The following is a 288,358-nucleotide window of genomic DNA, read 5'->3' on the forward strand; positions in this document are numbered from 1 at the left end:
ACTGTGCAGGGTTCATGTGCAGCCCTGGCTTGAGTGATGAGGGGTAGTCTGGGGTGTTCACTTGGCTCCCACACAGCTCTGGGCTGCTGGGTGCAGGGAGGGCATGGCAGCCATCTCAGAGCTGCCTGGGGTCCTCAACTTGGCCCAGGATCCTCGACCTTCTCCTCAGCCACCCCACCTCCCCCTCTTCTGCTCCAAGCCCAGTGTTAAAGTGTATTTCTTAAAAATTAAAGACATGACCTTTGTACAGATATAAAATGAGCAAAGAATTTATTTAACTTATTAATTAGTGAAGGGACCAGTAAGATATTAAAACCAGAACACACACACACACACACACACACACACACACACACACACATACATCCCAGTCAGGGATGTGGAAATGAATATGCTAGTAGACACAAAATTATTAATATACTACAGGGCAGCAGTTGTCTAACTTTTTGGTCTCAGGACCCCTTTACACTCTTAAAAATTTTTTTCTTATTTATTTATTTATTTATTTATTTATTTATTTATTTATAATTTAAATTCAATTAGCCAACATATAGTACATCATTAGTTTTTTTTTTTTTTTTTTTAAGATTTTATTTATTTATTTGACAGAGAGAGAGACAGCCAGCGAGAGAGGGAACACAGGCAGGGGGAGTGGGAGAGGAAGAAGCAGGCTCCCAGCGGAGGAGCCTGATGTGGGGCTCGATCCCAGGACTCTGGGATCACGCCCTGAGCCGAAGGCAGACGCTTAACCACTGAGCCACCCAGGCGCCCCACAGTTTTTGATATAATGTTCAATGATTCATTAGTTGCGTATAACAGCCAGTGCTCATTTTAAGTAAACTCCGTGCTACACGTGACTCTTGCTTGACCTCACAACCCCGAAATGGAGAGTCACACACCCCACCGGTAAACTGGCCAGGTGTCCCTTAGGACCCCTTTACACTCTTCAGAATTATTGAAGACCTCCAAAACATTTGTTTCTGTGGGTTCTTTGCCATATCAGAAATTAAAACCGGGGGCGCCTGGGTGGCACAGCAGTTAAGCATCTGCCTTCGGCTCAGGGCGTGATCCTGGTGTTATGGGATCGAGCCCCACATCGGGCTCTTCCGCTAGGAGCCTGCTTCTTCCTCTCCCACTCCCCCTGCTTGTGTTCCCTCTCTCGCTGGCTGTCTCTATCTCTGTCGAATAAATAAATAAAATCTTAAAAAAAAAATTAAAACTGAGAACAGTTTAAAACACAAGAGTATACAGGCACGCATTCCATTAACCATCAGAGCAATACTAGTAACATCATAGCAAGAAACTCTGCTATATGCTTGTGAGAAAATAAGAGGAAAAGGAGGCAAATTAGGCCTTGCTATTATAAAAATAGTTTTGACCTCACAGACTCCCTGAAAGCATCCTGGGTAATCCCCCTGATGCACCCAAATGACACTGAGCACCGCTGCTATTGGGCAATAATGCATAATGGCTGGGGTGAGTATTTCCCTACCAGGTAAAAATCAATTATATCTCTACCCGATAAAATTCCTTTTCATTGCCATGGACAAGAGTCATTTGCATTACTATGCGTTTTCTACAACTTTTACCTCGACAGAGCTGTAAAATAACCTAGTTGATTGAAATCTGTCAAAGGTGTTCATCCCAGTAGGAGCAGACTGTCCCTCGAGGTCTACTATGTAATAACCAGACCTCCTCTAAAAGGACACCAGGTCCTTGATTTTGCTCATTTCCATGTCTTTGTAAATTTTTCCTGACACCAGGGAACCCTCCTCTGGTCTCCCTGGTGACAGGGTGGTCTGGTCCTCTCTGTTCTTTCTCTTTGCTTCTCTCTGTCCTGTCTACTGTTACGGCATAAGCTCCATGTCCAGCTTCCCTTGGGTCCATTCCTTTGGTGCTAAAGAGCTCATTGAGGAAGTAAAAGAGATGACAGTAAAAAGGCCATCATAATCCTCATTATTCTCAAGGCAATGCAGAAAAGAAAAAGCATAAGGATAAACATATTGAGATTGGCTCTTGCCACAGCATGATTCCTGGAAGGGCCCCTTCAAAGCCTGATATTCCAGGACTTGTGGTGTTTTCAACATGGCAGACGGAGCAGCTGGGAAGCTGGGGACCTGAAACAGCATTAGATAAAAACCACAAAATTGAGGCCACATCATTGTAAATCACTTCTACCTTGGTTTCACCCTAATAAAGAAATTGTTCCTTGTGCCCTGGTCAGAAGGCAAAAGGAAATACCTTGGTTCTGAGGCCAGGATCATGGTTTGGAAGGGAAGTCTGAATCTTGTGGAGAGGGGGGCAGATAGGGGAGTATCTTGATGACTCCAGTTGGAAACGTCTAGAAGGTTGGCCTAAGGGAGGTAAGAAATCAGCAAAGATCTGTCTAGAGCAGGGCTACCTAGATAGGATGGCTAACAAATTCTTGCATATACCAGGATTGCTTTTGACTGCAAGTGATAGAAAACCCCCTATAGTGACTGAAACAAATAAAGGATTATTTGTCAAATAGAATAAGTACCCCTCCTCCCTTACCAGGTAGACACACACCTTCATGCTTGTCACCCCACAGCTGCCCAGTGGCTACTACAACATCTGGAGTCTTCTAGTGGCTTAGAAGGTGGTAGGGGCAGGGGTGTCCGGGTGGCTCAGTCAGCTGGACATCTGACTCTTGATTTTGGCTCAGGTCACGATCTCAAGGTCATGGGATTAAGGCTCGCGTGTGGCTCCACACTGAGCATAGAGCCTGCTTGAGATTCTCTCTCCCTCTCCCTCTGCTTCTCCCCCACAAGCTTGTACTCTCTCTCTCTGGAAAATAAGTAAGGAAAGAAAGAAGGAAGGAAGGAAGGAAGGAAGGAAGGAAGGAAGGAAGGAAGGAAGGAAGGAAGGAAGGAAAGAAAGAAGGGGATGGGGCAAAGAGCAAAAAGGGGAAAGGGCAACACACACACACATGCATGCACACACATGCATATGCACACATACGCATACACGCACATGCACGCACACGCACATGTGCACACATGAGATCCCCATGGGGCTTCTGCTCCCTCTCACTGGCCACAACTGTGTATATAGCTCCGCAGGCAGGTGGCACACAGGTTATTTTAGCTTTTCAACCCCCGTTATAGAGGAAGACAAGGATAAATTGGTTTCAAATAGCCTTTGGGTTGACAATTTGAAGTGTCCATCCCAGCTCCCTTGTAAGAAATGCAGGGGTGAACTGACTTGACACACAACTCCAGGTAAGGAACCAGGTGAGAAGGGTCCAGTCCTTAGTATGGCCCACAGGCTCCTGCCTTCCCCTCCTCTGTAAAGGCCCCCATATGCCTTCAGAGCTGCAGCCATACCTATGCGTTATCTTATTTTCAATTTTCTGGATGCTCCTCATTGTTTCATACCTCCAGGATTTTTCTTGTGCTTTTCCCTTTGCCTGGGATGCCTGCCCTGACCCAACTCTCTGTCTATGTGGTGCCTGGGCTATGTGGCAGCCACAGGAAGCACTTCGAGAAATGAGATCCGTGGTGTCACCACCCTCACAGAAAGTGTGGTTTAGCTATCTTCTGACTTCTTTTTTTTTTTAAGATTTTATTTATTTATTCGACAGAGATAGAGACAGCCATCGAGAGAGGGAACACAAGTAGGGGGAGTGGGAGAGGAAGAAGCAGGCTCATAGCGGAGGAGCCTGATGTGGGGCTCGATCCCATAACGTTAGGATCACGCCCTGAGCCGAAGGCAGACACTTAACCGCTGTGCCACCCAGGCGCCCCTATCTTACCTGACTTCTATCCTCTGGGAAGGCGTGGGACTCTAGGGATGGAGCCCACTTCTGGTTGGTGGTAAGCAACCTATGGAGGTAAGTGTTGTTATGTCCATTTTAGAGAGGAGGATACTGGGACTTGGAGATATTAAATCACTCTCCCACAAAGCTTGAGAGTGGCAGAGGTGGACTTGAACCCAGGTTTGCCTAACTCCAGTGTCCGTGCATTGCACTGCTCTGTTATGCTTCCTTCCCTTTCTAAAGGACAGGGCTTCATCCTTTTTTTTTTTTTTTTTTCCTAAGAGAGGAAGAGAGAATGGAGGGAGGGGCAGAGGGAGAGGGAGAAAGAGAATCTTAAGCAGACTCCACATCCAGTGCGGAGCCCGACACAGAGCTCAGTCTCATGACCCTGAGATCATGACCCGAGCTGAAATCAAGAGTTGGACGCTTAACCCACCGAGCCACCCGGGTGCCCCAAGCCTTCATCTGTTTGTGAAGACAGAACCGATTCCCCAGGAGTCTTTCTTCTCAGGAGACACATCTCCATTCTAATCGCCCACACCTCCATAGGCTGAGCATCCTCAAGGATGGGGCCTGGGCCATATTTAATTTCACGTCTGGAATCGAGCACCTTGTCTGACGTACAGGGAGAACCCCAAGCTCAGGCAAGCTGGGTCTGAATCCCCACTCCACCATGACCGTTGACAGTGGGCAACTCTCTTAACCTTTATGACCTTGGTGACCCCAACTAGGAAGTTAGCATCAAATGGGAAAATTTCCACTGGAGATTCTAATAAGCCTTCCACATGCCTTGCTTGGAATCAAAAGACATCCATCATTGCCATGGATGACAAAGGATCTCAAGCTCAGATCTAGCTCCTCAAGGTATTTGGCCATGTGACTTTCCACCACTTCCAGGTCTGGAGCATGGGGACAAAATCTCTACTTCAAGGCATTGATAGCAGAATCAGAAATAACATATTTAAAAATAATGAGACTAGCTACTACTTACTGAGCACTTATCATGTGCTAGGATCTCTGCTCAGCCTCCTTTGCACGTGACTACACAATGCAGGATGAAATGTATTTTTTTTTTTTTTAAGTAGGCTCCATGCCCAGTGTGGGCCTTGAACTCATGATCCTGAGATCTAAGAGTCACACGCTCCACTGGCTGAGCCAGCCAGGCACCCCAGGATGAAATGTATTATTATTCCCACTTTTATGATGGAGACAGAAGGGTTAAGTCCCTTGCCCAAGATGGTACAGATGGTCAGGCCTGATTTGAACTCTGAGTTGGCTCCACCGTCTTTGTAAATACATGTGGATATAAAGTATTCTGAAATGTTAATCCAGGAGCCCAACATAGGTGAGTGAGTGAATCAGCAAACACACACATCTTTTCCATCTTTCATCCCCTCCCACCTTATGTCTAGCAGCGTGCTAGACACGCATATGGCATGCAGTGTTTATTGATAAACAACAACTCGATGAATGAGTGAGTGACTGAATGAGCTTATATATGTTTGCATCCTTCTTTTACTGTGTATTATACGCTCGCTCATTCCACTGATACTTATTCACGGTTGACTGGGTACAGGTACTGTTCTCGAGGTTAGAGATGAACCCAGAGCAAGGGATAAAATAATTGTTTGGGGGAATATTTTGCTGAGCTACAGTGAAGAGAACACAGAGGGCTTTTTCCCAAAAGACATCACGAGCTGGAATCCTAGCCCAGCTCCTGAGATTAGCTGATGCTTTTGGAAAAACAAGCCAGCCACCTGCCTTGTGGATCATGTCATTCACTGTTATTTCCTCCTCGGCTCCTCTCCCTGCTGGAGAGGGTCGTTTGCGGCAGAAAGAAACTCCCTTCCTTTCTTGTGGCCCACCTCAGCCCAGAATGCCATCTCCAGCTGTGATCCTGAAGGCCGGTGCCCGGGGGTGGATGCCGATGTTGCACTGGGAGGATTAGGACCTGATAGGGCACAGAGCAGGGGGAGGAGGTAAATATGGAGGTGCAGAGAGGCTGCTCTCTGACAAAGGCCTCGGGTCACTGTTTACAACATCATAATCCTTTTGTCTGTGTAATTCATGCCCCACAAAAATTCTTGTGAGATCTTAGGCAAGCTGCTCTTACTCTCCAGGCCTCATTTTTGTTCATCTTGCAAATGGGCTAACAACTCTTGCCTTAGCTTCGGGCCAGCCTTCTACTCCTTGAACAAGGATTTTCCTGCTTCGGAGCATTTGACTTGACATTCCATATACGTGGGCTACTCTTCTCTCTTCTTTTTACATGGATGACTCCTCTTCATCCTTCAGGCCTTGACTTAAAAGTCCCCTCATCAGGGAGGCCTATCTAAAGTAGGCCAGCCTACTTATTTCCCCAGTTTCTGTCCATCAGGTGACCCTGGTTATCCTAGTTGTTACTTCTGAAATTATTTTCATTTATTTATAAACATGTTCATTCCTTATCTTCCCCCCTGCAATACCAACTCCATGAACTGGCTTGTTATTGCTGTGTCCCCAGGACCTGGCCCAGTGCCCAGTACATGGTAAACACTCAATAAATATTTGTTGGGGGAATCAATAATAGGCAGTTGCTAAATTAGGTTATTTGTAGTGGCACCAACATCATCGTTAGAGAGGGACAGGGATCTGGCCTGGGAGACGGTGGACATCTGGTCTCCTGAGTGCAACTCTCAGCTGCCACAGACTGACATTCTCGGCTAGAGCACGGGCAAATACATCTTCATTCTCTGGGCAGCAGGAGAGCCAGGGACGGAACAGCATGGGCCAAGGGAACAAGCCATGCTATCAGGAGGCAGGTCTAGTTGGGCTGATTCACTCTCTCAATCCACATGGAAGACTGGGGCATCCGAGATCTAGAGAAAGAAAGAAATTTGCTTCCAAATAAATTGCAGTTGGTAGGAATGGAAAATGAACTCAGGTGGTACAGAAGGCTTGGTCTGAGTCTTAGCTCCAGCACTTCAGAGCTGTGCGATCTTACGCAGTCATTTTACCTCCTTGAGTCTCATTTTTTCACACTTTATGAAACTGGGGATATATGAGAGTTAAATATGACAACAGTAGATACAGAGGTGTTTGTAAAACGCCAAACATCAAAAAATGGAATGCAGACATGAGAGATTCTCCCCTCTCCCACTCCTCCTTCCTTCATGTCATCCTCCTCTTCCTCTTCTTCCTGCCTCTCATGTACAATGATCTCCTAAGCCCAGACCTCCGTTACATAAAGCAAATAGCAGGTTTATGAATAAGGAAGGCGGGAAGGTGGGAATTGCCTTCTCTTGATCACGTGGCCTAGAGGCATAGGCACTCGACTGGTGCCTGGATTTTATTGGATCCCCATACTATATGGCCGGGCTAGAGACTTTAAAGGGGTAACTCTGGAGCAAACATCTTGGTCTAATTGCTTCTACTCCCTGGGTCTTGTTTTTCATTGTTACATAAAGGGATGGGCTCCACCAGGGGCTGTGCTAACAAAGAGTCTGGAGCTATAATGGGGCTCAGTGGGTGATGGTGCTGTGATGGACTGGCGATGCCTGTCTTAAACCTGTTGGGGGAGTGACAACCCAGGTGCCCTGTACTGGCCCTTCCCGGTCCCAAGTGCTATTTCAGGCAGCTCCTTGCAGGATTCTCTAATTGAATTGTCACAGTAAGTCAACCCAGGGATATATGCAGCCTAATATTTTGTCTATGACAGAGATGCAGAGAGAAGTATCATAGGAAGATACACCTGTTTTCTAAGACTTCAAACTTAAAGTTAAGAATGTGCTTCCTAACGGGCTTTGATAATCCATTAGGAGTCAATCACACATGAATTTAACTAAGCTTTTTGGGAAATGACTTAAGATTTGCACCTTAGCAGCCCCCTGGGGAAATGAATTTCATAAGTTTATTACCTGCTACATCACCTGGTCCTTCTTTTAAAATACCTGTTTAAATCATCCAAGCTATAGAAAAGATGGAGGGAGCAGGGTCTCCCCCTCTAATCAGGAGCTGATGGATATGCCCACTGTCACTGCTCAGTCTGCCCTGAATTCTGTGGATTTCATCCCCCACTCAGTATGTACCTCTGGGATGCAGAAGATGGTTGTTCTGGTTGCCAGGCAACAGCCTACAATGTAAAGATCGCTCTGATCCTTCAAAGCTTGCATCAAATGCCACCTCCTCCAGGAAGTCCATTCTAATCTCCAAGGGTCAGAATCAATCCTTTCTTATTCTTTTTTCTTTTCTTTTCTATGCTTTTTTCCTTTTTTCTCTTTTTCTTTTCTTTTTATTATGTTATGTTAGTCACCATACAGTACATCATTAGTTTTTTTTTTTGCCACTTTTTAAAAATTTTTTTAAATTTCATTTTAATGTTTTTTTATTATATTATGTTAGTCACCATACAGTACATCCCTGGTTTCTGATGTAAAGTTCGATGATTCATTAGTTGTGTATAACACCCAGTGTTCATCACATCACGTGCCCACCTTCATGCCCATCACCCAGTTACCCCCCATTCACCTCTCGTCCACAACCCTCAGTTTGTTTCCCAGAGTCCAGAGTCTCACATGGTTTGTCTCCCTCTCTGATTTCTTCCCATTCAGTTTTCCCTCCCTTCCCTATGATCCTCTGTGCTATTTATTATATTCCAGATATGAGTGAAACTATACGATAGTTGTCTTTCTCTGATTGACTTATTTCACTTAGTATAATACCCTCCAGTTCCATCCATGTGGATGTAAGTGATAGGTATCCATCCTTTCTGATGGCTGAGTAATATTCCATTCTATATAGGAAACACGTCTTTATCCAGTCATCTGTTGAAGGGCATCTTGGCTCCTTCCACAGTTTGGCTATTGTGGACATTGCTGCTATGAACATTGGGGTGCATGTGCCCCTTCTTTTCACTACGTCCATATCTTTGGGGTAAATACTCAGTAGTGCAATTGCTGGGTTGTAGGGTGGCTCTATTTTTAATTTCCTGAGGATCCAAACTGTTTTCCAGAATCTTTTCTTATGCTGAGCTTCCAAAGCATGTGGGCAATAAAATAACTATCTGCTGTGTATAGAAAAACTTATTATACTTTATGAAACACTTCCAAATCCTTTTGGACCCCGGCAATATATAATAATGATAATGAGGATGATAATTTGCCATAATTTCATTCTAGAATCTTTACTGTGTGTCAGATACTAAGCTAAGCATCCACAACATGGATTATCTCTCTTCATAGCAAACTTTTGAGGGAGGCAACATTATTTCCGTCTTATAGGTGAGGGGACAGAAGCGCAGAGATGGTAAGTAAATAGATCTGTCTCTGTCTCTCTGTCTTTCCCAAGAGTATTTCCTATTGGACCATGTGTTATAATTAGTTGCTACTTGCCTGTTTTCATCAGTATTATGAATCACTTGAGGTCAAGGCTGTGCTTAATTATCCTTGTATCTTCACTATTCCCCTCTGGAGCAGAAACTAGTGTGGGTTCACCAAAGCCTTCTCTTTTCCTTGTGCGCATGAGCTGGACGACACTTGCCAGCATCCCTTTCAGTCAGGTGAAAACACGTGACTGAGTTGTGGCCAAGGAATGAGGACAGAAGTGACTTGTCCACTTTCTGACCTTGCCCCTAACTAAAAGACACCTTTGCTTCTCCATGCGCTCTCTCTTCTCTTGTCTGCCAACTGGAGGAACCCTGGGGAAGACCCTGAGGCCTAGGGGATTGGGAAGGCACAAGGTGCAGGAGCCTGGGTCCCCGAATGACTGCATGGAGCAGACGGAGGTCAGTTCCCTTCCTACTCCTCTACAACCCACATTGGATTCTGATGTGAGGAAGAGATAAGGCTTTATTGTGTTATAAACCTCATTAATGTTTTGGGGTTGTTGTTATAGAGGTTGGCCTTCCCTGACTAATGAACCAGCTCCACCAGCGCTCAGCATAATTAGCTAGTACCCTGCATAAATAGAGCTTAAAATAAATATTTGTGTGTTGAATCAAATGGTCTTGGTCTGCCCCTTTTCTGATGAGAAATTTTCTCTCAGTTTTCATTCTCTGAGCCATTAATTCATTCATTTAGCACTTACCACATATATCAGTTTTCTACTGCTGTGTAATAGTATTACTATAAACTTGTAGTTTCAAACAACTCACATTTATCATCTCACAGTTTCTGTGGGTTAGAAGTCTGGACATGGCTCGGGTGGGTCTTTTGGGAGATTGTAATTAAGGTAATGGCAGGCCTGGGTTCTCACCTGGATCCTTGATGGAGGAAAGACCCACATCCAAACTAATACAGTTCTTGGTAGATTTCAGTGTTTTGAGCTATGACACTTGGGGCTCTGTTTCTTGATGGCTCTTGGTAAAGGCTGCCCTCAGCTCCTAGAGCCTGTCTTTAGTTCTTTGACACATGGCATGCCCTAATATGGCTGTTTGCTTGCTCAAAACCAACAGGAGAGTGAGAGGTTCCACCAAGATGGGTGCTAATCTAATGCAACATAATCACATAAACAGTTGTATGTAAACATGTATCACTTTTGCTATATTCTGTTGGTTGGAAGGAAGTCATGGGTTATACTCACACCCAAGGGTTTTGAGTTATTTTTATCTTATTTCCCTTGCACTTTGTAATCACCAGCTATGGTGGGGATGACTAGTGCTGAGTAAGTACTGTGTATGAGTATAGAAGGGTAGTGGGGAGCTGCTTGTGTCTGGGGGAATGACAGTAATTTTTTAATGCCTAGTTGTCTAACCAATACCCCAGACAACTAGAGAGGTATGTTAAATTTCTATTTTCCAAGTGCTATTTCCTCCTTACTAGCCCAAACATATGAGTTCTTGGTCCAGTAGGACCTATTCAATACCCTGAGGCTACCCAATAGCTACAGTGTCCTGCCAGGAGACTTGGGACACTTAATAATTGTCATTGAAGTGGAACACAATGAATTAGGTGACTCTCAAGTATTTGCACTTAATTTATCAAAATTATATCACAAAACTGGGGCATAATGAAGGATTGCCATCAAAAATGGAAATAGGTATAGATAGGTCCTTAGGCACCTAAGGATGAAGGATGGGGTGGAAAATGGAACCCATCTCAGTTGAGCTCACTTTGTGTGCCAGATGCTGTTCCTGGCCTTCAGAAGCACAAAATCACTTTAAATCTCATAACTGCTGTGGGAGCTAATGTCATATATTCATTTTCCAAATGAGGAAGCTGAGGCTCAGAGAAGTTAAGTAACTTGTTCAAGGGCACACAGCTAATAAGTGGCAAAGGCAGGAATAAAACCTGGCTCTATTTGACTCTAGGGCAACGTGCTTGCCCTAGGTGGTGCCAGCAATAGCTCTCTTCACTTACTTTTATTATCCACACAATTTTATACAGCTCATTTGCATATGAATTCACAGCAGGGGCTCACTGCTGGTAAAGCTTGGCTGGATCTGTCCTGGAGTGAGGTTGGTGGAGGAGAGAGGAAGGGAAGGAGATAGGAATATTGCCTTTCTACCAGGACTTCGTATTACCCATGGAGGAAGAGTAGAGAAGTGGCAGACATCTGAGAGATGTTCCAGGCTTTGAAAGCTATTTATAAATCATAATCTGTTTAGAGAATGCTTGAATTGTATCTCCAGATTGTCTCTCAAATATTGTTACTTTCTCCATCCCCATTGTCACCCTCATAGATCTCCATCATCTCCCTCCTATGGACAGTGGTCACATCTGATGGGTGGCCAGCTCCAGTCTTATTCCTGTCTGATCCATTCCAAGTAGGGTACTTAATGGGATGTCTTTAAAACAGGTTAACATTAAATCTCCTGATTGGAATGTTTCAAGGATTTCCCTTTGCTTTTAGTGTTACATCAAAACTTCTAGACTTGGTTTATAAGGCTCTGCAAGGTTAAGCCTCTGTTTACCTCCTCATTTTCCAATCACTCCTTCCTGGCTCTTTCCAACTTCTTTCTTTTCCTGAAATGCTTCACAGTCTCCCTGGCCTCAAGCATTCTTTTGGTGCACTCTTGCTTGCCCTGTCCTGCCCTCAAGATGATGCTTACATAAATAGACAAGTGTTTTTCTCTGCTCTGCATTTCTTCTTTCTTCAAGAGATTGCACATTGATTTTCCTTCGAGGAGTCCCTGCTTTCAGGCCGTGTGGTTTGATAGGAGTGAGCCCATGCCCCAATTCCAAGGGTGGTCACATGACTCAGCCCTGAGCAATCAGTGCTCTATGTCTCCCTGGCCATAGTGAGTCCATTCAGAGATGACTATGACTCGAGACTGGCCAATGAGCACAGCACTGGGGTTTTCCCTGGAACTATTGGGGAAGAGGTTTTCTTCTCCTCGAGTGGTTAAGTTAAAAGCATATAGAGCTGGAGCTTCTGGGGTCCTTCTTTATCACCTGCTGGAGAAAGCCTGCTTGAAAATGAAACTCACGCATGGGAAAACAAAACCCAGAGACAAAGTGATACCATTTCTTGCAATATCATTTCAGCAACTAGATGTAGTCATGCCTAAAGCATGAAACTACACACCTTTCAGTTACATGAACCAGTACATTATAGGTTTTGCTAAGGCCATTTTGAGTTAGATCTCTGTCACTTGCATTTAAAAGAGACCTGTCTAATATGCTTATCTTTCCGGTTACAGCCTAAAGCTCTTTCTTCATGCCTTCTTTCACTTTTGAAGAGGCTTAAATCTCACTATTATTTGATCAGTAATGTTTATTGAGTACCTACTATGTTCTAGGTACTGGGAATTCAACAGTGAACAAAATAGATAAAAATGCCTGTCCTCAGGAAACATATGTTCCAGCAGATGAGAGAAGTAACTAAAAAGATAAATAAAACACATAGTTCGTTAATGGTCACAGGAGCTAAAGAAAATAAAGCAAACAGGGGGAGAAGGAATTCCCGCTATGAATGGGAGAGCAGGTGAATGTAAATTTTTTATAGGGTGGTCAGGGGACACCTCACTGAGATGGAAACATTTGAGCAAAACCCTGAAGGATGTGATGGAATGATGTATGTGGATTTCTGAGTTCTAGACACAGGGAACAGCACATTCAAAGACCTGAGATGGGAACATGCATGTGGGTTACATATTCTTATAGTAATTCTACTTCCTTTTTCAATTATACATATGTTAGATCATTAGATGTCACTTTACAAGTTTCTCTCTCTTTCTCCCTCCATATTTTCCTCTCTCTATTTCAATTTGTGTATTTATATGGACTGCTCTTTGAGTTCATGGATTCTTTCTTCTGCTGAGTCCAGTATGCTGTTAAGCCCATTCACTGAATTCTTCATTTCAGACATTGTGTTTTCAGGTTCTAGAATTTCCAATTTGTTCTTTTTGTAAATCTCTCCTTTAGCTTCTAAAATTCCCTACCTGTCCACTCATTCTGCATGTATTTTTTCTAAATGTATCTAATGTGTTCATAATAATTATTTTAGAGTCCTTTGTTTGCTCATTCCTGGGTCTGGGTCTTCTGTGTGTCTACCTACATTGGCTAACTTTCCTCCTGATGATGGGTCACATTTTTCTGCTTCTTCACACTGTTTGGTAATTTTCAATTCTATGTTGGATGTTTTGATAAAAAGAACAGTAGAGGTGAAGTAGACAATATATTTTGTTTTGTTTTTCCAGGGAAGGCACATCACTTTTCCCTGTTGGGAAGCTGGGGTGACAGGTGATCATTCAGATCCCACCATGATGAAGCTGAGCTGGGCTGACATGAAACCTAATTAATTTAATTTAGTTTATCTGTGGTCTCAAAGGAGATAGCAGAGGTCTCTCTTTGTCTTTCATCCTGACATTGAACTTTCCATACTGCCACCTGCTGAGAGACTGGTTCTTTATCTTATCATGATTAGGGCTAGAAGAGTCTTGGTTTACAGCTTTGGTTAGTTTCAAGTCATCTCTAGATTCATCCCGAGCACTTGCACAAAATGGCAAGATCCACGTCTACTTTCCAGCTCCACTCCCACAGCTGCTTACTCAGCACAATTCCTGTGGGAGAGAACTGTTTGCCCAAGAGAATTATTATTGCATTTGGGCTCTTCCAATCTGTCATGCCAGCCCACATTGTCACTAAAAGTTTGCTGGTTTCTCCTTGTTTCAGAAAAGTTCCTCTGCCTATGACAAGCCTCTTGCTCTGCCCGTACATACCCAGATTGGGTCACAGATGCCAGGTATGAGGACAGTGGGTGCTATTTTCTCAGTGATGATGGGCTTGTCCCTCTCTGGAACTTGGTTCATTTAAACTTTGTTGCATCCACCACTCTTTGGTGACAGTAAGGAAAAGTGTAATATCTATTTTATCTGATGTTTTCTTCTGTTAATCACAGGAAGATTGGTCCTTTGCAACCTTATGCATCCTAATTAGCAAGGATCTCCAATATTACCTTCCATAACGGTTGTATCATTTGTTAAAATTTGTACTTGTAGAATTCCTGACTCTTCTGCCAGTCTGCAAGCATCATGAGGGCATGATGTGTCTGCTTTGTTCAGTAAAGTACAGCCAGGTCCTGGAGCATCGTGCGTACTCAGGTGTATCATTTAGGCCCTGTGCCAGGTCCCGGGGAAGCAAGTTGGGTAAGAACACCCCAGTCCGCTCGCTGCTCACAGCTGAGATGTGAGCCTGGACCAGAGCACACCCATTCCTTCAACTGGAAAAGGGTTGTCAAAGCCCAGGTTTTCTGGGCTTTGTCTCCAGCTTCATCACGATTTAGGGAAATGATCACTTTTATTGTAGGACATGGAGGGGACAATCGTCTTTTCATCTAGCTGGGCCTTCTTCCACAGTCCATCAGCTGAGTGCGGCTCTCCTCTCTAGGTCGAGGAACAGCTGGATTGTGGAGGGTGGGAACCAAGTCTGTGGGAAGGCCTGTGTTTCCTGGGGCTGTGAGTCTGAACTTGTAAAGAATCAGGTGCATGGAAGAGGCTTTGCTGAGTGGAGAGCACAGAAATTCAGGTTCAGCAGTCTCTCCTAAGGGAAACAAAGTCAGGATGAGGGAAGTACATGCCTCTAGCCATACCTGGGAGGTACTTCTTACTCAATTTTTATCGACTAGAAAAGCAATGTCAACAATTAATTGGCACTTTCTGTGTTAGGCACTGTGCTAAACACTGCATACATCACCTTTGAAGCAGGTGATGTGCTTCGGTTCCCATAGGTTAAGTTGCTTTCCTAAAGTCACACAACTAAGGACTGATGGAGCCAGGATAGGAAACCCAAGTGTCTGAACCCAGAGCCTGTGATTTTCCAACCACCACCATATCATTGAGTCTCTGACTCTTCTGTGCCAATCACTATAAAAGTGCTCTATAAACATGGTTTTTAATTTTCTAAACTGGATTATATGCATTTATAGACAAGGATACTGAGGGTCAAGAAAAAGTAAGGAATTTGTTTGGTGTTACTTAGCTAATATGTGCCAAGTGTTGAGATATGATACCAAGAACATTTTCTTCTGCTCTGGATACCCTTCATCTCTCTGTATCTATCTTCATTCCTTCCCTGCCGTGCTCTGTGCTCCAGGACCCTGCTTCTCTGGGCTGCACCCTCTGGGATCTTGACTTTGACTTCTGGTTAGGTTCCGCCAGTGAGGAGTTGGACACTGGGAGGAGAGGAGTTTGGAGCAGGCTGAGTGTACCCTGCTCTGCCCTGCTTGCTGCGATTTTACAGTGGGTGTAGCTGGCCCCTTTCCAGGCTCCAGCTCTTAAATGGACTCTGATGGTAACATTTTCTTCCCTGTCCTTTTGGGATAAGGGGTGGTCCCATCTTCCTGCTGTTCTTGGTCCCTGGGTGACTCAACATGCCCTATTGGCTCTCTGAATCCTGCCAAGCCCTGTGTGCCACCCTAGTCCTTTCATTAAATATCTCTTCAAAAATACCAGCTGAGTGAGCTTCTGTTTCCTGCCAAGACCCTGACTGATATAATTTCTCATCAGAGATCCAAAATTCAGGAATAAAATTTCAAAAGTTAGCTTGGCTCAGAGCCCATTTTGAGAAAATGTTTACTTCCTTCCAGAAAAACAGTTCTCATCCCAGTTTCATCTCACGGTGCTCTCGACAGATCTCTGCAGTTTGACTCCAGGCTCTCGACACTGACCAAGGTGCCCAGGGCTCTGGGGTGGGGAATGTATGGCATTTCTGGGCATCTGTGCACGGAGCCACCCTGTCTCTATACTTCCGTGGCACCGATCACAGTGGCAGCTGAAAGAAGATACTGTCTAATTAGGCTCATTCTGGGTGTTGGTGGGAAGGAGAGGGACAGATGTCTCTCTCTTGTAGCTGTGGGAGCTGTTCCTGCTTGAAGGATGATATATGAGTGGGATCTTTGGGTGGAACCTTCAGAAGAGCAGCTTTCCAGCCTGTCGGGGCCAAGAAGGGGGAAGTTTTGGCCAAGGATCTGATCCTGGGGAGAGGGGCCTCACTCCCAGTCATTGTGACCTGAGTTTCTCCTCTTATCTCTGTCTCCTGCCTCACCAGGCAGGTTTGGTATGTTTGAGGCATCCAGCAGGGCTTGGAAGCATGGATTAAGGATGGAGATGGGCTGGGCAGGAATCTGCAGTGAATCTAGACTGATGACAGAAGCCTCTTGGCAGACAGTGGGTGCTCGCTCTCTCAGTTGGCTGAGAAAGGGAAGGGGAAAGAAGTGACATTCATGGTACAAATATCACTGATATGCACAGCTTCGTTGTCTCATGTGGTCCTCACCCCAATCTCTGAGGTGGGTGGTGGTCTCCCTACTTTATAATTGACTTAACTAAGGTTCAGAGAGGTTATATGACCTGCTCTAGGTCACACAGCTTCAATTGGCAGGCCCAGATGGTTAGTCCACGTCCTTGTCTGTCCCCTCTACACACACCTCCACAGGTCAGGTGACTACAGATGGTGAGGACCAATTGAAAAAGCTTTTTGCAGTCCTGCCTCCCTGGATCTTCTTGGTGCACAGTGCTGGGCACACGGCAAGCAGCAAGCACTACATTACTTTCTCAAGTCTTAGGCATCTGAGTCCCTAGAGACACCTGGTATACCCCACCTGTGTTGTCCGGAGAAGGTGACCAAAGCCAGAAAGGTAGAGAGATGTGCTGGAGGTCACACAGCACATGAAGTTGAACAGAGCCCCACAAAGGGCCCCTATAATACCAAGTGTGATGTGCCCACACACTCTCCCTTCTGTTGAACCAGGCTCCATCTGCTCTTTGCTCAGGCCTGGAGCTCATCTCTCTGCTTTGTGTATTCGGTAAATATCTGCAGGCCACGAAGGTATAGACAGCTTACCTGTCTAAAAGGGTCTTGCCATTTGCGACAGCATGGAGGAAGCTGGAAGGTATTATGCTAAGTGAAATAAGTCAGGCGGAGAGAGACAAACGCCATACGATTCCACTTATATGTGGAATCTGAAAAAACAAAACACATGAACAAAGAAACAAAAAAACAAGCCAAAAACCGGACTCTTGAATACAGAGAACAAACTGGTGGTCACCAGAGGGAAGGTGGTTGGGGGGCTGGGTGAAACGGATGAAGAGGATTAAGGGGCGCAAACTTCCAGTTATAAAATAAGTAAGTCACAGAGATGGAGAGGATGGCATAGAGAATGTAGTCAATAATGTTGCAATAATGATGCGTGGTGACAGATGGTGACCACGCTTACGGTGAGCACTGAGAAGTGGATGGTGTTGCTGAGTCAATATGCTGGACACCTAAAACAAATATAGCATTTGCTGTTAATTGTACTTCAATTAAAAAATTAAAAAAATTAAAGGGTCACAGATTCAAGTCTCCATCATTTCTAAATGTGGGCGTATAGGCTGATTGCCTCGAGCCTCATTATATGGAATGGCAGTTTTCTGTGGCTCGTAGATGTCATTTAACTCCGTGAGCTTCAGTGTCTTGATCTAGGAAATGCGAATCATGAGACTTGCTTCAGACAGCTGCTGTGCTAATGGCTTTGCTGACACGGAAACTTAAAAATACATGACCCAATGTGAGAGGCTGTGGTGGCAACAAAATGCCTACGGAAGGCTCAGGGGCACAGTGTCGTCATGCAGGACAGCCAGGCAAAGGGTTGTGAAGCTTGTCTGCACAGGGAGCATTGCTTTTTGGTATGTTTCAAGAATATTTACCATCACCCAGCCCCCCGGCATTGCTGGATGGCTGATGTACGTGTCGAGGGGTTATCAACCCCTTAGGCCACCGTAGGGTGTCCCATTGGTTATCATAGTGATATTACAGATTATACAGAATAGTCTTCCATATTTCATGAGACCCGGAGGTTATCTTAATATCAATTCAAGAATGGCAGTATCCAATATGATACCCACTAGCCCCCTGTGGCTATTTAAGTTGAAATCTATTGGGGCGCCTGGCTCGCCCTGTTTGTAGAGCATGTGACCCTTAATCTCAGGGTTGTGAGTTCAAGCCCCACATTGGGTGTGGAGCCTACTTAAAATAAAAAAAAATAAATTGAAACCTATCAAACTTATATCAGACTAACAATTTAATTTCTTAGTCACATTAGACTACATTTCAAGTGTGAAGAGTCGCATGTGACTACTGGCTGCCATATTGGATGGAAGAACACTTAGAATATTTCCATCCTTGCAGGAAGTTGTGTTGAACAGTGCTGTTCCAGAAGATCTGGCACTGCCAATACTGACCAAGTCATCTGATTCCCAATTTCACCAAGAAAGCAATGGAAGTTCGGAGAAGTAGAATTGTGCTGGGATGCGGTGTACTGAAAGTGCTTGGATGGTGATGTTAGGATCTTAAAGAATCAACAGAAGCTCTGGGGCTGGGACTAGCAGCTCCAGGCATTTCCAGAAGGGAAGGGAGTTCCTTCGTGCTGAATCTGGAGAGAGTCAGAGTGGGTGTGCATAGGGAGGGGAGAGGTAGCCACACCTGCCTGGCTGACTGGGGAGTGGAGGGTGTTTGCTCAGACTACTGGCTGTGGGTGGCTCCCCTTGCGAGGGGCCTGCCATCTGCGTTCTTAGAACGTGCTGAGAAGCCCTGGTGTAATTCAGTGACTCCGAGATTCCTTGGCCTTTAAACTTCACAGGTGAAGTGGCTGGGCCAACCTAATTTGGGCTTGACTCACACTCTGGCTGAATAACACGGAGTCTCGGGAGTCATACGGACCTGGGATCGGATTCCTGGTCCACCCCCAATGCTTGGGAAACCACGCGTGAGTCCTTTGAACTTCGGTGTCCTCAACTCTAAAATGAGAGTAGTACTAACAACGGTCTCCTCTTTGCATTGTGAAGAGCTGTCAGATCATGCTTGTGGATTGTTCAGCACAGGGCCGAACTGCAACGAGAGCCCAATAAAATATTAGCTATTCTTAGGGGTGATTTAATTGGCAAGACTTCACAATATGCCGAACCCTGATTGTTATTCAGGTTACACGATCTTGATCTGAAATGAATGCAGAAGTTGGCCACAGGGCTTCACATCTCAGGCTTCCACCTTCTCGATTTTTCATGTGGTTCCAGCTGGCATTTGTGAGGAGGCATCACCTCTGCCCTCCTGGGACAGTCAACACGCAGCTTTGGGGTCTGGGCCCACGCAAAGGTCTGGAGCTCCCCCACCTTACATCTCTGGCCTCGAACAGTGGCTCTGAGACTGAGGCCCATGAGCTCTTGTCCTCACGCCCCAGGCACCAATCTGCTGTCATTATAAGAACCTGCCGTCTCCCAGCTCAAGCTTCAGGGAGAAGTTGCAAAAGAGGAAATTCATTTCAGTCTGTGTGGACTCAGCCAGTATTCCGTCGAAGGCTTTTGCTGGCCAAGGACAGAGAGCAAGCGTGTGTGCATCGACACCACAGAAATACCTATCACTCAGGCCAGGAGACATAACAAATCACAGACAGATCTGTCCGTAGGGGTGTTGGCGAACCGGGCAGGTGGCCTGGGGGCATGCAGTGCAGAAGGAAAGAAATTCCAGAATGGGTGGCCCCACAAGAGATAATGATCTGCCCACAGGTCACGATTTCTAGGGCCTGTCTTTCATTCCAGGGGGGCTGGGAAATTATGTCTCGTAACCAGAGATTTTTATTCCATACCTTTTATTCAACCTCCCTCCCATAATGGGCACCTGGGGGTCCTCAGGACAGGATGTTGGACACTTCAGTTTAATAGGACATCCCAGTGATCGTCTGCTCTCCAGAGACAAAGAGAGCCAGAACATAAAAATGACCTTCCTGCTTAATCATTCCACTCAATCACTTCTTCATGTGCCCATTTATCTAACACATGCTCATTGGGCATGTAGTGAATTCCATTTCCACGATTCAGTTTTCTCAACTGGGCTGTTGGAAGGAATAAGTGAAACAACGTCCTTAGCACGAAGCCTGAACACAAGCGTGTGCCTAATCCACGGTAATTATTATTAGGAGCAGTATGTGGGAGGTGCTGTGCTGGGCATTGGAGCTACAGAGAGAGAAGGCCAACTCTCTGCTCTTGGAAAGCTCTTGGATGAATGGGGACAATATGAAAGCATTTGGAGAAGCGTGTTCAGCCATGATAGCACAGAAGAGGGAGCGACTAACTTCACATGGGGAAGGCAGAGCAGATTTCAGAAAAGGGGGGGCATTTCAAAGGGGTTTTGAAGGATGGATAAGAGTTCACCACGCGTTGGGCTAGAAAGTCTTTTCCTGCAGAGGGATTAGCAGGTATGAAAGCACAGAGGCCTATTAGAAATCTCTCTTGCCCCTCTCTCTCTTAGGCTGAGGCTCCAGACAGACCCGCCGACCAACTAACTCCTGTGTATTACAGGCCAGGTATCAGTTCTCGATGCTCCATCGGCTCCGATGGAACTCTGCTAGCTCCCCTGGGAACCCAGATGCTATGACCCTGAATTGGAACCAAGCCCAGCTGGGCTTTGGACTAATCCCTTGTCACAGTGTTGATCATAAAGCATTGGCCGGGCTCCTGCCAGGGCCGGGCTCCTGCCAGGCCCGACCTCCCAGGTAGCCTCACAAGGCGGCCTCTACCATCCCAAGTTCTGTCAGAAATAGAACCTTCATACCTGTTCTGAAATTTGATTTAGTAAAGGATACCCAACAGTGGGCGGGATGAGAAATCTGGGGGCTGAGGGGGGAGTTGCTTTCCCACAGTCCTTGAGTGAATAAGGGACAGAGGTGATATTGGAACAGAAACAGTCATGTTCTGAGGTCACTGTCCTCCGAGTACTTCCTCCCCCACTTCGCATTGCTCGTTCCTCCTGCCAGGGACCTCGACTTCCTTTAGTCTTGAACCCCTGCCAGATGCCAGGGACTCCTTTAGGTGGTTGGGGTGCGACATGAACCAAACCAAGTCCTTGTCCTTGCACAACGTACATTCTAGTAGGATGTCAGGGAGGATCAGAGTGCCTGATTTTGCGGAGTTAGTCTGAGTGAAGCTGACAGATAATAAACAAGGAGGCCAAGTCAGTGCTAAGCACCGTGAGGGAGATAAACACAGAGAGAGAGAGCAAAGGAGGGCCCACGCCGGTCGCAGGGGAAGACGTGTGCAAGCACACGACCTTGCCCGGGTTCCTGAAGGATGCGGAGGGGAGGCGCCTTCCGGCCGAGTGAGACTGCTGGTACCTTTGGCTAGAGCAGACTTGGGCTGCGGGTCTTAGGAAACCAGCCCTGCACACAGGGTGCGGGAGACTCTCTGTCCCCCCGGACAGTGACTCGTATTGTCTCTAGTGCCCTCTTGTCTCAGCCTGCGAGACCCTTTCCTGGTTTTGTCTATTGATCAACTTCCTGTGTGTCCACGGACAGTTTGTGGGTCACTGTTCTCGGGAAGCTTTTCCTTGATCCCTGTCTCTGCACCAGGCAGGGTTCAGCCCTTCTCTGCTTGAGAGGACCTTTTCCAAATGCAGCCACCCCCTGGGGGCCACATGGTATAGGACTGCTTGCTGAGTGGTTTCCCGGCCAGCCTGTGACATCCTGAGGGCAGAAATGGTGCTGCGTTTGCCTCTGTAGCCCAGCACTTAGCGGGACACCCAGTACATGCCTAAGCAACGTCTGCTGTTGGAAGCCTAAGCGATTTAGCTCCCTGAGGGCAAGAGCCCCAACTCCTAACTCTGTACTGCTCCCTGGTCTCTCCATCCCCACTCCCACCCCCACCCCCACCCCCACCCCCACCCCCACCCCCACCCCCGCTGAGCCGGGTGCATAGCAAGAACCTGATAAACGCTTATGGAATAAATGATTATTTTAATTACTCAGTGAGTCACCATAGAGTTTCTTTAAATAGCACTCTTTCTGGTGCATTTAAATGTTCATTTATAAATAATTAACTATGTCACCAGGAAGCTTGGAGAAAAGAGACATGCAGGATAAGGAGAGGCGGGCAGAAAAACTTGATGCTGCAAGGTTAGCAGGACAGGGGACAGGAAAGAATGACGGGCCTGGAGCCAGATGTCCTGGGCAGCAGCCCCTAACTAGCTGCGTGACACCAGGCCCTCACGGCCACCTGCAGATGGGGACATCTTTTGACTTTTCACTGCATCTGAGGCTGGTTGCAGGATCAGATGTACCCAACCATCTCCTAGGACTGCGAGTCCACAGTGCACACGGCTGTCCTCAAGCGACTTATAATCCAGCTGGTTAATCGTGGTTGACTTCACATCAGTGGCTCCCTGTGAACCACATGCCCTGGTGTTCACACCCCGGGCAGTCTGTGCCCATGTGGCTCACGTGGACTGATGCAACCTTGGGAAGCAGAATGCAGGTAAAGGAATGATACACACTTGCACGCTGGAACTTCTCCGCCCAGGACCCTCACTCTGGAAGCCAGCCTTGCGCTATTGGAGAAGGTCAGTTAAAGTGCTGGATGCTGAGAATCCAGGTGGACGGCGCCCAGGGGGACGAGAGGCCACCTGGATGGCGCAGCCCCAGGTGGCGCCCAGCTAAGCTCCAGGTGAAAGCAGAGGGACTGCAGCTCCTTCACAGGCAGCAGAATAACCACCCAGTTCAACTCAGATGGCCACGGGATTAGAGACGTAATAAATCACGGTTGTTTTAAGCCCTGAGTAGCATTGATACCATAAGCGCAAACATACATGAAAATGCATTATATAAATGTAAACTGCCATGCTATGGCTAGCTCTAAAATTCATTTCTAGAGGCAGCTGTAGGACTCGGGAAAGTGGAGTAAACGTGAGCTAGTGGGAACATATGACACGAGCAGTTTGCATTTGTTTTTTGAGGTCTTGCAATGCACCACGAAAACTCTCTACTGCTATTACCAGCTCCAATAATAATCATCCTTTATGGTGATTTTTCCAAGTTCCTGGCATTGTGCTAAGCGACTTCCATGGATCACCTTTAATCCGAAGAGCAACTCTGCGAGGTCGTGCTCTACTGATGCACATTTTACGTATCAAGACACCGAGGCACAGAGAACCTTAGTAACTTGCCCGGTGTTCTGCACCTAGGATTCAGGCATGGGCAGACTCACTAGACTTGCCACTCAAAAGTCAGGTCCACAGAGCGCAGCCCCGGCATCACCTGGGAGCTCGGTCTCCGCCAGACCCCAGAGCCGCTGCATCAGAATCTGCATTTTAACAAGATCCCCAGATGATACGTGGGCACAAGAAAGTTTGAGAAGAGCTGATCTCAACCACACTGGAACTTATAGTTGGCATGGTTAACGAGCTCCCAGGTGATTCCTATGCTTAAATTTTGACAGCCACAGGCCTAAGGGAGCGACTTTGCTTCCAAAGGGCCCAGATCCAGTCTCCCCACGCTTTGGAGTAAGCAAAGTTAGGCTTTCTGGTAAGGATGCCTGTGACATAATGAAAATAATACACCTTTCGGTGCTTGGCTGATTTGGACTGGAAGCTGGCTCTGCCACCTGTTGGCTGTAATGAGCAAGTCACTTCTTACCACCTCAACTTGCTCACCTGTAAAATGGGTGTGGTGAGGCGTAGGGAATCCTCACCTTCACCCTCCCCGATTTGATCCATCCAAGGAAGCATCTGTTCTTGTGTTTTGGCTGGAAGGTTTGTCAGGAACTTCTTTGAAGTTCAAAGTACATTTAGAGTGTTTATAGTGGCAGGTGGTACAGAGCCTGGACAGTTGGCCACTGTCGCTCATGTGTGAGTGCAATGAGAGTGTTGGATGTGGTCATCTTGAATGGATGGACCACCTGGGCATTTGATAGCTCCCAGATGGATTCTGGTGGTGTGTATGTGTGTGTGTGTGTGTGTGTGTGTGTGTGTGTGCGCGCGCGTGCGTGCGTTGAGGAAGGGAAGGAGGAAGGGGGCTTCTGGACACTTTATGCATTTCTTCTCTTTTCAGGGATGATGTCTATCCCCTTCCCAGCTTCTCAGGGTAGCTGAGTTCACCCAGAGGGGATTTCCAAGCCAACCGAAAATTCTCAGTTGCATGTTGGCTTTGATTTCCTGAAGGCTGAGGGTGCACAGTTGTAGGAGACAAGAGCAAAGTTGCTTTAAAAACTGAGAAGTCCTGAGGCGCCTGGGTGGCTCAGTCGTTAAGCATCTGCCTTCGGCTCAGGGCGTGATCCTGGCGTTCTGGGATCGAGCCCCACATCGGGCTCTTCCGCTGGGAGCCTGCTTCTTCCTCTCCCACTCCCCCTTCTTGTGTTCCCTCTCTCGCTGGCTGTCTCTCTCTGTTGAATGAATAAATAAAAAATCTAAAAAAAAAAACCAAAAAAACCCCTGAGAAGTCCTAAGTCCAAGCATGGGTGGTAAATTAATGTTTGGGGGACCAAGGTGGGGGGATGCTCTGGGGCCCCTCAAATCCCCCCCCCAGAAGGTAGGGGTGTGTGGTGTCACTCTGGCTCTGGCTGCTTTGCCTGGCTAGATTGATGGTCCTCTCCCATCTTTAGCAAGAGCCTGGGGGAGGCGTGGGCCGGGGATTAGAGGGTTTGGCTTCTATACTGCAGGTAGAAGGAAGTTGCCTTCCCGCGGAGCCGTGCAGACAGCACTCAGGGGTGTGCACCTTCAGCTCAAACACCGTGCCTACATTCTTCATGATTCTTTACATCTAGTTTTTTGGGTTGGTTTTTTTCCTTCCCTCTCAACAGTGCCTTCAGGCATGGCGATGAAGACCTCCCTCCCTGTGACACAGCCTGGGCTCTGCAAGGCATGAGCTTAATGGGAAGAGATCCCATGACAGTATTTAATCCTGGGCATCCAAGGAGGAGAGCGACGATTGGTTTTGTGCACTAATCTACCTAATGAGTGTATCTCCTGGAAAACCTGGGGACAGCTGGGAGGCTGCTGATGGAGATTAGGAGGGCGGCTGGGGTGCTTTGCTGTTTCAGACTCGACTGTGTACAACGCTGTTCAGGTACTTTGTGTCCAATACATGGTTGAATTCCCACCTCGCTTATTCAAAATGCATACGATTATTCTTATATTTCCAGTGAGGGAACAGCCCCAGAGAGGTGAAATAACTTGCTCAAGTTCATGCAACTGACAAGAGAAGTTAGGACTTGGCCGTCCACCTAATCCTTCTAGTGCAAATCTCATCCTTGGGATTACAGAATCATCAAACCAGAATCTAAGCATGGAAGGGCCCTTGGAGTTCATTCAGCCCACGTGTCCACTGAAGACAGGAATCCCATTGATACCAGCCTCACCAGTGGCTGTGTAGCCTTCACTAACATAATTCTAGTGTGACGGGGAGCTCACTACCTTACCAGGCAGCTGGTTCCTGTGTTATACAGCTTACGTTGACAAAGTTCTTCTTATTGGTGGGTGGACTTTCTCTCTCTCTGGGCTTTCCTCCCAGGGTCCTAGCTCTGCTCCTGGGGCTTTCTCCCTGCACAGGCTTTCAGGGGCTGAGGCTTCACCGTCCCTGCTCCCTGCTCTTCTCCTGGAGACCCAGCCTTATTCTTTCAACTCGCCAGCTGTGCAGCTATAGATGAAGGAGCCCACTTGACATTGTTCTTGCCCACAAAGGGCTGATTCATCCAAAGCAGTGGGCTGAACACCAGGGCTGAAGGAAGCATTTCTAAGAAGCAGGAGCCAGAGCCAGCCTGGCAGGAAACACTGTGTTTAAATAGCAAAATTCTCATTTATGCTGCCTGCCTAATGGTGCACAGCCAGTCAGTGGCAGAGGGGGGCTCAGAACCAGATGGGTTTGACTTTGAGCCTTGCTCACCTTCCCATCTTCATGCTTCCTCCCACAGACTTTTCTCAGTGGTGGTCTGCAGTAACCATGTCTGTGTCTCTCGTCCCCTGTCCCCTGTCAGGACACTCTGCAGGAAGGCCCCAGTTTCTCTCGATCGCCCAGGAACGGGGATACCTCTGCTGGGTCTGTGCTCAGCGAGAAGCTTCTGGGCAGAAAGCCCTCCTGGCCAACACCAGCTATGAACTCCCTGGCTTCCGAGGCAGACTACCCAATACACAGAATCCTTCCTGCTTGCCCCTGAGAACCTGCCTACTGGAATTTATGCTGGTGGGGGACAGACATGGGTAGTGAGAGTAAATGACACTCCAAAGAGTAAGCTTTGAGCCCCCTGCTGTGTAACTTGAGCAAGCCCCCTCCCTTTTCTGGGCCTTGCCTTCCTCCTTTGCAGACAGGGAGCCCTGGGCCAGATCAGCAGCTCCGTAGAGGCTGCCGGCTACATCGACATCCCAGGCTGGGAGCCTGCCAACGTTTGGCCCAGGAAGAGGTGTGGGCACTGGTGTTTTTTAGAATCTCCCCAGGGGATTCCAGCGTTCAGCCAGGCTTATGAATCTGGCTAGATAATAGTAATTTCTTCTTTGGATTAGTGAAAAGATTGGGAGTTTACCCAATTTTGTGTGCGTTGTCTTATTTGATTGTGACGAGAGATGGGGAGATAGGGATTCCGGGCTCTGCTTAGGAGACGAAGACACCAGTGCTTAGGGGGTTTGAGTGACTCACTCACGTCCACACAGGGGGAATGTAGCAGAGCTGGGTTCCAGAGTGAGACGTTCTGATTCCAAATTCTGGCTCTTCTTATGACACGAGGCAACCCCCTCCATCGCCTCTTGCAGCCCTAACAGGTAGGGGCCAGCCCTGCCCAATGGACTAGCATCCTCCAGTGCAAGCCTTCTCCTGTTAGTACCACTAATAGAGTAGTAAGAATACCAACAACACGGTTATAATTTGCTGGGCACCCACAACGTGCCGGGCCCCCACACTCATGGCTTCTTGAAGTTCTCCCAGGAACCCTGGCAAGTGGGTGTGCTACCTTGGGGTTCACAGATGAGGAATTTGAGGAACAGAGAGGCTTAGAGATTTGCTCCAGATCACACAGCTGGCTCATGGCAGAGCTAGGATTTAAACCTTGGTTTGATTGGTAAAGTCCAGGCGCCACACTGTCTGACCTGAGAAGCATGGCAAGACTCAAGCCTTTCCACCGCCCGCCCTGGAGAACCTCTTGCCTTGGAAGTGACTGTCAGTTACTCCTGGGTATTGATGGCTTTCCGCCTTCCCTGGCAAGCCTCGGTTGAGCCCTGTGGCTGGGATTCAATTACACAATCAAAAAGACAAACAAATTAAAAGAAGAGCAGGGCTCTGTAAACAGCTTCTTTAATGACTGAAGAGCAAGCCTGCCTCTCTTCTTTGGCACGAACATCCCCCTATCTCTTGAATGCCTGGGTTTTCTAACAAACACCTGCAGTGAGTTAGGTCAGCACGGATGGGCAGGTAGGGCTCATGGCCAAGGCAGGGTGGACCGTCCTTAGAGTAACATACATGTTACTTTCAAAGGGCCCTCAGGCTGTGTGTTTGGACCCAGAGAGTCTAAAAACTGGGTGGCGTGTCAGGATCCTTTTCCTGGGGAGTTTGTTAGAAATTCAGATTCCACAGCCTTACCCACAGATACTGCTTATGTAAGCCCCTGTGGGGCAGGCCTAGGAATCTGTATTCTAAACACACTACCCCAAGGTGATTGTGATTCAGCTTGTCCCTGACCATGTGTTTGGGAAGCCCAAGTTCTCCCTGACTTAGATAAGGCTCAAGGTGGGGAGTGACTTGCTCGAAGTCACAAGGCAGGTTAGCGGGAAAGCTGGACTCTTTGTCCAGTGCTCTCCCCATGACTTCATCCTATTTTATTTTGGGAATTTAGTCCATAGAGCCAGAGATACGGGATTATAGAAGCCAGGTATATTAGTTTTGCAGAACTCTTGTAACAAAGGACCACAAACCAGGCAGCTTAAAAGTTTATTGTCTCAGTTCTGGAGGCTAGAAGTTCAAAATCAAGGTGTCGGCAGGACCGTGCTCCCCTTGAAGTCTCTAGGGGAGGATCCTTCCTTGCCTCTTCCAGCTTCTGGTGGTTGCTGGCCATCCTTGGGGCTCCTTGACTTGTGACTGCATCCTTTCACTCTCTGCCTCATTGTCACACAGCATCGTTCCTGTGTGTCTATGTCTCTGTGCCCAGTTTCCCTCTGCTTATAAGGACACCGGTCATTGGATTTGGGCCCACCCTAATCCACTGTGATCTCAACTAATTGTATCTACAAAGACCTTTATTTCCAGTAAGGTCCCGTTTTGAGATTCTGGGTGGACGTGAATTTTGGGGGGAACCTAGTCAACCCACAACATTAGGTAATACACTCTTTTACCCCAACTCTGCAAATAGCAGAGCTCTTTCCAACCTTCAGATGTCAGGGGAAAGCCGCCTCCCCAGAGAAGCCCTCCCTGACCACTCCATCCACACCGAGCGCCTCTCGCCCAATTATTCTTCATTGCAGCCTCCTGTGTGCTGTGAACAGCGATGGTGCCGTTATCTGTGTATACCCTCAGACCTTAAACTCCTTGGGAACTAGAACTGTGTCAGTTCTGTTCTTCCAACCAGAGTAGCCTGGAGCAGCCAGTAAATGCTTGTAGAAGTAACAAAGGCGGAAATGCTTAGTGGGCTGTGGTCCCAGCCCTGCCTCATCTCCTGTGTGACCTTGGGGTCCCTGAGCAGCCTGGGGGAACCTGTCCAGTGGGGTCTTGCATTTCGAGAGGGGTTTGTTACTGTTCCCATCATCGTGACAGGTCCCGGGTGTTGGAAAGCCCCCCAGCTCCCCAGTAGATCCTCTCTTCCACCAGCCTTCTTTGGGGGCCTTGGAGGCTTCCTTGTCCATTCAACTAATTTGGATGATTTTGCTTTTCTCAGCATTTATAAACGCATTCCCTTTCTCCCCCACCTCCCCTGTCACCCCCCACCCCCAACCAATTTTTTCCCCTTCCTCCCGTCTCTGCTGTTATGAAGTGAGGTCAGGTGCTCACAGTACCCAGCGAGTCTAATTACCCGGGAAAGTAATTAACATTTCTAATAGAAACTGCCACTGCTCATTTTCATCGGGGCCACACAAAAGCAATAAGGTAAAAGAGTTTCGTAATTAAAGGCTCGTTACTGTGGGCTCCCCATTCCATTCTGCGGCTAATAAGTCTTCTGTGGGAAATGAATGTGCTGAGCATCCCAGAGACGGACGGGGGCCTGGCTGGAAGCCTCGGATTGCTTCTCCTCCTTGCCTTCCGCTCAGCCCCCTCATCTGGGACCCCATCTTCCAGCTCCCACTCTGCGGTCTTAGAGAAAGGCTCATTTCAAGAAGGGAAGACTGAACAACCCATTAAAAACTCTTAATGACTGAGCCACCCAGGCACCCCCCCCCCACATAATTTTCATTCATTCTGAGAATATCTTTTTGCCTGCCTACTCCGTGGTGAGCTCTCTTTTAAGCTTGGAGAAAAGAGTAGTGAAAAAGTCAAGGTCTTTGCCTTGTTGGAGTTTACAGACATTGGGGACATTAGTTAATGAATAGGAAAATGGCTCTTATGTCATGTAACATCAGGTAACAAGAATTTCCCCCACGTGAATGGCAGAGATGGAGTGTTTGGCTAGTTTATGTCTCAAGTGCCATTTCATAAAGTTGTCTTTCTAGTTGATGCTTTTGGACACCAGCAGCCAAGAGCCTTCATGGACACCGTCTTCCCTATAAACACGGTGCTTTAGGTTATGGGGGCGTAGGAAGAGGAAGAGTGGGGGAAGAAATGATGAGCGGAGGAAAGGTTGAGACAAGGACTCCAATGGAGATAGCAAACAAACACAGAAGAAGGGGCAGAAGACGAACAAGACGAGACAAGGCGATGAGTTCAAGAGGAACAGGAAACGAGGGTGAGAGGCACGGGGGCTGGAGAGGGAACGGGAAGAAAATTTGTGTCTCTGGAAGGCAGCAGTGTAATGTAGGCAAGTTGGTTTAACCTTTACGCTTTGTCCTTCTCGTCTGTAGAGACGGCATCTTACGGTGTCCTTGTTATCTGAGCTGTGTCACAAATTACCCCCCAACTTGGCAGCTTGGGACGGTAGGTGCCTACTACTTCACTGTTGCTTTGGGTCAGGGGGCTGACCCCGGGTTTCTCACGAGGTTGTAATGAAGGTGTCAGTTGAGGTTGCCGCCATCTTGAGACTGGACTGAGCGGAGAATCGCTCATTATCAAGTGGTTGTGGGTAGGATCCAGGTTCTCATGGGTGGCTGGATTGAGAACCTGTTTCCCACTGGCTGTTGGTGGGAGACCTCCCTCGGTTCCTTCCCACATGGGCTTCTCTACAGGGCGGCCCACAGCGTGGCAGCTGCTTCCATCAGCGTGAGTTAGAGAGAGCTAGAGCGGGCGAGTATGATGGATGTCATCGTCTTCTTGTAACCCGATCTCACAAGTGACGTCCTATCATCTTCATGCGAGTCACTAGGCCTGGCCAACACCCCAGAGGAGATTTCATGAGGGCGTGAATCCCGGGAAGCAGACGCCGTTAGGCACCGTCTTAGAAGCTGTGGGTGCATAGTAATATCCGAGGCAGTCCTTATTGCTGTTATTATTATGGTTTGATTAATGTTCATTGCTACTGTTCCTCTACAGATGATGGTGGAGAAGGGAAATGCATATGAGTAGCTAGAAAAGGGATGGTGTATCAGTTACCTAGTGACACATCATGCTGCATAACGCACAACCCCAAGGGCACAGTGGCATCCTGCAATAAACACGCATTTTTGCGCACAAGTCTATGGATTGACTTGGAGGTTCTGCTGATCTGGGCTGGGCTTGGTGGGGGCTCACTTCCACGTCTGTGGGCAAGCACAGGCCAGTGAGGTGGCTTTGCTGCTGTGGGTGGGCTCTCCCTGGGGCCTCAGCAGGGACGGCTAAGCTGTCTTGTCTCTGCTGCACGTGGGCTCTCATTCTACAGTGAGCTAGCCCTGCCTTGTTCTCACGGAGCCCTTTCAGACAGGCTTCCCAGACAGCAAGTGGAAGCCCGTAGGCTTCTTGAAACCTGGGCTCCAGACTGGTACCCCCTCACTTCGGTCACTTCTTTGGCTAAAGGAAGTCCCAAGTGCAGTCCGGAATCTGAGGGTAAGGAACTCAATTGCACCCCTTTGTGGGAGGAGCTGCGAGAGGCACACATAAGAAGAGGGGAAGAACTGGGGCCATTTTTGCAACCAAAAAACCATAGATGGGAAATGAAAGAGATCTGGAATTTAAATGGTCTGCTTTCTAAAACATTTGGGTTATTCCAAGGGATTGGGTACTATTTCTGAGTTTTGGACTTCTTATTAAGTTGCACTGACATTGTATAAATATAATACTCACAATGATTTCCTAAAACAATTTGTTCATGCGTTCATGCTCTCATCAAACATCTGGAACAGGAGTTGACAAATTCTTTCTGTAACGGGGAAGATAGCAAATACTTTAGGCTATTGGGCCATATGGTCTCTTTCGTAACTACCCAACAGTAGTCGAGAGCAGGCATAGGTGACTTGTAAATGAACACACATGGCTGTGTTCCAGTAGAAGTTTCCATATGGACACTGAGATTTGAATTTCATACAATGTTCATGTGTCATGAAATATTAAAGTCTTGCTCTCCAATTATTTAACATTCTTAGCTTGTGGGTTGTAAAACTCAGGTGGTGAGCCAGATTTAACCCATGGGCCATGACCGTGTCCTAGAGTCCCTCCTGAGTGCCTGCCACACTGTAAAGGGTCAGACAGCTGGTGTCACTCCGTCATTTCCTTTTGTTCTTACTGCAAGCCTGAATCTCTGAGATGAGAGAAAGAGTATCCCCCACAGGGGTCGATCCTAGTGCCTTGGGACATGCATAAGGTGGGAGTGGACCTGTGGAAATGTCACTGTGTCTCCTGGCAGGACCCAGTGCAAAATAAAAATATAGGGCTCTCATTCAAAAATTGAGAATTTGAAAACAGTTGACAACAGATCATGACAACAAGCCCAGACCCTGTATGACTGTGCGGGTCACACACCCAGGGGGCCAGTCTTGGCTGTGGGCTTTGAGCTTGTTTTCTTGTACGTTAAAAAAACTGGCTAATAAGTTCTACCCCACAGACTTATTTTAAGGATTAAGCGGACTCATTATTGCCAACTTTTTTAGCATGTTTCCTGATAACGTAGTAGGTGAGCAAGAAAAGTTTCACGACACATTCTGGCATTCTGCTTCAACTTCCGTCTGTTGCTGATGGTTTTAATGCCGGCAGGAGGTTTGGGCCAAGCAGCAGCTCAGCGAGGATTTGTACTTCCATTTTTAGTAATTTTTTCTGAAGGCTAAGACATCTGTTTGGATAGCCAGTACAAAACGAGACGTTAGGGATTTGGGCTCAGTTCAGCATAATTTGGAAATAGCGCACCTGGTCTTCCATTTATAATATTTCTGTCTTTTTTGTTGGCTTTATGATTTAAATCTTAAATATTTCTCTGTGCGTTTTTTTTCTTCTTCCCATCCTTCTGTTGCAATTTGACCAGATTATAGAGGACGGTGTAGACACTTGTCTCTTTAATTAAAGCCGTCCTCCTCCCCCAGGCCAGAACAGGTGTTATACAAATTCCTGGGTGACTTCTTTTTAAACAAAACTGAACACTGCACATAGACAGCATGCGAGAAATTCCTTCTGCTGGGACAATCTCCATCAAAGGTGTTGTCAGAGCAGTGACTTTAAACGTTGGAGTAGGAGCTGTTTCCTGGTATCCAAGTAAGAGGGGACAGAATTCCCTTTATTTAGTAACATGCTTAATTGTAATTGACAGGTTTATTTCAAATATTTGCTAAGTCACTTATTGTGTATTCTAAAGCAGTGAAGGAGCATGGATTTCTCAGATGACTCTCAGAAGGTTGATCTTGGAGAATGCCCCCTACTTAATTTTTACAGGACCGACCTGGGCTTGACAGTCCTCCAGGGAGGGCGGCATACATCTGTCCTCTCCGTGAAAAGGCAGAGACGGTCATTTCTAAGGCGCTACTGCTTTAGCCTTTGAACTCAAAGAATAATCAGTGTCATTTCTTTACCATTCACTACGTGACCCGTGCACGGTCTACTTTATATAATTACCTATTTTACCTTTCACATGTGACCTATGGTCAAGGTCTTATTATCATTCCTTTTGACAGACGAGTAAATAGAGATTTGGTTAGAACGTGGTAAATTGGGATGAGAAGACAGGTTGGCTAGCTTTTCTTTTTTTTTTTTCCCAAACCCTTTTTTGTTGTTGTTGAGGTAAATCTCACGTAACATAAAATTAGCCATTTTATAGTGAACATTTCAGCGGCATTTAATGCATTCATAATGTGCAACCACCATCTCTGTCTGGTTCCAAAACACTTTATCACCTCGAAAGGAAACACTGTACCCATTAAGGAGTCACTCTGCGTTCTCCCCCTCCCCGCCCCAAGCCCCCGGCAACCAGGGATCTGTGCTCCATCTCTGTGCATTTAGGCTGGCCAGTTTTTTTGTGTTTTCTGTTTTTGTTTTCTTTTTGCCAATTTTCAACAAATTTATCTCGTATCCAGAGAAAAAAGGGTGCAAAGAAGTAATAAACTCCCGCAACAATAACAATTAGGCTGGTCAGTTTTTAACCATAACACGACACTAACAGCTAACATTGATTTAGTGCTTAGGTATGGGGGGCACTGTTCTAGAAACTTTGCACGTATTAATCCTTTCTCCCCTGTGCAGAAGATACTGTTACTGCCTTTGATTTACAGATAAGAGGATGGAGGCACAGAGGGGTCCAGAAAATCCTCCAAGGTCACACAGCAACCAAAGACCACAACCCTGGATTCGAACCCTGGGAGTCTGCCTCCGGATTCCCCTTCTTAACCACTGGGATGCTCTGCCTTTCTGCCTCCTCGTCCCTCTCATGAGGGTGGGTAACATTTCCAGCAAATTCCCAGCCCGTGCGTCGTAGCCCGTACACACAGCATGATTTAGTGCCTTGGTCCTTGGATGTGTACAGCGCAGGCTGCCTCAGTCCCCGCCTAAGTGTCAGCTGAATTCTAACCCTGGCTGTCAAGTGACGGGTGCAGAGCTGCCGTGGAGGGATGTACAAAGGCTTGTGGAAGCCCAGAGAGGCGGAAAGACCAGTTCTTCCAGAAGAGTCCAGAAAAGCGTTTGGTTCTCTTATTTCTGTGTTTCTTTACACAGACTAAAATTCAAAACGACCTTTACTTATCAGGGAAGAGCAAAGATCTTATAAAGTCAAGCGCGGGCAAGAACCATGCACATAGCCTGGGTTCTGCCACTAACGAGCTGTGTGACCCTGGGCTGGTTGCTTCACCATTCTGAGCCTGTGTTCCCTCATCTTTAAACCAGACTCTTTTGACCTGCAGACGTACAAAGTTCTTAGCATATTCTAGGACTCTACTGATGTTCTTAATAACTGTTTTAATGTCCTAATTAAGGTCTATTTTCAGGAACGGAGCGGATAACTTCTTCATGCTAACATATAAATAACAACAACAACAACAACAACAACATAATAGTAATATCTATTCACTGAGGTCTTATGATATGCCAGGGACTGTTTTAAGTGCTTCATCTAGATTTTATTTAAAGACTGGGAATATGCAGCTTTTTAAAAACCAGTTTCTTTTTTAAAACGAAAACAAAACAACTGAGTCGCATTTCACGAATCTATATTCTGTTGGGAAACCTAGTCCCGTGATTGGAGAAGTCTGTGAAAAATACAACGAACATAAGAAGGTCTCCATAGTCAATGGGGTTAGGGACACCGTACGTATTCTGTGCCCGTGGTTCCTCAACCTCCCTGCACGCTGGGATCCCCAAAGGGTCTTCAGCGTCTATCCGTGCTTGACTCTGACTCCAGAGGTTGCGATTTAAGTTCCCCTGAGCATCCAGGGGATTTTCAAGCTCCCCGGGTGACTCCGGTGCGCGGCAGAGTGGGGACAGTGGCTCTATCCCCCTCTTGAGACGTCACTGTGCTTAGCGGAGCATTCAACGCTTTGAGGACTTCATCCAGTTTTTAAATTTGTATTTTCTGATTGTAGTTTTGTTTGCACTCAACCAGACGTAATTTGGAAAGCCTTCTCTCTTTCTATCCCTTTCTTCCTTTCCCTGTCAAAAATTATGAACTATTCAAACAATATGTGATGCCCCATCCCACCCCGTTGCCTTTTGGATGCATCTCCTGGCTCTCCCTCTGCTCCGTCCCACCTCTGAGGCACTGGCTCAGCCTTGGACCTTCACACCTGCTGTTCCTCTTTCTGCGAAGTTCTCCCCCAGCCATTTCAAGCTCACTCTCTTATCCCTGCAGGTTTTGAGTCTTACCTCTTTTCCAACCACGTTTTTCCTGGTTTTCGACTTTCAACCCTCTTCCCCTTTGCTTGGCGCCTTTATTCTGTATCGACTTTCCTTGCTTTATTTTTCTTCTCACCACCTAACAATTTAAATAAATCTCACTCCTTCATTTAATGGCAGCCCACCTTCACGTATGTCAGCTCCAGAAGGTCAGCCCTCATTCACAGCTGTGTCCCCAGTGCCTAGGACAGTGCCTGATACCCAGCAGGTACTCAATAAATACTTGTGGAATGAATGAATGAGTAAATGAATGAATGAAAAGTACTGAGAATAAAATTACAAACAGCTGTGCATCCATCACCTGGTTTAATGAGGGTTGGCATTTTGCCCATTTCTTCCCATTCTTTCTTTTCTAAAGAAAGAAAATGCTCTAAATACTGCTGGAAGCCCCCTTGTTCTCCTGCCCCTGTCCCCTTCCTACCTTCCAAGAGGTGACCCTCTTCTGGATTTGGTAGATAGTCCATGATTTTATACTTTTATAATATATTGCATACTGTTCTGGAGGGGTTAACATTTTACATAAACTAAATAACCGTCTACAATTTGCTTTTTATATCAACATTATACTTTATTCATGACACATGCAAATTTAGTCCCCTCATTTTAAGACTGGTATAGAATCCCATTGTATGACTATACCATGATTTATTTATTATTTCCCCTCTAAGTGGATATTTAGGTGGTTTCCAATTTTTTGCTACTATCAACAGTACCACTGTGGACCCCCTTGGGCAGGGTCGTCTGTGCACATGTGTGAGAAATTTATTTATTTATTTATTTATTTATTTATTTATTTATTTAGATCGATCGATCTGGGAGGTGGAATGGCCGGGTCTTAGGGTATGTGCATCTCCAAATTCACTAAGTGTTACTGAATTTCCCACCAAAGTGGCTGTGCCGATTTGTGCTCCTCTCTGTAATGATTTTTGCCGATCTGGCAGGGAGTGAGTGGATATCTCATAATCGCTTGTTGTTTGCCTCCCCCGGCACCTGATGCGGCTGAGCTCCTTGTCATGTGTTTGTTGGCCATTCAAATGAACACGTCTGGGAGTTGTTGTTTATGGCCTTCATCCATCATTATTCTGAACTGTCCGTCCTTTTGTTAGTGACTTGTAGGAGCTCTTTACATATTCTAGACGCTAATTTTTTGTAGGTCATGTGCTTTGCAGACATGTCCCAATCTAGTGCCTTTTAACTTTGTTTATACTGGCTTTGTTGTACAGACTGTATACTTTTTATTTTTTTAATTTATTTTTTAAAAAAGATTTTATTTTTATTTATTTATTGGACAGAGAGAGACACAGCGAGAAAGGGAACACCAGCAGGGGGAGTGGGAAAGGGAGAAGCAGGCTTCCCACTGAGCAGGAAGCCCGATGCAGGGCTTGATCCCAGGACCCTGGGATCATGACCTGAGCCGAAGGCAGATGCTTAAACTGAGCCACCCAGGCGCCCCTGGACTGTATACTTTTTAAAGTCAGAGAGTTTTTCATTACATACAATGAAAGGACCAAACAGTAGAATTTCAGGTGTCAGCCCAGCAGTTTGTGGAGGGAGGAAGATGCAGTCTTTGGAGCCGGGACCTTCACTACAGCCCCCATCATGCCACTGGGGGGAATCCCATAAAATCTCCTTGACTCTCAAGCCCTAATGTTTGTCAGTGTGGACGGGGCTGCCTCCTGCCCTGGGTCCCCAGGCTGCCTCTCTTATCGGAAAACCATCCTGCAGACCGTAGTCCGTGGAAGCCAGCAATCTCAGCAGCTGCCTTTCTTGCAGAATTACCTTACCCATCGCCAACCCTAGCACTTTGCTGACTTGCAGAAGTGAACCATTTCTCCTTTTTTTTTTTTTTTTTTTTTTTTAATATTTTATTTATTTATTTGACAGAGACAGAGACAGCCAGCGAGAGAGGGAACACAAGCAGGGGGAGTGGGAGAGGAAGAAGCAGGCTCATAGTGGAGGAGCCTGATGTGGGGCTCGATCCCAGAACGCCGGGATCACGCCCTGAGCCGAAGGCAGACGCTTAACCGCTGTGCCACCCAGGCGCCCCCATTTCTCCTTTTTGATATGTTTGCGTGATAACGGGCAATGCAAGAGGGAGGGATGGAAACTAAACCGACCCAGGGTTGTACTGGCTTGTCCAGGGTTGCAGAAGCAACAAATAGATCATTCCTGCCACTTCCAGAGGCTCAGACAGGCCGGCCCGAGGAGGGGACCCCTGGGAGAGCTGTGAGTAGCCCATACCCACAGATGGAGGGGAGCCTTTTCCGTGGCAGGCAGGCCCTGGTTCACATGCCTCCTGTAGAATCTCGAACCCTGACGGTTTGAGATACTGTATATTGTCATTCAGTTTTTGCTATGTACCAGGTTACCCCAAAACTGAGTGACTTGAAAACAGCAGCCATGTGTTGGCTCATGGTTCTGTGGACTGGCATGGGAGGCAGGGCTCCAGTGACTGTTTAATTTCTTCTGGTCTCACTCACGTGCCGTGGCCAGCTGTGGGGCAGCTGGGTGGCTCTGTTCCTGGAGTTGGACGGCTGTCGGCTGGGCAGGGGGGGTGACTGGACCACTGTCTCTTCTCCCCCAGCAGGCTTCCCTGGACTTGCTCACATGCGTCTCAAGATTGCCAAAGCCACAAAAGCAACAGCTGCATCACCAACTGGGACTGAGGCCCAGGACTCACACAACGCTTCCGCCGTATTTTGTTGGCCAAACTCAACCACAGGGGCCGTTCCAGATCAAGAGGTGGGAAGCCAACTCCCCTTCTTCATGGGAGAAGCTGGAAAGCACTGTGGCCATTTTCTCCATCTACCATGGAGAATTCCGACATGGAAACCCCAGCTCGAGGTGGTTGCCAGACCCTTGTCATTGACAAACTTCCCTCTCAGGTTTACTTCTCATCATGAAAATGTATATGACGGAACAAAACTGTTAATGGATGCATAGCCATGTCCTCATTCTCTGCATGAAGGAAACATCTATCATTGTCTGGTGGGTTAGTGTGCAACTCTGCACCAGCCCTCCCCCCCCCCACACTGTGCGGACTGATCTAGTTTCTCACCTGGAGAAAACAGAGGAGCTGGGCTGAGAGATCTGGTTTGGAAAGCTTTGAGAGAGACATGGGAGAAGAACAGGAAAATAAGTAGGAGAAGGAGAACCCCCACCGGTGATTTGGGGAGACCTGATGGCAGAGCATGGAATGGAAGGGGAGGCTTTGGGCTATTGCTGAGCATGGAGGCTTGGAGACCGGGAGGGATGGGGAGGAACTTTAAAGAGCGTGGCTCTGTATTTGGATTTGAGTCTTCTGTAACGCTCTTTGAGAGATTCAGATGCAGACTGGAAATGCATTTGACAGTAGGACTCCATACGAGGCACCCCAAGACTGGAGTGTGTGAGCTCTGGCACTTAATTAAGGTTATGATAGTAATTTGTCACTTTGCTGAGGCATGATTTGGAATTCTCTCTGCTTCCAGGTGGTGTAGGGCGTGTGTCAGCCAACCAAAGAGCCTCCCACCTGCTCAGTCTCCACCAAGTGGGGCTACCTTGCCCATCCCTGCAGGTCTGCCGTGACATCCTTCAGTTGGAAGTCTAAAGGTGGCTGCAGAATTGCCTCTGTCTTTGTGAGGAGAATATCTGGACTGTTCGTGAGGGGACAGCAGCCCGTGGCAGGGATCTCCAGCATTTTGGCCGTTTAGGGTGGTACGTTGTCAAAAAGCTTTCTTGTCTAGTTGCTTTACTGAATTTGTTGGGTTTATGAAGGAAAGAGCTATTATATGCTAGATTTAAGATGCGTTATTTTCAATATTTAAGAAAAATACTCTGGGGGCACCTGGGTGGCTCAGTCTGTTAAGCGTCTGAGTCTTGATTTTGGCTCAGGTCATGATCTCAGGGTCGTGAGATCGAGCCCCGCACTGCGATCTGTGCTGGCGTGTGACATTGTGGTGTCTTTGCCAGCACAGATCTGTACCGTGGTGTGGCCGTTGTTCTGGGCTATGCAGCCTCTGAGAGTGACTTTGTGGTCCACCTGGAAATGGGTGTCCTGACCTTCTTTAATAAATTCCTCTCCTGCTAAACTCGCCAGAGTGGGCTCTGTTGTTTATAACCAGGAATCCCAACTGGTATGGAAATGTTTGTTGTTGTTGTTTAATTTTTAATCTTTTTATTATGGCAAAGTAGACACAGCGTCAAATTTACCATTTTAACCATTTTTAAAAAAGATTTTATGTATTTATTTGACAGAGAGAGACAGCCAGTGAGAGAGGGAACACAGGCAGGGGGAGTGGGAGAGGAAGAAGCAGGCTCCCAGCGGAGGAGCCTGATGTGGGGCTCGATTCCAGAATGCTGGGATCACCCCCTGAGCCGAAGGCACACGCTAAACGACTGACCACCCAGGCGCCCCCATTTTAACCATTTTCAAGTGTATAATGAGGTGGCATTAAGTTCATTCACAACGTGGTGCGACCACCCACCCTCTGATATCTGTGGCTTTTAACATACATATTTCATTTAGATTCCTCCAAACCTCTCTTTAAAAACTAAGAATTATTATCCTTGTTTTATAGATGAGAAACCAGAGCTCCAGGAGATTAAGTGACTTACTCGAGATTACATCACTAGTAATAAGAGGAGTAATAACAGCGCCGTTTACTGAGTACTTATACGTGTGTGTTACACGTAATCCTTTAGAAGCCCTGAAAAGCAGGCATTATGACGGCTCCCATTTTACAATGAAGAAACAGGCTCACGGAGGTCGAGGGACTTATAAAAACAATATGGTCAGTGAGCAGATTTGGATTTTAACCCATGTCTGTCTGACCCAAAAGCCCTTGGTTTCCTACGATCCTGTCCTTTCTCCCGGCGATTTGAGTCCACGTGTTCTGGCTCCCAGACCAGAGCTTGTCCCTCTAGCCCTGAAGTGAGTTGTTCCCAGGGAGAGTGTGCTATGGCCAGTGTTTTCAGGATTGGGTTCTCCCTCCTCCCATGCTGACCTGGGTTGGAAAGATAAGCCCGGAAGATCAGAAGGGGTCGAAGCTCTGTGCTCTGGGTCCTGGTTGCCGTGGTGCCGGAAGTGTGGCTGGTGCCCAGAGGGAGTTCGTTGAATGGGACTGAGCGCTGTGGAGCCCAGCATAGAATAAGCCCTCCCCGGCAGCCTGGGCCAAATTGGGCACCTGAGAAGTTACCTGCTGAGTTCTATGGCTGGCGAGTAGGATGTAATAAAGGGCAGATCATTGCAGAACTGCTGAAGGAGGTAGGAAACCATGGGATTTGGGTGTTAGAGGAAGGGCTGCCACAAAACCAACAAAGCTTCTACTTGTCAAGCACTAATTATATGCTAGGGACCACTCTCAGTGCCGGACATGTATGGTTTCCAGTCCTCCCCAGCACCCACCGAGAGAAAAATCTTGGGGGGCATCCTTGGTAGAGCAAAGCATGATGTTCAAGTGTAGGTACTTTGGCCAAACAACAAGCGAAATCCCAGCCCACATGTGAATGCTCGGCAAGTCACTTCTCTCTCTGTTTCCCCTGCTGTGAAATGGGCATAATAACCATCCCTCCAGCATAGAGTTTTGTGAGGTTTGAATGAGTTAGTGCCTTTAAAGTGAGGAGAACAACACCTGGCCTAGTGAAGAGCTCATCAGATATGGGCTATTCTTGGCCCATTGGACAGACGAGGAAACTGAGCACCAAGGTTTCCCAACACGAGTAAGGTCACCAAACCGACAAAGGCAGAGCTGAATGATGAACGCAGGTCTGATCTCAAAGCTCTGCTCTTTCCAATCAGTTGGCAGAGATTACTGAGCTTTGATGACGTGCTCCCATCTGAGGAGACGGCAATGAATGGGGCAGATGGAATTCCACTTCCTCAAGAAGGAAACGTTCCCATGGGGAGAGGGACACTGAGCATGTGAACAAGCAATAAGCAAGGTCATTCCAGGTGCTGACAAGTGTGATGCAAGAAGTAAGGTCATTCCAGGTGCTGACAGGTGTGATGCAAGAAGTAAGGTCATTCCAGGTGCCGACAGGTGTGACGCAATAAGTAAGATCATTCCAGGTGCTGACAGGTGTGACGCAATAAGGAAGGTCATTCCAGGTGCCGACAGGTGTGACGCAATAAGTAAGGTCATTCCAGGTGCCGACAGGTGTGACGCAATAAGTAAGGTCATTCCAGGTGCCGACAGGTGTGACGCAATAAGGAAGGTCATTCCAGGTGCCGACAGGTGTGACGCAATAAGTAAGGTCATTCCAGGTGCCGACAGGTGTGACGCAATAAGGAAGGTCATTCCAGGTGCCGACAGGTGTGACACAATAAGTAAGGTCATTCCAGGCTCCGACAGGTGTGATGCAGAAGGAAGAAGAGCGAATGCAGAGTGGGACTTGGGCTGTGTGGTGCCCAAAGGCGTCCCAGGAGGGTGTGGATGGAGACCTGAGGGAGGGGAGGAGGCAGCAGTGTAAAGTTCTGGGAAGCAGTGTCCCCAGAAAGCAGAGCTAGTGCCGAGGCCCGGGTGTGTCTGAGGAGAGGGGGCCAGGGTGCCTGGAGAGCGTGGTGGGGAGAGATGAGGGAGGAGAGGTGGCCACAGCTTCACCACTCATGCCTCTGAGCTCCGGCTCTGCCTGCAGAGCGGGGGCGGGGGGGCTTACCTCCCACGTCTGCTTTGGGCACGGTATTCATTTGCCAGTGCTGCTGTAACAAAGCCCTGTGAACTGGGTGCCTTCCAACAACAGAAGATTATTCCCTTGCTGTTCTGGAAGCTGAAAGTCAGCGATCAAGGGGGCAGCAGGGTCATGCTCTCTCTAAAGGTTCTAGGAGACAGTTTGTCCCGTGCCTTTCTCTTAGCTTCTGGTGTTGCTGGCAGTCCTTGTCATCCGCTGGTTTGTAGACGCATCCTTCCAGTGTCTGCCTCTGTGGTCCTGTGCCTGTTTTCTCCTTGCGTGTCTGTGTGTCTTCTCCTCTTCTTGCAAGGAAACTGGGTATATTGAATTAGGACCTACCCTAGTCCAGTAGGACCACATGTTAACTTGATGACATCTGCAAAGACCCTATTTTCAAATAGGATCACATTCACAGGTATTGGGGGTGAAGACCGCCAATATGTATGTGAGGGGGCATGTGTCAACCCTCAACAGGGACCAAAGAGCAGTAACTTCTATGAAAGCACCGTTTCAGCTCAGAGTGCAGTGCATGGGCCACTATTCTGCTGGGAGGGAAGTCAGGAAGGCAGGCGGTGAGGGAGCATCGGGGCTTCGAGAGACCTGGCTTCTCACCCTGATTCTGCTGAAGGGTGCTGGTGTGACCTCCAGTGACTCTGCAGCCTCTTTACCCGTATCTTCCTCATTTTCCAAATGAGGCCTTCAGGCTGCACGATGTGCCTTTCAGTTTCGTGGTTTCAAGAACATTTCACTCTATTGACCATCATTTACAATTACTCAACTGACTGAGCAGGAGGCAGTAAAGTCAATGCCATTCTTATTCCACCTCAAGTTCAGCTCAAAAGGATCAGTGAGAATCCAGAGAAACACCCTAATAGATAAATAATAATAATTGTGATTATTGGTGAAATGACAGACGTTTTGCTATGTGTTCTGCAGCTAGTAATTCACAACCTCCCTACAACTCTGGGAGGGATGGACTCATCCCAAGGTTCACCTCCAGGGGGTGCTGTTCACACATTCTTTGTGCATGGTTCTCTCGAGTCCTGTAGGTGGTGGCCCTGTAGGCAGTACAAGCTGCCCCTCTAAAGATGGGAAGGGAAGCTCAGCAAGGTGCTGTAATCCCTGAACGCCTACTTGTGGAAGGCAGAGGAGGGACCCAGATCCAGACTCCTCACTCCAAAGCCTGAGCTTTTGCCAGAACACCAGGCTGCCATATGCAAACGGGAGTGATTTCTTCATGGGAGGGGTTTGGGAGCGAGGCTGGGCGGTCTGGGGTTTGTGTCCCAGCTCTGTGACTCTGAGCAGGTTAAGGAATGCCTCTGTGTCTCTCTTTCCCCACCAGTAAAATGGGGTCCTACTCATGCCAACTCCATAGGCTTAAAGGAGGTAATGTGCGTGTGTGCTGAGAATGGTGTGTGTGCAGCAGATGCTGGGAACAAATGGGAAGCATCTTCTTCCACGGAGGAAAGCCACCGGGCACCATCCCGAGGAGCCTTCTCCCTGATGGGGGACTGAGGTGTCTGGGGATCAGTACAGCCTTTCGAAAGGGGTCGTCTTTTCCAACAGAACATGACACAGCTGCAGGGAAAGTTGTTTTAATTCCACTTAGTTTGATTTATTATTGATAATGCTGGAGATAAATTAGAATCGTTAAAATAAGAGGCTGCAGTCTGCAGGCTGTTTTGAATTCCAGAGCTGTTTGCTTTGCTTTTGCTGGGACTAGAGCGAACACACGTGTTCAGAGGAGGGGGCCCTGGGAGAACAGGAGGCAGGAAGCCCTGTCAGGAAAGTCTGGGCAGTGAGAGAGAAAGCACTGCACGCAACTGTGTCCTAGTCTGCTCTGGCTGTCGTAACGGAAGACTGTAGACTGGGCGGCACAGACAACAGAAATCCATTTTCTCATAGTTCTTGGAGGCTGGGAAGTCCAAGACCAGGGTGCTGGCTGATTTTCTGAGGACTATCTTCCTGGCTTGCAAACAGCTGCTTTGGACTCACATGGCTTTTCCTCTGAGCATGTGGCAGGGTGCAGGTGGAGAGAGAGCGGGGGTGGGGGCTCTCTGCTGTTTCTTCTTATGAGGGCACTAATCCTATTGGATGAGAGCCCCACCTTTGTGACCTTATTTAACTTTAACTACCTTCTAAAAGCCCATTGCCAAATATAGTCACAATGGGGGTTAAAGCTTCAACATATAAATTTGGAGGAGGGACACAATTCCATCCCTGGCACTCTGCCTTCCCACTCCTCTGAGGGCCCTGCCATGATGGTTGGTGCTGTAACAAGAGCAGCTGCCAACACTTCAGTTTTTATAACCTCAGAAAACATGATGAGGTTGGGTACTATTACCAATATCCTCATTTTAAAGATGGGGAAACTGAGGCACATAGAAGGAAAGTCACTGGCCTGAGGGTGGAGCCAGGTAGAGGGTGCTGTTTTAGTGACCCCTTGTGGTACTTTGTACCTTGACAGTCTGTTTCATAGGGTGGCACAGTGGAAACACACCTACTTTTGAAAAGACCTTTGGTTAAATTCTACCTCTGTCACTTACAAGTGGTGAGATCTCCAGCAAATAATTTGCTGTCTATAAGCATAGTTGTGTCACTTGTAAGGAGGTAATAGTGGTCCCCTCACACAATCTTGTTGGCATCAAATGAGATGATTTATGATGAGTACTTTGGTATGGGGCCCCAAACAGGGTAGCCACTCAATCAATGGCAATCATTTTACTTTCAGTGCTGTGCACATCCCTTGTGGTCTACAAGAGGTCAGGAGGCTTTTGAGCTTGTCTGGAGAACTTCCAGAGGTCATGGTCCCATCTCTTATTCAAGTATCCAGGCCCTTCACCAACACTCCTTCTTCCCTAGCTCTTAAAAAGTAGTTCCAGGAGAGGGTGTTATAAAAATCATTCATGCTAAGTTACAAATGACAAAGATTTTTGAAGTAGTCTGATAATTTTAGAGAGAAATTGTGTCTTTTAATCTTTGCATAGAATACACTCCAGCAAGGTCAACCCAGATCTTGGTAGACCAGTTGTCCAAGCAGTGTTGATTGGTGCTTCTCATGTGTTAGGCATTGTGCTGGGAACGGGTGAGTCAATGCAGAAATGATTAAGATTTCAACACAGTCCTGGACGTACTGATTCTAGAATCTGCCCCTTCTCATTAAATGGCATTGCTGCTTATCCAGTTGTTCATGTTAAAACACATAGAGCGTTGTCTTTGATTCTTCTTTTACTTCTGTCCATCAGCAGGTCCTGTCAGCTTCAAGCTGTGTCCCCAGCTTGCACACTCCTTGTTTCCTGTACAACTACTGCCACCACCATCCCTTCCCTGGACTAAAGCAGTCTCCTGGCAGGCATTCGGGGTCCCCTCCTTGCCTCCCTCCAGAGTACTCTCCACAGAGTAGCCCATGAAATCGTGTCTACATGTCAGTCAGGACGTGTCACATTCACATTCAGGCTTTCAGTGGCTTTCCAACAAACCTAGAATAAGATTCAAAATGCTTATCATGCCATTGAAGAATAGTGGTTAGATCATGGGTTCTGGCAACAGACCCCCTGGATTCAAATCTGGGCTCTGCCACTCATCAACCCTGTGATCTGGGGCAAGTTACCTTACTGTGCCTCCGTCTCCTCATGTGTGAAATAGGGTTAATAACATTCCCTATCCTGAGGGATGTGGTGGTATTAAATGAGATAGTTTATGTGAAGAGCTTCGACTAATGCCTGATAGGTTGTAAGCAAGTGTTTTGTGTGCATTAACTTTTATCACAATAATGCTATGTGATCAGGTGCCTGCCACCTCTCTCTTCTCACTTTCCTCTACTCCTTCCTTCTCTAATGTGTCCCACCTATACTTGCCTTCCTGTTCCATCTAGAACATGTTAAGCACACTCCTGCCTCAGGGCCTTTGTACTTGCTGTTCTCTTCTCTGGGAATGCTATTCCTTGTAAATAGTCATGAGGCTCCTTCCCTTAGGTCTCTGTGCAACTGTCTCCACCTAAGAAGGCCTTCCCTGATGACAACCCTGTCAATTTATTCTTTTGCCTTGCTTTCCTTTTCTTAGTAGTGTTTATCATACTTAGTAAATACGTTTATTTATTTGCTTATTGTTTTCTCTCTATTCTGGTTATCTATTGATGCATCACAAACTGCTTCAAAACTTAGCGTCTTAAAACAGCATCAATCATTTTATTACCTGTCATAGTCTGTGTGGGTCAGGGACTTAGGAAAGGCTCAGCTGGGTTGTTCTTGCTTGTGGTCTTTTGTGGGATTGCCGTAAGATGGTGGCTGGGGCAGCTGAGACCTGGTCTGGCATCTCTATCTTTTCTCATAGACTCAGGACCTCTCCATGGGAGCTAGTTTGGGCTTCCTCACAGCATGGCTGCCTCCAGATAGTCAGATTTCTTGCATGGTGGCTCCGCAAAAGTGTTCCAGGGAAGCAGGGAGAAGCTGCATTGGCCTTTATGACCTAGTGGGAAGTCACACTGTATCCCTCGCTTCCTCTTTATTGACCAACCAGTCGTTAAAGTTGGACCAGGTTCAAGGGGAAGGATGTAGACCCCAACTCTTGATGGGAAAAGGATCAAAGAATTTTCAGATGTGTCTTAAAACCACCACACCTCCCAGCTAGATGGAGCTCCACAGGGGTGGGATTATGCTTTGTTCACTATCATATCTCTGGCACCTAAAACAGAGTCTGGAACATAGAGAATGCCCAATAAATATCTGTCAAATGAGTAAGATAGTTAAGAATGTGCTGAAGTTCAACCCCCCAAGATATTTTTATCCCCATAGTTGTCCACAGTCTTAACAATCCAATGAACCAGTGGCTACGCACGTAGGAGAAATGACGCTAATTAAGCATGAGGAAACGAACTTAATTTAAAAGACAAAAATGCGGGGCGCCTGGGTGGCACAGCGGTTAAGCGTCTGCCTTCGGCTCGGGGCGTGATCCCGGCGTTATGGGATCGAGCCCCACATCAGGCTCCTCCGCTGTGAGCCTGCTTCTTCCTCTCCCACTCCCCCTGCTTGTGTTCCCTCTCTCGCTGGCTGTCTCTATCTCTGTCAAATAAATAAATAAAATCTTAAAAAAAAAATAAAAACAAATAAAAGACAAAAATGCAATATTACCTACACGGACATATTCACCAGGGCTTATTCTTGGAGGTTCACGTCGTATGCATCTCTGTCTTTTTTAGAGTGGAGCACAGGGCCTGGCACAAGGCAGGTGATCAATGAATGGTTTTTCAAAGAATGACCATGTATACTCTGGCCTGGAGGTAATCATATATCCTCTTTAATAAAATGTTAATCAAAGCTCCACTGCTGGGCGCTGGGCAACTTGTTTCAGGGAAACAGCTGCACTGAGAAATGTGTCAACCACCATTTATTAAACGCTTGCTATGTGCTGAGGAATGTGACAAGCACTTTGTATGCATACTACTGTTTATTCTCCTCATCTGTAGATTTCGGTACCACTGTTGTGTCTCCGGGCCCGCATTTTGCAGATGTTGAAAATGAGACTCAGGGAGGTTAATCACACCCTTCTTCCCATTAAGTTTGCAGGTGGCAAGTGGGAGGAGAGACTGCAAGGTTCATTTGGCTGCAAAACCTGAGTTCTCTGCCAGGTCTTATGCAGCCTCCTTGGGGCTTGGGGGCTCTAGCCATGGCCTGGCACAACCAAAGCCTCTTCCTCTCTCCTACATCTGGATTTTTAATGGAGACTGCCCACTAAGGAGTATTTTGGCTATTTGAGCTGATGGTTAGCAAAGACCAGATAACATGTGGATCATTGCTCCTGCTATCTGCCACTTTAAGATGTTATTAAAGAGCGTATCTTCTTAGTTTTTTTGACTGTTTCCTTGGCTGTGCAGAAGCATTTTATCTTGATGAAGTCCCACAAGTTCATTTTTTTTGTTTGTTTCTCTTGCCTTTGGAGATGTGTCATGAAAAAAGTTGCTGTGGCTGATGTCAAAGAGGTTACAGCCTGTGTTCTCCTCTATGATTTTGATGCATTCCTGTCTCACATCGACGTCTTTCATCCATTTGGAGTTTATCTTTGTGTATGGTGTGAGAGAGTGGTCAAGTTTCATTCTTTTCCATATAGTTGTCCAATTTTCCCAGCACCATTTATTGAAGAGACTGTCTTTTTTCCACTGGATGTTTTTTCCTGCTTTGTCAAAGATTAGTTGCCCATAGAGTCGAGGGTCCATTTCTTCGGTCTCTATTCTGTTTCATTGGTCTATGTGTCTGTTTTTGTGCCAGTACCATGCTGTCTTGGTGATCACAGCTTTGTAGTATAGCTTGAAATCAGGCAATGTGATGCCCCCAGCTTTATTTTTCCTTTTCAACATTTCCTTGGCGATTTGGGGCCTTTTCTGGTTCCATAGAAATTTAAGGGCTGTTTGTTCCAGCTCTTTGAAAAATGTCATTGGTATTGTGATCGGGATGGCCTTGAAAGTGTAGATTGCTCTGGGTAGCATAGACATTTTAACTATGTTTATTCTTCCGATCCATGAGCATGGAATGTTTTTCCATCTTTTTGTGTCTTCTTCAATGTCTTTCAAGAGTGATTTGTAGTTTCTAGAATATAGCTCCTTTACATCTCTGGTTAAGTTAATTCCAAGATATTGTATGATTTTTGGTGCTATTGTAAATGGAATCAATTCCCTAATTTCTCTTCCAAAAAAACTAAGAGGCAGCCCACGGAATGGGAGAAGATATTTGCAAATGACACTACAGATAAAAGATTAGTATCCAAGATCTACAAAGAACTTCTCAAACTCAATACACGTGAAACAAATAATCAAATTAAAAAATGGGCAGAAGATATGAACAGACACTTTTCCAATGAAGACATACAAATGGCTAACAGACACATGAAAAAATGTTCAAAATCATTAGCCATTGGGGAAATTCAAATCAAAACCACATTGAGATACCACCTTACGCCAGTTAGAATGGCAAAAATTGACAAGGCAGGAAACAACAAATGTTGGAGAGGATGTGGAGAAAGGGAATCCCTCTTACACTCTTGGTGGGAATGCAAGTTGATACAGCCACTTTGGAAAGCAGTATGGAAGTCCCTTAAAAAGTTAAAAATTGAGCTACCCTATGATCCAGCAATTGCACTACTGGGTATTTACCCCAAAGATACAGACAGAGTGAAGAGAAGGGCCATATGCACCCCAATGTTCATAGCAGCATTGTCCACAATAGCTAAATCGTGGAAGGAGCTGAGATGCCCTTCAACAGATGACTGGATTAAGAAGATGTGGTCCATATATACAATGGAATATTACTCAGCCATCAGAAAGAATGATTACCCAACATTTGCAGCAACATGGACGGGACTGCAGGAGATTATGCTAAGTGAAATAAGTCAAGCAGAGAAAGACAATTATCATATGGTTTCACTCATTTATGGAACATAAGAAATAGGAAGATCAGGGGCGCCTGGGTGGCACAGCGGTTAAGCGTCTGCCTTCGGCTCAGGGCGTGATCCCGGCGTTGTGGGATCGAGCCCCACATCAGGCTCCTCCGCTATGAGCCTGCTTCTTCCTCTCCCACTCCCCCTGCTTGTGTTCCCTCTCTCGCTGGCTGTCTCTGTCGAATAAATAAATAAAAAATCTTAAAAAAAAAGAAGAAATAGGAAGATCAGTAGGAGAAGGAAGGGAAGAATGAAGGGGGGGGATAAACAGAAGGGGGAATGAACCACGAGAGACTATGGACTCTGGGAAACAAACTGAAGGCTTCAGAGGGGAGGAGGTGGGGGATTGGGATAGGCCAGTGATGGGTAGTAAGGAGGGCATGTATTGCATGGTGCACTGGGTGTTATACGCAAACAATGAATCATGGAACACTACATCAAAAACTAAGGATGTACTGTATGGTGACTAACATAACATAATAATAATAATAAAAAAGAGCGTATCTTCTTTATAAGTCAACTGCCCATTATCAACTGCTTAAAATAAATAATTTGAAAGCAGTGCAGACAGTCTCAGTGCATTTGAACTTAGCAAATAGGTCTTCTGATATCAAGCTCTGGAGGCGTGGTCGGGGTTATGTAAGTGGCTGGCACTTTGATGAGCTGGAGCTCATGGCCCATGCACATTGCAAGGTTTAGGCTGAGCTCTTCTTTTTTTTTTAATAATATTTTTTTATTATATTATGTTCATCACCATACAGTACATCCCTAGTTTTTGATGTAAAGTTCCATGATTCATTAGTTGCGTATAACACCCAGTGCAGCATGCAATACATGCCCTCCTTAATACCCATCACCAGCCTATCCCATTCCCCCACCCCCCTCCCCTCTGAAGCCCTCAGTTTGTTTCACAGGCTGAGCTCTTATCCTCTAGGGACTATGGGGAACTCAGAGTCACTTTTAACAGTATTATTTCTAAGGTAGCAGCAAGTGGCAGAGAAAGCTGATGGATGTAGACTCAAAGCCAGGGCTGCCTCTTCCTAGCTGTGAAACCCTGGACCAGTGGCTTCATTTCTCTGAATCTTCATTCCCTCATCTGACAAATGGGGACCACAGACCTACTTCCTGGGCTGGATTAAATGAGATAGTACAGCGATATTTATCAAGCACCTGTTATGTGCCTGGTGCTGTTCTGGATGGTGGTGAATAAGACCAAGTCATTGACATCATGGAGCTAACATTCAGGGTGGCTTGACAAGAAGTTGGAAGACCAAACTTAGAAAGATCATCTCAAGTATAGTAAGTCCTGTGAACAAAAAAGAATCATGGCAAAATGGGCTGCTGTCTTACATGAAGGTTGGTGAACCCTTTTTGGGGAGGTAATATTGGAGCAGACACTTGAGTCAAGTGAGCAGGAGAGTGGATTTCAGGCCAAGGGAGCAGCCAGTGCAGTAGCCTGAGGGAGGAGCCCACCTGCCCCAGGGAGGAGCAGCCTTGCCAGGAGGCTGATGTGGACACAGGGGACAGGGGTTGGGGCAGTGGGGGTGGGGTGGGAAATGAGATGAGAGGGGGCAGTGCTGGGTCATGAAGAACTTGGGCGCTCAGTGTGGGGTCTTGAATTAGAGTCTACAAGACGGTTCATATGAAGTGCCTGACATATGGGTGCTCCCAGCTCTCTTGCACAAACGATTCCTTGCGGCCTACCATCTGCCAGACCCCATGCTGCGCAAGACAGCAGAGACGGGTGAGCCATACTCCCCTTCCTTCAAACGACCTCGTTCCTTTCCCTTCCTCCATTCCCAACTCCTAGCTCTTATTCCTAAGAACTGAAGACAGTCTGGGAGGTTTCCAGGTTTTGAGCATTTTGCTTAGTTCTGCCATCACAGTCTAAAATGGGTCTGAAGAATGTCCTGGCTGATAAAACGTATTTGTTTTCCTTACCGGATGCATGAAAAAAAAATAACAGAAAGGAGAATTTCCTTTTTTATTGAACTTTCTAATCCATTTTCTCTGCAGCTGAGAGCAAATTTACCAAGCCTGCATCTGAGCTGTTGTCATTGCAGGGAAGTGAAGGGTTCTCAAGCGCAGAGAATGTGGGAACAGCCTTGCTCTCACGTTACAGTGTCAGAAGCACTTTCCAAACATCAGTGCATGTGGCCTCTCCCAGTCTTCTCGGTGAAGGTATGTAAGGATAGCAGCTAATGCAGACAGGGACTTACTATGTCATTGGGCACCCTTCTAGGCCCCAGGGGAGTAGAGATCCAAGGTTCCCTCTGAACGGCTTCATCTAATCTTCACTATGCTGTGAGGTAGGGATTGGATATTGTCCACATTTTAAAAAAAAGAAAAGAAAAAAAGAAACCAAATCTCAGAGCAGAAAAGGGACATACCCAAGGCCATATAGCTCAGAAGTGGGTGACCAAGTGTTCACAATTACCATGGACTTGACTTGACCAAACTTTAGTCAAGCTTGCCTCCTTCCTAGAGGCTCCTCAACTTTGGCCATGCCCAAATTTAAGCAAGCACCAAAGTGCAAAACAGCTTGTTCTGAGGTGCCAACCACAAAGAGAAATTCTACTAACTTGCCCAGGTCAGTGGTGTCTGCTCAGCCTCACTGCTCACCAGCCTTCCCCGAAGTCCTTGCTAGCCCTGTGACCCCTCCTTATAAAAGAAAAGATATCTTCTGTTGGATTTTGAGATGTGTAAAGATCTTGAGGTCAAAATGTTCTCTCTTTTCAATAGTCTTTTGAATAAAGTCTCTCCTATCTTAAATCCAGATTGGTTTTTCACCTGACACAAGGGAACTGTGATTTGAACCCAGAATTCTCTGAACTCTCTGATTCAGGGGTGGGAGTACTTGGAAACATTTACTTGTGCATGGAATACTGTGACACACAGGTGCGTTTTCTTTGACAAACCGGGAAAGATATTGCTGATAAAATAGATTAAATCCTGTAGGTATGTTGGTCTGTAACTCTAAAAAATAGTATATAAAGAATCTTAAAGATGTCATGGTCATTTTTTTCCTTTTCAGTGCATGTTTCTATTTGTCCATTTGTTTGTCTTTTGCCCACAGAGACCAAAAGATGTGTGATATTTTAAGGAAAGGTTATGGGAAATAAACTTAAGTGTGAGAAGATTAATATATTTTTCTGTGAAATATGGCAGAACTATCTTATTTGAATTCCACTAGAGGCGAATAAAGAAACTGGTTTCCTGAGATCATTAAGCACAATTTCTGAGCTGGCGGAATTGTTTTAGTGGTCAAGAGAACTCATGAATCAGAAGCAGATAGATCTGGATTTGAGTTCAAGCTTTGCCATTTGCTGACTAGCCTTGGGCAAATTCTTTGATTTCTCTGTCTATAAAGTGAGGGTTAAAATCGCATCTTTCCTATCTTCTCCTGTGTGATGAAGCAGAAATATAATCATGCATGGGTCATGGTGCATAATACTTGCTCAATAAACTTAAAAAAAAGTAATAGAAGGGATTCACCTTAGGAGAGAAGCATTACTCGTCATTGAAGAGAGTTTGCAGAGCAGGGCAGGCATTCTGCATTCTGATAAACCATAATAACCCAAGGTTCAAGTCCACCTACTTACATAAAAATACGTCTTTTGGCATCGGTTGACTCCCCTGCCTCAGCTCTTAGCTTGTGTTTTCCAAACTTGTTTCAGCGGCTCCTCAGGGGGCTTCCTGCAGCTGTGGGGTCTTGGATCCTTTCAGCTGCAGGTCACACTTACCCATCACCAACCACTTGCCCAGTGCTGCAGCTGGGGGCATGCACAGAGGACAGTTGGGGCTGAGTCCTCTCTCCATGTCAGCTTGAGTAGTGACATGTGGTCAGGTGACCCTGCTCTCGAGCAAGCCCCAAGAATAGGAGTTATTGAGAAGATGAGGGGTTCAGACTCTGATGTAGTCCCTCTGACTCACCCTCAGCCCTCAGGGGGCTGTAACATTAGCTTGGGAAACTGCTCAGGTCAGGCTGGTGTTTTGTGAAGGAATGAATGAATGATTCAATGAAGTCTGCTTAATCCAACCCTCAATTTTAGCACTTGACACGATGTGATCCATTTATTTACTTGGCGTAAGAGTGTCCCCGAGTTGGTTTCCCAGGACTGACGTACAAGCACTGCAAACTTAATACAGCTGCAATTTGTTCTCTTTTAGTTCTGGAGGTTAGAAGTCAGCAATCAAAGCATTAGCAGGGCCATGGTCCTTGGATGTCTCTAGGGGAGGATCCTTCCTTACTTCTTCCAGCTTCTGGGGGCTCTCAGCACTCCTTGGCTTGTGGCAGCATCACCCGGACCTCTGCCTCCACTGTCACATGCTCATCTTTTCCTCTTATAAAGTTTTTCCTCTTATATGGACACCGGTTGTATTGGATGAAGGGCCCACCCTACTCCAGTGTGACCTCATCTTGACTAACCACATCTGCAAAGCCCCTATTTTCAAAGCAGGTCCCATTCACAGGTACCAGGTTAGGATTTGAATACGTCTTTGGGGAGCACAATTCAGCCCGTTAGGATTGTCAGTGTTGGTGCTGAGCCAGCCCCTGTTCACAACCCCCTTCTCCCAGCCACCTGACAGGTAGGGGCAGCCATATGGCACCGTTCTGGCACCCAGCCTTCAGGGAGGTCTGTGGGATGAGGCATCCAGGAAAGCTTTAGTTTTCCTAGGTAGGCATACGCTTGACTGGCAGGCCTCTTTTTCTCACTTTCTGTTTGGAACGTGCGTATGTTGTTAGAGTACAGTGGTCTTTGGCAGCCAGGAGGGACACATACAAGGAGGGAAGCCAACACGTTAGTGCTGGTGAAGAGGAAAGACAGAAGGAGCTTGGGTCCTCAAGCCATTCCTGAGTCCTCCTCTGGGCTCCTTGATTCAGGAGCCAGATAAATTCCATTGTTATGAGGTTCTGTTACTCTAGGCTAAATCCATGCCTGCTCGATATACATGATTACCTTTCTCTGATGATGAGGCTGATGATACCGATACGACCCAAACCACTATTTATTGAAACACTCTTTGCAGGCATCGTGCTAAACACTTTACGTGGATCTTATAATTTAATAAATATATTCACCCTATAAAGTAGCACACTATTATCCCCATTTAACAAAGAAATTGAGTCCTAGAGAGGTTAAACCCTGGGCCCATGGTCACACAGTAAGAAAGTGGTGGGCCCAGGGATCAAACACAGGCCTCCTGGCTCCCTAGCCTGTGTGTCTCTTCCCAGGAAAACTCTGGGAAAAGAATAAAAATTAGAACAACAGCAGTGATGACAGTGGTTAGCACGTGTTGAATGTGTATTAATTGTCCAGTTGTTAATTAAGTAGCAGGTGCGAGGCACTGTGCTGGAGCTTTACCTGAAGAATCTCACAGAAGACTCTCCAGAGGACAGGGGTTCAGCACTCCCTCCACAGCCCTCAGCACAAATGGCTCTCAGTGTCTGAACTGTGAGGGGGTCGTTGGAGCTGGACTTTATAGGAAGAGTAGGAGTTTGATAGGTGAAGAAGACATGGGATATTTCAGAGAGAAGGAGCAGCAGGATCAGGGGTGCTTTGCCAGGGTTTGGTCCTCTGCAAAGGTTTGGGTATGGCCAGGGCTGGCAACAGGTCCCCAGTGTCCATTCTCCCTTTGTTTCAGTTAAAAATAGCACATCCCCAGTTTTATCCTGGCACATGGCCACCCAGCTCCCAGACTCCCTTGCTACCAGATGTAGTCATCTGAATAATTTTTCACCAGTGGAATGTGTAACTTACTAGTCATTCTTTTAAAAAGAAATGGCTTCCCTCCTCTTTCCTGTGGAGCAAAGCATGGGCGTGGTAATGATCCAGCGTCGATCATGAAGGTGAAGGCAACATACTGGGGGCTGGTGTGGCAAGAAGGCAGAAGGACCCGGGCGCCTGCATGACTCTGTGGAGCAGAGCTGCCCTGTCAGTGTGCACCACTCATCTTCCACTGCTGGGTGAGAAGGAAGTAAACTATTATCTTATTTAACCAGCTACAACTCAGGGCTTGTTTATTACAGCGGCTTCATCGGTACACGAATATACTGGATTTCCTCCTGGACCACATCGGGAGGAAGAGTTGTCCAGTTGATTCAGTCCAGCTCCCTGGAGGTCTAGGGAGAAGCTTGACCTGGGAAGGAGTACAAAAGCTGCAGGAGCCTTAGTTTATTCATAACCAATGAATAAATGTATTAATTTATTAATTCAACAAATGTTTATCTGGTACACATTGGAGCATCCATGCCATCCAGCCGGTGATATCCTCTCCCAGCTCTGTTTTCTTCATTGCACTTCTCACTATCTACAGTTACATTATCTCTCTTGAGTAGAGTAGTATTTACCAGAAGGTAAATTTATAGCATGGGAGAAGAGAAAGTTATCAAGTTTTGCAAGAAGAAATATAATGTGGGAAGTTCATGGATGCCTGGGAACTGGTGTAAATCATCACGACCCTGTGGAGGAATAGACAAGAAATCAAAGGGAGGTTGCAGCCCAGCAGAAGTCTCTTTCTGATGAGCACATGGGTAAGATGAGCCAAGAACACAGCTGGGCTTTGGTAGGGGACCGAGGGTGACTGGAGGCTCCTTTCCCATGTTCAGTTGCGTAGATATGGAATTTGGTACTCAAATAATAATGAGAAAAACCCTACACAAAAGAAATAAATGACAGTAAAAGTAAGACGTCTGGAGGCTTGGTTAGGGATTGGATTGAGAGGAGCACAACGGAATAAGCAGAACATGACACAGTAAGCACGTCATCATGAAGGGGTGACATTGAATGGTGTATAGAAGAGACTGACCTGGAGCTTCTGGGTCTGCACATACCTGTTCTCTTTCCCATCTTTCCCCCTGCAGCTAATCCAGGAAGTCAAGCAACTAAAGCCTATGGAGCATCCCCTGTTTAGTGTTGACCAGACATCCAGGGACAGCAAGGTGTGTGAGCCAGTTTATTCCCTGTTTATTGTCTCCTGCACCAGAAGGAAAGCTCAGCAAAGGCTAAGACCTGGTCTTCCTTCTTCACTGCCATCTCCCCAGCACCTAGAGCAAAGCCTGGCACACAATAAGAGGTCAATAGACAATGTTGGCGTATGTGAATAAAGTAAACAGACAAGACAGACAAATGAAACAACAGCCAGTTCTAGTATTCTAAGAAAGAGGTTGCTAGTTTGGGATGGAGAAGATAGAGAGAGCCTTCCCTTAGGAGTTTGGTCAGGGAAGGAAAGTTTAAGATGAGATGCAAGGAAGAGAAAGAGCCAGCCATGCTAAGAGAAGGGTGGGAAGCATTTCTGGCAGAGGAAGCAGCTGGTCTGGAGGCCTCAAGGTGGGAAAGATTTTGACGTGCTCCAGGAACCTAAAGATCAGTCTGACTTCAGGGAGAAGGACATGAGTAGAGCTGAGAGAGGTCAGCAGGGATAACAGGGCTTTTATCCTTAGGTGTATCTCGACTCCATGTCTAGAGAGATATAATTCAATTTTGCATTGAGAACAGAATCCTGACTTCGGTGTAGAGAATGGAGTGGAGGCAAGAGCGTAGGTGAGAGATCCAGGCGGTGGTCACCTCCAGTGGTGTGCGTGAGAAATGATACTATGAAACTGGAAAAGAGGTGGGGAGATTTGTTTGAAGCTTGCTGGTGGACTGAGTGTAGGAAGCGAGGGAGAGAGGAATCAAGGATGCTGTATCAGCTAGCTACTGCTGTGGAACAAATCACCCCATGTTCAGTGGCTTAAAATAGCGATCCTTTAGTATTGTAGCTCATGCCTCTGTGGATTGGTTATGGATTGGCTGGTCTAGGCTGGACTCCCTATGGATCCCAGCTGGACTCGTTCATGCGTTCGTGGCTCAGCAGGGGTGGCAGTTACTGTGAGCTCAGCTTTGATCTACACTCGTCTGGGTAAGCTAAGCTGAGCCAGCTCTGATCCAATGGATTCCATTTCCTTCTGGGTGAGCAGCCTTGTTCTCATGGTAATGGCAGAGACACAGGAGCTGGCAAGCTCAGTTACACAAGAGCATTTCAAGACTCTGCATCACATTTGCTAAAATTCCATTGGCCAATGAAAGTCCCACAGGGGCATGGAATTATATTTTAGCATAATGGGAAAGCATAAAATGGCAAAAGGTCTGGATGCTGTGTGGGCTAAAGAATCGGGCCATTAATGCAATCTACCACAGGCGTCTGCCATGCTTCTGGCGGTTTTTGTTATAATTTCCCACCTGATCCACTCCAAGCAATTCTTCTCTCTTCCCACCCACAGGACACCACTCTTATTTGCTTATTCTTTTTTTTTTTTTTTTAAAGATTTTATTTATTTGACAGAGAGAGAGACAGGCAGAGGGAGAGTGAACACAAGCAGGGGGAGTGGGAGAGAAAGAAGCAGGCTCCCAGAGGAGGAGCCTGATGTGGGGCTCGATCCCAGAACGCTGGGATCACGCCCTGAGCCGAAGGCAGACGCTTAGCGACTGAGCCGCCCAGGCGCCCCTTATTTGCTTATTCTTGGAGCTTCTGAGGAGGGCAGAGATGTCAGAATTGAAGAACTGCTCCTGTGGCTTAGCTTCTCTGCAGAGGGCAGGAGGGTAAACATACCCCACCGGGTCAATGGCAGGTTTCGCCCTTGGAGGTCGGCTCTGAACCTCTGGGGTTGAGGATGGATGTAAAGCCGGGCCCCCAAATTATGTGGGGTGATGCTGAACGTGGGACATGCGGTGCAGGTTTACAAAAGCAATTGAGAAAGGCCTTGGCTGAGCCGCGGAGAGTATCTGCAGCTTAAATACGGGAGCGATTATATCATTTGTGGGGCTTTGCAAGCTAATTTGTTTGCTGCCTTTTCAATTTGCCATTCAGTTTCCATGGTTTCACGGTTGGTCAGAGATGGAATATTTAAATCCAATAGACAAAGCTTGAAGCTGAAGAGCTAAAATGGCTGTGGAACCATTTTATAGCACAGACCAGTGGAAAGACGGCCGTCCAGGGAATGGAGAGAGAGAGTCTAGTTCCGGCTTTGCCACCTTCTTGCTGAATTCCTTCTCTGTGCCTCAGTTTCTCCATCTGTGTTGCAGTGTGAGCACGTAGGGAGTTCCTTCCAGCTCTATAGTAACGGTGACCAGAACAATTACAGAAGTCGGTAGGCCGAACAGGAGTAACCATAGCTAGTGTTTATTCTATGAGCACTGTGTCAGCTGCTTTATGTTCCTGAAAACATTTCGTCCTCACAATAAGCACAGGAAAAGGAGATGTTGTTTCCTTTTTTTTTTTTTTTTAAAGATTTTATTTATTTTAGAGAGAGAGCAAGTGGGGATAGGATCAGAGGGAGGGGGACAAGCACGCTCTGCACTGGGAGCAGAGTCTGATGCGAGGCTTGATCTCATGACCCCGAGATCATGACCTGAGCTGAAATCAAGAGTCAGATGCTTAACTGATTGAGCCACCCAGGCGCCCCTGAGATGCTATTTCTATGCCCATTTTAAGGGGTAATGAAACAGAGGCTTGCCAATATCACACAACTAATAGTGTCACAGCCGGGCCATGGGCCACATCAGTCTTCGTTCAGATCCTGGGGTCTTAACACCTGCGCTCCCTCTCCCTAGGATTCTGTTCTCTCCAGGGCTGTTGGGTGGAAATTTCTATTGGAACTGTTCCGTGTGTGCACTGTCTGGTACGGTAGCCACGGGGACTACTGCTGGGGACTCTTGGGCTCTTGAAAGGTGGCTAGTATGGCAGAAGGACGGCATTTTTTCATTTATTTAATGTTAATGCTAACTTTAAGTCCGTAGAGCTGCGTGTGCATGGCAGCTCACACACGGGACAGAGTGTGCGAGAGCAGGGACTTGGCTCTCCCTAAACTCAGTATAGCATGGTGCTTAAAAGCAGGAGTTATGGACCCATTTTCTGGGCACAAATACCCTTTTCTGCCACTAATTGGTGGCGTGACCTTGGGCAAGCTATTTACCCACTTTGTGCCCTAGTCTCCGTATCTTTAAAATGGGGAGAATAATGGATTGGGTGAGAACCACGTAAGTTAATACACTTAGAACAGTGCCTGGCACATGCATGGTAAGAGCCATATAAGTGATTATCAGTATTGTCACACCCATAGGTGAGACGATGAAGAAATCCAATATATACCGATGCTATTTAATTTGATTCCCACTGAACAGGGCAAGGTAGTGTGGCGGGCAGTGCTGGCCCCGGCCCCGTCCCCACGATCCCTTTAATGGCTCTATGTGTCATCCTCCAGCCACTGCGTGCTCTGCCGCTATAGCTGGCCCCTGCCCTGCCACCTGCAGAGGACTGTCCTCGGGCACTGGAGCCTTCTTGACCACAGGGAGAGCTGACGTGCCTGGGGGTCTGTGTCACCCCTGCTCCAAGAAGCTTGTAACCAGAAGTGGACTAGTGTGAGTGTAAAATGCCCAGCTCGTCTGCCTCCAGACGAACACTGTCCAAGTCTGAGCTGCCGTTTACACCCCAAAGTTCCCCAGGGCATCAGGCTGGGACTCCTAAAATGTGCCCTTGTGGTTCCCTTCTCTCTCTGTCCTGCTCCCCTCCAACCCCATCTGCTTTCCCCTTAATAAAACATATAACTCCCAATCCTTGCCCCAGAGCCTGCTTCTGGGAAAACGGACCCAAACGGGCTCATTATTTGTTATGTCCAATCCTGACCTCAGCCCTTAGGCTATTTCTATACCCATTTTATAGATGAGGAACTTGAATGTCATGGAGGGAAGGGGTGATCCCAGCTTATATTCTACGCCTATACATGGAATGACACAGAGCTGTATATTTGGGAGGAAATGCAGACCGCCCCAGAGGTCCGGGGACAGATGGTGGGTCGGGCGCCTGCGCCTCCTTCCCCCCAGAGACACAGTGTGCCGCCCTTGCTCATCACTGCTTTCCCACAGGCTGAGTCTGTGTACTGTCTCTGCCTAAGGGCTGCTCTTAGCACCAGCTCATTTGCAAGGCATTGAAGAGTGGTTGAGGGCGATTAGAAACCAGGCACCGTGGAAGATGAAAATGACACTCCAAGAGGTCAAGGAACTTGCTCAAGGTCAAGCAGCCTGGAAGCGCAGAGCTGGAGCTTGCACGGCTATCTTCTGAGTCTCAGTTCTGAGTACGCCAAGCCCTCCCTCCAAAGCCGCTGTGGCGAAGACAAAACGTGTCAGCTCCTGTGGGTCTGGCCTTGCTGCTTGCACCAGGTCTTCACACGCCCCCAGCCCCTCCAAAGCGGAAATGACGGAAACCCTTGCTGGTCCCCAGGGAGTCCAGAGCCCATCCCCTGGGTGTCTGTGAGGTCCCAGAGGCTTGCTGTTCCTGGACTGCTTGGGTGTCCTGCGCTGTCCCGTTCAGCACAGTGAGGATGGAGCCATGTGCCTCACCTTCTCCTCGTGCCCCTGGGTGAGGCCACTCACACCACGCATTAGTGGGCGATGGAGACGTGGTTGGAGATTTTGTGGGGAGGCATGCTGGCATTACTGACCAGCTGTTCCACCACTGTGGAGTGTCACTGCTTCTTCAGTTCATTTCGGTATGTCCCCAGCTTGGCTTCTCACTCTTCTCCAACTTCATTCTCCACTCTGTCTCTGCTCCCTTTCCTTGGAGCCTCTTCTTCCCTTCATGGGAGACATGACGCCAGACACACTCAGGCTGGGGGTTGCTTGGCAGAGGGGATAGGGGCTCCAAGATGCACACATCATCCAGGCTTTCTTCCAAATGCCAATGGCGCTCTTCGCAAGTGGACATCTTGTCAATGACTCTCCCCACTTGTTCTCACCCCATCTGTTATGGCTGGGAGTGAAGGGGTAAAGGAGAGATCACACGGCTGTTTGCCCATGGACCTGGCCCTTGGTGGGTCCCACATTCCACAAGGCACTGCCCCAGCACGAAGTACAGAGCAGCAATATCACCCCCTCGTTGATTTCTCGGCCATGAAACCCTGATTTGATTTCTCAGATTTGAGATAGCCCCTTATTCCTAGGGCATCCCAGACCATGCTCTGCTCCTTCCTCTCCCTCTGAGACAAGCTTCTATCTATGTTGATGTGACAATAGAGCTACATGGCATTGTGAGAGCCCTCCTTCCCCAACTGGTCCCGTGCAACTTTTGGCAGTTGCCTCATTTCTGGGCCAATGCCGCTGTGGAGATGACAGGCACACAGTCATGGTGGAGAGTGAAGTCTTCCTCAGAAGGGGTCGAATGGCACCTGTACCAGGTGGAAGCACAGGTTGGATCAGAACAACTACCGCTTCAAACATGCCAATGGAAGGAGGATGGAAGGCATATTGGCGTCTGCCTACTATGTGTAGGCCTTTCACACAAGTTTACATCCAAACAGCAACCGTCTAAAGCAAGGATGAATATTCCCATTTAATACCTAGAAAACAGGCTTAAAGGAATGAACAAAATCATTCAACATGATAGTTCCGAGCCAGGAGAAGAGCCTAAATTTGTCTCACTTCAGAGCTTGTGCTCTTTTACCTCGTCACGCTGCCTCTAAAGAAGGTGTTGGCAAACTGTAGTTCGTGGTGAAATCTGGCCCACTGCCTGTTGCTGTAAATAAAGTTTTATTGGAACACAGCTATGCCTATTCATTTGCGCATTTTCTCCGTGTACGTTTGTACTACAACAGAAGAATTAAGCGGCTGTGACAGAGACCACGTAGTCTGCTAACCCTAAAATATCTATTATCTGGCCCTTTATGGAATAAGTTTGCAAACTTCTGTTGTACAGGGTTAACTTAAATGTGAAATTCATGTTGAGAAAGACTCAAACTCTAGGAAACTTCCTACATCCATGTCCAGTAAGAGAGAGATGGATAAAGGTCAAGAAGGCCACTTACTTGAAATCAAGGCAGTGGTGTGATTGACCGAGAGGTATGAGGATGGATGGATGGAAGTGGAGGGTGGGCCACCATTCAGTCAAATCCTGAATTTAAAAATAATGGAGTCTTATTTGCTGGCCAACGTTTCAGGATTTATACCATGGACTGAACTATGCCCTCCCCAATTCATGTGTTGAAACCCTAACTCCTGGTGTGACTCTATTAGGAGAAAAGGCTTTTAGGAGGTAGTTAGGTTAAATGAGGTCATAAGAATGGGGTCTTAATTCAGGAAGATGGGTGACCTTATAAGAAGAAGAGAGAGTACTCTCTCTCTAACCACACACACTGAGGAAGAGTTCACGTGAGCACACAGTGAGAAGGTAGCCGTCTACAAGCCAGCAAGAGAGCCCTCACCTCGTCATCAGAAAGTGAATTAGCTGGAACCTTGATCCTAGACTTCCAGCCTCTAGAACTGTGAGAAAATAAGTTTCTGTTGTTTTAACCACCCAATCTATGATATTTTGTTATGGCTCCTCAAGCAGACTAATACAATTTATAAACAAATTATGAGGAAAATAGTGAAGATGAGGATGAAGACCGACATCATATTGTTAACAGTTATTGTTTATTGACTGCTATCTTCCAGATGTTGATACACACATTCAATACACACAGCGGCCCTTAAAGGGAGGTGCTCTTGTTAGCCCCATTTGACAGAAGCTGATCTGACTTTGCCCAGGCCATACAGCTACAAAGATAGGAAGTTAAGGCTCAAATTCATTGCTTCAAAGAAGCCTCCAGATCAGTGCCCCAATCTACGATCCAACAAGGAAGGCTATTATTAGGCTCATCTTCTAGATAAGAAAAATGAGGCAAAGGGAGGTCAGTTAACTTGGCCTCACAGTCAGTAGGTGGTGGAGCCCAGGGCCACTCTGTATGGTTGTAGATGTTTTTCACTGCTCAATGATGCCTGCTTAAGGAGGCTGAAATCTAGCTGGCACTCTCCTTAGCAAGTCATGGACACTAGTATGAGGCTGTGTTTGCCCACAGGAATGGAATAAAAGATCCAATTTTTAAAAAGATTTTGTTTATTTACTTGAGAGAGAGAGAGAGAGAGAGAGAGAGAGAGAATGAGCCATGGGGAGGGGCAGAGGAGAGAAGCAGACTCCCTGCAGAGCAGGAAACCTGATGTGGGGCTCGATCCTAGGACCCAGAGATCAGGACCTGAGCTGAAGGCAGATGCTTAACTGACTGAGTCACCCAGGTTCCCCAAAAGATACAATTTTCACGAAGCCATGAGCCCATTGGGAATGCATCTGCTCAGAGGAGCTGGCTTTTCTGATTTGCACCAAGGCTTGGGATAGGAGAGTGGTCCTTGCAGACCAGTGTTCAAGCCCTGCAGTCTGATTTCAGAGCTTGCTCTTAGAGCCTGCAAAGATGGTCATTATTTTTTCCATGCCAAAGAGCTCTTTTTCTAGTGTTCCCTCTACAAGTGCTTTTTGATATATTTTATTCACTGTGTATGATAACATGTAAAGAAACGTGATCTTAGTGGCTTGAACAAATGGAGGACTGCTTTTTTTCATGTAATAAGAAGTCTAAAATTAGTTGGTTTAGAGCAGATACAAACTTATCAAGGACCCAGGGTTCATCTAGTTCCCTGATCTGCCCAGATCTGTTAGGGTGTGGCTCCTAGCCTCAGGGTCACAGGGCTGTTGCTACACATCCAGCCTGCACATCTGAATTCCAGGTGGGAAGTTTTGGGGAAATGCAAAGAATGAAAGGAATGAACCAGTGGAAATTCAGTCTCTTTTTATTAGGAAATTGTAGCTTTCTCAGAGGCTCTACCCTTAAATCTTATTGGCTGGAACTGGGCTCCATGGCCACACCTAGCTTCCAGTAAGTATGGGAGATGGGTATTTATAACCAGGGTCATTACCGCACTGGACACAATTGGGATTCTATTAGGAAGGAAAAAAGGGAGAATATATCCCATAGCTCTCAGCAATGTCAGTCACACCCACCAAATAAACTGCATGTATAAAGTAATATATAATTTGTTTCTCCACTTTCGTGAGCCAAATGCACAACTTCTAAGAAGAGCATTTTTAGGTGTTGACAAGTAATACCTAAATCCATTTCCTCCTACCTTGTAGAGCTGTGCTCCACACACAGGGTGGGGATGCTGAACTGCTCTCACCCAGTGATCTTCACCATCAGATAGTTCGGCTCTGCTTGGGACCAGTGCTGCCTTCCCTCCCACACCCCTGACACCTGGTTTTGTCCCTGTTGCCATCGCCATCCTGCCTCTTCGGCTTTGCCATCTAAACCTGGGCTTTCTAGCCCTAGACTCCTGCCTGCTCCCCACTGGAGGGCTTGTAGGGACTGGAGCTGACCTGGTGATGCTGTGCCCACAGCAAAGCCAGCCGTCTGGGGTCTGAACGCAGGGCCAGGAGCTCTGGCTCATTGCTCAGCCTGCCTATTCTGTGCTTGCAGTGGAGGAGACTAATAGTGTCCTCACCGAGCCTGCTCTTGTTCGGGCCAAGCAGTCTCCTGGGTGCATTAGCTAACCTGGGCAGTCTCATTGTAGGTAAATGTATGGTTTTCATTAGGCCTTTGGAATGACTGGAAAAGAGCTCATAAGTCTTTATATTACTCTGTTGCCCAGCGCTGTCAGGAGAGCTTTCTGTGACGGTGGAAATGTTCTCCGTCTGCAGGTCCCCTCAGTGGTCACCAGCTGCAAGAGGCTCCTGAGCACGTGGAATGTGGCTAGGGCAGCCGAGGACCTGAATTCTAATGTCACTGACTTCTCACTGACTGAAGTGTAAAATTAAACAGCACAGGAAGCTAGCAGCTACCATGCTGGACAGTGCAGCTCTCGAGGTTTGCTCTGCGGACTCAGGCGCAGGCAGGCAATCACTGAGGTCATTGGCTGAACCACAACCCAAACCCAAAAAACCCACATATGAAATAGTTGGACAACAGGCCCCCGAGGGGTTTCTCGATTCTAAGGCCATGATGGTGACCGTTTGTTGACTTTGTGCCAGAGGCTTACATCCATGATCCCATTTGATGTTCCCAACAGCCCTGGGTAGCTGCCATCATCTCCACTTTGCAGGCAGGAAAATTCCACGTCAGAGAGGTTGGGTAAATTGTCCAGGGCTCATGGTGCCGTCGAGATTCAAACTTAGGGCTGCCTGAACTTGCTGTCCATGTGTGCTTCTTCCATCGCTCGGGCTTCTGACAGTTGAGCCCGTCTTCACACAGGCTGTCCAACAGCTCACTCGGTCACTGCCCTCCTCTTTCTTGGGTGACAATAATAAGGGTGATTTTACTAAACACTGAAGGCTTTACTCTTGTCGAGTCCGGATAATTGAATTGTGATGGTCACAGAGGTTTGTTTCAGTATACACACACGTGTGCACACACACACACATCATACAGACACACACATGCACACAGGTGGGACACACAGACATGGTCACACATGTGTATACACACACTCACATTCATTGCACAGACACACCTGCACATTGCACTCATTACACAGACACACACACACATGTAGATGGACACACACAGACATGCCCATGCACAAAGATGGACATACACACTCACACACATCAAAAAGGCACACACACAGATGGACACACGCACACATCACACAGACACACATATGCACACAAATGGACACACACAGACATGCTTCCACATACACACATGTATGCACACACTCACACTCATCACACAGACACACCCATGCACACAGAGGGACACACACCCTTGCAAACACACAGGCATACTTCACTTTTCCCCAGCAACAGCCCAACATGGAACTTACACTCAGCCTTTTTCTCTAGCGAGAGGACTCCCAACAAGGGGAAAGATTCAATGCCCAGGACCAAAGACAGAGAGAAGTGGCTAGTGTTCTGAACTAGACCTAGATCTCCTAATATTGTCCTTTATCTGGTTTTCTCTCTAGTTGCTAGAAGCTTCCAAAGGTGAAATTAAGGCCAGAAAGCAGCCAATCCCAAACCGCTGCTGACTTCTAGCTTGGCCTATGCCCACTTGAGAAGTGCCTTCTGTCCCTGCGAGCCCGCGATTAGAAGGGCATTCACAGGACCCGCCCATCATGCCAGTGCCTGGCGGGTCTGAAGGATCCACAAATGGGCCCTGAAGCAAAACCTCTATGAAGAAGTTGGTGGGGTCTCAGGTCTGGGTGTTTCCTGAACACCAGAGGCCACGTCTCTGCTCGGCTCCCTCGCTGGCCCTGGAGGTGGAGAAGAGCCAGGAAGCAATGGATGGTAAAAATATAATCGGGGATTCCCAGATGGACAGCTGGATTGCATAACTGGGCTCCTGCTGTGACTGTATCCTGTTCCAACAAATTTAGTGCATCTCCTTTTTGAAGGAGAAGTTCCAGGATCACGAGTCTTGCTTTCTGCAACTCTACGTGGTGAGAAAGTCAAACTGTCCTTCAGGAACTCAGTCAGACGCCAGATGGCATGGTGTATTAAGGTAATGTTAGTTGCTGTTAGTACTTACACTCCCAAACTCAGTTGACTTGTAAAATGGAAGTATATTTTACCCTCACGTGAAGTCTAATCAAAGGGCCTCTTATGATGTAGGTAAAGTAAAACCCAGGAGGGAAGGCCCAGTCACGTGAGTTGGGAAAGTTTGAGAATTTATTGGACTGTGTGTTTGACAACCTGTCATGTCTGCCGCCAAATGAGCCAAAGTGAGCTGCTGTCGTCCCTCAAGGAGTAAATGATGCTAAATGCAAGGCCCAGCACGATCTGGCCACTAATAATTCCCCTGTTTCACCTCCAGGTACTTTCCAGCCATACGGGCCTTTTGGTTCCTGAATGCTCCATTCCTACCTCAGGGCCTTTGCACAACCTCTTTTCATTTCCTAAAATGCACCAGAAACCCTGATGCCCCCAGTCACCTCCAGCAGGAGGTAGCAACGTCCTGGTTTCTTTAAACCATCTCTTTCCCCAGGCCTCTGTGCCTGACCAGGCGGATTTAGCTCTAGTGGCAGGAGAGGCCGCCTGTGGGTAAGGTAAGATTTAATCTATTATGTGGTGGATGAAGTGCTGCTTACGCCTACGACCCACCTAATGCATATGCCTTGTAATAATTTTAATATGGAAATTAAAGAGTGAAAGTTGGCCAGCTTTGTGCTTTTATTAACTGCATTTTCTAGGCATTATTACTTTTTCTTTGTTTCATGCCATTCCCTATCAGTGAGAAATCTGTTTAGTATATTATTTGCTATGGATAATAACAGGGTTTGTTTATGCGTGTGAGTGTGTGTGTACAAGCCACTTAAAAACGGTGCCTGGACCAGGTTGGCGCTTATAATAATGCCTTTTTTTGGGCCCCATTCCCCCTATCCACTGGCATGCTATCCTTCTCAGACCCCATTCTTGGCTCCCACTATTTTTCGTTATGAAGTCACCCCACTGTGTTTCTGGCCAGAGCTCTTTCACCAGCAGTGGAACAAAGTTTAACCAAATCAAACAAATATTTATTGAACACCCACCTTTTCTTATTCGACTTTCCTTGAAGCCCTGCAAGACGGCATTATTCCCCCCTGCCCCCGCCAATTTTCATCTCCATTCTGCTTCTTGTGCTTTCTCTTACCACCCTCTGCAACCCCAGTTCCTACGCAGAGTCATGGAACAGCCAGGATTTCCCTGTGGCAATAATTTGAATGGTGAGTTGTGCTTTTTTTTTTTTTTTTTTTTTCCTATTTCCACCCAGATCGCCAAAAATTAAAGGTACCAGCTCACCCAAGACTAACCTCAAAGGGGTCCCTGTGGAGTGTGAGTGTGGCTGGGTTGTCCCAGCTTCAGTGGAAAGACAAATAAAGCAATCTGGAAGGTAGAGGCGGGCAGTGTTTGAGAGAGGTCGCCCTGCCCTCCCAACAAGAGGGATATGGTTGGGAGGCCACGTGTCTGGCCGCAAAGAGCAGAGACCAAAACCTGATCTGTTGCCTGCTTCCCATCTAGAGCCTAAGTGAGAGCCAGTGGCTCCCCCAGAGACCGCGCACAAGCTGGGTGTAGAGCAACGTGGAGGGACACGGCTGAGAGAGAGGTCAGCACCCAGGGACGGCTGCATTCCCACCGCAGGGATGGCAGGGCTGCGGGGCGGGGTCCATTATTGTTCCCAACATGCCATCCCTCCTGTGTCTACGCCCGCTGCCCAGTGACACCGTGGTCCTTCCCATGGGAGGTGGGAGTGTGACCTTCTACTCCAGCAAGGTCAGGGTGGGGGCCCTGGGGCTGGTGTTACCAGTGGGGTGTGAGTGAAGTCACAGTGACCCAGTCCTGAGTCTGGAGCCCGAGAGGAGCTCTTTTTGCACATCTGCCACCACTGTGAGAACAGTGCCCTCAGCACCCTGCTCTTCCAGAAACACAAGAGACACAGGGAGCGTTAATACCCTGCCAAACATCCCACAGACCCCAGGCCTGAAGGAGAGCCTTCCAGCTGGCCCACAGAGCCGTGTGTGTCATGGTAACGCTCACTACTGTCAGCGCCCGGGTTTGGGGTACTTTGTTATACAGCGTTGTTGTGGCAAGAGGTGACCAATACCACGTGTAAGGGCTTGGAGTGAGCATGCAGTTAGGTGGGGCTGGGGCTGGCTCGTGGCCCCAAGACACCTGCTGGTGGAAGGAAGAACCAGCACCTCTGGGAAAAGAAGGGTGCTGTGTTGGTATGACTCCCACAGCAGGAGGCCGCACGGAAGACCCTGCTGGGGACCCAGGAACCATCTAATGGGCCAGAGAAGATCTGCAGCAGCTGGTGGTGCTGTGGAGGGACAGGCAGCATGGAGGCCCCTCACGGTGGGGACAGAGTACGTATCAGGCTAGAGGCCTTGAACTGGATGTATCAGTATCAGGACGTATCAGGCTTCAATATTTATTGAACTGAGGAATGTTCTAGGTGCTGTGCCTACAGTGGTAACCAAATCAGCCTGCATCCCTGCTCACTTACAGCTCACATTGTAATCACTACTATCACCACCACCACTACTACTACCACCACCACCACTACTACTACTACCACTACTACTACCACCACTACACCACCACTCCTACTACCACTACTACTACCACCACTACTACTACCACTACCACTACTACCACTACTACTACCACCACTACTACTATCACCACTACTACTACCACTACTACTACCACCACTACTACCACCACTACTACTATCACCACTACTACTACCACCACCACTATTACCACCACTACTACTACTATCACTACTACTACTACCACCACTACTACTACCACTACTACTACTACCACTACCACTACTACCACTACTACTACCACTACCACTACCACCACTACTACTACTACCACTACTACTACTACTACCACTACTACCACTACTACTACCACTACCACTACCACCACCACTACTACCACCACTACTACTACCACTACTACTACCACTACCACCACTACTACTACCACTACTACTACTACCACTACTACCACTACCACCTACAGTAGGTGGCACACCACCTGACATAAGACGAAGTCTTAAAACAAGTGACTCTGCAAAAATGAGTACCTGGGGCTCTGTGGGCTGAATTGGACTATATTTCATTTTCTTACTGTCAAGTAGGAATAGAGGCTTATTAAAACAAAGTATGGGCAGTATAAAACTGAAGTGAGTTCACGCGCTCACACGGATCACTTGCGACCATCTTGTTCTGGCTCTGACTCAGGCCGGCACCGCCGCAGCTTCCCTGGCGGCTCCGTCCGCCTCTTGCCCTTCGCGGGGGCTGCCTGTCCCCTACAGACGCCCCATGCCTGCCGTCCCTATGAGGAGCTGCCTGTCCCCTACAGATGCCCCTCGCCTGCCGTCCCTATGAGGAGCTGCACATGGCACTAAGTGCCCTAGAATGTTCTCCTGGCCTCAGCTGCTCCATCGTCACCCCTGCATTTTGTGTAAGTGCCTGCCTGCCTTCCCTGCCCCTCCTTTCCTCCCTCCCGCCCTCCCCCCTCCTCTTTCCCTCTCTCTCTCCCTTCCCTCCTTCCCTCCCACAACAACTACTGGGTCTCAACTCTGTGCTGGACCCGACACCGTGCTTTGGGGAAACAGTACTGATTAAAAATGGGCCCAGTCTGCGTCCTAGGGGACTGTCTCTGAGGTCAGCCTCTATTCTTCTAGTCCCCACTCCTTTGTTCCTATGACACCTGCTCACTGACCTCAAAGTTGGAGACTTGTCTCAGCCCTCGGAGTCCAAAGTGCATCTTCCCAGCCATTCCTGCATCTGGTTTTCACACGAATCCTGCAAAGCGTGTGTAGCGACTGCTGTCATTACAAAGAGCAGCGAACCTCTCTCTGTCGCTCAGACAAGCCAGGACTGTCCAAGGGCCTGATCCGGACTCACTCATTAAAGCCTCACAAAACCCTCTCAGGGAGATATGACGGTTATCCTCCTTTTCCTGCTCAGGAAACGGAGGGATGGAGAGCTTTTGTCCCCTGCCCCAGTTTTCAGAGCCTGAAGCCACTCTGGAGGGAGATCAGGGGAGGCCAGTGGCGGCAGGGGGCGCAGGCATTTGAGGCCTGGGGGATGGGTCACTGGAAGACAGGGTGGGAAGAGGCCAAGAAAGGAAGCGGGAGTGAGCTCCGGGTGGCTTTCATCAAAAGCAAATCACTTCAGGAGAAAAGAGGGTCATCATGGGTGGGTGAGGCCAGGGGAGAAATTCGAGCATGCTCTATCCCCATGCTAAGCAGTAGTGCCACAGTTGAATAATTCTGATGAAGAAGGTGGTTTTATCTTTCTCAGGAAGCTGGGAAACACTTAAAAACTATCTTGCATTAAGGGCCTCTGAGGCTTATCCTATTTGAATTAGAAAAATGCATGGGTTCTCCAGCCTATGAAATCCCAAAGGTTCCTGACTTCTGCTTCCTGGCTCTGCTCGGTAACACGAACCGCAATCAGGAAACAAGACTTGGCATTTATCTATCCAGAGAATTCGCTTCTGTGTTTTTCTTTCTTTCCGAGAAGCTGAGAGCTATTAATAGAACTGATGGTGGTAATTCAGAAGGTGGTAGTTTGCTCTTTATTTGTATTCGAATCGCAAAATAATGGCTTGTCGCGAAGTTAGGGACAAAGAAGTAATGCCCAAGAATTCGTGAATCCAAGAGATCAGTTTCAGTCTCCTTGGTAGGCTCAGCTGAGAAAAGCAGAGGGCGAGTCACAAGTCCCTCTGTGTTCTGTGAACCAGGGCTGTGCATTTCCTCTGCAGCTCCCACCGCCAGTGCAAAGGCCCTGGGGTACGTGGGGCAACGCACTGAAGTCTGCTCCCCTGACTAGATGCTAAGCATGATGAAGACAGATCTTCTGCCTCTTGTTCATGACAATGTTCTAGTGTCTGGCATATGGAGCTTGGTCAGCAAATATTTCTTAACTAAGAAGAAATGGATGAATGGATAAAGCCCAAACGGATGAAGCTGGTGGAACTGGTAGGGGTTCCTGCTTGCATGAACTCTCTCTCTTGTCTGGATTTCTTCTTCTTTTGTTTTGTTGTGTTTTAAGATTGATTAATCTATTTGAGAGAAAGGGAGAGAGACAGGGGCGGTGTGGGAGGGGCAGAGGGAGAGGGAGAGAGGATCTCAAGCAGACTCCCCACTGAGCATGGAGCCCAAAGTGGGGCTCTGTCTCATGACCCTCAGATCATGGCCTGAGCTGAAATCAAGAGTTGGACACTCAAATGACTGAACCACCCAGCCGTCCCTCTTGTCTGGATTTCTGTGCTCGGTGCAGGCACGATGAATAGGGCATTTTGGGCAGGAAGGTGCTTGCTTGTGTTGGGGCAGCTTGGAAATCGGCTCGCTGGGGGCTTAGCAGCACAGGCCCCACTGGTGGGAGAAGGAGCTGGGCCCATGCACTGTGGGAGCTGGGAAACTGGCCTGGCCACAGAGTCGGGCTCTGGAAGGGACAGCCGGGATGACCAGGCGTAGGGTCTGCGGGCCTGCATCCATCTTAGACCCAGTTTCGGCAGTGGGGCTTGTGGAAGGAGCTGAAGGCAAGGAGTAGAGCGGTAACAGGCTGGGGCTGACTTTACCAGAAGCACGTGGGCTTCGGGAGGAAGTTACTGGCCTGAGGCACAGGGAGGGACAGATCTGGGACCAGGAAAGAGGAGAGCGACAAGCACTGGGAAAGACGTGAGGATTTCTACGGGGTCTATGTGTGCTGAATCCCCGATTTCCAGCACTGGGACATGACGCAGGTCAGCCAGCAAACTGGGGTGTGGATCCAGGCGGAGCTGGACTAGACGGCTAGAATGGGGTCTGGGTGGGTGGGGAATGCTGTGGCTTGGGAATCACAGGGCCCTCACCTGCTCCTGAGTTCAGTGGTCTGGCCTGGGCCTCAGCGTTCTGAGTCTGATGGATATAATCTAAATCTAAACTACAGAATTATACAGAGATGGGCTTATAACTATGTGACCTCCTCCCTGTGGGACTGGCTGACTTGACCCCAAAGCTTAAGGCTATCATTTTGTTGAACTGGAGGCAGCTGGTTCATGAGACCACGGTGAGCTTCAGAAGTGCAGGGCTATGGTCCCATAATGCTGGGTGTCCATTAAAGAGAGTAGAGCCTGGGGTGGGCTGGGAGACCCTAAGTCATGCTGGAGGGAACTCCAAAATCCGATATTGACATCCGGGGGCAGTGTGGAATATCACCTCTAGGGAGGTGATACAAAGTGGAAAAAGGAAGTGAATGCGGACTAGCCCCAGAGGGATCCAGTCCCCCGGCTATGAATCATGGAAGGGTACAGACCCCCAGGGCAGGGACATCATAGACGGCTGTGCCTGGTCCAGCATGGGTGGCAGGTAGGGACGGCAAAGAGAAGGTAAGAGATCCTTGCCTCACGGGATAATGGGAAAACAGCGCCCCCGTATGAAACAATGGTGTGACTCGAGGGACGTTTAGGGCTGTATCGGTTCCAGACACACATGGAAGCCGTCGTCCTTGCCCGCTGCACACAGACGAGGCCTTCTGTCCGTGGCTTCTGTGGCAGAGACTTCCGCTGGCAGCCGGGGCTCCGGACTTCTCCCTGCACTTGGATAGACCAAAGACGGAAGACCCTGCTTTCCTTCTCGCTCTTTTCTCTCCACACAGTGTCTCATCCCTCCCTGCCTAATGCAACCTTCATGAACCCCCTCATTTGGTCATCTCTCCTTCTCCTGCCTGGACTCCCATTTTTTAGATAAGCCCCTACAAGCTTGTGACGGCTCTCACCGACCGCTATTTCTGTTACGGTGTTCCATCACCTACAAGACAGAAACGGGTTCCTCCACGTCCCGGCCCGTGCCGGCCCCACCTTGTTCTCCTGAGCTTATCTGCCAACACTGCCCTGTCAGCCGCTGCATTGGACCGTCTCAGAAGCCACTTCCAATGTTCTCCGCTGCCCCTGTCCACCCATCTTCAGGGCCTTTGTTCCAGCCGTCCTGACAGATCCACCAGCTAGATCTGGGGAGTCGGACAGGAAAGTTTAGACAATCCCGACTCACTCTGCTAAAAGGCTTCTTGGCCCTCTGCATGGGATAATCCATTCTTCATCTCTGCACAAATAGAACGGGCACAAGGATACCACGGGGGCTTAGGGACCCCGTGCTTAGAAGGGCTCCATGCTTGGTTTAATGTTCTGCTGTAGCTGCCTTGAAATTTTTAATAATATTTGAACAAGGGCCCCTGCATTTTCATTCTGCACCGGGCCCAGCTGCTCCCACTCTGTGGCTTTTGACCAAGTTCATGTAGACACACCCCGACAGCACATCACTCGTGTCCAGTGCTGTGGGCCTCTTGCTTTCAGCTCCAGAGCTTCCCTGTTGAAGCTGAAGTATCAGGCACCTTTAGAACTGGGGGTGTTGCTTATGCCCCCCTTGGGGTGAACTCTTAAACCATGGGACATAAGAGTGGAGAAATCAGTTGTCTCCCCTCTTTGCCCCTCCATCCCAGGGTAGACCATTCTAAGACGCACTTGATATGGCCGATGGGAAGGTGGTCCTGTAAGGGGGAGAAGTCTGTCGTCCTTAGCAGGGGCCAGCTCAGGGGCACTTTGGCTGCCTTTCTTCCCTGGTTCACTCCCTTTCCTGCTTTCTCCTGCTTCGGGGCCTGTACTCTCTAAAAGTGAAGGATTACTCATCAGTGATGGCTGTGTTGGTCAGGGTGAGTCACCGATGAAATGTCTCAGGGATACAGGTCCTGCCGATCTCTGTACAGGCCTCCCCCAAGCTCCTGGAAGGTGCATCAAGGTCAGAGCCTGCAGTAAGTGCTGGTTAGGCCCCATGTTGCCGTGCCCGGGTTCGAGTCCTATCTCTACCACTTAATTATCTAAATCGAATGACTTTGGCCTCTCACTTGACCTCTTTAATTTCTGGTTCATCTATAGACTGGAGATGATAATAGTACCCAGCTAAAAGGGTTGTTGGAGATTAAGTCAATCTCCTAAAAAGTTAGCATAGGGACTAGACTTGAGAGGTTTGTGTTTGCAGGCTAGAAATTACTAGTATTTTCACGTGCCGAACAAGACTTGCCTTTCAAGGCATAGACTCCAGTCCTGGGCCCTGAAGCTGCTGAACGTATGGGTTCTCTGTCTAAAGAAAGGAGAGGGGGGCGCCTGAGTGGCTCAGTTGTTAAGCGTCTGCCTTCAGCTCAGGGCGTGATCCCGGAGTCCTGGGATCGAGTCCCGCATCGGGCTCCTCTGCTGGGAGCCTGCTTCTTCCTCTCCCACTCCCCCTGCTTGTGTTCCCTCTCTTGCTGGCTGTCTCTCTCTCTCTCTCTGTCAAAATAAATAAATAAAATCTTTAAAAAAAAAAAAAAAGAAAGGAGAGGGGTGAGGTGCTCACGTGTCCTTGGAGGATGGACAGATGTGACCTCAAAAGCCAGGCCTGTCACGTATTGGCACGTCGCCTACATTGGCTGTGCCTCAGTTTCTTTATACAGAAAATGGGGAGAATTATGTTTTAGGGGAGTTTTGGGCAAAAATTCTCTTTGCTTGTCACAGAATTTTTTCTTTTCAGAAGGCATTGCATAAAAGCTTCAGAATACCAAAAGATAGACATTTCTTAGAAAGGTTTTTTTTAAAATTTAAAACAAAGTCTTTGCTTCTTACTCAAGATAGTAGTAAGGAGAAAGCTAATATCACCAGGCTTTGCCAGTGAAGTCGCCTCCATCTGAGCAGACTGGAGACCTCTCCCCATTCTGGGTGGGGTGGCGGGGGGCGGGGAAGGTCAGGGGACAATAGGAGCCTTACCATTTTCATTCCCGAGAGGCGGGGCTTCCTTTATTACGTTTTTTTTTTTTCTTCTTCTTCTCCCAAATCGCTTGCTATAACTTATATAAATTATCTGGGGGAACAAAATGACTTGGTCTCCTGGTCTCCATGTGCCCGTTCCCTATGCTCAGAGATGACGGATGGATCATCACATGCACATGGCCTTGAAGCCTGTGAGCAGAGCGAGTCGGGGTCATCCCGAACTTCCTCTGGCACCAAGATCTGCTTAATAGTTGGGATGGCAACCTCGGTAAGAACAAGAAGAGACCACACCAGCAGCGACTGCTCTGTTTTGAGCCCGTTTCTTTGTCATTTCCCGTTCGTTATGTATGTTGGGCACTCATCACTCTTAATAAATAAGGAAGCCAACTCAGAGAGGTTAAGTGATTTGCTGGAGATAGCACAGGATTTAGAAGCAAACAGCTGAGCTGGGGTCACAGCCCAGTTTTATCTGACCGTTCTGTTACGTTTCCCCTTATCTGTTGATCCATTTGCCTCTCTTGGTGGTTGTCACAGGGACCCAAGGAGACACAGTCTGTAAAGTGTCTGACACTTAGAACGGTGATGTTAGCTTTTCCCCTCCAGTCTGTCCAAGGTCCTGGGCATTCGGTCCTGCCTTTCCCACTTTGATACAGACCTTAACTCTTCCTGTTGGAACATCATACTCTGGACCCAGTGTTTAGAAGGAAATTGTTTATTTCCCATTGCTGTCTTCCAGAGCGGCTCGCGCTCCCTCCTGCTCCGGCTCACTTTCTTGTGACATTGCTGCAGGCTCCTGGTTCTGGCCTCGCCAGGGTTCCCGCTCTTCAGGGCATCACGGGAAAAGTGGCTTCCTTCTCCAGACTCCCGGGCCAGCAAGCACACCCTTACCCGGGAGCAGGAGGCGGCTCCGCAGTCATCTTGGGCAGCGAGCTGCCGTGCCCGCCTGGCGCACCGTGCACGGCTGACCAACACCTGTCGTCCTGACATGCGCACAGACTGGGCTGTAAAGCACGGCGCGGACGGAGGAAGAGCGGCTAATCACAGTTACTTGGATGGTAATTATACCATTTCCTGATGGCTTGCTAGTGCTGAACACTGTAGAACTGAAGCTTTTATTTACCTGGGCTGCCTCATCGAATCCTCAAGATAACACTATTCAGTAGGTACTTTTATTTCTGTAATGTCCCTGCCAGCACAGAACAGTGCCTCAGAGATAGAAGGGGACTCGGCTCGTCGCTGTTAGATCTTGAATGAGTCCCCTCATTCATGGAAACCAGAGAGGTTAAGTGGCTTGCTGAAGGTCACACAGCAAGCATAGATTTTCACCTGGGGAATCTGAATCTTGTTTGTTCTCTCACCATCATACAATATTGTCTCCTGTTATCCAGAGGTTAGAAGAGGGGCAGGGAGTCTCCATAGGGGGATCCCCCAAACTTCCAGTCAAGACCTGAATTTGAATCCCAGTCTTGCCACTTAAACTTACTTTTAAGCAAATCCCACAACTCTTGGGAACAGACACCGCTCTGGGCCAGTCGCCTGATGCCTCCACTCTAGAGGCAGTGCTGTGGGTTGACCTGTGTCCCCCCAAATTCATGTCTTGAAGTCCTAACCCAAGTAATGTGACTTTCTTTGGACTAGAGTCTCATGGAGGTAATCCGGCTAAGAAGGTCCCCACCGGACTGATGCCTTATAAAGAGGGAAATCTGGACACAGATGCAGAGAGAGAAGGTGGTGTACAATGACACAGGGAGAAGGAGAGGACAGCCCCCCGAAGCCACAGATAGAGCATCCCTCCCGCACAGCCCTCAGGAGGAAGCAAACCCACCGACACCCTGACCTTGGACTTCTAGCGTCCGGACTGTTGTGTAAGCCGCCCGGTCCGTAGGACTTTGATGTGACAGCCCTGGCACCAGAATAGGCAGGGAAAAGGGACTTTTGCAGATGCCCTTACAGCCAGGACTGGCCGGGTGACACGACATTAGCAATGAAACGTGAGGGACAAGGGTGCCGAGAGGGCTTCTGAGAAGGCCTGGCTCTCCTGGGAGAGCCGGCTCGTGTCACCAGCACCCATCTCCCCGCCCTCCTTCCTGACCGCAGATGGGGTGTCCGGGCCATTTTAGGACGGTTGGAGAGAGCACCCGGGGATCGCAGGGACGCCCGCCCAGCTGCCATCGTCCCGCCGGCAGCTGCCCACTTCTAGGCTCATCTTTCCTTAAGCCAACTGGTCAGGGCCTGTGTGACCTGCCGCTGAACGTCTTCCTGACCTGCTCTTGGAAGGTGCTTCCTCTTGTGCAGAGCACGGCTGACCTTGGGTGGGGCCCAGGGAGAACTAGACTCCACGCAGGATGCTGGTGTGAGCGGTGGAACCCCACGGAACTGTGAGTTACTGTCACAGTGAACAAAACCTCCCCAAAGCTCTCATTGCCATTTAGAGCCTGTCCCCCACCCGTGCCTCATAAAGCCTGCCCTGGTTTCCCCACCAACCAGCCAGATGGCCTGAAAGACATTTTGTTTCTAGTCATTTAGTGTGATTATTATTTAAAGCTGGAAGGAGGTCTGGAGATCATTTAATTCGAGCTCCTTATTTTCTAGATGAGGAAGCTGGGGCCCAGGGAGGCGGAGTGACTTGTCCAAGGTCACTGTGGCAGAGCCAGGCCCAGGGAATCCAGATGTCCTTGGATCCCAGAGCCGGGCTCCTCCGGCACGTGGATCACGCGTGGGCTCGGAGGCTCAGGTGAGAGTCCCTAACTGCAAGTCGCCTGCTTAAAATGTGTTTTTGACTGAGGGCCCAGCTGCAGGCATCGCCTTTCCCCACTGTGTGAGCAGATGGGGGGTCTCTGTCTTTCCACAGCTGTGTCTTGACCTCTTCTGAGCTCCGCTGGGGTTTGTTTTCGTGTCTTGCTTCCCCTCCCCCGTGAATAACAATGGTTATCACTGCTGACAGGTAGCTTATCACGTACCAGGCATGGGGACCTTCACCGCCAACGTCGTCGTCGTAGTAACAATCCCAGTAACACGGTGGTGTTGGTACTGCCACCCCCATTTGTAGACGCACTCCTTGAGAGTAAAGCCACTTCCTCTGGGTCCCCCAATTAAGCCAGCTTTCTCCTGGCCATGTGATAAAAGGCCTTCAATTCAATTTGAATCAAGTCAATAAATTTTCAGTTCTGAGTGCCCTGCTGGGCCCTGGGGATAGAACTGTGTTACGGTCCCAATGTTCATGTCCCTCCCTCCCTGAATTCGTATGTTGGAATCCTAATGTCCAATGGGATGGTATTAGCAGGTGGGGCCTTTGGGAGGTGCTTGGGTCATGGGGGCGGAGCCTCATGAATGGGACTAATGCCCTTATGAAAGAGGCTCCACGGAGTGAGCCCGCCCCTTCCACGTCATGTGACGACACAAGTCTGTGTCCATTCTGGCAGCCTGATCTGGGACTTCCAGCCTCCAGAATCGTGAGAAAGCAATTTCTGTTGTTGATAAGCCACCCGATCTGTGATATTTTGTTACAGTAGACTGGACGGATGAAGACAAGTGAATAAGGCATTGCCCCTGCCGTCAAGGAGCAGGCCGTCCACAAGAGAAGCATCACCTAAGGCTGCATGGTGCGATGGTCATGGGGATGCCCACTGGAGCCAGAGAGTCTGGGCTTGAACCCTGGCTCTGCCACCTATTGGCTGTGTGACTTTGGGTAAAGTACTTCATCTCTGTCTGCCTTGGTTCTCTTATTTGTAAAGTAGGGGTGACTGTAATGCTCCCCTCCTAGACTGTTGGGAAGATCAAAGTGGTTGGTACATGCCAACTGTTGAGAACGCAGCCCATTTTAAATATTGCTATTATTTTAATTTTATTCACTCTGCACCTATGTGTTCCTCGGCCCAACCTGTCTTCCCGTCACGAGTTCATTGGCTCGGGCTGTCAGTTTCAGAGCTGGTCTGCTCACTTTGCGCGGATGATGGTCTCTACTCTTTCCAGCTGGCTTTTACTGGACAAGTCTAGACGTGAGGCCAACAGAAGTTTGCTACCTACTTTTGGTAGGGTAGGGAGAGGTTGCTCTTATACCTCAGGGGTCCATGGCTCCCTCCAGGGCTGCTATGGGGGGGAGGGCTTTGGCCAAGCTTTTGCTTTTGTCCCCACTCAGCTCCTCAGCAGGGAAATGAAGGCCTTGTGCCCAGTGCATTCTTGAGGGCCCTCTGGCTTGAATGTCTGATTATTTGATGTTGTAACTGACAGATGAGATACAAAATGGACAAGCAGAGAACATATAAGACAAATATAGTCCTCACGTGTGTGGTATAAACAACAGTCCTAGCAGCAGAACCCAACCAAACAAAAGTGAGGGTGGAGGGTCAGCGATCAAAGGGCTGGTATTCTCGCAGAGCTTTATAGTTTCCCTCTCGGTAAAATGAGGGTGCAGTATTTCCTCTCTCAGCTTCGTGATGCTACTGGAATTTCTAGAGCTCTGGGGTTTTAGGAGAAGGACCTTATTTAGGCATTAAAAGGCAAGCTGAATCTGGGTTTTTGGGGGGAGGTGGAGGGTGCCAAGAGGAAGGAGGACTTGAACCGGTCACGGCCTTCTCCAGACCCCTGGAGACACAGGCACAGTGCTTGGTGGGGAAAACAGAATGAGAAGAGAGGATGTGCCTTCTGGGGTCTCTGGACTCGGTTCTGGGGAGGCTGTGATGAATCTGAGTCTTTGAAGAGGAGTGAGGGTCTGGGAGGGGAGGTAAGTAAGAATTCAAGAGCCTCATTCCTGAATCGGAGGCTCAGCACTCCGGTGAAGCCCGACAGCTGTGAGTTCCAATCCCTTTTTTTCTATGGTCTAGCCAGTGGAGTGAATGAGTTCGAATATCTGAGCCTTAATGTCTTCTGGTGAAGATGAGAATAAGATATCTCACAGGGCTCTTGTGAAGATTCACTAGGATCCATTGACCATAGAGTAGAGAGTTAATAACTCTCTTTGGGATTCAGAAAAGTGACTTGGGTTGCTCTTTGAATTTTTCTGAAAGCTGGGTCATTCGCTCTGTCAGGATTATTTTTTGCGAAAGGTGGATGTCTTCCTGTCTAACCTTAGGCACATCACTTCCCCTCTCTGTGTCTCAGTTTCTTCTTCTGTAAAATGGGATAACAATACTTCCATCATAGGACAGTTAAGAAGATTCAATGTCTGTATACGTGTAAAATGCTTATAATGATGCCTGGCATAGAGTAAGGGCTCAACACCGTATATGGTCCTTTTTTATCATCATTATTGTTATAATTCTGTTATTCAGCCAGAGAACTCAGTGAAGGTCCCCACAACAGGGTCTGGGATACAAAAAAGCCCAGATGCTGAGGTAGGAGTCTTTGCCAACTTAGCTCAGATTAGAAGTGCTTGACCTGGGAAGGTAGATGGGATGGAAATGATACCCCTTTTGCAGATCTTTGTAGCTGGAGGACTGATTGAAGGAGGGTGCTTGCTGCTAAGAATTAAGATTGTGACTCTTTTCCGTCTCCCATCTCCCTGAGACCTCTCAGGTTTCATGTGATCCAAGGGCACCTGCTACCTGACCTCAAGTCAGGAGGCGGGGTGCCGTTCCACCTGTCTTCATCATCTGACTGTTGCGAATGTTCCCAGGGACCCACTCTGAGAGGCTTAGTCACAAAAGGACCAATGGGATCCTTAGGGATGGGTATGGTGGTGAAGAACAGGGCCTATGGAAATGTGGCCTGTGGACTCATTCTGTTGGCCTGTTCAGTGATTTAAGAATCAGGAAGCTTTCTGTATAAAGAAAGGTCTTAAAACCACTTGATCCCAGGGGTGCCTGGGTGGCTCAGTAGGTTAAGTGTCTGCCTTCGGCTCAGGTCATGATCCTGGGGTCCTAGGATTGAGCCCCATGATGGGCCCCCTACTCAGTGGGGAACCTGCTTCTTCTGTTGCTCCCCCTGCTTGTGCTCTCTCTCAAATAAATAAATAAATAAATAAATAAATAAATAAATAAATAATAAAATCATTTAAAAAAAAAACCACTTGACCCTTGAACATGACCTGCCTGGTCCTGAGGCATTAATATTCTCACTCCATCTTCTACCACCCCAAGAGAACACCTCAGGCGGAGTCAGTCTCCCTGAATGAGATATACTCTCCCACCCCATTGGTGTTGGGCTTGGCCATGGGACTTGTTTTGGAAATGGGAAGTTAGCAGATATGGATGTAAGAAAGAGTTTGAAATGTATTTGTGCCATGACACTTTCTTGCAGCTTCCATTCCCCCGAGAAGAGCGTCCTCAGCCAGCACGCCCTAGCTAACTTATGGGTCTGTGCATGTGAGTGCATGGTGGGTGTTTTAAGCTGCTGAGACTTGTGGATGTTTGTTACATAGCAGTAGCTGATTAATACACTGGGTTCTAGTTCTGTGTGACTTTGTTCAGGTCATTTTACTTTCCTGGGCATCAGTTCTCCTCCATCTCTAAAATGAGAAGAATTAGACACAATTTTTTTTTTTAAATATCAATTTGTTTCTATTCCCAAGATGAAAACCATGGTTCTAGGAAACAGACACCCTGTGAATCTTTCCCCTACCTTCTCTTTGAGGTTAGTTGTTTGGACTTTGCCCTGAATATAAATAAATACAGGCTGACCATTTACTTCTGTTCAAGAAGAAAGGGAAAAGAAGGAGAGGAAACTAACGTGTGTTGAGTACCTGGTTTGCATTAGGTGCCTTACAAGTGACAAATGACATTTGCTTTAATCCCTAAGATGACCCTCAGGTGGGTTTGATTATCCTTGTCTTATAGATGAGGGGCTTTTAAGGCCTAGGCTTAGTGCCCTGTCACTTCTATCACCTTCCACTGGCCAAAACATTTCACAAGGCCAGCCTGATTCAAGGACACGAGGAAAGAGACACCATCTTTAGATGTGTGCATGTGGAGAGGGGGAGAGGGTTGGCAACACCCATTGCAAGGTGCACAGATCCAGGTAGGCCACTGGTTTAGGCCATTGATACACTCCACCTGCCATGGCTCCTAACTGGACTAGCCTAGTTCTCAGGTGTAGGGATGCAGGGCAAGATAGGAACAGCTGCCAGGACGCCCACTGCTAGCCCCAGCTGCTGATCAGATCTAGGAGTGGGGTAAGCGCTGGTAGAAGCTAAGTTTTGGGATGCAGGCATTTGAGCTGATGGGGCTGGAGGAACACCATGTTCACACCCAAGTAGAACAAGTACCACAGTGACATGAAGAGTCAGCGATGATGTGAGGGCAGCCAGGCGACAGCTCTGGCATGATGAGAACCGTCTGTTATTGACCCCTTGTGTTGGTGATGGGACTATATACAAGAATATGAAAGTAACACATGGGACTTAAGGAAGGTTGGTATAATTCAGAAAAATGGGAAAAGAAAGTAAAACAAATTACCCAGCTTCATCACCCAAAGTCGATCACCGTGAGCAGCCTTATACATTTCTCTAGCGCCCTTTACCCTCCTGCTTATCTGGATGTTTTAATACATCCTACCCAGTATGAATAAGCATTTTTAAAACCAGAGTTTGTAAGGGGACAATTTTTATGTTCTGTTTTTGTCGCTTTATGGAACGTTATCTCGACTCTAATAATTCAGAAAACTATCATCATCATCGCTTCTATATCTATCATCTATCTATCTATCTATCTATCTATCTATCTATCATCTATCTATCTATCTCTCTATCTATCATCTATCTATCATCATCTATCCAGAACTTGAAAGGCTTTACTTCCTGTTCACAAGGTAAAAATAACAACATGACTTAACCCAACACAACATAAACAAACACTAGAGGCGTGAGCTCTTGACCAGGATGGTTGGAGGCTGGTCCGGTTCAGGGTGGTTGGCATCCTGTGTTTCGGGCCTGTGCTGCCCCTCTCCTGGAGTTCTGTATAGCTCTGTATCGGAGCAGCTGGCTAAAGTTCTCAGACCTTCTAACTGGTGTGAGATAGTTCAGCTGGGGTTAGGCAACTTTCTCCAAGTTCGTCTTAAGAGTCTCTCTCTCTCTCTGTCTATATTTGGTTATAAGAACCCTCAACGTGAGATCTACAGTGTGGTTAGCTGTAGGCACCATGCTGCCCAGTAGATCTCCAGGCCTTGTTAATCTTGTGCACCTGAGACTTTGTACCCCTCTGATTCCTCCTCCCCTCTGTTCCTGGCAACCCCCCTTCCACTCTCTGCTGTTATGACTTTGACTGTGTTAGATGTCTCCTCTAAGTGGGATCATGAACTATCTCTTCTTCTGTGTTTGGCTTGTTTCCCTTAGTATATTGTCCTCCAGGTTCATATACTTCTCTCCAAACTCAATAAGGTGTACACGTGATATATGTCTGGCTTAAAAGCCAAGAGTCAAATCTCCACCTGCCGATTTCTGTGGATGGTTCTGTTTTCTGCAGGGTGTCCCTAATGTGCTCCTGTCGGAGATTTCCATCATCAGCAATGCCTTGTGTTGCTACCGTTTCTCTCTGACTCTTAGTCTCTGTCTCCTTTCGTGCGTTGGGGGACCCGAGCCTGTACTCTCCGAGTGGGGTGAGTGTGGGATGGGGTAGACAAGATGTACCAGTGGTGTGACTGCTGGAAACCCACTTAATGCAAGAGCTGCTTTCAGTTCGGGTTTTAACAGCATATTGAACCACTGCTTTGAAACACTGCTTCTATCACCACTGAGCACCTGCAAACCGCAGCCACCCAGCACACAGCCTTCCTCAACCATTCTCAGCTCTGCCACAAGATGCCAAAGGCATAGAAACTTTTTGCACAGTTATGCTCATAGAGCCCACAAATCTTGAAATCTTTTTTAAAAAGATTTTATTTATTTATTTGAGAGAGAGAGAGATAGCAAGAGAGAGCACAAGCAGGGGGAACAGCAGGCAGAGGGAGAGGGAGAAGCAGGCTTCCCGCTGAGCAGGGAGCCCAATGCGGAGCTCGATCCCAGAACCCCTGGGACCATGACCTGAACTGAAGGCAGATGCTTAACCTACTGAGCCACCCATGCACCCCCAAATCTTGAAATCCTATCTCACTTACTATTTCACAGTATTTCCCAGAGCTCTTTCGTATTCTAAGAAAAATGCCCTTTGTGATGGCTATATAATATTCCACCACATGAAAAAAATAAAATATTTATTTCGTTATAATTGAAACATTTAGGTTGTTCTCGACATTACTAGTACATATAGTGAACATCTACACATAAAGTTTTTTTTTTTTTCTCCTTTCAAGTTTAGGATCTCTTCCTTGGGATAGATTTCCAAAAGCAGGATTTTTTTTTTTATTAGAATAATAAAGGTACAGTCATTTAAAAAAGACTTCTGGAGCAGTTTTCTAAATTACTCTCCCAAAGGGTGCACCAGTGTAACCTCCCACCAGCGACGGATCAGAGTGCCCGCTCACCGCCGAGAGGTAGCGTTTTTAGGAGTTACTTTGAACAGTGGAAGAGAGCTAGCCTGGGGAGCTTCAAAGGTGTTTCAGATGAAAGACATGATTTGAAAGGCGATATCAAGGAGAGAGGGAGACAATTGGCAGAACTGGTGGCAAGGAGGTGTAGCTGGGGAAGCAGAGGGATGGATTTCGTGGACTTCACAGGGTCTTAGGGCTCTTACCCTGCCAGGTCCACCACGTTTCCTGGGAACTCCTTCTCAGCTATCGAGACCCAGCTCAAGTGCCCCCTCCTCTGTGAAGCCCTCTTGGGCTCCAAGTAGAGTTGAGGTGACAGCTCCTGCCTGTGTGCCCCACTGTCTTCGGAATGTTAACCATATCGTGGTGTTTCGCACACAGGATCACAGCTCTGCTCGTGTTCCCACTAAGCCAGGAGCTTCCTGAAGGCAGAGACCACGTTTTACTCATCTCTGTGCCCCTGTTCCTTAGAGCCTTGCTCATGTAGGGGTCACTAGTTTTGTGGACAGGATAACTAGGTCCAGTGGACCCTCTGTCGTTTGGACTTGCATTGTTCGAGCGGCTGTGCCTATCTATCATGGCTCGCACGTGGATTTCCCATCCCCAGCCAGTGACTTCGCAACAGCAGTTGAACTTTCCCTCTCACCTCTCATCTGGCTTCTGGTCTCTGTTCTGCCTCCCTCACGCTCCCCTGTGGGCTCAGAACCACTCCAGGCCCTGGGGTATCTCCGGCTCGGTTGATTAAGTTGCTCACTCAACAGAAGCCTTGCTAAGCACCAACTATGTTCCAGGCGTTGTTCCAGGCACTGGGGGAGCGGTTGTGAGCAAGGCAGGCCTTGGAGGGGGGGGTGCCCCTCTGGCATAGGTGATAAGGGGAGGTCGTACACTCAAGCTGAGGTCTGAATGACGAGGAGGCATGGGCAACCGAAAGACTGGAGAGCAGAGAGTTCTCAGCAGGGGGAATAGCCTGTGCAAAGGGCCACAATGTGGTAAAACCCCGGCACATTTGGGAAGTAGGACGGTGGGGCTAGACCACGGGGCGTGAGAAGGAATGGGGTGGCAGGCAGATGAAGGTATCAGAGACCCCATGACTAAGGGCCTCCAAGGTTAAAGAAAGAAGCTTGCTTTGATTCCAAGGGCAACAGAAAGCAGTGAGAGTTTTAAGGATGTGGTTACATTTGCATTTAAAAGATCATCTGCTTGCCAGTTGGGAGAACAAATAGCAGACAGAAAGGAGCGCTCCTGGGAGACCGGTGGGGAGGGTCTTGCCCAGACCTGGCCGTGGGCTGGCCCAGATCAGGAGACGGATTTAGGTCTTACTCTGGCAGTGGACACTGGTGGCGAGGGCACGGGGGACGCCAGGCTGGCCCTGAGGACTTTGGTCTGCAGGTGTAGGTGAATGTGGTGTTTTACAAAACACTGGGGGAAGAAACAAGGATATTCCCCCCCTCCACCCCCAGAAGGTCGGGAAAGAGCCAAGAATCAAGAATTCTTCCTACTGTGCCAGACCTTCCAGGTCTGGGCCTCTGATTTACCTTTTCCATTTTGGTCCAGAGATCCCGGGTTCCTGTTTGAATCCCAGCCTATGGGGACTCAGGGTACAACCTCCAGAAACATGCCCTGCTGTTATACACCTGTCCTTCCTGACCCCACCCCCTGTTTGCACCCCATTCTAGCTGCCACACCAGACTGCCAGACTTCCTGTTCCCACCCCTGCACTGCTCCCTCTTACCCTGCCCCCACTCCGCAGTGTCTGTTCACTCCTATTCTGTGTCCACTCCAGGTATGGGCCATAGCGGCCCAGGTCTCGAGGTAGAAATAACAGTGGCTGACAGATATAATATGTTTTATATACCAGGTGCATATCTTAGCTCCTCAATCATCACAACGTTCCTGTCCAGTTGCTACTATTATTATCCCCATGGTACAGATGAGGAAATTGAGGCGAAGGGTGTTTATGTGACTTACCTGTGGTCACACAGATGCCAAGTCACGGAGCCAGGATATGAACACAAAGTATCTGGTTCCGGAGCCCGTGTGTGAAACTACTAGTGCCGCAAGACCCTGACAAATGTGCTATCCGCCTGACCCACAAAGGTATATTGGCCCCCTCAATACGCTGAGGGGTCCTGATAGGAGAACCACGCCCATCAGAGGCCAGCGAATTTCCTCTGCCTTCTCCAATCCCATCACCAAGGACAACAGGACGCTAGAGAGGACCCAACAGAGAATCATGCTACTGATTAACCATCCCTATGTGGGTGTTTATTCATTGAACATTTTTTTTTTTACAAATAATATTTCATGAACATGTTTCTGCTAAGTGCCAACCACGTGCCTGCATTGGTGATATTTACATTCTCCTTCCTATGATTCCACCTTCCTTGGCAGAGGCAAGGGCCTCCCACCCTTCCTGGTCCCCCTGCCTCAACCCAGGCAAGTCCTTGTTTATGACGCCTGCCCCATTCTGCAGTAACTATCCTTCTTGGCTGTGCATGGCCTGTCCTCCTAAACTACTCTTCTTCCTACTGTGCCAGACCTTCCAGGTCTGGGCCTCTGATTTACCTTTTCCATTTTGGTCCAGAGATCCCGGGTTCCTGTTTGAATCCCAGCCTATGGGGACTCAGGGTACAACCTCCAGGCACCTCTTACCCATTTTCTTGAGTGGGCAGCTACAAGCTGTACATAACGACGAACATCTTCTGAAATCCGGAGCAGAGAAGCAGGAGGGTAGCTGGAACCTCTTTCTGAAATTGTGGATCCGTGGAAACTAGGGAGTCCGTAACACAGTGAGCAGGCTACAGAAGTAGGTGAAGAAATCAGGCTAAGCGAGAATGAGGATTGGAAAATCAAATTAGTATGTAAGATGCCTGCTACAAGATCTTATAAAATTGTGATAAGTGGCTTGAATATCTGCCCTGAGCTCCCTGGCAGCCAAAATAAAAAGAGAAAGCATGATTAGTTTGCATGATTTCCATAGGCTCTGGGTTGAAAACAAAATAATTTGTCAGTTGAAGCCTAGATTTTTCTCGTACATGGACCAGAAAGAAATGCCTCCCTTATGTACTCATCAAGAGGACCTTGGCTGGTGTAGAGAGAAATCTCCTTAACAAAATTACTCTATTAAAATGTGCTTGCTTTGCTAGGTCATTTCATATTCAAGGGAGGTAGCCTTGGGAATGGCCATCTCTCCAAGGTCAGGCACTACCATTCTATTTCACTTAGATCTCCCATGGCACCTAGAACGGTCTTCCGTGCCTAGTAGGTTCCCTGTCAATGCTATTGCCCGATGACCCTTAATTAGGTATCTACAGAGTCTCAGCATCCTGTGTCTTATACTCCATTTTATCTAAGAAACATCCTCTGACTTTAAAAATTGCTGATGGGTAACCGAGAAGGAAAATAATTAGTGAGGAAAATCGAAACAATGCTCCCTAAGTTTATGGGCGTTCTTACGGAGATATCTTTTAGGGAGGAAGAATTACCATAAATCCCAAGGGCAAACAATAGCACTAGATGTAAAAGCAGAGAAGCCAAGAGTCAGCAAAAACCTTTGGCAGTTCGCACATTTTGTTTTCTGGAAGACAAAAGGAACTACCATGAGGTTGGTATTATGGGTCAGCTACTTGCCCCCTTTCCTTCCCTCTCTCCCTACCCCCATCCTGCCATTTGCAGAATGAGGTGGCATCTTCCTGGGAATGTGCAAAATGTATGGGTTGCTCATTTCCAAGAGTGACAACATCCCTGTTAGTTACTTCCGACTGCTTGCAAGGAGAGCATGGCTGGAAAGGGGAAGATTTCATTTTCAGAATGACAGCACCGGAATGCACAAATGAGCCAGAGTAGGCTGGAGGCTGGGGGGACACTTAACTCCCACCCCATGGGGAAGGGCACCCACTGGACTGACCACCCTAGCCCTCCTCTCTCTCACACCTCCAACACTTCTCCTCCAGGATGGCAGAGACTTACCTGATTGGTTGGTCTGGAGAAGGAACTGGGAATACCTGACTCCGCCCCTTCCTGTTTTCTTCTTCATTCCACCTGCTTGCAGGGAACACACCGTCTCTCCTCCTCCGTGCTTCAGGCTTTCCTGGGACAGCCCCACGGGGGGACCTGCGGTGGTTCAGTACTGTTTGTGAGAAGGTAGGCAAGTCTGCCTGATTCTGGGATGCGACATCAGGAAGCCACTTAAGCCTTGATCCCCCTTGATCCGTGGGGAAGGTGACATTGCAAATCCCCACTGCCTCACTCCTTGGTTTATTCCTTCCTTGTACCAGAGTACGGAAGGGAAATCCTGGTTTTGGACCCCTAAGACCCCAACACTGACCGTAAGCGGGAAGCTGTGCATTTATGATACGGGACACTAAGCCCTGGGCAAAGGCTCACATGACAGAAGAGTTCACAGGAGGACTGAGGGTGGTCGGAGGGTCCCCTCAAATGTCAAATGCTGAATGGGAGAGGCCGCCCACAAACTGCAGTTGAAGAAAGCACACAATAGGTATTGGTGGAAGCCCAGGTCCCCAGGTGAAGGTTCAGAAGCAAGAGGGACTGGAAAACCAGGTGGGGGACCTGTAATAGACATAAGTGTTTTTGCCTGTCTAGGGTCCATTGCCCCTTCTTCGGGTAACTTCTGGTGATTTCCGTTGGAAAGCTATTTGTTTTTTAGAGCATGTGGGGCTCCTCCCACCTTTCTCCAAGAGAGGTACCAAGCCAATGAATTGCAATTTGGGGAAATGTATGGAACTACTGGGAAGGAGAAAGTCTGCTTTGGGGATGGTTGGCTGGAGGGATGCACATCTGAGGTCACCAATGGGCATCTTCCCACCAAAGGAGAGTATGGTTCACACACATCGATGTGAAAGCGACGCAGAGGGAAGCAGAGACAGGAAGAAGATATGGCACCTGCGTCCAGCTACGCCAGAAGCTAGTCACCTGGACTTCTTAACTGAGATACGTTCCCTTTTGTTTTAACTTGTTTATATCCCTTTTCCCCCACGAAAACTAAAATAATAACAATTTACACAGAGATCAAAGAAGGGTTATGGTGTGTTTGGAAGGAGACAGAAGCCATACATTTATTCTCTCTCTTACTTGCACAAATAGTCACTGAGCACTTGAAACGAGCCAGGATCTTTGCTGGGTCCTTGCTCCTGGATGTGAATAAAGCACATCCTTGCCCTCGAAGCTCTTGGGCTAGCTGGAGAGTCAGAGAGATCATCGAGGCACCGTAATGTGGTGACTAGAAGAGGCATGTGGAGAGCCCCATGTGGCCCAGGACAGGCAACTGTGAATTGGGACCTAAGGGTAAGGATGAGCAGGATTTAGAAAACAGGAGAAGAATGAAACGGTATCTATGACAACATGGAGAAGGGAGGCATCAGGTTGAGGTAGGAGGCCAGCATGTAATAACGAGCAGGAGAGGTATTATGTCTACTTAACAGGCATGGAGTGCTGGTTATACAGAGGGCACTATTCCAAGGACTTTAACTCCACACCCTCACTTCATCCTCACGATGATTCCATGTTGCAGGTACCTACTTCGTAGGTCAGAAAGTTAAGGAACTTGCCGGAGCTATGCATGCAGCAGGCCAGGGCTGCTGGGATATACGTACGCAAAATGTACGAAGTGATGGTAGAGGAAAACGTGCATATTTGAGTTAAACCCAGAATTAGATAGCAGACAGGGCACTGCATTTACTGAGTGCCTACTGTATACCAGGTGTATATCAGATCTCACAAAATCTTTAAACTCCCCTGTTTGATAAGCATTATGAGTCACATTCTTACTAACAATGTTTCTATTCTCCCTAAATCATGCTACTATTAAGTAGAAAAAAAAATAAAAAGCCTGGCTCCTTAACATATTCTCTCCCATACTCTGCCCCACTCTTTCTGTACAATTATTTTTAATCCTTCCTTTCATTTCTGATCATCTGATGAAAGCTTATAGGTCCTGACACACATGGAAATACAAGCAAGACTTTGCTTGTGATTTATTTAATTGTATGGGAATTCGGTTCCCTTCCTAGGGGCAGACTCTAAAAACAAATTTTACAAAGAAGTCTTTCTCTTTCAATTTTTCCCCCTGCAAAACATTAGTAGCCATTTCCTTAAAAAAAAAAAAGCAATAAATCCAAATTTTGCAAATGAATAAAAATGTAAATTGAAATTCTGCTGGAATGTGAATTTCAGCGAGAAGCCTGCTGTTATTTGACTAAATGAGAAAAAGAATCTGGGAGCTGTCTCCTAGGACAACATCATTTTTGCTGTCTAATCGATTTCAACATTGTTTTTTGGCAATAAGTCCCCCAGACGGTGACTCAGACAGGTAAGTAATAAACTGCACCATCGTTCCCAGAGCTCCCTTGCCAGACACGGTCAGATATGCGGCAAGGAGCCCAAGAATTTCCTAAGACTCTTTGAGTTAATTTATTTTGTATAATCCCCTTTGTCCTAGAGTTAATGAGGTCAACTTTAGCCAGTTCTCCGCATTCCCGGTGCTCTGTCGGCAAGCAAGGACCCCGACTCCAGTTCGGCTGTAAGGCTGACTATACGATACTAAACATCACGGGCATTTTGCCCTATTGCCAGGTGTCTGCAGATTTGTTTGCAGAGAAGCCGACGAGTTTCTGTCACGGTAGACAAAGGTCTACAGAAGCATTTCTTCTGGACGGGGAAACTGGATAATTCCCATCTCTTAGCTCTTCCAGAACAGCGAAAATAATCGAAGAGCTCGGGGCTTTGAGGCAGTGTCCATAATTGTGAGGGTTGTGTTTAAGTTCTGTGTTGTCTCATTCACTTTCCAAAAACGTCCGCCGAGAATGTCTCCTTCAGATTATTCTGAGAAGGGCTGTTCTTTAGTCTGCAACAAATGGGACCGTCCGCCAGAAGTTCATCAGAGGCTTCAAGGCTTGTCCTCTGGAAGCCGGTAAACCTCCCTGGGGAAGGGCTTCAGATCTGCTCCTGTTTTTTGATAAGATGTATGGATAATTGGCTGCAGGCGAGGACACAGGCAGTTTTCGGAGGCAGATTGGCTGGGTCTGACGCTCAAGCACGCTGATGTAGAAAGCGACGAGGGGCAAAGTCACCTGGCTCTTCAATTGCTGTGTGACAAACCACTCCACGGCTCAACAGCTTCAACAACAGCCATTGTTTTTGGTTCATGTTTTTGTAGATTGCAGTTTGGGCAGGGCCAAACTGATGGGTCTTCTGGTCTGGACTGCGCCTAATGGATCTCTCCCAGGCTCCCTCATACACCTGCATTAATGCTGGTGGGTTGGCAGGACCCACTGGTTTGCGATGGCCAGCCTGGTCTCCACGGTTGGGCTGAGACCTCTCTCCACGTGGTCTGTTACCCTCCAGCAGGCTAGCCTGGGCTTGTTCGCAGGGTGGCTGTGTTCTAAGAACAGCCAGAGAGCAAGCCAGCGAGAACACGCTTGCTCAGGTGCTTTTCAAGTGTGTGTGTCTGTGTCTGTGTGTGTGTGACCTTTGCTCCTGTCCCACTGGTCAAAGCAAGTCACATGGTGAGCCCAGATTCAAGGCATGGACCCAAACTGCAACCATCAGTGAGAATAGCCACCTTGTGAGGACGTGAATAAAGGGAAGAGAAGAATTTATGGCCATTTTCCCAATTTACCACAATCAAAAGCACAAAACAAGGCCTTTTAGGGTTCACGGGGGGCCAATAAATTATGTCCTTTTTCCCACTTCTGAGCTTAGAACAATTGAGAGAAGTACTTGGGAGTTCAGCAGGGCAGATCAGGTATCAGCTTTATTACTGGTGACATTGGAATGAAGACATGGCTTGCATTTGTAGTCTGACCAGACTTTCTACAACCCCCTCCCCCCTGGAATGAAAGTAACCATCTGGAATTGACATGCCCCCTGCAGGAGCTTTACAGGATGTGTTTTGGGTAGGTGGACGCCAGAGAGAAGGAAACCGAAAGATGAGACTGGGTGGGGACATTTTATCCTCTGCTCTGGAGAGAAAAGTGGACCAGGGGATGCTAGACATTTCCTCTCCCATCGAGGAGATCAGGATAAATGTGGAAGGAGGGGCAAAAGTGACTATTTTATGGGCCTAGGTGCGGATGCTGTGAGAGGGAGAAAAATGGTTCCCCTTAACCCAGACGTGTTTCCAAGCAATGAAGGCATTCTTTTTGTGCCCTGAGTACCATTTTTTCTCTCTAAGTGAAATTTTGCTTGGCAATGAAACTATTGATCATTTTGAAGATGTGGATGGCCAGCGAAGTTTCCCGAAGGGACCTGCAAAATAGAGGTTCTTCTCTGACAGAGTGAGTGAAAACAGATGAAAGCCAAGAGTTGGCTGCCTTGAAAGACAGCAGTGATTACATCATGTTGCACGTTGAAGGAAAATAGCTGACAATTCCATGACCTGCTTCCAAAGATTAGAGGACATTTAATGTTTTGGGAGTGGTGTCGTTTGGTAGAGTGGTTGCTTCTGCTTTCTTCCAGAACTCCAAGACCCAAGGAAGCTTAACTGCGGTGTTGCAATGAGCTTGTTGCAATCGAGCTCTTCCCCTGCTGGCAATGCCATGAGCAAATGGTAGAGAATGAATTTTCATAGTCCTCAAAACTCAGGTTTGTAAACTATGCTAACTTGCTTTATTTCTACAGGAAAGAGTGTCTTACCGCTCATGTCTCTAATACCAGGGATGGCAGCAAACTTAATCTCCCAAAACCAAGTAGGTTCAGTCAAGTCTAGTTGAAAACTCAGTATTTGGGGGATAAATACACAATTCTGGGTGCTTGCCTTCTCCTTTTTCCTTTGCTTTCCCTCAGGATATGGGCATCAGAAGAACACAGGGCATCTGCTCCATGACACCCTCTGACCTTGGATGAAATGTCTTCACAAGGTCCTTGCATTCATGTGTTGACATTTGCTTCTGTGGCTCTATTTGGCCTCCCATTGACAAGCACGCTCAACGTGACCTCCTAGCTCTGACCCTGAGTCCCTTTGGGTCAGCTACCCTCACTTAGCGCTTCTGCTCTCCCCTTGATGGTTTTGAAACCCTCAGTGTCGTCGTCACTGGAGTACATAGGGCCCCACACTCAAACCCATCCAGCAAGACTCCTCCCTCTGCCATTGCTAACTGTCACTCCCATGCCTTGTTGGAAAGAGCCTCTCTGCAAGGCTAGCAGTTTCTCCAGGGGACACTGGAAGAGAAGACACACGTTTTCTCTGCTCTGAGAGCTCCCCAAATCATTTGGACTTTCTATGAACCCCCTTTTCTTTCCAATTTTCAGCTACTAGCTAGGGCAAAAAATGTGGTCCCTTCCTCTGAGATTTACCCCAAATAACTAACTCTCACTCCCTTCTCCCGAATTCCTGATAAAATGCCTCGTCCTCTCAGCCCAGGTGATATATCTTACCTCCTCTCTTAGTCTTCTTCATCTTTTATTGAATGCCTGTGCTTTGTTTTGCTCAGGGCTCAGCTCTTGATTATTTTGTTCAGGCACTTGAGACTGCTGTCACTGCCAGGACATTCTGAAAACCAACTGAGTTTTTGTTCTAGGTTGTATCATCCTTCCCCACCGAGGGCAGGACTTACAGAAAGTTTTTCCTGCTGGTTGACATGGTGGGGGGCACAGAGCAGGATTGAGGAATACAGGAGAAAAGCTTCTAGTTAATTTTACTTCCATAGAACCTTCCACACCTTCCAGATAAGGCTTCTGTGTTGGGGGCAAACCCAAGTTTTAGTAATAGCACAGATTTTTCAAGTTAAACATCACTTTCACAAAAGATTCCCTTAGAGGTAGTATTACATGAATACAGTCACTTGTGGGACAGGGCAAGAGACTGGCAGAGCCACGGCTGGGAGGCAGGTCATCAAAGTGGATAGACGATCCAGTGTGGACGCAGGTATGGAATTGATGCCTCCACCGTTGGGTTGAAGAGAACAGAGTGCTGCTCTCACTACACAGTGGTCTTGAGCACCCATGTTAGCCCAGTCTGAGGTTCCAGGTGACCTACAGTATTATCCATGAAGAAATTTATATCTCACCAGTAATGGGGCACAAAACCCCTCTGCTCCAGAGGATAAGGACAGCGGTAGCAAGCTGCCATAGCTTTGTGCTGCCGTGCTCTGGGGCTGGGGAAAGTAAGCTTGAATCCTGGTTTACCCCTTCCCTTGGGCGAGTTACTTAATTTCTCTAGACCTCAGTTTTCTGGTCTGAAAAATGTGAAGATGAAACAGAATCTAACAAACGTGTTTGTGAAGAGAATTAAGTAAACTGTGCGGTGTCAAGTCCCTGGCATAATGCCTCGTACTTAATAAGCTCCACCATTCTTCTTGGCGTGTCATTTTTAATTTTTATCATCGTTGCTGTTGCTATTCAGGAGAACACTGTAGATTTTTATTTGGGCCCATCTTTGTTCTTTTGCCAGTGACTCACACTGTCCGATGTCAGACTATGGATGGGCAAGAGTCGGGTGCCACTTCAGTGAGAGTGGCTCTAATCTTCCTTGGCAAGATCAGGGTCACACGACAGAACAACAACAGTGGAGCCCCGCCATGTCCGGTGAGGAGAGGATGAGCAAAGAGTATGTGAGCTGCGTCAACATCACCAAGTTCAAGCTAGGACTGATGTAGACCAGCCATGTTGGAAGCATAATGGCAGTTGGGCTTTGTTCTTTCCTGACTGAGATCCTATTCTAGATATCCTAAAAGGGTGACCATGATAATAGTACTTGATAGGAATGAAACAGTACCATAATATAATGTGACATAAAAATGTTTTTCCAGATAGGTACAATCTAGGATCGTTTTCATATAACAAGGAACCATGCATGGGATCACAAGGGCCCATAGGTTCCGTATGAAGAATTCCTCTTGCTGGTCTCTTTAAGTGCCGACATTCCGAGCCATCTGCCCATTCCCTAGATCACCCAGCCCAGAGCTGTACACATAGTAGGCGTACAACAGATGTATAATAGGTATACAGCAGGCACTCATTTAAGTGAATTGAAAAGTCTTTGGGACTCAAAGTTATCCATTTATAATGGTGGACAAGAAGCAAGGGAACCCGTGCTTCAGGGGGTCCCCTCTCAAATCTGATAACGTGAGTAACCATCTTGTGCATGCCAAACTGAAGCTTTATTACTGAATTATCAGTCTGGGCAGAGCTCTGCCAGAGGGAAGAGATGAGAAAGCGCAGGAAATCAAGCCAAAGAAGGCAAACTGGGCAGGTGGCCAGTTGGTGCATCAAGGTGGAGGGGTGCGGCTGGAGTCAGGGGTTTGCGACAGAGTGAGAGGCAGCGCGAGTAAAGCAGCACCGAGGGAAACAGAGCCAGCAGGCTGGGTCTGGGGACTGTGACCACAGCCTGGGAGATTTATTACTTGTGTCTGAATGAGGCAACCAGGAGAAGCAGGTGTGATGGAAGGAAAGTGGGAGCTCCCTTGTTTTCCTTCTTGGTAAACAGATAATTTTAGAAAGTCTGATGACAATAAAGGACCTTCATGGGTGAGGTACTGGTTCCTCCAGCCAGAGCGACATCCCTTGCGGACTCAGAGCTACTACTGAGGATCTCCATGGGAGGGAGTTTGGTGCAAAGGCTCCCTAGAAGGGCTGGGGTGGTCCCCCAGACGGCCGCTGACCTTGGACGAGCAGAGACAAAGGATCCATCTGTATGATCTCCCACACTGTGCAATTAGGGCCCGCTGAGAACTGGCAGGCGTGGTCAGAAGATCACATGCAGCTAAGGAAATCCACCCCAGCATTCCATTTTTATTACACACAAATACAGCGTGTGTCAAAAATGTGCTTAGAAAGGGGAAAGATCACGGTGTGCCCAGATCCATAGGCAGGAGCTGTTAGCGTTGGGGTGCCCTCCTAACCTGGCTGAGGGCAGCTCCCAGGAAGCAGGGCACGAGCTGTTTCCTTTAGCCCCCCTTCTGCCGCCCTCAGTGCCCTCTGCTCCTCCCCTGGAGCCTGAATCAAGTCCTGGCTCCATGCTCCTCGGGGCTGCCCACTGGTTTGACTTTGGTCTGTGATTCACCAGCTAGCGAAAGGGATTTCTCTGATGAGCCTCTTGAGACGGAAAACTTAACCCTTCAAAACCTTCTTGGTGAAAAGCAATAAAAGGACTTCCCCTGGGGGCGCCTGGGTGGGTCAGTCATTAAGCGTCTGCCTTCGGCTCAGGGCGTGATCCCGGAGTGCTGGGATCGAGCCCCACATCAGGCTCCTCCGCTGGGAGCCTGCTTCTTCCTGTCCCACTCCCCCTGCTTGTGTTCCCTCTCTCGCTGGCTGTCTCTCTCTCTGTCAAATTAATAAATAAAATCTTAAAAAAAAGAAAAAAAAGGACTTGCCCTGGGTTTGCCCCGCAGATGTGAACCGCTCCTAGCAGCCAGGGCATGTGGCTTTGCACCCACTGTTGCCGTGAGACCGGACGTTCCCACAAATTCAGTCCCAGAGATTCTTCGCGGGTGTGGCCCGCCAAGTGCCCATCTCTGTGATTGCTTAGGCGTCTGAAGGGGCCAGTTAGAAAGATCTAGTTCTGCTGTTTCCTTGCTGTGTGACATCAGGCAACTTACCTACCCTCTCTGACCCAGCTTCGTCATCTGTGAAATAGAGATTATAATACCCATGTCTGAGAGTGATGGGGTTCCGAGAAGATGACGCCTGTACAGCCGCTAAAGGAGCACTTGGCTCAGTGGAGCACTCAGAATGTGCTTTTGGTATTGTTTTCATGTACTTTTAAATTGTCATCTACCTGCCTGTTTGTGTCATTTGCTCCTTAGCTGTCTTCAGTGGAGAGACTTGGCCAGGATCCCCTAAAATCCATGACCACCCCATGGGGGCAGAGAACCATTGAGGCAAGGGCTGGCCTTCATTCCTCACTGGGTGTTGGCCCCCGATTTCCATGAGATGTCCTGCCAGGGTGAGCTGGGTGACAGCCTGAGAGCTGTCTTTGCCTGTACTAGAGGGGAGAACAGGCTATCTGGGGGCTTGACTTTGCTCCTTTTCCTCAGACTCTCAGTCTCCGCAGTTTGTCCTTCAAGTATGGCAGTCGCTGGGGCAGGAACTGTAGTGTACCTCCTTGGTTCCTTCTGTTTCTTGGGAGAGCAGTTCCAAGAGGGTGCAACAGTCCCCAAAGATTTGCGAAGGAGAGGATTCCAGGAAAAAAAAAAAAAAAAAGAGCTTTCAACTTCTCTGGAGTCTTCTCCCCAGAGCTCCATTCTTCAGTGCTGTCCCCACTTCTGGTCTCAATCAGAGCCGTGCCCCGAGGGCACCTCCAGACAGAGGTCCCCCACCCTGGCTGTACTTGGAATCACTTTGGGAGCCCCACCCTGGACCAGTCAAGTTGGAGTCACTGGGGATGGGCCAGGGGAACCCATATTTTAAAAATCTTTCCAGATGATTCCAACCTGTCGCCACAGTCAAGGGGTTCAGGGCTGGAGAGTGTGCAGGCTTTCTCTGGATCCTTCCTCTGCTCTGTGACTGCAGCTCATTTCCGGCTTGAGCCTGGAGGGGCTGGACGCTGTGCTCGGCCTGCCTGGTGCGGCCTGTGCCGCATCTCTGAACGAGGAGGCTTCAGGACACCTCTCCGGGGCCTGGTCAGGGCTCAGCTCTGCGGCTCTAGAGGGACTAAAGCAGCCCTTCATTGAAATCTTTGCAACTTTTGCATGCTTGTAACTGTTGAAGGTTTACAAATTCAATAGCAACCCCCGTCCATGTCCCCACTCCCCGCTGCTTGCTTTCCTCCCTTACTTGACTTCCCTGCTTTATTTTTCTGCTGGGCGCTTACTGCCATCTGACTTTCTATTTTCCCCTCTTCCACTCTGAAATAAACACAGCCTTTCTTTATGGCCTTACTTTACTAGACTGTAAGCTGTAGGAGAACAAGAATTTTATTTTTCCTTCATTCCGTATCTCTAGCATTTAGAACAACGCCTAGTACCAGACTCCCAGACTCCCATAAATATTCAAAAAAAATTTTTTTTTGAGGGAACAAATGAAATTTCCTCTTCATAGTCTGGCCTGGTTTATGGAAAGGAGACACGCAGGAACGGAGAGCCACATGCAGATCAAAGCATTGATGTAATTAAAGGGCTAGATGAACATCTTACAACTTCCGCACACCTGTGCCCCGGATGCTGCCGGTGGAGGGGACCTCGCATCCCTGGCCCCCTCCTCTCGGCATCCAGAGACGAGTGCGGGGCCTTTATCGCCAATGCTGAGGACCGCAGAAGACAGAATCCCGGAGGGAGGAGCTCTCCACGTTCCCTTCTGGAGCCGGCAGAATCCTTTGCGGAGGTCGTGGGCCGAGGCATTGGCAAAGCCCGGATTCAAAGCGTGTGGTTCAGAAGGAGGCTCAACCGTCCTTTGCAAAGCACCAGAAGCTTAGTCGCCACCCGCAGCATCCAGGAAAGGTGGCGTGTTTTCCACACATTACTTTGCTCCCCCAATTTTTCTTCTTGTCTCTTTCCCAAAATTTGTGGCTCAACGTACAAGATGTTGGGAATGTCAACCAATGGCAGACCTGGTGTCCTTCTGAGGGCAGAGAGTGAGGGGTGGGACTGTGACTCTTGTGAAGTCTACAGCCCTGGGAAGCAGAGCAGTGGGGGGTTTCCTCCGGCGGCTCCTAGGGGAAGAAATATGAGGCAGGATCCCTCTCTCTCTCCACACACACACACACACACACACACACACCATATGCACACTCACATTACACACACATTCATGTAGGTGCATACAACACACACTCTAACACACAGACACACTCACATCAGAAACGTTCACATACTCACATACACACACCAAACACACTCATGTGTGCACACACACACTCACACATACACACCCATACCACATACACACACCAGAAACCCACTCACATACATTCACACCACACACACCCACACACTCACATATACACATATACACACTCAAACCCCATACACGCACTCACTCACTCACACTACAAGAACACTTATACACTCATGTGCGTGTACAACAGACATGCACCCATACCACACACTCACACACACACCGAAAACTCACTCACATACACTCACACCACACAAACCCGCACACTCACATATACACACCCACACTCACACCCACACTTCAGCACATTAGATAAAACACTCTTCTTCCCTGGGAAGGGTAAGTGAGTGAAGGAGAAAGGCCAGGAGATTCTCTACACATGGAAAGAAGCATCTGGTATGGGAAAGAAGCACCCACCCCCAACCCCCAAGCCACAACTAAATGCATTCTTTCTAAAACCTTCAACACGTTTGAAAGTCAAATGCAAGCCTGAGACGTGAAACATTTGATCCAAGCCTCCGTAGCTAGCAAGGGATTTTAACCAGAAATATCTAGACCGAAGCTGGTGTTTTCTCCTTCTGCTGGCCACCTCTCAGATGGTCTGTTTGATGCAGTCGGATGCCAATTGAGCTGGGTTAAGAAAGTTGGTCTCCAGGGCTGGGCAACAGCCAAGATGGGATGAATCTCAGCCTTCTTGGGGTCTTAGTCAGGTTCCACGTAAAAATGTAGAAACTGCCTTGATGGGGTTAGTGGGCGTGGCTAGTAAACTAAGGAAGGGGTGATATTGGCAAAAATTGTTCCCAGTATAGGACTCTGGTTGTGAACTATCAGTGAAGCTATTTCTTCTTCCATAGGAGAAATGCGTTTGGTTCAATGAATAAAACCTCAGGGTTGGAGAGGGAATGACAAGTGGCTCATCCTTCTTTGGGGTTAATGGCGGCAATCACGCCTACCATTTATTTAGCACTAACCACACATCGGGTGTCATTTCAAGCACTTTGTCCCATTAGCTAATTTATTTCACCTAACAACCCTATGATGCTGGGCCTGTTGTTATTCTCATTTTACAAGTGAACTCATACTGGTCATCCAGTTGATATGTGGCTGAGGCAGGAGCCCCACCTAGTTCTGCCGACCCCGAACCAATGTTCTTTACTGCTCTGAGCTTCCTGAATAGAAGACAGACATCACCTTTTCTTGGAAATGTGATTTCACTGCCCTGGACACCCCTGGGGTTTTCCTTGGTGCCCGAGACATGTGAATACCTAATGAAGCAGTCCTCAAGTCCGCCTGTCTGCTGGAATGGGGTGGAATCCTGAGCTGGATGGAGATGTTGGAACTGAGCCCCTTCTCAGCTCCACCATCATCAGAAGAGGTGAGAACCATCCCTCTGGCTGGGCCCCTGCTCAGGCTAGTTGCCAAGCTCCAGACGGACCCCCCTGACTTGACCTCCACGTAGAAACCCATCTCGTCCACCATGACGATTTTCCCTGCCAGCATTTGGGTATTTCCCCGAGAAGCAGAAAGAGAATCCACTTCTGGTAATTCCATTTCTCCGGGCATTCCTGGGGCCCAGCGCCTCTATCTTGAAGGAGCTGTTTAATCTGAGATCAGCTCCTGTCACATCCAGACCCTGCTGACAGCATTAAGGTTCAAACTCATTCAGCACCAGGGCATGTTATTTCTTTCCATCTTTCACCAAGTGCCTAATATGAATTACTTCTTGGGAAAAAAGAGACCATTCGCAGACCTGGCCTTTGAAATGCCAGTGTACTTGCTTATCAGATTGTTTGACTGGAAGGAGGTAAGCTAGCTCTTTGGTATAAGCCTTCTTGGAGAAGAGGAACTGCTGCATGACTATTGAAAATTTTAAATTTTAAATAAATAGGCAAAAAGCCATCGTGCTAATCAGTAAATCCAGAAACTTCTACAGAGCTTTTGCGAATTCTTCTATTTAAACCAGACCTTGTCCAGTGAAATGCATTTGCTGGTGATTGTGAAGGACAGCTGTAGGTTTTGCCTACCTGATGAACATTACCTCTTTTTCTGTGTTTTGTGTTTTTTTAAAGATTTTATTTATTTATTTATTGGACAGAGAGAGACACAGCGGGAGAGGGAACACCAGCAGGGGGAGTGGGAGAGGAAGAAGCAGGCTTCCCGCTGAGCAGGGAGCCTGATGTGGGGCTCGACCCCAGGACCCTTAACGCCTGAGCCACCCAGGCAGCCCTCTTTTTTCTAGTTATTGCACCCAGAGTTTTTAATGGGAAATGTTCTTTTCCCCATGCAGCCTGTGAGACTGTCCATCAAGGTGCCACACCCAGTGAAGGGGCGGGTGCAGACTCATGCTCAGCCAATCAGATGCTCTTTCCCTGGAATTTGACTGTTAGCATGGTGGCATCCATTCATTCCAGCAACTGCCCCAAAAGACCATCAGCTTGTTCCTGTCTCCTGAAGACCCAGGTTTGCCTTGGTTCCCATTCTTTCCAAGACCATTTCTGCAGTTTTCCATTTGACTCTGTGAGCTATCCCATACTGTGCCAATAATTCCTTTCCACGCAAGTCAGAGTTGCTGTTTGTTGTTCACAGCCAAATCCCCAATGGCTGTTATGCTTCTTCATGTGGACACCTTGTTGGCAGGGCCCTGTCTGTAACAACTGTGTGTTGTACAGTGGGGTCAGAGTTCCTGGGAGAACCCTTGTCTGGCTTCATCTGAAACTGGTCTTGCCTCACATCCTGATCTGAGGGCAGCTGGTCTGGAACAAAAATGGCTGCTCTAGGGTAGAGTGGACCAGGTATCCCCTGGCCTCAGGACATGGCCTTGTATAAGCAGCCACGCCAATCTGTCTGGCTGTGAATTTGGAAGAAAGAATATGGAAAAGAGTGGCCATTTGGTAACAAGGGGACGCAGCAATGGGCACATGGAGAGAAGCAGAGCTGACACTAATGCTCCTTCCACTTCTTTGGCATTCTGGGACAGCGCTTACAGTGTGGACATGCCCCCTGCTTAATGCCTGCTTCTCCTTGAGACCTCATCTTAAATGTCACCTCTTCAGAGAAGTCTTCCCTGACGACCCCATCAAAAGCAGTCACGCCTGACCACCTTATGACATCTATGCTTCGCAAACACTATCCATGTTTTCTTGTTTGTGTCTGTTAGTTAATCGTTCCGGCAGCTCCCCCCACACCACCGCTAGAATGTAAGCTCCAGGAGGCAGGTTCCTTGCTCGTTTTGTTTGTCTCTGTGTCTCTTGGATCTAGAACAGTGCCCATCTCATAGCAGGCACTGAACAAGCGTTTTTGTAAGGAAAATCTCCCCCCTTTTATGTAAGGTGTCTGTTGTGGGTTGAATTGTGTGCCCCAAAAATGTCTGTCCAAGTCTGGATTCCTGTGAATATGACCTTATTTGGAACTGGAATCTCTGTAGATGTGGTCATGTTAAGATGACGGCAATCTGGAGTAGGGTGAGCCCTAATCCAGCGACTAACGTCCTGTAAACAGGACATCTCATGGAGGGAGAACATCACATGGACAGTGGGGCAGAGACTGGAGAGAAGGAACACCAAAGAGTGCCGGCCACCACAGAAGCTGGGAGAAAGGCAGGGAACGGATCTTCCTTCAAAGCCTCCAGCGGGAATCAACCTTGCTGGCACCTTGATTTCCGACTTCGAGCCTCCGTCGCTGTAAGAACAAACTTCGATTGCTTTAGCCCGAGTACTGAGCGGCGGTGCTTCGTCATGACAACCCCAGCAAACTAATACGGTGTCCTCAATAAATTCCTTTCGTAGCGTCATAAAGAATTTGCAAGCTATTTCTCTCACTTGGGGACAATTCCTTATCATTCAAAGCTTGGTAAAACATGACTTGGTTCATTCCCTCATTCCTTCATTCAGACATTTGTTGAGCATCTGTTACAGGCCAAGCAGTGGGGTATAAAAATAAATCAGACTTTTTTGGTAAAGTTCCTCCCAGTCAATTAGCCACATTCTCCTCTGTGCCCACATAGCGTTTTGTAGGACCCCCTTCAGGTAGCCCTTGCCACGTCGAATTTTCGTTACCTTTATTTAGCTTCTTGATTTCTAGGGCCCTGTGCTCTTTAATGCTCAGTGCGCTGTGCCTAGTACAGAGGAAATATCCCATAAGTCAACACGTGAGTGAGAGAATGGTGGGCCAAAGATTATAGTCCTAATACAAATAGGGAAATATTAATGTGCTGTCAAAAGCATTGTTGGAAATGCTCTGCCCGTGTTTCTCGTGTGTCCCTCTCAGGGGAGGGGGTGGCGCAGTGTGAGGGGAATGGAAATCAGGAGACCTGCTTCTAGTTCCGGCTCTGCTGCTGGCAGGGTTGGGGGGGGGGGAGGTCTTCTTCAACATGGAGAGCCAGAGCAAATGGGCAAAAGTGGAGGACAGGGAGGGAGGGAAGGAGGGAGAGAGGTTGATTCCAGCTCACATTCCCAGCAGTCAGGGGTAAACACAGATAAAATGGGTTGGCTAGGGACGTGATGAGTACTCCACTGCTCGAAGTATTCAAGCAGCGGTGGGATGAATGAGGTTTGGCAGGAATCCTACCGGCTGACGGGGTGGGGTGATGAGATGGGGTGCGTGGTGATTAGACTAGGCCATCTTTTAATTTCCTTTCCACCCTAGGTGGGTTGTAGGAGTCTACCTGTGTGACTTGGGCCAAACCACCCTTCCTCTGGGCCCCAGTTTCCCAGCCATCCAGCAGTTGCCCAGAGTGGGAATTCTGTGAGTCCAACTGAACTAACAGGTCTAGAATCTAGACAGCTGAGTGATTATGATGGGAAGCACTGGGCTTTCAGGGTAAGAAAGATCACTAGGTACTCCTACGAGGTGGTGTGACGCAAATCTTGGCGTCTCAGGAAATGTGAATTAAGTGTATCTGTTAGCTCCAAACAGGGTGCAGGGCCTCTTGCTCTTGAGGGAAGGCTATCTAAGAGGCAGGATGGCGCAGAGGCACAGGCAGGATCTGGATACTTGACTGTAAGCTCGGGATCAGGGTTATTCCTCCAGCTGGAGCCCGGTGACTGGGCTGTGCTGCCCCCGACTCTTCTGTAACGATCCTTTTTAGCAAACTTGCGATAGCCTCTTATTCACGCAGCTCATTTTGTAAAATTTGCTTTTTCCGGTTATTAATTTTCAGTGAAAAGGAAGCCTGCAACAGTAAATTAGCAAGGTTGCAAGGAAAGCAGTGGGTGCAAAATAGTGGATAGAGGGGGTGCCAGAAAGAATCACCCCAAAACAGATATGCAAATATGCCCAAGGGGACCCAGTCATGGGGGGTGGGGTGGGATGGGAGAGTCAGGGTACTGAAAGTGGAAAAGAAGTTCTCTTTAACAATAAAGAGCTTTATTAAGATAGATTTTTAATGAGATTAAACCGAACTATGGGCTGCTCAGCTTCTGACCACCTCCTAACTATTTATTACCATCTGCATGGCTCTTTACTGTTTTGCAAAGTGCTATTATAGCTGTTATTTATGTAGCTCTTCATAAGAATCATGCATATTAAGATATTATTATCTCTATTTTGCAAGATAGGAAATTGAGGTCAAGTGAAGGGTCATCCCAGATCTTTCAGCCACAATTCTGGCACCTCCCCACCCAATAATCCACCTTATGCCATCCCATCACTGCCATCAACTCTTCCGGATGCTTTTGGGCCCAATTCCAATGTGTGTGGGATGGGGTGGGGGCTTCCTCACACACCAACAGCAAGTGATTCCCCAGACACGAACTGAGTGTCCAACAATTCAACTCAATTCTGACACTATCGACCTAAAGACAGAGCAGATCCTACAGGTTAAGGGCTCAGTCCTACAAGACTGCCCCCCACATCCAGACACCAGTTGCAAGCCCAAGTTGTCACCTGTGCTTCTGATGGGCTGGGTACATAGTGAAGGTTCCAATGACCCCTTCCAACTCAGGACTCCCAGCACCTCCAGCCCTTCATGTCTTTCTCTGCCCATTTTAAGCAACCAGTGTTTTAATCACCCATTCCCATTCCCTATCGAGCTAGTACTCTGAAGAGGATACCTCTCTGCTCATTGTTAGACATCACAGGCTATAAACTGTAAGCCATCAGCCATCCGGATTGGTGCAAGAGCTGAACATTTACATCTACGCCTGGGCAAGGAAAGCCCAGTCCAGAGTCAGTGTCTATTTCTGTTAGGACCTGTTTGTAGCCTCTTAGAGCCACCAGCCATCAGGGTCACTTGCCAGCTATGCTGAGGGCCTTCCCACCAGGGAATCTGCCACATAGCCATCTGCACTCTTAGTCTTTTTTGCTGGCAGGCAGAACAGTGCTTACTGGCATTTCGTGCCTCTGAGGGTGCAAGAGGAATATGCCTAGATTCAGCCTGTCTCTGCACTGCTGCAGCTCCCCCGTGTCCGCTCACCTTATGGGCCCAGGTAGCCACCTCTGTCGAGCACACAGGGATATCCTCTTGCCAATTCTAGTCATCTGCCAAACCTGGAAGGAGGTCTGATAGGCATTGATATGTCCTACTTTAATGGACCCCTCAGATTCCCCATAGGGCTGTGCCCCATGTGGGTATCTCTTTAATTGACCATCTTTTCTCTGCCCTTCTATCTAATCATATGGTTAGGCCATTGGCTACTGAGTCAGTAAAAATCCAAACATGGGGGCTTTGACCACTGTTCAGGTCTTCAATCACTGCTAGGAAAATAGCACAGAATCTAGCCTGTGAGCTGATTTGTTTTCCCCTTCCTCCATCAAGATGGTGACCTTCCAAGCAGGATGTTGTCCTGGAACTGCCATACACAAACCAGGTAGCTCTTTGTCTGTTGAGAGCTGTTTATAGGTTGCTGTCCAAGTAATGGCGAATTCATGGCTCTGGCTCTTCCCACAATTCCAGCATCAGTCCTAGGGGAAAAGTCCTCCTTGGGAGTATCTCCTCTTTGTGTCCTCCCATTAACAAGATCCTGTATAAACCATTTCCATATTATCATGGAGCTCTTCTGGGCACTGCCAGCCCCATGGGACATTTCTCCAACATCATCCCAGCCATCTTGACTATTTTAGGTTTTAGGATCACTGTGTCCTTCAACCACCCAGGTAGCTTCAATTAATGTCCAAGAGCTGGGTAGTAAATGCTCCTCAGATGGAAATTATTAAATCCCAAGTCCCAGGATTTGTTTCAGGGAGGCACTCACAGCCCCTTGCCAAGCCTCAGCATAGGCGCCGCAAAGCGCAGTGGCAAAGAGAACGTGTCCCTACCAGCCTTCCAGTTTCCATTTTATACTGCCTGGGCTCAAGCAATCTTACCGGTTCCCATTTAACACGTCTAACTGATATTGCTTAAAGAGCAGACTTTTCATGCCTTCTGTTCCCCAGTGAGATACAGTGTCTGTCCTCCCAAAATACAATCAGGTAAAAGAGACACAACCACTTCACGTGAAGTCTGTTCAAACATACCAGTTCTCCTACCAACTTTTACCTTAATTCCATCAACCCTTACATTCAACCTCCATTAAGACTCCATCGACAGATTCTGGTTTTATAATATTAGGTAGGGGAAGTATCCCCAGATGTCATATCCGTTCCCATAATACATTCAGGTCAACTTGACACAACTTTATGTAATACCCACTTAAACATCCAACTTTTGTAATGGTCTCAATGCTTATACTTTTACATTCTCCCAGTGTAATTGTAGCCCGAGTCAAGCCTTCCCCAATGGGTTTTGGTGCCCCAGTTCATGGGGCTCCTGTATCAAGGGATCCTGGGAACTTCTCTTTTCCACCGCCTGACCATGTCACCCACTCTTCTGCAAAAGGGTTTGGGTCCCTCTTGAGAGAGGTTGAGCCAAGGGTCCCGGCCCTTTTGTCAGTTTTTATCCTGATGAATCTGCCTGAACACTGTTAGAAGCACAAGCCCCTGTTGGTCAGGTTTCTCATTGTAATCTCTGACTTCAGGCTTTTAACATTTCTCCATCAGGGGTACATAGAGTGGACTTCTTTGGGGCCCTTTCATCGGGGCTCTCTAGGACCCTCTCAACCTTAGTTCATGCTCTATTAAAACTGTTGTTTTAGTCCCAGCAATGTCCATTTTAGTCATCCCATTTCTTAATAACCATCTAAAGATTTCCACCCTGCTGGGACCACTCCTGTGACTGCCCCCTTTCTGTTCCCTCTGTTTCATTTCCTCAACATTTGCTTTATTCATCTTATTTCTTAATGACCTTTTACAACTTTCCACCTTGTTGGGTAGAATCCCTTGACTCCCCTAGGCCTCTTCCCATTCTCTTGTTAATTAGCCTAATGTTTTTATTAGTGCCTGTAAGACCCAGGAGGTGGAGGCTGAGGCAGCAAATTCAGTAAGGTTTCCAGAACTTTTTTTTTTTTTTCAGTGTGCTGCAATAAGATCATAAGGAATGCCCATGTGAGAGGAGCCTTCTTAATCACAGCATTTACCATGACCTGAGAAGTAAGCGGTGGGTCCTGCATCTACCTGAAGATGCTCTTCCCCTCTGTAATGTTCAAAACCGTATAGCTCCTAAATAAGTTACTCTTACAATCCACTCTGGCAAGGGGTCTTCAGGAAGCTGACGATACCAATCGACAGCATGCAACTCCTTCACAATATACCCCACAATCCTGCTTCCAATAGTTTCTGTGTTTTGCCCTTCCCTCACCTTGGTTTTACCCTTGGTGGGGGGGGGGTGGCTTTGAGGCCAGTGGCTGAAGCTTAGATGTACTGAAATCTGAGCAATTCATTTATCTTTATGGCTTTTGGTTTCAGTGGAGACAATTATTTCTATTTTATGAATTTCATAGTGTCAGTTCATTCATTCATTCCTTCATTCATTCAAGAAACATGTCCTCAGCACCTTGCCTTTGTCATGAGCTGGTTCTGGGTACAAGGAGCTCAAGATAGGGTTCAAGACCAAAGGCATAAAGGAGGTGAAAGTGCTTTCCAAACTCTAAGTTGCTAACTAAATGTAAACTACAGTATTATTATCCCTTCTGGAATATTTGCATCTTAAATGACCATGGCCCGAGGACAGACAAGCATAACATGAAAGGATGAATTCTTAATGGTGGAATTCTAGGCCTTCTCCTGTGTGTGTGTGTGTACTTATGGCAGAGAATGGTTGATGGTACATTAGTAAATGAGGGAGGAAATCAGAAGGAGGGAGAGTTTTTTACTCAGGGAACATTTCCATTACATGCCCTCCGTGGAAGGGTGAGATGCCAGGCTTGCTCTACAAGTGGGAGCAGAGAGAAAGAGGTCAATTTCGTTTGTGGAGACCCAAAGATGAGCTTATATTATTATTTGCCATACAATCATTAGGAGAAGCAGGGTTTCCAGTTTCTGATGAACTTTCCTTGCTTATAAATATTATCTTTGCTGACTCTGAAGTTCAGAGCTGGTAATGAATATATTTTAAATTTCCACAAAGGAGAAGAGATTGCCCGTTTATTGAAAGCATCCATTCTTTCTAGAAGCCACAACATCACGGATCACACTTCCTAAGACCAGAGAGCTTGATGAAACCCTGGACTGGATTTTAGTCATTCCATTCTGCAAAAGATGTCTTTGGAAGTGAAGAAGCTCTGGTGAAAGCTCCTTTTTCTTGCTCATCACATCTTCCATAAGAGGGTGATATAGACAAACATATTTCCCCAACAGGAAACTGGAGTCTGAGTATAAGCCATCAAATGCCAGTTCATTCACACATGCTAAATATCATCTGTTTCTGGCTGTATAGTAGGTCCTGGGATCTCATGTGTATTATGTTTAGCCCCACTCTGAGCCCTCTTGCTTCTGCACTCGGTAGCTGAGTGTGTCTGGGACAGGTACACATGCTTTAAGAAGTGCTTCCATCGTGGGTCCTGCCTGGGTCTCACTGCTGCTCCCACAACACCCCAGTCTCTTTACCAAGTGTGTGCCTTGGACAATGCTCTTCACTCATCATCTTTAACCTGAAATGCCCCCTCCACCATCACCTCTTCTTTGAGCTTCCCTTAATAATACCAGCCACAATACCAGGCACTGTGCTGAGTGCCGGCTCCAAGGTAGGCACATTTTATAGAAGAGGAAACTGAGGCTTAGAAGGTCAAGTGGCTCAGCCTTAGTCAATAGGCTATTGTTCAAAATCATTCATTCATTTTTCATTCATTCCGCAAATATTTGTGAAGTGTCTCCATAGGCCAGCACTACTCCAGACGCTAGGAATACAGCTGTGAAAAAACAGGTGGTCATCTGCTCTCCAGGAGCTTAATGACTCCTCGGGGTAAATAGAATCAATTAATTAATCAAAATTGGCAGGTGGAGATAGATACTGTGGGGGAGGGAATAAAGTCCTCTGGAGAGGTTGGGGAAATGAGTTTTCAGTTCATACAGAATGGCTAGAGGAGGCCATAGTGATAAGGTAACATTTGGACAGAGAGCTGAAAGAAATGAAGGCATGAGCCACATGGATATTTGGGAGGAAAGAATTTCAAGCAGAGGAAGAAGCAGGTGCAAATGTCCTGAGGCAGATTCCTTGCTTGGTCTATTTGAAAATAGCAAGAAGGCCAACACAGCTGGATCAGAGAGAGTGAGAGGACAGTGATTGTGGAAGACATTTGGGAGGTGGCAGAGGGAAAGATTGGGTTGGGCTTGTTCAGGCATGATCATAAGACTCTTTCACTTTGAGGGAGGGAAAGAGCCATTGGAGGGTTTAGGGAAGAGCTGTGACATAATCTGACTTATGTTTTAAAAGGTCATACTGGGTGCTATTTGTGAGAAACTCTGGACGGGGAAAAGATAGACAGGTGGGCAGTGAGGAGGTTGTTACGCTCCTCCAGGAGGGAAAGGTAGTGACTCCAGGTTGTTACGGAGCAGGTAGAGAGCAGGGCTCAGATTCTGGCTATACTCTGAGGACTGAACTGACAGGACACACTGATGAGGTCTGAGAGGAAGAGATGAGCCAAGCGTGAATCATGCTTGCCATTTCCTAAGAATGTAAGTTCCCTCTATTAGACTATGCACTGGACATGGGCAGAGATCTTCATCTGTTGTATTCAATCCCAAGTGCCTAGAAGAGTGCCCCCACACAGAAGGTACTCAATAATTTTTAAAGAAATGAATATGGGAGAAACTGGCTTGGCAGTGGGATTTAAGAGTTTACGTAAAATGTCGTTTGTAGACACATTCTCCCAAGACGCAACTTGTCTTTTCATTCTCTTAAGAGTGTCTTTTGAAAACATTCTTTATTTTGATAATGTCCAATTCATCACTTTTAAAAGGGATCATGCTTTTGGTGTCATAGCTAAACAATCTTTGCCTAATCCAAGGTCACAGATTTTTTTTTTCCTACGTTTTCCTCTAGAATTTTAATATTTTTATGTTTCATATTGAGGGTTGTGATTTGTTAGGAGTTGATATTTTATATGGCATGAGGTAGGGATCACTGAAGTTCTTTTTTTTGCATATGGCTATTCACTTGCTCCAGAACCATTTATTGACCTGAATTGATTTTGAAGAACAACCAGGATGTCACCAGCTGGATAAGTGTAGGGCGGGAAGGCAGAGGAAGCAGCAGGTGCAAAATCAGGATGCTGAGAAATAGTAGCAAATGTGATTCTGTGGTTGGCTGGAGCGTTAACATGTGAAAGAAGAATGATGGGATTTCCAGCTTTCAAGGGAGGCAAAGTACAGACCATGGAAAGCTTGGCATGCCCTGGCATTTTCCTGCAGTGTTAAGCTGGGAGGGCTCTTGGAGATTAACAATTAAATTTCCTCCTCATTTTATAGATGAAAGCCCAAAAAAATGGATATCACTTAATTTTAGAGTTTGATTACTACTCTGACTATACCTATTTTACTAACCAGGATTACCTTAGATAAAAGGAAAAGATTAACAACAACAACAACAAAAAGCTATGGTTTTAAAGAGAAGGTGAATCATGTTCTGTTTTTATGCAGGACTGATCCCTACCCTAACGGTGCTTATTAATAGATCGATGCCATCTTGGAGAGGGGACCGTAACGGCACCGTGCCCTGTCTGAGCTGATGTTTTTATCAGTGCCCACTGTGAAGCTGGTGAAGGCACTCTCATCAAACGTGGGAAGGACCAGAAGTTGGGAGTGGAGAGAATGTGTTGAATGAGGAGGTCAGGACCGCAGGAGATGCCAGCAGCTTAGAATTCTAGATCAAATGTAAGGAGAAGGTGTTTTAAGAGCGAAAGCTTTACCCTTGGATTCACAAAGCAGCTAATCAAACGAAGAGCTGGGAAATCAAGGCTGCACAAGTCACAGTGAGAGCACGATAGGGGAAAGGGTGTTTAAATGGATAAAAGCCCATACAAGGAACAATAACATAATCTTGAGCTGCAGGGGGAGAAGTCGAAGGTCCTAATCTGCTATTCTGCTGCATCAGAAACACTTGAAAAGCATTCAGTTTTGGGGGCACCACAATTTAAGAAAGTCACGGTTACCAAATACAGACTCTGGAGCTAGACTGCCTAGGTTCAAGTTCTGGCTCTGTCTCCTGCTGGCTGTGTGACTTCGGGCAAAGTACCTCACCTCTCTGTGTGTCATCGGTTGCCTCATCTATAGTAAAAACGTCATGACTTGTTGTGAAGTGCAAGTGAGTTAATGAATTAAGTGGTTAGGATACGCTCTGTAGGAATTAGCTATAATTGTTATTTGGTTCCCATTTATTGAACACTCTGTCATTCTGGACTTTACAATAAATATTCTTTCTGCGTTATTTCGTGTAATCTTCACGATAAGCAGTTTCTCCATATACTATAGGTGAGGATGTTGACGTTCAAAGGGTTGTGCATGACACCCTTGAAGTGACACCCCGAAAACTGAACTGTCTGGGTGTTCCTGGCTCCCAAGCTGATACTTACGACTACTATTGCATTGTCCCTTGGTGCTGATTTCAAGGAGAATGTCTAAGATGGTGAAGGGCTCAGAGCCATGTCATGAAGTTTGACTGGAGGAGTTGGGGAGGAGGTGTTGGTGACTAATTCTGGAGAATAGATGCCATATGTAAGAGGAATCAAACTTGTGTGGGGGTAAAAATAGTCTTTATCTGCTGGATAAATTTAGATCAATCTAACAATCTCATTCTCTAGAGATGGAATGGGCAGCTTTGTGCAGTAATGAGTTCCCCATCACTGGAGGTGTTCAAGAAAAGACAGGTAGATAGGTGGTTGGAGTCAATGTCTTTTAAAGCTACTTGTAATGCTGCGATTGTCTATTCCCATCTCTGTACCCTGGTATCTTTGTTTCCAAAGTAATTTTAACGGTATTTATATCTTCCCAATTCTAAAGGGCATTGTGAGGGTTAAGAAAAAAGTGCTCATTAAGCACGCCAAGATCCAGGGAAGAAATGCACTATTTTAAGATAAACTATTATTATAACACTATATGTAATTGCCAAGTGGATAATGGAACCAAGAATCTGCTAAACTCATGTACATAACAAACGGATAATTTCTTAGAACCAAATGTGTTTATTGCATGTCCCAAGGATTGCAGCTGATAATTGCTATTATATCCTATGCTTTAGTGCATAACACATTCTCATCAATTATTTGGAGGTCTCATCAACAAAATACAACCAAAATAAAAGCAATATTTCTATGCATCTGGAACCTCCCCCCAGAATTTCCTGACATATAAAAGCTCAAATTCCTAGTGATAAGGTTTTGATTTAATTAGGAGATCCGGAAAGGAGACTAAGTTGTGGTCTCACGAAAACTGGTGGTACTTCTTTTTGGCGTCCCAGTTTGGGAGAGCGGACAGTGGCCCCTTGTCCATTTTCAGTTTGCTTCTCTAGCCAGTGATGTTGGCATGTTTTTGTCCGGTTGGGCCAATGAGACTTAATAGCCTGCTAATTTTGTTCTGGATTGAATTAATTTTGAGACCAAATTAATTAAAACAGATGAAGCTCCCTTCATCTATTATTCATGAGCTTGTTAGAACAGGAGGGAGCACGTTAGCTACATTAAGGATATTACGTGGTTTTAATGAACTTCTTTTTGGTACCCGTTAACGGGACTTTTGAGGAGCCCAACATGGTTTCCCCAGTCTGTGGCTGTGAGACGGCTCTGGTTTGCTCTGGTAACTAACACATTTTTGTAGAAATGACTGCTTTCGAATCCTCATGGACTTTAGAAGGTGAGTGGTAGGTGTGCGTGGCGGGGTGGAGGGCAGGGGACAGAATTACACACCAAAGGAAATACTCCTGCCCCAAAGGAGACTTCTGGTTGTCCGGCTTCCACATGCGGTAGGACGGCAACTAAACTGCATGCAGAGATTGGCAAGACAGTGGCCGAGGAGGGGCACAAGAAGTGAACGATGTCACGGCAGAAAGGTTTGGTTCGGTTTATTAAATTCATAAGTTTTATGTTTCTGCAAATATGACCCTAGACTAACGCACAGTAAAGGCTGACGGGTAAGAAGTTGAAGAAGGCAAGGTTCTGATGACTGGTGTGGCCCATTCTGGCTGCTAGACTCTTGCCTGTAGGGGTAAGTTCTGCCTATTTATAAATTCACCCACAGGTGGTCTTCTTAAGCCTGATTTTATTTTATTTATTTATTTATTTAAAGATTTTATTTATTTATTCAACAGAGATAGAGACAGCCAGCGAGAGACGGAACACAAGCAGGGGGAGTGGGAGAGGAAGAAGCAGGCTCCCAGCGGAGGAGCCTGATGTGGGGCTCGATCCCATAACGCCGGGATCACGCCCTGAGCTGAAGGCAGATGCTTAACCGCTGTGCCACCCAGGCGCCCCTTAAGCCTGATTTTAATGAAAAAAAAAAAAGGGGGGGGGCGCATATTGACTGCATGCACACTCTGTCATGGGGACACTACAATGTGGGTGGATGGTGGGGTTAGTATTTATGGGCTTCCCTGCCCCAGACTCTAAATGCTATCCTGCCAGGCTCTCCTTGTTACTCTTCACCGAGGATGTAGCGAAGAACATTTTCCAGGGAATTGCTCTCTGTCCTAGGAAACAATCCTACAGCGCAGTTGCTGGGTCTGTAGTAAGAGTCATGATCCCTTTAGCTAACTGTGGAGGTACCAGTCAACCTCGGGCAGATTCCCAGAAAACCTTTTTAGAGCACGGTACCTGTCAGGCACTGGGCCGGGCGCAGAGCTGAGCTTGACAAGATTCCTTTCCTTGGGAAGACTGTAATCTCATCCAAGGGTCTTTCTGAGAGAGGGTGGGAGGAAAGAAGATAGGGGGAATGGGCTGGTACTGACACAGGCTGGATGCTGCATCCTGTTGCTGGCCAGAAGCCACAGATGGCGATTGCACAGGTCCTGCGAAGAGCCCCAATTTTAGATACTCTGTTCATTTGTTAGGCATTATTACTGACTTGTACTTCAGACAATTTCCAACTGTAAAAGCAATGGGAACCAGCTCTTACTGAGCCTCTACTATGTGTCACACTTGACACTTATACATCTTCTCTCATTTCATCCTTGTAACTACCATGTGAGGAGCCAGTTCTATTTTTCTGACAGCTCCTGTTGCAGATGAGCAAACCAGGGTGCAGTGAAGGGAAGCAACGTGGAGGAGATGGCTTGTCTGCCTTTTCCATCTTGCTCTGGAATCCCAAAGTCCACAGCGGCAGAAAGGAATGGAGGATGTGGAGGTAAAATGGGGAAAGGACGTGGGAAGGGGAGAAGGGAAACTGAAGAGGAGTTTTGGTGTGTGTCTTTGGTGGAGGTGGCGAAATGGTGCTCTAGATTTTGAAACGGGAGTGATATTTCTGTCCCACTCCTGGGGAGTAGAGAGCCTTCGGGAAAGGAAGTGCCTAATTGGCAATGGCGTGGGCAGTTGGGAAGGAGAGGGAGAACTGAGTAAGATGAGACATGTGGAATGATTATTAAGGTACACCCATTTGTTGGACTGATTTGGTTGCTAAGCAAGTACCTGAGAGGCGGGGGAAGGGATGGGGAGAAGGGGTAGAGGAGGGGAGAGGAGACAAGGAGAATGGAACCCTCAGTAAGCATGGGATTAGCGTCCCAAGGTGTCGTAAGGCTTGGCTGCTGTTTGTCCTTAGACCTGAGGAGGATTTTAACAATACTTTGAGGAACGGTTTCCATACTGCTCTTTGCATGTTTAGAAAAACGATCCCTTATGGGATCATGATGATGACGACGACGATGATGATGGTGGTGTTCTTTCTATGGATGTTGAAGTCAAGGCTTAATGAAAGCACACAACCCTAGACTCTTACTGTTACCACTAAGCATTACTGTCTTCCTCCTGGGACCTGTCCATTCTCCTTATTCTGATTGGCCTATGAATCTGTTGCTCCTGTCAAACCAACAGATTACACTGATTGGAACACCCCAAAGGGAGCGTTTTCCCTGCTCCTTCCTTCCTTCCCTCTTTCCTTCCTTCCTTCCTTCCTTCCTTCCTTCCTTCCTTCCTTCCTTCCTTCCAGAAATATTAAAGTTCTTCTATGTGCCAGATAGAGTGTTAGGCTCTGGAAATACACTGATCAGCAAAAGATCCATGGTTGCTGCCCTCAAAATGCTTACAACTTAGTGGAGGAGACATACATTAAGCAAATAATCATGAGCATAAACACTTCGTTACATAAACACTCCACATGGAAGGAGCAGATATACTGATGCAGGTGGGTGTTCGAGGAAGATGGCCCTGAGAAGGTGACCCTGAGCAGAGGGCAGAAGGTTGAATAGAAATTTTCTAAGTGATGGGGAGTCAAGAGAAGGCTGGAAGGGCAAGATGACAGCAGAGAGGACAGCAAGGATGGAGGGCTGAGTCAGGAAGAGCGGCACATGTGGTGAAGACTACAGAAGGGCTCCTGCAGCCTCAGAGCAGAGAGTGAGGTCAGTGGTGGGAAACGTGGCTTCAGTGTGGAGGAGGACCAGCTCACCTGGCTTTCAGCACCACACCAAGACATTTTACCTTTATTCTCAGAGAGGAAAGCCAAGGAAATGCTGTAAAGAGAGGCAGGATGGAGATGCTATGTCTGCTTTGGGGGAGTGATCAAGGAAGGCGGGCAAAGAGTTGGGGGGCAATGGTGGGGAGTGAGCATTGAGCACAGGTTCATGATGTTGGTGCTTTGAAAGAGAGGGGTGGTGGTGGTACAAAGATAAGGGGGTGATCCAACAGTGTGGCTGGGTGCCTGGCAGTAACCACATGTTATGCTATGATTTAGGACCCAACATGCAGAGACCCTCTAACATACAACGGTGGTGCTCGCTACTGCATGGAAGCTAACTTGACCCATCAGCTTTAAAGCACTTTAAAGGATTTTAGTCACAGAGAAGAGCCCATTGTTTGGCATTGGAGGGAATTTCAAGGAAATGGATCATTTTCAGGGACGGTTAAAGGAAAAATACTTAAAGTACCTCAGTGCTTGTCTTTGGTCCTCTGATCACCTCCACTTGCTTTGGAAATGAAGGGAACATCAGAGAATGGAAGGGCTCGTGTATGACGTGAGAGACTTGGCTTCCAGTATTATCTGCCAGTAGGTGGCTGGAATTACTGGGTGGCTTTGGGCATGTCACCACCCATCTCTTGCTCTGTGCTTTTCCACCTGTGGTGTGAGGCAGACTGATTAGATGATATCCAGTGAACTAACTGCTTTAAGAACCAGAGGTATCCTAACATAAGCATCATCTCTACCAATACGTGTTATGTGCCCCAGTGTCAGGCATAACCTTACCCTTGAGTTTGGGGATGAGGGATCAATAGTATACCCACATTTGTGTTTTATTTTATTTTTATTTATTTTTTTTAAAGATTGTATTTATTTATTCGACAGAGAGAGACAGCCAGCGAGAGAGGGAACACAAGCAGGGGGAGTGGGAGAGGAAGAAGCAGGCTCCCAGCGGAGGAGCCTGATGTGGGGCTCGATCCCGTAACACTGGGATCACGCCCTGAGCCGAAGGCAGACGCTTAACCGCTGTGCCACCCAGGCGCCCCCAGACATTTGTATTTTAAAAGGCTGACTTTCCAAAGTCAAAAAGAAAACCTTCACTCTGAAAAAAAAGCACCATGCACCAAGTATCAGATTCCATCAATTCTGTGCACTAAAATACGAAAATGGAATGAAACCAAAAAAGGACACACAACACAGAAAAATGCACTGTTAGAAGTAAGTGTAAAGCAGCATAGAAGAATTGAGAGCCACTGCTAAGAATGACTGGGGGTTTAAAATGAACATCAACCTCTCTGAGTTTCGATTTTTCCAACCCTCACAGGGTTTCTGTTTGGATTACATGAGCTGATGAGAATAAGGCACCTGATTTAGAGCCTGGCATATGGCGTGACTCAGGGATGTCATCTTTTGCACAATCCTTTATTGAGCATTTACTATGAGTTGGGAACCATTTTAGACTTGAGCCGATGACCAAGATAAAGGAGACCCCTGTTCTCATAGAGCTTTCATTTCAAGTGGACGGAAAGGAAGAATGGACAAACACACTAGGATACTTCAGAGAATAAAATTGTGTGAGGAAGAGCGTAAAGCAAGATGATGAAGCTCCTTTGGATTGGGTGGTCCTCTCTCAGGATGAACTATTTAAATAGAAACTCCAGGGACAAGAAGGGGCCCATCATATGCCTGTGACGAATGGGCCCTACAGAGAGTCAGAAAGCCAAGCCTCAGGCTACATGGCTGTGCAAGGTGGGCCTGCTGGAGGAGCAGAGAGACATCTGTGAGGCTGAGCAGAGGGAACAGGTGGCAGTGATGGAGAGAGGAGGACCGTGCACTTTGCAGGCCAAGGCAGGGAATCTGGGTCCTAGTCTGCGAGCAGTGGGAGCCACTTAGGATTCTAGGCAGGGGTGTGACCCAATCTGATCTGCATTTTAGAAAGGTCATTCTGGCTCCTGTGCAGAACCTGGTTTGGAGTCACAGACAAGGGACAGCGGGGAGACTAGTGAGGCAGCTGTGGGAAATGGTGTGTACTAGTGAGGCAGCTGTGGGAAATGGTGTGCACACTTGTTCCGTCCTCCCTCCAGTCTCCATGCTTCTTGTCATGGGACTTTCCAGTTCATCCCACCCAAGGTGGAGGCTATTTCTCTACGGCTTGAATCTGTATGGACCTTGTGACTTCCCTTGTTCCTAGAATAGAGTGAACGTCACAGTATTCACAGTGTGCTCATGCTTTGGGCTCGACACTCCACGCAGGCCTTCTTAGAACCTGATCCAGCTGCCGCGTGAATGAGCCTGGGCTGACCGGCTGGAGGAAGGATGGCCACATGGCCTCCCGCTGAGGCCATCCCCCACCAGGCAGCCCCCAGCCAAGTCTAGCAGGTTACTGTACACACACGAATCAGCCCAGCAGAGACCAGAAGAGCCCCCAGCTGAGCCCAGCTCAGATGGCTGACCCGCAGAATTGTGAGCCAAATAATTGGTTTTGTTTTAAGCCACAAGGTTTTGGATGGTTTGTTACACAGCGAAAGCTAACTGATGCAGGGGCACTGAGATAGCCCAAAGATGATGGTGACTCAGACCAGGACAGTAGTGGTACGGGGAGGTCTATCATGATTTGGTGTATTTGCTAGAGTTAGTATGGACAGGGTTTGATGTTGATTGGTAATGAGAATGAGGGAAAGAGAGGAGTAAGGACCGTACTAATGAATTAAGCAGTAGCCAATGATAATACAGTCTTGGGGTTAAAAACTAGAGGTGCCAGTCCTAGATGGTTTTCTAATTTGCCAGCTTTTCGCCCGCATAAACCAAGACAGAGTAATTCAACTTCAAACATATCCACTGAGCACCTACTATTTCTAGTGTCTGGGGTTGAAAATAATAATGATGATGATGACAGTAAAAATAGTATTTATATAGTACATTCCGTGTGTTAGGTATGAAATCTACATTTAACTCATTTAATACCCTTAACAAGCTTTTGAGGTGGGTACTGTTGTTATCTCTATATTATTGGTGGGGAAACAGGAAAAAGAGGTTAAGCAACTGGCTCAGGCTCACAGAGCTGGTAAGTTGCGAAGTCAGTACACCAGCTGAACCAGTGGGACTTCAGACTGACGGTTAACCCCCCCGCTCTGGTGAGATCATCCACTTTAGAATTGTACAGCCTGGCGCAGAGATGAACATATAAAGGGAGTGACTTGATAGAACGTGGCACGTGTTATGGTGCAGGGCTTTAGAACAGGGGTGGGTAAACTTTTCCTACAGAGGGCCAGACTCTAGGCTTTGCCAGACATATGGTCTCTGTGGCAACCACTTGATTCTGCTGTTAGAGCACGAAACCAGCTAGACAATATAGAAATGAATGGGTGTGGCTGCATTCCAGTAAACCTTTATTTATAGAAACAGATGGCAGGCCTGATTTGGCCTGCAGACCACAGTTTAGTGCAAAGAAAAGAGACCCAGGCTGGACTAAGGGGATGGGAGGAGATTGGAGAAGGCACCCCTGAGCTTTGGCTTGAAAGCCAAGCAATAGAGAGCCATGCAAAAAAGTGGTGGGAAGGGAGGGCACCAGGCAGAGAGGGCAGCACCTTGCAGGGCAGGAGGTGAAAAATTATTCAAGTCAGAACCCACCTCCTTTCCACCACTCTGTCTCTGCATGAACAGTAAGCACTGTTGTTCACAAGCATTTGCAGGAAGAGACAAACCCAAATATAAAGGGGTCCATACACCTGTAAGTTCGCATTTGATTTTACTTCTGCGGGCGGAAAAGCCACTCCCAGTAACTACCAACCCTCCTGTGGCCTAAGGAAGCAGGAGAGGCTTTAGGAAGGAAACTGCTCTTCAAGGGGGCTGAGAGTGGGAGGCACACCAGGGTCCCCTTCTGCAGGCCTGCGTTGTTCTGGGTCCGCAAGCTGGAGGGGCCTCTCGGGTCTGCTGCTGGGGTTCATCGTTATCCCCAATATTTTAATTCGCCTGTGTGGGAAAGAACATTATCAGCAGCCATGTCTCAGCTGTGAAGGACAATAGTGACTCTATATGTCTACGTATCGAAGTCCAACAGACCATGAAAAGTAACCCGGCACTCTGATTTCAGCAGCCCCTGCAGGGCTGCCTGTGGGAAGGAACCACGGCGGTGCGTGCTGAGTCTGGCAGGAGAATGCACTTGGACACAGCACACACCCCACCATCCTTTCTTAACCACTTGCAGTAATGCATACCCCGCCAACCGCCTCCTGTTCTCCGGAGAACTCACACAACCTGGGTCAGGAAGAGAATATATTTTATTTACTTCTTTTCCCCTTAAAGGCCTTCGATTGGGTGGAATGCCTTCTAAGTGGGGAAGAAAAACCAGCAACTTCTCTTCTCCTCACGCTGGGCATTTGTTCATTTTTTGTCACTTGATCTGAGTCTGTTCAGAGTTCTGGGATTCACAAAACCCGTAGCAGAAACGAAGGTGTGGGATTTAAGGGGATTGGCTTCTGATCTCGCAGGAATCGCAGAAAAAGAGGCCAGCCGGCTGCCCCCCCAATTTACAGAGGCACCTCTCCCGCACTACACACTGAGCCTACCCAGGTTGGGGTGGTGGGTCACCGAACAGTGCTTGAGATCGTCAGGAATCTGTTGGCTCTTGGCAGAGAAGAGAAGATTGAGCATTAGAGCGGTGTCTAAGTTATCCAAGGCACCAGGCTTGCACTTCCAGAAGGCCCCAGGGCTCTAGGGATACAATTCAAAAGGCGAAAGTTCTGATTCTTATGAGCTCCACAACCATCCTGTAATAGGGGTGTGGGGGGGCAGCACGTTGTCTCTCTGGGGTCAGAAGCATTATCCTCCAGGCATGAGTCCTTGGCACAGGAGGCAACCAAGAAGGCCTCTGAGCTGGCCAGGGCGGGCTCTGCCCTCCCCCTTGGCTTGCAGCTTTCACGGCCTCCATGATGATCTCAGGACCTCTGAGGAGGTGGCTGGAGTGAGCAAGCTTTGGGCCCACCCATGTTGATTTACTGGGTGCTGACTGCTTGCTCTCTTCTGTTGAGTCTGCAAGACTCAATCTTGGCCGCAGCAATGAAGCCCGTTGCACAGGTGAAGAAATGGGGAGAAGGCTCACAGAAGGCAAGGGGCTCACTCGATGATACTAGAGAGAGGAGACTCGTCTATAGATGTTCGCGGAGATGATACTAGAGAGAGGAGACTCGTCTATAGATGTTCGCGGAGATGATACTAGAGAGAGGAGACTCGTCTATAGATGTTCGCGGAGATGATACTAGAGAGAGGAGACTCGTCTATAGATGTTCGCGGAGATGATACTAGAGAGAGGAGACTCGTCTATAGATGTTCGCGGAGATGATACTAGAGAGAGGAGACTCGTCTATAGATGTTCGCGGAGATGATACTAGAGAGAGGAGACTCGTCTATAGATGTTCGCGGAGATGATACTAGAGAGAGGAGACTCGTCTATAGATGTTCGCGGAGATGATACTAGAGAGAGGAGACTCGTCTATAGATGTTCGCGGAGATGATACTAGAGAGAGGAGACTCGTCTATAGATGTTCGCGGAGATGATACTAGAGAGAGGAGACTCGTCTATAGATGTTCGCGGAGATGATACTAGAGAGAGGAGACTCTTCTATAGATGTTCGCGGAGATGATACTAGAGAGAGGAGACTCTTCTATAGATGTTCGCGAGAGGGAGGAACGTGTTCTCTGTTTTGAACTCATCTTTGACTAAACCCTGCCCCAGGCCCTTTGAGGTCCAGTTAGAACAAACTGGCACTTTGAACCAGTTCCAGCCCCAAGTGCCCGAGGGAGATTAACAGCAATCATTACCAACTGCTATGTGCTGATACCTTTGGAATGCTATGCATGTTAACCCATTTATTTTTAAAAATTTTTTAATTTTTAAATTTTTTTAAAGATTTACTTATTTATTTTATTTTATCTTATTTTATTTTATTTTATTTATTTATTTGACAGAGGAAGAGACAGCCAGCGAGAAAGGGAACACAAGCAGGGGGAGCGGGAGAGGAAGAAGCAGGCTCCCAGCAGAGGAGCCCGATGCGGGGCTTGATCCCAGGACCCGGGACTCTATCCCAGGACCCTGGGATCACGCCCTGAGCTGAAGGCAGATGCTTAACAACTGAGCCACCCAGGCTCCCTACTTATTTATTCTAGAGAGAGAGAATGGGAGCAGAGGGAGGGGCAGAGTGAAAGGGAGACTCTCAAGCAGACTCCCTGCTGAGTGCGGAGCCCCTTGCATGTCTCCGACCCAGGACCCTGAGATCATGACCTGAGCCAAAACCAAGAGGTGGCTGCTAACTGATTGAGCCACCCAGGCGCCCCCATGTTAGCCCATTTAATGAGGGAGGTAGTGCCAACCCCATTTTATAGATGAGAAAACCAAGCTCACAAACATTAGATTTATTATTCAACAATGCTCAGAAAGGGTCAGAGCTAAAGTACAAATCTCTTACTGTTTGACCCCAAAGCCAATTTTTCTCAGTATTACATTGTATTTTAAAGGGGTCTTCTGTCAATGTGGGGAGGCATGGGCATCAAATCCTATATTCTCAGGGTCCCAAATGGAGGCAGGTGAATTTTTATCAGCATCAGTAGCAGTAGTCGTGTTAAAAATTATTTCATCGTTAATTCAAGAATTTTGCTGAGTGCCTGCTACAGGGCAAGCACCATTGTGGGCACTGGAGGCAGTGAAAGAACAAATAAAAATCCCTGACTTCATGGAGGTTTTATTCTAGTTGGGGCAGATAATTAATTAATAAATAAGAAAAGTAAGTACAGTATATGGTACACTAGGGGTTAATAAGCTGTGGAGGAAAATAAACCAGGAAGTGGGACAGGTTAGAGGCAAGGGTACAGGTTTAGACACAATGGTCAGAAAGACCTCACCTAAAAGATGGATTTTGAATAGGGACCTGAAGCAAGTAAGGGAGTGGGTCTTGTGGATATCTGGGGGAACAGCATTCCAGGCAGAGGGAACAGCACATGCAAAAAATACAACAACAGCAATGATAATAATGCTTAGGTACCTTGGGCCAGATCTGTGGTTCTCAAAATAGGGCCGGATCAGCAGCAACAGTGTCACTGGGAAATTCTTAAAAATGCAGATTCTCGGGGCACCTGGGTGGCACAGCGGTTAAGCATCTGCCTTCGGCTCAGGGCGTGATCCCAGCGTTCTGGGATCGAGCCCTGCATCAGGCTCCTCCGCTATGAGCCTGCTTCTTCCTCTCCCACTCCCCCTGCTTGTATTCCCTCTCTTGCTGGCTGTCTCTCTCTCTGTCAAATAAATAAATAAAATCTTTAAAAAAAAATGCAAATTCTCTTGGGGCGCCTGGGTGGTGCAGTCGTTAAGCGTCTGCCTTCGGCTCAGGGCCTGATCCCAGAGTCCTGGGACGGAGCCCCACATCAGGCTCCTCCGCTGGGAGCCTGCTTCTTCCTCTCCCACTCCCCCTGCTTGTGTTCCCTCTCTCGCTGGCTGTTTCTCTGTCAAATGAATAAATAAAATCTTAAAAAAAAATGCAGATTCTCCAGTCCCACCTCAGAACTTCCCTGTGGGTGCAGCCGATAAAGTGTGTGCGTGTCTCTGTCCGTGTGTACGTATTTTATGCCTATTTTTATTACAGTACAAGTTACATACTGCAAAAGTCAACCCTTTTAGTATGCATTTCTATGAGTTTTAATACACTCATGCCATGACGTGAGCACCGCCATGATCGAGATAGAGAACAGGTCCATCTCTCCCCAGAACCACACTTGGCGGTCACCCTGCCTCTTGTCCGCAGGCCCTGCCACCGCTCATCTGGTTTCTGTACTTCTGGTTTTGCTTCACATTTTGGATGGTTCATGAGCACTCCAGGTGATTCTGATTTACATTAAAGTTTAAGAACTATTGTGTTATTCTAGATCCTCAGGCCACTTTGTGAGGGGTTCTGGACACCTGTTTTACACATGAGGATTTCTCCTGGCTTCCCTCAGGAGCTCCAAACTGCTCTTTCGCTGTTAGGCAGCGCAGTGTCACCTCCTGCGTAAAGGCTTGCGTGAGGGTTGGTGGGATGACATTCATCTTCTACCCCAAATACATAGTAAGATATTCTTCTTTTTTTATAATAATTTTTTATTATGTTATGTTAGTCACCATACAGTACATCCCTAGTTTTTGATGTAGTGTTCCATGATTCATTAGTTGCGTATAACACCCAGTGCTCCATGCAATACGTGCCCTCCTTAATACCCATCACCGGTCTATCCCAATCCCCCACCCCCTTCCCCTCTGAAGCCTGCAGTTTGTTTACCAGAGTCCACAGTCTCTCATGGTTCATTCCCCCTTCTGTTTACCCTTCCTTCCTTCTTCCCTTCCTTCTCCTACCGATCTTCCTACTTCTTATGTTCCATAAATGAGTGAAACCATATGATAATTGTCTTTCTCTGCTTGACTATTTCACTTAGCATAATCTCCTCCAGTCCCGTCCATGTTGCTGCAAATGTTGTGAAATCGTTCTTTCTGATGGCTGAGTAATATTCCATTGTATGTATGGACCACATCTTCTTAATCCAGTCATCTGTTGAAGGGCATTCTTCTAAATGAAGAAAGTGTATGCCCTAAAAAGAACACTGGTCAATAAATGCTTTTTCTCTTTATTACGGCTACAACATAACTGGCTCATAGAAATGCAAAAGTCTTTATCACCTAGTTAAAGGGTTGGAGGGGTGTTCCTTCTTCCCTTCCAAAGATGTCCCATGGGTGGTATATATGTGGCCTATCTTTGATTAAATTCATGGTGAAAAATTTTTAAATGTATTTACATTACAGAAAAATATTCTTAAAACATTAAAACAGCATATACATTTGAAGAATAAAAGTTTGTCCCCCTATATCTGGTCCTCCTACTCCCTGATTTCCCATTATCTTCTCAAAAATAATCACTAAGAGTCTGACATATCAGTTTTTAGACATATATACATAACTACACACACAGATAAGACTACATAGTTTTTTTTTATAAAGAGGAGCTAGTAAGAATTTTATTTTTATATTGGATAATTCTATACTTGATATTGTTTTAAAATTTTATATTTGATACTGTTTTCCTGAGAACTTACATTTCCAGCAATTTAATACATTAGAAAATGCGAAAATCTTTGAAGTCATTTAATATATTGCATTAAATATATCAGACATCCTTTTAAAGACACTGCTGAGCTTAAAAGGATGTCCCTGGGGTTAAAAAGAAGAGGGAACTGAAAACCAGAGTGTGAAGCCGTCTTCCTCCTCTTTTTTAGTTCCCTTTGGTAAGAGGATTGGGTTTTAACAGCTGTGTGGAGATAAAATACGTACTTTTGGCATCCTGAGAGGGTTAATTGCAAATCAGACAGCCACTAAAGCCAGGACACTCAAATAGCTAGATCCCCAGTGAAAGTGTGTATTAGAAAAATCTGCCCACCAGCCTAAGGAGATAATAAGGAAAACTGTCTGTCTAGCTTCTGCTCTCAGTGTGGAAAATCTCCCTTAAGAAGTTGTAATCGGAGACCTACTCTCATGTAGGAATAGGCTTAACATTTGTACTACCCATGTCCTCTAGGGCCTGCCAAACTGAGAAATTATCTAAGTGGTTTTGGGGAGTGACAGTTTGGCCATACATGAGCAAATCTTCTGGCAGGAAACATCATCGACCCAGACAGCATAGGATTACCACAGATAAAGTTCCAATAAAGATGGGTCCACAACAAAAAGTTATATAACACACAAAGAAATAACACACCAAGGCACAGCAAGTCAGTAGACACAATAAGCAATACAAATAGGTCACCCCACACTTTATATAATTGGGTTTTTTATGGTAGTTATAAGATAAATATATTTAAGATGATTAAAGCTATAAAAGAAAGAGTTAGAAAATTAAAAAAAAATCTTATAAGTCCTAGTAGATTTGAAAAAGAAATTAGCAGAACTCCTAAAAATGAAAAACGAGTATGATAGATTAAAGGAACAAAACCAAAAAACAATGGTTGACTCAATTAGCAGATTAGACTCAATTGAAAAGAGAATTGGTGAACTGGAGCTTATTCCGAGGAAATTACCCAGAATGCTGCATACAAAGAAAATAGATAAAATATATTAAGTAGAAATTAAGAAAAATAAAGACAGAATGAGAAGGTTCAATGTATATCTAATAGGAAAGAATATGGAATAAAAGAAGCAACATTTGATAAATCAATGATTGAGACTTTACCTGAACTTATGAGACATGAATTCTCAGTTTAAACAAGCATAAATGCTGAATGTTAAACTAAAAAAATTAGATTATGCTAAGACATATTATAATTGTAGAATTATAAAGAGAACGAGAGGCTTTTTTGTCTTTTACTTTTATACTTGAACGGTGATTTGGTAATGTAAATATTATTCTTGGGTCATATTTTTTTTCCTCAAGATTTTGTAGATATTGCTCTATTTCTCCACACATTGAATGTTCTGTGGAAAAGTCTGAAGTTAGCCTGTTTTCTCATTCCTTTGACTTGCCCTTTCCCTCACCACTGGCTGGGTTCAGGAACTGACAGCCTAAGCAATTTTTATAAACTTTTCTCTCATCCCTTGGTCATCATTGGCTAGGTCCATGAGTGGTCCATGCAGTTTTAAAACTTATTTTTAATATTTAAAAAGTAAAATTTCTATAGCTTTAACACATGTATAGATTTGTGTAACCTCAATCAGAATACAGAACAGTTCTACCAACCCTAAATCCTCCCTTCTGCTATCTCTTTATAGTCACACCCTCCCCCACCTCCGTAAAATTTGTTGAACATAGATCTGTTCTCCGTAGGTATAGTTTGGCTTTTCAAGAATGACATGTATGAAATGAAACCATACGGTATGTAATCTTCTGAGGCTGACTTCTGTTATCGAGCATAATGCTTTTGAGATTCATCTAAATTGTTGTACATACTAGTAGTTCACCCTGTTTTATTCCTGAGTAGTGTTCTATTGTATACATGAGCCGTATTGTGTTTATTCATTCACGCATTGAATGACATCTGGATTGTTTCTAGTTTTGGGCAATTATGAAAAGAGAAACTATAAATATTTGTGTACAGTTTTTTGTAGACGTTTTCATTTCTCCAGGGTATGGAGTGGGATTACAGGACCATATGTTAATATATCTTTAAGCTTGTAAGAAATTTCCGAACAATTTTCCAGAATGGCTGTACCATTTTGCATTTTCATCAGTAATGGATAAGATGTCTAATTTCTCTGCTTTGTCACCAGTACTTGGTATAGTCAACACTTTTTTTTTTAATTTTTAGCATTATAATAGATGTGTGATGATCTCTCATTGTGGTTTTGCATTTTTCTTGTGGCTAATGATGTTGAACACCTTGGTGAAGTGTCTGTTTTAGTCTTTTGTTCATTTTTAAATTGGGTTTTTTGTTTTTGTACTGTTGATTTTTGAGAGTTTTTTTATGTATTCTGCATAAAAATTGTTTGTTGGATATATGATTTGAAAATATTTTATCCTAGTCTGCAGCTTGGTTTTCAATCTTTCAGCGATGTCTTCTGCAAAGTAAAATTTTAAAATTTTGATGTAGTCAATTTATTCTTTTTTTTCTTTCATGGATCATAATTTTGGTGTAATATCTAAGAACTCTTTGCCTAACCCAGATGACAGAGATTTTTCTTCTACAGTTTTTTTTTCTAGTGGAGGGAGGAGCAGAGAGAGAGGGGAAAGAGAGAGAGAGAGAGAGAGAGAATCTCAAGCAGACTCCATGCCAAGCATGGAGCCTGATGTGGGGCTTGATCTCATGATCCTGAGATCATGACCTGAGCCGAAATCAAGAGTTGGTCACTTAACCAACTGAGCTACCCAGGCGCTCCTACAGTTTTATATTTTATATTTAGGTCTGTGATTGATTCTGAATTAATTTTTATATATGGTGTGAGGTATGGATCAAAATTCTTTTTTATGTATGAATATTCAGTTAGAGTATCATTGAATTGCTTTTGTACATTCGTTGAAAATAAATTTTTTATATCTGCATGAGTCTGTTTCTCAAGCTTATTCTATTTGATTGATGTATACGTCTATTCCTCCACCAATATCACACTGTCTTAATTACTGAAGCTTTATAAGGAGTCTTAAAATTAGGTAGTGCAATCTTTAACTTTCTTCTTTTAAAAATTGTTTTAACTGTTCTAGTTCCACTGCTTTTCCCTATGAATTTTTGAATAAGCTTATCTATCTATAAAAAGTCCTGCTGGGATTTTGATTGGAGTTGTGCTAAATTTATAGATCAGTTTGAAGAGAACTGACATCTTTACTATGTCAAGTCTTCAAATCCATGAACACGATATATCTTTCCAGTTATTTGGGTTTCCTTTGATTTCTTCCATCTGCTTTTTTTTTCTTTCCGTTTTTAACATACAGATCCCATAGGTACTTTACTAGGTTTATAATTATATGTATTTTGTGTCTCCAAAAGTCTGTATTAATTTATCCATCTACTGTTAGTTGAGAATATCCATTTCCCCACATTCTTATCCACAGTGGATATTGTCAATTTTTAAAATAATTTTGCTCATTATATATTTTTATTTTAAAGTGATTTATTTTATAGGGTAGGCAAGGTCATCTTCCCCCAACTCTCTTTAGCTCTATCCTGTTGAATTTAGAATGTGTGTCCTGAACACAAGACACTGCAGAGGTAATGTGTGCACCACATTACACAGATAGCTCTTAGCTTCTCTCACCTCAAAAGAAGGGTTGCTATGAGCCTAGCTTGACATCTTTTTAACTTTATAAGGAATGAACCTGACCAGTTTCCAGAGCAGCATTTTGGATCTGAGATTCTTCAAGAGGATTCAATAAATGAACTATGGATTGGTTGCTAGGGACCCAAGTTGAATTTCCAACTCTTCTCTTTACCTAAGGTGTGAGTTTGGAAAACTGTCTTGCTGTCGGGTCCTCAGTTTTTGTAAGTTTAATGAGACTGAAGATTCAACTATTGTTCTAGTTCTGTGATTCTAACTTATACAAATAATTAATTATACTTATCAAGTGGGACATAAAGAAACAAGAATGGAGAAATGAAAAAAAAAATGAGAGGAAAGGAATGAACCGAAAGGAAAAAAAAAAAATCCAAGGTCTTATGGCAGGTTTGCTAGGGATTGACTAGTTGCCCAAATCAGCATTCTTTTTTTTTTTTTTTAATTTTTTGTTATGTTATGTTAGTCACCATACAGTTCATCCTTAGTTTTTGGTATAATGTTCCATGATTCATTGTTTGCGTGTAACACCCACTGCTCCATGCAGTATATGCCCTCCTTAATACCCATACCGGCCTATCCCAATCCCCCACCCCCTCCCCTCTGAAGCCCTCAGGTGGTTTCCCAGAGTCCATAGTCTCTCGTGCTTCATTCCCCCTTCTGTTTACCCCCCTTCATTCTTCCCTTCCTTCTCCTACCGATCTCCCTGGTATTCCTTATGTTCCATAAATGAGTGAAACCATATGATAATTGTCTTTCTCTGCTTGACTTATTTCACTTAGCATAATCTCCTGCAGTCCCGTCCATGTTGCTGCAAATGTTGGGTAATCGTTCTTTCTGATGGCTGAGTAATATTCCATTGTGTATATGGACCACATCTTCTTAATCCAGTCATCTGTTGAAGGGCATCTCGGCTCCTTCCACAAGCAGTCATTCTAAGAAAGCTTTCCCAAGAGGGAGTGGATGGTCAGTCACCTCCAGCACAAGTCAAAGTGCTTGACCTTCTGATTCTGGGTCAGAAACCCCATTTGCACACTCCAGGACAGCTGTGGTTAAAAATCTGCCTTTGCCATTTTTTTTTTAGCATTGTGATTATCTTCTTTTACACAATAGACCAATAAATGAGTTAATCTCTTCAATCTCACATGTAAATGTGGCTTTTGAAAATGTCAATTTCTTGGAGGCAACAGGTGGTAAACAGAAAACAGAGGGAAAAAAACCCCCAGTAATTTTGCCATAGAGGGAATGGAGGTTCAGAGAGCTCAAGACACTCACTTCCATGATTATTTATGGGGACTCCATTCAGTGCCAGATGCTGAGCTGGCTGCTGAGGTTCAGAAGGGAGCAAGGCATTCCTGCTGCTACCATTAGTGACATTTATAGGAATTGCCCAAAGACATACCCAGTAAGTGGTGGAGCTTGGATGCACCCTCTGGTCTGTCAGGCTTTAATATCGGTTTAGAGACCAAGGAAACCATGCTGCTTTCAATATCTGTGACTCTTGTGGCCAAGAACTCTGATTTACCATTCTACTCGTAGTTAACCCCAGTACTTCCTAACCCGGTAGAAAAGTAACTTTGCCATTTACATTGCTGACTAGATATTTGATTATAATAATGTTGCTGTTGTAATAACATTGCATTTATTGACGGATTTCACATACTAGAAAAAAAGATATTGATTGCTTGATAGACTTTTTTTTTTTACCTTTTCATTTTGAAATAATTATAAATTAACAGGAAGCTGCAAAGATAGTAAGCTCCCTGGACCCTTCACCCAGTGTCATAACTTTATCTATTAATATCAAAGCCAGGAAATTGACATTGGTAAAATGAGTGTATATAATTTTATGTCCTTTTATCACATATGTGTATTTGTGTAATTACCACTGCAATCAAGACATGACACTATCTTGTTACCACAAAGATCTCCCTCATGCTCCTCCTTCACAACCACCCTTACCCTATTCCCCCTGTGATTCTAGCTCTTGGAAACCACTAATCTGTTTTCCCTTACCTATAATTTTGTCATTTTGAGGATATAGCATAAACGGAATCACAGTGTGTGACCTTTTGAGGTTGGCTTTTTTCATTAAGCTTAATGCTCTTGAGATCCACCCAGGGTGCGTTTATCAATAGTTTTATTTCTCAGTAGTTTTTCCCAATATGGATGTATCACGGTTTGTTTGACTGTTTCGCTATTGAGCGACATTTCAACTGTTTCCAAGTTTTACCTGTTATAAATGAAGCTGCTACGAATATTTGCATACCCTTGCATTTATTCTGGGATAAGCTTCCCGTGATTGTAATTGCTCGATCGTTTGGTAAGTGTATGTTTAGCTTTTTCAAGAAGCTGTCGAACTCTTATCCAAAGTGGCTAGACCATTTTACATTCCCACAGCAATGAATGAGAGATCCAGCTCACCCGTAAATCACCAGCACTTGGCACTACCATTGTTCTTCATTGTAGTGGCTTGAACAGGTGTTAGAGATATCTCATAATGGTTTTAATATGCGTTTCCCTAGCGGCCAGTGATGTGGGGCATCTTTTCACCGGCTTATCTTCCATTCATATATTCTCTTTGGTGAAACATTCGTTCATGCCTTTTGTTTATTTCCTAATTGCGTTGTTTTTTACTGAAGTTTTCAGGTTTTTAAAAATGTTCTGGTCCTTTGTCTGCTAGTCCTTTGTCAGAGCTGTGGCTTGCAAATATTTTCTCCCGCGCTGTAGCTTATCTTTTCATCCTCCTAACAGATCAGTCTCAGAGGGAAGGTTTTTAATTTGGATGAGGTTGAATTTGTCAGGTTTTCCTTTTATAGACTGTGCTTTTGATGTCATATTTAAGAACTCTTAACCAAGCCCTAGGTCCTGAAGGTTTTCTCCTGTGTTTTCTTCTCAGAGTTTAGTGGTTTTTTAAGTTTTACGTTGACATCTATGATCCATTTTGAGTTAATCTTTGTATAAGGTGAGAGGTTTAGGACAAGGCTTACTTTGCTTTGTTGCCATTGAACTGCTTTGGCGCCTTTGTCAAAAATCACCTGTCCATACTTGCATGGGGCTATTTCTGAGTTCTCTAAGTAATTCCATTGATCTATGCATCCTTCCCTCTGCCAGGACCACACAACCTTGATTTCTGTAGCTCTATAATACATCTCGAAATAGGGTAAAGTGAATCCTCCCACTTTATCCTTCCTTTTCAAAATTGTCGTAGCTATTTTGGCTCAATTGTCTTTCCACGTCAGTGGAAGGGTGATAGTTTTTTCCAATAAGTGGTGCTGGAGCAATTGTGTGGCCAGAGGGTGGGGCGAAATGAACACAGACTTTAACCCTCACACCTCATACAAAAGGTAACTCAAGATGGATCATAGACTTAAACGTAAAATGTAAAGCTATAAAACTTTGAGGAGAAAACCGTGGAGAAAATCTTCAGAGCGTAGGCTTGGGAAAGAATTTTTGCACTTGGTACCCAAAGCATGATCCATAAAAGGAAATAAAATTGGTTTATCAGACATGATCAACATGAAAAACTGCTTCGTGAGGGACCTGTGAAGTGGACGAAAAGACAGGTTACAGAGCAGGAGAAAATAATCGCAGACACGTATCTGACAAAGGGCTAGTATCTGGAATATATGAAGAACGCTCAAAACTCAACACCAAACATTTTAATTTAAAAAATGGGCAAAAGATATGAACAGACATTTCACCAAAGAGAATATACAGATGGCAAATAAGCCCATGAAAAGATGCTTAGCACCACTGGCCATTAGGGAAATGCAAATTAAAAGCACAGCGAGCTGTCACTAGACACCTGTAGGAATGGCTAAAATAAAAGAGTGACACCATTGAAGGCTGTTGAGCGTGAAACTGGATCATGCCTGCATTGCCGATGTCAAATGGTCCAGTCACGCTGGAAAATACCTTGGCAGTTTCTCATAAAACTAGATGTGGAAGTTCCATTTTTTACGTGTTGACCCTAGAACTATTAATGGTGAACTCTAGTTAGTTCTAATACTATGTCTGTAGGTTATCTTTGCTTTTCTATGTAGAAAATGATTTCTTAGAATTAATATTCTTTGCTTATTCCTTTCCATTTCTTGTATCTGTCACTTATTTTTCTATTCTTATTGTGTTAGCGAAGACCCAGCCCTTGGTGCTGTTTCTGGGCTGGATGCTTCTGGGCTACTGTGACATAAATTCAAACTCTTAATTCTTTGATTTTGAGCTATCTCTTTGCTTCCAGAATCTAGGAATTTCTTATTCTCCTCTCCACCCTCAAGTTGAATATTAAATTATTTGTATTACTATGTTCCATCAAGCATTTCTATCCTGGGGAGTTAGAGGAAGAGGTAAGCCACCTCAGCCCACCACAGTTCTAAAAAGCCTCTCCACTTATATCTATATTTTTTCCAGGAAGGAATGTTTTTAGATTTCCAAATTGCTGTCACATTATAAGAAAATATAATGTGAATATAAAGTGAATCCCTTCCAGGGCGCTGCATTATTGGGATATTAGTGCCTACCTCATGGGGCAATTGGGATGATTAAATGAAATAATGCCAGGTAATAAGTTTATTCCTGTTTTGGGGCCATGGTAATGGTCAGTGATTGTTAATTATTACTACAATGATTCAAATTATCCACAATATCTAAAGGTGACTACTGCTCTGCTAAGGTTTTATTCATTCATTTATTTATTTATTTATAGTTGACACACCATGTTACAGTAGTTTCAGGTGTACAACATAGAGATCCAACAAGTTCATACCTTAAGCTATGTTCCCAAGCGCAGTTACCTTCTGTCCCGATTACATCATTCGTACAATGGCATTGATTGTATTCCTCATGCTGTGCCTTTTGTTGTGACTTACGGAAAACAATATGAAGGATCCTCAAAAAACTAAAAGTAGAAATACCATGTGATCCAATAATTCCACTGTTGGGGATTTACCCGAAGGAACAAAACCACAAATTCGAAAAGATACATGCACCCCTATGTTTATGGCAGCATTTTTGACAGTAGCTAAGATAGGGAAGCAGCCCAACTGTCCATCAACAGACGGATGGATAAGGAAGAGGTGGTACTTACCTACAGTGGACTATGGTGCAGCCACACAAAGGGTGAGATCCTGCCATTCGAGACAACACGGATGGACGTAGAAGGTATCATGCTAAGTGAAATAAGTCAGACTGAAAAGACAAATACCGTATGATTTCACTCTTAAGTCAAATCTAAGCAACAACAACAACAAATGAATGAACAAAGAGCAGAATCAAACCATAATTACAGATAACAAAGGGATGGTCACCAGAAGGGAGAGGCGGAGGGATGGGCAAAATAGGGTAAGTTTTAAAATGTAAATAAAACTTTGACTTTACGGTGGTTTTAGAGGTACAAAAAAGTTGCAAAGATAGTACGTAGTTCTCAAATATCCCTCACCCAGTTCCTCCCGCTATTCACATACGCGTTACCCCGGTACAGTTGTCACAAGTAAACGACCCTGCTGGTACATTTCTATCAACTAAACTCCATACTTTATTTGGATTTGACTAATTTTTACCTAATGTCCTTTTTCTGTTCCAGGATCTCATAAGATACCACATTACAGTTAATTGTATGTTTCCTTAGGCTCTCTAGTCTGTGTCAATTTCTCAGATTTTCCTTGTTTCCGATGACATTGATAATTTTAAGGAGTACTGGTCAGGTGTTTTAGAATGTCCCTAAACGTGGGATTGTCTGATGTTTTTCTCATGGTTGGAGTGGGTAGAGTTATATTTTAAGACCTGAAGGGGAGCTATTGGGATGAAATGTGTTAATTGTTCATTTTCAGCGGAGGTAGGGAGGAGGGGAAATGTTGGTTGAGTATCGCCCTCAGTGGTCATCCAGTGCCTCTTCCAGGGACAAAAGTGGCCCAGCTACCATACGAACACCTACCACGTTATCTATGTGATACCCATCTGTATCTGTATTGTTTTTAAATCTATACCATTTCTACCTCTTATCTCTGTGTTTATACACACGCACACACATGCATGTATGTGTCTAATAGAGTATAATTTCAAATCCTAAAAACAACTCATCCTCGGCAGATTCTATTTTCTACATTTTACAAAATAGAAAATGGGGTTCAGGAGTCTTAAGTGACTTCTGAAGCCGCCCCCACTAACAGGTGCCAGAGTTGGAATTTAAACCCCTGGCCAACTGGCCCTAGAGCTGAAATTCCTAGCACTGCGCTGCCCCCTACTGGCTTCATCCTCTGGTCACCTCTGCCCCAGGTCCATAGCAGTTAGAAGGCCCATAAGAGCCGTTAAATCTTTGTTTGTACTTCCCCCCCAAGTTTGTTATGTTTTTTCTTACCTCCAGTTTTCCCTTTGGTGGTCAGTGGTAAAACTTCTGAAACAACAAGGGTCTATGGGATTGCTTTCAGAGCCAACCTGGAAGAAGAATGCAGGGAGCCTACGTCCCCCTGCACCCAGACCTTAGGAGGGCAGCTCCCTTGGGGAGAGAGCAGAGACAGCAGCTTTCAGATTAGAAGGAAAATAGTGGACCCCCCTAGGGGAACCTAGGAACCAAGCCTGAGACTGCAAAGGGACCCTGCTGCCTCCGTACTTCTCGGCCATTTACCAAGATGCTTTTTTGGAATACATCTGCTCAGGAGTGTGGGGGACCGTAAAACAGCGATCCTACTAATAATAGCACAGAAAATAATTTTCAGGGCCTCCTTTCCCATCACATTCCCCTTTCCTTTCTTTGTGTATCTTCACTGGGTTCGTTCCTCATTCAGACACTGTCCTTAGAACAGTCCCTGCTCATCTCAGGGTGCATAGAGTACTGCGTGTGACCGAAACATTCTCGATTATTCACTCATTGATTAGCTTCCGTCAGATTCACTCGTAGTCTTCTAAAGTTTGCTGCAATCTGATGTCCTGATTACTCCCTTATTAGGTTCTGCTTTGGATGGAATTACCAGGCCAAATTGAAATTCATGGTTGTTATGAACTATTTCCAAGACATCACTCAAAAGCAAGTCGAGAGACGCTTCTTGCCTGCGTCTGCCCGTCAGATTTTGGATCAAGATTCACATCCCATGCCATGCCCGTTAATGTGAGGTTGTTGCTTTATTTATGACCTTTATTCGGTATGCTGTAGTCTATTTCTGTTGTCACAGTTAAGCCAACTTATATCAAATTCTGAATCTCACCTTGCGTGGCTGTGGAAAGCTGTATGTCTGTGTTACTTTATTTAGCAGATGCCTGGACCAATTACAATTCTTTTGCCTTTTCCTCCCCCTTGGACAAGGTGGAGGAGAGTAAGTAAAACCAAGACTTCCTCTATGTTTATTTTTAAACAAAACATCCTTAAAAATTAAAAGATATCATCTCCTTCCTCAGGGAGCTGGCAGCTGTCTGGCCCAGGGACACAATTATAGCTTCCTCGTGAAGACTGGAAGTCACCGGGCAGTACCTCCCTGTCCTCTATTCAGTGTCTGCTGATGGAATTCTCATTTACCGGGTCAGCACGGAGGACAGCATAACCTCTTAGGAGTCCTGAGGAGTGGGAGTTCAGAAGCGCACTCGTGTCCATGGGGAGCCAGCTTGCGCTGCTTTCCCCAGAAGTTCTTGGGAGTTTTATCTTGCCTGTCACTCACCCAGCACCCTGACCTCAATCTATACTTACCTGTGTGAGCGTCAGGTGTCATGGCTCGCTTCAGGGTGACAGTTCTCCAGAGCAGAACCAGTGAAAGGGATGGGGTCAGACTGTCCTGCATTCTAGTCCCCTCACCATCCCTTACTAAGCTGTATGACCTTGGGCAAGTTACATCCTGTGCTGGGAACTCCATTTTCTCACCTATAACCAGAAGTTAGACTACTTAATTCCTAGTGTTTGGGTGAGGACAGGGTGTCAGGAGGTGAAAAGTACCAAGTATTCATGCTTACAGCATGTCCCATCACTAGCTTAAAATAATTTTCTAGAAAACTGGAAACCTTTGGGGTATGCTGAGGCCCAGGTTCTCGAGAACAGGGCTTAGACTTCAGAATGAGACAGACTTGTGTTTAAAATCTGGTTCTACCTCTTATCAGTTTTTTGACCTTGAACGAATTGCAGAGATTTGGAGACTTGGAATTCTTACTTGTAAAACAGTAATAATTATATGGAGTACATCACATACATGCAAAAACTATCAGTGCTTTTTCCTCTTTCTTTGACCTTGACCTTGACTGTCATTTGTGTGGGTCATTTTCATTAATATGGCTGATATTTGGTCATCTGAGAAGGTGATCATGTGGGTTGGTAGTCTGAGGATAACCAAGCACCTGGAGGAATTTTTCCTGATCTGAGTTGCCTGTGTGTGTGTGTGTGTGTAAAATAAATCCAGGTATGTATATGTGTGTGCTTTTCCTTTTTCTCCCCAAACCTTTTCCATCCCTTTTATTCTCTCCACCTGTGATTCACCGTTGGCTGAGTCACGTGTCTTTGGCTGACCTTCAGCTCAGCTGTACCAATTGCACCTCTGAGGCAGAGACGGGGTGGGCTGAGGTTGTCATGTGCTTCTGTCCACTGCCCCTCCAAGAACCCCAGCTCTGGGGATTTTGAAATCCCCCTTCTTGCCTCCTCATGACCACAGGGATAGAAATTGAACCATCACAACTTGGGTGCAAGATGGCGAGAGAAAAACTCAACTTCCTCTCATTCCTTGTTCCTTCCATGAGATTTTACTGTTTCTGCCTCCCACCAGCGATGGACCCGGTTCAGTCTTGGTGCGATGCCCCCATTTACAACACAAGGATAATAGGGCCTCTTATCCCATAGTTGGGATTGTGAGGGGGTGCTTAAAGAGGTGTCATATACCAAGGGACTTGCAGAGGCTCTGTCCCATGTGACACGTGGAGTTAGTGGTGACTCCTTCCTCTTCCTGCCCTTCCTCCTGGCTTTCCAAAGACCTTCAGAGTTAAACCAAAGACAGTTTCGTTGCATGGCTGTTCTGTATGAAGCACTTGCTCACGGTGGGCCTTCCATAGCAGCAGTGGAGAGCGGGTATTACCCCCCCGGTGTTATAGACGACGAAGCTAAGACTCAGCTGTGTCACTTGCCCGAAATCACCCAGGTAGTAAGTTGCAGAGCTGATCTGTTCATTCGGTACCCTGAGTGCAGGGCCTGGTGTATACAAGCTTGTTAAGAGCCTGGGGAAACATTTGCGACCAGGGAAATGATTAGCTCAAATATAGTAGAAGAACACTGTACCGTCACAATGAGTATGCCCTTGGCTGAGTATGTGCAGAATATGACAGTAGGTCAGCTTGCCTCTTGCAACTTTCATCTTATAGTTACATGTAAATTTCATGGACGTGGAGGGTGGGTGCATTTGACTGGTTGGTAAGCTGTGAGGTCTGTGAGTAGGGCCTGCAAAAGCAAAGGAGCTGAAATCCTGGGAAGAGATTGAGGCAGCTGGTTGTGGAGCTCAGTTATAGTCTGGTTCTTCCAAGTGGTTCCAGGCTCTTCTGGAGTTCAGCTAAGTCGCTACTCTGGGCTTCCTGTGGTCTGTGGGTTGGCTACAGATGCCCTCAAGCTAGCAGGTGAATCAGCAAGTTTAAAGACTCATCCTTCCACAAGGCTGTCTGTGACCCTGTCCTGTCCATCGTTTGTGTCACAGGCTTGGTCATCAGGACAGACACGATCTTAATTAAATCCCCTTAGATGTTTCTGCTGTTCAAGACTGCTTGTCACTGGGACTCACTGGATTTCTGCCTCGTACTTGCCACAGGTGGGGGTCCTCCCCATTCGCACTGTGGGGAAATGAGGCTGCTGCCTCCATTCCACCTGCCTCTGCACTGAGACCAAACCCACGGACAGCAGTCTCATTTGCCCTCCAGTAACGACTCTCTGGTTTCCTGGCTAGTTTTATTGGCAGAAACGTGCAACTTATTCCCAGCCTGGGCACTGCCATCTGTCACAGTGTCTTGTACCCCAACAGGGGGCTGAATAGCTTGCTGGCTCACTACAAAAATTAGGTACTTAGAGAGCCCTGAGTGGATGGGGAGGAACATTTCCACACATGCAGAACGGCACTAATCATGGGCGCTTTCAAAGCCCATGGACACAGCATGGCTGCACTGCCTGCCTTTCCTTACTGAGTGTGTTCTTCCCCTGGATTGTTCTGTGTCTAGGTCCCTTTCCAGAACCTTCCATGTTGCTATATTAAAAGACACCACAGCCTTCCCACAGCAGAACCTATGAGATTCCTGGGGTGACATTCAGAGTCTGCCACTGTTTATGTCCAGCTGTCTTGTGATGGTTAATTTTAGGTCAACTTGACCTGATCACGGGGCACCCAGAAATGAGGGCAAACATCACCCTAGGTGTGTCTGTGAGGGTGTTTCTGGATGAGAGTAACATCTAAATCGGTAGACCATGTAAAGCAGATTGCCCCCCCCATATGGATGGGCCTCATCTAATCAGTTGAAGGTCAGAATAGAGCAAAAAGGCTACAAGTCAGAGGGAACTCTGCCTGCCTCTCTGCTTGAGCTGGGATATCGGTCTTTTCTTGCCTTTGGACTCAGACTGAAACATTGGCCTTTCCAAAAGTTCTTCTTGGGCCTGCTGATTTTCAGATTGGAGCTTATACTATCAGCTTTCCTGGTTCTCAGGCCTTTAGACTCTGACTAGAACTACTCATTGGTCTCCTGGGTCTCCCGACTGTTGATTGCAGATCTTTGGACTTCTCAGCATCCATAATTGTGAGAGCCAATTCCTTACAATAAATCTTTCTATAAAAATGACAAGATTTATTACACATGATATTATTTATTATGTATACATACAAATATAAAGAAATTTATTTTATACACACACACACACACACACACACACACACACACACACACACACATCCTGTTGGTTCTGTTTCTCTGGAGAAGCCTGACTAATAGAGATTTAATATTATGGACCAAACGTATGCCCCCCACATTCATAGGCTGAAGTCCTAGCCCCAAGGTGATGGTATTTGGAGAAGCACACGTATCTGCACAGAGCAAGGATAGGGTACAATGCACGCGGTGGAGTCCTGCCCAGCTGCTTCCTCAGGACCCAAGCCTTCAATCTTCCAGCTACTGGGAATGTTGAGAGCTCAGAGCTGAGTGTCTCTCCAAGCACGGACCTCCGCAGAAGTTCGTGCCCTCACCTAGGCTTAAGTCCCATCTACAGGGAAAGCCTGCATCCAATGACTGGTAAATATGTTGGATTTTTATAAAAGCCCAGTCTCCTTGCCTCCAGGTAGGACAACTCTGAAGGGCCATCCCAGCTCCAGAGCTCCCTGTGGGCTGGGCTGAGGCCTCTGTTGCAACTATATCACTGCTCAGCATGGCCCACAGTTGATCCCAGAGACACCCACCAAGATGCTTCCTGCGTGCAGATTTTCATTACAGAGTCTGTTTCCCGGAAACCTGGCCGAAGACACTTTTAGACTACAAATATTTTATTATGTCCTCTTTATATGAAATGTATCGTTAATATACCTACCTCAATATGAAATTAAAACTATATTTTCTAACCATAAAAAAACTTAATAAAATGTTTAATAAAATGATAATGCATTAATTTAGTACTTAATAAATTGATAATGTATCAGGTGAGACTATATCAGGGATAAGAAGCAGTCAGGCGCTTGTGCTGTAAAATCACCGTGTGTGTGAGGACGCGTGATCCGGGGGTGTGGTTTTGGAACTTGAATGCTGCCAGCCATCCTGCTACTGGGAATATTTTGTGAATTGGATTTCAGCTCTTGGGAAAATTCTGAACAAAACTGATACAAGATTCTCTTGATGTACATGGTAGTTGTACTCCTGGATAATTCAGTGTAAAAACAGTATAAAATTAGGGAAAAAATTACTTTCTGTTTTTACGTAAAACACGTACAACAGAAAAGTTTCTCAGCTCAGATAAGGTTGTGTTTCTGTTTTTTGTTTCTTTTCTAGGTGTTTGGAGGTTGTGGGGGTCGTGGGGCAAGTGTTGTCGTGTAGCACTAATATGACCACTGCAGGACGTAAGCATGCTAGGGGCGCCCACCTAGCGTCCCCATCACGGGACAACCAGAAGCACTCCCATGTGCCTCTGGGGAAAGCAAGGACTCTGCTGAGAAAGAAGGCCAGCAGGGAAGAGGAAAGGAAGCGAATTTTGAGCAGCAGCCCCGAGACGGTAGACCCTCGCTGCAGCTTCACGCTGGTCCACCGCAGCCCCCAGTCTGGACCCAGGCCCGGGCGATCCCATGCCAGTGTGATTCCTCCCGGCCCGCTCTCCTGTTCCCACTTTATCAGGTAAGATTCGCATCAGGGAAAGACTTGCTTGACTTCTGGGGCCCCCCCCACCGTCTTCTCCTCTCATCCTCACTGATTTGCGGAGTGCGAAGTATAGAGCCTTTGCAAGGAGCCCCTCCCGGTCAGCTCAGGGGTCATCCCTGTGCCCTTTGAGAGGCTGCCACGTGCTCTTTGCTAAATTAATAGCTTCTATTTTGAGCACCATGATGGAGGGGCTGTGGCACCAGCCTTTTATAACTTTCTTTTTTTTTTTTTTTTTGAGATAGACAGTCATGGTGGGCAAGTTGAGCTTTCATGGATTGACAGCCTGAGAATCGGTAATTAGTTGGTGCAGGTGCGAGCTAACCGTTGTGAGGCCGTTGTGGGGGTGGTGACTCAGCAAGGCACACCCCTCCTCCCTCTGTTTTCTTCTTCCTGTGTCTTTTCCTGAACCTTCTCCTTTCTTCCTGCACCTTTCTTAATTAGACTGCTCTGTTTCTCATCTGAAGATGTAGGTCATAAGGAGGGAGAGAGATTAAGAGACAGTATGCTTACTTGAAAGAGACGTAATTTCAGTGTGTGCCTCCTTTCCGGGTCCCTCCCTCTGGCCACACTGTCTTAGTCTGTTCCAGCTGCTATAACAGAATAGTGCAGACTTACAAGCCGCGGACATTTATCTCTCACAGCTGTGGAGGCTGGAAGTCCAAGATCAAGGTGCTGGTAGATCTGGAGTCTGGTGAGGAGGCCTGGCTTCCGGGTTCCTAGACCGCCATCTTTTTACCACGTCCTCACCTGGTGGAAGGGTGAGGGAGCTCTCTGGGGTCTCTCTTATAAGGGCACTAAGCCCGGTGATGAAGACTCTGCCCTCATGAACTGGTCACCTCCCAAAGACTCCACCTCCTAACACCATCGTACGGGAGATTAAGTTTCGACACACGAATTCTACGTAACATTCAGCCTAGAGCACCCATTGACATTACACCATATGGCTGGGGGGTACCAAGGACCCCTTTTTCCCTGTGGTATCCCCGTGGTAGAGCATCAGGGAGGCATATTAAGCTATGGGTTGCACAATTAGTCATAGAACCAATGAACTAATCCTCTCTGCAAGGGTTCTTTCTTTGCAAGCAATAGGGACTGACCCATTAGCTGACATAATGAAGGGCGCTTATTTGAAGGCTATTCAATGGGTAACTCCCAGAATTAAAGGACTTGCTGAACACCCAGCTGGCAGAAAGAACAGGAACCAGGGGACACCAGGACCTCTCAGCATTCAAAACAGGGGAACTGGTTTCATGGGTTTCTGCCTTCAGATGACCAATGCCAAGCATGTTCTGGCTTTCTGAACCTTTGCTTAAGATTCAAAGTCCTCAGAAAGAGATGCTGATTATCTTAGCTTAGGTCAAACCCCAGTCCTTCAGTGGTGGGCATAGGGGAACAGAACCCTGAGATGTGTAACCTCACCAGAGCCACCTAGAGGGAGGAAGGGAAGTTCCCCTAAGGGAGGAATGCTGCCCGACTAAACCCCAAAATAACCACCAGAGAAACCTAGAACTGAAGGTTATCTTGTCTACTTGTCCATTTGATACTTGGAAGCCGACCACATGATCCATAGTACAGACTAGAATATGCCGGTGACAGACAACTCAATAATATTGAGGCCAGCCTTGAATGGAGATTTGGGAGAATCTACCCCAAAATGGACTGAAATCTACCTCCGTGTGACTACTCCTATAGCCCTTAGTGCATTCTCCTGGAGCCCCACAGATCAAGTCAATTCTGTCATTTAAGAGATGATGAGTTAAATATTTGAAGATGAAAATCACATCTTGGTGGGGCATTTCTTACCCAGGCTTAAACATTCTTGGTTCCTTCAACCATTCCTCAACCTCTTAGTGGTCTCTGGCCATTGAGCAAGTGCATTCATTTCCAGAATTACACATCTCTGTACAGTTACTTAAGGCAAGATTCCAAGTTACAGATCATACGTTAAGTCAAGAAATACCGATGGAGCGTCTGCTTAGGGTCAGGCACCGTACTAGACTCAGGGGATATGCAGCAAACAAACAAGGACCTCCCCACACCCCACTGTCTGAATCTTGGTCTAGGATTGACAAGCTTCCCCCTCCCAGGCCCCTTCCCCTCTGTTGGACAGGCTGAGTGGGGAAAAAACAAAAGAGGTAATAGAATTGTTAATTTTATCTCCACGTCTTCCTGTCCCCAACCCTGGAACACACAGAGTTAAGTTTCCTGACTTTTCCAAAAAAATGGAATTCTTTCTTTTCCAAATAAAATATATAATTCACATTTGTTGGGTGCTGCCACATGTCAGATGTGAAGTTAGAGAATTTCTTGCATTCTTTCACTTATCAGCAACCTTTTGGGAGTAGGTATACTGCCACTTCTTACACCTTTTACAGATGAGGTGACTGGGGCGCTTCAAGGCTAAGCCAATTGCCCAATAACAGGCTGGTACAGGAGCAGAATGATGTCTCTATAATTCAGCAAAAAAGGGAAAAAAAGTCCTTTGATTTGTGCTGCTAGAATCCTAGCATAGATGACAAGCCCATGAGTCTCTGGAAGGAAGACGCTGTGGCTTGTTCATCTCCGAACTCCTGGCAGCTGGCACATACTAAGGGCTCCGCACATGCTGGGTGATTGGTCTGTCGCCAGGTTCCTGGGGTGGGAACAGACATTTGAGGACGTGGAGTCTATCCCTTAGCTTATATGAATTTCAAAGGGATGACCTCACTACACCCGTTCAGAAATATTTGTAGCTCTCTCCATAGGTGAGGTGCCCTCCTGCCTTTGTTGTTCTTTCTTGCATAAGCTGTTCCTTCTCCTGGAGGGCCGATTCCCAGCCCCTATTCCCTTTTTACCCATTCATCTCTCAAGCTTCACATCAGAAGGCTTCCCTGAACCTCTGATTTGGAGTTCCTCCGCTCTCGTTTCCACAGGCTCTGCACAGGGCGCCAAAGCGTCAGTTACCTTGCTGTGTTGAATGGTCGGTTGGCTTGACTCTCTGGGAGTGTTTTGAGGGGGTGGGGCTGCGTTTCTTCCCCTTTGGATATTCAACACCCGACATAATGGGTGTCACATGGCGGATGGTCAGTGAATATTTGTGGAATGAATACGTGAGTAAATAAAAGGTAGATCTTGGAATTGTCACAATACCCCAGAACAATAATGTCATGACCACAAACTTCATTTAAGTCTCTGGTGTCAAAGATAATAATCGATACAGTGAAAAGCTTAGCATTCTCTTTAGATATCAGCAAAACCATCAGAAATCACTTTATTAAAAGATTCTGTGCAGCCAGAATAGGAACTAGGAAAATCATCACTCTACCAGAAGGAGATCAGTGAGCTTTTTATAGCTCCGAAGACAATGCTCCTATAGGAAGAAGCGTAGTCAGTACTGCTGATAAGATTTATGAATATGCACACATTTTCACACTGTCATTGTTTCATGACTTACGTAGTTACCTAAAAATGTTTCAGAAACTTGAAGCTAACTAAGAAAAGAGGTCCTAATGTGCATTCTTTCTTAGAGAAAAACAAGGTCTAGGCCAAAAGGACTTTTTGTTTGTGTGGTTGTTATTGCTTTCCTCCTTGGGTGTCAAGAAGTTTAGGGAGTTAGAAAGAATGGCACGAAGTAGAAAGGAGATCTGATTTGGGACTTGTTATTCTTGGCAAAACAATTCCAGATAGCAAAGTGTTTTACTGCTTAAAGCCAACTCATTTCTTAAAGGAGACGCTCACATTATCTTATTCTATCCTTTTTCCCAGAAAGGTGTTCTTACATAGTTTTTTTTATTCTTAATAATACATGGAGCTTTGCAAAGGAAACCCTAAATACATATACCCGGTTCTCTAGAAGTCTTAGAATAAAGCCTACTCTAGAACAACAGAATTGGAACGGGGAGAAAGGGATCTCCACTTGGAAAGGGATCTGTGTAATAAAGCTATCACTTATTGGGTCCGGCTGCATGCTGGGTGTTTTGCAGACATCATTTGATTTAATTCTCACGGGTAGGCCCCTGGGGTATTGTCATCTTCCAGCATTGTTTCGTGCCTGGTGGAAGGCAAACCCTGGTCTCTCAAAACTATTCTCCTCATGACAGTCAAGAAGGGGCTTTTGAAATGGAAGTTTGAAATACAGAGAACAATCTGGTGGTTTCTACCCAGAGGTGGGTGGGGGAATGGGGAAATAGGTGATAGGGATTAAAGAGTACACTTACCGTGATGAAAAAAAAAAGAATAAATAAAACAAGATAAATGACATTTAAAATTTTTTTAAAGAGTAAAAATACTAGACATGATCAAGAAAAAAAACCCAGTGAGAATGGCTGCCTCCCTCTGCTCAGACATTATGTAGGACCCGCTCCCTGGGCCCTGTCACCTTTCCGGTCTCACCCTCCCCCCCCCCCCCCCGTTCCTCTGCCCCAGCCTTTCTGGCCTACTTGCTGCTCCTTCAACTTACCCCTTCCTGATACCATCTCAGAGTCTTTGCCCTTGGTCTTCCCTCTGCCTGGAATCCTCCCCCCATACATCCTCATGGTCTGCGCTCAGTCCTTCAAGTCTGTGTCATATGTCCCCATCTTAATGAGATCTTCTATGGCCACCATATTGAAAACTGGACCTCTCCAGTGCATAACCTCTACTCCTTCTTTTTTCTGTTTCTTCTCAGCTTTCAAAGCCTTCTAACATACTAATATAACACACTGTATAGATTACTTATTTATGTTGCTTGTGGCCGTCTCACCAGCCCCCACTCCACACCTCTACTATCTCCTCAACATACCGCTAGAAGGTAAGCTCCACGAGGGCAGGCTTGTTTGCGTTTGTCTTCTTCACCTTGATAGTTGCCCAGCGCGTGCTAGGTGCTCAATAAATATCTGTGCAATGATTCTAGGAAACCGGCTTAGAGTGGTTGAATAACTTGACTGGAGTCGCAGAACTATTATACAAAGGCGCAAAGGTTCTAATCCAGGTTTGTCTCACCCACAGCCAATGCTATGCAGGCTCTGCATCCCTGGGTCTGTTTCTTTGTGGGCAAAAGGAAAGAAGGATTGAAGGATTGTACCCACTTGAATTGTAGAAAACTCTTGTGAGGCTCGTGGTGTGTCTTCGTCAGACTGGGCATGAAAACATATTGGTGAAGCCAGACCTGAGTCTGGATCCCTGCGTTCCACTTTCTAGCTGGGTGACCACAGCCAAGTGACCTAACTTCTCTGAAACTCAGTTTTGTTTTCTACAAAATGAAGATGAGGACAGTCATCAGGAGGTTGTCATGAGAATGAAGTTATGCAGCGCTGGTGGAAGTCAAGGCAAGAGTCCCATAGATAAAGGTCATTACGTTGTGAAATGGTAAGTTATTAGGGCTTGAGTGCTCTCGGGTTTTCTACCTCCTTCTTGTTGCTAAAATGAATCCTAACTTAGCCCCATTCAGTCTCTCCCTGCCCCCCATCTTGCCCAATGGAAGAAACATCCAGTGCGTGTATTTGCTATGGCCCTGCATGGGGTTCAAGGCACCCAAGCAAGTGTTACTGAAATTATTTTTAACTGTTTGAATTCTGCCCTTTGGCTACTACTGTGCTCCAGGGGCTAAGTGTTGCAGGTCTTAGCCGTCTGAGAAGTGAGCTAATATTATTGAATTTGTGACACCCTCTCCTACAACAGAGCCTGGTCTCATTTATCCCTAACACATCCCTGATTCCTCATGCAGGTTGTGTTAGGTTTCACATTCCACCACTACTGTAAATAATTCACCACTTCCTCTCATAGCTAGCTCACCATCTATTACTGTGAATGATTTACAGAAGAAATTCTGACTCCAGAAACTAAGATAATGGCACAAGTTATCTACGCAAAAGGAATGCGAGCTTTCTCAGACTTCACTCCTGCCTTCTGACTTCCTTTACTGCCATTCTTAGTACTTGCCTAGCACTTTAGAAGCATTGACCAAGTTGATGTTTACAGCCAATCTCCCATAAAAATGGGAGAAGTTTCTGTTCCTGTTGAACTGATGGATGAAGGGACTAGTTCAGAGACAGAGTCTTGGGAGGATGCCCTTTCGAGACCTGTGGCTGGAGAAAGGCTTGGAAGGTGAGACCCCTTTCCCCTATAGCCTATTGAGGGGATAATGTAATTGTGTTTTCTATGTCAACTTAGTTGTCATTCGGGGCAGCAGAAAGGATATCAAGGAATTTTCTGCTAGTCATATATATGTACTTGGGTTGTTGCTTACAATAACAAGAGGAGTTTATTTCTTCAATAACTAGTTCTTGACCCCCTTTCCAGTATTAAGAAGCCATGCTGTCCTGAACATATCTGTATGCGGGCACACACACACAGGTAAGGAGTTATATAAGGAGCATGAAATGACTTCTGTCATGGAATGTCCGCAAGCATTGTTCTCTACACTCCATCCTCAAACCCATTCTGTTGCCTCGATTTGAGAAGTGGGAATTAATCACACCATTTCTCTCCACTTTGACTCCAGAACAGATGAGAAATTGATGTCAGATCAATGAAGGACAAAATACCACTTTTATTATGGATCATGGTAAATTGGAGAGTGGGTCTTGGATCTGCAGTGACCATCAGGCATCCTAGTTTTTACTCCTGAATTAAGACCTCAAGATGATGCATCCAGGGGAAAGCTGGAGCCTTTGAAGCTGTCCCCCTTACCCAGAATAGCTGCATTAAACCTATTGAAGTTGAAGAGTGACTCCAGAAAAGGATGAGTCTTGAGACCTGCCACCAGAATGCATGCATGGGCCCTGACCCTAATGAGTGTGTCCCATGGTGGTAGTCGTGGATTACCAAGTATCCCGTTTGCAGGCAGGTTGGTCAGAAAGGGTGGCTCAGATGGGACTGATCTTATTTCCATTTCCTGATATCACCTGTCAGATAAGTCATCACTACGTCCTGAGAGGAGAGGTGGAAGAGTTACTTAACGTACTTTTTCATTAGGAGAGGAGAAGTTCCTTATGGAGACACAAGGGCTGGGAGAAGGGTGACCCCTAACGTCTCTCTTGTAGATTCTGACCCTAGACTACTATCCTCAGACTCAGTGTATTGGTCAAGACTCTTGTGGTTGCAATTGATTGAAACCCCAACTTAAGCTTAAGCAAAGGGACTCGAGCGGTTCAACAAACTGCAAAATCTGGGGTTACCACTCGTTTTGCACATGGCATGTTAGGAGCTCAAAGAATATCATCAGGACTCTATCTTTCCAAAGTCTCAACTTTGTTTTAACCTCTGTTTTGACACTAGCCTCAGGCAAGAGGTCAACTTCTTGGTAACAGGAGGGCTGGCTGCCGGCTTACATCCTCTCAGTGATGCTGGTGGGGTGGGAGAGAGCATCTCTTCCCTAGTATTCCAACAAACACACTGGAGAAGAGTCTCATGGGCCAGGCTGGGTCACATGCCCGTTCCTGAACCAATCACAGTGGCCCTGGTGATGGGACACTTTGGCTGGAGGAGGATTATAAGCTCCCCCCCACCCCAACAAGGATGTAGGGAAAAGTTTAATCTAAACCTTGTGGACTAAGATTGGGTGGAGAAAGGATTCCCCAAGAAGGGGAATCACAGTCTCCTATCTTTTTACTGATTCCTTTGGATTTTTAAAATATAAACTTTTAGTTTTAGTATAGTTTTAGATTTAAAGGAAAATTATGAAGATAGTGCATTGAGTTCCCATATACCCCACACAACATTATACTCCATATAATGTTGCTGTACTAGTAACATCTTGCATTATTATGGTGCATTTGTCACTATTAATAAACCAATATTGATACATTATTATTCACTAAAATCTGTATTTTATTCAGATTTCCTTCGTGTCTAGCTAATGTCCTTTTTCTGTTCCAGGATCCAATTCAGGATATCATATGACACGGAGGAACTACGTCTCCTTAAATTCTTCTTGGCTGTTACGGTTTATCAAAATTTTCCTTGTTTTTGATGATCTTGGCAGTTTTGAGGAGTACCCATCAGGTATTTTCTAAAATATCCCTCAGCTGGGGTTTCTTTGATGTTTTTCTCAGAATTAGACTGGGGTTAGGGTTTTTTTGGAGGAAGAACATACACGTAAAGTACCATTTTACTTCTTTAATAATATAGTAAGAGTACATTCTATCAACATGACTTGTGACCATTGGTTACCTAGCTGAGGCTGCTTTCGTTAGGTTTTGCAGCTGTAAAGGTATTCATTTTCCTATTTTTCCACACAGTATTCTTTGGCAAAAAGACACTAGACACAGTCTACACATAAGAAATGGGAATTCTTCTCCATCACCTCGAGGGTATGCTGCCCACATTATTTGAAATTTTTCTGTATAAAAGATTTGTCTATTCTCATTTATTTATTCATTCATTCATGTCAGTACAGGCTCCTAGATATTTGTTTTATAGTTTGGGTTATAATCCAATTCTTATTTATTTAGCTCAGATTGTCCCAGCTTTGACCTTAGCGGGGGTGAGAAGTCTTCTTGCAGTTGACTCACACGATCCTTTGTCCTACCCCATCCTTGGGTGTCTCTTCCTCCCTCCCCCACATTTTTGCTTCCTGGCACTACAAGTTGCTCCAGTTTGTATGTTTGTATATTTCTGCCCCCAGTGCTAGAATCAGTCATTTCTCCAAGAATCCCTGGTCCCTTTTATTGTAGAATGATTTTAGGGACCAAGATCTGGGTGTTAAATGTGCTCGCTGCTTGTGAGGTGTCCATGCTTCTAGGCCTTCTCTGTGATGGAGCAAAGGAATTCATGTGTGAATACTAACAGGTGTATATTCATGTATCTATAAAGATTTCCATATGTAACCATCTGAATCTGTATCAAGCTAAACATGAGCTCATAGATATGTCTTGAACACTGATCCATTATCAATCGTACGGATTATTCCAGCCTTCTCTACATGCTTGTCTGAAACCTTCCACTCTAACAGTGAGGAACGTGTTTCCACCATCTGCCATCTATTTACTTGATTGTTCAAGTCCACTGTAAATGGATAGTGGTGTCAGAATTGTAACCTGTAGGGGCACCTGGGTGGCTCAGTTGGTTTAGTGTCCAACTCTTGATTTCAGCTCAGGTCATGACCTCAGGGTTATGAGATCAAGCTGGGCATGGAGCCTGCTTAAGGTTCTCTCTTTCCCTCGCCCTTTGCCCCTCCTCTCTCTCTCTCTAAAAAAAAAAAAATTAAAAAGAAAAAGACATTGTAACCTGTATTTTGTTTTGGGTGGGGTGTTGAGTTTGATAAGTGAGGTACTATATGTTGGCTAATTGAATTTAAATAAAAAAATTTTAAAAAACCCCTGTAACCTGTAATCCTGTTGGATTTACTATTTACCTTGCCTTTCCACTAGCTATGCTATTCAACCCAGTAGCTGCTAAATACATGTGGCTACTTAGATATAAATTTAAATTAATTAAAATTAAAATAAATGAAAAGTCGAGTTCCTCAGTCACGCTAGCCACATTCCAAGTGCTGTGTAGCCACCTGTGACCAATAGCAGAGTTAACTAATCACACTTCCATCATCACATAACGTTCTGTTGCACAGTCTAGATCCCGTCTTTCCTAGATCCTCTGCTACAGGTGGGCTAGCCACAGGCCAGTTCCCTCTTCCCAGCCTTGGCTCTCAGAGAGAATGTGGCCCAGGTCAGATACAAGACCTCCTCCTTACCCAAGGAGGGAAGTTGAGACACCATCTGCTGGGGAGTTGGGGGCCAAACAGGCTCTGCCCTGAAAAGCACAGTCTGTATAATGGAGCCAGAGAAATGCAAGGCTGGGAGTGCGGGTTGATCAGAGAACGCATCCCAAGAAAGGCAGATGCTGGAGCTGGGTCCTGAGGATTGGTGCAGGGATCGCAAGCCGGCCAGGGGCAAGCCCAGGGATGGGAAAACAGGGAAGCGTGTGGGGCACGAGAGTGCGGGACGCATCACATTCACCAAAGAGAGTGTTAGCGCGTCAGCGTGTTCAGTGCAGTGAGTGTGTCTCGGAGCCTGGAGCAAGCAGAGAGCTGGTTGTGTGTAGAATGTCTCATAAGCAGTTTTGGACTTTATTTTAGAGATTGTGAGCAGTTAGGAGAGAGTTTTATGTTGGAGAGTGAGGGGATCTTGATCTTTATTTTAGAAATACTATCTTAGAGGCTGTTGGCTCTTTTGATGGGGGTCAGAACTGGAAATAGAAGGTGAGGGTCAGCAGAGAGAAGACCCGGATTTCTGATATCCTTTTTTTTTTTTTAATTTTTATTTATTTGAGAGAGAGAGAGCGAGAGAGCCATTGAGAGAGAACATGAGCGGGGGGAGGGGCAGAGGGAGAAGCAGACTCCTCACTGAGCAGGGAACTGCACTTGGGGCTCGATCCCAGGACCCCGGGATCATGACCTGAGCTGAAGGCAGTCGCTTAACCTACTGAACCACCCAGGCGTCCCTTCTGATCTCCGTTAACATTCTAGTAGTTCTTACAACAGCCACCTGCTACTTCCTGAACCTCTAACCTCCATGGGTTTTCTTGACAAACCCTTTCTCTTGGTCTCCACGTCTTCCTGGTTTTTGTGAGTGTATTAGTTTTCTGTTGCTGCCATGACAAATCATCACAAATTTAGGGGCTTAACGCAACACAAATTTATCATCTGTAAGTTCTGTGTTTGGAAGTCAGACACAGGTGTCACTGGGCTAAAATCGAGGTCTTAGCAGCACTGTGTTCCCTTCCGGAAACTCGGGGGTGAATCTGTTTCCTGGCCTTTTCCAGCTTCTAGAGGCTGCCCACAGTCTTTGGCTTGTGGTCCGTCCTGGCTTCTTCAAAGCCAGCAATGACAGATCAAGTCCTCATCACAGTCCTCTGACCCCTTTTCTGCCTCCCTCTTCCACTGTTAAGGACCTTTGTGATTACACTGGCCCACCCCGATCATCCAGAACGATCTCTCCATCTCACAGTCCTTAATTCAAATAGCTACTCCTGCAAAGTCTCCTTTGCCATGCGAGGAAGGATAGTCACAGGTTCCAGGGATTAGAGTGTGGACATCTTAAGGGAGCCAGTATTTTCCTGAATCCCCGGGGAGTGGCTCATAGATATTTCTGGAGTCCATCTCTAAATTCACATTCCTCTTGCCTTTTTAACTGGAATCTGTTTGTATCTCTGGGTTACATATTTGGAAAAACAGCCTCATTAGGAAAGGAAAAGTTTGTTCGGTGGAGCTACTGAGGATAGAAGGAGCATAAACATGGGGATGAGGTTGGTCCCCAGCCTCTCAGAGCCCACATGTTGTCCTGGCTGGGGAGCATTGCCAGGTTTGTGTCCAGCCCCATGCGGGAGCAGAATGAGGTCCATGGGAGGAATTCTAGCCAGAGCCCGTGACGCTGCTCTAAAGAGCCAGCGAGGCAAACCCAGACGCCAGCGTCGCGGAAGGGCACAGCGAGCCGAAGCTACTCGTGTGAACGCAAGGAGAATGAGTGCAAAGACATCCACGCGACCTAGAAGGATGCCTTGTGATTGGATTCTGTGTGGGGGCAAGCGGGGACCCTGCTTTTCCCAGAAAAAGAGATTGAACATTTTTTTATGGGAACCCGTGGAAGGATTTTTGGCAAGGAGTGTGGACGGATTGCCCTGAGCTATCAGACTTCATTAGTAGAAGTGGCTGCCTAGACTATAACAATAACTGCTATTTAGTGAGTGTCTAGTATGTCCTTGCACTCGACAACTACCACCTCTAGTCCTCATGGTAATGCTGCCATCTGTATTGAAAAGGTGAGGGAACCAAGGCTTGGATGTAGAGAGTCAGGATTTAAATGAAGGTCTGTAAGATGCTAAAGCCAGGGCTCTTTCAAACACTTGAGGGAACTAGTTGGGAAGGAGAGAGAAAAGAGCCAGAGAGCCACAGAAGACGGAAACCCCTCCATTGGTGAGGTCGGCTTGTGGTCCTGTCCCGGGAATGGTGTATGCACAGCCAAGGGTATGTTTAGAGGAGGCCAGTAATGATGGTCAAGAGCCTGGGAACCGTATATGGGACCCGCTTTATGGGAAGTTCAGTCTGCTGTAGGCAGGACTCTGGAAGCAGTTAATTTACCTTTCCAAATACCTGAGCGGCGACGGCTGGAAGGACAGCCAACCAGGAGTCACAGAGAAGTAGATTTCAGTCTTTTAGAAGGAAGCGCTCGCTGCCATCGTGGCTCGCCCACCCCGGGTGGAGCATGGCGGCTGCTGTTGTCCTACTGCGTGGCGGGTTTGCACCTGCAAGGGTTCCAGCATAGGCTGTCCGAGCAGGCATCTGTCAGGTTTGAGCCAAAGATGATTCCGTCCTGAGGACAAGCCACACAGGTGCCTCTAAGCTTCCCTCTACACTAGGATTCTAAGATGATGAGATTTTTCCTTTCTCTTTGCCTCTCCATGACCCATCCACTTCTTAGGGCTCTCTCCAGAACCTTCGCCCCTCCCCCCAGAGAGCCTTCCCGGACCACTGAAGCTCACCATATTGCAGCCTCCTTTGAGGGTATATCCTTTTTCACGTAGACCAGAGGCTGGTAAACTTTGTAAAGGGCCAGACAGTAACTATTTTGGGCTATGGGAGCAACATGGTTTCTACAGCAGCTACTTACCCCTGCTATTGCGCTGGGAAAGTCCACAGGGACCATCCTGAAACAGAGTGGTCCTATTCCAATACAATGGTCTTTTTGACGTCAAGTGGGGGCTGAATTTGGCTCCTGGGCAGTTATTTGCTGACCCCCGACCTAGACTATTATTTCGTGAACAAAAATGTCTCGTTTAGGGTTACCTTTAGCCATAACAATGTATTATTTTTGAACTCTTTAATTATTCTTTAATATTTTCTACCTGGAAGAGGCTCTATCTCCCCCCTCAGACTGGAAAAGCACGTTTAGGGCAAAGGGTCCTCTTCATCGTTAAATAACTTCAGAAGTCCAGTGTGATGACACCGACCCCAGCGCAGCTCACCTAAGATTTCTGGCTTTGAACAAGCAGTCATGGAATCATTGACGTGTACGTGGGCCAGAGGGGATCGCAGAGGCCAAGTGGTTAAAAAAAACAAAAATGCTAAGTGAAATAAGTCAAGCAGAGAAAGACGATTATCATATGATTTCTCTCATCTATGGAACATAAGAACTAGGAAGATCGGTAGGAGAAGAAAGGGATAAAGAAAGGGGGGGTAATCAGAAGGGGGAAAGAAGCATGAGAGACTGTGGACTCTGAGAAACAAACTGAGGGCTTCAGAGGGGAGGGGGGTGGGGGAATGGGATAGATTGGTGATGGGTAGTAAGGAGGGCACGTGTTGCATGGTGCACTGGGTGTTATACGCAACTAATGAATCATCGAACTTTGCATCAGAAACCAGGGATGTACTGTATGGTGACTAACATAATATAATAAAATAAATAAAAAATAAATAAAAAATAAAGATCAGAAATTAAAAAAAACCCAAAAACCATTTCTTGGACGAAAACCCCAAAGCTGAGGCAGGAACCATGTCTCTCAACATCGCACCATGAGTTAGAACTCATTCTGCACTTTTGGGGGCCCTGGTGGTGTTAGCCGTGCCAGCCAGGCACTCATCCCGAGGCTGCGCCTTGCCAGGCAGACATCTGGGGGCTGGAGACTCTGAGGGGAGGAAAACTCAGCCTTCGCTCTCACGATGTGAAATTGAGGCTGGGGCCAGCGAGACCCCCAGGGACCCACAACCCCCCGTGACCCCCTTCAGGGAATCCATTGAGGGAGTTCGCTTCAGGGTCCTCTCTACAGCAAGGGCTGCCATGTACTGGGCGTTTCCTCCATCCCTGGCGTTGTATTAAGCGCTCTGAATGCATTGAATTCCCTTTCCTCAAGCCCTCTTACCATAAACATATTAAAATTTTAATTAAGAGAACACACCGTGGCCCACACATATCCTCCAGTAAGCGTGGTGCTTCATTAAGTGTTTTATTGCTGACAGGCCGTGGGAATGTCTGGGCGACCTCAGTCAGCAAAACGCCACTTACCTCAATGTGGTGGGGAAAGCGTAGCTGTTTCCAGGGTCAGGCTTCAAGGCCGCTCTGTGTTCCTGCAGCTGGGCACCCCCCCCTACCCCAGGGCATGCTCTCCTGGGTCCCCCCAGGCAATGGACGGTGCAGGGGCGCATTCTTGGACACAGACAAGGTCCAGCTCCTCAGCCCTCCGAGCCGTGCACACATATTAACCCCCGCATGACCACAGCCCTATCTTCTGATATTTCTTGTATTAGTGATGTGAGTTTATAGCCATTGCCATTCCCAATTCCCATCATAGCTGGGTAGATAAAGAAACGTTTGCCCTACGTAAACTCCTCTAAACTATCAGCTCGACTTACATGGGCTGGAACGCGTGATAGGCACTTAATAGATATTTATTGATCGACCATTTATTTTTCCATAAAAACCTGCTCACACGGTGTTTGTAACACAGTATGAGACACATCAATTTTCTGCAGAATTCCAGGGGCTTGGCAGCGGGCTCCCTCCAAAGGCCTCACGCCTCCTTTGTTTATTTTCTGCTGTCAGTGGTTGACCGTGACCGTGCTCGCAGGCGAACAATGGCATGGAGGCCTCTCGCTCTTGTCTTCAGCCGCCACGCCAAGATGCGAGCCAACCTCTTCCTGGGTCCATTTGGATCACCTGCGCGGGGAGGACAGAGGAGGAAGAATCAGTTTGGTCCACCATGACTCTGTGCTCCAAAAGCTGGGTTCAAAACCCTGTAGAAATCCATAGCAATGCCAGTTCTAGGGGAAAAGGGACGTCGGCCCGGCATGACAGTGCTGAATTTTATAAAAGCACAATCGTGTTGAGCTGGCTGGGGTTGACCTGGTCAGACCAGGCAGAGGCAGGGGAGGTAGGGCCCTGGAGGTACGTTAGTTTCCCCAGGGAGAGCAGTGGAAAAGTACAAGGACAGAGCGCTGGGCTGGCAGGGCCAGATTCTAGGCTCAGTTCTGCTGGGGGCAAAGTATTGTACTTCTCGTAGGAAAAATGAAGGAGCAGTAAGCGAGGGGGCCATGGGTGCTCTCTACCGGCCTATCACGCTCCGACATTTAGGGATTCTCTGGAATCAGCAAACACGGCTTTGGTTCTGAATCAGACCATGAGATATCCAGTAGGAGATTGAATAGTGTCCCTCCACAAGATAGGTCCAGGCCCTGATCCCCAGGACCTGTGAATACGACTTTATTTGGAAAAAGAGTCTTTGCAGATGTGCTTAAATGAACGATCTTGAGATGAGATCATCCTGGGTTATCTGCGTGTGCCCTAAATCCAACGTCCTTTTAAGAGAGAGGCACGCAGAGGAGAAGGCCCTGTGAAGATGGAGGCAAAGATCGTCGGGATGGGGCCACAAGTCCAAGAAGGCCAGGGCGGCCACCAGAAGCCGGAAGAGGCAAGGAACAGGATTGTCCCCATGTAGCCAAGCGGAGTACGGTCTTGGTGTCACCGGAATTTCAGGCCTTTAGCCTCCAGAGCTGTGAGAATATGAAGTCCTGTTTTTTAAAAAGCCACCCCATTTATGGTAATTTGTGGCAGAAGCCACAGGAAGCTAATATCCATCCCCCAAAGACACAGAAAGAGGGACCTGTGCCAGGAAGCAAGCAAACAAGAGATTTTTCAAATTCTGTTTAATTTTTCGGAATGAAGACCCCTCAGCTATTTCTGCCAGAGCTTTCTGCCCAGTACTTCGAGCACGAACACTTAATAACTGAGCTCCCGAAAAACATTAGAACACCACTGGCTTTGCTGCCTGCCTCCCCTGAAAGAACGGAATGCCATTATCCCTTTCCTGCCACATCCCAGAGCGGTGCGGCCCGCGAAGCTAGCCAGCTGGCCAGCTCTGCACCCACAGGCTCCCACAGCCACGCGGCGTTATCAGAGGAGGGGGCCTTTCACACCCAGATATTTTGAAGACTGTCAAAATCAACCGTGTGGCCTCCAGAGACCAGCAGGACTGGTTCTTGATCCAGGCAGAAGCTCTGGGGCAGTGATCCTTTGGGACTCTGCAGGCCACCACCGGAAGAAGCAGAGCCCCCAGTTTCGGTGCTGGGGGGGAGGTCTCTCTGCGCATGCTTCTGTCCTCCGGAAGTCCTGTCTTTGGGAACTTCTGCCCCTCACGATGGAGAGAAATGCACAAGAGCCTGAGACTCAGAGAGATGCCAGCTTCTCCTCCAGGTTCATGACCTCAGCAATCATCCTTCATCCTATCAGAGACTTTTTGTCCTCATCCATGACGTGCAGGTGACGAGCGCCACTTTGCAGGGCCACCGATGATTAAGTGTCTGCTGATAGAATTGCAGCTAATATTTACTGAACGTTTATTAGTTGGCAGGGATCGTGCGAAGCACATTACAAGTATTGTCTCATTTAATTCTTAGAAAACTGTTGAGATTGGCTTGGCTATCATCCCCACGTAATATAAAAGGAAACGAAGACTTAAAAAGGTCACACGTAATTTGCCCCAGATGATCTAACCAGTGCAGGGGCAAAGCCGGACTCCTACGTGGGGCTGAGTTACATAAAACCCACGCTTGAGCCCTCATGCCACACGGCCAGCTGGTTTGTCAGCACACTTATTCTGGGAACATTTGTTAGAGTGTTAAGATTACTCCCTCCCTCACCATGAGTCCCTGCAGTATCCTTTTTGTTTCTTTCTGTGCTCGTGTGGGGCAGGGGTAGCCATTTATGGCCCACATGCCCAATTTGGCCCACCTCCTGGTTTTGTAAATAAAGTTTTATTGGAACACAGCCATGCCCATTCGTTTACATATTGTCTAGGGCTCTATGGCTGCTTTTGCACTACAATAGCTGAGTTGAATAGGTGCGGCAGAGACCATCTGGCCTGCAAAAAGGAAAATATTTGCTTTCTGGAGCTTTGCAGAGTTAGCCCGCCTTGGGGTAGAGGAGGGAGCATGAGACTTGCAATCAGGAAGAGCTGACTCTAAGTCCTAACTCTCAAGGGTTTCTGAACCTGGGTGAGCCCCGTGAACTCTCGGGTCCCTCACTTTCCTCTGGGAAGCAGGCAGGCTGACAACTGTCCCCAGGGCTCATGAGAATGCCTTGCAGATGCCTGGACAGAGAAGAGATAGCTCCCTCCCATGTCCTCTCCTCTCCTCCCTCTCTTTTGTGACAAATCTAACCAGGAGGGTTTCCTGGCAGCCTCCTCTGCCCAGCCCGAGCCTTCCTGGAAGGAGGTCGTGTCCTAGCATTCTGGTCCCCGGTGGTCTGCAGGCTTCCCCGCTCCCACTCTGCCCTGGCCATGCAAGACTCCTGTTCACACCGAACGTGCCTGCCTCTTCTTGTAGGCGTCCAGTCTCTAAGAGATCCGGGACCCTCCTCCAATGGCGAATGGGACTGGTCCAGCCTGGTCCAGCCATCCCTGCTCCGAGCTGCGCAGAAATCTGGCTTCCCTACAGTGAGCAGGCTTTAGATTCTTTGAAACATACCGCGGCTTGGCCCCCGTTTTCCTTGACTCTCTGCCAAACCTATTACACGTGTCGGAGCAGCAAGGGACTGGAAGAATTACGATTTCCATTTGGCTTCTGTGGCCGCTTAGTCTAATTTGCACTGGCTTGAAATATAGCGATTGCTGTTTTCGTTGTTTGGATTTGGAGACTGTTTCAAGTTCTGTCTCTTTTCTCCCCTTCTCTCTTAGCTCTTTCTCTTTCTGGGAGGGGGTGGGGGGAAGAAGGAATCATAAGGGGGAAAAACTCAAGCTCAGTGGCCACCGTCAGAGCCCCCTCTCCCACACGGACTCATTTGTCCCTGCACCACGTTTCATTAACTGAAGGGCTATGTTGCAAAGCAAAGCACAATAATGAGGTTGCTAATCAGAACATATGGGATGTTTTTACTCTCAGCTCCAATTCCTGACTTGGGAGGGGGCGCGCTGGGGGTGCAGTTTAGGCAGGATTCCATTCCACACGTGGGGATGCATGAAGGATCCTTGGGCCCCTTCTCTCCAGCATTGCCTCCCTCCCCTAACCCCGCCCTCTGCCCTGCAGCCCGTGCCAGCCCTCCCCTGGGAGGTCATGGCCACAGGAATGAATGACAGCTCATGGAATCAAGGACTGCTCTCGCTGAAGAAAGCTGCCTGTCATCTCCTTGTTGACATGTCCAATAAGAACTCTTCCATCCTCTTCTGCCTGACCTTTTGGCAGGTGTGACACTGCTGACCTTGCCCCCTTGGTCTCAAGTGGGTTCTGGGACATTGGTTTCCCTTGCTTTTTCTCCTCTTTCTCTGGAAGCTTCTTCATCTGTCCTTTTTTGCAGGTTCATTTGTACATCTTTAGATTGCTACTTAAAGTTAGGAAATTTGGGGAATCTTAGGAATTAAAATAGAATAACTACAGTACTTCCCCGATACTTACCCAACTGCCCTGTCTCCTCTTCCTTCTCTCCCTTCCTCTGTTTTCTCTTTCTTTCTTTCTTTCTTTCTTTCTTTCTTTCTTTCTTTCCTTTTTTTCAAAGATTTTATTTATTGAGAGAGACAGAGCAAACCTGCGTGTGTGAGAGAGAGAGCAAGCAAGAGAGAGAGAGAGAGAGAGAGCGTGCGCATGAGTGGTGGGGAGGGGCAGAGAGAGAGAGGGAGAAGCAGACTCTCTGCTGAGCAGGGAGCCTGATGTGGGGCTTGATCCCAGGACCCTGGGATCATGACCTGAGTTGAAGACGGATGCTTAACTGACTGAGCCACCCTGGCGCCCCTCAGTGTATGGCCTGTAAATGCCGGTTGCTGGCCGGGCTCTGGACATGCAAGGATAAGGAGCTATAGCCACTGGCCTGGAGGACATCACAGTCTGTGGCCTGTGCCCATCGCTCCACTTCCTTCTCCACACTCCGTTCCTGAGTTTTCCACCAAACACACACTTCTGGGCTTCCAGGTGGCTGAGACTAAAATGTTTCCAAGCTGTAATCTCCGGTTATGGAAACTGTCCAGCCAACGCTCACTTAGTAGGAGTTTCAGATCCATGTCAGAAACATCTCAGGGTGCACCCCGAGACCCATGACTGTCGTGTGGCACTCAGTGTCCAGCTCTCTCGCCGTTGGGAAAGACTACTTCTGTGCTGCAGGTTGACTCCCAGACTCCCAGAAGAATCAGGTTGAGTGTAGGCTTTGAGTGAAGCCACACTGTGTTCTAGCCCCCCCCCCACAACCCCCCCCAGGTCTCTCCCCTATCTCAGGTCCAGCTTCTAGGAAGCCTGCTGCAGGACAAATGCCGTCATCCCTGTTCTCTGTCCTCCTCGGAGAGCACCGTAGGCCCCTGAAATAGGTAAGATGAAGAGGTGGGGGGAGGCATTTCTCCGGGAGAACAATGAGGATGTCTTGACTGAATAGACGTGGTTATTAAAAAACTGGATGCCAGCACAAGGCTGTGAAGCCCCGTCTCTCTCCTGCCAAGGGTTACGCTGCACGGACACAACAGTTTAATTTCCTCCAGGCAGATATGGTTTAGATGGCAGGACACAGGTTAAGTTGCCTTCATCTGAGAATCACTCAGAATTAGGTGACAAGAAGGGCCGACGTTTAAGAAGAGGAAAAACAGTCTGGATCAGATTCAAGCATTTTTCCTTTCCGTGCTTTTCAACTCACACCCATCGGAGAGCTTAGGTATGCTCACTGCAGGCACATTCCATCCAGAAGTCAGTTCCGAGAAACACATAGATCGAGGGCTCCTTTATGGACAAGGGGCTGGCCCGGGGGGTGGGGATATTCAGTTCGATGGGAAGGCTTATAATCGGGAGGATCTTCTATTCCTCTACCACGCGTCCCTGGAGCTGCTCCATCTCCACGGCCAGCTCCAGAGTCCGAGCTCCATCCTTTCTTTCCTGGACCAGAGTGATCACCTCCTCACTGGTCTCTCCACATCCAATCTTGCCTCCTTTCCATCCGGTTCCAGCACAGCGAGCCACAGTGAGCTTTTAAGAAGGTAAATCATTCAACAGCGTGCCTGCCTTTGTGTTAAACCCTTTACCGGCTTCTCATTGCCCAGACCACCCCCTCCCAACCTGCCTCGTGGATACGGGATCTTAGCTTCCTTCACTCTTGACCTTGTTCCTTAACTCCAGCTACTTTGGCCTTTGCAACCATGCTCCTTCCTGGCTCAGGGCCCCCCTCAAAGGCTCTTCCCTTTATCTGGACCTCTTATCCAACCTCTGGCTCTCAACTCCAGCTTATCTCCTCAGGGAAGCGTTCCCTGTCCTTTCAGAGCAGGTCCGCCTCCCTCCCTTCTGTAAGCCTTCACGTTCCCCAGACTCTGCCTCTGTGGCATGTGTGAAGATTATTTGTTGTCTAAAGGATATGGAATTGATGGATTCACTGCTTTATTCACTGCTTTTTGAGGCTTTTAGGGTCCAATGTACATTGTAGGCTTTTGATATATCTTAAGTGATTATATGAATGAACATAGAAGTTAAATCAGATAAATTGACCCTCTTGCACTCACGTTTTGATCGCCAGAACTCTTTCTCCTTTTCCCCTCCAAATCCTTGGGCTGGCCTGTCATAGCCTGGAAATAACAGTGAGATGGACCACAAACGCTTATTGTTCTTTGCATTTCATAAAATACCTTCATACATTCCCTGACTTGGACCTTCGCGTTATTCCCACTTTACAGATTGGAAAACTGACACCCAGTGGGATGGTGGTGCCAGCTCTGCTGCTTACTAGCTATGTGAGCGTGGACAAGTCAGGAAAATTCTCTGAGTCTCAGCTCCTTAAGAGCAGGTCAAACTCTTCCTAAGTGTCTCCACATCACCTTCGACTATCCCCATTGTGATGTGTTTCACATTATATTTTAATTTAAAATTTTTTCTCTTCCCTACACCAGATCGGAAGCACATGGAGGGTAAGATCTGTGTGTTATTTACAAGTACAGTGCCCGACGTAGAGCAGGCCCTTGATTTAGTCCCTTCCAGGCTGCTATACCAGAATACCGTAAACGGGGGGGGGGCTTCTAAAGCACAGACATTTAACTTTTACACTTCTGGAGCCTGGAAATGCAAGACTGAGGTGCTGGCAGACCTGGCGTCTGGCAAAGCCTGCTTCCTGGTTCATAGATGGCCATCTCCTCGTTCACCTGGTGGGTGGGGAGACGGATCTCTCTGGGCTCTCCTTTATCGGGGCACCGAGCCCACTCACGGGCTCTCCACACTCCTGACCTGATCACCCCCCAAAGGCCCTACATTCTATCTAATTGCGTCATGTTGGGGGGTGGGATTTTAACATAGGAACTTCGGGGGACACAAGTTCAGTCCATAGCAACCCTCAAAATGTTTGCTGAGTGAAAATCTCATGAGACAGTTCATGGGGACATCTCCCAAATCACTATACGACCATGGTGACCACTGGGTCATCAGTGCAAGTCAGGAAAAGACCAGGGCTTTGGAGTCAGGCTGACCTGAGATCAGGACCTGCCACCCTTTGGGATGCTGCCAGATTGCTCTGAGGGTTAATCCTCATTGCCAGGTACATTGGAAGGACTCGTGGTGCAGACCTATCACCTAAAATTCCTGCTTACACTCATCTTGCAAGGTCCAGTGGCATAGTTAGTATCTCCAAAACTCATATGGAAACTTCTAGGTCCCTGAATCATTAAAATCACTCCAAATTGAGTGGGGCTGAGGCTGCTTTTGAAGCCCATGATTGCAAACCCGAGTCTCTACATCATGCCCCCGATTGGGGGTTTTCTCTTGATTTTGGTTGTACGTGTCTATTAATCTTCACTTCTCACTGAGTTACCTGATTAAAGCCACATGTTTCCTCACCTAAGACGATGGTGGTGATGGGAAAGTGGGCGGCCAGCCCCTCTTTCTGTGACTCTACTTTTTATTGTCTCACACGCCTCCCTGTAAATGCCCTATTAGATGTGAAGAATTGCTTAAGGAAAAATGTTAATATTTTTCTAGCCATTATTTATCTGTCAACATCTTTCTTCATTCCCTTACATTGGGTTAGAATGGTCCTATGAGGTCATTTTCCTCCCAGGCAGCCGGTGTGTATGTGTGTGTGTGTGTGTGTGTGCGCGCGTGCACATGCATGTGTGTGTACATGTGTGTGCATGCACGTTTAGGGGGTCAAGGGTGACCTTGGTGCATGACACGCGCAAGAATCAAGTGACTGCACCAGGTTATTAGCATTTCTTTAAGTCTAACTTCGGCTGATCCCTGTGCCCGGGTGCCACTTGTTTACACAGCTCTGGTTGTTTATGGCACATGGGGAAACTGAACTACGAAATGAATTTACAGCCTGGAAGGAGCCGAATAAATCTCAGTAACAGCATCTCCCCTAAGAGCCCCATTAAGGGCCCTCACAGCTGTGGCTTTGCTGCCCATGTGCTCAGAATGGGTTCCCAGGCCTTAAAAAGCCCATGCACAGAGGGAACTTTCCATCTCCCACGGGCGCTCCCTTATAGGGACCCCACCTCCCAGGCCACCCTCAGAGCGCACCATCTGGAACTCCTAAATCAGAGGATGGGGAGAACAGGTAGGAAGAGGGGATTTCCTCCCATGGGAGGGAAAACAGGAATGAAATACACAGGAAAATGTTCAACCTCTGTTATCAGAAGAAAATATGGAGGTTCCATTTTATCTCTATTATATAATAAAAAATCGTAGTCAGCCACACGAGTCACACTGGCTGGATAGTTGTATCAATGCTACACTTACAGACTGTGTGTGGTTGTGCAAATGAGTGCAACATCTTTGCAGGGCAATTTGGCAGGACGTTTCCAGAACTATAAGATGCTTCATACCTGTTGGCCCAGCATTTTTCCTCATCTGTATGGAAAAAAAGGAAGTAACCCAAATGGAAGGGGGGAAACCGCCTGACATGCCTAAACTCGCACAGGCAGTGCTCTCTCTATTACCTAAAATTGGAAATACCATGTAACAGTGTGAGAATAATTGCTTACATTATCATTGCATAGTCGCTCCCTGAAATACATAGTTATTAAAAAGTGATTCTAAAGAACAGAGAAACAATAAAAATATGTGCAACATAGTGTTAAGAGGGAAGAGAGGCTAAAAATCTAATCTGTAATTACAAAGTAAACACATCCATTCATCTGTTGAAGGACATCTCGGCTCCTTCCACAGTTTGGCTATTGTGGACATTGCTGCTATGAACATTGGGGTGCAGGTGCCCCTTCTCTTCACTATGTCTGTATCTTTGGGGTAAATACCCAGTAGTGCAATTGCTGGATCATAGGGTAGCTCTGTTTTTAACGTCTTGAGGAACCTTCATACTGTTTTCCATAGTGGCTGTACCAACTTCATTCCCACCAACAGTGTAAGAGGGATCCCCTTTCTCCACATCCTTTCCAACATTTGTTGTTTCCTCCCTTGTTAATTTTTGCCATTCTAACTGGCGTAAGGTGGTATCTCAATGTGGTTTTGATTTGAATTTCCCTGATGGCTAATGATTTTGAACATTTTTTTCATGTGTCTGTTAGCCATTTGTATGTCTTCATTGGAAAAGTGTCTGTTCATAACTTCTGCCCATTTTTTGACTGGATTATTTGTTTTTTGGGTATTGAGTTGAGAAGTTCTTTATAGATCTTTGGTACCAGCCCTTTATCTGTAATGTCATTTGCAAATATGGATAAAGAAGATGTGGTTCATATATACATCAGAATTTTACCCAGCCATCAGAAAGGATGAATACCTACCATTTATATTGACATGGATGGAACTGGAGGGGAAATAAGTGGAATAAGTCAAGCAGAGAAAAGACAATTATCATATGGTTTCGCTCATATGTGGAACATAAGGAATAGCACGGAGGACCACGGAGGAAGGGAGGGAAAACTCAATGGGAAGAAATCAGAGAGGCAGACAACCCATGAGAAACTCTGGACTCCAGGAAACAAACTGAGGTTTACAGAAGGGAGGGGGTGGGGGATTGGGTAACTGGATGATGGGTATTAAGGAGGACATGTGTAGTGATGAGCACTGGGTGTTATACGCAACTAATGAATCGTTGAACACTACGTCAAAAATGAATGATGTACTATATGTTGGCTACTTGAACATAATAGAAAAAACAAAGTAAACACATACATGTAAATGCATATGACAAAACTAGAGGAGGGAACTCAGAATGAGAATCTTTGCAAAATGACCGTTGTATACGTATGTATCTTCTGTGCATATGTATATGTGTTATAATAGTAGTATAAAATAGCTTTTTCTTTTTCAAAAATCTTGATAGTCAAAGGCCTTGTGGAGGTCAGGAGAGGCAGTATTGCATAGTTGCTAAGTTCATAGGTTTTGGAAATAAACATGTAATGAAATCTGAACCACTTACTGGTGGTGTAAATCTTGAGGAAATTATGCACCTTCTCTGAGTCTCAGTTTCGGCGTCAGTAAAATGGGAATAAAAAATACAGCTTGTGTTTTGGGACTATGGTGGGGATTGTATGAAGCAATATATGTAAAGAATATATGTAAAATAATACTTGACATACCTTTCAATGATTGCCTATTATTATCATGCATATCTATCTATCTATCTATTTTCTATCTATCTCTCTGTCATCATCATCTATCTAATCTAATCTATCATAGTTTTAAAAGACACAGTAGTTGACTCTCCAACATCCATATTGTCTCATATTATTAATCAAAGCCAATCACTGTCATCCCATCTTCCTGCCAGTGATTGACTCATGCCTTGGCATGTAAGCTAATCCCAATTAATGAGACTTGAGGGGAGAATTGGTGTGTTTTCTTCCTCTGGGCATTTTCAAGCTTAGAGGTAACACTGGGACCTATGGCAGCCTTCGTCGTCTGAGGATGGACACAATACCGAGAATGGCAAAGCACAGAGATGGAAACGTTGACATTACAGAGCCTTTGGGTGAACAACACACGTCCACCCTACCTTACTTCTTCCAAATACATGAGAGAATAACATCCTCATTATATTAGTCAGTTTGGATTAAGGCATTCGGTTACTTGCAAATAAAAACATCCCAATATAATCAGAATACAGTAGTATCTTTGGGGTACCCATCTTGGGAGACCTGAACCTTGTTGCCCTGATGCCTTCCTTCCTTGCTATGCTCACTGAGCTCCAGACCTTTCTACATACTGTTGACTTGACAGCTCTTCTTGGTCTGAAATGATGCAGCCCAAACTTAACACACACACACACACACACACATCCCCGCTCATGTGCATACACACCTCCCATCATTCCTTGTTTCAGAGAACATAACCAACAACTATTCAGCCGTATAAGTCAGGCTTCATCCTTGACACTTCCCTCTCCTACTCTCCCCATACTCAATCTATCACCAAATCCCGTTGATTTCATTTTAAGTATTTTTGCCTCTATCCACTTCTCTTGGTTTCCCCCATCACTACCCTGCCCAGGCTGTGATCATCTCTCACGTGACCCATGACAGTGGCCTCATGGTGGGATTCTCCACACTGAATGTTGTCCCTCTTTCTTTCTTCCTTCCTTCCTTTCTTTCTTCTTTCTTTCTTTCTTTTTTTTTCTTTTTTTCTTTCTTTCTTTCTTTTTCTTTCTTTTTTCTTTCTTTCTTTCTTTCTCTCATCTATCATCTCTCATCTAGATCTCTATCATCTATCCATCTATCATCTATCTATCTATCATCTATCTATCATCTATCTATCTATCTATCTATCTATCTATCTATCTATCTATCATCTATCTATCATCTATCCATCTATCATCTATCTATCATCTATCTATCTATCATCTATCTATCTATCTATCTATCTATCTATCTATCTATCTATCATCTATCTATCATCTATCCATCTATCATCTATCCATCTATCATCTATCTATCTATCTATCTATCTATCTATCTATCATCTATCTATCATCTATCTATCTATCTATCTATCTATCATCTATCTATCATCTATCTATCTATCTATCCATCTATCTATCTATCTATCATCTATCTATCTATCATCTATCTATCTATCATCTATCTATCTATCTATCTATCTATCTATCATCTATCTATCTATCATCTATCTATCTATCTATCTATCATCTATCTATCTATCTATCTATCTATCTATCTATCTATCATCTATCATCTATCTATCTATCTATCTATCTATCATCTATCTATCTATCATCTATCTATCATCTATCTATCTATCTAGCTATCATCTATCTATCTATCATCTATCTATCTATCTGTCTATCTATCTATCATCTATCTATCTATCTATCTATCATCTATCTATCATCTATCTATCTATCTATCTATCATCTATCTATCTATCTATCTATCTATCATCTATCTATCTATCTATCAATTATCTATCTATCTATCTATCTATCTATCTATCTATCTATCATCTATCTATCTATCATCTATCTATCTATCTATCTATCTATCTATCTATCTATCATCTATCTATCTATCTATCTATCTATCATCTATCTATCATCTATCTATCTATCTATCATCTATCTATCTATCTATCTATCTATCTATCTATCTATCTATCATCTATCTATCTATCTATCTATCTATCATCTATCTATCTATCTATCTATCTATCTATCTATCATCTATCTATCTATCATCTATCTATCTATCTATCTATCTATCTATCTATCTATCATCTATCTATCTATCTATCATCTATCTATCTATCTATCTATCTATCTATCATCTATCTATCTATCTATCATCTATCTATCTATCTATCTATTATCTATCTATCTATCTATCATCTATCTATCTATCTATCTATCTATCTATTGCAAACCCCATCATGTCTCTCTTTTTTTTTTAAATCCTTCAGTGTCTTTCTTCCATTTGCTCTTGGGATAAAGGCAAAACTAATTTAACATAGGCTAAGGGACCTACTTGATTTGACGTTTTGGCTCTAAACGTCCACCCACCATTGTTTTCCAGTGCTGGATTTTTCTCATTTCTTTCCCATATGTCATGTTTCTGTCATCAGAGGGCTTTTGCCTATTCTTTCTATAGGGAAAAGTCTTCTGTTTTATGCCAGGCTAATTGTAATAATTTTTTAGACCTTCACTCAACTGTCATTTCCTTGGGGAAAAGTTCCAAGACCAAGTCAAATCTTCCTGTTAAACATACTCATGTACCCTCCAAATGGGCACTTAAGGCCGCTACGATTTTGCTTTTATCTGCATGACTGTTTGCTCGAGGTCTATTCTCCAGTAGACCGTAAGTTTTTATCCCCCCCCCCCCCCCCGTTCTCTCTCCAGAGGAGGGACTCAACAAACATTTGTTGGGCGGCTGATGAATGAATGGGCATGGCCCTTACGCTACGTAAGCTATAGTCATAGCCCTGTAAAATGGTTTTCTCTCCAGTTGTGCATACAGCTGCTAGAGTCAACTCTGAATCATAAATCTGATTGTCGATCTTGGCAGAAACTACTTGGTGATTCTCCACTGCATCGAGCACAAAGCACGTTTTACTCCCAACCTAAAACTTTGTCTCCTAATTTGACTCCTTCCACTGCCCACTGCACTTGCTACTCAGCATGCAGTCATCCCAGTACTTGCTGCTCCTGCTAGTTTTGCTCTTCCTAGCCTCATTCACGCCATTGCCCCCCAACCAGAACTTCCCCCATTCAATCATGACCTCCCATCAAAATCTAACCCCTCCTTCTAAATTCAGAGCAAATGCATTCTGCTTTAAGTTTTCTGTAATTTCTCTGATTAGTATTAACTTCCCTTTTCTCCATGTTCCCATAGTCTACAAGTTATTGGGCACCAAATGGTTCAGAACGGTAATATGTCTTAAGCAATACACCTGTCAGGACCTTGCATGGTGTTGGAAGGAAAGAGCCATGTGATCCATGTTTTTGCATAATAAGAATCTATCTTTAACTTCGGCCCTGTGGTAAGCTGTATTGTTCGCAAATATTTGCTACTCCCCCTGGGAGCCTGAGTCAGTGTAGAGCCCCAGAGTTTGGGGTCATCGTGCAGAGAGGAAGGAGAAAAGGCACTTAGGAGAAGGGATGCTTGCACTTGTATGTGTACATGTATTTTGCATGGGGGCAATGGGCTTCTATTGTCCAGCTCTTGCAATTATGACCTCGGCAATCTCTCTTTGAGGCTGGTGGGCCTGGGGGCGCTTGTGCAAGGCAGTGAGGAGCCATTCACACCCAAGTATTCCTCTGCTGGCTGCATTCCTGAGCTGCATTTCCCCGAGCATTCTCCCTACCACGGCACTCTCCAGGTCCCTCCCCAAATTCAATTTCTATAAATCCCTTCTAGGTATAAAAGAAAGAGTTCTTCTTGCCCTTGACTCAGAGTTTCCTTTCAAAACACATTTACCTAAGTAAAATTATACGCATCAATGTAAAAAAAAAAATGACAAGGAAATGGTCGGTCTTACTGGTAGTGAGCAGATGACTAAGGTCTGAGAATTATGCACTTACAGCTGCTGGCAGATAATCCTGAATGTCAGCCCTGAAGCTGGCCTCCTCTGGGCCGCCTGGCCAGGAAGCCCGTGAAAGAAAATTAAAGCAGCAACCTGCCATTTTGTTGTTCACTCCTTTTTAATAGTTCTTGAGTTGTTGACTTTTCTTCCTTAAAAATAAGTGGAAAACGTCCTGAGCTGACAGATAAGACTCGGTTTCCTCCTGGGAATTTACTATACAAACAGGCACTGGTTGGAATCTTCAAAAGATAGAACAAGGCGACGTTTGAAAACAGGGAGGTAGAAATGCTGCTGACAAGGAAATTGGAAAAAAGCTAGCCAACAAAGCAGCTCCTCACCTCCCCAGGCCGCGCCTTCCCATGGCAGGGAAACTTGCAGCAATTCATGCCACTGTCTTCTTAAATTAGACTTTTAGATCTTTGTTAGGGAAAAAAAAAAAAAAAATCCTGCAGCTCTCCACTGCAGAGTGTAGCGTGTTGGACAAAGCCGTTCAGCTTTGAGCAGAGAGGGGAGTACCCTCCCTCATCTCTGGGGGGCTGTTGGCAGAGCCAGTGCTGGCCGGTGCAGGGGGCTGGCGAGGGTCTGCGGCAGATTACAGTGTGTGCACGGTCCTGTGGCCACCTGGATGTCTACTTAATAAACGCTTTGCCAGGGTCTTTAATTGCTGTCTGGACCTGAAACGAAAGCCTGTACCATCAATCTGGCAATTACCCCACCACTCCACGGTGCTAACCCTCCAATTACCCCGACGCTGTGTGCTACCTGCCGGATCATTAACTCCTGGGCCCCTCCACTCTGCATTGCAGGTACATTCCCTGTGACCCAATTCTGGTGTTTCTCCGGTGAAACTAGAATGCTGCTCGCATGCAGGGAGGGATATGTCCATTTTAAATCAGAGATGATTATGAAGGCTGCCGGTTTCCATCTCGGCTCTGCCACCGAGCGTCCAAGGCTTTCAATGTGCAGCAGGACTGTCAATAATTGAGAGGTTTAATACCCACTTTGTCTGTCCACAGGACATCACGAGCTGCTGGGGAAAGCTAGCGAACATTTACGAAATGTGTGCCAATGCTAGGTTGCAGTCCTGTGGGGAGATCTGAAGTCCTTGGTGTGTTTCTCTTCTCTCTTTCCTGTCCGCTGGAGAGCGAGGACAGACCGCAGACATGTGGGGCGCCTCCACAGGGGAAAGGCAAAGGAGACAGCTTCATCTATGCTGGTCCAGGTCTTGGGCATGAGGCCTTGGGGCTTCCTGCAGACTGGCTTAGCTCCCTGGGACGGGGCTTCCACATAAGGTTTTGGGGTCAAACCCAGGGGCCACTTGTTTGGTCTTGTCTGAAGTGCAGGTGGGTGATTATAGAAGGACCGGGTTTGAGCTCAGGATTCAGGGTCCCATCCCTCTAAGGCCACTCATGTAGGTGGGCTATTAATAGGCACGACTGATGGACACACGCTGCAGACAAGTTTGTATTCTTCTGCTCACTCACTTTACTTAGAATAGGAACCTTGCCCGCCCCATACTGTTATGCAAAAGACCATTAAGAGTGTTCTGGACAAGAGCACAGGGTAGCCCTGGGGGGCCGCTACTATTCCTGTCGGGATAGAAGTAACGTGGTGGCCCTGACATATGTTAGGGTCTCCTCTAAAGTGCAATGACTCAGGAGCAGCTTGTCCCTCCATACCTGGGGGCTGCTGCGTGAGACACTAAGCCAGTCTTTTCATGCAGACACCCAGGCTACGATCTAGAACTGTGACCTGTCGTTTCAGGAAATGTGTCCGTTCTCATGTATGGGACAGTGGCTGCTTCTTCTGTGAGGTGAAGCCCTGGGAATCTGGGACCTCAGGTAGGTAGGTGTCCCTAGATTGAGTCATACTAAGAATACGTATCTATTCTCATATATATAAGGATCTATATGTAAGTACACACACACACACACACACACACACGCATACACGTAGTCCTGGGTTAAGAAGCATACTAAGAGTATGTACTCATTCTTAGATACATAAAGATCTATATAAGAATTATGTATAAGTATATACACACACATGCATACACATACACACCCCCTAGATAAAGAATCATATATTTGATTATATAAATATATATATATGAATCATATTTCTAATATTATTCACCTGGAATATTCTTAATCTTGGGTATCTAAATGAATATATATATTTGGTAAGGAAGAAAATCAGGTTCCACTTTGGCCCCTGGCTCAGTTTTACTCTAACCTCCGGGACCAGATTTTTATCCTGGTGACTTCAATCTCTGACTCCCCCACCTCACCATTCTTGATCTATTCCATGTCATTGACCTTGACCTTCCCAAAACTTTAACCACCCACTCTTATGGCCGCATTCTGGATTTTTTTCCCACATGTTTTTTAGCGAGGTGTGATTTACGTATAGAGAATTTACCTTTTCGGGAGTACAGTTCTATGCATTTTGCTACAAACTTGCTACCACTACAACCAAGAGGCAGGACAGTTCCATTTCCTCAAAATACTTCCCTGTGCCTCTCTCTAGTCAACATTTCCCCCTCCTCAGTTCCTGGCAACCACGGCTGCTTTCTGCCCCTGCGATCTTGCCTTTCTGAGGATGTCATATAAATGGACTCTAAGAGTATGTACAGAAGATTCACCCATGTGGTTGCATTTCTTTTCTCGCTGAGTGGTATCCACTGTATGAACGTACTGGTTTTATTTATCCACTTACCGGTTGAAAGACATTTGCGTTATTTCCAGTTTTGAGAAATTCTGAACAAAGAACTATCTATTATGTGAACCTAAGTTTTCATTCTCTTGACATACATTGGGTTTTTAAAATTATTATTGTGGTAAGAAAACTTAACATAAGATCCACCCTCTTAACAAACTCGTAAGTGCAAAATATAGTATTGTTAACTACAGGTGCAAAGTTGTACACGAGGTCTCTAGAACTTACTCTTCCTGTATAACCGAAGCTTTATACCTGTTGAACAGCAAGCCTCCATTTCCCCTCTCGCCGGTTCCTGGCAACCACCATCCCGTTCTCTGTGTCTATGAAGTTGACTATTTTAGATATTTCATGTAAGCGGATCATGCCGTATTTGTCCTTCTATGTCTGGTTTATTTCACTTAGCATAATGTCCTCCTGGTACATCCCTGGTGTTACATATGGCAGGATTCTCTTCTTTTTTAAGGCGGAATAACATACCCCATCTTCTTTATCCATTCCTCTGTTGACGGACACTTCGGCTGTTTCCATATCTTAGCTATCGTGAATAACGCTGCAGGGCCATACTGATGACTCACTGATCTCTGTACTTTTTTCACACAGAACTCTTATGAGCTTCAGATCTTTAAAATCAACTGCTCATTAATGCCCAGCAGCCTGTGAATTTTATGGGCATCTAAAATACAACATGTCAAAAAATTAACTCATGTCTTTCTCTCCAAACTGGCTCTGTTTTCTCAAGCTCCTCATTTCAGTGATAACACCCATTTAACTGTCAGCCGAGCACAAAGCACAGCCAGCAATCATTCTTAACCTCATCTTCTTCTGTCTCCACATGCAATTTGTCACCGTGTCCTGTGAATTCTTTCCCTGGATTGTCTTTAAAATCTATCCTCTCTATCTCTACCTACTTAAGGCTCTCTTTATTCCTTGGCTGGATTATTACAATAATCTCTAACAAATTTCCCTGCAGATAATCATCCACAGAGTCGCCAGAGGGATATTCCTAAAATGCAAATAAATCTAGTCGATTCCTTATGTATCTTTAGTGGTTCACCTTGCACCCTAATTATTAAGCATGACCAACAATGCCATTCCCTGGCACCTCCGGCTTGTCCAGCCCCATCTCTCTCCAGTCACTCTCCAGACCTGCACTTTTGCCACAATGAGCCATTTGATGTGCCTCCAACAAGTCATCTGTATGAAGCTCAAGTCCCCTTTGTTGGAGCTTTCCCACCTGCTGCCTCCTGAGGCTGGGCGTGCTCCCCTGCTACCTTCTTTAAACATTTTAAATGTAATTTTTACTTGCCATGGTTTTCTTTGGGGGAAAAGTTATATTTATTTGTAATAATTTATTTGTAATAATATTTATTTGTAATAATGTATTTATATTAATAGTAGACTTGGAACTTTTTTCATTTTATTGAAGTATAATTGACAAAATTGTAATGTATTTGAAGTGTACATGATAATGTGGTATAATTATCCATTGGGAAATGATTCTCATAATCAAGGTAATTAACACCTTCATCACCTCACATAGCTTCTTTCTTTCTTTCTTTCTTTCTTTCTTTCTTTCTTCCTTCCTTCCTTCCTTCCTTCCTTCCTTCCTTCCTTCCTTCCGTGGGAATGCTTAAGATCTATTCTGTAAGCAAATTTCAAGTATATAATACAGTGTTATTGTTTCCCATACTGTACATTACATCCTGAAAATTTATCATCCTATAACTGAAAGTTTGTACTCTTTGGCCAGTACATCTCATTTCCACCACCCACAGCATCTGGCAACCACCAATCTGTTACCTGTTTCTATGAGTTGAAGTTGGTTTTGTTTTTCTTTTTAAGATTCCACTTTAAGTGATCCCATACAGTATCTGGCTTTGCGTGGCTTATTTCAGTGAGCATAATGTATTCTAGGTTTACCAATGTTCTTGCAAGTGGTAGGATTTCCTTATTTTTTAAGGCCAAATGATTTAGCATTATATGTTATATATATATATATATTTATTTATATTATATATATATTATCTATATAGATTATCTATATAGATATAGATATAGATATAGATATAGATATAGATATAGATATAGATATAGATATATCTCACATCTTCTTTATCCATTCATTAGTAGATGGACACTTAGGATGCTTCCATGTCTTGCCTATTGTGAACAATGCTGCAATGAACATGGGGGTGCAGATATTTCTTTGAGATAATGTTTCCATTTCTTTTGACATATACCCAGAAGTAGAATTACTGAATGATGTGGTACATCTAATTTAGTTTTTTGGGGAACCTCCATACTGTTTTCCATAACAGCTGTATTAATTTACAATTTCACCAGCAGTGCCCAAGGGCTCCAATTTCTCCATATTCTTACCAGAATTTGTTATCTCTTGTTTTTTTGATAGTAGACATCCCAAAAAATATGAGGTATTATCTCATTATGGTTTTGATTCACTTTTCTTTGATGATTAGTGATATTGAGCAACTTTTCATGTATCTATTGGCCATTTGTACATCTTAGAAAAATGTCTATTCAGGTCCTTTATATATTTTTAAATCAGGTTATTAGAGTTTTTTTTTGCTATTGAGTTGTAAGAGTTCCTTATATATCTTGGATTAATATCCAAACTGCGGGCTTCAGAGGGGAGGGGGTGGGGACTGGGATAGGCTGGTGATGGGTAGTAAGGAGGGCACGTATTGCATGGTGCACTGGGTGTTATATGCAACTAATGAATCATGGAACTTTACATCAAAAACCAGGGATGTACTGTATGGTGACTAACACTATAATAAAAAATATTAAAATATAATATCCAAATATTATTATTTTGTTTAAGATTTTATTTGAGAGAGGGACAGAGATAGTGACAGAGAGCACGAGCAAGCACGAGCCAGGAGGAGAGGGAGAAGCAGACTCCCTGCTGAGTAGGAACCACCCCCCCCCCCCCCCCCGTCATGCAGGGCTCCATCCCAAGACCCTGGGATCATGACCTGAGCCAGAGGCAGATGCTTAAAGCACTGAGCCACCCAGGTGCTCCCAAATCCAAATATTATTGGATATATGGTTTGCAAATATTTTCTCCCATTCCACAGGCTGATTTCTTTTTCATTTTGTTGATTTTTTCCTTCCTGTGCAGAACATTTCTAATGTGATAGAGTCCCACTTGTTTATTTTTGTTTTTGTTGCCTTTGCTTTTGGTGTGAATTCAAAAAGTCATTTTAAAAAAAGATTTATTTCTTTATCTGAAAGACAGAAAGAGCATGTGGGGTGGGGAGGAGCAAAGGGAGAGGGAGAGAGAGAATCTCAGGCAGACTACCCGCTGAGTGTAGAGGCCCATGAGGCCAACATGGGGCTCCATCTCATCACCTGAAGATCATGACCTGAGCTGAAATCAGAGTCAGACGCCCAACCGACTGAGCCACCCAGGCACCCTTCAAAAAGTCATTGTCAAGACCAAAATCAAGGAATGAGGTACTTGACAGAGAGGAATTGGAACAGAGAAGAATTTTTTAATGGAAACTTTAGTCTTAGGGAGAAGAGGAATATTTCTTCTGCTGTTAAAATAGTTAAATGAATTTCAGATGGCATTAAATGAAAATGAGGTCATAATTAGAGCAGGGGATTTGGATGGTGCTTCTGCTCCATGGCTATATTTCTTCTGTGAAGTAAGAAGTGAAACAGGAAGGGGATCATATGATGGGATGGGGTTGGGGGGGGGAACTTGGTGGCTCAGTTTGGGAGAGAGAGTACATATGAGGTCCTGCATCTCTCATCCTCAACGCAATTATTATGCTCTTATATCCTGTAGCACAGGACTCCCTTGGTGGATGAATCTAGAGATAGGATCTTGTCAGACAGGTATTAGAGATCGACAGGCAGAAATGAGATTGAGGGTAATGTCACAAGAGTAACCAAATCACTGATTCGAGGGCAGGTAGGGAAGGTAGTGATAACAGAAGACTCATCTAAGAGACTGAGGGCAAAATCAGGTGTGGAAGGAAGTAGAGACCTCAATGAGGGAGTGAGATCTAGAAGGATAAGAAGTTGGGATTATAGGTAGAGCAGATTTTTGGTGGTATCAAAATCCAAGGTATGTATAATGTAGTCCTACTTGTCTAATTTTGCTTTTGTAGCTTGTGCTTTTGGAGTCATATCCAAGAAATTATTGCCTAGACCAATGTACTGAAGCTTTCCCAGTATGTCTTCTTCTGGGAGTTTTCAAGTTTCAGATCAGGTCTTATATTTAAATGTTTAATCCATTTTGAGTTGATTTTTGTATATGGTGTAAGATAGGGGTCCAATTTCATTCTTTCACATGTAGATCTCCAGATTTCCCAACACCATTTGTTGAAGGAACTATTGTCTCCCATTGTGTGTATATTTCTAGCACCTTAGTTGAAGGTCCCTTAACCGTATGTGTGTGAGTTTATTTCTGGGCTCTCTGTTCTATTCCATTAGTCTATATGTCTATTTTTATGCCAAAATCATACTGTTCTAATTACTGAAGCCTTGTAATATATTATGAATTAGAAAGTGTGATGCCTCCAGCTTCTTTTTCTTTCTCAGGATTGTTTTGGCTATTGGGGTTCGCAATCCATGAAGATGGAATATCTTTTCATATATTTGTCTTTAATTTCTGTCATCAATGTTATGTAGTTTTCAGTGTATAAGTATTTCATGTCCTTGGTTAAGTTTATGCCTTAGTATTTTCTTATTTTTGAATCTGTTATAAGTAAGATTGTTTTCTTAATTTCCTTTTCAGATAGTTTGTTGTTAAGGTATAGAACACGACTGATTTTTGTATGTTGATTTTGTATTCTGCAACTTTACTGACTTCACTTATCAGTTCAAACAGGTTTTTGTTTTTTTTGTGGGTTTTTTTGGTGTGTGTGCGTGGAGTCTTTAGGATTTTCAATATGTAAGATCATGTTATCAGCAAACACAGATTTCCCCAATACCTTCTCTCCTTGGTTCAATTCCACTCTTCCCCAACAGCTCAGTTCACATGCTGTTCCCTTCTTTTGTCCCATTTGGTTATGGGACCCTCCTAGGGCTCCCATAACATTTCATACTTTCTTCTACTACAGCCCTGATCATATCATAGTCTAGTGATCTTGTTACATAACAGAAAGAAAGTCTTTCTTTACATCAGAAACCAGGGATGTACTGTATGGTGACTAACATAATATAATAAAAAAACACTAAAAAAAAAAGAAAGTCTTTAAAACCGGAGACTAGGTTATTCAGGAATATTACTAGTAGAAAGTCAATATGATATTGTGGGAAGATCATGAAACTCGAAATTAAAACACCTGAGTTCAAATTTTGATGGCCCAGTATGAGGTGTGATTACGGGAGCCAAATGAGATAGCAATTAAAAAGTGCCTCATAGAATGTCTTGCACTTAGCAAGCAGTAGGTACATGGTCATTATTATCATTATTGCTGCCTGCAATCCTTGGAAGATTACTTCTTTATTGAAGCTTTGTTTTCTTTTTTTGTAAGATGGTGATAATAATGTATTTAACCAAGCAGACACGTGTAATTCTGATTCCTCTTCTTCAGTATTTCTATTCTGGAATGCTTGTGTGCGTGCGTGCGTGCGTGTGTGTGTATGTGTGTGTGTATGGTATGTATTGCTCAAACACTTCTTCATTAATATTCCTCCCCCTTGCCTTAAGAGAGGACATGCACATTTAGAACTATCGATGGAGGTCTGGTTTGAGATCCTAGCTCCCATCAGATGATGTCAGGAAGTGAAAATTCTTTAATATATTCCATCTATTTAGATTTGAGAAATTTCTCAGCTAGTCTAGCTCATATACCTTCATGACTTTGATTGTGTGTTTACTGACTGAGGGCTCAGTTTCTTAAAAGCACAGTGGTTGTTATGGGGCCAGGGACTCTCCCAACAAAGGCTACCTTCACTGGTTGAGACATTTAATATGGCATAGAACAGATTTTATATGACTAATTAATGTGATCCTGTGTTATGATAGCTGACAGCAGAGGATGCTTTAGTCAAATTACTCTCAAACCTTTAACTATGAAATACTCAATTATACAAGAGTGTAGATTAGGGTTGTCCAATAGAACTTTCTACAATGATGGAAAGGTTCTATAATCTGGTCTGCAGCATATGGCAGTCACTAGCCTCCCAGTACAGTAGTCACTAGCCACATATGGCATTGAGCACATGAAATGTGGTTAGTGTACTGAGAAACTGAATTTTAAATTTCATCAAATTTTAATGAATTTAAATCTGAAATGAATTAGCCACATGTGGCTAGTGACGGCTGTATTGGAAGGGATAATACTGAAAAGCCCCTTGTGTCTACCACCCAGATTTATCAAGGATTTTTCATGTGTGCTTCAGACTTTAAAAAGAAACAACGCAGTTACAGATGCAGTTAAATTTCCCCTATAATCACTGTCTGCATCCCCCGCCCCCTTCTCACTTACATCCCTTCCTCACTCGTTATATTCACTTTTCTGAGCATAGTTTAACATTTCCATGCACATTTTTATACTTGAACAAAATATCTATCCATAAGCAAGATGTTGATGTGTTTTGCACATTTTTAAACTTGGCTTATATCGTACTTTACATATATTTCTACAACTTGTTTTTCCCATATGCCCTTGGGATTCATCCATTTTGATATAGATAGTGCTAGTTCATTTCTTTCGCCTCCTGTATTCTACTCCAGTAAATGAACATAGCAGGGTCTGTTTACCTGCTCTCCTGCAAATGGAAATTGAGGCTCATTTGAATCTCTGACATTTACAAATAATGTTGCAGTTAGCAGTCTTGTACATGTCCCCAGGCGTGTGAGAGATCCTTGTGCATCTTCGACTTTGCAAGAGGCGGCCCAATTGCTCCCCAAAAAGCTGGTCCCAGTGTGGACTCCCTCCAGCAGCGCATGACCATGATGATTACTCCACATCTGGGAGTTTCCAGAAAAAAATGTATCAACTGGATACCTCCACATATCTGCCTTAGGGTATGCACAGGTGTTTTGTGCATACTATCCTGGTCACAAATTTTGTATAAGAAATTGAAGGTAAACTATTGACCTTACCCAGGGTCTGTATTCTTTGGTCATATTAAGAAATGCTCTCCCATTCATTGCTTAGACCCCTCCTTCCCTTCTTCTCTCCTTTCCTCACTCCCTGACTCTCTCTTCCTTCCTGTTCACTAAGGCAGCAAACGCTTACAGAGGCATTTAAAATGTAGGCGGACATCGAGATGAAATGCACGGCTGTTTTCTTAAGGAGCTCCCAGCTGAGTGCACACGCAGGGCTAAACCCCTGTGCACACAGGCTGCCGGCGGTGGGAGACGGAAGCATGGAGTTCATGGCAGCCTGAGTATCAGGCAGGGTTTTCTCTTAAGAGATCACATCAAAGCAGAATAAAACACAGTTTGGCCAAGGAAACAGGCAGGGGGCATTTCCAGTCGAGGTTTAGAGGTGAAACAGAAAGCAGGGCATCCTCCAAGAACTGTGGGGTGTTCTGTACCATCAGAGGACAGAGTTCAAAGAGATGAGTCAGGGGAGGGAAACAGGGCCAGCCGGTAAAGGCCCTTGTATGTCACGCTAACAGGCTTGTATTTCATCTTGGGGGCAGTGAGGTGCCATTAGTACTTGCTGTCTGTTGTTTCTGGCTGCCAGGCCATTTCCTTCCTCTTGTGATACGGCTTCCCCTAGCCCATCTTCCGGCGGAACTGCCTTTCCCAGTTCCGCGTGGTTCTGGGCAGCTAGCCAATCACAGCCTTCTTCCACCTGCGTGATCCGGGCCTGACCAATCAACACTTCAAGGTCTGGGTACGTGATCTAAATGGACCAATCAGGGTCCTTCTCAGGAGCCATAAATGAAGACGTGGAGAAGAATTGTTCCCTGCAGTGTAAATTTGTCATATAATAAAGGAGGAGACGTGGAATGAATGGAGAGATGTTCTGTCCTGGAGATACGGATTTTGGGGATCGTTTACTTGATTACTCACTTTCTGTCATCCCCTTCATTCCAGGGTAAGTCCTGAAAGCTCTGTCTCCAAAATGCATCCAGAATCTACCCATATTTCTCCATTTCCACAGCCGCAACTCTAGTGCAAGCCACCGTCTTCTGTCTTGTGGGCCATGGCACTAACCACCCATCATCCGCGGCCTCGTCTTTTTCCTCCATACCGTATGCTCTCCGCCCAGCAGAGTGATCTTTTAAAAAATGAGAACATGACAAAGTGATCCCCCCTCTTTACTTCCGCAACAGTTTCCCATCAAATGTGGGGCGGTTTAACTTCGTAGGGTGCTTTACAAGGCTCCCATAGTCTGGCTTCTGACACCTGTAACTTCATCTTACAGCACATTTGGTATCCATTCATTGTTTCATTCATTCAACAAATATGTATGTGGTGCCTACTACTTTTTGGGCCACGGGGCTGCCGTGATAAATAAGGTAGATTAGGTCCCTGTTCTGACAGAGCTTACATTTTAGGGGGTAGGAAGAGAAAAATCAATAATACATAAACAAGATGCTTTCAGACAGTGACCAGCGTGTATGAAGACAATAAAATAGAATGATAACAAAACAGTGATCGGCATTGGATTAAATGGGTGACGCTTAGATTGGGAGACGGGGTGACTTCCTTCCTTCCTCCCTCCCTCCCCTCCCTCCCTCCCTCCCTCCCTCTCTCCTTCCTTCCTTCCTTCCTTCCTTCCTTCCTTCCTTCCTTCCTTCCTTTCCTTTCTTTTCCTTCCTTCCTTCCTTCCTTCCTTCCTTCCTTCCTCCCTCCCCTCCCTCCCTCCCTCTCTCCTTCCTTCCTTCCTTCCTTCCTTCCTTCCTTCCTTCCTTCCTTCTCCAGGTCAAGAGGCCAGGAGGTTAGGAAAAATAAGTAAAATGATCTGATTTACGTGAAAAATTTTTGGTTTTGTCTGGCTATCATGTTGAAATTCAGTGTAGAAACCAAAGACAGAAACAGGGGGAACCAGTTTGGAAGTTCTCGCCAAAATCGAGGTCAGAAAGACTGGGCGCTCTCTTTCTCTTTTTTAATGTGAGATGTGTTTCTATCTCAGGACGTTGCTTGGAGCCCTTAGCTCTCGGGTCTTCCCCTGGCAGCTATATTCTTGCCATTCATGACTCAGTCCAAATGCCATCTTCTCTGTGAGGCTTCCCTGACCACGCGGTGTAAGTTAGCGGTAACTGTGCTTTCCCTCTGTTTCATGAGATGCCCAAATGGGGACCTGGGTGTCAGTGAGCCTGGAATGGGGTAGGTGTCCCCAGAAAGGGGAGGAGCACTAAAGGAACATCCATTTCTCAACCTTTATTCTGGCTCCAGCCCATTTCGAACTGTGAGGGGCTGTCTCCCTAGCAGGGTTCTAGAATGCTCATATTTCATATACAGTAACCAAAAATGCTAGAATAATAACAGAGCTTAAAATAAAATCCAGAAATCAAGAGGCATGTAGGCAATTTCTTCAATCAAGCCACAAAAAAGATTCTCTCTCTTGTCTCTCTCTCTCTCACTCCCCCTCTCTGGATCTCAGTTCTTTCATATGTAAAGTGAGGCCATTAAGACTAGGTGGTCCTGGGAGACCTTTGGTTTTTCTGAGCCCTGCCCACCTCCTGCCCAGTGTTTGCGGCACCAGGCTGCTCCATATGCTTCTGGATTGCTTGGTGCTGGCACGGGCGGAGAGGAGAGGCTACTGTTTGCTAGTACACTTTCACATTCAGTGACTCTGGGGACTTCACCAGGGACTCCGCAGCAAGCCTGGAGGAGAACAGGAAGGCCAAGGGAGCTAATTAAAAGCTCTTTGACTGATCGCTGGAGAAAGGATGAGAAACGGGTGGGCCCAGGAGTTGCTAATGCATTTGTGGCTACAAATTGCTTTTCAGACTTAGAATTGGTTCTAAGGACCTATTGCCTAGGAAGTGCTTGCTCCCCGCCATCACCTCCCAGATTGTCATGTGAGTCTCTCCAAGGAACTGACAGAGAAGGCAGCCAAGGGACTGTGTGCCCGAGATGTGTGGTGGAGAGCAGGAAGTTAGCAGTTCGGGACTGTTTCGTACATCTGAGGTTGCAGTGCGGCCTCTGTATCTAAAAAGGCCAGAAATCAAAGTACCTTCAGTCCATCTGTTGGAGGTTCCTTCCAGACCTCGATTCCATCTGGAAGGACTGTTGTCTCTGCCCTGTAACAGCCACAAGTCTAGGACAGCATGTACAAGGAGGGTGAGCCTGGGCATGTCTGGGGGCATCGAGTCTTCCAGCCCAGACTCAAGGACCCACTTCCTACCTCAGTTTCCTTTTGAACACATCTCTTCTCAGCTGTGCTTGAAGCTTCATCCTGACCCTCAGCCTCCTGACTCCTTTATCCACCTCTACCTCTCAGCCATCCCTCGGGGTCCTAGCTCTGCCGCTGGAGCCCTTCTGATGACTCAGGCGCAGATCACAGATGTGGCATGCTGCCTGACTCTGAGCCTTGCACATACACGGGGTCAGACCTGTGAGACTAGGTTGTGGAGCCCTTGCAGACAGGATGGGCTGGACCATAGGGGGTGCCATGATGGCTGACTCCACACCCTATTGCTGTCCAGGCCCATCTTCTTATCCTCATACCTTCTTCACAGCTGTGTCCTCCAGGTCCGTGACTCGACTGCTGTGAGTCAGAGACACACGAGCCATTCTGTGCAGGCACTAGGCCCCAATGGGGAGAGGACAGGTCCTGAGTCCCAGTGGGTCACAGTCTCGTGGAGGGTGTTCACAGTTGATGAGAGCAGGGGAGGTAGAAACGAATGTCCTGGGGATTGCGTGGAGAGGCTGGAAGGCAGACGGTGGTCAGTTTCAGTCTGGGTAGCGAGGTCCCTGCTCCCCCTCTGCCGTCAGCCACCATCTCCCGCCACTCTGCCTTCCCCTACCCCTGCTCCAGGTGTCCTGCCTCCTTGCTGTTCCCTGACTGCGTCTGGCAGGATCTGCTTCCTCTGGGTCTGTGTGGGTCCCGCCTTCACTTCATTCAGGCCTCCTCCACTCCAGTGTCAGCCCTCTCATGAGAGAGCCTCCCTTCACCACCCTGCCTGCCCTCCCCCCATGTCGCTCTGTCACTACACACTGCTTACTCTTCTTTACGGCACCTGCCACCATTTGACATGTTATGGGTATTTATTTGCATATTTGCTCATGTTCTGTCTCCTCCAGCTAGAAGCGATGCCCTCTCAGGGCAGGGATTCCCTACGTGCACTGCTGAATCCCCAGCACCTCAAAGGTTGCCAGGCACGTAATACGTGTCAAGTGGATGCTTGTCAAATGAATGGGTAAATGATATAAAAGGGTGGCCAGCAGATGGTAGACCTTGGACTGGCCTTGAAGGATGAATGGGGTTGAATTGGGGAGGAAGCATTAGTAGGGGCAAAAGCACCCAGGCAAAGAAGTGCAGGAGAAATACAGCAGGTGGGGGATGGGGATACTGGAAAGAGGAAGGCATGAGTGTTGGTAGCCATAATGGGGAAGGTGCATTTCAGAACGTATAGTATAAGGACATTCACTTCCGCCTGTGATTGTGTCGGATCCCCACCCACCCGCCTCTGTGCTTCCCCCTCCATTCCAAACACTACACATCCCTCCAGGCTCAACGTCTCACCCACCTAACAAGCTGTCGACCACGTGCTTTGGAATCTCGTAAATTTTGGTTACAGTCTTGCCCTTGGCCCTTACTTGCCATTATGACCTTTCAGAGTCCCGTCTCAGCGCCCCCGTGTCACCCCTGGAACCACACATCGTAGGATTGCTGCCCGCAGTGGTCTTTCAGCGTTTCAGGCGATGTCCTTTATCCATCATCACGAGCTTCTCTAGGACAAGACCCTGATTTTATATCCGTATTATGAAAAAGTGACCCTCAGGATAAGGAGAAAAGAAGAGGTGACTCTGATTCCTGGTTCTACCCCCGTACTAGCTGTGTGACTAGGATCTGGACCTCTGTGTCCTTATCCGTAAAATAGGAGTCAAAACACCTCCCTCGTGGGTTTGTTGCGAACATTAAATGCGATTCCATTGAAGGTACTGAGCACTGGGAGGTGCTCGAAACAGTAGGTCTTGCCTCCCTCACCGCCAATTCCACCCCCACCCCCCACCAAAGGTACCATAGCTTCCAGCAAGAACCTCCTGTATGACCAACTCCCTGGCTCCTGGTGGGGCTGGACCACCCCAGGCAGCCAGGGCTCTTGCTAATTAATGGGTTGAATTTTCAAGCAACCTTAGCCTCTCAGAGGGGATCATCAGCCCCATTAATCAGAGGAGGCCTTCCCAGGTCTCCTGTAAGGCAGCCTCGGGCGTCGTACAAAATTCATCATAAAAACCCAAATGAGATGGCAAAAGTATGTTTCCATTTGAAAGCTCTGATTACCCGTTTGCTAATGCAAGCTGGCGCTGAGACAGGGGTGACGTTTTTATTTATTTATCGGTGTTTGTTCTTGAGACGGTGTTCTTTTCTTTTCTTTTTTTTTTAAAGATTTTATTTATTTATTTAACAGAGATAGAGACAGCCAGCGAGAGAGGGAACACAAGCAGGGGGAGTGGGAGAGGAAGAAGCAGGGTCATAGCAGAGGAGCCTGATGTGGGGCTCGAACCCAGAACGCTGGGATCATGCCCTGAGCTGAAGGCAGACGCTTAACCGCTGTGCCACCCAGGCGCCCCTTGCAACGGTGTTCTTACCCTTCTTCTGAAGACTGATTGGAGCTCATTCCACAAGTGGGGTACGTTGATTTGCTTGGAATCTAATTACATTCTAGAACAGCCAGACATGGCACCTTGCAGTTTTTCTAGTCTGTTTTCCTTTTCCAACGCATGTGGGAAGGTGGACAGCAAAGAAATGTTATAAAGCAATCATTTCGCTCAGATTTGGTAAATAGTGGGGACCAGAGGATATGAGTGGATCTATTTCTGAAGGTGAAAAGGCCAAACCGGCCCTTTCAGTTCGCTGCCCTGAAAACACTTCACATTCTGCTCACGTAGGTCGCTGGAAACTCTGTGTCTGGACCATACCCTGAAAAATGTACTTCTTCCTTCTCAGATTTACATGGTGGTAAGTGTTAATACTTACTGAGCCTCTATTAGGTGCCAGACCCTGTTCTAAGGACTTTAGTTGTATTGTTTCGTTGAAACCCCACAGAAACCCGATTTATTAGTTGTATTATCCACATGTAACAGGTGAAGAAATTGAGACATGTAGAAGTTAACTTGCTTGCCATCAGTTATTAAATGGTCGAGCTGGGTATCAAAACCAGGCAGAATGGTTTCAAAGCTGTGGGGTTTTTTTGTTTTTTTGTTTGTTTGTTTGTTTTTTATTATGTTCAGTTAGCCACTGTACAGAACATCGTTAGTTTTTGTTGTCGTGTTCAGTGATTCATTTGTTACATATAATACCCAGTGCTCATCACAGCACGTGCCCCCCTCAATACCCATCACCCAGTTACCCTCTCCCCCAGCCCCCCTCCCCTCTGAAACCCTCAGTTTGTTTCCCGGGGTCCATAGTCTCTCATGGTTTGTTTATAACTGTATTAATGTATTAATATTAATGTTAACATGCTAATATGTATTATTAATATTATTATTCATAATAGCATATTGTTGATGAACAGGTTAGTTGACAGATCATGGCAAATGATTAAATTGATGGATTATGATTGGGGGGGGACTCTGCTGTTGGTGTCTCAGTCGGTTTTCCTTTGGGATTCCTGGTTGCTCAGCTCAGGCTGTACTTCCTAGCGTCCCTAGCGGTGAGATGGAGTCATGTGACCAGGCACAGCAGTGGAACAGAAGCAGAAGTAATGTGGGCAATTTCTATATCCCTTGGATAATGAGAAGCCTCAGCCCTGGACTTTGCCTGTTTCCTCCCCACTGATTGGATATGGTGATGGCTGGGATAGGCTTGGCAGCTTCATGCTGAAGACAGGACCACACTCCAATCCCACCCAGCCTGGTTCCCCAGATGATTTTATGGAGCAGAGGGTGGCAGTCTGCCCTACACTGTTATGCAAGAAAGTCACAAATTTCTTTGCTTTCTATTAAAAAAAATTTTTTTAAAGATGTTATTAATTTGAGAGAGAGAGAGAGCGCATGAGCAGGGGGAAGGGCAGAGGGAGAAGCAGACTCCCCACTGAGCAGGGAGCCAGACTTGGAGCTCGATCCCAGGACTCTGAGACCATGACCTGGGCTGAAGGCAGACTCTTAACCAACTGAACCACACAGGCGCCCAATTTCTTTGCTCTTGAAATGATTGAAAGTTTGAGTCTCTTTGTTACAGCAGCCCAGCTCTTACTCAAACTAATATAGTGATTCCCACCCCCCTCTTTCATAGAATCAAAGGTTCTTTTGCCTTTAAAGGTAATCCAGGCTAACTTTTGAATCTATCACCTGATAGAACATCTCTTGGAGATATTTGGTTGTAGACGGTTTACTTCCTGTTGAGTCAACCCTAAAGCTCTACCATTAGAAAGCTCTACCATTAGAAAATTGATAAAATTTAAATTCTAAGGTAAATATACCTCAGTAATTCACATGCAGGGTGCCATTCTCCTTATGGCCATATAAAGCAATTGCAATTCCTTTTCCTACATCGAGAGCCTTCCATTTTCTGAGGACAATGATCATGCCCCATGCGTGGTCTTCTAGACTAAATGTTCTACATTCCTTCAATTTTCTTCTTATGACATGATTTTGAGATCCAGGCACCAACTCCCTAACCATATTTCAGGGTGCCTATAGTCCCTGAATCACTGCGACCCAGGACAAGTGCCAACCTCGCACACATTTTGCCCAGCTTGGAGGACAACAGGATAGCTATTCTTATTTTCATTTCTATGTTTGTATTCATTCATCTTGATAATAAGTTCAATGAACAATTATCCGGCTTTCTCTGTTCCAGGATGTTCGGAGCTTGTAGGCATGACTTTGGTATACGCGTAGCATGGCTGATTTACGCTGAGCCTTCCGTGGGCTGCTGCCATATTGTCCCCACTGTTCTGTGAGGACACAGGGCAGCTCGTGTCACAGAGCAAGAATTACTATCTCCTTCAAAGGTCCTTCCAGCTGGACTAAGAATCAAGTTGACATGAGACAGATTAACAAGAGAAAATCAGATTTAATGATGTACGCACCGGGAATCCACACAGACGAGGACATTCCAAAGACAGGCAAAATGAGGTGTATATGGCATTCCGAAGTAGGAGAAGGGGGTAGGGTCTGGAGCTACAAAGGGAAGGAATGTAATTCACAGGAAGATGAAAAAGAGTCAATGTTTGGTACACAAACATTTGCTACATCACTTGGAAACAATGGGACATAAAGGACTTTGATCAAACAGGTCTTGCTGGGTTTCTCTCTGTCCACCATACCTAGTTCACAGCAAAATGTAGTTGTCGGTGGTGACATGACAGCTCTCTTTCTGAAGCAGGTCCTCTATCCAAATTCTTTTCAGGCAGTTGAGGGGGAGGTAAAGAGCTTTTCCTGAATCTGCTGGGTTTTGATTGCTTTTTAACTCAAAATAATCTTCTGCCAAAGTGGCCCATCTTGGGACAGCCTACGCTGGTTTTTTTAGACACAAGTGCAGGACCTAACACGCACTCCTGTCCAATTCCATACACTAACAGTTAGTTCCCATACTGTCCAATCACGATTGTCCCCTCCTGAGTCTGTCATCTTCTGTTTCCTCCCAGGAAGGTGATGGAAAGATAGAGATAGTTTTGACAGAGAGCCTGTAAAGAGTAGTGAGCTTTAGTTTGTCACCTCCATGCCACATCATTTATCCTCAAGCTAGTATTTAGTTTATGTGCATGAAAAATGTCATTTTTTAATATCAGAGAGGACCATTTACTTGACCTTGAGAACTATGTTACTCAGATGATTATTGTGTGGAGTGGTTGGTTAGAAAAGCCTATGTCCTCTTCGGTATAAAGCCTTTAGGTCTCTAACACAGGTTTGAATAAGTTTCTGGTATTTGGTAAAACAAACAGTCCAGTTCATCAGAATTAAAGACAGGTTAGATGGCCTTAGTGGAATGAATGGACATGGCGTCTGAGGGTATTTGAAATGTCTGCCGAAGAAAGAATTCTTAGAGGTTTCTCGAGTGAACATTGCTTCATTCGTACACTCTCTTTTCAAGTTCACCCCACGACCATGTGCATTTGCTCATCCCCCATCTCTGTCTGTCCTGTCTCTGTCTCTCTGTCTCACACACGCACACACACAGACACACACAGACACACACACAGCCAGGAGGGTCTGTTTTCCGTGGCTGTGCCTTCCACAGGTTTTCAGCTCTGCTTCTGGCTGTCTTGTTCTCTCTCGTTAGGTACCCCTGGTGGCTGCTGTGTGTACTGCCGTCCAGACCTGCTCCAGGGACCCTCATCCCTGGTCCAACCGCTCCCTGGCTTCCCAGCAGGGGGCAATTTCTGCATTTCTGACTTGCTCAGACATCTTAGACTGGTCATCTTCCCCAGGACTACTTGGGACTCTAGCAAATTCAGTGGCCCAGGGACCAAGACTGGCAAAAGTTAAAGGAAGCACAAGAGACAGAGAAGACCCAGTCATTCCGTCATTTCCTGAGAAGCTTGCTGGTGGAACGGAGTGAGACAGGTGCTTGTGGTCAGGGCTGCCCGGCATATATGTCTCCTGAGGACAAGTGTCTCAGTCTGCTCAGGCTGCCATAAAAAAAAGGATGGGCTGCGTGACTTATATCTCACAGTTCTAGAGGCTGGAAGTCCAGGAGCAGGGTGCTTCCTGATTCGGCTGCTGATGAGAACCCTCTTCTTGGCTTACAAACAGGTGTCTCTTGCTGTGTCCTCTCACATGGCAGAGAGCGAGCAAGCTCCGGTCTCTCTTCCTCTTCTTAGAAGGGCACTGATCCCATCATGGGGACTCCACCCTTGTGACCTCATCTACACGGAATTTCCTCCCACAGGCCCCATCTCCTAACACCCTCACACTGGGGTTAGGACCTCAACATATGAATTTTGGGGCACACACCCATTCAGTCCTTAGCAGTAAGCAAAATAAGCCAGCTCTTTTTCACTCCCCAACTTAGAATCCCAACTCTGCCATTTACTAGCACGAAACGTAAATTCTCTAACCTCAGTTTCCCCTCTATGAAGTGGGGGCATGAGCATTTATGTTGATGCTTTTAGTGATCTCCACATGCTTAGGTGATGTCACTTCCTATCTCTATCCCTTGGAAGCTGGTTCATACTTCTTTCCAGCATTTGCTTTGGTCATCCATAGAGGTAGGGTTAAGCCAGAAGGGATTAGAAGCCAAATGTTGGATATAAAAAAAAAATCAGACCATCATCCCAGTACAGCTAACTTGAGAAGAAGCAAAGGCCAACCCTCATGCACATACGGTCTCTCGATGTCCACTCCCTGCCCTCCCAAGGCTCATGGTTATTTCACAAATGCAAGCAAGCAGTGGCAGGACCGTTGAGTGCCAATCCCTTTGCACTCCCAAAAAGTTGGATGTGAATGAAAACTGGGTCCCTCGAATGCCCAAAACAGATCATGATGGCTGTATGGTATTCTTGATAAAGAGCTGTTCATCCAACGTGCATTTGGCTGGGATCTCCATGTGCTGGATTTTCATACTGGAGGCTGAGGAGTTGCAATTACAATGGTGAATAACAGGTGCCACAATGGCTTCACCGATGTTGTTCCCTCTGTCTCAGACACCCTTCCTCCTAACCCCCTTGTCGGCCTGGCAAACTGATGTTTTGAAACTCTGGTCACACATCATATTCTGTTTCATGCCTTCCCTGATCCCTCTAAGTATCATTAGTCTCTCCTCTGTGTTCTTATGGTCTTTGTTCCCAGTCTCATTTTAACACAGCACTTTAAGTTATAGTGGTTTATTACGGAACAGTAAGCTCCTCCAAGGCAGGGACAGTGCCTTAATATTTGTCTTTTGGCGAACTTGTATGTGCGCCAAATGTAGGTGCTCAATAAATGTAGGTGCTCAATAAGTGTAGGTGCTCAATAAATGAATGAATAAAAGGATTAAAAATAAATGTAGGTGCTCAATAAATGAATGAATGTAGGTGCTCAATAAATGTAGGTGCTCAATAAATGAATGAATAAAAGGATTAAAAAATAAAGTTCTCTGTCCTGGCGATCTCAGGGTCTAAGAGGGAAAGAATATTGATTTCCTTTACATTCCACAAAAAGAACAAATGGTTAAGTTTTATTATGTCCATTTTATGGATTAGGATACTGAGTCCCACAGAGGTTAAACCACTTGCTTAAGGTCACACAGTGAGTAATTAGCAGGCTGGCGATTCCAACTGGAGCTGGAGCTCTTCCCATGGCTTCATATACACAATTAACTGTGGTATGGTGGTCTGAAGACTCCTGTCTCCCCAGATGGAGTCCTCACGCTGCAGGGTTGAGAGTGTCATAAGAAGATTGTCAGTTCTTCCAGGTCTAGGAGACATGGAGGAGGCTCAGAATAGATATTAGGGAGGCAATGGTTTCTCACTGGCCAGATAGTAAAGCAAGACTCTGGAGGAGGCTCAGAATAGATATTAGGGAGGCAATGGTTTCTCACTGGCCAGATAGTAAAGCAAGACTCTGATGGGGCTTGGGATTACTGGCTGAAGTAAGACCATCAACCTCTGGATAGCAACTTTGCCAAATTTATCTCCCTCCACCCCTCCCCCCCCTGAGAAGCCTGGGAGGGAATGTGAGACCATATTAAATCCAGAATATCCATTTGGTAGAGTGGAAATGCCCTGATGTTTGATCCCATTTACCTGAGCAAGACTTTCTAGCCAGGCATCTCGGGTTCTAAATTACATGTCACAGGCAATTTTGCTCTCTGGACGTGACATGAGGGGCTGTCCTTTCAGGGAAACCAGTATGAGCTTAGTGCTGGGCATCTCCGTCTCGAGGAAAGGGAAGTTCCTAGGTTTTGTACTTTGAGCAAATCTACGCTGAGCATCTCAGCAGTGCTGGGCCTTCTGGTAAGTGTTGGGGATCCAGGCAGGAGTGAGACATGGCTCCTGGTTTTAAGGGGCTCAACACATGATAACACCAAGAGCTACGATTAGTCTATTCATTCCTTCAACAAGTAACTGCGGTTCACCTACTCTGAGTAAGGCACCATGACAAGCACTTGGAGTCATTCTGCGAACAGGATAGACAGAAACCCCTGCCCTGTTGGAGTCTACATTCTAGAAGGGGGAGAGAAGTGGTAAATAATACAGTAAATGAGTAAACTATGTGATATGTTAGAATATGATACATGCTTAATAAGACGGCGATGGGGGGAAAGAGGGTTAAAGGGCTGGAGAGTGCTGATGAGAGGGAGGTTTGCACCTGTGAAAGGTGGTAAGGTGGATATTTTTTAGGAAGAAGCCTGTGATGGAAAACATGAAGAAGAGAAGGAGCATGCAGATATCTCGAGAACACACTCTGAAGTGAGAAAACGGCCCGTGCGAAGGCCCTTGGGTGGAGTGTCCCTGGTGGGTTTTGAGGTACAGTTGTGGGGTGCCCTGTGGCTGCAGAGGAGAGAGCAAGGGGAGAGTCAGAGACGAGGTCAAAGAGAAAAGTGGGGGAGCACAGCACATAGGGCCTTGTACGCCATTGCCAGGACTTTGGCTTTGATTCCGAGTGAAATGGGAAGCTGCTGGAGGGTTTTGAGCAGAAGGGGGATGTTATTTATAGCTAGAGAGGATTGATTATTCTCAGATCTCATCAAAGGTGGAAGCAGGGAGATGGGTGAGGAGGCCGTTGCCTAATGCAGGTGAGAGATGGAGGTAACCGGGTCCACCGGGGCCATGGAGGTGGTGAGAGATGGTCAGGTCCTGGGTATGCCCTGAGTGCAGAACCAATGAGATGTCCTGATGGATTGGGACTGGGATGCACTAGAAAAGGGGATCAGGATGTTAGCCTGAGCCCTGGAAGGTTGGTGTTACCATCTACTGAGGTGGGGGAAGCTGTGTTGGGAACAGGTTGCGTCATGAAACCACTAGTCTGCTTTGGACAATTTACATTGGAAGTGCCCATTAGGCATCAGAGCAGGGGAGCTGAGTGGATGGTTATTCACGCAAGCCTAGAATCTGATGTGTGTGGGAGCAGATTTGGAGGGAGGTTTGGACTGGAGATACAAATTAACAGAGCACTTACTAATTGCCAGCACTGTATTAAGCATTTTATATACTCTATCTCGCTGAATTCTTAACACAAGCCTGGGCGGTAGTGTTTCCTCATTTACTGAGGAGGAAACAGAAGCTTACATAGTTTCAGGTGACTAGCCCAAGGTCCTGCAAGGAAGCAGTTGTGCATTCAGTGTCACTGTGGGATGAATAGTGGGCACTGGGGCAACTGGTCCACCCAGCCTGGGGTATGCAGTGCCAACTGCTATACTGCACTGGGACAGAGCTTGGGGGCAAGAAGGGTTTGTGGGGGTGGTGATGGTGCAGGGCCACTTAAAAATCTGAAACATCAAAGAAACACTGCAAGTTGGTAAGGGTTAGATGAGTTAGGTAGCCAATCCAAAGGACTCTGAGGCTGCTAAGCCAGAGTCTAGAAGGATCAGAATTAGAGCCAGAGAATGATGGAGATGGGAAAGGGGAATGGGTTGTGCGGGGCCTCTGGATATCCTAACTTCTGGTGGCTCAGCCTCAGACTGTCTCTGCTCCTCATGAGTCTTCCGGAGCCACATGGTGAGTCGGACATATGAGCCATTTTACTGTAGATTATTCTCTGTATGACACAATCGTGACATCAGAACAGTCTGGCAGGTCTGGGGGTGACTCCCAGAAGGAAGGGTGTCTGCCAGCACCCATTGTAGATAACGGGCAGTTAGTAGGATCCAGGTGAGACCGCTGACCCTGAGGCTTCCCAGAGCCTCCTCGCCGCGATAAAGTAGATAATGAAAGATAATAAATGTCCTCATCAGATCTCCATGCCTATCTGGCTTTGGATACTTGTTTTCATCCAAGAGAGCTCCTTGTCTTGATCTTACTTCAGAACACTGGAAATCGACCAGGTCCAGAATGGAATAGCCAAGTGAATCTTCTCGGCCAATACTACTCACAGGATTTCAAAGGTAAAAAGACATTAAATGATAATTGCCTAGTGGAAGAATTAACCTCTCCTAGCATCCCTGACATATATATACTTCTCTTCTTGAATGCCCTGGTAATAGAGAATTTCTTAGACTATTGATGGAGAAAAGACAAGTTATGGCTAAAAGCGAGCAGCCTTTGGAATTAGATGGATGTGTGAACAAGCCCCTCTATTGATCCATCCATTACCCGAGCCCCTTAAATTTCCAGCAAGTTCTTTCATTCTTGCCTTCCAGTGGCTCATCCATAAAATGGAAATGCCACACTTTTCCTGGCTGGTTGTTGTAAGGACCTAGTGAGGCAGGACTGTTCCAAGGTCAAGAGCATGAGCTGTAGAGTTAGACTGCGTTCAAATCTCTGCTATGCTCAAAACCTGTGTGTTTTTGGACAATTTACGTAAACTCCCTCAGGCCTCATTTTGTTTAGCTCCAAAATGAGAGCCAGAATAATGCCAGCCTCCTAAGCATGCAGGGTGACTGCCAGTTCGTGCATCACTTGGACATAAATTAGAAAGAGGTGCTCATTCTTCCAAGTGAACACAACTCCACACCTGGGTTCAAGACTTGGAAGGCACTGTGGTCCCTCAGCCAGCCAGGCCTCTTTCTGCAGAGCACAAATGCATGACGGGCCATGGCAATTAGCTTGTGGTGTTATTGCGATGAGTAATTCCTGTGAGCCGCCCAGAACGTCATCTGATGCGTGTCATAAGCACTTAGTTCACGTTAGTAACTATCACAATGTAAAAATATTGGTTCTTAAGGCAGCCTGTGTTACTATGGGACCGTTCGGACTCCTTCCTTTTGCATATTCTGAGATGAAATTTGTCTTCTAACAAATACATCTTCACCCTAATCCCCATGGCTTCGTAAGCTCTCCTCTGCAACATTGTCAGGTGGGCTATTCTTACGGAAGAGGGGTAGAAATGCCCCCAGTTCTCCACCTGTCTTGGTATCAGTGCCCTTTGCCATTGGATTTCTCCTCCTGTCAAAATTTAGAATTGATTTTTCCCATCCCAAGAATCTGAGCTGGTCTTATGACTGGATCTTTTGTGTTTCCATTCTTTCTTGGAACTTGGCTACCACCTCATGAGCAAGTCCAGGCTAGCCTGTGGGATGATGGCAGACACGTGGGCCAGTTCTGTCTGATGCGGTTCGGGATTTGCCACTTCCAAAATATGGCACCTTGGTATATTTCATATTTTAAGCTGAGGGAGTTTGAGAAAATGGCAGAAGCAGGAAGGTCACCTCGACCTTGTTTCTGCCCTTCTCCTCTGCAGCAAGTTGTAGGATCCTCATGTGAGAGGTGCTGTCCCTGTACCCGCAGGAAAGGAGCGTCTTTCCATCTGGAGGCAAAGGGATAGAAGAGTCCGAGCAATCAGGCCTTACTATTTCTGTCAGTTTCCTACACTTAACCTCATGATCTTTGCTCTATCATATTTCTCTGTCCACTCTTCATCAAACCCAGCATAAAAACACTCAGGTTTGGCTGCTTCTTTGGGTCTTCATTTCGTTATGAGGTCTCCTGGGTCTCATAAAGCATGATTAGATAAATTTATATGCTTTTTTCCTGTTAATCTTTGCCAGTTTAATTTTCAGACCCAGACAGGGCCCCTCAGAGGGTCAGGGGAAACATTTTCTCCCTACACCTTCATTGCTTCTGCTGATAGCCAGCCAAGCGCCAGACCTGTGAATGAAAATGTCCTAGGTGAGCCATGCCCCAGTGGACCCACTTGCCGACCACAGACACAACATTCAGACCAGCTGAGATTAGCTCAACCTGGCTCACCGACTTGTGAAAGAAAATCAGTACTTACTGTTGTATGCTTCTGAGCTTTGGGGACTGTTTGTTACGCTGCATTATTGTGGCAAGAGGTAGCTGATGCAGGTCTGGACTTATTGGTGGCTGTATCCAGACTGTGTCCCTATTGCAGACAAATTCAATTGGCCCCATGTCATTAACAGCCTCCTTCCCCCTTGTCCTGCTACCCATTCAGCTCTGAATTTATAAACCTCCCCCACATCTCTCTTGAGCCCTGCCCCTAAGGCCAAAGTGATTTTCTGCTCCCCCCCAGTTCTTTCTCTGCCACCTCCTAGATGAGACTATAGGGACCAGGCTTGGTCAGAAGGAAAGCAGCACCAGCCCTGAGGCTTTCTCTCTGCTGGTTTCGATTTCAAAGGACATTTGATTCTGGCACTGCCGCACACAGTTCCGGGCTTAATGACATCTCAGTGCTCCCACTAGAAAAGCCCTGGTTTTTCCAAGGGTATATGACTTAGCTATTATGACTCACTCTAGGGTAAAACTGGGCAAACAAGTCCTGCCGCCCGAAGGCGATTTTGATTTTTAAATTATGAAATAAATCATCCTGAGCTTTTATGTTTTCTTGGGGTTTGTTTTTGTTTTTCTCTTTTGCTCCAAAACTTCCACAGTAGCTTTCTGGTTTGGGATTATTTATCACTTGCTTCTCTTCTTGCCCAAACCATATTTGTTTTGTAAAATGACAAATCACCCTGTACACCCCAGGCCAGAACCTTGTGCTGAGCGGAGCAGGCGGGCGTGGAAGGGGTCAGAAGTAGAACAACAGAGGTTAGCTTCACTTCTGCTAAGACGCAAGGGTTCTGGGAGTAGAAGAAAAAAAAAAAAGGAAAGAATTCTCAAGCCATGTTGGCACGGGGATAGTTTTGAATACGGCTTGATGCTGAAGTCCCTCCCTGCCTGCGAAGATCTTCTTTTCTTATTATGTTCAGGTGCTTGTTTTCCTCGTTTAAAAAGTTTCCACAGATTCGTTGTGAACCCCACATGTTTTAAACCAGAAATTAGACACCTCCCAGAAGTTATGGGGCCATTGCTTAGGGTTCTCAAATCCACGAAAGTTCCAGACTTGTCTGTAGAGGACATAGATATGATGTCTCACAAATTCACATGTTCATCTTTTCATGAAATGGATAGTCCCCACAGCACACGCAAAATTCTATTTTGGTTAATAAAGCAGAATTTTTTTTAAAAAAGCACCTTTAAATTCATCACAGATTTTAGCCATTATACACCTTCTCAGTTAATGAGCATTAAATATATGACTTCTACCGTGGGAGAGGAGGTTGGCTACACTTTGTTATTATTATTATTATTTTTAGATTACAAAAGAGTCTTTGCACTTGAAATCTTCGGGAAGCAATTTCAGGTGTGGAAGGAGTAAGGGTGTCTGAGCATTGGGGCCTGGGGAATGCTGGGAAGACTAAGTATTTTCCTCCTGGGAGATGTTGGCCAGATTTATAAATATGAATTAAGGTCACTGCAAAGGTTGCAAGTCTGGGAAAGCAACAGCAAAAGAGTCAGTGGTAGGTTCCTGGCTGGCTCGGAGCCATGGCCCCCAATTGTGTGGTAGCTGCACCGAGGAGCATGACTCATGGTGGAAGCAGAAGGGGGAAATGGGAGAAGGTGACAACATGGCTGCTCATGGGACACATGCTAATGGCGATCTCCAGACTTCCTGTCCCAGGACGGAACTCCATCTTTGCTGCATGACTGCTGTTATGTTACTTGCAGTCAAAAACTGTCCTGACAGTGCAGATATGCCTGAATGCTTGCTGGATATGAATCCGCATTGCACTGCACATCGTGAGGGTAGAATTCACTATTGTTCGCCTCTCGGCTCCCTACAGCCTTTAGCGTAGTGCCTGTTATACAGTTGGGCTCAAAACACGTTGCACTGAGTTACATTCCCTCTGTTCCTTGCCAAATAAGACCTGAATAAATCTAACTAATCTTGTTGTTGCTGGTCCCTGCTCCAATCTGTCCTTTGCACACAGACACCAGACGGATGACAAAATTCCTCTTCCCTACAACTTTCCATGGCTCCCCACGGGTTCCATAATGAAGTAAAAAATTCATTTATAAGGCAATCAAGTTTCTCAACGACATGACTCCAACTTGTTTCCAACCTCATGCCCCTCTACATCCCGGCCAATATTCCATTCTCACACACCACTTACTTCATTGTCCTCCCACGTGGTTCTCCCAACACGCACCACCCACCTGCCTGCCCTGCGTGCATCCAAACTCTGTTCTTTAAGGTAGAACACACTGCTCTGTGTATTCGCCCTAGCCAGGAGGAGCAAAGCCTTGCTTGGAAAAGCCAAGACAGAGAGAAGAGACTTCAGAAGAGAAACTGATGACTGACGATTGAACCAAAAGGACAATTCAGCAAAATCAGATAGAAAGTGGCCTGTAGTGTGGAGGTCCCTCAAAAAGTTAAAAATTGAACTACCCTATGATCCAGCCATTGCACTACTGGGTATTTACCCCAAAGATACAGACGTAGTGAAGAGAAGGGCCATATGCACCCCAATGTTCATAGCAGCTCTGTCCACAATAGCTACATCCTGGAAGGAGCCGAGATGCCCTTCAACAGATGACTGGATTAAAAAGTTGTGTTCCATATATACAATGGAATATTATTCAGCTATCAAAAAGAACGATTTCTCAACATTTGCAGCAACATGGACGGGATTGAAGGAAATCATGCTAAGTGAAATAAGTCAAGCAGAGAAAGACAATTATCATATGGTTTCACTCATTTATGGAACATAAGAAATAGCAGGAAGATCGGTAGGAGAAGAAAAGGAAGAAGGAAGGGGGGGTAAACAGAAGGGGGAATGAAGCATGAGAGACTATGGACTCTGGGAAACAAACTGTGGGCTTCAGAGGGGAGGGGGTGGGGAAATGGGATAGGCTGGTGATGGGTAGTAAGGAGGGCACGTATTGCATGGTGCACTGGGTGTTATACGCAACTAATGAATCATCGAACTTTACATCAAAAACCAGGGATGTACTGTATGGTGACTAACATAGTATAATTAAAAAATATTAAAAAATAAAAATAAATAAAAAAAAGAAAGTGGCCTGTAAATAAGGCCATACGTTTGCAAGAATTTTAAAAGATTACCATGGAGTCAGGTATTCCACTCAAGTGGGATCAATCATGCCCTGGACTTTGACACTGCAAAGCCGTAAGATCAGAAGCTTATTTGGGAAAACACATCTTGGACTGTTACGCCAAAACTGTTGTGCTGGGTTTATCGCCTGGCCAAGCCCCTCCTCCCACAGGGCTCCAGAAAAACACGGTGAAGCACAATATTTTCCCTAATTGAAAAATTGCTCTTGCACCTGCGAGTTGTAAACTCTCCACTCGGATGGGGGCCACATGCCCATTTATGTGAAGGCTGCTGGAGATTCATAGCCACGCAGGGGCCGCTGCTTGGCTCCTGCAGCCCGGGGTTGTTTACTGCCATTGCTCAGAGCAGGGTAAGTGAACATATGCACACTTTGGTCTCTTTTTGGGGGGGAAAGCAAGGGAAGGCCCCTGAGTGTATAAACCTCAGTCCAAGTTCACATACGGTTAGAGGAAGCCCACCGAAAACAATTCTTGTATTGTTCACTTGGAAATTCATTTGGAAGGGAACACTGCAGGGAAAGCTGGATGCCAAGCAATTTCTTTTCTGGCCAGAAATGTGTGGGAACGGCCTTAGGTGTGTTAGCAGCAGGAAATGGAGAGAATCGGTGCTTATTGCACTATTATGTGCAAGGTGCTTTGCATGCCTTCTCATTTTTTTTTAAAGATTTTATTTATTTGAGAGAGCACTAGAGAGTGAGAGCAAGCAGGAATGAGGGGCACAGGGAGGGAGAGGGAGAAGCAGGCTCCCAGGGAGCTCGATGTGGGACCCGATCCCAGGACTCCGGGATCATGACCTGAGCTGAAGGCAGACGCCTAACCGACTGAGCCACCCAGGTGCCCTGCATGCCTTCTCGTTGAATCTTTGTAATAAACAGAGAGGAAGATATTGCACTTCCCATTTCACAGATACAAAAAGTGAGGCGCTGGGAGCTGATGTGAGTAACCAGAGCAAGTGGGGGAGAAAACAGTGGTGCTGGCGTTCACGTCCATGCACAGCTAATGTCCCACAATCGCGTCCCTTCATTCAGCTGGGATCTTTGAGTGCCTGCTGTGTGCCAGGCACCAGTCTGCACCCTGTACTGGAGACACGTGCTCCAGATTGCAGTGTGTGCAACCGTCAGAGATGAAAGATGAGTTGGACAAGTCTTGGCCATCGACTGTGCAAGACCACAGTCTGGAGGGCTTTATTAACTTTCCCCAGGTCATAAGGCTAGCAAGCAGGGGTGTTGGAACTAGAACTCACTTTATTCTGGCCTCAAAGCCCATGTTCCCTTTACTGCTTGCCACGTCGGTTGGGCTAGGCTTGTGTCTCGTCGATGTACCCATGACCATCCCTGGAGGAGCCCTCTCAAGGCTCAACTGCACTTTCCCACGTTGCAACCCTTCACTGCCTCCTGGGTGGTTATTAGCCGATCCAATAAATTAGTCTGTGCCACGGTTTTAATGGACACCTTAATGTCTTGTGGAGCCCAGTGAGCAGATTTGCATTGTAATAGCAGCTCTTAATTCAGCCCATTTCACCCCAGCCGAATTCAACAACTACAATAAGGTCCCAGATTTGCTATGTACGAGGCACTTTGCTATGTGATGTGGGGCGACAGAAGGTGAAAATGACCCAGAGTGTCTCTTCAAACGACTCTCAGGTTCTTGAGCAGGGGTGGGGGAATGTCCATAACAACTCGAATACGCAGACAAATGACACCAAGTAAAAATGTGGAAGCACATTATAGAGGCATGAAGAAGAACCATTTTGTCTTCTCCCAAATGAGTGACTAAAGGTTTAAGAAAAAGGTAATGAGGGTCCTTGTCTCCCAACACCTGAATAAGAAGACTGAAACCCGAGTTCAAAAGCCTAAGACAGAGTTAATCTAGTTTCAGAAAACATGTGTTAAAAGAATTTAGATGCCAGAGGTTCCAAATGAGCCAGCCACCATCTGGAACACTGTACCAGCTTACTAACTGATTTTCTGCCTTTGGTTTTGAATCTACCAATCCATTCTCTCCTCTGAAGAGCTGGAGCGATCTTGGAGAAACTCGATTCTGTTCATTATTCTCCTGCCTAAAACCCGCAGTTACCCTCCATTGCCTTTAGGATAACATTTGAACCTCTGGACATTTGTGAAGTGGCTGTAGAAATAAATAACTAAAACGTGGGGTAGGACTTCCGCTCCTGCTCAGCCATGCACCAGCTACGTAACATCTCAACTATTGTGGCCAATCATGGGGCCTGTGCTGTAGAGGGATAGAGATTAATTTGAGCCCATGCAGAGGGCATTATGAGGACATTAATAGGACTTAAACTCATGTCATAGGAGGAAGAGATAAAGGGCCCGGAGATGTTCAAATGAGAAGACCAGATGATAGGACAGTGACAGGGGAAGCACAGCCTGAGCGTTTAAACCCAGTCCTCAAATCTCTACGATTTCCAAGGGCAAGCAGGTGGAGTCTTGGCCTTTTAGGTTTTAGAAAGTGGAACCAAGAATAAGCAATGAAGGTCAAAGGGAGTAAGATTATAGCTTAACCAAAGAATGTCCAAAAGACCAGAGTGGCTCAAAGATAGGACAGTATTTTGAGATACCAGCTGAGGGTTATTTACCGTGATATCCTCCACTCACCTTGAACACCTCAATCTCATTCCCCAACCTTATCACAGTCATGGCCTGCCACCTGTGACATAGCGGAGGTTCTGAACGGGTCTGAACTAGAAAAGACAACAATCTCGAATGACAAAGTTTTTGTCATCATCACTGCTATTCTGAGACAGTGAGTCCATTTTTGTTTTTATTCTAAATGCTAGACATCGAACATCAAGAAGGAAAGCTCTTGTGGAATTTAACCAGGATCAATAGTTTGATGATAAAGAGCTGATTTTTACCACCATTCATTCATTTATTTATTTAGTAAATATTTATTGAGCACTTATTATTTGCCAGGTTTCATTCAACACAGTTGAAGTGAACAAAAACAAGAAGTTATTGGAAGTTTTAGAGGGGAGGGGTGGGGGAATGGGCTAGCCCGGTGACGGGTATTAAGGAGGGCACGTATTGCATGGAGCACTGGGTGTTATACGCAAACAATGACTCATGGAGCCCTACATCAAAAACTAATGATGTACTGTATGGTGACTGACATGATATAATAAAAAGAACCAAAAAACCCAAAACAACAGCAACAACAACAACAAAAAAACCACAAGAAGCTACATGTAGTAGGGTGGGCAGGTAGCCAGTGTACACCTGACTAAGAAATAAATGATACACATGTTGGAAGGAGAGGGAGGACTATCGGGAATGTGAGAAGTGGGCTCAGGGGTGCTGGCTGAAAGGGAATTGCTATTTTAAAACTGGTAGTTAGGATAGACCTTATTGAAGAGTTGAGATCTAAGCCCAAACTTGAAGAGGCGGGAGTTAGCTGTTTGGATAATTGAGGCAATAGCACTGGAAGCAGAAAGAACGGCCAATGCCAAGGCTGAAATTCGAGATTATGCTCTGCAAGTTGTGTTAAGAAGGAGTAAGGGGGCCACTGAGGCTGGAAGGAGTGAGGGGGAGGAGAGACGAGACAAGAGAGCGGGGCCCAGGAGAGGAATCTGAGGGGCCTCGTTTTTTGTTGTCAAGACTTTGGCTTTTTCTCTGAGCAAAATGGGGAGCTGTTGGAGGAGTTGGAGAGAAGAGGGATGTGATCCGACTTAGGTTATAGTGGGATCACTCTATCGCTGTTGAGTACGAGCCGCAGAAGGGCGGGAATGAGGACGGGAGCCCAGGTAGGTGTAATTGCAATAAGCCAGGTGCCAGAGATGATGGGACAGAGACGGGCACATGGTCAGATTCTGGAGGTATTTTGACAGTAGTGCCGCCAGGATTTCCTGACGAATTGGATACCAGAAAGAAAAAAAAAAACACAGGAGTCAAGGATGAGTTGAAGGTTTGGGGGAAGCAACTTGAAGTCCTTACCCACAGTGATGGGTAAGACTGAATGGAGCAGGGGTCAAGTCTGGGGAGAGGCCAGCAGCCCCGTCTTGGGCAATTTTGGTTTGTTCTACTTGTTAGACATGCAAGTGGAGAGGTTGAGCATGCAGATGACAGAAAGGCAGGATTTCAGGGGAGAAGTCTGGGCTGGAAATACAAATATGGGAGCAGTCTTTATGGAAAAATCTTTCCTCGCTTTACCCTGTAGTTACATTCCTAGAACACTCAATGTATATTAAATTCAATGTATATAAAATTCAATGTATATTAAAGCAATGCAACAAATGCTTTGTGTTTATTTGGAATTAGAGTCTAAGCACAGGTCATTATAAACAGCAAGAGAGTCATGCAAGATGAAGGATTCTTTGTGCAGGAATGCCTCCAACATTGTAGGACATTTAGTATGCCTGGGCCCCACCCAATAAAAGCTGACTAGTGTCCCCAATCACAGTGACAGTTTATTTTTTTATTTTTTTTATTATGTTGTGTCAGTCACCATACAGTACTTCATTAGTTTTTTATGTAGTGTTCCATGATTCATTGTTTGCGTATAACAGCCAGTGATCATTGCAATAGGTGCCCTCCTTAATACCCATCACTGGGCTAACCCAGGACCCTGCGATCATGACCTGAGCTGAAGGCAGATGCTTAACTGACTGAGCCACCCAGGTGCCCCCATGCATGTATTTTTAAACTGTCACTGAGAGGGTCCTGGGTTGGAGCCCTGCTTCAAGCGCCCTGTTTGGTGGGGAGTCTTCTTCTCCCTCTCTCTCTGCCTCTCTTTCCTGCTCATGCTCTCTCTCCCTCTCTCTTCCTCCCTCTCTCTCTCTCTCTCAAATAAATAAGTAAATCTTCAAAAAAATAAAAATAAAATTAAAATACCTGCATACATTTCCAAAATGTCCCCTGAAGTGGATTGCAACACTTGCCTTGTGAAAAAGCACGTCTCTGTACCCTCTACTCCATGCCTTAAGGACCACGTGTGCATCGGTGACCATTTTGTATTGCCAGGCAGACCTTTCTTGCATTTTAGGCCCAACTGGCTGCCAGACACCTTTGCTTGAGTGTCTTGCCAAGAACTGAAACCCCGCATGTCCAAAGTTGCATTTATCTTATCATCCCGCCAGATTGCACTCTTCCCCATCATTCCCGTAAGCAGTACATGCCGCCACCTCATTCCCCGAACCAAATACCAGGGCATTATCCTTCTATTCCTTCTCCCCAGCCCACCCCCCAGTTTAGCGAGTCATCTCCACCTTACTCTTTCCACCCTCTATATCTCACCAAAGTTTCCCACCACTTTCTTCCAACCCTGTTGCCATTATCAAGTCTAGGCCACCATTCGGGACATTGCAACATCTTTCTCCGGCTTCCTGCCTTGTCTTGATTCCTCCAATGCATCTACTCCTCTGGAGAACTGCGGTGATCTTCTGGAGCCTCAGATCAGATCATTAGTTACCTATGTGACTCTCCATTGCCTTCAGGATAAAACTCAGACGTCTGGACAGTTGTATATTCTTTCATCTGCTCTTCCCCCTGCCCTGTATTGGGGGTCATTCCTATCCTTTATTCTCAACTACACATATTTTTCTTCAGAAGGCATTCCTTATGCCCTGCCCACAAATCTGGGCAAAGTTCCCCTCCACGTGCTCTCAAAGTGTCCTGCTCTCTTTCTCTAGCATACTTATCCCGTTGTCCTGTAACTGCTGTTTATTTGTCCCTCTCTTCACTCAACTGTAAGTAACACGAAGGCAGGAAACTTGCGTTGTTTCTTGCTGTCTTCCTAGTGCCTGGAACGGTTCCTGGAACATGAGAGTGTCTTTGAAAATGACTGAGTGGCAGTGGATGGATGGTTTGGTGGAAGGATGCATAGATGTACAGATGAGTGATGAATGTAGGAGTAACGTTCAATATAAGCCTGTGAGATGTGGGCTCCTACCAATCGGTGTAGACGCTGACCATAAAAATACCACCCAAGTCATACGCTTACTGAATGTCAGCCCTGGTTGCGTGGCTGGCTGGCTGGCTGGCTGGAGCATAGCTCTAAGAAACTGGAAAAAGTAAAAATACTGAGAAATGAGATCAGAGAGAGGGATGCTCACTCTGGTCCTTCGGACAAGACTTGGAAAATGTGCCTTCGTGTGGACGTCTTGGCCATGATTTCAGAGTAAGAATCCTTATCCTGGGGTCTGTGGGTAGCGTTCAGGGTGTTGTCTGCAAGCCCACGGCAATGGCAGGCAACATTTCCATTAAACATGTTAATTTTAATGGCACGTGACTCCATAGCTTTTTACTAGGTTTCCAGAGGGGTCTGTGACCTAGAAAAAGGTTAAGACCACAGCTTTAAAGACCCAGACCATCAAAGGCAAACACTGCCTTATCTTTGAAGCTTTGCTCACCACGGTGGCTTTGAAGCTGAAAAGGCCATTCTCAAAGGTTTCTATGTTCAAGCGGGGGCCTGAGATTTTTCTGATGAGAAGCTATTTTTGACTTCTCTGAAGCCTCCTGAGAATGGGGCTAGCAGGTGGAGGCGTGAGGTGGGGGCTGGTTCTAAAGAGCAAGTAGGTGAGGGGTGGTATGGACAGGTGCTGTGGTCGGCTCCCTGATGGGGATCCCAACGAGCTCCAGAGAAAGCAGGCGTGATAGGGTCCCGCCGGACGGTCAAGTCTGTTCAACTTGCATTTGCTTGGAGATTTTACAGACAGCTTCAGAAAAGATCGTGGTGGGGGGGCCCAGCTCCAGTATAGAGCAAGCACAAAAGGACAGCACACCCCGAAGACTGGATTATGTTAAGCCAGTTGACAAGGGCCCTTACAGAATGGTAGCGATGGGTGGATGGTCTTGTCAGGGGCACAAGCTGGTGGTTTGGGAAGGAGGAGCTGCTATTTCTGCTACTGACACGGTGGATTGAAAACTCTACACTACATCTAGCCCTGGGCTCCTTCCAGAAGGGTTTAATATGTATATAACTCCTCATATATATATAATATATATATTTATCACTCTTCCCCATATATATATCATATATATCTTAATATTTATATGATATATTATGTGATTTGATATTTGAATTGATATGCAGCAACATGGACGGGACTGGAGGAGATAATGCTGAGTGAAATAAGTCAAGTAGAGAAAGACAATTATCATATGGTTTCACTCATTTATGGAACATAAGAAATAGCAGGAAGATCGGTAGGGGAAGAAAGGGAAGAAGGAAGGGGGGGTAAACAGAAGGGGGAATGAACCATGAGAGACTGTGGACTCTGGGAAACAAACTGAGGGCTTCAGAGGGAGGGGGGTGGGGGATTGGGATAGGCTGGTGATGGGCAGTAAGGAGGGCACGTATTGCATGGTGCACTGGGTGTTATACGCAACTAATGAATCATCGAACTTTACATCAAAAACTAAGGAAGTACTGTATGGTAACTAACATAACATAATAAAAAATTATTGTTAAAAAATGAATTGATATATATAAAATACATATGCATATATAAATATCTATTTTTCTTAATATATATGCATATACACATTTCTTTCCCAAAGAATTGCAGAACTAATTATTATAATTACACTCATTTATACACAATTTTAAATGAAATCAGATGTGCACAGTTCAACCATGGCCTCAGGAGCCTTGAAATATCCAATCCGGAGAGGCCAGATGAGCCCCAAGCAAAATAAGGTTCAGCCTTCCTTGACTCCAAGGCAAATGCGTGACCTTCTTCTGCCATTGTTCCAGGACATTCACAAGCTTCCGTGGGTTAAATCATTCCTCGTTTACACACACACACACACACACACGGAAATTGTCCCCTGCTAATTTTCCTTTGGGACAATAAACCCTTTGCCTTGGGAGGACCCAAGCTGGAAGTTCCCCAGCAAATCAAAGCTCTGTTCCTTTACGAAGTGACAGGAGGCCCCTCTTGCCTGGCCGGAGAGAAGGGAGGGTGCCAGCCAGGCCACCAGGACATGTCTTGTCTGTGCCGACACCCTGTGGGGTCCAGGCTCCTTCCTGAAAGCACGGGGCCACAGACTTTAGCTTCCTAGACCGAGCCCGGCCGTGGCTCACGAAGCCGCTCGATTCCTGGCAAGAGCAGCTCCTCGCAGCGTGGTCGGGAGACTCAGAAGCCTGCCCGCGCAGACTCTCAGCTCCAGGCCGCCACCCCCGGTATTTCTGCCCATCTCTGCCCTCTGCAGGGCGGTTTTGCCTGGACTGGCTTCTCTGACAGGAAAGACTTTTTCTTTAGTGTGGTCCTGGCAGGGATCTCAAACCCCTGCGCAGCCAGACTCCAGGGGCCCTCCTGTGTGTGCGTGTGGTGTCCGTGTTGGGGGACACGGGGCTTCTTCCCATCTCATAGTCATGCTGTGACTGTCACTCTGGAGTCCACAGCATACAAAGGGTGAGAGGAATAGGAGATTGCTTACCTGGTCTTTTTTGAGGGACAATGAAAGTTTCTCTTAGCTCACACTCTAAATACTTGCACAAATCCTTGAGGTGCCTTTAGGGGTCCGAATCCTCCTTCCACAAGGAGACCGAAGGGTAAAGGGGAGAATATCCCACAAATCAAAAACCCTTTGACCGGAGTTTATTTATGAAAGGACATGCAGGAAGGAGATGGGGCTGGCTATCTGAAGAAGGCAAGCCTCAGTGACCAGCTAGGGCTGCTGGACAGCTGGCAGGAGGCAGGAGGAGCGCCTGGGCCTGGGCCTTTCCCCGGAGCTGGGTTGCCCAAAGCAGAGGAGGTACAGAAGGGTCTTTCCAGCGCAAAGCCGGGCTGGCATTTCCCTGGGTGGGAACTGCATAAAGGACAAGGCGGAAGTGAGACATTCTCCAGCGGAAGCCAGGGACCCACCGCTGGTGTGAGGGACATAGCTTTCCTGCTTCAGGTGGGTGTTTCGAGAAGATAATCTCTACAAGCCTCATCTAAGACTTGACAAGAATTGCTAATGCCTATCTGAGAGCTCCTTGACTTATAAAGGATGAAGGAGAAGAATGGGAGAGTCTGGAGGATCTGAAAAGAAACTTGTGTACCAGGAGGGCCCGGGAGTGTGAGAGAGGGTTCTGGGCCCTGGACGGGAGCTTGGTCTGCTGTGCCCCACGTGGGGCAGAGCACGCTGTCTGCAGACTGCGTGGCTGGACAGTAGATCTCAAGGTCTCCTACTGTCCATGCAGAGAGGACTTGGAGGAGCAGGATTTAATCGGGAAAGCTGGGAGAGCACCCTAAGGAACGACAGCGTGGGTAAACTTATTTACAAGCCAGCCTCAGTGCTAGCAAGCCTATACTCTAACAGTCAAAACTCTGCACCAACATTTTCCAACCGTGGTGCCAGCTATTATGATTTTGTCTTTGAGACAGAAGCCATTCCCCACCCCCACTCCCACCCCAAATGCTTGCATTTCCCCGCAGGTCGACACTAACATGTAAGGATGGCTCACAGAACAGCTGGACCCTCCTTTCCACCACTCAGGTCACTTGGAAATGTCACTTCACATCTCCCAGCCTGCTCCCTTGTCTCTGGCCTACAAATGTCTGGGTGGTTACAAGTATCCGGGGTTCAGGGTGGGGGTTCCACTATTCTGCAGTGATCTCTCCTCTCTTCTTCTGGGAAGATGTGTACACACAGGGTGCAAGAACCAAAGAAGAACCAGGGAATGGCTTTGTTGAGAGCTCATCTACCCAGGGGAGGGCAGCACTGGTAGAGGCCCCAGGACCCAGCAACACGTCTCATTCATGCCCATAATCTGAGCTTTAGGGTCAGTGGGAGCAGAGGGGAGCTGTGTCCCGTTACCCAACAAGTCACATGGTGGAGAATAATGTAGCGGTGGGTACTTAGCCTTACAGGGCCCTGGATAGGTAAAAAGCTCCATTTATAGTTGCTATTAACTAGTATGAATGATAATTTGATCTAGGATCACGCTCTCTGAGAAAAGATGAATGTTTTCCTAAATCTTTTATATTGAGAATGCTTCCTTATTACCAAATAAATTAAAGTTTCAAAAGAACATGCTTTAGAAAGGCAGAGGGGCCTGCAGTCCAATGATAGCCATTAGATGCGGTCAAGAGGTCAGGTACTCAATTTATTTGGGGGACACATGCTGAATTACAGTAAGACACACCTGGATTTCTAATACAGTCACCCTTTGTGTCAGTTTACCTTTAGCAGGGGCGCCCTGACCATCTACGGCGGCGGCAGGGAGGCGTGTCGTAGGCCAACGCGGGCAACTTGGAGTCCGAAGGCACGGCCTTTATTCTCATCAACTCTGCTGTCCTAGGCACTCTGCGCCTCCGTTATCATGTCTGTGAGATGAGTATAGGAAGGCCAGCCTCGCCGCATTCCCACCAGGGTCACAGAGACCTTCTCCCTGATGCTTGGCACAGCAGAAATAGGGTACTCAATGAAGTTACTTGCAGTCGAACTAAAAAAAAGCTCGGTGAATTAGGAGTCACGTTTCCAGCCTCCGCTTGCCTCACTTAGACAACGAGGAGCTGGGCTAGTTAGGTCCCTTTCATTTCTGCCCTTCTGCATTTCCATGCTACAATCGTAACTAAGAAGCCAACGCTAAAAGAGAGCTCGTAATAAGGAAATTTGGATCGAATGGAAGGGTCATGAGCAATTGAGCCACACTGAAAGAGAGAGCTAGAACTCACATTTAGGAGATGAAAAGTGAGTCTTTCTGACCCGGGACACGGATGTTGACTATGCAGCTCTGAGTACGTCTCACGCCCACTGCTGAGGACACAGGGAAAGGTGACAGGTGCTCATGGGAGTGTTGTTTGCAGTGTCCGGGGGGTGGAAGCCTCCTAAGGATCCATCACCGAAGGGAATGGCTACGAGCAATGGATGGATGCTAGCTATAGGATATTAGTTGGGGGTAGTTAGAAGCAGCCAACTAGTTATACACACAGCAACACAAACGGGGTCTGATAAATATAGCTGAGTGAATAAGGTAAGGAATGGAATAAACCCTATTCATGCAATGCCATTCCTGTAAGTGAAAAACACCAATGCTCATACAACAAAATTCCATATTTACAAAGCTCTACATATAGTCAAGAAAAGCTAATAAACACATCAGAATGCCTGTTCAGGAGGGTAAGTGAAATGAGTTGGGAATGGAAATTCTTTTAAAGATGACACATGAGTCAAGAAAAGGGGACAATAGAGCAAAGACAATAAAAGTAAGAGTCTGGCCATCAACAGTCACTGACCCACACTGGAGCATGTTATGTCTGTATTCTGGGGAGATTCAGAGCATATGGAGAGAACAGGAAGCGGGACCTCAATCAGAGTGAAGCGATAGTCAGGTTTTATGTGGAGGACATATGGTCTGGAGCTGGGTCATGGTGCTGGGAATTTTCTGTGCACCTTTCCAGATCTGCTCCCCACCCCTGTGCCCCTGCTCTGCACCCAGGAAGTGGGCTTCTGTAAATAACATTCTGCCTGGATTCCTTGCCCTGAGCTTCCTGATGGTTTTGGCCAATGGGAGAGGCTGGGGGGAGATGAGTGGGCAGCAGGAGGGAGAAGTCGGGGTGTCCAGTTCCCTAGGTTCCTCCCCACCAGGGCTTTGTTTATCGATGCTGTGCTCCTGTCCTGAAAGTCCCAGCTCTAACTGGCCAGGCCTCTGCTAGGCTTCAGCTCTTGCCTGTTCTTGTAACCATTCCCATCCCTTGTCTCTTCTAGACCTAGGAGTGGTTACAGCTTCCTGTCGTGGATGATCCCTGGTGCTTCACCCTCTCTTCCTGTTGTTCCTTATGTCTGTTCATGCATTCGTAGATAGCTCCTTCCTTAAACTCTTAGCCAGGACCCTGGTTTATACAGTGATTGCACCAGGACTAGTCAAATAGGATTCAGGGATTGGTTTGCTCACGTATCTGGTGAGTGTTCTGACAGCCTCCTTGCTGGAGGAAAGACACACTGGTAATCCGTGGCATGTGTTGACGTCAATTACTTAAATTATTGCTGGTGGTAGCGTGGAAGAGAGTGCTGGTAGAGACCAAGACTTTGGGAGATTGAAGGACTGACATACTTAGTCACTATGGCAACGATAGAGATCTCAGAGATGTCATGTGGGCAGGTTGCATCTGGTGGCACTAGAGAGAATATACAGAGAAAAAGATATATTGTAAGACTTGAATGTCCTTGAGAGGGCACGGGGGTAAAATTAGAAAGCCCCTATGGTCATTTTGTCTTACGTCCATGAATAGCTGCTGGTGGTCAAACTCGGCCAGATCGTAAGGGCTATGGGTTTGCAGAACCCACCGCTGTTGTGTCTCTTACACTAAAGCAAGGGACTGGAGAACAGAACGAAGCCCTAAGACATGGGATGGGGATTTTGGGTGGATATAGCTGTAACTGAGAGCTCCTCTTGAATGTTCCTTGTTGTCGCTGTCTGCCAGGAACACTTCCCAGCCATACATCCTTTCATTACCTTCACCCTGGGAACTGATGGATTCTCAGGACCTACCTGCAGGATCTCATTGCCTCCAGGCTTGGGGTGACAATCAGGGTCCTGTTCAGAGAAGTACAAGTCCTGCTCCAAAGGGAGGGAGCCCATTGTTGTAGTTTAAGTTTTCGGGTGGATTATTACCCAGAAAACGAATACAAATAGCAAAGCATTTGCAGCTATCTTTACCAGATCTGTATGACCTGCTAGACTTGCAGTGTCTTGCTGACTTTTTTCAGCAAAAGTCTGGAGGTTATGGGAGTTAATTTTAAGAGTAATAGATCAGGGGGATTACAACATATGATTAAATCAGAAGAAATTTGTCAATGAGGGACATTCCTTTAAGATTTGAGATTGACATATTGATGTAATTCACAGAAAATGACAGAACTATCTACTGCATTGGGCAATCAAACACGAATTCAATAGCACCCTCTAGCATCTTTTCCTCGAATTGCAAAGAACTGAATCCTGCCAATTATCTGAATAAGTTTAGAATTGGATTCTTCTCCATCATTTTCATGTAAGAGCCCAGCCCAGGCAACACCTTGACTTTAAACTTGTAAGACCCCAAATGGAGAAACTTCACCTTCTGCTCATGTAGGCTTAGTTGGTCACTTTCACCTCTGAAACAGAGGCCATTGCTGAATCCTGATTGGGCACTTTTCTTTGGGTGACAAGTCATCTACCTTAATGTATGTAGATTCCATTGTATTTCTTTTCTTATGGAGGAAGTAGCAATTTATCTTCAAAGGAATGTGTGTGTGTGTGTGTGTAGATAGATAGATAGATAGATAGATATTCTAAATATAAACTAACCTTCTCTGCTTGCAAGCTTCTGCTAGCACCACCAGTCATAGACTTATGAATGTTTAATCTATTGCCATGGTGTCCCACACTTTATGACTCTGCGTCTGACAAAGAAACCTATTTTATGATGAAAGAAGTACACCACTACACTTACCTCCATTAATTTCCATCATTGAAGAGAAGCTGGTTTGATAAACTGATGGAATGCCTGTTGAAGCACTTATGGTACAAGCTGAAAGACAACACTCCAGGAGGTGAGAACTTCTAGGCTGTAGTATGTGCCTTAAATCAGCCACCTGTACATTGTGTAGTCTCCCCCCTGTAAAGGAATGGAAGTAAAAGTATACTTAAGGAATTTTCACTTCCTTTCCCAACAACCTTACCCTTAACATGTTTGGGGGTCCTTGTGTCCAAGGGAGGAATGCTACTACCAGGGAACACAGACATGGTTCTGTTAAATTTGAAATTGAGAATTTTCCTACACATTTTGGGCTCCTTATGCTACTGAACCAACAGGCACAAAAGGTGTCACTGTAAAGATTGAATCCTGATCACCAATGAGAATGTTGTGTGCTGCCTTTTCCATCACGATGGGAGCCCACGATACACCATGTGTTGTATTATTTATCTATTGTTGTGTAGAAAATCATCCTGAACTTTAGTGACTTAAAACAACAGGCATTATTAGCCGAATTTTAGGCTTCAGGGTCTCTCAAAAGGCTGTAATCAAGACATCTGTCAGGGTTGCATCTCATCCGAAGGCTCAGCTGGGAAAGGATCTGCTTTCGAGTTTACTCACATGGTTGTCAGCAGAATTCAGTTCTGCAATAGCTATTGGACTGGGAGCTTCCATTCCTCAGTTCCTTGGCTGTTGACTGGAGATGCTCTCCATAGGGTCCCTCCCAGCACCTCAGCATGCTTCATTAGAACAAGTATGCCAGAAGAGTGAGAAAAAGGGGGGGGAGGGAGGGAGACAGACAGGGAGATCAAAATCCTTAATCATCTAATCTCAGCATGCCTTGTGCTGCATTCCGTACATTAGAATCAAGTCCCAAGTCTAGGCCACAGCCACACACTTAGGGGGAGGGGTTTACACAAGGGTGTGACCACCAGGAGGTAGTGATCATGGGGGGCCATTTTAGAAGGTTGCAAGCCTCCAGGTAACTCATTTTATGATAAAGGAATTGAAGCAATCAGCTTATATCCATTGTGTCCTATCACCCAGAAAGACAAAAAAAAAAAAAAAAGACTAAACTGAAGACCAATCTGGGAGCCAAGGAAAGTATCTGGGTCCTTCTTAGTACTTCCTTGCCCAGTAGTCCTGATCAGTGGAAAACTGTTACTGTTCAATAGAGAAAGATGATCAATGACTAAGTGCCTAAAGAAGTGAGGGTTTGCCCATCAGGTAAAAAGATCAGGAGATGTTTCGTAGATAGTAATTTTGACATGGTAGAAGGAAGCTATGGTTATCAATCCATGCCTTGTGACTAGTTACTGAAGTGTGAACTGTAGCAGCTAGATTTTAGGTGAATTAATTATTACCTTGCCTTCCCCCCCCCACCCCCACCCCACCACCTTATATGAAGAGTCCTCTTGGTGTTCATATTTTAAGTTTAAGGTGCGGAATGACTGAATTGGTGTTGTCAGGTGATGATACAATAGCTGGGAAAATTTTGTGTGTTCCACCTGTTAAGGACAGGAATTTTCCATCCAAAGGATAAAAGTGAACACAAATGGACAAAGGGGGAGTGGATTGTGTTAAATATTCTTCATTTGCTCTCCCAGTGACACTCCCTACACTTCCACGGTTGTTCCCTGTACCCTGAGAGACGGACCTCTAAGAGCTGTTGGGTTCCTGTGAGATTCAGACAATGAGAGTCATTGGCAGAAAATTGGAGGGGGAAGGGGAAAAAGCCTTGAGTATTTACTTCCTTGTGTCCTTCTGGGTTACGGTTTGGCAATGGGTGTCTCTTCTGATGAAAACCACAGTTCCAACGGGGAAGCCATGACCTCTAAGAACCACAGCTCTCTACAATTCTGACAGCAGCCTCTTCCCTTGCCCCTCTGGTGGAGTGGAGGTAAAAATTTTCACTGTTGTTGGCCCCAGGGTACTTCACTGTCCCTTGCAGGTTTCTCTTTCTGCCCAGGCTTTTATAAACAGACTCTTCTTCAAACTCCATCCTTTTGTGTGAACCATCTGTTTCACGCTGGGGCCATGATTTTCCTGAACAACTTTGTTTTCCTTTTCTATTCAGAAAATATACACAATTTAAGTTTCTGCTCATGAATTATTTAGTATAGTTTATTATTAAACTTGGTTTGTGTTTTACAAAGGATGTTCAGCAAACATTTTTTGAATGGAATGCATGAGTTGTGACCTGAAATCTAACAGGATCATCCTTTTCATAGAGACAAAAGCTAAAGAACCTTCAGCTATAACAAGTCACTGCCAGAGTCCCGAAGGATTTACGTGACTGGCCAGAGTTCATTCAATGAGTTAGAGAGCTCAAGTCACAGGACGCACAGTCCTGAATTTTCCTCCAAAGGGAAGCTGGCCAAAGTTTGTCCTCTACAGAGAGAGAAGAGAAGGAGGGAGAGAGCATGGTGGATGAGGACCTTCTCTGGTGAAAAGGCTGAGAAGGTTAAACACAACCTTCTGCAAGTAACACCTGCCCAAGGCTCTTCCTGAACTTCTACTCTGGTCACCCTGAGAGCCATCAAACCTGGACCTCCAGGGACTAGAAACTCACAAGTGGGTTATTTCACTTCCTGTCAAACACAGGCTGATGCTACTCAGTGTCCATCCGAACATCTCAGGGAGGACTAGCTAGGCTTGCAGAATGCCTCTGTTTTTACTGAGGGCTTCAGAGGGGAGGGGGGTGGGGGACTGGGATAGGCCGGTGATGGGTATTAAGGAGGGCACATATTGCTTGGAGCACTGGGTATTATACACAAATAATGAATCATGGAACATTACATCAAAAACTAAGGATGTACTGTATGGTGACTAACATAACATAATAAAAAATTATTATTAAAAAAAAAAGACTTGACTTTCAGTTGACTTTAAAGCAACATATTTGGCTGAACGCTATCCTTGGCTTTGAGAAGCTGGCATGAGTTGGTCCAGTGAGGCACTGTTTGATCTAGCTTTCCTCAAGTAGAAACAGCCCTGGACCACAGTGAGCACCAGATTTCTTGAACCTTGTTCTGAACTCCCTTCAAGACTTGTGCCCTGACCCCTGGAAAGTACCTGCCAAAATATGGGTCTCAAAGTTTCCATCTGTCTCTATGTTTCTCTCTTTTAATCTTCTCCAGAAAGACGGTCCCTGGAGCTCTTTGTTTATTTTCAGCTATCTTTGGTTGTTCTCTGAGTTCTCTAATATTTGATGATGTCTTTCTGATTGATATCTATGGACGAACCATTTAAAGTAAGATTGACAGAGATTTGTAGAACGTGAAAAGAGCTTATGTTATGTTATGTTAGGAAAGAACTGTACAGTGTCATATATACAGTATGATCACAACCCCTTAAAATATACTCAGGAAATATAACAGCATATACGCCTTTGGGATGTGAGAAATGGAGTTAATTTTTATATGTATTAGAAATAATTATCATATGGTTTCACTCATTTATGGAACATAAGAAATGGCAGGAAGATCAGTAGGAGAAGGAAGGGAAGAATGAAGGGGGGGTAAACACAAGGGGGAATGAAGCATGAGAGACTGTGGACTCTGGGAAACAAACTGAGGGCTTCAGAGGTGAGGGGGGTGGGGGATTGGGATAGGCCGGTGATGGGTATTAAGGAGGGCACATATTGCATGGAGCGCACTGGGTGTTATATGCAAATAATGAATCATGGAACACTACATCAAAAACTAAGGATATACTGTATGATGACTAATATAACATAATAAAAAATTATTATTAAAAAAATAATTTTTATAGGGAGTATTATTGCATGTATAGTGTAAATATTAACTTTATTTATTTATTTTTTATTATATTATGTTAGTCACCAAACAGTACATCCCCAGTTTTTGATGTAAAGTTCCATGATTCATTACTTGCGTATAACACCCAGTGCACCATGCAATATGTGCTCTCCTAACTACCCATCACCGGCCTATCCCATTCCCCCACCCCCTCCCCTCTGAAGCCCTCAGTTTGTTTCCCAGAGTCCATAGTCTCTCATGGTTCATTCCCCCTTCTGTTTACCCCCCCTTCTTCTTCCCTTTCTTCTCCTACTGATCTCCCTGCTATTTCTTATGTTCCATAAATGAGTGAAACCATATGATAATCGTCTTTCTCTGCTTGACTTATTTCTCTTAGCATTATCGATTTCTCAACATTTGCTGCAACATGGACGGGACTGGAGGAGATAATATTAACTTTATTTAAAATAGGTTTAGAGTCACCATTTGCAATTGCAGAGTTTGTCCAGGGCTCCGGACACCTGGCTGATGGGGTCAGTGGGGGCTGAGATTCAGACCGTGCTTGGCCATGGCATGGAGGTGCTCCTGCCCAGGGTCCCATTTCTCTCACATTTATCTGTCCAGAGGCGTCATCATTTCAAATCCCTATGGAGTCTTTAGAAAGACCAGTAGGATCTCAGAATATGAAGCTGGCCAGTAAGCTGATTAGCCTCATAATGGTGAGGTTGGGGTCCTAAGTAATTTCTCTAAATGGGACAATAATAGTGTTTTACATGTTCCCATCCTCTGACATCATTTAGAAGCCCAGAACAATTGTTGTGTAATTGTGCTTTGTTGGTTCCAAATAGAGCTGAAGGATTCAAATCCAATCGTCTGTGCTAGGAAGACACGCCAAACTCAGTGGCAACTTTGCATCCTGAAGTTTGATTTCGGTGAAACGTGGTAGGTGTCTTGGATCATTCAGCGTTAAGACTCTCTCAGTAAGTGTTGTTCTCACAGGGAAGTTGGGCTGATTCTATCTGGTGCAAATTAATCAAAAATTTCTTAGCCCAGGTTTTGCAAATTGAGTTCTGCAAGATGTTAACGGGATTTATAGCCAGACATCCACACATAGATGATGGAACGATGATTTGTTCTAAAGTTTACAGAAAAGAATACTAAATGAGGTGCTTTCTATTTTTTCAGAGGCCTCAAAGGTCAAGAACAGCACAATCGTCTGTGGGGGTCCCGTATGTGAACACATCACCACTTACACTGCTTCCCCAAACCCCTTCTACCCTCGCTAATAGGAGAGGTGGGGGTGGATAAAGGACTTTGGAGAGATTAAAAAATAAACACTTGTCAGAGAAAGAGCTGCCAGGGAGCTGTGAGTCCCCACTTCCCTCTTCACCAATAGAGCGGGGGCTGCTTCCCCCACAACTCCAGCCAAGCAAGGAAAACTTCAAGAAGACATTTCAAGAACTTGACGTGTGTTCCCTGGGGTTGAGGAGTTCAGAGCCTGGCATCTGACTCACATTCGAAAATTCTGGAAACGAGAGCTGAGGTAGACACCTCTCCAGCTGGCCTGAGAGCAAGAACAGCTGCTCTGGGAAGGGTCTGACTTCTAGGGGTTTGTGGTACAAAAATGCATGCATATTTCTGGAGAGCCAAATGCGGATGCCCAGGAAGGGCATGTGGGGTCAATTCACAAGTGGGACTCACCCCCCAAAAAGGCTATCTGCAGGGGTAGAGAGGGAACTAGAATTGGAGAGTGGGCCATCAGAGACCAGGGAACCAAGGGGAAAGTCGTCAAAGGAACAGATCCAGGGATCCAGGGAGTTTACAAAGAACCGACAAAGACCCTAGAAGAAAGAAGAGTTGCTTCTGGGCAACAATCTTACCCATAAGGTTCCAACATGAAATGCAAACAGGGCTTGTCAGAATTTCTCCCAAAGACAGTAGTCTCGAGTAGCAGCTGAATGGAGGAGTAGGTGAGTGGAGGAGAAGGCAGCATAAAAAGGGAGAATACACAGAAAGGAACTATACTTCCCTTTTGCATCGCAGCTTCTCCACCCAAGTTTGACCCGAACAGGGAGCAAAGAAAGATTTTAAATTGTCTGAAGTCTGGAGTTTCGATATTTCACTGGATAATATATTTTTTTAATACCAAGGCAAAGGCTACTTGTTCCACAACATAGTTATAAAACTAGGAGATCTTCCTGGGATTTCGTCACAGACAGGGGGGAATAAGTCAAGAGAGGGGTTCAAAGGGAAAGTGGTGTGAAAGAACGCAGTGAGTTTCTGCTCATGTCTTACCAAGTTCAGCTCATTTGATTGGTTGGTGATGGGTGTCTGACTATGATATCTTGGTTATTTTTTTATTTTTTTGAAAGATTTTATTTACTCATTCGACAGAGAGAGAGACAGCCAGCGAGAGAGGGAACACAAGCAGGGGGAGTGGGAGAGGAAGAAGCAGGCTCCCAGCAGAGGAGCCCAATGTGGGACTCGATCCCGGAATGCCGGGATCACGCCCTGAGCCGAAGGCAGACGCTTAACGACTGAGCCACCCAGGCGCCCCTGATATCTTGGTTATTGATCTCACCTGCTGATAAGAGCAGCCTGGACTCATGCATCCTTCACACCAATAGTGTAGAAGGAACTCCCACCATCCTACTTGCTGGAGATGATTTCACATCCCGTCATTTCTGAGTCTCTTTTCTTGTGGAATTGTAATCCTTACATGGAAGGGTACATTTTTCTGGCCCCCATATTCTAATTTTGTTGTTGCAATTTGCTGTCCCTCCTGTTGTTGGTCCTTATGACAAATAGCTAGTTTCTGCTGGTTCCACAAGACAGACCCTGGTGACTCCTCCCCGAGCCCTGTGACAAGGCACTGCCTTCCTCATGCCCAGAGTATCAACGTTGTATGCTCAAATGACTACTTGGAGCAAGAAATCCAATCTTTCCTTTGAAATAGGAGGTCTTAGAGCTGCTGTCTATTTCAGGAACTAGCCCTTTCTCAGTGCTCCTGGTGCTGATGCTGCCACCTGTTGAGAGTTCCTGCAAAATATCATTTTCAGTGCTGCCATTTATGCTTAGCTGTCCCCTCATGTCCCGAGACCTCTCACCTCAGCCACCTGGACCACTCCAGCTCTTTCTACATGTTGCCACTGCTCTCAGCCTCAGAGAGGAGGGAGTCTCTTTCTTCCCTATTCCAAAGCCGTTCCATTTCCTGACCCCAGATTGACTACTTCTCCAGGATGACTGGCAAGGCAATTGTTAATTTCCTTTCGGAGAGTGCCCTACCACCAACTACAAGTGTGTGATTTTGGCCCCAGCAACCTAGCAAGACAATAACGAATGTTGCTTTTCCTAGGGTTAAGATTCGCTCTGACTGCCCTTTCACTTAGGAAGCTAAATATATTTATGTAATCTCCTTATTCGTGATGTGATAAACTACCTTTACAACGTATTGTAGTATGTAATAACCATACCAATTGGCCACCACATTAATACCAACGTTGTTATGTATATTTCCTAGAGTTTCAGCGTGCTTTTATGGTAATATGCAAATTGTATTCCATAGTAAATATTTCCATGATTCCAACTTATTCCCTGTGGGTCTACGGCAAAAAGAAGGAAACTTTGAACCAATTGTAGAGTCTCATGTCCCTGAAACCGTCTGAATCAAATAAAAACTCAGAACACGATCCCAAGTGAAGACAAACAATTGCACTTCACAATGCATGAGCCATTGTTGTCGTTCCATCAATGCATGAAAGTTGTGTCAGCTCAGAAAGTATCAGCTAGTTCAAGAAAAACTGTATTAGCAGATGAGTGGGGGCTGGTAAATAGGAGGCACTTGGGGGCTGGTCAGGTTGTTGCAAAATCATGTGTCCGTTGCGTTAAGATCTCGGTGGTGAAGAGGATGAACAATGGAGTTTGCTTAGCAGCTAAGAGTGTGGGAGTTTTAGAAGGTGCCACAAAAGATTGTCATTTATCTTGCTGCCCAGGAGGTATGGACAGAGCTCCAGTGACCTGCAGGGAATGAGTTATGTTTGTCTTTCTGCCTGGAGGCTCTCATCAATTATGGGTTCTATAAAAGTAAATTGGGTGCCCTGCTGGGGAGAAGGTGAAAGGTCCGTAGGGATTTCTCTCTGTGCTCCTTCTTATTAGTGAGGATGAAGCTGTTCCCGAGTGGATGGGAGACGTAATCCAACAAAGCAGTCAAAAAAACAAAGCAAAACAAACAAGAAAAAAAGGATTCAGGGAGGCAGAAGAAGGATTAAAAGCATGTCATACTAATGAACTGTTGAACACTACAACAAAAAATTATGATGTACTATATATGTTGGCTAACTGAACATAATGAAAAAAAAAAAAGAAAAGGAAACACCTGCCAAAAAAAAAAAAAAAAAAATTACCCCCCCCCCCCGCCCCGCCCAAACCCATTTTCATGAGGTTGGCTAGAAGAATGCAGTGTGGAAGAGCAAGGGAAGGGAAAGGCTTTGAAGCCGGAGGGCTGGCAGGTCTGGAGCTCTGCCTGCCGAAGGGAAATCTGTGTCTTCTGAAAGAGCTGCCCCAGCTCATGCTTGGAAAGAAGGTTCAAGGATGCTTGTGACTCCAGGGGTGGTCTGGAAGTTTGCTGAGCTGCATGGGGTATCTGCAAGCAGAGTCCACACGCCTGATCTGGACGGGAGCGGACTTCCTGCGCCGACTTGCCCGTCTGCCCAGATGTATCAGACCCAGTGATTACGACCCACTTCCTCCAGGTTGTGTGGGCGAAATTGATCCAGCTGTAAGCAGCTTGAAACTTGCCTGGCTATTAACAGTTTGATGTCTGGGGAAGAAGACTGAAGGCCCTCAAGACGCAGATATTGACATTTCTTCTTTCTCCCACGAAAGGGTGATCATTTAGAGAAGGGAAGGTGTGTGGAGTGAACCTGGTAGAAAATTTCAAAGAAATGGGTCATGGCCTCCCTAGACTGTGTGTTGAGATACCGGAATAATGAGCTTGCTACTGCTAGAGGTTACTGGGAAGAAAGGGTCTTGTTAAAAGTGAACTTCTCCCCCGATCAAGGGGGCTTTCAACTGAAATTTGAGAGGGATGTAGGAAAGACCCAGATAAAAAGGTGTGTCAGGAGACCGTGGAGGATGAAGGGCACGGTCTAGAACAGCTATCCCCAAATGTAGGAGCTTCAGTTCTGCCTGAGGTTAATTGTTGTTCAGCTAGAAAGGGTTTGTGAGGAAGGAAGAGCGAGGACGGCTTATACCACGTGCATGGTGACTTTCAGAGGGAGTTAGAGAGAAAAGTGTCCCATAACTTCTTTGACCACAAGATATGTTTTTCCCCCCTTACTGACACCTCTTAATGTTTTATTAAAAAAAAAAAAAAGCCGATGATCTATGGCATCGCATTTGGGAAATTCTGTAGAATTCTATAAAATTCTCTCCATCTTCTTCCACAAGGAGTAGGTCGGTTGGCATTTAAAAGAGCTCAATATATAAAGTCCTATTCTCTGCCAGAGTGAGGAACTGATCGAAGGTGAGCAGATAAGCCAGAAGGACAACACCCAGGAGTCCCTTTGTTACTAATCAGAGCTGGCAGACAATATGGCCTAAGGTCTTTTAGTCACGTGGCGCTATGGACTGAAATGTGTCCCCTAAAATTCATATGTAGAAGCCCCACCCCCCAGTGTGATGGTATTTGGAATGATGTCTTTGGGAGGTACCCAGGTGACCCCATGATGGGGCTAGTGCCCTTATAAGGAGAACCCCAACCCCTGCCGTGTGAGGACACTGGAGAAGGTGGCCATCCACCAAACCAGGAGCAGAGCTCTCACCAGAACCCCGCCATGCTGGTGCTCTGATCTCAGACTTGCAGCCTCCAACAGCTGTGATGTATTGGCCATCAAACTGTGGTATCCTGTTAGGGTGATCTGAGCGGACTGCGACATGTGGCTTCCCCAAGTGAACTCCACCCACTCAGTCATAAAGAACTCTGGAAAACTGCAGCCTTCCATCATTGGGAAGTTTACGCTTGGCTAAGAACTGACTAGAATCCACGCAGGTGAGAGATCTTCCATGCGGGCCAAGTGTGTTCTCCCAAACTCACCAGTTAGATCTGTCATACACCCTACCAAAGGCGGTGAGGGTGGAGAGTAGAAGACAGCATCAGGGATGAAGGAGGACGTGCTCTTCCCTTACAAGTTTTCCATTCACCAAAGGAGAAGTTAAACTAGTGAGGGAGCATTTGGAATGCTACTGATGTCCTTTGTGACCATGCAAGGAAATCAAACAAAGATATTCGAGAGTCATCTCATGGGTGTGCAAAGCCTGACCTGGTTCCTGATGCATTGCGTGCGCTCAGTAAGTGTCTGCCCACTGTGTAAATCTGTGAGATGCACCTGTGTCTCCTTGTCTGCTCACAGAAACTCCAATGGGCTCATTAAGATGAGTAAACACTTCAATGTACTCTAGTTCGTACCTGGGGGTCCATCTCGACAGCACATCCAGGACCAGCATATGCAGAGAAGAGAAAAGACAGTGAGCTGAGTACGTCCTTAGACACTAAGAGGGAGATCAGAAACTCACGGTGGATTCTAAAGATTCTGAGAGGTTGGGAACTGGGGGGCCATGGCTGTGAGACCTGGGAAATTCTGACCCTTGTAATATTCTTCCATAAAGGGTTCTTCTGTGAACTTCTCCCTCCATTTCCATTGCTTTCCATAATGATTAATAGTAAAATGCACTAAAGGCAAGTTCTAGAAGGAGAGAAACCAGAGACATTCCACTGGGCTTGGAGGGAGAGGGATGCCCAGGGACAGAGATCTATGGCAAGGAAGAGTGCCGTGTCCGAGCCGGTCTGGGCCAGAGAGGGGGCCCTGACCCTCAGCAGTTACAGGACTCAAATATGAAATAGAGGGATGCGACTTGTTTAAATAAAATAGGTCTTCTGCTAAGTGAAATAAGTCAAGCAGAGAAAGACAGTTATCACATGGTTTCACTTATTTGTGGAACATAAGGAATAGCATGGAGGACATTAGGAAAAGGAAGGGAAAAATGAAGGGGGTGGAAATCAGAGGGGGAGATGAACCATGAGAGACTATGGACTCTGGGAAACAATCTGAGGGTTTTAGAGGGGAGAGAGGAGGGAGGATGGGCTAGCCCAGTGATGGGTAGTAAGGAGGGCACGTATTGCACGGAGCGCTGGGTGTTATATGCAAACAATGAATCATGGAACACTACATCAAAAACTAAGGATGTACTGTATGGTGACTAACATAACATAATTTTAAAAAGTCATTAAATAAATAAGTAAGTAAATAAATAAATAAATAAATAAAATATGCCTAAAAAGGTGACTTTCCAGATCATGACTCCTGGGGTGGAGAAGATACACATGTAAGATGAAGCTAGGGCTCTGTCATACTGAGCTCGTCCAACAGGCATCTGCAAGGTGCACATTGGCTAGAAAACCATAAATTCGTTAATTAAATACACAACCTGCTGTGCGTAGATCTCTACTGGTTATAACACCACTGAGAATTAGAGAGGCGTGTAAGAAATGATCATTGCTGAGCTCCCTCGTTGTTGGGGTGTGTGTGTGTGTGCGTGTGTGTGTGCGTGTTGTGTGTGCGTGTGTGTGCGTGTGCGTGTGTGTGCGCGTATGTGTGTGCGTGTGTGTGTGTGCACGTGTGTGTGTGTGCGTGCACTTTAATCCTTATGACCTTGGGCCTCTCAGTTTACTTAGATACATGCTCCACGCAGTCCCGTTCAGATCATGGTCGGGGTCATAAGTGAGACCACCGACGAATTGCAGGGCACACAAAGCTGCATTGAGGTTTGGTTTTGAAACATTTTTAAAACCAATTTTTTTCTTTTTAGCTTGCAATAACAACCAACTTCGAGCTATTAAAAACACCTTTAGCTCTGGAAGTTTTGGAAGAAAAACAGCTTTGTTATTTTGAGTCTGAAATTCTCTATTCTGAATTCTTTCCTTCCTAAAAGAAACGATTGTTATTGTAACACGCTTTCCCGACCAAAGTTGTGTTTTCTCAAGAACACAACTTTCACGTTTTATAAGAGAACAAAGAGTATTAACAGGGCCTGTGATGTGCCAGGCTGTTTTCTGTTCAGTGTCTTCCCTTGGGTGTCACTTTTCTGGGAAGCCTCCCCTCCCCCATCCCCGTTCCAAGGTTGGACTGTATCACCGTGGACTGTTGTGTATTTATAATTTGGCCACCCCCTCCAGACTACATTTCACCTTCCTGAAGGGCAGTGACTGTGTCTTGTTTATTGTTTTTTTTTTTTAAGATTTTATTTATTTATTTGACAGAGCTAGAGACAGCCAGCGAGAGAGGGAACACAAGCAGGGGGAGTGGGAGAGGAAGAAGCAGGCTCATAGCGGAGGAGCCTGATGTGGGGCTCGATCCCAGAACGCCGGGATCACGCCCTGAGCCGAAGGCAGATGCTTAACTACTGAGCCACTCGGGTGCTCCTTGTTTATTGTTTTTATTACATAATACAGACCTTCGATAAATACCGATTGGATAAATGAGTTCACGAAACGCAGATTTTCAGTGAGGTTAAAAAGGGGAAGGAAAAGATGAGGTCTTGCGGGACTCTGGAAGAGCTCATTTGGCCAAACCAAAAGGCAAGGAACGAGCAGAAGTAAGTAAATTGAAAAGGTGTAGGGGTGGGGAGGAGGGGAAGGGGAGGGCAAAAAAAAAAAAAGAGCTCCATGCAGAGAGAACAGTATTTAGAAACCAAAGAAAGCGAGGACATAATGCGTCTGTTCTGAGAATAAGAATGTAATGTTCTTGAAAAACTTCATATGATAAAAATTCAAGTTATTAAAGTGTCATTTCAATGGGAAAAGAGGGTTAAGGGGTTAGAGATTTTCAGGCTCAAAATAACAGATGATGCTTTTTCTATATAGGTTTCAAAATCTGCAAAGAATTAAGATCTTGTACCAGTGGGAATTTCAATGAGGCAGACATCTGCTGGAGGTCTAACTCTGTGAAAACACACCAACTGATAAATTGTTGTAAAAACCTAATAATCATTTCATTTTTCAGAAGCTGGGATAAGCAATAAAGGGGACAGAACTTAATAGCAATGGACACAGGACAAAGCAGTGATAAGGAAGTGGAGGACCTTTATCTGAGCCCTCCCCTCTTCTTCCTTCTTATTCTCCCATTTTTCTTCAACACTTACTGTGTGCTCAGTGCCAGAGATACAAGATGAAGATTAATAACGTTCCATTCTTTTCTGTCCTCAAGGAGCTCACAGGCCAGGGAGAAAACAGCTAGCAAAATACATCTGACAAGTAATCTAAGGAGGGGCATATCTGGGTTCAAATTGTGCAGCTGTCTACAAGGACTTCTAGGCACCTGGTGGCATTGGCTAGGGGGCTGCGTCCACTTTGAAGCTGGCCTGTAAGAATGTACGGGAGTTTCTACTTCGATCAAGTGGGATAGGCAAAGGGCTTTTAAAGAATTCCCAGTGGAAGGGACAGCTTAGAGAGAGGCATGGGGACCTGAAAGGGTGTCATGTGTATGAAGGGGAATCATGACTGTATGATGTAGCTGAACGAAGAGGATTAAAGAAAAAGAAGACAAGGTAAGGCTGGAAACCTGAGCCTGTAAACAGTGTCTGCCCTCACACATGTTGTTACGTGTCAGATAAACGTGAGTTATAGAGGCAAAGAAACAGACAGAAGGGTTTTAAATGGAGGAGTTAAATGAGTAGATCTGCATTGTAGCTCATAGGGCCAACTGAGTGGTTAATGGCACGGATGGGAGGGCTGCACCTAATAAAATACAATCTGCCTTCCTTAGCTTTGAAGAGAGTAGGCTTTAAAAGGGTCTGAAAAAAGATAGGAGCAGTCTTACCAGTTCCGATGCGACAAGAGAGGACTTGTCAGGATATTCCACAAAACGTAACTCTTGATACATTTATTTATTCACTTACTCAACAACGTGTCACCAAGTGTCGGGGATTGTACTGGGTCCTGGAGAAAGAGCTGTGAACGAGAGCACGACCCCTGCCCTGGTGGTGCTTACAGTCTGGAAGGTACTGGGACAGCCTGTTGGTTGGTCGTGAAGTGAAATTAATGGGTTCTGTCCATCAGCAGCAGCAGAGGAAGGGGAAGAAGGAGAAGGAGAGGAGGGAGGAGAAGCAGAAGGGGGAGAAGAGGCAGAAAGAGAAGGAGAAACAGAAGGAGAAGCAGAAGAAACAGCAGCAGAAGCAGCAGAAGCAGCAGAAGCAGAAGAAGCAGAAGCAGAAGAAACAGAAGCAGAAGAAGCAGAAGCAGAAGCAGAGGAAGAAGAAGAAGAAGAAGAAGAAGAAGAAGAAGAAGAAGAAGAAGAAGAAGGAGAAGGAGAAGAAGAAAGGGGGTGGAGGAAGGGAACAAAGAAGAGAATAAACTAGCATCCCACAGAATGGAGGAGAATAGGAAATATCGGGGCACAGCTCACAAAATGGGAGTAAGAACGGCCTCATTAAACTGCTTCTCCTCCGGCCCCCATACGTGGGTCCACTGAGCGGGTCATGATGTAAGAGGTGTGCCTCACCATGGCTCACAGGCAAGACAGTCTGAAAAGCTGCTGGTTTCGGCCATTCGGCTTTAGGAGTTTCCTCTGTTGGAATCCCTTGCAGATAGAACCCAAGTCCCAACGTTCCCTATTGATTCCACACCATCTGGTTCTCTCTCTCTTTTGCTCCTGGTACCTCTTTCCTCTTCCATTCTTTTTGTACGTTTAAAATGAATCTTACAGTTACTTAGCTGTGTAATTGGTAATTATTTAGTTAATAGAACATTCATGGACACCCCCCCCGCCGTCATGGTAAACACTGATGATTTGGAAAGGACTTCAGTAAGATTCCCTAGCATAATAGGGTTTATAATCTAGTGGGGGAGACGAACATCACTAAAAATGTCACACGAATAAATAAATAACGACAAACTGTGATGAGTGATCCCAAAAAGAAGCTCAGATTTCCAGCCGGTGCACGAGCGGGGTGTGCGCATAAGAGGCAGTGGGGTGTTTCTGAAGAAGCTGGAGAGGGAGGCTGCGTGTGAGGGAAGGTGTTTTCGTCTCCTGTGGCTACCCTCACAAACTGTGACGAACTAGGTGGCTTCAAACAACAGATTTACTCTCTCACGATTCTGGAGGCCAGAAGTCCAAAATCAAGGTGTGGGCAGAGTCCGCTCCCTCCGAAGGTTCTGGGGAAGGGGCCTCTTCCCAGTTTCTGGGAGTTGCCAACGATCTCTGCTGTTCCTTGTCTTGGAGTGGCATCACTCAGACCCCTGCCTCTGTTGTCACATGGCCTTTGTCCCCCTGTGTATTTCTCTGTGTCCTGTCCTCTTTTTAAAAATTTTTAGAAGATTTATTTATTTATTTATTTATTTATTTATTTATTTGAGAGAGAAAACATTAGCGAGTGAGGGGAAGGGTAGAGGGAGAAGAAAAGAGAGTCCTCAAGCAGACTCCCTGCTGAGGGCAGAGCCAGGACTTGGGGCTCAATCTCACGACCCTGAGATCATGACCTGAGCCAAAATCAAGAGTCCAATGCTTAACTGACTGAGCCACCCAGGCACCCCTGTTCTCTTTTTTTAAAAACACCAGTTAGTGGATTGAGGGCCACCCTAATTCAGTATGATCTCATCTTAAGGAATTATATCTGCAACATTATGGAATTAGGTGGAAATCTCTGCTATTCCTAAGCCTTCTCCCAAGCTGCATTAGGAATCCAGGAGACTACATTCTGAGGTCCCGGATGGATGTCAGTTTTGGGGGTACTATTCAATCCCCTTCATCTAGGTTCTCTGAGTATGAGCTAAGGGTAGAAGCATGAAAAGGGTGCATTAGGCAAAGGGGTTGGGGGGGGATAGTGATCCAGAGAGAGGGAAGAGGGTGAGTTGGAAGTGTGAGAGAGGTCACAGCCTCAAGGGGGTTGGCCCAATGTGGGGTGTATTGTGGTTCCTCTCAAGGGGTGAGCTACCATGAAGGGGCTGGGTCTTCAAAGATGAGGAGCAATGGAAGCCCTTGATAGCTTTAACCTGAGCCAGATTCACATCTTACCTGTCCATCTGGCCTTGTCCATGAGAATGCTCTGTCTCAGGTGTGCCGAGGATAATTTTTGTCCTCTTGACATACATCTGCTCTTCATCAAGCCCTGGCTGAATAGGCCTTTTTAGCCAAACCCTCCCTGACACTCTATCTCCCCCATAATCAGGATTGGGAGGCTCACCCCATGTTTCCTCATTCCCAGTACCTACTACCCTGTACTGGAGATGACTGTTGACTTGTCTCTTTCTGTCCGTGAAAGTGTGAGTCTCCCAAGGACAGCTAGGCCCCAATGCTTAGCAAATGACTTAGAAAAAAGCATATGGTTTATGAATGAAGGAAGGGAGGAAGGAACTGAATAGGGCAAGATAATCTCCAACAGTGAGACGAGGACCTTCTTTCCTAAAGAAGAAGATGGCCAAAGAAACCTTGCACTTGTTTCCATATGTATCTCTGTAAAGCATCTTCTCTTGTCTTCCTGAAACCCTGCGGCCAAATCAGCGCCTTGTTTCCATCCCTCAGACTCCATTAAATATGTTCCATGTTTGTAGCCTAGGAGCTGAAGGAAGAAGGGTATTTCTGATGGAGCCACTTATTCCACTTTGTAGTCGAATGGATGCCTAATGCAGCTTGGGAGGAGGAGACAAGTTCATTACTTCCCAAATTAGGAGTTGAAAGTGAATTGAAGAATCACTGACGGGCTCTCATTTTAGCTACAGTTCTGCTTAGGAAGTCTTTATATTTTATTTTTCTAGGTCCATACATAGGATATATGAGCTGGACTCACTCTGCTATTTAGATTTTATTGATGGGCAGGACTACTGCATCTCGTTCCAGAACATTCCTCTGCATCGGTACCTGCCTTCAGTACCTGCTTTCCGTCCAGGCCAGATGAAAATGTGCTTCTTTTCATCCGTGTCTGTAAGGCAGAGGCAAGGAAATCAATTGGTTACCAATGTCAGCGTGATTCAGTGAGCACTGGGCAGAGGCTGGGGATTGACTCTGATTCCATGGGTAGATAGGGAGGCAAAAGACCAAGAAATAAGAATTACCGGGCACAGAAGCTGTGAAAGTGTTTTTAAGATGAAGGCACATAGCACACCAGGGCTATTAGCAGAAGGGGACTCTGGCATCTTGCAAAAACAGAAAATATAAGAAGAAAATAAAAGTATCCTTCTGGGATTCAGGAATCTCAGAGGTCTGATTCTACCCTAGTGATTCCTGCTCAGTTCCCAGGCCCCCCAGATGGTCCCTAGCAAAGCACGCATGCAGGAAAGGTAACCAAGGCTCTGGGAGCCAATCCCCTGCCAGGTACTGTGCTCTTTATATCCAGGCGCCACCAACCTCCTGACAGCTCTGTGAGAAAGGCCTTATCATGCCATGGACAGCTCATGGTACTGAAGCTCCCAGAGGAAAGTAGCTTGGACAAGGTGGGTCATTCATTCTGTGCCGGTGATCTCTTTGTTCGGCTCTGTAAAGGGCAAGGGGATACTGTGGTTAGCAAAATAGTCAAGGTCTCTACCCTCAAAAAGCTTCAAAAGATAGACAACTGGTATCTAAACAAACAAAAACAAAATTTTAGAGTGATGAGTGCCATGGAAACAATAATGGTGTAGTGTGCTTAAGAATGACTGGGGTTTATTTCAGGTGCTGTGGTCAGGGAAAGCTTCCTGACAGAGGTGACATTTGAGCTGAGAGTGCTTGTCAAGAAGGAGCCAGGCATGGGGATATCTGGGAGGGAGTATTTCAGGCAGGAGACCACAAGTGTAAAATGCCTTCAGTGGGGAATAAGCTTGTCATACTCAAGGGGCAGGAAGACCAGTGTGGGTGGGGAAAGGAGTCACTGAGGCCCCTGTTGTAGGGTTTGATCAGAAAAGCAGGAACACTACAAATTCTATGGACAAGCTATTTGTTATGGGGTTCGGCCTTGTGCAGTTATGGGAACTAGTTAAAGGGTTTAAGGAAGCCTGTTGCTTCTACATCTGGTGTCAGGCCTGAAGTTAGCAGGTGGGCAGTTGGGAAGGAAAGATGGACACGAGGTGGGCGAGGGTGATAGCATGTGCGACCTGCAGAAGCTGACCCCCTTTGCTATGGAGGTGCATACACGGGCCCAGGATTTGGAGTGGCTGAAGGAGGGCATGGAGTGGGAGCTAGAGTTGTTGCAGCCATGTCGTCAAGAAGAGACAGTGGAACAGCGATGTGTGTGTGGGGGGAGTCACAGCACTGGGCTTTATACTGGCCTTCACGCTGTTAAAAAAAAAAAAAAAGAGAGAGAGAGAGAGAGAGATGCCATTTTTTCCCCTTTCCACTTCTAAATGCCTCCTGTGGCCAATGCACCCTGGAACTGTTCAGGGAATTCTGGAAGCCTCATTCCAGCTTACTAGATCAGTACATACTTCACTCTTAGTCAACTTGGCACCCATTATATCTCTTTCAGCCATATTTAACTTCTCAATAAAGATAATAGGAGAGTATTGTCTCTATCTAACATGTTTTTATATACAATCAAAAATACACGGACACTCTCCCCAAAAAAGGACACAAAATCCTTTATCCATCTTTACCCATTCTTTTTCCAGCTAAGTCACACTCATCCTTTGATATCTTGTAGCTTAAATATTGAGATGTAAGATTAAACACTGTTACACACATTTTATGTTAAATGGTGGGCAAATGAGAGAGCGCAAGAAAAACGACCTGATATATATGCAAATAGATTCACATCCAAATAAGGAGGAAACATAACTATTACGGCCCTCGCTTCTGCAACTGGTCATGCAGCGGTAGCTTGTATTTATAACTCCCACTGACCACGTACATTCCATATTCCCGTTGCCCTCAGCAAGCAGGTGGGTTCCTTATGGTTCTGTGCCTGGTGGGCGACTCTAAAGTTTATTCCTGAAGGGTGTGGGTCACTGGCCATCTTGCCTGTATTGGGTCGTAGTTTTCCATTTGACTTTAATCATAGGACATGGGAGTATAAGAGGCACCCTAGGGCATCTCTTCTTCCAGACATATCCTTCCATCTCCTGATCATATAAGAATAACCCAATTCCCTCCTGATAGTCAAGATCTGTCACCCCACCTGGTAACCCTCTTCTTAACCTCTTCCAAGTGGCTGAATGCAAGTCTTGACTTCCAGTTTAATCGAACCATGGTTTTGTCCCCAGTGGCAGTGCTCCACCATGGGTATCTAAGACATTTAGACCAGCATAGTCCACAGTTGCACAATTAGGAAGCAAAAATTTCGCTTGCATATCGTTAGAGGAGCCACTGCCATTTTTATCCCTGACTGTCCACCTGCGAAACGTGGCTGTAGGGAAACACACGGTGCATCGATTGCAGGTCAAGAGCATGCACTGTAACATCCAGGAGGACATTCCCCTGGCCCTGCAAGGTGTGACTCTGCTGGTGCTGTAGCTGAGATGTCATATAATCTGTTCCAGTTGTGTGCTGTTGGGTCATGAACCATCCGCAAACATGGTGGCTTACAGCAAGAACACAGTTGTAGAGTTGACTTGGCTCAGGTAGGGGGTTCTAGCTTAGGGGTTTTTCACGTGATTCAACCCAGCACTGGGGATGGAGTCACCTCAAAGGACCCCCCTCACTCACATGTCTGGTGTTGTTTCTGGCCATTGGATGGAATTTCATCTGGGACTGTCTGTTAGAACGTGTATTTGTGACCTCCCCCGGTGGCTTAGGTTTCCTCGTAGCATGGTGGCTGCATCCAAGAGTGAGCATCCCCAGATACAGGAAGTGAAAACTGCCAGTTTTAATTAAGGTATGGGCCTGGAAAATGGCCTGGCATCACTTCCTCCATATTGCATTGGTCAAGAAGTCACAGTGCACAGAAAGAAAAGGAGAGCACCTAGACCCACCTCTTATCGAGAGAAGCAGTCATTGACAGAGTGAGTTTTTAAATACAGATCTAGTTGCAACGCTTTGCTTCTCTATTTCTCTATGCTGACTTTGACTAAAAATCCTGGGTTTAGGTCTAGATCAGGGCTAATTCTGTGAGGAGGGTATTGTTTCCTTTCCAGTTATATGTGAAAGTGGGGGCCTGGATGAGGTCCCTTCAAACTGTAAGGCACTAGGCCTTCTCAGGGTCCTGGGGACAGTCTTAGTCATGACTGCTTTTGCACATACTGAGGCCTCCTTGGAAGCGTTCCCAGAGCTTTCCACAAATGAAACACCCTAGATGTTCACGTCCATAGGTGAGAGGCCATCGGTGAAGTCCTACGTCCTCTTCAACCACAGGCCGCAGTAGCATTTTTCCGTGTAGTCTAGCCTCTCGGCCTGTAGTGCTGTATTTTATCTATGGATTAATTTTAATTTGATATTTCACCCTACTGCAAAATGTTTTGGGCTGTGTTCTCTGATTTTCCAGATTGATTTAGAAGGTAGCAGGGAGTAGTAGGAAGAGTATTGCGTCTGAGCTTTCACTGTGCCTTCGTTTTAACTCTGTTCTCGAGTTGAGGCAAGCCATGCCTCCTTCCTAGACTTTGGTTTTGTCCTCTCTAAAATGGGTTGGGGGGGGGTTGGGTAGGATGATCTCTAAGGCTACTTTTGACTGGCTTCTCAAATGTATTTATAAGTTAGGTGAAGGGGCATGACTGATGTTTTATTCATTTATTTATTTAACCTAAAGCATATACCAGTTTTTATTTTTTATTTAAATTTAATTAGCCCCCATATAGTACATCATTAGTTTCAGTTGTAGTGTTCAATGATTCATCAGTTGCATATAACACCCAGTTTTATATTTTATTTTATTAAAAAAAACCCTTCTTTTAGATAGAGCTTTGTATACAGTAAGTGCTTAATGCATTTATGTGCCCAACATAGTGACTTCTTTTGTCTTACAGACGTTTCTCATGTTTGTCTGGTATCCCCAGTGAGAGGATTGGTTCCTTAAAGAGAAGGGCATAAAGAATTGGTACTTGCCTAATACTTGTTGAATCGACACTGAAAAGTTAGCAACTTGCTGAACGCCACTTCAGGCTGGGTTGGGGAGTCAGAAGAAATATAATCAACAAACACAGGGTCATTACTTCTTAATTCATTAACCACGTCTGTGTGCCTCCTTCGGGTCAAGCATGGCCCAGCAGCTCTGCAGACCATATGGCATAGAAGGAGTGGTCTTTGGAACCTTTGGAACCTTCTAAGCAGTGTGGAAAGCTTAAGGAGGACTAAGGCAGATGGTAAAGTATAAGTCAAAAATATCTCGAGACAAGAGAGGAGATGAACTGTCTGAGGAAAACATCAGGAAGACAGAATCAGACCAGGGATGTGAGGGACAGCCTGGCTCTAAGGGAAGAGATGGGGAAGGGTATTCTAAGTAGGGGTAAAATAAGACAGAACGCTCACAGGTGGGAATTACTGAGACTTCTTAAAGAGAGGAGAGAGGAACAACAGACCTTGGCCTTGGATTTTATGTACCCAAAAGGAGAAGAACACAGAGGGTGGAAATAGTAAAAACATTTGAGGCCAAGCCATGGACAGACTGCAGTGCTCTCTTAGGAATATGGGCCTTCACTGTGCAGGCGATGGGGAATCATTGTTGTTGAGGAGGAGCGTGGTATGTTCGGACCTACACATGAATACTTCTTCCCGCCCTCTACATAGAATCTTCCATGATTCTATTCTATTCTAGCCAGCCTGCATGCTAAGCCCGGGAAATGCAGAGGGGAGTAACACTGGGGCCCTGCTCTCAAGGAGCTTATAATGTGTATACAAACCATGAAGCAGAATAGAAGAAAGAATCCTAGGCTCTATGGTTAAAGTCTGGACAGGGCCCCATGGGAGATCACAGGAAGGGACAGCTAATTATAACTGGGTGTAGGGACGGACTTGGAGTCAGAAGGGACACTAAGAAAGCTATTCATTCATTTATTTGGCAAACATCTATTGAACACAGACAATGTGCTAGGTGTTTTTGTGGACATGGGAGATAGAGGCGCATGGAAATTATGTTAAAGTGGAAAGAGACAAACTATAATATGAAAATCAAATGACAGCAATGGTATCTGACACTTATTCCATTCTTAGCAATGTGCCAGGTACCACTCTAAGTGCCCTTGATGTATTAACTTAATTTTCATAATGACCTTGTGAGGTAGGCATGGTTATTCTTCCCCCTTTACAGATGGGAAACTGAGACATAGAGATGGAAGTTAGGGAACCTTCCTGAGGTTTTATAGTTAATAAGTGGTATAGCCAAGATTCGAACCTAGACAGCCTGACCCCAGAGAGGAAGGCCTTAGCAGAGGGGCCACATTACCTCTTCACGAATTGAATAAACAAACTGAGGGCTTCAGAGGGGAGGGGGGTGGGGGAATGGGAAAGGCTGGTGATGGGTAGTAAGGAGGGCACGTATTGCATGGTGCACTGGGTGTTACACTCAAGTAATGAATCATGGAACTTTACATCGAAAACTAGGGATGTACTTTATGATGACTAACATAATATAATAAAAAAAATAAAGATAAAGTAGATTAAAAAAAAAAAGAAATTCTGGAGAAAAAGAAGTGCCATAAAGAAACTGAAATAGGGCAACAGGGTAGAGAATAATGAGATGGGGTGGGGGTGGTGCCACTCTAACGGGATGCTTGTGGAAGACCTCATTCAGGAGGTGATATTTCAATGATGTCTGAATGATGGAGAGGATCTGGCCATGAAATGATCCCAGCAGCAAGGCCCAATGGCCTTCACTGGACCATTGAGAGTGAAGGAGAGAAAAGCTACAGAAATGCAAATTTCCTTCTGGCTGGATGTACGGGTCAAGAGATGGCTGAGCTGGAGATGCTTTCAAAGGAGGCTTAAGCCCAAGTGGCATCAGAGGGGATGGCGCACTGACATCCTGCTTCCCAACATGGCCCAGAAGCCTCCCCCTCACCGCACAGCTGCTCTGGACACCAGCTTGCCATTAGTCGCCCCAAGTCCCAGCCATTTCTGTTCATTGGCCTGACGCTCCGGCTGAGAATTTAATGATACACATAAGCAATCTGGGCTTTGAGCAGGTGAACGTGTATTTCCTAATTCTGCCAGAGCTGGGAGCCAAGTCTCAGGGAGCAAATCTGTAACCAGATGTCTTTGCAGTGGGCGAGGCATTGAAGCTTGCAGCAGAAGGCGGAGGGGCTCTCTGCTGGTCAGAAGACCAGAAGCCTCATCCAGAAGGCTGTGTGGGAGGCTGGGTCTTTGGAAGGAACTCTGGCTAAGTTTCTGGGAAAGCAGATGGGGGGAAAATGCCGTTCAAGTCATGGATCAAGAATTTGAAGATCTGAGTAGGTACACTATTTCTGCCGCCAGCTTACTGTGTGATCTTGGCCAAGTCATTTCTTCTCTCTGGGCCTATGCTCCCTGTAAAACTCGAGCATGGGATTGAGTGAGCTCTATCCTGGCAGGTGCCTTGGTCTTGGGGACTGAGCACTTAATACATGAGCTGCATCCTATTCTTCACGTAGCTTAATATTGCAATGTTTCTACAAATGCACCTACGTCGCTATCACGGGGAGATATCAGAACTTTGTAGGATTCTTTATTTTTGTCTTGAGGTTTAATATGATTTTTTGAAGATGAGAAGTACATGTAGGATGCTCGTGTTGAGTGTCCCTGAAGGTCCTAACCCAAGCTTGCTCAGTCCTGCTTTTGCCTTCATTCACGTCTTGGGAGGGGAAGTCCTACCTGCCTTCCTGGATTCCTGTTCTCAATAGAAAACTTATGCTTTTGCCAAAAGTTTTAAAAACATGGCACTTAGGGATGATACCGGGTGGTGTTATTGGGCTAAAAGGATCTCCATCAAATTTTTGCTTCTATTTCCCTCTGAACCCAGGCTCTGTACTCAACACTTAGAATGCAGCTTGAAGAATGGAACTCATGAAATGCAGACACTCTGATTGTCAGAAGCTGTGATAGCAGATGTTTCCACAGATATTTAGAACCATGCTGCATTTGTCCTCCCAACTTAGAGACCTCTTCACCATCCCTATCAAAACTAGTGTGATGTTTTAATTACAGGGCTGATGGCCCATCAGACACTTGGCTAATCAACTTCACACTTAGCAGGTGGGGGTGGTTGGGGAGGGTCCTTTCATGCAGCCAGCAGGCCCATCGTTAGTGCATCACTTCTCAGAAAAATGGAAATGGGTATTTCAAAATTGAATGCTGCGTCCTTGAACAAGATGATTTGTCCTCTTACTCTTCCTTGTCTTCCTATCAAGGAGGTTTCAAGTTCCCTGCTTCTCCCAGAGATAGGGAGAGATCGCCCCAAATAGGGACACAGTGGACAAAGACACAGACACTGTCCCAGGCAGAGCTCCTCCCCAGGGGTTGCTCATCACCAGAGGGGGGTTTACCTTGAAGGCAATAAAGGAAGCTGAAGATTCAGGACCCCCTCCCCCCACTGCACAAGATCCTTTAGAGGCTCCAAAGGAAGCTCTATCAGTGTGTTCACATGAGCAAGTCTCTCTTAATCCATCTGGGCTGCCATAACATACCATAGACCAAGTGGCTTATAAACAACAGAAATTAATTGCTCAGAGTTCTGGAGGCTGGAAGTCTAAGATCAGAGTGCCAGTATGGTTGGGTTCTGGTGAGGACCTCTTCCATAGATTGTTGACTTCTTGCTGTATCCTCACAGGCTAGAAAGAGAGCTAATGAGCTTTCTGGCCTTTTTGTAGAAGGGCACTAATCCTATTCACAAGGGCCCCACCCTTATCACCTAATTACCTCTCAAATTCCCCACCTTCAAATGCCAACACCGAGGGTTAGAGTCAAAATATGGACTATTTACCCCAAAGATACAGACGTAGTGAAGAGAAGGGCCATATGCACCCCAGTGTTCATAGCAGCAATGTCCACAATAGCTAAACGGTGGAAGGAGCCGAGATGCCCTTCAACAGATGACTGGATTAAGAAGATGTGGTCCATATATACAATGGAATATTACTCAGCCATCAGAAAAAATGATTACCCAACATTTGCAGCAACATGGACGGGATTGAAGGAGATCATGCTAAGCGAAATAAGTCAAGCAGAGAAAGACAATTATCATATGGTTTCACTCATTTATGGAACATAAGAAATAGCAGGAAGATCGGTAGGAGAAGAAAGGGAAGAAGGAAGGGGGGGTAATCAGAAGGGGGAATGAAGCATGAGAGACTATGGACTCTGGGAAACAAACTGAGGGCTTCAGAGGGGAGGGGGGTGGGGGAATGGGATAGGCTGGTGATGGGTAGTAAGGAGGGCACATATTGCATGGTGCACTGGGTGTTATACGCAAGTAATGAATCATGGAACACTTCATCAAAAACTAGGGATGTACTGTATGGTGACTAACATAATGTAACAAAAAGTTATTATATAAAAAAAAATACGGACTATCTGGAACTCAAACATTCAGCCCCAAACAATGTGTTGTAAAATTTGCCAGAGTAGGACATATTAATCACAGTCAGTTAAGGCAGATACCCCCTTGGGCTGGGTGGTTGTTGGTTTGAAGAGGCCTGAGACCTCTTTGGCACTGGCAAAGGGGACTGAGATGGGGACACATTTGGTTTGGGATCGGTGAGCTGTATTTCTGTGGTTGAGGCCATTTCTGCCTACAGTTATGGTATTCCTGGTCATGCTGGTTAGGAATGGCTTCCTGCTGTGGCAACTCACTTTTCAATGTGACCCAAAGACAGGGTCTGGGGCCGAACGGAGTATGAACACGCATGCTAGCACTTGGCACTGGAGGTACAGAGGTAGTAGGAGAAAACAAGGTTTGAAATGTGCTGAGCCAGAAATTAGTACACGGCCTTTCCTTCCCCTCATTAGAGGTTGTAAATTTGTAAGTGGAGGACTGATTCATCTCCCATCAATATCTGGTCCACAGGGAAGTTCCGTTGTCCGAAATATACTCAATAATGCAGCACAATTATTAATTGTTTGGAGGCTGGGGTGTTTGAAGGGAACTGTGGAAAATGCTGTTTATCATAATTCCCGTATTATTAGGGAGAAAATTTATAGGCTTAGCACAAACATCCGTACACCCAGAACGGCTCCTATGTAAAGCGTATGTGATGGAAGATTCACCGTGTTTTGACTACAATAATAAACATTTACATGACATTACAATATGGAGTCGTGAAGCTATAAGAACCTTTTTATACACGATTAAAAGATTGTTTTGATCTTGAGTGAAGCTTAATTATCTCTTTATGCTTTTCATGGAAAACCAGTACAAAATTGTTACCACATGGAGAGCTTATGGAGGAATATGTAGCATTACGAAGCATTACGGAAGTGGTCAATAATATTTATTTTTCTGATGTTGTGATTTAAAAAAAATATTTGAAATTCCATCTGAAACCTAATTTCGTATCCCCTTTCTTAAAGGAGGGCCCTGAACATATAGGCATCAGACCCCATAAAGCATGGATCCATCCAGTACTTTGGTTGTGGCCTCCGCTGCCCCCACAGAGCCTGCAGCCCACAGCTGCTCCTGTACCAAGGCCAGCAGAGGCATGGTAGCTGCTTCCCTTCCTTGTGTCTGCAGGAGTTGGGGTGCATCCCATTCTCAGATCTGGGCTGGAGCCCAACACACTGCTGGGGCCGCTGCTGTCCCTGGAGCCCCCATGCATCCCACCCAGGTCTGGACCCACCAGTGCAGAGGTGAACCCTGAACTTGGAGGCAGCAGCCCCTCTCCCAGCCATGCATACACTCCCTATTCTCTTCCCCGACTCCCCACCAGAATGATTAAGGTCAAGAGTGTGGGCCCCTGTCCAGGCCTGAGCCCGTTCAGGTCAACACACCCACCTGGAGCTTACTCCGGGTCAGGCTCCAGGATGCGGGACTGAGCACTGAGCAGGGTGCAGCGCGGGGAACGCAGGTGTGAGTGACAATGAACAGGAATAACAAGGCTGTCCTAGGGTCAGGTGAAGACAAAAGCGTGGTGACATACAGAGTGGTGTGGGTCCTCTTGGACGTTGCATGGAGGGAACAGGAGGACAGGGGAGAAAGCAAGCTCTCCGTAGTTATTCGTCATAAAGATGACGGTAGCACTGCACCTTTTGCTAATAATAATCCTCCAAGAGAAGAGCAATCAATGGTGGATTGTTTAAGGGCAGAAGCCACGTCGGTTGTAAACTTGCGGATCTGCAGCATTTGGACCGGAACGCGGTACGTAGTAGGTACTCAGCGGATGGCTAGTGAGTGAGTGACACGACAGATTTGGAGTGCTTACTTTGCGCAGGCACGGTGAGAAGGGCTCCACTTCATCTAAACCTCACAACAACCCTATGGGAGGTGATATCTGTTTCACAGATGAGAAAACCAAGGTGGGTGTAGGTTATGTGGCCAAGGTCCCACAGCCACTGGGGTGGGTCCTCCCTGGTCCTTGGCTTTCTTGCCTCATTCTAAGCCTGGAAAATGGCTTTTCCTTACTCAACCCCCATTTCTAGCCAAATCCCAGACCCTTTGGTTGGGAACAGATAACCCCAACTGCCAGTCTTTGGGCAAGTCCAAGAGTCTTGCTGCCTGTAGAGACAGGTGTTCTGGAATGAGAACAGCACAGCCGCCTCCCAGGTATGGGGCCATTGTCTGGGCTTGCTACCTGGTCTGCCTCACCGGCTGGCCGGATGTGATCTGTTTCTGAAATTAGGGCTCCTCTCGCTGCCCAGACCGAACCCGCAGAGCACGGCCAGGCCGTCCTGCATAACAGATTTAAACTCACGCCTCCTTGTTGGCTTCTGTTCGTGTCCACCTCTCCCTTACTCTGCTCATCTTCAGAAATTGCTAATAGCTTGTACCCCTATAAACGTCGTCAGTGTTTGTGCACCTGTCTCCTCCAACAGACCACGCGCTCTCGGAGTCAGGGGCTGCGTGATATGCGTACCTCCATGCCCCGTGCCCTGCATGGAGTCCTGTGTGTCCAGATAGTGGCACTTGCTCAGGATGATTCCAATCCTCTCACTGGCCATTGATCTTAGGCAAATGAATTCACTTCTGTTTTCTCATCTGTAAAACAAGGAGTGATAACAGTATATACCTCATCGAGTTGCTGTGAGGAATAACTTAGTTGGTAAATATAAGGACAAAAGTGGTACCTGGCACAGGGAAGCTCTCTATCAGTGTTAGTCATTACTACTCTCAGTGACCATACGGCGCCTTCCTTTCTTCCTTGTTAGCTTAATAGTGCATGCAAAAAAAAAAAAAATTGTCCATGCAATGCATTTTAACACTAAACTGTTGTCTGTCTGGTGGTTTTTTTTTTTTTAAAGATTTTATTTATTTATTTGACAGAGAGAGACAGCCAGCGAGAGAGGGAACACAAGCAGGGGGAGTGGGAGAGGGAGAAGCAGGCTCCCAGTGGAGGAGCCTGATGTGGGGCTCGATCCCAGAACGCTGGGATCACGCCCTGAGCCGAAGGCAGACGCTTAACGACTGCGCCACCGAGGAGCCCCATGTCTGGTGTTTTTCTCTGATTGTTTCTTATGGACAAGTTTTGTTGTCTCAATTACTATATATATATATATATTTTTTTTTTTAAATTATGCTATGTTAGTCACCATACAGTACATCATTAGTTTTTGATGTAGTGTTCCATGCTTCATTGTTTGCATATAACACCCAGTGCTCCATGCAATACGTGCCCTCCTTAATACCCATCGCCAGGCTAGCCCATCCCCCCACGCCCATACCCTCTGAAACCCTCAGTTTGCTTCCCGGAGTCCATAGTCTTTCATGGTCCGTCTCCCCCTCTGTTTTCCCCCCCCTTCTTTTTTCCCTTCCTTCTCCTAATGTCCTCCATGCTATTCCTTATGTTCCACATATAAGTGAAACCACATAATTGTCTTTCTCTGCTTGACTTATTTCACTTAGCATAATCTCCTCCAGTTCCATCCTTGTGGATGCAAATGTGGGTAATCATCATTTCTGATGGCTGAATATTCATTGTATATACGGACCACACCTTCTTTATCCATTCATCTGTTGAAGGGCATCTCGGCTCCTTTCACTTAGCTATTGTGGACAATGCTGCTATGAACATTGGGGTTCATGTGGCCCTTCTTCTCACTACATCTGTATCTTTGGAGTAAATACCCAGTAGTGCAATTGCTGGGTCATAGGGTAGCTCTATTTTTAACTTTTATATTTTATGAATTCTCTAATATTAAGGACCCTCTGTTAGGATGCTGCTGGGTTTTCACCTGGTTTGGGTTATAGAGCTTTTCAGGAATCCGAGCCAAATCATGACTCCTCCTACTCAGGGGCCCATAGATGTTAAGTATCACCTCCCACTTTCAGGAGTCTTCCCACCGCCAGCAAGGGCTCTCTGGTCAAAAACGTCCGGCCTGACTCTCGATCTGCCCTGTCACCAACATGCTGTGTTGCTGGGCAGGCAACTGTCCCTCTGTTGGCTTTTGTACAGTAAGGGAGACCAGGGGCCCGATGGATCCTTCTAGTAAGGACATCCCACACTTTTCATCTCCTGCTTTACCAAGCAATAACTTCCTTCTAAATTCTATTAAATCAGATAGAAGGGGTAAAAAAAAATCCCCAATCTCATTCCATTACAGCTCAAAGCTTTCTCTTCTCTTCATAGTGCCTTTTAAATGGGATAGACAGAGAGAAAGCTTCATAAATCTCCCATAAGCCAAGAGCTTGACAAAAATAATTGCAAGATGGGGTGGAGAGGGCAGCTTGCACCTCCACTTGCTGTGGCTGGAATCAGCTTCCCTCGGTCTCCGTACATCCAAAGCCAAAAGGAGGGCACCCCTGTATATCACCTCACCCCCAAACAGGTGGGGTCAATGGTAGGACTTTGGTAGGACAATCAGACCCCAGGGACCTGCTCTCCCCATCTCCTGTCCTGGGGGTCTTCTCAGGGGTCTAATAGGATTCATTACTCTGCCTCTATTTCCTAAACTGGTCCTTCCATATCCTGTGCACCCCAGATGCATGTTGATCCTGGGCAGAAAGTACATAAAATAGGTCACCTTTTGTCAGCTCTTGGCCTTACTTTCTTAGACTTTAAAACATCTCCCTACCCCACTGGGTTGGTGTTTCCAGGGTAAGGCTCCATCAGAGGGATGAGGACATGCAAAAGCCCCGTGGTAGGCATTCTCTCCAGGAACTGAAAGAAGGTCAGAGCTGTGGACACTGAAGGATGTGGTGTGAGATGTGGTGGTGAGCAGGGGCCAGTTCTTGCAGGACCTTGAACTTCCTGTGTTGTATTTTAGTGTCCAAGAGAAGTAGGAAGCCTCTTGACAGATCTCAAGCAAGGGTAGGGATGGGGATAGTGCTTCGATGGCAGCCTACAAAGCAGGATGTCTTAGAAGAGCTGGAAGAAGGGCGCCTGGGTGGTTCATCTGGTAAAGCGTCCAACTCTTGGTTTCAGCTCAGGTCATGATCTCAGGGTCATGGGATAGAGCCCCACATCAGGCTTGTGCCCGCTGGGAGTCTGCTTGAAATTCTTTCTCTCTCCCTCTGCCTATACCCCCCTCAAATAAATAAATAAATAAATCTTAATTTAAAAAAAGGGACTAAAAGCTGATGTTCACCCAGACAAAGCTCAGGCCCCAGGTAACAGGCACTAAGTGGGGTCTGGGACCCAGGAAGCAGGCAGAGGCTTGGTTTCCAGAACTGGGACACAGGTTAGCAAGAAAAGCAGCAAGGCATGGGGCGCCTGGGTGGCACAGTGGTTAAGCGTCTGCCTTCGGCTCAGGGCGCGATCCCGGCGTTGTGGGATCGAGCCCCACATCAGGCTCCTCCGCTATGAGTCTGCTTCTTCCTCTCCCACTCCCCCTGCTTGTGTTCCCTCTCTCGCTGGCTGTCTCTATCTCTGTCGAATAAATAAAAAATAAAATAAAATAAAATCTTTTAAAAGAAAAATGAAAAAAAGAAAAGCAGCAAGGTATCCTTAGGTTGTGATTAAACAAGAGATTCCTAAAACCACACGTCTCCTCCTTCCTAGGGAAGGAGGTAGGTCAGGGATGGCCCGTGCTGGCACAAGGACAACTCAGTCTGCAGGTGTGGGTCAAGCGACACCATCCGGGGACGGGAGGGCTGCAGGATGGGCCATACAGAGTTTAGGGCCTGAAATCAGGACCTGCACTTCGTCCTGTCTTTGAGGAGCTGTAGAGGGGAAGAGGAAAAGGAGGAGGAAGAACGTGGAAGGTGGAGCGCTGGTGCACAGGCACAGTGGCTGTTGGAAGATTATGTAAAAAGCACAGTGGAGGAGGCCCCCTTCCTTATTTTTAGTGCATTTGCATTCAGGATCTCCCTAGCTGAGAGCCGGCCAAGGTCATTACGATGGGCATTTTCTCCTGCAGGGACCTGTTAATTTATCCCATTATAGCTACGCCTCTCCATTCTCCACAGGTACTTACCATACATCTAAATTCTGCCTCCGTTAAAGCTGAGCCATGGGAAAGGCCCACTGAATTATAGGGTCAGGGTCCTTTTTCCCACTCCCTCCCTCCACATTTCCTCTACCCTTAGTTTTCACAGAACCATTATCACCTATCTGGAGTAACCCATTAGCTAAAGAGCATATTAGCACAGATGGCTTACTCAGGGGCACATCTTCCATCCAGCCCCGGGGCCCTAAGGGGGTGAATCAGGAGAGTTCATTTTAGTGGGAGGCAGCGTGGTCTCCCAGAAAGAGACAGGACCCCAGGTGCTCGTTCTCATTATGGTACTTCTCATCTATTTATTCACATAAAAGTTTTTCCGTTGTATTTCCTAAGTGTAGACATGGACCCTGCCATCAAGGATGCTCGAAGTTCTGCAGGGATGACGTGAGAGCTGTACACTTTTTTTTAGTGCCTCCATGCATTCAGTGAAGTGAACTTGTGTTTCAGTTTGGGGTAAACCAAGGAGTCTTCATGGAAGGGTTAGCCTCTGAACTGGCCCTCGAAGCATGGAAAGGGGCTCAACAACTCTTGGGGCATCATCTGTAACACGTAACTTATCCTTACTGTGTCACGGCTTCTGGCCAGATCTGCAGATGGAGAAGCTTGCTTCAAAGCATGTACAGCAGCTAACTTTCGGTGAGCACCTTTCATGAGGCAGGGGCTGAGCTGCTCAGTAGGGTGCAAAGATGCAGTGACTGGGATCTCTTGGCAAACAAGCCCCAAAGCCATCACAATATGGTGCCGCGTGCTTACCAGCCTCTGGCTTTCCCACACACTCCCACAGCTCTACTTCGGACCGAGAGCAGCATTTCTGTGTCCTCCCCCTGGGTGAATCAGTGTTGGTCAGATTCTCCCACGGACTTGCTCATTGGTATCCCCGACACGATGGCGGTGCTCCTGCGTTGTCTTGGCATCACCCAAACACGATGAACCCCATCATGTCTGGCAAGGGAAAAAGCAGAGAGTATGGAAGATTCTAGCACTTTAAAAAGGGCTGTGATTATGGAAGGAAGGAAAGTAGGAATCTTAAAAAAAAAATTGTGGTGAGGAAATGATAGATGGTGTGGTCTAGGTGGGATGGTTTGACTGCCGAGGTAACTTCCAAGGGCAGAGCACATACCATGAAGCCTACGCAAGACGTTGTGCGTGTGCGGTCGTCACTTGCCAGGAAAAGCAATCACAGTGACCGTGTCAGAGCATCTGCAACGTGCTGGGCGATTTCGAAGCGCTCTGCGTACACAATGACATGTCTACTTCTCACAAGACTCCATGGGAGGTGGGGATCACTATTAGCATTGACTCTGTTTTACAGATGTGGAAACTGAGCCTCGGGGTTGCTATGCAACGTACCCAAGGTCAGGAAAAAGCGTCCCCCAGCCACTAATAAATAGGCAACATTGAATGTGCATTGAGTGTGGACTATGAGGCAGCCATTGCTCTCAGCTTCGTCTATCCACCTATTTCCACAGAAGTTCGTTTCATCCCTACCACAGCCCCCGAGGTGAGCTGTAATTAACAGCGCTCGACCTGACACCGAGAGAGGTTAAGTGACACGGCCAACCAGGCAGAGCTGAGAAGTGAATCCAGCCTGCCCAATTCCACAGCCTTCCTTTGCATCAGGGAACATGACGATGGTGCAGTGTTTATGGAGGGAAGGGGACCAAGCTGAGAAATACTCAGGGCGAAACCCAAATGGCTTTGTGGCTGAGGGTGCAAAACAGGGAGAAGCTGAGATTTCTCTAGGATTTCTTCCAGCTTCCCCTCGATGTTTCAAAGGAGGAAAGCAGATGTGGGGGCTGGAGTGTGCTGTCTGAGCTTTTGAAGCAAAAATTGACCTGGCAGGGGAATGTGAGTGCTGGTGCCGGTGTGCAACCCACTTCTGACTTCAGGCAAATTATTTTTACTTCAATAAGTCTGTTTCCTCATCTGGAAAATAGAGGAAATAAGATCTGCTCTCCACTTAACTTCACTTCAGTGTTTTTCAGATAAAAGACTGAGTTATGCAGAACACCATGCCTCGGTCCAGCGGGGGAGAGCCCAGGTGTGAATGACTGACGTCTGCAAATTCATTCACTCAATCACTCATTCAGGTATGGGATCCTAGACTCTCACAGCTAGAAGGGGTCTTGGAGGTTCACTCCACCACTTCCTCATTCCACACCTCCCCAAAGCAGGAATCCCACCCAAAATATCCCCGAGCTATGCTCTGTGCCAACATCTCTAATGATGGCTAGACACTGACGTCTCAAGGATGTTCTTCATGTTGTTAACAAAAAAAGCTGTCAGCGGAGGAAGTTACCCTTCCGTTTAACTGAAGGTTACCTCCTAGTGGCTTCCTCCTGTTGTTCTTATTTTATTCTTTTTTTAAAAATTCATTTCAAAATGTGACTTTTGATGATCCGTAGGCCATGTCCTAGATGCTGTGGAGGACCCAAGAGAACAGCTGTGGACGTTGCCCTCAAGGGGCTTCTGCTGAGGCTGAAGAGGAAAGATGAACGTCCCTAAAGACCTGCACAGCAAATGAAAAAGAAAAAAAAAAAAACAGGAGTTAGAGAGAGACACGGGGCAGGTGGAGAGGTAAGTGGCAGAGGGACTCAGAGGAGGAAGAGCATCCAGTGTGGACCGAGTGGCTGGAAAGACCTGCTGGAGGGGGAATTTTAGCAGGATTTGAACAGGCAGGGGACAGGTGATCCTGGGGCAGGGGCCACAGTAGGGGCCAAGTTCAGGGATAAGACAGCAGAGAGGCAGTAAAGTTCGCCCTTCAGAATGACTGTGTGAGGTGATGGGTCAGACCCAAAGTTCTCTCCAGGTGTCTGTGCAAGAGCCTGGAATGGCAGCTCCGTGGACTTTGGGATTTAGCGGAAGGTAACGTGCCCAGTGGGTTGCAATCTGGAAACTGAGAGTCACACTGGCTGCGATGAATCTCTCCCCTTACCTCTTACAGCCTGGGGCTTGATGCGTCCTCTAGGACATCTGTAAGCCTTAGTTTTTCATCTATAAACTGGAGTCAAGAGTGAATGCAGCGCACAGGAAGGTAGTGAGGATGAGGTGAGACGCACGTGCAGGTGAAATGCTCAGCCCAGGGCCAGGGGCGTATTAAGCAGGTGAATGTGAGCTGCTTTGGTGGTTTTGTCTATACTCTCGGAAATGTAGAACCACTCATCCTCTCTAAGCTTCAGGTTAGCATATTTTTCTTCCTGGGCAAAGCCATTTATTTTACTAAGACCCACACTGGCAGTCAGACTATTCTCCTTCGATTGTTCTGGATCTTTTTCTGGCAAGGGACAGCAATGACCCAAAAAAATGGCCCAGAGGCCTCTTTGCTAAAAGAAAGAGAGAGAAATCAACAGACCAGAGGGAGAAATGTCGGTGTTAATCTCAGCTCTGTCACTGACCTTGGGTGAGCCCCCTACCCTTTCTTGCCCCATTTTCCTTACCTGTCAGGTGAGGAGCTCCGTGCTGGCCACCACTAACATCTGTTTCCCCTTCACTCCTGGGCTGGGACACGCAGTCTGTGAATAATTGTGGCTTGCCTCTCTATGAAGCGTAATCATTATTCAAATTACCTTTTGTATTTGTCTAGCACTTTTTACACTTCACGGAGCTTCCACAGCCATCACGTCACCTGTGGCTTGTCACAGCTCTCTGACATAACCAGGGCAACAGCTCTCGTATCTCCTGACATACGGGGAAACTGAGGTCTAGAGCAGAGAAGTGACTTGTCAGTGCTCCCAGAACCTCTGAGTCTCTGGATTTTCACTTCCTATCTCGGGGCTGATTTTCATCCCATCCCAGGGAAACCTTAAAAAAAAAACAACACATACACACAAACACAAATCCAAACAAAAAACCCAAAATATGTTATTTTGTAACTTGAAGGTTGTTTGTCTTTCTTTTTCTAAATAAAGCAGTCTATTTAATTTCTCCTCCAACAGCAATCTTTGTCCCTAATTTCCCTAAACTTTTTTTTTTAATTGAAGCTGCCAAAATTTCAGGTTGCTTGCAGTAGAAATATTAATTTGACTAATGAGACTTGGAAACTGTGTGATCCCATTTCCCAGTTTGTACCACAACAAAAAAATGAAAGAAACACGCAGAGATTGGAGTAACAAAGGAGTATTAGACATTTCTCCCTGAGGAAGATCTTTTTTTTTTTTAAAGATTTATTTATTTATTAGATAGAGACAGCCAGCGAGAGAGGGAGCACAAGCAGGGGGAGTGGGAGAGGAAGAAGCAGGCTCATAGCGGAGGAGCCTGATGTGGGGCTCGATCCCAGAACGCCGGGATCACGCCCTGAGCCGAAGGCAGGCGCTTAACGACTGAGCCACCCAGGTGCCCCATCCCTGAGGAAGATCTTAACAAAGGCTGAGGCCTCTGGATGGGTGGGAAGGTTAGACGGGTATTTGTACCCACTGAAGCTGGTTGAGTTGAACTTGCAAACATACTTGAATATTCAAAGTATCAACACTTGAAAACATGAGATTTAAAAGTATGAAGACCATTATATGCAAACAATGAATCATGAAACACTACATCGAAAACTAAGGATGTGCTGTATGGTGACTAACATAACATAATAAAAAATTATTATTAAAAAAAATAAAAATAAAAAATAAAAGTATGAAGACCAGAGCAAATGGACTAGGTTTTGAGTTGTGTCTTTGCCACTTACCAAGTGTGTGATATGGGAGATATCATTTAAACTTTTGGAGCCTTAGTCTTTTTGTTTTTCTTTTTTTGTTTTTTGGGGGTTTTTTGGTGTTTTTTTTGGGGGGGGGGAGTTTTGCTTTTGTTTTTTTTTGGAGCCTGAGGGTTTTCTTGAAATCCTTTAAGTCGTGATAGTAATAGCATCTATCTCATAGGATTGGATTGAAGATTGAAAAAGGCATTTAGTCTAGACTATTCTTCATCATGTTTGGTGTGTCCCAAGGCCTCAGAAAGGTTAGCTGCCATTAACATGAGCTTAGGACCCAGGAGCCTGTGTTTCCAAGATGTGCTTGTATGGTGAAGTCCTCATGGCCTTTGCATCCAGTTCCTTAGCTGGGCTGCGGACCTACCTATCTACGCATTCAACAGCCCCTTCTGAAAGCCTTACAAGCACTTTGGTCTCAACTGATCCCAAAGGGTTCTAATGGTCTTCTTCCCAAATCAGCTTATCCCCCAGGCTCCCCTATTTCAGTCAACAGCATAGATCCCCATCCAGTTGCCCAGCCAAAAAAGCCAAAACGATCCCAGGTCTCCCCTCTCTCTCCTGCTGTACCATCACCAATCTCATTAATTCTACCTCCTAAAGACCTTTCAACACTCTCCATTCTCCTCTACGTCCATTGCCATCATGTTAGCCTGAGAATCACCATGTCTTCCTTGAGAATCCCCATGGTCTTTCCCCATCATTTTCGACCTATGTCTAATCCACTTCTCACAATCAGCCAAACGGACTTTTGAAGTCAGCTTCTTATGGGGACCCGTGCAGTCCCCCCCCCAATATACGCGGATGAATTTCTGACCACGGTCTTGTATATCTCAATCACCCACAACCTGTTCTAGCCTCTCCACTGTGCTTGTGGCTCAGGGCTCTGGGTGGTTTACATTTTTATCAATACGCTTTATTTTTTACAAGAGCTTTAGGTTTGCAGGAAACGGAGCATATGGTACCAGGAGTTCCTATACGTACCCTCTCTCTACACAGTTTCCTCTATCATCAATGGGGTAAATTTGTTAAAATTAACAGACTAATATGAACTAATATGGATATATTATTATTATTAACCAATTTCCATTATCTGCAATAAGGTTAACTCTTTGTGTTGAACTATTCTATGGGTTTGACGAAGGTAGAGTGTCATGTGGCCACTGTCACAGTACTGCAGAATAGTTCTGCTGCCCCCAAACATCCCTGTGTTCCACTTACTCATGTCTCCTCTCCTCCCCCTAATCTCTGGCAACCAGTGATCTTTTTCCTGTTCCTATAGTTTTTCTTTCTTCAGAATGCCATACAAATGGAGTAATATTACACATAGCCTTTTTAGCTTGGCTTCTTTCATTTAGCAATATGCATTTAAGGCTCCTTCTTGTAGTTCTGTGACTTGATAGCTCATTTCTTTTTATTGCTGAATAATAGTACATTATGTGGATATAACATGGTTTGTGTAGCCATTCATCTGCTCATGGACATCTTGATTGCTTCTGGTTTTTGACAACTATGAATAAAGCTGATACAAACACTTGTGTGCAGGTTTCTATGTGGATAAAGTTTTCAACTCCTTTGGGTAAATATCTAGGAATGCAATTGGTGAATTGTCTGTGTTCAACTTGGTAAGAAACCACCAAACTGTCTTCCAAAGTAGCTCTTCCATTTTGCATTCTCACCAGTAGTGAATGTTGACTTCCTGTTCCACATCCTCGTCAGCATTTGGTGTTGTTGCTGTTTTGAATTTTAGCCATTTTAATAGGTATGTCAGAGGTATCTCACTGTGGTTTTAATTTGCAATTCCCTAATGATTTACAATGTTGAGCATCTTATCGTATGCTCAGTTGCCATTTATATATCTCTTTGATGAGGTATCTGTTCAGATCTTTTGCCCATTTTTTAATCTGGTCGCTTATTTTCTTATTGTTGAGTTTTAAGTGTTCTTAATTTTTGATACAAGTCCTTTCTCAGATATGTATTTTACAAATGTATTTTTTTTAAAGATTTTATTTATTTATTCGACAGAGATAGAGACAGCCAGCGAGAGAAGGAACACAAGCAGGGGGAGTGGGAGAGGAAGAAGCAGGCTCATAGCGGAGGAGCCTGATGTGGGGCTCGATCCCATAACACCAGGATCACGCCCTGAGCTGAAGGCAGACGCTTAACCGCTGTGCCACCCAGGCACCCTACAAATGTATTTTCTTAATCTAAGTCTTGCCTTTGCAATCTCTTAACAGTAACTCCCACAGGCAGAAGCTCCTAATTTTTATGAAGGCCAGCTTGTCGATTTTTTCTTTCATGGATTTACTTTTGGTGTTGTATCTAAAAACTCATTACCAAACCAAATCCCCTGGGTTTTCTTCTATGGTACCTTCTAGAATTTTATGGTTTTGCATTTTACATTTAGGTCTGTGATCTAGTTTGATGAATTTTTGTGAAAAGAGTAAGGTCTGTGTCTAGATCTTTTTTTTTTTTTGAATGTAGCTGTCCAATTGTTCCAGTACCATTTGTTGAAAAGACCATCCTTTCTCTATTGTATTGCCTTTGCTCCTTTGTCAAAAAACAGTTGACTCTAATTGTATTGGTCTGTTTCTGGGTTCCTTGTTCCATCGGTCTGTCTATTCTTTCCCCAACACCACACTACCTTGCTTACTGTAGTTTTATAGTAAGTCTTGAAGTTGGGTAATGTCAGTCCTCTGATTGTTATTCTTTGTTCTGTGGTTTTGACAGCTCTGGAGCGCACCCGTCATCCTGAAGTTTGACTCCTAAAGGATACTTGATAAACCTCACAAATGTAAGAGGGGTGGGTAGCCTAGCAACTTGTTCTGTAGAAAAATTTCAAAAAAGTGCTATTCCCTTCCACCCCACCCTGGAAGCAATATGTCCCTTCTCTATGAGAGGAAACTGCATGAAGGTTTCCACTCTCATAGAAGATGTCTAAGTCTTCTGCCTTCTCATCACTAAACTGGGGAGCCTATAAGTGTCTGTGACAACTGACCAGCAGTTTTCATAGGGATGAGTTAGTGTGTCCAACTATGGACACACATCTTTGAGTCCCTTTCACTCCCTGTCTCTCCCATCCATCTTTCACAACAAATCAAGTCACCACTTTCCTTTTGGAAATCTCCTGGTGAGAACTGGTTACTCTCCATATACAGACATTCCACAGTCTCTTGTCTCTTCCAGAATTTTCCTCCATTTCTGTTCTAGTGGCAGATTGAGATGAGGATACAGATACCTGCAGCTCAGGTAGTGTCCCAACTGGAGAGTTAGATGTCAGCTCCCTTCCTGGGAGCAAACCTGCATCACAGTGGGCTTTTCTTTAGAAATCCTCTCACCCTCCCTTGAATAGGAGTGATCCCATCTCAGGGCAGGAAAAACCCAACCATGCTCTTGATGTGGACAACAATTTTCTCAAATTTTAATCTTCTCTTCCGTGGGTTGGTTGGGATGATGGAGGTAAGAATTGAAGGATCAGGGGATCAGGTCGTCTATCTTTTTTTTTTTTTTTTTAAGATTTTATTTATTTATGTGACAGAGAGACAGCCAGCGAGACAGGGAACACAGCAGGGGGAGTGGGAGAGGAAGAAGCAGGCTCACAGTGGAGGAGCCCGATGTGGGACTCGATCCCGGTACGCCGGGATCACGCCCTGAGCCGAAGGCAGACGCTTTAACGACTGCGCTACCCAGGCGCCCAGGTCGTCTATCTTTTAATAAGATCTGTGAGGGGAAATATGGTAGCTTCTAGAAGGTGAACATACTTCGATCCTATTGTTTTTAACTATGGACCTTTAGTCAAGTATGGAGACCACAGAGAAAATGCCAATTAATATCTGGTCACAAGCAAACATGCTCATCCGAGTCCCTTTCTCCAAATCCCCAAGTTTCTTAGCATAACTTATTCAGATGCTGTAAGCTGGGTCCGGGCTTCGTCCCTGAACTCATCACCCACCTCACTCACGATAGCGCATTCTGCTCCAGCTACACTTGCCCCACACTGCGGGTCATAGGTGCCATGCTTAAGCTGGCTTTTGGTCTGTGCTTCTGTGTCCCTTCTATCAGGGACACTCTTCTTTCAAACTGTTACATGGCTCAGTCACTTCGTGTAGGTTCCTGATCAAATGAGACCTCTGCAGATGTCTCCCCTGGCCCCCTCCAGCCAACCCCCCTATTCTCTCCAACTCCCCTATTCTCTCCAACTCCTCCTCCATTCTCTCATCCTGCACTAACCATTATCTGTGTATTGTCTATCTCAGCATCCTTGAATATAAGCTCCATAAGGGTGGTGGGGTGTCTTGCTCACCTCTCTGCCTTCAGTGCTCAGACCAGTGCCTGGCACACCACAGGCACTCAGGCAATATTTGTTAAAGATGCAATGCATTGTTACTCTGGCAATGTTGATCACATGTTTGCTATGGGCCATGTCTCTTGTGATCATCTCTACATTTTATTTCCAGCACTTCCTATCTCAATTTGATTTTAGGACAGAAATCATTACCACGAGATGGTTAGAGGACCTAGCACAGCGTTGGGCACACACCGAGAACACAATGATATTTGTGGATAGACTGAGCTCTGCTGGACCTTTGCCATTAGGTTGTGCCTTGAGCTGAGTACAATTTATACAACATCTGCACGGAGCCTATAGGAGTAGGGGATCCAGCAGCATTTAATAAGATATTCGAGAGTGTACTAATTTTTCTCATCTGTTTTTTATTTTAATTCATTCTAACCTTCTCTTCTTTCACACTCCCACTGTGGTGCTTTGAGCAGATGTCTTCATCGGCACAACGTCTCTGGTGAATGCTCTGGGATGACCCTGACTCTCCCTTGGGAGCCTACCACTAATTCTGCCCATTACAACATGCACAGAGAGTTACTGTTTTTCCTTCCAGCACATTCTACCAAACACTTGTCTGTGTCCTATTTTGTTGTCTGCTGTATTGGGTAATTACCCAATTAAAAAATTTTTCTTCAAGATCCTCATAGTCTTTCTTTGCCCCAAATCCATTTGATCCAAAAAGAAAACTTTTAGTTTCACAGAAGTCTGGATTTTAGGAACACGAACTAACCAGACTCACTCTTTTGATCTACCCCACACATGCCTGTGGGAGTGATGGGTTGTGGGGGGCCCAGGAGGTTCGAAATGGGTACTGGTTCCACAGGGCAGAAACAAGAGTGAGAAATTCCTAACCGACTCAGCTAAGGGTACTGAGAACCAGAGAGTCATAATAAAATCAGTCTTTCTGGGGCATCATAAATTCAAACATCAAGCACACCAAGCCCAGGGTTCCAGAATCAGAGTTGAGGACAGTGTCTTGAAGCCGAGAGCTGACAGCTTGGCTTAGACGGGGTGGGATGTAGAGGAAGTCAGGATGCGATTCTAAATATTCCCAGTGTTTGGGGGCCAGAAGGCTCGTGCAGAGAGCGAGGTGGGCCAAAAGTGGGGAGAATGATCACTTACTTGGAAGGACTTCTCTATTTCTGTATGACCACAACAACAGTCACATGGACATTCAAATCTTGATATAGAATTTATGAAGGATTTTAACCTACCGTGTTATTGTGTGTGACCAGTTCTGCTAGTTAGAAGTGATTATATTTTCTCATTATTACAGCTGAAAAAACTAAGGGATAGAGAAGTTATATGACTTGTGCAAAGTTACAAGCTAAGAAATGGTTGAGCCAGGATTCAAGCAGAGTTATATCTAACTTAGAAGTTCTTTTTATTTACTCCGTAGATACTTACTCAGTACTTACCGTACGCCAGACACCATTCTACAGGGTTAGGAAATTTCAGCATATCAGAAAGACAAGCACCTGCCCTTCTGGGCCTCACATTCTCTCCATTATGACTGTAGCGTGCAGACCTTCTTGGTAGGTTCTTGGTCGAACGAGGAGAGGGTGGTTGAACCCAGTGCAATAATATGGCATATCCATTTATGAAGGAGACCCTTTCCAACCGCAGTTAAGAAGAAGAAGAACAAGCATTTCTTAAAGATGTATTATGTGCCCAGCACTGCAAGAAATATTTTCTGTGCATTATGGAATTTATCTTCACAATCACCCTCTGAGGCAAGTATTATCGTCACTGTTTTACAGGTGAAGAAATGAGGTTGGAAGATATTGTTTAAGTGATTCACACAATTAGTCACATTAGAGCTGGATTGGAATGCAGGCAGGTCTGACTCCAAAACACATGCCTCTTATCATATCACCGCACTGTTAGTAGTTTTGTTGCCTGATGTAGAAAAGAATAAAAGTAGTTGGGGATATACTTAAGGGCAGGGTACCATTCTCCCTGGACACCTGTAGGAGCTGTGCCTTTTTTCCTTCTTACCCTCATCAACAGGATGGAGGTTCTGCAGGATTTTCAGCAGCGGTTGGGTATGGCCCCCTCCTGATAAGGTCCTGTGAGATTAAAACCGATTAAAAATCAAAATGAGTCTTAGTGACTCGGGTTAATGTACTCACGAAAGAGAGCTCAAATGTATTCACAAAAAAAGTAAATATAAAGAGAGTTTAAAAATCAATGAAATATTTAATAGTAATAGTCCAGGACTAAACTCCAAATTCTATAAGCAAAACAAGAAAGTTGGCAGAGACACATTCATGGAGAGAGACGCTTGCTCTTGTCTTCATTCTATAGGGAGTGATCATGGTTTCATTGCTGAAGGTGATAATAGGAAAAATATAATTTTAAGTATTTTTTTAGTGCACAAAGGCTTTGGCATCTCCTCTTTTCAAAATTCCACTAAAGGGAAAGGTCCCACAATGACGGTCAGAAGGAGAGAAGGCTCCTTAGTGGTGGAAAGAATGGAGGGAACATGGGAAGAAGAAGTGACAGCTAATCACGTGATGTCAGACTTGCTTTGTGGCCTGGCATACTGTCAATTTTTGCAAGTATTTTTTTCCTCTGTATGCCCTTGAAAAAATAGGTATTTCGCAGTTTCCAAAAGCATGTTTTGTATGCTTTATTATTTCTAAAATTAAGTAAGTACCTGTTATTTCCAAATTATCATAGTAGGTACCGTGGGGAAAGAGCTTTATTTGAAAGCTGTGGTGCCTATTCTCGAAGAGCTTAGAGCATAGACCCCATTGCAATTTGAAAAATAGGTCTATGAAGATAATAAGACCATCTGTAATCTAACGGTAATGTAATAAAAACGTTTACATTTTGTCGTATTTATTTCAGTCCCCCACCCCACCCTGAGTATCTGATACTTATCTGAATCTTGTCAGGAGGGCACTTACACAACGCTTTCCCCCACTCTCTTAGATACCTTTGCACTGGCTCTCTACATCCATTCCCCTTTACCCTCCGTGTCCTGGGAGTCTGACTGGTACGGACACATCACCACTTGCTCTTCCCTCTGGCGTCCAGTTGGTGTTTGGCTAAGGGGAAATCCCAGCACGGTTGCGGCAGGAGGGAGTAGAATGATATGGGGTTAATTTTTCTCCTTGCTCCCTTCCTGCAGAAGGGAGACTTCATTCTTCAGCTGAAGATCAAAGCATCTGTCAAGGAACTCCTGTCCGTGAGTGTGACTTTCTCCTTCCAGGTGCCAGTAACTTTCTCCTTCCATCTACCCTCCAGACTTAGGGGCTGCCCCCACCCTGCGGTAATCTATGTGGTCGGACTGCGCTCTTCTCTCAACTTTGTTAAATAGTCCTTTTATTAAGCTTGTATCAAACTAGTCTAGCTAAAGCTTGCCACTTATCTCCTGTTGGGATCCTGATTAAAACAATAAATGGTATCATACGAGGTCCCAGAACAGAGATCTTCAATATTGGATTCTGGGATTGGGTTGCTCCTATGTCTGACTAATGCAAGGATGACCTCCTTGGCAAGGGGAAATAGGATATGGGTGACCCATGGTAAGCATGACATGCATCATGATTATTTAATTTTTCATCAGCAGTAGCATGGCCAGTATGCAGGTGGGTGCAAATGCAGTGCCTGTGATACTTTGTGGTTACAGTGATAATTATCGTAAATGTTGTGAATTCGCATGTTGGTCCTAGGAGGGACTCTTGGGGGAAAGGAGAATTCGCAAGCTGTGAACATTGAGCTGAGAACATGGGGGACACGCAGGAGGCTTTCATGCTGTGCTTGAAGAAGCCCCTCGGCTGCTGTCATAAGGCAGCTGTGGTGAGGACCAAGCCCCATGTCTTTGCAGCGCCAATCATTGTGCATTCGGTGCAATGAGACACCACAGGTCAAAGACTGTGGTGGGGAAAAGCATGTGATCCTGAGACGTGGGGTGAGGACATTTGAGCAGGTATGGATGAGGCTGAGACTAAAACTTTAAATCCTTGAATTTCTCAAATTCCTCTGAGCCTCTTTTGTCTGTGAGTCAGTTCCACCCATGCCCCCGCTCTGACTCCCACCCCGCAGACACCATCAGCAGCCCTGCCATCCGAGGGACAGTTGCATTGGAAGCTGAAGTTGATGATCCCAGGACTCACTCCCAGCACATCTCCTTGTCTCCAGGTGCATTACCAGACCCAAAAGAGCAAGGATGGAGAAGCAGAAGGTTTTTCCTACAAGAAAGAACTTATTCACCAGAGGAGTTTCAAGGCCTGGACAGCAGGGTGAATTATAAAGGTGTTTGTTAGTCTAAGGAAGAGAGAAGAGTAAGTTCTGATGGGCCAAATTTGTGAACCCATGTGAGAACCTTTGAGGATTTGGGATTGAATGTGTTGGTGAAGACATGTACCCTGGGCATTCATGGTCTAGGTTGGATCACTGAAGCTTGGATTCAAAGAGAGTGAGTTAATGAGTTTTAAATACTGGAGCTTCCTTGATATGTTTCAGAAAAGGGAGTCTGAAGGCTCAGGGAGATGGGCATGTGAGACTGAAGCTACCATGTGCAATCTCTTTAGCTTGCCCCCAACCATATCCTCACAGGACAGCCTAGAGTCATCCCCTTCTCCAAGGCAATAACACAGTCACTGGTGACAGGAGCAGAGGCATCCTTTAAGTCCGTTTTGCTGGCTGTCTCCTGCGGGCTGGAGATTTGGGAACTGGATTTCCCGATCTTGGTGAAGTTAATGGGACCCCACACAGCATAAGCTAGGTGGCAGCTCTTTACCATTAGAGACAGGGAACAGGATAGACACGGGGATGGAGTGGTCACAAAAATGTTTTGCCTTTCAGGAATCTGTGAAGGGGGTTAATTGACCACAGTATCCCTACACACAAAATAATCTCTCAGGTGCTGCTATATATATATAGTAAAAAATTCTAAGACCACTGGGCAGAAATATGACTTGGGTCCCTGCAGTTGAGATTTTCAGCTTTTTACTTAATCCCTAAACAAAAACCAATTCACATATCCACAGTCTCTCAGCCACGGGTGAGACTGGCCCTCCTTGAAGGACCTTGTTGTGTTTCTCCACGTGTATAAATGTGACTCTTCCTCAAAGACTTCTCCAAGGGGACCTGCACCCTTACTAGGGTGTTATACACTGAAAAAAAAAAAAAAAGAAAGATAGTAACTATGTCTTCCATGGTCATTAGATACTGGCTCCTAATTGAAGCTAACATGCAGAGACCTGAAATGTCACCATGGTCTACCTTTCAGGGTGGGACCTTATAGAGACAAGGTAATTGATGGCATCTTGGATCTAGAATGTCTCATACTGATCCAGTGGCCCAAACACCCGCCTGTCATGTCTTCCCAGTCCTGAAATATATAGTGGGAATATATGTACAGAATTGTCCAAGTAAGGGCTATGGTAGTCGGGACGGTCAAGACCAAGGGAAAGGCCTTGTACCTAATGTGACCTGACAACTATTCCCAGAACAAGACACATAAATCAGAAACTGGTGCTTCCAGTAAAGATTTGAGAGATGGTAGGAATCATGATTCCTACCCAATTCCCATTTAACTTATCTGTTTGGCTGCTGCAAAAGGCATTTAGATCACAGAGTATGACAGTTAGTTACCACAAATTTAACCAAATGGCTTTGCTAGGCCCAGCTATGGTTCTGGAAGTAGAGAACAACTTTACTGGAGCAACCCAACACAGTTCCTGGGACAGGTGGCTATGACCCAGCAAATGTTTTTTGTCCCATCCATTTCATAAGCAAAATCAAAGTCATCCTGTGTGTACGACAAAGCAGTATATCTTTACTGTCTTGACCCAGACCTGTGTCAGCTCTCTTGGTCTTTGTCACTGTAGTCTGGAAGGCCCACGATTATTCTCCCAGCCTAGCAAATACCACCCTGGTCTGTTACACTGATGACATTATGCGAATTATGTATGGCTAGCAGGGAATATCAAACACCCCATAGACCTTAATAAGATATATCCATGTCAGAAGATAGGGGACAAGTCCTGTTAAATTTCACATGCCTTGCGCACTGATGAAGTTTCTCGGGCCCAGTGGCCCTATGCTTATCAGCATTACACCATTGCAATCCAGGCCTGTTTGCTTTGCCTTTCCTCATGCACTACGAAGGAAGGAGCATAACACTTGTGGGTCTTTTTGTGTGTTGCAGACAACGTACATCGTATTTGGTCATGCCCCTCTGACCTGTTTGTTGAGTAACTCGTAATGATGACAGCTTTGAATGGGGCTTAGAGCATAATAATGGTCTGTCACAAGTCCAGTCTGTGGTATAAAGCATTACAAAGCTTTTTGACGCTGCAGGCCCCATGGTATTGAAAACATCTATAGCAAACAGCGATACCGTATGAAGCCTCTAGCAAGCCCCAAAAGGTGCTTGACTCCCAGTGTTTGTAATGAGGACTTCTCCTGTGACAATTATTCTCTATTTGAAAAGCATTTACTGGACCCTGGTAGAAACTGAATGTCCAGCCATGAGACACCAAGTGACTATGAGACTTGAGCTGCTCATCATGACCTTACGTTATTTGATACATTGAAGCATAAAATTGGCATATGCGGTCGCATTGCATTATAAAGTGTAGATGGGGTATATGGGACGAGGCCTCGGTTGTCTGGGAGATACAAATAAACTGCACTTACAGATGGTAAGACTCCCCTAGAGCCTCATCTACTGCTTTGCTGCCTTTCCCTCAACTCACACCTCTGGCTTCATGAAAGGTTCCCTATGACGAGTTAATGGAGGAAGAAGAAGCGTGGGCCTGATTTAATGATGGGTCTGTAAAGTATGAGAGCATACGCTGGAAGAGGATGGCTGCTGCGTTTTCCCCACTCTGAGACGTCTCTGAAAGAAAGAAATGAGGGGCGCCTGGGTGGTTCAGTCGGTTAAGTGTCTGACTTCAGCTCAGGTCATGATCTCAGCGTCCTGGGATCGAGCCCCACACTGGGCTCCCTGCTCAGCAGGGAGTCTGCTTGTCCCTCTGCCCTTCCTCCAACTTGTGCTCTCTCTCTCTCTCTCAAATAGATAAATAAAATCTTAAAAAAAGAGAGAAAGAAATGAAGGAGAATAATCCAATAGAAAGAACTTAGGCACTTCATCTGGTTGTCCAATTCTCGGGGGCAGGAAAGATGGTCTGAGCTGCAGATCTACGTTACAGACACAAAAGTAGTGGCTAAAGGGTTGGTCGACTGCTTAGGGAAAAGTACAAGATTGGAAGATTGGGGCCAAAGAGATCTGTAGGGAAGAGATGAACCAGGACCTAGAATAGGTAAAGAGAGGGAAGACACCTATATCCCACATCGATTCCTATCTGAGGGCATACATTGCAGAGGAAGTTCTTATGAATCGGGTAGACAAGAAAGAATGTCTTGTGGATGTCAGTCCTTACATACCCTGGGGCTTGCTCAGTGGGTCCACGTATGAAGTGGGCATGACAGTGGAGATGGAAGCTATAATTTCAGCACCCTGGACTCCCCCTCATCCACACTGGCCTGGTTGCACCATGCTGGGTGCCTAACTCATCAAGACTGGAGGCCAACTCTAAGATCCAGATATGGCACCATTCCAGAGGGAAGTGGTCAGCCATCTGTTCAAATACCGTAACATTGCACCCCTCCTTTCACAGAAAGGAAAACCCTTTGTTCTAATAGGGAGAGGCACAAATTCTGAGTGTGGATTAGCCTTCCCAGCTCAAACTGCTTTTTTAGTACCAGTGTTCCTAGTTCAAAAATACATTATCAGTATTAAGGAGGGCACGTATTGCATGGTGCACTGAGTATTATATGCAAGTAATGAATCATGGAATATTGCATTAAAAACTGGGGATGTGCTGTATGGTGACTAATATAACAAAATAAAAACTATAAAAAAATACATTATGCTTTATCCATACCATGATATCTGAAACACCATCTCTGTTGACTGAGAAACTCACTTTATAGCAACGGAAGTGTAGTCATGCTCATATCCATGGTCTTCACTGATCTTACCAGTCTCTCCACTACTCAGAAGCAACTGGCTTGACAAAATGAGGGAATGGTTATGAAGGTCTCAAAAGTGACACCATGTGGAAACCACATCATAGGTGCATGGGGTACTACCCTACAGAATGTGAGAGATAATATAAACCAGTGGCTAAACCACAAACCCAGAATGCACTGGTTCATGAGGATGTGGGAACAGACTCTCATACTATTATCCTTAACAACACATGTGAAGACCTTTCGCTTCTCATCCTAGCAATCTTCGGCTTGGTGGGTTTGTAGATAGTACTACCCAAGGAGTAGTATTTCTACCATAATGGTTCTGGCGATTTGTAAGCTGAGGTTGTTCTCTGGCCTTTTTGGACCTTTTCTGTGAACAAATCAACAGAAAGAGGAGGGATTTCTATACTGGCCAGCATGACGGACCCCAATTGCCATGGGGAATTGCATTTGTGCCACACAATAAGGTCATGTTTTGTCTACGAGGGATTTGCTGAGGTGCCCCCTAGTACGTGGTCAGTGAAAAGCTTCTCAACCTCTCAAGACTCAGATGCTATAGAAATGAAAGTTTGGTCAAGATCCCCGTCTTCATGAGGATACTGATAGAATGTCAGACAAGTGAAAAAAAAAGTGGTGGAAAAAGGTGGCTAGTGCAGAGACAAAGAATGAGGAATGGTTTAAGTTAATGATTTCTTTCTTTCTTTCTTTCTTTCTTTCTTTCTTTCTTTCTCTTTCTTTCTTTCTCTTTCTTTCTTCTTTCTTTCTTTCTTTCTTTCTTTCTTTCTTTCTTTCTTTCTCTTTCTTTCTTTCTTTCTCTTTCTTTCTTTCTCTTTCTTTCTTCTTTCTTTCTTTCTTTCTTTCTTTCTTTCTTTCTTTCTTTCTTTCTTTCTTTTCTTTCTTTCTTTCTTTCTTTCTTTCTTTCTTTCTTTCTTTCTTTCTTTCTTTCTTTCTTTCCTTCCTTCCTTCCTTCCTTCCTTCCTTCCTTCCTTCCTTTCCCTCCTCCCTGCTCCCAGATACCTTAATATGAGGATACTGTTACGTGACATTTCAAATATTAGTGAAAGTGAGTTAACACCACTATTTCATGATACAATAAGAGATGGGGTCTGTGCATGTCCTGGGTTGAAGAGAAAAACTTTCCAACAATACGACAATACTAGGAGTGCTATATTAAATTTTACTAAATGCCCTTGATATGCCAAATACCATGCTCTGTGCTGGAGATGCAAAGATTAAAAAGCCTAGTTCAACAATCCCAAAATTTGGAAAATATGAAGAAAAGGAAAATTTACTAATAATCTTAAGACCCTAACACAAAAACTTAGTATTTTGGTGTATTTCTTTTATTTCTTCTTTTCCCTTTGTTCACACTAGAAGGATAAACTTAGGTGCTGTTTTTATCCATTGCACTGGGTGTCTTCATTGTATCTCCCCTGATCTCTTTATGTCTCTTTCCCCGGTCCTGTTCCTTGAAAGGCTGATGTGTGTAGATGATATCAAAAAGTTCACTTGCTCTCCAGCTTCCCACTGGTCTTAGCCAAAGGGGGATCTTGGAAAGTTACTGAAGAAGTAAAAATGACTAAAGGAAAACCTTACCAAAATGGAGTTGGGAAGTCCTGAAGTGCTCTCGTGCATGTACCATTTGTCATAGCTTACCTTTTGTCTTATCTTTACAGAAAAAAAGCTTACTTGACCAATCTCATCAGGAGGTAAGATTTTCTATTTGCCCAGCAATACCCCAGCCAATGAGAACCACCACAATCAGCAGTGAGAACCACCATGACTCAGCCAATGAGAAGTTGCCACACCCCCAAACTCTCACTCTCTTCCAACAGACTTTCGTTCCCACTGGTCCTTCCTAGCTTCCTCCTTTTCTCTGTAAATGTAGACCTCTCTCCTTGTTCTGAAGACTTGCCTATGGTTGGCCATGGTTTGCATGTCCTGGTTGTAATTCCCTTGCCATTCCTGAATAATCTCACTTTGTTGGTAAACTAACTAGCTATGTTTATTTTTAGGTTGATAGGGAGAAGAAGGGGAGTTATGATTAGAATATTTATTCTGGATCATTCCATGGGGCCTGGCTTCAGGAAGGATGTGTCTCTTGGCTTGAAAAAGTCACGGCTCCCATCAAGGTGCACTTCTCCGCACAACCCTCTCCTTGCCCCTCCCTTGTACCTCATTAGAGTTGGAGATAGCAAGAGCTCTTTTACTAGCTCTGTGTCATAAGTTTTCCTATACCCTGCCCATACCTTTGTAAATAGTTTCTTTCCTGAACTTGTCTCAAATCATTCTAATGTGAACTCATCATCTGTTTGCTTCCAGAACCCTGACTGATATACCTACTAACATTATATAAAGCATGGGCGAATATATCATAATTGACTCCATTTCCTCCTAGTTGTTAATGTTACTTATAATTATTATTTTGAATTATGTTACAGAGAGCCTCTTGCTAATATGTCTCCTTCTGTGTCTCTTCTCACTCTTACATTTAAAAATATTTTTAGCTTAGATTCTGAAAATTGCAAATGCCCCTTAAACTTATCTGAAGCCTTTTCAGGTGTCTTGGTACAAATTATGAAAATGTTTTGTAAAAGCATTACACGAATTCATACTATTCCATGCAGTAGGTAAGTGTGATAATGTCTTTGCACTTCCACCAATATTGAATATTTTTATTTTAAAATTTGTACTTTCTTTTTTTATATTTTTTTATTATATTATGTTAGTCACCATACAGTACATCCCTAGTTTTTGATGTAGTGTTCCATGATTCATTACTTGCGTATAACACCCAGTGCACCATGCAATACGTGTCCTCCTTAATACCCGTCACCAGCCTATCCCGTTCCCCCACCCCCTCCCCTCTGAAGCCCTCAGTTTGTTTCCCAGACTTTCTTTTAAAATTTACCATTCTCTTAATAGCTAGTGAGCTTATATCTTTTCCCACATCTGTTTATCAGATATATTTTCCTCATGTGTGAATTTTCTGTATCTTTTTCCATTTATTAATCTATGTATTATTGTTTTTTATATTGATTGATATGCCATATATAGAAAAATATCAGCACTTTGTTAATACCTGCTGAAACTATTATTTCAAGTCTGATTTTAGCTTTTGTATGCCTGTGTGTCAGGATTTAAAAAATTAAATTGTAAGTGGTTGAATCGTTAATCTTCTTTGTGCTTTATTCTATTGCTTTAAGCTTGGAAAGTTCTTACTCCTCTGGGGATTTAATTCTTATTCACTCTCTTTTTTCTCTAGTTTTTCTAAGATTTGGTATTTTTTATATTTAATTATTTAACCCATCTGGAATTGATTTCTCTGCATGATGTGAAGTAAGGGCCTAAAATTGATTTTTCCCACCTAAATTACTACCTAGGGGTCCCAGCACCATTTGCTGAATAATCCTTCCTTTTCTCATTGATGTTTGATGTCTCCTTTATCATATATTAAATTTCTCATACATACTGGAATCTATTTCTGGGCTATCTATTTTGTTTCATTGATCTATCTATGCCTGTCTATCTATTCCTGCCTATTCCTATCTATTCTAGTCAAAAAGGACTCCTTTAGATATGCTTAGAGTAAGAAGATATGCAAGGAAGAGACAAGCTATTTGGGGTCAACTGTAAAATTTTGATGTTATGATGAAAAAAATCATACTCTTTATTTTTTTCTTTTTTCTCTTTTATTTCAGGAAAATATCTCATTAAAAAAGAAAGGTCAAATATTAGTCAACAGGGTATTAGAAGCTAAAAATGGGTGAAAGTTATTTAAAAAAGAATAAAAAATTTCGGTTACCTTTTTTAAATGAGCACAAGTCTCCTGGCCTGATAATCAAGTTACTGGTATCTTCCATGGTCCAAGAATTGTGTCTAAACTTAAATCCATGATCTCATTTAATCCTCAGATAATTTCTTTGCGGGACAAGTGTTATTATCCCTCTGTGTCACATCACCAGAATTTCTCAGGCTTGGGAAACCCATCCATGATTCAAAATAGACCCCCCAATAATAGAGACAGAACACACTATTTCTCTGGCTTTGTCCTCAATTGTAATGTAGGAGCCACAGTACTCTTCACTTTTTTTTTTTTTTAATTACTGTGTTCATTTAGCCAACCGATAGTACATCATTAGTTTCTGATGTAGTGTTCAATGTCTCATTAGTTACGTATAACACCCAGTGCTCATCACAACACATGCCCTCCTTAATACCCATCACCCGGTTTACCCCATCCCCCCACAACCCTTCCCTTCTGTAGTCCTCAGTTTACTTCCTGGAGTCCAGAGTCTCACATGGTTTGTCTCTCTCTCTGATTTCTTCCCATTCAGTTTTCCCTCCCTTCCTCTATGATTATCTGTGCTACTTCTTATATTCCACATATGAGTGAAACATACGATAATTGTCTTTCTCTGATTGACTTATTCCACTTAGTGTAACAGCCTCCAGTTCCATCCATGTCGATGTAAATGGTAGGTATTCATCCTTTCTAATGGCTGAGTATAGGAACCACACATCTTCTTTATCCATTCATCTGTTGAAGGGCATCTTGCCTCCTTCCGCAGTTTGGCTATTGTGGACAATGCTGCTATGAACATTGGGGTGCATGTACCCCTTCTTTTCACTACATCTGCATCTTTGGGGCAAATACATAGTAGCACAATTGCTGGGTCATAGGGTAGCTCTATTTTTAACATCTTGAGAAACCTCCATACTGTTTCCCGGAGTGGCTGCCCCAGCTTACATTCCCACCAACAGTTTAAGAAGTTTTCCCTTTCTCCACATCCTCACCAACGTTTGTTGTTTCCTGTTTTGTTAATTTTTGCCATTCTGACTGGTGTGAGGTGGTATCTCATTGCGGTTTTGATTTGTATTTCCCTGGTGGCTAGTGATGTATTGCAAGCTTGCTATGTGATGAGCACTTCATAGGAATTCTCTCAATCAGCCTCAGCTCAACCCTATGACCTAGGTTACAAATTGCTCAAGTGATCTAGGAAGCAGTAAAGCCAGGATTTGAACTCGGCTGAATCCTTCTCTTCAATTATAAAATGATCCCACTCCCCACACTTTCCTGCCTTGGTTCATCGGCATGCCCCTGGCCTGCAATCTCTTTGCAGGGTTCTCAGATCCACATGCGACACTCCACACGCCATCATCGTCACAGTTCCCCTCTCACTAAGGAGCACCACAGGGGCTTAGGCATGCCCTCCTTTGCTCCAGCTTCCCCAAATTCCCCTTCAAATCTTCTCTGACGACCCAAACCCTTGGGTCTCTCTATTTCCTCCTTATTTCCTTAGCACCAGTAATTAGCACCACTTAAGGCCATGCAGCACGATGACAATTTCCCCCATGTTTTATTTTTTGTATTTCTACTCCTGGTAGAGTATAAGCCCTATGAAGGAAGCAACATTTCTCTTTGGGTCACTGTCAGTTCCCAAGCACCTAGAATAGTTACTAACTCATTGGAGATATTCAATGCATTTTTGTTGAATAATGAGTAAACTTACACACTTTTCATTCTCTCACTCAAATTTTGGTGATCTGGTCCATTTAAAATAAATTATCCAGAGTTCTCTTTGCATGGCTTCCACTCTCTACTATATCTGAGCTTCTTGGAGGTCATGCCGAAGATGAGATGTTGGAATTTTCCCTTGAACACATAGCCATTAGTGTTCGAGCTATGGAAGGGAAATTCCACTTATTGATTAACTGCTTTGTTCCTGGCCTGTATTAGGTATTTTACGTGTATGCATTATCTCATTGAACCATCATGTTACCGTACAAAGCAGGTGTTATAGCTCCTATTTAACCAATTAAGAAATTGAAGATCAGGGAAGCCAGACCAAATAGAGGCCATAACTGTCCTTTAGGTGAATGCAAAGCCCACATCTTTCCACTATGGCACGACCACTAAAAAGTCAGTGCTCTGAAAATGGGCTCTTGGTTTTTGTTTATTGCTACATCTTCATTGCTTAGCATATATTTGGAGATCAATGTCCATCTGTTGAATAAAAATGAATCAAAGAACAAATGATGGAATCACGCCTCATCTCTAGTTCGACTTCAGAGAGAAAGACTCTCATCTTTTATCCAAGTAACTTTGATTTGTATCTCCTGTACATGTTTCAGCACACCTTCCACGTTCTTCTTGGCTTAATAGGGGTATAAGCATATTGAAATTGGAAGGTTCTTAGAAGGTGGTTTTTCAGCCTCCCACCAATGTAGAAATTCTTTTTATAGCATCCTGGACAGATGGCTGGCCAGTGTCTGCATGGACACCTCCAGTGACGGAAGACAGAGGAGAACAGGAGGTGGCCTGCTTTATTTTGGAAGCAGCTCTGATGATTGGAAACATTTTCAATGAATAGAACTAGATTATGCTATGTCAGTAAGGATTCTTCATGTTGCCAGAAGCAGAATGCAAAGCTGAGGTTGGATTTAAAAATAGTGAGGATCGATTGATTCAATAATTGAGAAGTACTCAGGTGAGTTCCAGGTATAGTTTGAGTCAGAGATCCATGGTGTCCTCAGAGTTCTGTTCCATTTCTCAGGAAGTCTCTGTGCTCTGACATCTTCCCTGGGATGCTTTTCCTTTGTGATGGGAAAAAATGGCAAGAGCACATCTAGGGCCTTCTAGCCACAGACGACCATTACACAGAGGAAGGGAGTAAGAGCTTTTATCCCAGCCAATCAAGCAAAAGTCATGAGGCTTACTGTCAGGACAGGATTAGAACCTAATTAACTTGTGGGTCTGAGATAATGAAACACGGTAATTGACTGAGCGTCAGTTAAGGGTTCCAAGTCTGGTATGATCTGGAAAGGAACTGTAATGTACATCATTGGCTACCCCACAATCCTTCCATCCTTCCAACAGGAACCAGATTTTATTCATGGGTCTGCTCATTGGCTATACAGTTCATGTGACTCAGAGGAAGCCACTCTATCCCTGGATAAATTCAACGGTTAACCTCTGATTAGCCTACTATTAACTGTACACGAACACCCCTGCTGACTGCTATTGGCCTGGGGGTAAGCTGTAACCTAACTTGAACCAATTTAATAGGGAGGAAAGATGGAAAGATTATATTCTGTGCTTGGAGAAGAGGTTTTCCTCTCTCCTTCATGGAGATGGATAAGAAAGTGTATAGTCCTGATGACCACCAGCAGCCACTTTGTGACAACACCAATAAGTTGGTCAGACTTCAGACAAAGCTTTTGTTACTGGCAGCAGAATGTCGATGAAAGGACCTGGTTATCAACAGTATTATTGAGCTTCTCATAGTTCTATGCCTGAACCCCTCCTACCCATAGCTCCTGATAGCCCAATTATTTGACTCTTCTTGAGTATTTCTCTTTGTTGAAGTCAAAGTTATCCTTACTGGCACAAGTAGGATGGATGTTGGAGTGGCTATCGGCAGGCAGGTGAGATCCCTCTGTCATCTGTCCATTGGCTCATTTCCACTCCTCACGAATTTAAGAATGGGTATCTTGCTACATGGAGCAATGCTTTAAGCCAGCTAACATGTCTACCTTCAAATGCTCACAGCTGCTGCCAGCCCTAGGATTGGTCATGGTCTGTTTCGTCTTGAGTGCGTGTGCCACCTGCACTTAGGGACCTCGGTCTCCGGTTTCCCTACCAGGTGAAGCAATAGCATTTACCACTGCTCCACTGGTGTTGACTGTGGCCTTCACTGGAGTCTGGTTCTGATGTGCTCACAGACAGGGCTTATGATCCTAGTTTCCCAGGGCCAGGGAGCGAGTCGGAGAGAAAGAACAGATCCCTGAAAGCTCGATGGTATATGCATGAGGATGTGTTTCTGGGAGGTGTGCAGCAGAGAGAGTGTAAATCCGCCGGTTAGCTGCAAATGAATACAGATCAGCCCTCATTTGTAGTCATTGATTCCATAAGCAAGCGGCTTGGGGAGGCTGCGGGGTGTAGCACACTCCAGATGAGGCGGGAGAAAGCCTGAATTCTGGTCTCGGCCGTGCGTCCAACTTATAAGTGGACTCGGGCACATTATTTGCTGAGTCCGAGAGTCTTCTCTGGGAGACAGGATCATTAATAACTGTCTGCAGAACCGTCATGTTCTTATGGGTCCCACAGGGCCATCCTTGAACCCCAGCTCCACCACCTGCCAACTATATGGCACTGAGCACGTGACTTAAACCTCTGAGCCTCAGTTTCCTTATCTGAACAGAGAGAATAAGGGTCCTCGTCACTCAGAGGGCTGCTGTGGAGATGAAGTGAAGTAGAGCCCGTATTTCACACGGGACTTGGCACAGGGTAGGCGCTAAAGCTGTGTGAGCAGTTCTTGTCAATATTCTGCTCTCATAGGGTTGTTGTAAATAGAAAATGGGACTTTATTTTCCCACTTGATTCAGCCCCAAGAAGTAATCGTAATTATATATCAACAATAAAAACGGCATTATAGATTTAAAGGATCATGGGTATTGAGCAGTGCGTAGCAGTATACTAAGATAATAGAAACATCTATCTTTAGACTAATGGGATTTTAGAGATGATTTAATCCTGCTCACTTGTTTTATAGGTGAGGATACTGAAGTACAATGAAATCGAATTCCTTGCCAATATCCAGAGCTAATTAGGGGCAGATTGGGACTGGAAGCCAGATCTCCTGACTCAGATACGGTGGTATTTCCATCTGATGCATTTTACATATGAAGAAGCCAAAGTTGGAGACTGGATGAATTGCCCATAGTCACATAAGTCTACAGTAATAGTGTAGGACTCATATTTATGTATCTCACATTTCTGTGAGTTTGTGTAAACACTTTGTATATACCGAGCACTGTTCTCAGTGCCTTGTATGTATCCAACCATTTAATCCTCCCTACTTCCCTATTAAGACCCCCACTTTTCAGATATGGAGATGGAGAACAGACAGGTCAAGTAAATTGCCCAACGGTGCACAGGCCACACCCGCATTAGAATCCAGACCATCTGGCTTCTGAGTGCCCACGCTCCCCCATCACAGGGTCCCTCGGGAAGGAGCAAGTCTGAGCTAACCAGTTACAGCCCACACAAGGATCCCCACTAGTACCCGCAGTTCAAGGGCGGCTGTATCTGAAGACTGGCCCTTGGTGGCATACTGGACTACTGACCTGCGGTCCACTGGATAAGGAGACTGCTTTGCCCTCCATCCACATTCTGGAAAAACCACTGCTGGACCAGCACTGACATCTAGTAGCCATCTACTGACTCATTGGGTGATGCGGGGCCAGGTCTGTACAAAGCAAGAGCAAGAAATGGGGGCCCACCTGCTGACTGGATGGATTCTCCCCATCTGGGTGAAGCATTTGCAGCAGAGCTGCCTCCTTTGTGCTGATTAAACATTCTTGGACCATTTCAGGGCAGTGGAGAGGTCCCCAGTAGGAAATTCTGGGCTTCTTGGTAATCTGGGCATATGGGGAGCTTGACAAATTAATTGTGCTATTAAAAGAGATGTGACTTTATTTGTTCTGCAACTAGTTACATGAAATAATAGCAGGGACATTTAATGAGAACTTACAAGGCTCCAGGCACAGTATCAAGTAATTTACATAACTTAACTCCTTTAATCTTTGCAACACGAAGGGGTAAGCTGCATAATCCACCCTTTATACACAAGGGAACTGAGCCCCGGGAAGTTATATCACTTGCCCAAGGTCGCAAAACTAGGGTGTGGCAAAGTATTCATAATCAAAGTTTCTAATAGCAAAGGATATCCCTTGTCACTGTGAAACAAAGCCATGCTTAAAATATGGAGGGAGAAATATTACAGTAAACCTCCTAGATAAAACAATGCCTACGTGTTTTTGTGAGTTCTCTGGCAGGGAACGAACCAAAAGACCAGTGTGTCTTGCGTTTAAGAGAGAAGGGTTAGTGGAAGGAACTGGTGTCCAAAGGGGAAAAAAAGAGCCCTACTGAGTGAATAGCCTTGCCAGGTGAACTTGGCCAAGTCAATTTTCTTTCTAGTCCAGAGAGCAGCCCAGCTGGAAAACTGGGCACAGCGCAAGAACCTTTTCTGAAAACCAAATCTCGTAACTGAGCCAGGCTTTGTCCCTAGGAAAGAAATTGCCACAAAACGAAAGGCAGGAAGGGTCCTTTTCTAACTGCAAGAGCTATTTCAGGGCTGTGAGAGAATGCTGTGCCAGGAGGCAACGCAATTAGCGAGTCTTGACACCAGTGGCTGCCTCTCTCCTGGGCAACGTTTGTGTCGGAGCCAACATCTGCCCGCTTACCTTGCCCAGCGAGGACACAGGCGGTGCCAGCCCACATGCTCCATGCCAGGTGCACTTGGCAGGGCCCTGCTGTCCCCCCGAGGGCCGTGTGGCATGGCCATCTTGAGGAAGGGACAGCCTCAAGGCCCCAGGTGGCCCCACGATCAATGTTGATGCTGCCAACACAACCCGTTGCTTGTAAATACTGACCACGGCTCAGAAGACAAGCTAAGCCCCATAAATAAGATTGAGGTGGACACTGAGCATATTAGAATGTCTTTGCTGCAAGGCACCTGCAAAATGTGTTTGTTCAACAGAACTAATAATATTAGTTACCACTGACTGAGCGGGGACTCGGGGCCAGCCCCTCTTCGAAGCACTTCGCGCACCTCATCTCAATGGATCCTTACAACAACACAGGGAGGAAGGTGCGGTTGCACGCTCCATTCTACAGGCTGGGAAACTGAGGTCAGGAGGCCAAGTAACCTGACCCACAATACTGTAAGTGGCAGAGTCCAGGTAGGGTTCGAATCGGTCCCAATCCTGAAGACTCTCACTCCCCACTGCCTCAGCACATCCCCCAGACAGCCAATCCCTTTGAAAAAGAACACACAAAAGAACATAGTTGCTAATCGCATATGCTTTTGTGCCTATAAACTCACACTCAAGGCTAGTAATAGCACACTTCCCCGGGGGTGATAAATCTAGATTGTGACTCTGGTCAAAGAAGTGATTCTCAGAGTAAGTTTGGGAATTTTAAGCAAAAATCTGCATATTCGTTTTCTCTCTGGGCCTTAATCTCATCTCTAAATCCAGAAGGCAGGACGACAGAATATGTGAAGTCCCTTCCACCTCCAAAACGTTAAGATTTCTCAGAAAACCTGCATCACAGATGTGCTGGGAACAAAGAGAATGCAACCATCCCCGATATACAGATAATACACCCCGATGGTGTACATGTCAGGTCTATTACCTTCCGTCCTTCTCGCCACAAATGGTCTCCTTCTCCTTCTCCATCTGTCCAAATCCTCTCAAATAGCATAATCCCAAGTTGTGGACCATCTGCTTCCTGAGGCCTTCCCTGAGCCACTGGGCTGTAGGTAGCCTCTTTTTCCTCAAAACCACGGGAGCTGGAAGCGTCTGAGTGTCTCCTCTGTGTTGTCCCCTAACACACCAAGGTTGAGAATCCCAGCAGATGTGAACAAAGCAGGTGCCCAGGGGGTGGTTGTGGCTGGGGTGGCAGAAGGAGGAGCATGGCAATGAAGGAAATGTGTGTAAAGACTCGGGGTACAGAGGAAGGGGTGAGATGGTTCACAGGTGTTGAGTGTGAGACTCTGGGGAGAGGGGCACAAACCAAAAAATAATATTAGGGAATCTTGGAGTCAACTGTGTTCCTACCTCTTGGTATTTTTTTTTTAATATTCTAATGTTTTTTTATTATATTAGGTTAGTCACCATACAGTATATCCCTGGTTTCTGATGTAAAGTTCCATGATTCATTACTTGCATATAACACCCAGTGCACCATGCAATGAGTGCCCTCCTTACTATCCATCACCAGCCTATCCCATTCCCCCACCCCCCTCCCCTCTGAGGTCCTCAGTTTGTTTCTCATAGTCCATAGTCTCTCATGCTTCATTCCCCCTTCTGATTACCCCCCCTTTCTTTATCCCTTTCTTCTCCTACCGATCTTCCTAGTTCTTATGTTCCATAGATGAGAGAAACCATATGATAATTGTCTTTCTCTGCTTGACTTATTTCACTTAGCATAATCTCCTCCAGTCCCGTCCATGTTGCAGCAAATGTTGAGAACTCGTTCTTTCTGATAGCTGAGTAATATTCCATTGTATATATGGACCACAACTTCTTAATCCAGTCATCTGTTGAAGGGCATCTCGGTTCCTTCCACGATTTAGCTATTGTGGACAACGCTGCTATGAACATTGGGGTGCATATGGCCCTTCTCTTCACTACGTCTGTATCTTTGGGGTAAATACCCAGTAGTGCAATGGCTGGGTCATAGGGTAGCTCAATTTTTAACTTTTTAAGGGACCTCCACACTGTTTTCCAGAGTGGCTGTACCAACTTGCATTCCCACCAACAATGTGGGAGGGATCCCCTTTCTCCACATCCTCTCCAGCAATTGGCATTTTTAAGTAAGAACACTGGGGAAAATTTGATGGCCACTGATTACCTCTTGGTAACCAGACTTGCTTTGAATGTGTTTCTGTACATGGACTGGGCTACATGGAGCGCTGAGATTTATATGCTTTACAGCAGTGATGTTAGCTGACACTGTATTCCCACCAGTCTCTAAGTCCGTCTGCCTCCCACCCCAGGCCTGAGATTTACCCCATTGCCTATGGTTCCCTTCAGGTCAGTTTGCTCTTGTTATTTTTCTTTCTGCCTGAAATTCCCTTTCTTTTCATTCTCTGGAAGCCATCTTTTTTTTTTTTTTTTTTAAGATTTATTTATTTATTTTAGAAAGAAAGAGAGGGAGAGAGACTATGAGCGAGTGGGGGGAGGGACAAAGGGAGAGATTCTTCAAGCAGACTCCCCGCTGAAAGCAGAGCCCGTCTCAGGGCTCGATCACCCAACCCTGAGATCTTGACCTGAACAAAATCAAGAGTCGGACACTTAACTGACTGAGCCACCCAGGTGCCCCTGGAAGCCATCTTTCTAGACTTATTGGAAGCATCACTTTTTTGAAGTTTCTGCTGACATTTCAACCAAGTAGAACTGTCCACTTACTCTGATGCCAACACTGTAGCCAGGATAGATACGTTCCACGATGGACGCTATAGACCATTGATTTGTTTACAGGTCTGTCTCCTTCACCACATGGTGCAACCAGAGGGCTGAGACCCATATTGGATTCCTCTTTAATCCCCAACACTCACTAAATGTTTGTTGAATTCGCAAAGGTGAGAACTTTCAGAGAACCTAGTAGAGTTTTGTAAATCGTTAATAATTAATAATATCTCATATTTACTCTGTGTTTACTATTTACCAGAGTGTATGCCAATGTTTTTAATGGATCACAGATTTAATTTGTTCGACAACTCTGTGAATAACCTTATGTGGTAAGTTCTACTATTATTGCCATTTTACTTATGAGAAAGATGAAACTTAAGAGGATTAGCTCAAGTTCCCACAACTAGTAAGCAGCTGAACCAGGAATCCAAACTAAACTGAGCTCATGTATTCAACCTCCCAATTATATTGTATCAGGAAGGAAGAAAGCACAGAGGGAACAAATTATATGTAATACGAGAACAGGGGCTGAATATTACCAAGGTGTACTAATGAATTTTAAATAAGCATGCTTCACCTTACAAGTCTTGGTAGCCACCTGAGGAAGCTTGGGGTCTACCAGAGTACCAAAGCCATGATTTGAAACATTCCTGCTCCCTCTCCCTAGGAGAGCTGCAGATCCCAGAGCATATTCACTGGAATTTCTTCAGCAAGAGCAACCAACTCAAAGACACCTATCTTTGTGCACTAAGAGAGGGTGTGCTATTCGGAAAAAGTCAAAAGTCACTGGGAGCCACGACTGGTGGTCTCTAAGGCAAGAAGAAAAGCTCCATTCTCTTAATTAAGAAATGGAATGCAAGAGAATGGCCCCTGAAGCCATGAAACCCTCAGTTCCCATCTCCTCCCTGACATTTTGAAAATGCATAACTTTGGGACAGCCTCTTAACCCGAGCTTCTATTTCTCTTAGTAAAATGGAAATGACAATAGCACCGACTTTCCAGTGCAAGTTGTTGTGCAGCTGAAATGATACAATGTATGTAACGAACATGCACAGGGCTTGGCACGTGACATGAGATAGTCCTCTGGCAGCTCTGACTTTAAAATTAGTGAGCCTTACTTTCAAGTGTACTTGAGTGTGCTCATGGAGTACAGGAGTCCTAGTCAGAGATCCAGAAAAGTTCCGAGGCAAGACTGTATCACGTAAGGCAACACTTGAATCAGTCCTAGGCTAGGCAGGGACGGTTGGAAGATCCGAGGCACTGTGTTGCTGGTACTGACCTTGCAACATCTCTATGACCCTGGACACAAGAGCCCCTGTAGCGTCTTCTCCTTAAGATAGAGGCAGTAGTTCCTCTGGTAGCCAATTCTACAGCCAGCTCCTCTGGCTCTTCCAATAATTCCCTGTACGGAATCTCTCAAATATTGTTAAAGGAGTCCTGTCATCTACATCGAAGCCCTGATGGATACAATATTTGGTACCAGAAATGGCTACAGGCATTAGACTCCCAAGGATGAAAATCTGAGACCGGTTGTGTCACCTGGCTGGACTGAAGGTAGCAATGCCCTGGTTACCATCAGAGGACACAAACTAGGAGCCTATAGTACCTGGTGTTAAAACAGTACTTAAACGCTCACGTGTGGTCATCTGCAAGGACGCAGCTATGGGAGACCTCGCTCTGGCCAACAGAATGGTGGCCACTTGGATTCTGCCAACACCCAGCATCTGGCATCTGACGAAGGTATGATGAACTAAGATAGTCAAGGGTGCAGTGGGTCTGACTCGCCTTTCTCCCCCGAGAGGGCCACTTATTGGAACACCCACATTCTTCTCCCCTTCACAGAACTGCACATTTGCCTGAAACTGGCGGAGGCCCCCATGACTCTGCCATGCCATTCATTCTCCCAAATGGAATTATTTCAGTTTTAAGTAAGGGAGCAGGTATGTGTTTACAGATAGAAGTGAATAAAAATGACTCCCTAAAATGGCTAACATTCATTTTAGGGAAAACGCAACTGGCTTTACGGTCTTTATGGTTATGCCATGCTAGTAAGTTTCAGTTTTTTCCCACATAACTCTCCAGCCTCAAATTTGAGAAATGCCAGTCTGTCAAGGGCACATGAGGACACCTGCTCTCTCTGCCTCACCCCTTCCCCGGCTACTCGGCGAGGCCCACCAGTTGGGAGCGTTGGACTGGTCCTGTTGGCCGCATCCATGAGGAACCCCCGGAGACCCTTCTTCCCAATTTGGAATCGTGTTTACTGCAACGTGTACTGAGGCTTCCTGTTCCTCATGCCAGACAACACTGTCTACACGAGAATGAACTGAATCTATGCCATGCAATGATTGCCAGGCACCCCCAAAGTTGATGTGTTGACGCAGTGGAGATAAAGTTTCTCCCACTCTCAGCATATTTGGCACATTTAATTCCATATTCTTACTTACAAGCTTTTTCTTGCATTACTTATTTTTTTTTAAGTTGCTGTAACCATTTTTCTTTTAATAAGACTCAGGCAGCCACAGCTCAGTCTTCCCTGGGGTCCTCAACAAAGCAGTTTTATTTCTCCACCTCCTGGCCACAGACCACTTGGAGATCAAAGCTTCTGCAGCCCTTCCTCTTGAATGGAGACAGGAAAGAGAAGGTGGACTGCTGAATATGTAAGCCCCCGCCCCTCCCCGGCAGACAGACTTTGTTGTCTCTTCTTGGTATGGGGGAGGCTCAATTAGGGGCTGAACTCTAACCCTGGAGCCCGAAAGGCTAAGAAGGAGGCTCTGTAAGGTGTCCCTGGAAAGCATATTGAAGGTTAAAGAAGAAAGCCGAAAGGGATCTCTGTGAACAGGCCTTGACTATGGTGGATTTTTTTTCCCCCAATTCAAAGGATAGAATGGTAGCCCCATGCTGTCAATGGCAGAATCAACCCTAATGAAGGCGAGTCTCTAGAATGTTTCAGGGCTTGGGGTTCCTCCACTGGACCAGGTAAGTGTTGTAGTCTTCAGGGCCATTTGACTACACGTCAGAGATGATGCTGAGCAACACTGACTTTAAGAACCAGTGCCACCCAGGCTGCGCAGGTTGAATAGGGATGGGTTGCAATGTGCCAGGTGGTAGCACCTGGAATTGGGGTTTTGCTGCCCTGAGGCCCACGTCTGCGGTTCTTTCCTTTTCTCTATTTTCCTCATCCTGTCTCACTTTCTGATGGACTCTTCAGTGCCCCTGCTGGTGCTAGAACTTGGCTTAGGACTTGGGTTGTAGCCCAGACTGTTCTGATCCAGGCTGGTTGGAATTACATGGCTTCTGCCAGAATGACTCAGACTACTGCCCCTCCCTGAGCTTTTGGGGGGTGGGGGGAACACTTACCATATTCAGCCCCTGGGAGGGTGATGTTGGCACTGATCAAACTTGGCATGAATTTTGAACATGCCACAGCTTTCCCTGAAAAGGAACCTCTCTCCATTCCTGAACTGAGGACTTTCCTACCCTCAGGTCTTTGCTCCTTCCCCCCACCTAGTACTTTCTTTGTCCCTGAGTAGTGGCTGACTCCCACTTAGTCTTTGCCTCAAATGTCACTTCATCAAGGAAGAACGACTTGACTTTCCACCTTCCCACCATCCCAGGTTTGGGTGAGAAGCTCCGGCTTCCATGACTCTTGTATCACTCAGCAATCCATAGCTTTGTTTTCTCCCCCACTAAACTTCCATTTGACTGGGGCAGAGGATGCGGTGGGGGGGCAGGCACAGAGGGGCCAACAGGGCGCCGGGGTTCAGATCCTGAAAAGGCAAGGATCTCACACTAAGGAGATGGGCGCGTCTATGTGACTCTAAGGCAGGGGTGGACAGAGTGGAACCCACAGGCCAAATCTGGCCTGCTGCCTGCTTCTCTGTGTGGAGTGTTATTGAACACAGCCATGGTCATTCATTTACTTGTGTTTGGCTTCGTTAGTTCTGCAAGAGCAGATTTCAGTAGGTTTTTTTTGTTTTGTTTTGTTTTTGTTTTTTTGTTTTTTTTTTTTTAAGATTTTATCCATTTATCTGACAGAGATAGAGACAGCCAGCGAGAGAGGGAACACAAGCAGGGGTAGTGGGAGAGGAAGAAGCAGGCTCATAGCGGAGGAGCCCGATGTGGGGCTCGATCCCATAACGCTGGGACCACGCCCCGAGCCGAAGGCAGACGCCCAACCGCTGTGCCACCCAGGTGCCCCGGATTTCAGTAGTTTTAACAGGGACTGTCTCGCCTGAAAAATCTAGAATATATACTCTCTGGCCCTTTATAGGAAGAGTTTGCAGACCCCTGCCTTAAGCCAAGGAGTGACACGGTCAGATTGACATTTTGGGAGGATCATTCCAGAAACTGCGGATGCTCTGCCTAGGACCTCATTTGGAGGAATAAAACATGAAGTTTCTAGAAGACTTGAAAACCTCCAGCCTGTTTGCTAAAACCCCAAATCCCTCTGCCATGTGCAACATTATGATTTCTTTGCCTCATTCTAACTTGTGATCATGCTTACGTTCCAGTCTCCAAGAACAAATTCTTCCAGGGCATTTTAATTTTTTGTCTTCATGTCCCTGATGTCTATCTCACTTCCTGCCACCTGTGGCTTAATTGAATTTCAATGCATGGTTGAATGACTGTCCAGCTGACATGGAGACCCACCATCATCCAGTTCACCCCTCTGAGGGTCCCTCTGCCTGAGTGCCCATCTGCAGGCGGGAGTGCAAAGAGGGGACAATCTGGTCTTCTGCCCTGCCTGGAGCCCTAGCAAGGGCTGAGTAGAGAAGGTTTTATGCTGCTATGTCTGCCCCTCTTTTGCCTTCAGGTACCTTGAGAAGATCTATTTTGAGGTCTTTTCCAGGCTGTGTCCACAGGTAGGCAACTCCTTGGCTGGAGTCCCAGAGAGAAGAAAGCAAGAAAGTGAGGTGAGGGTTGGGTTTTCTCCTGGCCACCAGGAGCCCTTTAGGAGGCTAATCGGCATTTGCAAATGAAGATTAAGGACCAGGCAAACAACCCAGCAAGTGATAACTGCAAAGCTGACCTAATCTTAATGAAATCTGCAACATATATTTATACAAATCATAATGACTCTTGCTTGCTTTCCATGTAATTTGCTCCGATGGGTTTGGAATGACACAGCCAATTGTTCTGCCACTGCCTTTGCCCTATTTTGAAGAGCTCCTCAGCAGCCCCCGCCATGCGAACAATGACATCCAGCAGGTCCAGGGGGACCTCAAGCCCTTTGCAAATGCACTATGTTTAACTCCTTATCCTCCTGGGAAAGCCAGGGATTATCTTCTTTTTTTTTTTTAATGATTTTTTATTATATTATGTTAGTCACCATACAGTACATCCCCGGTTTCCGATACAAAGTTCGATGATTCATTAGTTGCGTATAACACTCAGTGCAACTTCTAACTTCAATCTCGGAGAGGACGCGGTGGAGGGGAATGTGGGTGTGCTGACTATTACTGGGGTCTCATTAGCAATAATTTCCCTCCGCCCCAAACCAGATCTCCATCTGGATGTCCTCAGGGATTCTAGGGTTCCCAGAATCAAGTTCCTTAGCATTCACTGCTATCATTATGACTCAGCTTGCCTATCTGGGCACAAAGAAGCCAGATACAAGCAGGTCATGGCAAGGCGTGGAGAAGGTACCCTGACGGTATAGCCTCCATCCTCCCTCTGATTCACTGCCTCCCCCAGCACCCTGCACCCTCACGCCCCTCCTGTGCCCTATCGCAGGCCTCCTCCTTGTCTAATTCCGTCGTTCTCCAAATGTGTTCCAAGGGTGGTTTGCATCAAAACTAACTCAGGTGTTTGCTGAAAAATTCTCTAAATCTCTTAGGGTGAAGCTCCAGAATGTGCTTTTTAAATAAACTCTGAATTATTCTTATGCTCATTCAAGTCTGACAACTGTTGTGCTTAACCTAGATATTAGAGGACTTTGCTCTTACACCGTAGCTTGGATCAGTTCTGTTTTTAATTTGGCTGGTGCCCAAGACCCCTTCCTATGATACTCCAATTTCTTTCTATCCGTGATTGAGATTTCCCGAGGCATTTCTGATTCTATCTAATTCTTTTATGGCTAGAGTTTTGTATGTGTAGTCTCGTCCAGCTGAGCCAGACTTTTCCCCATCTTTGAATGGGTGGCTCCACAGCACATTTTCAGATCTCAGTTCAAATGTCACCTCCTCAGAGAGGCCCTCTCTGACCCACATATCTAAAGTTTTTCCCACAGCTCCGTAACTCCCATGGAGTTCTGCTTCTTTTCTTCAGAGCATAGAGCACACTCTGTAGTCATGCTGTTGTTCATTTATGTGTGTTACGTCCAATGGGAATATACCTTTCATGAGGTAAGGAGCTTTGTTTGTCTCAATCCCTCTGAATCCCCAGACCCTAGTCCAGTGCCTGACATGTGTAGACACTCAGCAAACATTTACTAAATGAATGGATGAACACTGCTGTGTTCATGGAAGATGGCAGATATCAAGAGGAGTCAAGTCATAGATGATATACTGAACAAAAGTTCTGGGTCTACCAGATGACCAGGCAGAGGCAGCAGCGCAACACCTCACTCCAGCATTCAGGGCTGTCCACCATCACAGGGCTCTAATCTATCTTTTTGTCTCCCCTCTCATCAGTCCTACAATATGTTGTTTTATTAGAAATACTTATTTGGTCATTCAGAATGCCAAAATATATTTCTTGAAAGTATTTGGTCTTTGCCCAGGGTTCATGGCCCAGGGCTCCTAAAGCCTTTGGAATTTCCTGTGATAAGGTTGAGAGAGGTGTCTTTTGTTATGTGAATGAGATGACTTTTGGATCCCGTCCAAGGGCAGAGGCTGGTTGCCCGGAGGACCAACCTTATGATTAGAGGATGGAACTTTCCATCCCACCCCGCTGACCTCTGGGGAGGGGAAAAGGGCTGGAGGTTGAATCAGCCAATGGCGAAGGATTTAGTCAATCAAGACTATGCAATGAAGCCTCCATAAAGCCCAAGAAGACTAAGGTAAGGTCAGGGGTTCCCTGGTTGGTGAACGCGTAGAAGAGTAGAGACATTGGGCTCCTGGAGAGGGCATGAAGCTCTGTGCCCTTTACCCAGAGCTTGCCCTATGCATCCCTTCATCTGGCTGTTGAGTTGTATCCTTTATCATATCTTTTAATAAACTAGTAAATGCAAGGGAGTGTTTCCCTGAGTTCTGTGAGGTGCCCTAGCAAATTAAAAGAACCCAAGGAGGAGATGGTTGGAAACCCCAATCTGTAGCGGTGGGTCAGAAGCACAGGTCCCAGTGGGTACTTGTGACTGGCCTCTGAAGTGGGGGGGTGGCCACTCTTGTAGGACGGAGCCCTTCCCCTGTGGGATCTGTTGCCATCTCTGGGTAGATAGTGTCAGAATTGACTTGGGTATTTGAGAATTGCTGGGTGTTGTGTGGGGGAGACCACCCCATGCTGGAATTGGGTCCAGGAGCCTAAAAGCCGAACCCTACAAGTACCCTGTGTTCTGCTAAGCACTCTTTCTTCCTGAACCTCTGCTTTTCTTGCCTCTATGACCTTGCCTAAACTATCTCTCCACTAAGAAATCCTACCCGCCTCATAATTTTATTCCTTTGAAAGTGCTGTGCCTTAGACCCCAACCACACATAAAGAAATATTTAGTGAGCGACCTGTAGTTGCCTGCCACTGGGGCTGAGGGGCTGAAAAAGCTGCCTGTACCTCCCTGGATGACCTCAGGAAGCCACTTCCCCCCCCAGCCGGTCTCAGTGCCATTGCCCTGCGTGTTTGGATGCTGTCTGCAGCGTCCTCCGGCTCTGAAAGTACTCTGACGCTCCTAGTGGAACCGGGGACACTATATTGGGCCAGAGGAGAAAAGGAATATCTGGGGCAGACTTTCTGCCTCTCCTCAAATGCTGGCACATAAGAAAATTCTGCTCTGCCTCTGATCAGCCCTTGTCTTCTCTCGCCTCGGTGCTTCCCAGACAGCCAGGCAACATTTAACATTGGGCAGAAATCGATGCAGCCAACTTCTGAAAAACAAGCAAATAGCCCCAGTGTCGTGTGGAGGGTGATAATAGATTAGCAGCACCTTCGGATCAGAGAAGTCATTAAATATTGGGCTCCCCTGAGCGCTTACAGGAAAAGATCTTCCAACACGTCAAGTCTGCCCCACCTGAGAGTTTTCCTGAACGTGGAGCTGCAGAGACAGTCCTGGTGGTAAGTATAGGCCCCAACCAGCCCAGGGCCCGACACTCCATCTGCCCCTTCCAGGGCCCTCTTACAGGAACGAAAGACATCAGAATTAACTTCATTGTCCTTATTCCACATCCATTCAAGACCCATCTGAGCTGAGTGAGAACAGGCCTCCCAGGGTCTCCTAAAAGCAACGGCACATTAGGGCTTTGGGGACAAACAGACCTGAACCCTCTTTTTGTTGCTCATGGGGGCATTGATCGCATTGCTCAACACCCTAGTTTCCTCTTCTGTCAAAGGAGCCTTTATAAGAATGATTAGATCACTGTGAAGTACCTGTCAGCATGCTAGGGATCCTGGAGGCGATCCGTAAGTTATGTTTCTTTCCCTTTTGTCTGCTACTCAGATCACGGCTGTGAGCCAACCCGGTCAGCTTCGAATATGCAATTCTTTCACCACGTCCTGCCTCCCAACCCTACATTTTTCAATCCAGGTGTTTGGTGGAAGGTCTGTAGCTCTGCTCTCGCCCACAGGCCAAATTCATCCCCAGCTTTCTGACCCGCCTTCCTCACATTGCAGATTCCCCCCCAGCCTAGTGCTTATCAAAGTCAATCACAGTTGGCTGGGCTACCTTCCGGCCTCCCTCCCAAGATGGAGAGTTATTTAAGGACCCGTGGACACTGTTTCTGGATGCCTCTTACCCAGCGAATCCCCTGGTACATAATAGGTGTCCTGATTTCCTGTGGCCACGAGATTAGAAACAGCACCCTAGAAGAAGGGGAGACACAGGGACGGCAGGAGATTCAACTGGGAAGACTTGGCACAGAGGTCAAGAGGGACACATAGCTCTCCTGGCGACAGAAACCCAATATACAACAGCAGAACTTCATTGGGAAGAAATGCCTTTTTATTCTCTACACACTCATTCATTCAACAAATATTTATTGAACATCAATGTTGCATGAGACGCTGTGAGGCAGAGCTAGAAACACACTTCCAATCCAGTCTTATGTAGTCAACCCAGTTCAATTTGAAGAGGAGAGATGAGGCAGCCCAGAAGTGGAGTCAATGTAAAGCCAAAGACATCCCCTTCGCCTTCAGGAAGCTCAAAGTTTGGCCATAGACACAAGACGGAAAAGCAAGGAGTAATTGCAGATTTGAGATTTTTAACCATATGATCTGTCATGTTAGTGCAAATATTGTGTCAGTTTGTTATTTGCTTTTTATTTTGTTTATGTGGAATTTGACACGGAGAAACTTAATTTCTATGTAGTCAATCTATTAGTCATTTTCTTTCAGCCTCTTGGGAGGTATGTGTGTGTTGTGAAGGCTCTGATTGTTTCTGTGCTGGTGGGATTTTTTTTTTCTAACTGGAAATTTTTATTTCTGTTCACTAGGACTAGATTACATTTATAATAAAAACTTTTTTTTTTCATTTTGCAAAGGAAGTCATTTTAAAATCGAACAAAATGCACAGGAATTGAACAAAGAACCTAAGTATATCCAGGAAAAATGAAAATACGTGCCAAACCTCCGCTTAAGAAAGCAAGAAAATGTGTATTTATTTCCTTTAAGAATTATTTCCATGAAAAATGTCAAACCAAAATAATAATAATAATAATGATAATAATAATAATAAATTTGGGGCCCCTGGGTGGCTCAGATGGTTAAGCATCTGCCTTTAGCTCACATCATGACCCAGGGTCCTGGAATCGAGCCCCACTCCCAGCTCAGCAGGGAGTCTGCTTCTCCCTCTCCCTCTGCCTCTCCCCTTGCTTGTGCTCTCTTTGTCTCACTCTCTCAAATGAATAAATAACATTTAAAAAAATTTTTAAAAATAATAAATCTTAACCTCAGCTGTATTGACAATTGATCTCATTCTTTCTTAACCATTTTAATAAGTAAAGTATGATTGCAAAAATGAGACCTGTGAGGGTGAGGAGCCCCCCCCTGCCGGGGCTGTGCCATCAGAGGAGGGGACTGGGAAGTTAACTTAGGAATCGGTGTCAATGTGCAGTTGTTGAGATCCTTGGCATGCAACTCATTTAACCAGTATAATACCCAAGAAGATCTGTGTTTTTACTTCCATTTTAAAGAGGAGGAAACTAAGACTCAGAGATAGCAAACTATTTTCTCTAAGATGTGTGACTGGTGAATTGTACATTTGAAATCCAAACCTATAAATTTGGCTCAAATGCAAATAAAGACCCTCCAGAAAGTTCCCTAGGTGGAGCCTAAGAACCTCCGTCCATGCTGAAGGCTAATATTTTGCCCTCCTAGGGAAGCAGATGAGACTGTTACAGTAACATGGAGGCTTGACAGTCCCTCAGGCAGACAAAACCATGTAACCCACTTGAGCAAAACTAAACCTGGCTTAATTCAAGGACAGGAGCGACTATTACCTTGGTTGTACCTTGCAAATACCTCTGATAAATCATAAACAAACCTGAAGCCATCTTTCTAAAATGGTACAAGATAATCACTTTTAACCACTCCCCTGCCTTCTGGAAATTGCCATTGTAATAACCAATCACTGTGAAGGTTAACAACTTCTTCATTTCCCTGTATAACCGGTTCTGTAACATCATCTCTGAGCTTCATAGTGGTTTTGGGTTTAAAGACTCCCAGTCTGCAAACTGTTCTTTTTATACGATAAACTTACTAATTACTCTTTTACTGATCTGGTTGTAATTTTTACTGTTCCTGGATTTTTGACAAGCTACACAGACTGTAGCTATTATCAAGTATTTGTAAGCCAGGGCACCCCAGGGTCTGGTGGCCCATCCGAGAGATGCAGCACCCCCTTTGCCACCTGGAGAAAAGCATGTGGTGTTTGCAACCTCCTGTTTGATGCCCCTTTGTTTGCAAGCATGCTCACTGGTCTGTCCTGCTTGTTTGTTACATTGAGAAGAGCTAGGTGCCCTTTTAGAACTTAAATAAGACAAAGGATGATTCTGAATGGATTTTCCCAGAAGGAGTGACATGTGTCTCCAGGGGGTGGGTTCTCTGCAGGCTGCCCTCCTGCCTTGGGAAGCTGAGCGGGCTGTCAGTCAGAGCTCCGGGGCTCTGCCACTCACCTGGCTGAAGATTCCCACCTTCACGGGGCATCTGGGAAAAGAAGGGTCGCTGAACACACATGTCTACTTCTGCTCCCTCCATCACTGCACTCAACTGACAATGGGCCTTTTTTAAAAGCTTAAACCTGCGAGAGCAAAGAAAGTAGAAACGGACAGCACGCTGGGAGCTGGGAATCCGGTGGATGCAAGAAAGCTACGGGGAAGCAGTGTTGAAAGCCAGTGCATCACCTCAGAAAGGCTCAGAGCGTGGACGGGGTCGGAGCAAATACAGGGGGCGACTGTGGGGTTGCCAGTGGAGGGGTGACTGAAAGTCTGTACAAGGAGGAGTGAACACCCATCCCTCCCCAAGTCTGGCTGTTTCCACTTGGGGGGGGAAGGAGAGCTGGTCTGTGCAATGGAGGCTCAGCAGAGAGTGGGTGCTGCCAGAAAACTTGGGGCTTGATGGGGAATCGAGATCGTGAGCTCTCCCCCCATTCTGACTTTGGGGACATATAAACCGGAAGCCAGGCTATTCTAAGTCTCAGGGGGAGGTGCCATGATTCTTCTCAGGAGTGTGGGCAGCCCAAGAGAAATATTTAAAGATGCTGTCAAAAGAAAAACCGAAAGAGCTTTGCTTGGTATGAATATTTTATTGCACGAGAAATAAACGGTTCACGAACAAGGATACTTCACACCCAACCCTGGTACGAAGCTCAGAGGTGACGTTGCAGGAGGCTTACACAGGGAAAATGAGGAAATTGTTCATCCTTTACAGTGATTGGTTATGACAATGGGGGCTTCCGGAAGGCAGGGGAGGGTTAAAGGGGAAAACTTGTACGATTTTAGGAAGACAGGCAATGTGGCATTTATAATTAGCGGAGGCATGTACAAGAAATAATGCAGGTTACGTTTCACTCCTTTGCATGAAATAAGCCAGGTTTAGTTTTGCTTATGTGGCTTAAATGGTTTTGTCTGCTTGGAAGGTTTTCAAGTCTGATCTCCATTTAATTTTATGTTAGCAGTTCTGACTATAGAAGGTCTCCTAACCAGGTGGTCTAGCAGATTCCTTCAGGGTACAGCCCCCCAGTGAATAAACTTTGCTGCCCGCCACCCCAGGGCTTCCATAAGGTTTTGATACCGAGCTCTCTTAGTATGAATATATAGAGAAACGTCGTCAGACATCCAAGGAAAGCCTGGAAAGGCAGAGACAATAGAGAAGAGACAAGGAAAGAAATAAGATGAAAGCAGTAACTTCTCAGGACATCTGGGTGGCTCAGTTGGTTAAGTGTCTGCCTTTGGCTCAGGTCATGATCCTGGAGTCCAGGGATCAAGCCCCGCCTTGGCTTTGCCCTCAGTGGGGAGCCTGCTTCACTCTCTCTCCCTCTGCCCCTCCCCCCACTTGTGTTCTCTCTCTCTCTCTCACTCTCTCTCAAATAAATAAATGAAATCTTAAAAAAAAAAAAAAAGAAAGAAAACAGTAACTTTTCAAAAGAAACTCTTTCCAAAGAAGACAAGGAAGAAAATTAACTGCTGGGGCAGATAAAGAAAGAGAGTGTATCCATGTAACAAGACTAAGGAGTTATAGAAAGGAACATTCAGAGAATCAAAAAGAACTCTGGAAAATTAAAGATATGACAGTAGAAACAAAATACTCGGCAGGAAGTATGAAAGATCAATGTGAGTAAATATGCCAGAACAGAGATAAAAAAGACAGAAACGGGCATTAGCAGCAGTTCTAAGGGAGAAAATACAGAATAAAGTCGGGAAATTATTCATAAAAATAAATAAATAAATAAATAAATAAATAAATAAATAAATAAATAAATAAATAAAAGGAAGGTTTCCAGAACCTCAGGGCCTGAGTTCCTGGACCACAAGTTCCACTGCTTGTCCTGCCTAATGGATGAAAAAGACCAACGTCGTGGAATTTCAGAGCTCTGGAGACAAAAAGAAGATCCTTCAAGTTCCTAGAGAAAACAAAAGGCAATCAAAAGACCAAGTTTCAGGATGATATTAGATTGCAAAACAACAGCACAAGAAGATAAAGATAAAGTAAGAATCCTTTTATAATTCTGAAGGGGTTCTAACAATGCCGAGCAAACCTCCAGCTCTATATTCAGCCAAAAGAATCAATTAAGTATGAGCATTATCATAAATTATCAGATATGCAAACTTTTCGGGATTTCCCTCCCCTGCAGTTTTGCTTAGGAAGCTGCTGGAACAAGGCTCCACCAAAATGAGGGAACGAACCCAGAAATAGGGGGGTGGGAGCTAAGAAACAGGTGCACAGACAGGGGAGGGAGGAAAGGGGGATTCCCAGGATGAGTGGGGTGGTTGGCACGGGCTGAGCAGCACTTCAGCAAAGATGTCTCGGGGAAGAAGAGGCTGGTAAAACCCAAGGCGTCTGAGTGTACTGAAGGGAGACGTGCTCACGCAACAGGAGTCTGGGATTCCACGCTGGGAACATGAGAAATTACGGACCCGAAAGAGAAATGAATGGTCACCTCCAGGGTAGGAGGTGGGGGCAGGAACAAGAAAGGAAATGAAATCAGAGTATCCTACCTGGCTCAGCTGTAAATGTGCTTACACAATCATCTAACGTCATCATGGGATGAATTCCCATCTTCTAATAGTGAGATATCGATATACTGTGACCGAAACTGGTAGAGTAAGATTTTGCAATATAGGGACATTATTTTGGGACACGAAGGTGGTGAGTTGTAAAAATACAAAACAAAACAAAAAAACTCCCCAAAAACCACAATTAGAGAAGTTAAAAATGGTTACCTCTGGGGAATGGGAATGAGGAGGTTGGGAACAGGGGCAGGAACTACTGTTTGTCATAAGAAATCTTATGGAGCCATTTGACTCCTATAATATTCAGATATGAAAAGCAGCACTTGCACACAGAGGGCAGTGGACATGCAGGTTGTACCTAGACAATGCTTTGTGTTGCATCTGATAAGAAATAAAAAGAGAATGAAATGGGGCAGGGAATCATCACACAATTTAGCTCTTACGGAAATAAAACAAAAGTCAAAGTTTGCTTTGGATATGAGGGTTAAGTAGCCCAAGTTTGGCAGACCCTCCCTAAAAGCTCAAACTCAAAGCTGCGAAGTAAAAGCACACACATTGTTTAATTCGATTCTTATCATAGGGAAGGTAACAATTTGTCTCCATTTTACAAATGAAGGATTTGAAACTCCCGAAGATGAAGTGACTTGGCAAGGGCACTCGGCTCTTGAGAAGGAGGGCTGGGACACTGAACCGCAGGTTCAGCATTCCTTCCAGTGCCTGTTCATCTAAAGGATTGAGCCTGAGCTCAAGGATGGGTTATTGATACAGAGAGCACACAGCCCGAGATGAGTGTTTATTTAAACCGTTACTGACTAACCATCCATAGTCATTGAGATGCTTACAAGACGCTTAACCAGGTGGTCACTATTCATTGCCCACATGTTCTGGAGCTGAATCCCACAGAAAAATTGGCAAAATAAGGGGACTCAGGTGCTGGCAGCTTTGGCTCAGAGCAGAAACTTCCTTAGATATCTTGCCTTTCCTGCCTGGTTCTACCACCTGTTTTCAGTTTGTTAGTGTGTTCTGCCTATTTCTGCCTTTGGA

The sequence above is a fragment of the Ursus arctos genome, unplaced genomic scaffold (assembly GCF_023065955.2).
Source record: "Ursus arctos isolate Adak ecotype North America unplaced genomic scaffold, UrsArc2.0 scaffold_21, whole genome shotgun sequence".
NCBI classification, from domain to species: Eukaryota; Metazoa; Chordata; class Mammalia; order Carnivora; family Ursidae; genus Ursus; species Ursus arctos.